The 288,358-nt window shown below is 42.0% G+C and overlaps 1 protein-coding gene across 1 annotated transcript; it reads right to left on the bottom strand.

The window, feature by feature from the left end:
- Positions 1 to 67,035: 67,035 nt before the first annotated feature.
- On the bottom strand, positions 67,036 to 261,444 carry LOC133009766 (cytosolic carboxypeptidase 4). The gene is made up of 27 exons (XM_061077300.1): positions 261,391 to 261,444; positions 260,798 to 260,854; positions 260,305 to 260,368; positions 259,948 to 260,094; positions 250,771 to 250,902; positions 243,646 to 243,739; positions 216,891 to 216,928; positions 212,685 to 212,893; positions 210,760 to 210,925; positions 208,099 to 208,163; positions 183,898 to 184,014; positions 183,299 to 183,488; positions 177,594 to 177,672; positions 176,936 to 177,202; positions 176,364 to 176,447; positions 176,089 to 176,169; positions 175,849 to 175,997; positions 157,724 to 157,811; positions 157,441 to 157,573; positions 136,321 to 136,474; positions 116,901 to 117,081; positions 109,378 to 109,507; positions 104,748 to 104,879; positions 92,321 to 92,383; positions 91,983 to 92,096; positions 83,352 to 83,506; positions 67,036 to 67,348 (listed from the first exon to the last, which is right to left on the bottom strand). The coding sequence occupies exons 1-27, from the start codon at positions 261,442 to 261,444 to the stop codon at positions 67,036 to 67,038; spliced, it is 3,456 nt and encodes a 1,151-aa protein (XP_060933283.1).
- Between the last annotated feature and the right edge of the window lie 26,914 nt (positions 261,445 to 288,358).

Here is a 288,358-nt window from a genome sequence, read left to right as displayed (position 1 = left end):
AATAAACCTGCTTAATTTTAACTTGAGAACGACGCCTCCTGCCTTTGATTTCCACCCGCAACAATTTCAATTTCGATAGGGCCTCCCACCGTTCCGGTGCTCGGGCCCTAATAATAATCCTTACAGATTCAATAGGGCCTCTCACCATTCGGTGCTCGGGCCCTAACAAGGAAAACCTGATCAGTTTCAATGCAGTGCTTCTCTTTCTGTCATTTAGGACAATGTCCCTCAAGAAGTTGATGATGTCCACTCCTCCCATGGACTAACAGAAGAGCAAAGCATCATCTCGATTCTCTCCTTTGCATTGAGACACAACACAACAGGTGTATTAATGGAAGACCTGCTGAAACTGCTCAAATTGCATTCTGCCCGGACTAGTGCAGTTCCAACAAGCAAGTTTTTTCTGGAAACCATAAGCTGGTATTACACATCAGTTTGAACGACACCATTACTGTAGAGTTTGTACTAAGTACATTGGTTCTTCACAATCTCTGGAAGAAACACTCAAATATGTGTCATGTTCCTCATTCATGACAGTGAAAGCCAGTTTACAAGAAGGACATTTCTTTATTCACATACCATTAAAGGATCAGCTGAAAGACATTCTTGAGAACAAGGGTATGCATGATCTTTGTTTTTGTGCTGATGCAGGTAAAAAGCATGTAATAAATGACATATGTGATGGCACCTTATATCAGACTTTGAAAAATAACAGTAAAGAGGATTTTCTGTCCTTTAGATTCAACTGTGATGGTGTACCAGTTTTTCAGTCCTCCAAATTTAGTATTTGGCCAATATTATGCTTTGTTAATGAGATACGACCTGAGAGTAGGGATAAACATATACTTTTATGTGGTTTGTGCGTTGGATCCAAGAAGCCAGACATGTCCTGCTTCTTTAAACCATTTGTTGAGGAGTGTGCCAATCTTTCTCAAGCTGGTTTTGAGTGGCAGCATCCTAGTGATCAGTCATTGAGACACATAAAAGTGCACACATTGTGCTGTGATGCAGTTGCAAGGCCATTACTACATCATTTTAAGCAGTTTAATGGCTAGTATGGCTGTGGAGTCTGCCTTCACCCTGGGATGCAAACAAGGAAAGAAAAAGGAAGCACAAGGGTTTATACATGTCCAGATGAAAGCCAAGTGACAGAAATCATAAAACCACAGTAAAAATAGGACAAATAGCTGAAAGAGAAGGGAAGACCACATGGGGCATAAAGGGCTCATCTGCTCTTGCAGATTTACCATTGTTTGATGTAATCAATGGGATGGTCCCTGACTACATGCACTGTGTGTTGCTTGGTGTGTGCAGATACATGGCGACTTTATGGATGGATTCTAAAAGCAGTTCTGAGCCATGGTATATTGGTGCACAAACAGCCATCATCGACAGACACTCCTGTTGTCTATTAAACCTCCAAGTATTGTTGCTCGAGTTCCAAGATTTCTAATAGAACGCAAATTCTGGAAAGCCCATGAGTGGCAGCACTGGCTTTTGTACTAAAGCTTGCCAGTTCTGAAAGGCATACTTCCACAGAGGTATCACTCTCATTGGGCATTACTGATAGAGGGCATAAGCATTCTGTTGGGGTTTGAATTAAATGCTGAGCTGATAAATCACGCACATGACGCATTAGTGTACTTTGTTGGAGGTGTGCAGTCACTGTATGGGAAAGAGCACATGACATTCAATGTTCATTCACTACTGCATTTAAGCAAAAGTGTTGTACACTAGGGTCCTCTGTGGGCTCACTCAGCCTTCATGTTTGAAGATTTCAACGGGTACCTCCTGAAACAAGTAAAAAGTAGTCAAGCTGTTCCACAACAAATATGCAAACATGTGGCATTATCCCGTGCTTTCCCCTGTTTAGCAAAGCAATTCTTGACAAATGCATCGGCAGAAGTTAAAGATTTCTACAATGAAATGAGACAGGGAAACCAGCATGTCAAGAAGTATAAAAAGTTGACTGAGGTGACTGCCCCTGGTCCACCAAATGTGAGATTAATATCTTTTGGTGACCAAGCTGCTCTCCACACAGTGAGAGAGGTTCCCACAAACTCTGTGGTGAGTTACTACAAGAGAATTGCTGTAAATGGTGGTGTTGTTCATGGTCATACCTACAGCAAAATAAAACAAAGAAAAAACTCTGTTGTGCTTTTGAAGGATGTAAGTATTAATACAGTCTCAAACTTTATTGACATGGGGGATCAATGTGTATATGCCATAGGAAAATATGGCAATTGTACAGTGCAGAAGTTGGCCAGAGGTTCTATAATCAGAACTCAAGTGAGCTACATGTCAACTGTTCACTTTCCCACAGGCTTTCACAAAGCCATAAATACCACTCTGATAGTTAGACCATGTATGTACATACAGTGTCCACAGTCCCACTCGATCGTATGTCGGCTACTGAATATGTATTGCTGTAAATTTTTGAGTGTTAACTGTGAAGGTGGAGTTATTGCTGTTGTGTTTCTGAGCAGAAAAGGAAATATTTAATAATGTGTTTGGTAAAATTGGTAAAATTATTAAAATAATTTTTCAGTGTGTTTGCTGGGGCGATACGCTCGCGGTGAGCGGAAAAAATAGACTCGACGCCGAAACAATCGCTGCACGGCGTCGCTTCCACGTCCGGTGTGAACCCGGCGTCAGAGAGACAGTTGGATCAGAGATTGTTCCCGTGAAGCAACCGGTCACTGACTCACCGGCTGTTTCTTAACAATGGAAACAGTGAAAACACCGAATTTCTCTGGTTACTGAGAATCAGCGCCGCAGAAGCTGCATTTGGTATGTACCGAGCTTCAATTTCTGTGTCCGCCTCCGGTCTGACCTGCTCTCAAGTTTTCCAAAGTCTTGTCAATGATGTTTTGCGTGATATGCTCAACCGAATGGTTTTTTGGGTATTTGGATGACACTCATTTTTTCACAGAACCTCCAGGAACACAGACAAAACGTCAGGTTAGTCCTTCAGAGACTTTTGGAAAACAAACTGTTTGTCAAGACTGAAAAGTGTGTTCTTCATACCCAATCAGTCCCATTCCTGGGATATATCGTGGAGAGGGGGCAGCTTCGGACTGACCCAGCTAAGGTTCAGGCAGTGAGCGAGTGGCCTACATTCCGAGACCAGAAAACAGCTGCAGTGTTTTCTTGGCTTCGCAAACTTCTACCGCCGGTTCATACGGGATTATAGTAAGGTAGCTACACCACTCACCAGACTCACCTCCTCAAAGATCCCTTTCACCTGTTCCCCTAGTGCGGAGAGAGCGTTTGTAGGGCTCAAGACGCTGTTTTCCGCCGCTCCTGTAGTGGTTTACCCAGTCCCTGCAATTCGTGGTGGAGGTGGATGCCTCCACCACAAATTCAGATTTTCAGTAACCGGGATTTCAGTAACCGGGAGTTGCTGGCCGTTGTACTTGCGCTGGGAGAGTGGCACCACTGGCTAGAGGGATCTGAGCACCCGTTCATTGTTTGGGCCGTGGACGGATCACAAGAACCTGTCGTACCTCCAGTCAGCTAAGAGACTTAACCTACGACAGGCTAGGTTGGCCCTGTTCCTGGGAAGGTTTAACTTTTCTTTAACTCCCCACAACACCAAGCCAGACGCTCTCTCCCGGCAGATGGCCCCCGTGGCCTCCTGCCAGTCTCCGGAGACCATCCTTCCTCCCTCGTGCACTGGGCCGCTGCCTTTTGGGAGGTGGGGTCCCGGTTCAAGGAGGCCCAGCTCACTGATCCTGACCCAGGTAACGGTCCTCCTAACCGCCTTTATGTCCCGGCCCCCCTCAGATCCCAAGTGCTCGTCTGGGGACATGGGTCCAAGCTTACCTACCATCCGGGGATCCAGCGAACTCTGGAGTTCATCTGACGGCGTTTTTGGTGGACAGGCATGGCTCAGGATAACCAGTCCTTCGTCGCTGCTTGCTCAATCTGCGCCCATGGAAAAGCCTCTCACTAACCTTCCTCTGGACTACTCCGACCGTCCATGGTCCCACATCGCTGTGGATTTTTGTCACGGGGCTCCCCCTATCAGCAGGTAACACAACCAAACTCACCATTGTGGATCGCTTCTCCAAGGGCGTGCATTTTGTCCCTCTCTCCAAACTCCCCTCTGCGCTTGAGACAGCTGACCTCTTCACCCAGCACCTGCCGGTTGCACGGTCTGCCTCTGGACATAGTGTCTAACTCTAACCCTTCCACTCCAGGTTGAGTCCAAGAAGTTTGCCCCCCCCGATCGATGGTCCGTACGAGGTGGTGAAGGTCATCAATCCGGTGACAGTACGTCTGAAGCCCCCCCCGCTCTAAGGATACATCATACCTTTCACACCTCCCTCATCAAACCTGTCTCCACCTGTCCCTTGAGCCCTCCGGCCGATACCCCGCCGCCTACCCGGCTCATCGACAACCATCCGGAATATACAGTCTCCAGCATCCTGGATGTCCGACGACGAGGCAAGGTGCCAGGAGGAGAGGTCTTGGGTCTCGCAACAGCTCATCTTGGACCCGACCTTCCTTAGGGACTTTTATAGTGCCCATCCTGACCGTCCTGGTAGGACGCCCAGAGGCGTCCGTTGGGGGGGGGGGGGGGGGGGGTACCGTCACAGTTCCTCTGTGCCTCCAGTGCTCCTCCCCCTCTCCTCTCTCCTTTTCCTCCTCAGGTGCAGCTCATCACACTAGATGACTCGGCGGAGGCTCACCTGCGCTCATTACCCACCGGCTACATCTACCCTGGCTGTCATCGCCAGTTCGTCCGTATCACTACCGTGGTAGCTACTCGTTCTCGGCCCCTCAGTCTGTTCATCCTGGTACTATTTATCCCGTAACCCCCCAGTGTTCTTTGTTCTGCCTCTGCTCTGGGGTCCTTCCACTAGACCTGACTCGTCACAATTTGCTCTCACTGCTGCTGCAGTATTGCTACCAGTTGCGTCAGCCCCTCCACCACCCCAGCATCGACCTGTAGGCTCCGACGGGGGCTACAAGTATTTGCTCATCACTCCCATCATTTGTGTTTAATCAAATGGGGCAGAGATTAAGTTGGAGCCTAGACGCCAAACACTCAACATGTTGTAATGCTGCAATAAACGTTTGAATGAGTTGTCTGACTGAACTTAGGATAGTCATATGCCTGAGAGGAGAGTTGTCTTAATTTTAACCTCACACATCTATTGGGGGAACACTTATGACTTAAGAAGTTCCAAAGCTTTGGAGAGGCCATTAAGCCTTGACTAAAGGACACACAGGAACACCTGTTCAGAGGATTGGAGACTGCTAGTGGTGGAAAGGGGATGGAGAATCTTCAGAAATCTGGTGGGGGGGCCAGGCCATTTAAGTTAACGAGTGAAAAAAAAAATTCGAACAAGGGGCTAATACCAGTTCATCCAACATTGAAAGACTGGTTTGTTATTATTGTTGAAATAGTTCAAATGGATAAGTGGACTTATTCTTTGGGAGTATAAAAAGATGTTAACATTTGGATCAAATCTATAACCCCAATGCAAACAGACTTTGTTATGTGCTTATTATCTCTTCCTGAGCAGAACTGTTGAAATATAAGCTCCCTTGGTTATAATTAAAGTATGGATTGATTTTAGTACTAAGATTTTTTAAAGATATGTAGGATGTGGACTAGCTGGGGTGCAGATGTGTATAGATAAGTTTATTGAGAAAGTGATATATTTAAAAGTGTAAATATTAAATGGATGTATACATCTGTCCGCCTCACCTCTTGATCACATTAATGTCTCATCAATACGAGTTACTTAATTAAATGCTATACTGTCCCTGTGCTTTATCCTTGCAGATCCAGGATTGTGGGTGCAGCAACATCAGGGATGGTGAATGATAATAAGAATACAAATGTAACAGGTCAATAGTGGGGTCTAGAGGTGTTTAATAAGGTGGCTCACCTTACTTTTAAAATAATAAGAATAACTTTATTTGTAAAGCACTTATCTAAACAAGGTTACAAAGTGCTTCACACAAACGTCCATGGCAAAAATGAAGAATCGATTATAGTAAAAGGTATTCTGTTCAGTCCCAAGAGCCAAATCATAACATAATAAGGTTGAGACCTTAAGTTTGTAGAGAAAACCCAACAGTTATGGTAGCTGCTAACTTCTGTTACAAGCCTTTATAGTAAGCTGAGCACTTCCCTGCGTCATATTAAACAAATAGGTATGAGAGTGTAGTGCATCTAAATGCTAAAGCTTCTGTATTTATATTGTGCTTTTCTAGTCTTAATGACCACTCAAATCGTTTTTTTACAGTGTCATTTTTGCCATTCCCACTATTCAAACATACAGGCTAACAATGCAGCTATGTGCATCACTGTCTATAAAAATGGCACAGCATCAGGGGCAATTGGGGGTTTAGTATCTCCTGCATGCAACAGAAGAAGACAGGGTCTTAGATCAAGTCTTTTAAGAGGTCTATCTGATTCCGATGCGGCAGAGATTAAGTTAGACCAAACTGAGACCTGAGAGTGCACAGGAAAATAATGCGTGGACAGGAGGAATGTGTCACTCCTTATAATTCCAGCTATGATTTTGATAGACCCCTCTTTAATTGTGATTACATGTTTCCCAGGGAGAATACACTATTGTAGCATTGGCAAGATTATGCTTAATGACTGACAGTACATAATTTTAAACCATATATTTGTTAGTCCTTTGTTTTGAGAGCTGAACCAGGTAAAGGCAGAATCACCTCCTCACAAGTGTCTAATTTTAAATTCTTGTACATATTGTAGGGGTTTATTAGAACTGTGTCCTCTTCTGTATCCTAATCAGTGTCAGGTGATGACGGAAGAATGAACGTTTTTCAGAGGACTGAAAGTTACAGGCCTTCTGGGTTACGATCTCTAGCATTTAGAAACCTCCTCTGGTGTATAACCATATATACATGTATAAAAAAATGGAGAAGTGCTGTATTTGAAAATTCTGGAAATGTTAATTTACACTGTCATTGCCTTTTCAAGGTAAAATAAAAATAAGGTACAATAATACATAAGTTATAATAATAGTGGTTATTGAACTTTTAATTGTTTTTACTTTAAGGCGCAAGGCTCTTAATTGCAGCATCATGAAAAGTAAGTATCCAAATATTTGCCTTGGGGAAAGTACTTATTAAGCAGCTAAAGACTATAAGGCCCAAGCATATGAAATGTTTCAGGGTGGATTGTGAAGTAAGGGGGTAACACAGACATTAATCAACATACTGGACAACTTTTGTCATTACATTACCATGTTTAAAGAGTCTGCAGGGAAGGAGGGTGTGTATGTGTAAAAACAGCAGATAGGGATTTTTAACCCAAACTTGAAACTGGAGGAGATGGAATGAAGTGATATGTGAATTATTTAGTAGTCTGAAAGCCTACGGTAAGGCCTATTGCCAAGGGTATAGTGAGTCATGTAAATGTGATACTGCCTATCGCCAGTGACACATACACTAAGGGCTCTGTAAAATCAGTGCCCTACAGAGCTGTACTCAGCACGGTTAGTCCAGGCCAATGGCTTAGAAAGACAGAAAGTTATCCTAAAGTTGTTTTTTTTCATCATGTGTTAAGATTTGTGTTAACATAGGGGACATTTAAAATGCATTTCTGCTTCAGTAATGCTCAAGTTGAGTTATTTCACCTGGAAAGAATCAAAATAGATCTAAAAGTAGCTCAACCTTGATTGTTATTTATACAGCTGCGCCCAACTACACTGAAAGTATAATTGCGGTGAACTGTGATTGTGGCTGACCTGCTGTCAGAATATGCTATAGTAGCAGTGTGTGCTGTGAATTATGTTACAGAAGCTGCACAACAAAATCAATAATAATAATAATCATCATAACAATATAAATTAATCAAATTGTATTTGTAAAGTACATATTCACAAACCACAATTTGGCACATAAGCCTTAACAGGTGCACGAAAAAAGAAAATTCCTCGTCTACATTCAGACTTTATTATTGTAATTCCAATTATCAGGCTCTACCAATGAATTTCAAGACTCTGTAGCTTGTCAAAATGCTGCAGAGGTCAGAGTTCACATTCATCCTGTATCAGATTCTCTACACTGACTTCCTGTTAAATTTAGTATATATTTAAAAGGAGTCTCCTCCTTACCCACATAACCCCACAGAACCATCATATAAAGAGCTTCTAATACCATTACCCCACTAAAGCACTGCGCTCCAAGAATTCAGGCCTACTTGGCATCGCTTCATTGTTCAAAAGTAGAATTCGAGCCAAAGGTTTAAACTATCAAACTACCCTACTGTAGAATAATCTCCCAGTTTCATTTCAGGAGGCAGACCCTCTCTGTTTAACCCTTACATAATGTTCATATTTAATGCCTTCACAGTATAGTCTGGGTAAATGTTGACCCGTGCCAAGAATATCCTCATTATAAGTCTTTTTTTAACTACAGATCTACTTACAATGTATTAATAGCTTATCTGACCTTAATAAAAGATAATGTGTCAGAGAGCACAATCACATAAAAGCATGTCCTGTTTTACCTAAGACATGAAAACATAGCCATAATGATATGAAAATATTCAATTGAAATTGAGAATGGCAAGAACATTCTGGAACTATTGGGATTTATTATATAACCATGTGTAACCATTATAACTCTTAAAACCAAGTCACTCGAATGACATTTTCATTGTAGCCAAGTTGTAACGAGTTGTAGCCAATCAGCTGTGCGAGTTTCTCCAGGAAAGTATTGTATATGAAGACTTTCAGTCAGGGTTTAGATCCAATCACAGCACAGAGACAGCCTTTGCAAAAGTCAATAATAATGACCTTCTAATAGCTTCAGATCAGGGATTTGTGTCTGTCTTCGTTCTGTTAGATCTTAGTGCAGCATTCAACACAATTGACCATCAAATTATATTTCAGAGACTAGAAGAGTTAATAAGCATTAATGGTTTAAATCATATTTTTCAAATCGATTCCAATTCGTGCAAATTAATGATGAGTCATCTGTGCGCACCAAAGTTAACCACAGTGTTCCACAGGGCTCTGTGATTTCATTCTCATTATATTTGCTTCCACTAGGAAACATTATCAGGACACACTCTGTAAATTTCCACTGCTGTGCGGCTGACACCCAGTTATACTTGTCAATAAAACCAGAACAATGTAATCAATTAACTAAACTCCAAGCATGTCTCAACGACATAAAAACCTGGGTGACCCGCAATTTTCTCTTATTAACCTCAGATAAAACAAAGGTTATAATACTTGGCCCTAAACACTTTAGAGATACATATCTAAGAAATAGCTGCGCCAGGCGACATTGCCTTTGCTTCCAATGGAACAGTCAAGAACTTGGGAGTGATCTTCAATCCTAATTTGTCCTTAAATTCTCACCTAAAACTAATTTCTAGGGCCTCCTCCTTCCACCTGGTTAATATTATGTCCTTTCTCAAAAAGGTGCAGAAAAACTATCCCAGGCTTTTGTTATATCGAGACTGGATTATTGTAATTCCTTATTAGCAGGCGTTTTTGGCAGTAAGTTGTTAAAGACTCTGCAGCTTGTCCAAAATGTGTCGTGACAAGAACCAAGAAAAGAGACCACATTTCTCCTGTATTGGCTTCGCTACACCGGCTTCCAATTAAATCTAGAATAGAATTTAAAATTCTCCTCCTTCACCTTCAAGGCCTTTAATAATATGACAACATTATACCTCAAAGAGTGGATAGTACCTTTTCAACCCACTAGAGCCCTGCGCTCCCAGAATTCAGACTTCCTAAAGTCTCTACAAGTAGAGTAGGAGCCAGGGCTTTCAGCTATCAAGCTCCTCTCCTGTGGAATAATATCCCACTTTCAGTTCGGGAGGCAGACACCATCTGTACGTTTAAGAGCAGACTTAAAACCTTCCTTTTTGATAAAGCTTATAGTTAGAGCTGGTCCAGGCTTGTCTTAGACCTGCTCTTAGTTATGCCGCTTTAGGTCTAGAATGACTGTGGACACATGACACACGGAGCTTCTCTTTCCAGCTTCTCCTTCCTCTTCTCCCTCCTTATCACATTAAAGAAATGAATATCTCATCAATACATATTACTGAATTGACTTCTTCCCCAGGGTTCCTTTGCCTTATCGTCCGCAGATCCAGATCCGCGGCCACATCTTGGAATATGATCTGTGGATCATGTATCAGAGATCTTAATGGTGAATCCAGTATGGCGGATTCTGTATCATGCTGGCTGATCGTGATAATAATGGCGGATCCTGTATCGTGTTGGCATCTGATGGTAGACCCTGATGGCGGCAGGACTGCTCTACCATTACTGACAATAATCCATCAATTCATTGACATTCAGTTATGCTACAAAGTGTTTATTCTAATCAATGCTGCAAATACCCTTATCTTTTTGATGTTCTCCATTACACGTGGCATCTATTGCACTTCTGTCTGTCCATTGGAGAGGGATCCTTTTCATGTGGCTCTCTCTGAGGTTTCTACGTTCTTTTTACCCTTTTTTTTGTTGTATCCTTACTCTTGTTGAGGGTTAAGGGCAGAGGATGTCCCACATTTTTAAAGCCCTGTGAGACAAATTGTGATTTGTGAATATGGGCTATACAAATAAAATTTGATTTATTTGCGCTGCCATCCCACCTGTAACTTGACGTGGAACTGCTGCCTGCTCCTCTCCCTCAGTCATCTTCATCAGATGGGCTGTAATCAGAGTTTTGCTGTATGTTGTCTTCCTGTTCTGATCGTCCTGCAAATCCCTATCTGCTTCTCATCTTGGAAGATCAGATCATGATCTTCCAAGATCATGATCATCCACCTGTAGGCTCCGGTGGAGGGGCTGAAGCAACTGGCAGCAATATTGACAGAGCAGCGGGGCAAGCAAATGGAGTGATGGGACATTTTTTCTGCTTAAATAAACCGCCTAATTAGGTGGGTGTGTATTATAGATGGTTGTGGAGAGTTAGGTATGTCACATGATGTACAGTATGTCATGTCAAGCAGCTCAATTTGGTTGTCTCAACAAAATCACGACTGCTTGCTGTCCTGGCTCAGGACAGCAGAAAGTCTATACATCTCTATACATCTCCCGCCACAAACTAAAAACAAACCTCTTCAGACTGACTGTACCTTGAATAAATTGTATTTTCTTGATTCTTGTTGTTCTGGGTTTGTACCCTCATAGTTGAATGCACTTATAGTAAGTCGCTTTGGATAGAAGCGTCAGCGAAATGAAATGTAATGTAATGTAACTAGCTCGAGGGTGATGCTCCATTTACTTAAATGATAGCTCACTTACCACCCCAACCCCTCTTTTGATCTCAGTTAGCTCAGAATAAGATATAACGATAAGGATTCTAATTAGTTCATTTATAGATAATTTTCGATAGATTGCTTATGCTTAAAGGTGCAGATCTTGTGTCTGTGTCAAGGTCTGTCTCTGTGGGAACCTGGGCAAATATGGCGGCAACACAGACAGTTCTCATGACAGTGTGAAGGTCCCCCTTGATGTCACACACAGACATAGTATGTACAGTTTCAAGATTCGTTAAATCTACCATTTTCCGTGTAGGGTCACTTTAGGAAATGTCATCGAACTTCAGGCTAAAAGAATGACATTTAGGGAATTTTACTGCTGATGTCAAAACACGTCAAAGTTGACCTGAACAGTTTGTAAGAGTTAAAAGTAGGTTTAAAACCTCTCTTTTTGTTAAAGCTTAAATTTAGGGCTGGCTCAGGTCTGCCTTATTCTAGTTCTTAGTTTAGCTGCTATAAGCTTTTATTATCGGGGCACAGATGACACACTGAGCTTCTTTTCCCTGAATGACTTAATGCAACTGTCCTGGCTGTGGCGACATGATCATGCATCATAATAAGAATGAACATGTAGCAGGTTAATAGTGGGCTCTAGATGTGTTTTATATTAATAGGTGACTTACTTTACTTTTATGGTAGCTACTCACTTCTCTTAGCAGCCTTAATTGTAAGCTAAGCATTTTCCTGTGTCATATTAAGGACACAGAGTGGCATCCATCTAAAATCAGTGGTCGCCAATCCGTCGATCGCGATCTACCAGTCGATCTCCCAGTCATCACTGTCTATCCCCCCAACTCTCTGGACTCACTGGCTGTTGTCGCGCCCAGGTCAGCTGTGTGTCAGTTGTCTGTTTTTCACACGCGCTGTGTGTCTGCTTCTGGCGGTGGAGTTGCAGGTTTATCTCCTGCATTTCCTTCAAGAACAAGTAGGTTTATGTACTAAACTAAATGTCAGGACTCTACGGTATGAAGAAGCGCATCTTTCGGTCTGTCGATAACAATCAAAGCCCAGTTGGAACAAATGAGTGGATTCAGAATGTGAAAAACTGGAGTGCTTTTACTTTGAGACGGGTTTGTAAAGTGTTTTAAATACGTTTGTGTCATAGACAGATACACAGTTTTTATGACTTATGACAAATAAAAGCACTCCAGCGTTTCTGTTAATGGAATTCATTCCCTTGTTTAAAAAGGTTTTTTTATTGTGAAATATTTGCAAGAGCGGAAGATGCACGGCTTCATTCTGTGTAGTACTGGTATTTATTTGAGTACAAGGAAATTATTTCATACAAGGCAACAATCTTGTTTGGGCGGTGTGGCCTAAGTGGTAGAGTGGGGGTTCTCCAACACGAAGGTTGCCAGTTCAAATCCCACTCTTCCCCATCTGGATGCCGAAGTGTCCTTGGCAAGAATCTGAACCCCTAAATGGCCCCTTATAAATGCTGAGTGTACTAAAAATGTAAGTCGCTTTGGACAGAAGTGTCAGCTGAATGACATGTAATAATAATATTTTTGGCCATATTCACATCAAAGTCTATATGTAAAAACTTTGTGCTGCAGTAGCAGCTCCTCTGCAGAACATGATGTGGAACTGAGAAGCTACATATTAATATACGAATATATATCAATTTGAATATTGTGCATTGACTAGAAAAAGTTGCACAGCTGCCTCTCTTTGTGTATATTTATTTCTTGTACATTCAGCCTTTAATAATAAATATGACCCTCCTAAGTGGGTTTTTTGGAAGATATCAGGGTGGTAAATCTCGGCTTACTTTTGGAATTCAAAAGTTATCTTGGGCTCGAAAAGGTTGGTGACCACTGATCTAAATGGTCTGCTTTTATATTTCAGTGCAGCACTTTCCCAATAAAAACGGCACAGCCATTAGAGGTAATTTATTCTTATACTTATTCTTAGTTATCTCGTTATAGACGGAATGTTAGAGGACGACCCACTCTCAAGTCTTTTAAGAGGTCTATCTGATTCCGATACGGCAGAGAGTTAGTAAGACGAAACAGACCTGAAGGTGCACAGGAATATAATGTGTGGACAGGAAGAATGTGTTGCCACTTATAATTCCAGCTTTGATATTGATTATTACATTTTCCCTGGGAGAATACACTATTGCAACATTGACAAGATTTTGCTTCATGACTGACAATTAACTGACTAACAAGATATGTGTGGCATCTTCTTCCTGTTTGTTTTGAGAGATGAACTAGGTAAAGGCAGAATCACGTCCACACAAGACACAAGTGTCAGCACAGACTGATTACATGTTTAATTAGGTGTAATCAATGTCAAGGAACTGCTGTGACTTGTGGTGGATCCAGTAATTACAGTAGATGTTCTACTCTCAGCTACCCAGAGGAAGCTCTTTATGAGTCAACAGATTAAGCAATCTTCCCACAGTTCCTGGGGGAGGATACTGTTAATGCTGCAGCAAATTACAGGCCCATTACTAACACTGATTCTAAATCCATTGGCAACTATGTAAGCAATCAGTATGAAATTAGATAGGTCTCTCTTTAATGAAATATATTGGTGCCCTGAGTATCTAAATCAATAAGGCTCTACTATACAGAATGATTAGACGGGATTTTTTTACTGTTACGTTTCAGGAGGTTTTACTCAATACGGTTTGGACAAATTCAAGGTACTTTTAGCTTAGTCCATTTTATGCAACTTTTTGATTCTACTCCACTATATCTCAGATGCAGATATTTAACAACCTGCCTGTCTACTGAAGACCAACTTTCTTAATGAATTTATTCATTTTGTTGAACTAAGTTTAAACTTCCCAACGGTATAAAAAAATAATTAAACTCAATTTTAAACATTTACAGCAGTAACAATCACAAAGATGCAGCAGTTTTCTGATGATACAGTGAGATTAAGCTCATTGAACAGGGATGAAATTGACACCTTTAAAGACTGGTGTCCCAATCAAGTGTTAAGATTTTAAATCTTAGCTTCTCTGTGAGTCTGTGCCTGTGAAGATGTTTATGGAACTGTACTTTAAACAAATGAAAGGAGGGGGGACACAGGAGCAGTTTGGGCCAGATAAATGGCCTTCACACAAATGATTTATAATAACCTTTTTTGCTTAGTGTTAATCTTGAAGTCAGCTAGAAATAAATATTACAAACGCCTTCTGTTCGGCGCAACTATTGACTACCATGTGCTACTGATTTAGCCGAGGCTGTGCATGAGCGCTGTGAAGCGTGTTCGTTTATCCTTTAAGAGAAGAAGAGCCGAACTCGGTTTGCTCAATCAAGAATTTATTTAGGAAACAATGAAGAGGTTACAGCAAAAACAATGGGCTTCCAGTACACTAGTTGTATCAGAGCGCCACGAACATCCGGCATCTGTACATTTTATAACAGTAGATCTTCGTTCCTCCCTCCTCAGAAGTGCGCAGGCGTAATCCATCCTCCTGGCTTTTGGAATACGGAAGTAGACAGGGAGACACTCCCAATGACGTTCCTACTTTGATAGTTGATAGGCAACTCTATCCTGACAGTCTGATGTTGTCTCCTAACCTAGCCTTGAGTAGAATATGTCCTGCTACTGCCATCTTGGCTGCACCAAATGAGCCATAACAAATTCTCTCTAGACTCTCCTATCAAGACAGCTGTGAGACTGACCATCGTTGTGACGCACACACATTTCTAATTTGTAGATTAAACATTAGGAAGGAAAAGTTATTTAATAAATCATTTGTACAAAGGCCTTATATCTAGCTAAAACTACTCATATCTTTATTGTTAAGAGTACAAATATAATTTGAAATGACTCTGTCAGCACAGACTATAGTTAAAAATTTGAAATCCTAACAGCGCCCACAGCTATGATGTTGAACTATTCATTGCTTCTTAATAAATACTTGAAATAGACCAGACCAGCTCTTCCCATATTTTGGATAAACAAAACACGCTGACAGAAGGAGATGATATTCGATCCCAGAGAGGTGAGAATCCAAATGTTTTTGAAACAAGTGAATCAGAAATAGTGTACTTAATGCACAACTGCTAACGGTTTGCAGTGGAACCAGGGGCGTATCAAAAGATTGTGGGCCCTGTGCACAAGCAGTCTCTGTCGTCGCCCTTCCTCTCTCAATTCATTTTGTGGGGGGTGGGGGTGGGGGTAGTGTCTTTGTCCAGGCTGGGAAGAAGAGGTGTGATAGCTGTGGAGGGGGGTTGGGAATGTGGGGTACGGTTAGAACTGGTCCATTGTCTGTCGAATCTGGAGTAAAAGTCATTCAAGTCGTTTGCAAGTTTAAGGTCTTCCACAGAGTGGGTGTCGTGTTTTTTTTATCCCAAATATGAGAAGAGCAGGTCTGGTCTGATTCAACAAGTATTTATTTAGAAGCAATGAAAAGTTACCAGCATAGCTATCAGAATCAGAATCAGAAGGTATTTATTGCCAAGTAGGTTAAAACCTACCTGGAATTTGCTCTGGTTATTGGTGCATACAATGAACATAGAAATATAACAACACAATAAACACCACACATAAGAAAAACAATAATAGTAATAAAAATAAAAACAATATATATTTACCCACTATTTACTTCTTATTTACCCACTTTTTCTAATATTTATACAAGGTAGCATTTTATTTAGACATAAACCTATCTATATAAAAATATATAAAAGATAAAAGATATAAAAGTGAAGTAAAAAGGTTAAATTCAAAATGCAAAAAGCAAAACAGTAAACAGTGTCAAATTGCAATATGCAATGTAATGCGGACAATATGCAATGTAATGCAGAATAATATAATATAATATGTGCTAATTTAACACATCCTTGAGGTGTGGGGGCGGAATAAAAGTCCAAGTCAGGTGGGGGTCCCGGGCCTTGTTGATAAGGCCAACTGAAGTCGGGAAGAAGCTGGTCTTGTGGCGGGCGGTTTTAGTCCTGATGGCCCTCAGCCTCCTGCCGGAGGGAAGAAGCTCAAAGAGTCTGTGACCCGGGTGAGAAGGATCGGCCACAATCTTGCCTGCATGCCTCAGAGTCCTCGACCAAACAGGTCCTGTAGAGATGGCAGATTGCAGCCAATAACCTTCTCAGCAGATCGGATGATACGCTGCAGCCTGCCATTGTCGTTTGCAGTGGCAGCATCGAATCAGATGGAGATGGAGGAGGTGAGGAAGGACTCGATGATGCAGGTGTAGAAGTGCACCATCATTGACTTTGGCAGGTTGAACTTCTTCAGGTGCCGCAGGAAGTACATCCTCTGTTGAGCCTTTTTGGTGAGGGAGTTGATGTTCAGGTCCCACTTGAGGTCCTGGGAGATGATGGTGCCCAGGAAGCGGAAGGACTCCGCAGTGGCGACTGGAGCGTCTCTCAGGGTGATGGGGGTGGGTGGGGCTGCGTTCCTTCTAAAATCAACAACCATCTCCACTGTTTCAGACCACTGAGCTCCAGGTTGTTCTGATCACACCAGGTCACCAGATGGTCAATCTCCCACCTGTAGGCTGACTCATCCCCACCAGAGATGAGCCAAAGAAGGGTGGTGTCGTCCGCAAACTTAAGAAGTTTGACGGACTGGTGACTGGAGGTGCAGTTCTTGGTATACAGGGAGAAGAGTAGAGGGGAAAGAACACAGCTTTGAGGGGAACCGGTGCTTATGGTCCTGGCGTCGGAGACATGCTTCCCCATAGAGGGCGGCTGTGGCTGAGGGGTAGAGTGGTCGTCCTCCAACCTGAAGGTCGGCGGTTCGATCCCCAGTCTGAACCATCTGCATGCCGAAGCGTCCTTGGGCAAGATGCTGAACCCTCAATAGCCCCCCATAGAATAACAAAGTGCTGCGAGTAGATGCACTGTATGAATGTGTGAATGGGTGAATGTGAAACTGTACCATTTACCATATGGAAAAGAAATAGAAGAAACTTATAAAAAAAATATATACCTTTCCATCACCTCCAGTTTATGTTTCATGTATTGTGCATCATATAAGTCATATATGATTTACTCCTGAAAGTGGCCACTTTTGCATTCTTTTAATACAATATAATAAAAAGAATTGCATAAGAATCATGTGAGAACCATGTATGTGGAAAATAAGGAAAGCACACATCCACGTATGTTTTTCATACATGTTTCATATAATTTTTGCAGTTTTTTTTTACTATGCCTGTTATAAAGACATATACTTTACATATATGAACAAATACCATTACAAGTAGGTTTTCTGTATGTAAAGTGAATATTTTTTCCAGGGAAATTATACTGTCTTTATAAGTTTCATATAGATTTATTAAATGGCATCTAATAAAAATCTCTATAAAAACATATAGGAATATGTACCATTACATGTAGGTTTTCTGTATGTAAAGTGAATATTTTTTCCAGGGAAATTATACTGTCTTTATATGTTTCATATAGGTTTATTAAATGGCATCTAATACAAATCTCTATAAAAACATATAGGAATATGTACCATTACATATAGATTTTTTGTATGTTAAGCCTATGAAATTTGCAATATAATTATCAAAATTACATACTTTTTTATGAATTATTCATATAAGTTTCTATCATAAGAAACATGTAACTCACATATGAAAGTGACGAAACTTCATTTGTCCCTTCACTACTGCAATACTACTTTCTACCATTCCAGCTACATAACTGCAGTCTATAAATGCTTTCAATAATTGTAATGCTGCAAAAAATGGCTGTTAGGCAAACTTTTTATTAAATGGACTTTATTTGCAGTCAACTGATATTATAATGAACATCAACATAGGAAAAACTAGGGAGGGATAAAAACCTGCCCATTTAAAACAATTTCCCTCTAACAGGTAAAACCTGGCAACAAATGTGACACTGTAACAGTAACAGTTACTTCCAGGTGGATAATGATTGTGGTGTGGTTTTAAGGGGGTGTTGTAACAATTTTACTTTTGGCACGGAGCTCTGTGATCTTGGCGTTGATTGTGCTGCCAATGCTGGAGGGCTGGGTCCCAGGCCACCTCTCAAGTGTTTCACCTATATATTATGAACCCAAGAATAGGGGGAAATGGAAAAGAATAACAGAACATGACTGTACTGTACTGGAAATACATGGAGAACTTAACTAAAAAGAAATACATCACACTGTATGACCTTTGATAAAGAAATGCCATCATATGCAAGATTATACTTCAGACTGAAATAAACTTATTTTCCTAAATGTGTTCAGTTGTTTATTTGCTGTTGGACAAAAAAAAAAAATGAAAGAATCCAGAGGCACTTGAAACAGCAGAGAAAGTGGTAGCCTACAATAGCATGTCATGAGAGGACCAATATTACACATGTGCATATAAAGAAAGAAAAGGAAGATCAGACAGTATTCTATGAATTAGGTTCTTCCATTTGACAAGGGCATTTTTTCATTAACAATTATACATATAAATGTTGGGTAGATATGTTCTCCATGCCTCTCATAAAACTTAGTGGCACACAACTGCCACTAAAGTCTGACAATGTAGAATGCTTGTATGGTGTATGACTCCATACATATTCCTCGTCTGAAATCAGCAACAAAAAAGCATGGACTATTGTCAAAACACATACCTTTAAAAGGTTGAAAACTTACTGTAGATAGCATCCAGTTTCCTTTTGTCCAGAGGTAGACGAGCATCTCCTCTGCCTCGTTTCCCCCCTCGAAGATTGCTCACCAGCAGTATCTCCACTGGGAAGACTGCTGTGAGCAGATGCCTCACAAATACTGTAGCCGTATTTGCATTGACTGCATAGGCCCACGCCAGTTTCTCTATCATGACTTCAGTCCAAGGATGGATCTCCACCTATTTAAACAAGGAGACATGATGAGTATTTAGGGTTCAAATATAATTTGCTCACCCCTAGAGACTGAAGACATTAAAACAAAAATTAGATCCAATTTATGCACTGTATTTATTTATTCTTTAAAAATCAATTACCTTGGACGATGGAATGACAGACTCTGATGTGGAGCTGGACGGTGAAGATCTGGGGAGGGACAGCAGTGAATCTGCAGATGATGAACCAGGCCTGGACTGCGGAAAACTTTGGGGGGGCAGTCGTGGTGTGGTCAGCTCTGAACTGGATCTCTTAGGAGGTTCAGCCAAATGAATTACATGCTTCATGGTCTTTAGGAGTTCAGGCACATCTATCCACAGCAGATCGCAAACAAAAATGGAACATCATTCTTTAGTACAATGTAAAGTAGGATAAAGTGATTTTTGAAAGTGTTTTGGTTGTCTAATTGTTAAATAACTGATAAGAAATGATACCTTGGACAAGCAACTCCCTCAAATTGGCATTCTCTTCTTTCAGGTCTTGGATCTCCCGCTTTAATTCAATCATTGTCTTTTGTGGCAGACTTTTATTATGATGAATGACTGAGGACGGGGAATCACTGTACATTGCAAGGAATTGCTCTGCAGGGTCTGTCCTTGAGAGATCCTTTGACTTCTGGGTATAGAGAGAGTGAGAGTGAGAGAAAAAAGAAGATCAGACATTTGATTTACATGAACTGAAAAACATGGTCAACTCAAAATAGCAAATAGATGTCACCTTGACTTGCAATGACTGAGTCAGAAGAGTGTCATCTGGATCTGAGTCATCTGGATCATCCTGATATTTTTGAGGGCGGACTTGGACCCTCTTGGTCAGCTCTGCAGGTTCATTTTCCTTCAACAGTGCATTGAGTTTACGGGTTGCCTCATAACGAGTAACTAGAGAACAAAGGAAGAATGCAAACAAACAGATTTAATGGCAAACTGCTTAATACTCGAAAGCACTTTTTGTTTCACCAGGTTATGACACTGTCAGCATAACAATATAGTATGTGTTGTGTAGAGCTGTGTTTCACACAATGGGGTTTGCAAAAAATGTTAATTAATATTTTACTATATTCCCATCCATATGAAACTTTGGTTAATGTTTAATAAACTTTGTGTACTAAAACATGTATAACAAAAATCTTATCAGACATCAGACAGGTGTTTGTGGTCTAATTTGTGTCAGTTTAAGGGTTCTTAAAAGTAGGAACCACAGCTACAGAGTACTACAACTATGGTTAACATCATGAGATTACTGTGCTGTAGTGTTGTTCATGCATTCACTTAGAAACAAGGAAAGTTGCGCAGATAAGCATTTTGTAGAGCAGTCGCTTATACATGATAAAATGGTGTCAAAACTGTAGTAAATAATATGAGTTCCATTAAAATGTGTATCGTTTTAAATTAAGAGTTGGCTTATTAAAATAGGGATCATATTTTGTCTTGACTTTATACCACCAATAATATTGTAAGCACAAAATGTCCCCTGTCTAACTTTAGATGGCTATTTTCAGGTTATGTAGAGAGGACAATCTTCACTTTGAACCATAGCATCATTAACTTACCACAGACAAATATAACAGTGGCCCGGTAGTGGGGCCACCCTCCACGCTGTTTCTTCCCATGGCGCCATTCAATAACGGCTGAGTAGGTGGAGATGGGATTCCCATGTTGGTCCATCTTGGAATCATCGTACCTCCGTATATTATCAGTTCTTACTTCACTGAGCTTCCCACAATCCTCACCTTCACTCCACTGCACCACTGCAAACTTCCTCTCCTTGTGTTCTGTAGTGAAACATAATGTAATTATTGCTTAGCTAAGCAATATATGACCAATACACTATCTAACCATCATTTTTGTCTTTTTCTTTTGAAAAAAAATATAATTATTTACAGGGTATCTGTAGGTTTAGGCAAGTGTAATTTCATATGCACAATTCTGCCTTCTAAACTGAGAATTTCCCCATTTCATTGGTTTAATGTGTTTTAGCATTCAGCTAACTATCACTTAGCAAACGCTACATAAACAGAAAATCCGATGTACGCTAACTCCTTAAAATACGTACTTAGCACTAACGGGAGGTCCATCTGTCTGTAGTGTATCCATCGGGCTGGATGATGGATGATGATATTCGGAGAGAGCATCAATCGTCAAATATCAACTGTCAACTGTCAACCGCACTCTCGCGTGATGTGCCAAGGCCTCGCGTTGATAGCTCCCAGGTGCTTGATGGGCATGACCCGCCCTACGCTGTCTTTGATTGGACGTATCCTCGCGTTGATAGCTGCCAGCATAGGCTGCCAGGCATAGATGCTGCCAGGTCCAGGATGGGCATGACCCGCCCTACGCTGTCTTTGATTGGACGTATCCTGATACTCCCAGGAAATCGACGCTATCAGGGATCAAAACAAACTTTTAACTTCCTGGGTGAAATGGTAAAGCGATCGTCGAACTGGCTTCTGTTACTTTAGAGACATGTCGAAAAGAAAAGTCGTGAGACCTAACACAACAGAAAGAGACTGGCTGCGGAGAAACGTTCCTACACGGACTTTGACGAGATGGAAAAAAAGGTATATGCACGCTCTCTGCAGCTTATAAGTAACGTTAACGTTACAGTTATCGTTACTAGTTACTGTCCATTGTTTCATTAGGAAAATCAACAGAGCTTTGAGTGACAGCTGGGAGCACACCGCGCAACAACATGTAAGTGCAATTTATCTCTTGTCCTCTCTGTTTATCAGCTAACAATAGTCAATGTAAGGTGAACTGTTTCTCACCGCACTATAATCATTCAATCCCGAGTCAAGGTTATGTGTACCAATGTAAGCTGAAGTGTCACTTTTGCACAAAAGTATGAATCTTCATACACTTAGCCTACATGATGTTTGCCACATGAATGGTGAATTCTGTGCATTTGTTGTGAGAAGGAAATCCCAGTATTTGAAAACCTAAAATGCACTTCATAATATTTCTGTTATATTTAAGTTATCCAAAATGTTACTTGAGTAAATGTGAAACGTTGACTATAAGAAAAAAAATGAACTGTTTTTAACTCATGAACAAAGCACTATCTTATTGTGGTTCAAAAACAACCAGTCAACAATATGGAAAGGGAGAAAAACTGCATTGTAATTGTTTCCTGGGGAGCTGTGTGAAATCTGTCTCAAACTAGTTCTTGATATACCATTTTAAGGAAAGTGATGAAGATAATACCCAGAGAGAAGAGCAGCGTGCAGGACCTCTCACAGTACCACAGCAGGTGAGAAATAAATTACAGGATTATACAACCTCCCCTCTCTCTCTCCCATATTTACATATTTATTTATGTAACCTTTTTCTCATGGCTTTTAAAATCTGAATATAGGTGCCCAGGCTATAAGTTGACGTCATCCCTTCATTCTTATGTTGTTCTGTGCACACCAAGTCTCGTCTACACTGATACATCACAGTGTAGAAGAGAGAGATGTAGAGTTCAAAGATGTCTTCAAGTGAGCTCGGCTTCTCTCCAGCCACCCATAGTAGCTCTGTGACGTCAGTCCAATATCCATTCCATGAATTAGGTCACTGTTAGATCCAATCTCTAATTCTTTTATCTATTCAATAAATGATGTTCCTATCAGGAAAGTGAAGATACCACCCAAAGAGATGAGCTGAGAGAAGAACCTATCACAGTGCCACAGGTGAGACAAAACTACAATATTAGACAACTCTACCTCTGTTGCTTACTCTTACAGTCAAATTACAATTATCTATGTTGTTTCTTTGTATCATTCTTAGGAAAGTGATGAAGATGATAGCCAGAGAGAAGAGGAGAGAGCAGAACCTCTCACAATGCCACAGGTGAGGCAAAACTGCAGTGTCATATAATCTGCTCCACCTCTATCCCTCTCTTTCTCTTTAATGAGTTGTTAATTTCTTTCCTTTTCAGGAAAACAATGAAGGTGGCAGCCAAAGACAAGAACAAAGAGCAGAATCTTTCACAATGGTGCAGGTGAGACAAAACTTAAGCATTTACATATGAGGTTGATTACACATTAGATTAATTTGTCATTGGACAAACTGTAACATATTCTGCAGTTTATTAACGTTTACACTTTCTATCCATCCGCTTATATTTCTCTTTCTCATGTGTTGTAGCTTCTGTTTATCTTCCATACTAAGTGCAGTCTGCCAAAACAAGGTTATGAGCAAAACAAGGGAAACCTGATCAGTTTCAATGCAGTGCTTCTCTTTCTATCATTTAGGACAATGTCCCTCAAGAAGTTGATGATGTCCACTCCTCCCATGGACTAACAGAAGAGCAAAGCATCATCTCGATTCTCTCCTTTGCATTGAGACACAACACAACAGGTGTATTAATGGCAGACCTGCTGAAACTGCTCAAATTGCATTCTGCTGGGACTAGTGCAGTTCCAACAAGCAAGTATTTTCTGGAGAAACCATTAGCTGGTATTACACATCAGTATGAACGACACCATTACTGTAGAGTTTGTACTAAGTACATTGGTTCTTCACAATCTCTTGAAGAAACACTCAAATGTGTGTCATGTTCCTCATTCATGACAGTGAAAGCCAGTTTACAGGAAGGACATTTCTTTATTCACATACCATTGAAGGATCAGCTGAAAGACATTCTTGAGAACCAGGGTATGCATGATATATGTTTTTGTGCTGATGCCGGTCCAAAGCATGTAATAAATGACATGTGATGGCACCTTATATCAGACTTTGAGAAATAACAGTAAAGAGGATTTTCTGTCCCTTACATTCAACTCTGATGGTGTACCAGTTTTTCAGTCCTCCAAATTTAGTATTTGGCCAATATTATGCTGTGTTAATGAGATACCACCTGAGAGTAGGGATAAACATATACTTTTATGTGGTTTGTGGTTTGGATCCAAGAAGCCAGACATGTCCTGCTTCTTTAAACCATTTGTTGAGGAGTGTGCCAATCTTTCTCAAGCTGGTTTTGAGTGGCAGCATCCTAGTGACTAGTCATTGAGACACATAAAAGTGCACACATTGTGCTGTGTGTGTGATGCAGTTGCAAGGCCATTACTACAGAATTTTAAGCAGTTTAATGGTGAGTATGGCTGTGGAGTCTGCCTTCACCCTGGGATGCAAACAAGGAAAGGGAAAGGAAGCACAAGGGTTTATGCATGTCCAGATGAAAAGCCAAGTGACAGAAATTATAAAACCACAGTAAAAATAGGACAAATAGCTGAAAGAGAAGGGAAGACCATATTGGGAATAAGGGGTTAATCTGCTCTTGCAGATTTACCATTGTTTGATCTAATCAATGGGATGGTCCCTGACTACATGCACTGTGTGTTGCTTGGTGTGTGTAGATACATGGCGACTTTATGGATGGATTCTAAAAGCAGTTCTCAGCCATGGTATATTGGTGCACAAACAGCCATCATCGACAAACACCTGTTGTCTATTAAACCTCCAAGTATTGTTGCTCGAGTTCCAAGATCTCTAATAGAACGCAAATTCTGGAAAGCCCATGAGTGGCAGCTCTGGCTTTTGTACTACAGCTTGCCAGTTCTGAAAGGCATACTTCCACAGAGGTATCACTCTCATTGGGCATTACTGATAGAGGGCATAAGCATTCTGTTGGGGTCTGAATTAAATGCTGAGCTGATAAATCACGCACATGACGCATTAGTGTACTTTGTTGGAGGTGTGCAGTCACTGTATGGGAAAGAGCACATGACATTCAATGTTCATTCACTACTGCATTTAAGCAAAAGTGTTGTACACTGGGGTCCTCTGTGGGCTCACTCAGCCTTCATGTTTGAAGATTTCAACGGGTACCTCCTGAAACAAGTAAAAAGTAGTCAAGCTGTTCCACAACAAATATGCAAACAAGTGGCATTATCCCGTGCCTTCCCCTGTTTAGCAAAGCAATTCTTGACAAATGCATCGGCAGAAGTTAAAGATTTCTGCAATGAAATGAGACAGGGAAACCAGCATGTCAAGAAGTATAAAAAGTTGACTGAGGTGACTGCCCTTGGTCCACCAAATGTGAGATTAATATCTCTTGGTGACCAAGCTGCTCTCCACACAGTGAGAGAGGTTCCCACAAACTCTGTGGTGAGTTACTACAAGAGAATAGCTGTAAATGGTGGTGTTGTTCATGGTCATACCTACAGCAAAATAAAACAAAGAAACAACTCTGTTGTGCTTTTGAAGGATGGAAGTATTTATACAGTCTCACACTTTATTGACATGGGTGATCAATGTGTATATGCCATAGGAAAATATGGCAATTGTACAGTGCAGACGTTGGCCAGAGGTTCTATAATCAGAACTCAACTGAGCTACATGTCAACTGTTCACTTTCCCACAGGCTTTCACAAAGCCATAAATGCCACTCTGATAGTTAGACCATGTATGTACATACAGTGTCCACAGTCCCACTCGATCGTATGTCGGCTACTGAATATGTATTACTGTAAATGATTGAGTGTTAACTGTGAAGGTGGAGTTATTGCTGTTGTGTTTCTGAGCAAAAAAGGAAATATTTGTCCAAATTACTATTGTAACAAATTAAATTCTAATTCTTATTCTAATGTAATCTGCTGATCTTGTGCAAAATTAAAAATATTTCTACAACAAGAATGGAATGAATATGATTGTATATAATTGCTCCTAAAATGTTAAACAATGTTTTGCATGAAAACCTGCTTTTAGTCAACTCGTGATTTCCCTGTAATTTCATTGTCAAATCATGTTGTTCGTTTGAATGTCTCACATTTGTGGCACCACAAGTACATTTTGTAAATATTTTCTATAATGTTTGCAACAGTTTAGTTTCACTGATGATTGTCCAACTTATATAAGTTTGATATTACATTTTCCTACTAAGGATATTGTATGCAACATTACTGTCATATATTGTTCTTATAAATACCCAAATCATACAAGTTTCATTTTGTTCAAATTTACTAAGGATCTTATATCTGGTTTCACTGTTGTATGCTTTACATACAAGTTTCAGACAGAAGACATACAAATCTTATAAGATTTATCTACATCTTTTCCATATGGGTCCCCAGCCTCACGTGTTGCCTCCTGTTAGACAGGAAGTCTGTGATCCACCTGCAGGTGGAGTCAGGCACACTCAGCAGGGAGAGCTTGTCCTGTAGCAAGTCCGGGATGATTGTGTTGAAGGCAGAGCTGAAGTCCACAAACAGGATCCTGGTGTAGGTTCTGTTAAGTGTTGGTTTATCCTATAATATGAGAGAAGCCGATCCAAGATTTTGGTTCAATCAATTGTTTTATTTAAAGATACAATGAAGAGTTATTCATAGCTATGGACAATTATCACAGCCTATGCTAATTAAGTTAGCAGTAGGAAGTTAATAATGGCCCCGAACAGCAGGGGTCGTGTATAATTATAACAGTAGATTTGATGTGATTGGTTATGAATATTTGGAGGGGAGTCACCGCAAATCACTTTGGATCTCCCTTATTGGTCCAGCCGCAGTCCCACGCCTCTTGTCCCTGAATCCAGGAAGTGACAGGGAGCCACTCTCCGTCATGCTCTCCTACGCTACTCTGCCGGTTGCTAAGGCAACTCTATCTACCCGGACAGTCTGATGTTGTCTCGTAATTTAGCCTTGAGTAGAAAATGTCTTGCTCCAGCCATCTCGGCTGCTGCATATGAGCCATAACAAACTCTCTTGGACTCTCCTATCAGGACAGCTGTGAGACTGACCATCGTTGTGACTCCAACCGCGAGACTTATCAGACAGCTCTTGGAACTCTATGTGAGTTTAATGAATCTGAGGGAATAACGCTTTAATAGAAATGAGAACTAGTGAAACATTAATTCTTAATTTGTAGATTAATCCCTAGGAAGAAAAGGTTATTAGAGATGAGCCGGATACTCGGCTGAAACGAGTATCCGGTACGGATAAAGCACTTTTGCCGATCACGAGTATAATACGAGTAATCGGAGTCATTATCTGTGCGCGGACTGAATGAAAATCCTCACACAGCGTCACAGCGCTCCTCCCGTCACACACGGCTCTGCTCACTCACTCACAGAACAGCTCTCTGTCTCTCAGTCACTCAGGTTCACTGCGCATCGGGACTGTTCCATAGGCTCAGTCAAGGAAGCAGAAATGATTCGTTCATTTCCCGACTGGGTCTTCGGGTAGTCTTTCGAAAAATTTTCACGAGACGAGTGAAATGAGAAACCAGCTCCCTGGCAAACTCCACATGCGTCTGTTTAGCCGATTTCTCCCATGTACGGAACTTCTGGCGATACGCCTCAGGCACTAACTCATACGCCCTTAACACTGCAGCCTTGACATTAAGATAAACTCTACTGTCCGCGACAGTGAGAGCAGAGTAGGCTTCCTGTGCTTTACCTATTAAAACACACTGTAAAAGTAATGTGCTGTCAGTGTCTGACCAGTTTCTACTTTCGCTTACCCGCTCAAAAAGCAAGAAAAAAGTCTCGAGGTCCTGTTCATTAAACTGAGGAACCAAAGCAGATCCTTGGCAACATCAAACCCATGACCAGGGGCAGGATGACCACGCTGGCCTACAACCATAGCTACAGCAGGCAACCTACGCGCCTCCAGCTCAAGTCTTTTACCCTCAACCTCTTGTTTTACTCTCTCAAAAGCCACTCTCTCTCTCTCCATCTGCAACAAAAGCATGTCCTTGTTCTGGTCAAAAGAAAACCTAGCTTCCATAGCAACAGGTAAATCAGCAGCAGCATAAGTTTCTGTGATAATCCCTGCTTCTACCAATGCGTTTTTATGCTAAACCTAATGCCCTCTTTCGACCTCTTATCCCCGACCTGCGCATGATAATGCTCCGCGATTTTCAACAGCTGGTCTCTAGAACAGCTGTTCAACAACTCCTCCGAAGGAGCTCTGAGAAAATCCTCCACACCGGCCATCAGAACAATCTGTCAACACAATCAGAAAACCACAACGCCACTGAGCTCACAGCCTTGCCAGTCAACCGGCGCTACCGAGGCCTGTCCCTCTAACTGCCTACCCAAAATCTAAATAAGCTCCCCCCCCTAGTCTTCAGGCACTTCTGTGGCGGGCTCCTTAAAACACCAAGCCAGATAGTCCGGTAAGGCAACCAGAAACTGGCGACCTCACGCCACAACTACGGAGTGTCCCCGAGCAAATGCTACTAACCACTCCACGCCACATTAACCACCCCCCAAACGAATTCCAAAGGGAAGACGCTCTTCTCCTACCAGGGACAGAACACGGCAACTTACCACTGACGTGACTACAAGACAACAGATCTCAGCGGCACACAACCGATAACCAGATAGCCCTTCAACCAGCACAACTGCCCGTCTACACAATCCACGATACACAATGCTTATTCAAATACCAAAACTACTCACCGCACTCGTCGCTCTCCCAAACAACCACCACTCACAGCCACTGCTGCTACCACTACTAAACACTAACCTCTGACGTCACACTCAAAAGGTTAAACACAATTGGACGAGCCCCCATGTGACGCAGCCTGACTCTGAGCTTTGTCAACAAACGAGGGAGACATACGAGGGATGAACAAAATAACAAGTATTTATTATAATACTAAGTTTAACAGTAGCCAAAGTCAACAACCAAGTGAAAAACAGCCGTCTGCAACCGGGAAGGGATTCCCCCCCGAACTGGAAGAGTAGTCTTGATATACCCAGCCCTGGCACAGGTGTGGCTCATCAGGCCTGATGACTCATCACTCCCACAGGACACCTGAAAGACAACCAGCAATAAAGAGAGAAGGACACCTAGTGGAGTGGAGGGTCGTCACACCACTTACTGGGAATTTCATGTACCTCCAAATTCCAGAGTTTGAAAGGAAACCAAACATAAAATTGATTAATTTACTGCGATGCGTAATTTGAGATTAAAGTAGATTATATAAACTTATAATTAAAAACAAACAAAATAATCTAAACAAAACATACATACCCTCTTTTGATCGTCAACAATTTCACTAAACCTTTTGAGGTGTGGTCGGCCAAATCAGTGGACATTAAAAATAAAGGTTAAACAAGTTGAATTTCCATAAGCAGCAGATATGACTGTTTGAGTATTTGAGTTCAAACCATTTTCCAAAATTCATTCGAATGCTCCATAACACGATAATTCAGAAGCTTTGACGTCAAACTGTCCTGTGATAAAACAGGAATCACATACAAAAAGGACAAATGTGTGAGACATGAGATTCAATCAAACATTTCAGAGTTGACAGCTGAAACAGTTCAAAACGATTTTTAAATAAGTTATTCTGACACAAATTTCTTCATGATAAAATAAAAACAATTATTGGAGCTTAACATCACCTTTCAAATTAAGAGCCTTAGATGTTAAGATAACTGGTGAAACCAAACAAAATTAAAAACCTGTCTTGCCTGAATTAAAAAAGTTAAAGTGTCCGAAATAAATTTAACTATAATTATAGATATGACATTCAATAAACTGTAAACAGAGGGGCTTGTATTATGGCTTCTTTATTTCATTTAAGATGAAACAGGCTATGTGTTAAAGTGTATTTGACCTCTGACCTTTAACTGGTTTTTAATTTATTCTTCTTTAAAATGGTGAAACATAATTATTTTTAGGACTCTCAAGAGTCTTAACAAGAGTTACCTGGGGGTGAATCAAACTCCTATCTTAAAATGCCCTGTACTCAGTGGTCAGGGCTTTGAATGGCCTATTTACATCCGTATGATCTTTTAGTGTTGTGAACTGCATGTATCTTACCCATGTCCTAAGTTCTCTACCAGTGCTGTCGTGTGTGGATGCCACCAGAGTATTTCTATGTTATTCTGAGTCTGTTTCCTACTGATGTGTGTGGGTCCATTGGCAGCTATATGAGAAATATCTGGGCTAGTTTGGATTGGAGATTTTTCTGAGTTTGATCTCTTCTTCGGAGAGGGCCTCACAGTGATGTGGGACGTGTGTGTCCGCTGTCATTTCATTGGCCATGTTGACAGGTTTAGATTCAAAGGTGATGTCAGGCTGTTTGAGCGCCTGAGAGATTTGGATTCGGGCTGGTGAAAAAGAAATTGCCTTAAAGTTCAGAAAATACAGTGATGCCGTGGTCCGAGTTGAGTTTTAGGGGACACATTCCAGGTTCCCTCTTTTTTCTGAACCAGAACTCTGGAGCCGCATTCACCACCGCTCCTGATACTGCTGCTCCTGTGTTGACCATGAGGGGGATGGGCTCTCCATTGATGTAGCAGGTCACTATGGGGTCTAATTGGGGGGAATGACGTGACCTGCTGGGGACACCGGGCAACTTCATCGGTCATAGCCGTTGCCGTGTTCCCCGGTGGCAAATGGCCTCTGGTGTGCCTCTTCCTCTGCCTTGACCTGGGGGGCCTCTGTTGTCGGGGCCTTGTCCTCTGTAGGGGGCTCGTGGTCTTCTTTGTTCCTCATAAGGGCAGTCTCGGGCCCAGTGGTCAAGTTGCCCGCATATGAAGCAGCCGGTATTGGAGGTTCCTCTTGTTTGACCTCGATACTGACCAGGGCCGTACCCTCCTCTTGGTCTGAATGGAGGGGGTTGACCAAATGGAGGCATGGGTTGATTGTCTCTTTCGATCCTCATAGCCTGCGCTACTGCCTCAGCTATTTCTAAATTTAATCCTGACACAGCAGCCATCTGATTAAGGGGCTTGTCTTTCTTGTTGGAGTTCATGTCGTGCGCCATTTCGTTCCATTGGGCCTTCAGTAGCTTTCGCATGATTGCCAGCAAGACTCAGACTCCATGAGGCGCTTTTGAATCAGTCCGCTTCAGCTTTCTTCAACTTCTGTTTGAGCACGAAAACCTCTTTTCCTCTCTCCTCCTCTCATAGCTCCTCCACTGACACACGAGTCTGCAGCTCTTGGAGTTCTCTCCGAACATTCAGTCGTGATTTTTCCACTTCGCTGAGGTTGCGTTGCAGCTCCATGCTCACTCTCCTGTGGCTTTCTGCTGCATTCTGAGCTTGGTTGAGATGGCGCTTGCCATCCATCACCTCCCGTCTCAGTTGGTCTTTACTCTCCTCGGCCGCTGCAAAAGAAGCTCTGCACTGGTCCAATAGTTCAAGCGTATTATCAGCACGAGACTGAAAAACGATACTCATCTCTCGTAGACTCTGGACTTGACGTTCGTCATCACAGGCTGCGTCTTCCAGCTGAGATAAAAGCTGCATCATGGTGGTGGGGGTCTGGACAGGGGCGGCGGCCATCTTTTGGGATAAAACAAACTGTTTTCGACAGGTTATTATTTATTTTTCTTTAGCCTGTTAACAATAATACCTCCAGACCAGCACACTTATCAGTATTTCAAGCAGAAGGTTCAGACTCAGAATATACCAGTTCATCCACCTATTATCCACTCACTGTTTTTCTAGCGCTGTGACTCGTTGATGAATGTGTGTGTATCTTGGTGGGTCTGTCGTATGGGTATGTCAGGGGTGTTTATCTCTAACTGTAAAATAAATAAATTTCTTAGTGGATGAGAGAGAGAGGAAAAATAAAATAAAATAATAATTCCAAATATAACAATAAAAGGTAATAATTCAAAATCAATCATTTTAAATTTAAAAATGATAATATTAAAAAATTGAAAATTGAAAACAATAACAAAAACAGAACAAAACAAAACACAATACAATATTAAAAATATTAAAAAAGATTGAAAAGATAAAAAAGATTAAAAATATTTACGAATATTTGTAAAATATAAACTAATTAATTAACCAATTTATCAAATTCAATGATGTCGACACAGTTGTAACCCGAGCTTTAATGCCCTTTAAGTTTGCCCAGCTGGTGTATTGAGTCAAAAAACAAACATAAATGGCAAAAATGTCAATTCAAATGATCTAAATTCTGTATCTTGCTAATTCCAGGCAGCTCGTAAACAAGTTTAAAGCTTAGGTTGAAATTCTCTTCCGTTCCTAGCAAGCAATTGGATGACTTCAGTTAGTAATAAAAAGCAGCATTACAGCATTTTTATCAAAAAACACATTCAATATTTCCTCCTTTGACACAATTATCTCAATTCATTCAGTTGATATAATCGATAATTGTTTCAACATAAATTTTGTGGAGAAATATACTCTAAGAAAAAAAAGGTGGACCATAGATTGATATTCTAAAGGGGACAGAATTATTTCACCTTTTCCCTGTTCTGTGGAGAGCAAAACTGACCACCACTATCTAGCTTCACTGTGCCCACTTTATTAGAGCCTAGTTCTCCATAATATAAAACAAAGACACTGTGAACTTATTCATTATCAACAAAGCCAAGGTTGAGGATGAAGCTTTGTACGGGTTAAATGGCTTAGATATACTAAAAAATATTGACAGAAAGTGCACTTTAGTGTGAATAGTTTTAAAGAAAAAACAGGAAAAAACACTGCCAATTGCTATCCTAGGGATATTTTAAAAGGCACCTTAATGTGAATTTATGTTTTGTTTAATCACTTATCCATGAAGTTATATTACAGATCAAACTAATAAATTGTGAAATATTATACTGGTGTCTACTGTAATCCCTGCTGTAGCAGGACTAACATAGTAATAAGATATTTAAATGATTGGATGTTATATTGCAATTTTGAGGCCAAAACACTTCTCCTTTTCCTGTTTTGGATAGGAGGTATTGGGAATCAACAAATTTGTATCAAAAAGTTTAATTTTAACAATTCCTTCTGGAATTCTTTACTTCTGAATGAAGCAATATTAAAAACAAACAAACAAATAAACACAAAGCCTTCTTATAATCTTAACACCAGTTGTAAGCTTTAACGCTTCTGGCCTTCACCGATAGCTTCCTGACTCCCCCAAACTCTTATCAGCTAGCAAGCGGCAGGCGAAAATATCTGCCTCTGTCTCAGTCAATCGTTCGACCTTCACTCCTTTTTCTCTCCTCCAAAATTCATTCCACACATACACTCTCAGTCACACATTATCTCCACATGCACTCCCTTTATTTATATAATCAATAGTAGTATTATAAGTTTTATATAAGTAATTTCCTCTTTCAAATCCTTATTCGTAACAGCCTTCCATTATTTGTGTCCAATAGAAACGATGGCGTGTATTTTGGTGATTTCAGGCAGCACCGATTAATAACTGCCCTTCTACCTCTGAATCAGACAAACCCACATTTAATTAAACCTCTACGGTTTCTGGAAATCTTAAATAGTCTCTGATTTCTAAAAGTGAAATACACAACCCAATTGTTTTTACAAAACTAAGCCAGATTCAATCCTCTCAGGTCTTTGTGTCCTGAATGATAAACCAGATAAGCCAGCCAAGTTTTTTTTTAAATTTATATACAGCCTGGGCACAGAAACCCCGGAGAAAGAGGGGGGGGGGGGGGGGGAGGGAAACTCCCTTGTTTCAGCCTCAGTGCTGTGTCACGTATAGCTTCTTTACATAAAGTATTTTATTAGGACAAAACACTCAACTCACATATAATAATATTTTATGATCTAGTCGTCTTTAAATGTTTAGGCTTGACACAGGCAACGGTAAAGTCTGTGTCCCAGCTCCAGTCTCGTCAGTACTGATGCTGGTGCAGACTTATCATATGTGATTACCTGTGTCGCACGGCGAATTTTAAGCTCGATCAAACGTTGCACTCTGGTTATTCAGACCCGGTCCCGTCGAAGCACACGTCTGTTACAGAATAACAACATCTTCACAGCCGTTTTATCTCTAATCTAAGGGTCGATCCAACAGCTGTGTCTGAATTCATTAAGCGTCTGGTCTCGTCATAACAGCGCTCATGTCTTCAGCTCACATTATCTTCACGGATCCCTTTTTAATATTTGCTTCAGGCTTGATTCTACACTGTATCTGGCCCGATAGCACCTGTTCCCGTCAGAACCGGCACTCCGCCTCCAGTTCCCACTGTTATCCTACCACCTGAATCTCTATCTTTAGGTCCGATTAAACAACGGTGTGTTTGGCAGTTAGGTCCCTCACTCTCCTAGTGCAGGCTGACCTCTTCATCCAAAACCACACCCTAAAAAAGTTTAGGTTGCAATACTTGCAAACTGTTGTTTAAATCGTCTATTTACGGTATCGTGCGCCAAGATCTGGGACTTCTATTCCATTCTCATCACTTTTTCATTGTCCCTCTATTTTATTCTTATTTCCTCTGGTTCCTCACATCACTTTTCATTGTTCCACCATTTCATTCTTATTTTCTCTGGTTCCTCACAACACTTTTCATTGTATCTCAAAACACACAGAACTTTATTTATAAATTTTATCTCCTATCTCCTCTCCGCATTCTCATATCTATAACAATGACTATTTAACTAACGTAGAATTTGTTTTAACTGGCTTCTGCGTACCTTTTGTTTGGAGCTCCAATGCTCCTGGTCCAGATCTTCCTCAGGAAAAAAGTCGGTCAAAAAACTCTCATAGGATCACGGCCGGGGTCACTATTTGTTAAGCGTGTTGGTTTATCCTATAATATGAGAGAAGCCGATCCAAGATTTTGGTTCAATCAAGTGTTTTATTTAAAGATACAATGAAGAGTTATTCATACCTATGGACAATTATCACAGCCTATGCTAATTAAGTTAGCAGTAGGAAGTTAATAATGGCCCCGAACAGCAGGGGTCGTGTATAATTATAACAGTAGATTTGATGTGATTGGTTATGAATATTTGGAGGGGAGTCACCGCAAATCACTTTGGATCTCCCTTATTGGTCCAGCCGCAGTCCCACGCCTCTTGTCCCCGAATCCAGGAAGTGACAGGTAGCCGCTCTCCGTCATGCTCTCCTACGCTACTCTGCCGGTTGCTAGGGCAACTCTATCTACCCTGACAGTCTGATGTTGTCTCGTAATTTAGCCTTGAGTAGAAAATGTCTTGCTCCAGCCATCTCGGCTGCTGCATATGAGCCATAACAAACTCTCTTGGACTCTCCTATCAGGACAGCTGTGAGACTGACCATCATTGTGACTCCAACCTCGAGACTTATCAGGGGGGTAACGGTGTAAAACACAAAACTGAAGAAAGGGAAAAGTCTCTATTTTTCCTGATGAGAAGGCGCAGTTTGTCCATCTTGTTGCACAGTGAGCGGACATTGGAGAGGAGTATACTCGGTAGAGGTGAGCGTAATCCTCTCTCCATGAAACGCACAAGGGCCCAAGCGCGTTTTCCTCTCCGTCTTCGCCTCAGTCTCGCTGTATACCCAGTCTTTCCCATCTGCATGCCGAAGTGTCCTTGGGCAAGATGCTGAACCCTGAATTGGCCCTCATAGAACAACAAAAGTGCTGCTAATAGATGCACTCTGAGAATGTGTGTGTGTATTGGTGAAATGTAAAACTGTACTGTAAAGCGCTTTGAGTGGTCATCAAGACTAGAAACGCACTATATAAATACAAAACCATTTACCATTTACCTACTGGCAACAGGAAGTAAGCTTTGTTTTCCAAGTATCATTTGATTTACATCAAATTTTTCCCTTGTGATCTGCAATTAGTAGGCAAGGATCGTCGTCGTGTAACGGACGCAGGAAGTGAAGCGTTTATCCTTGCCCCAGTGTGCAAAACGCATGCAAGCCGAAGCCTTGTGTCGATTGCCGTACGCTCTCTCCACCAACTGCAACAGGTCCCGCGTTGTGTGTGCTCGGGCCCCTTCAGTGCTACAATGTAGCCCTAGTTATATATTATTATACTATCTATTATAAGACCTATTATATATTAGAGGGTATATTCAGGTACATTCTAGGGTATATTAATGGATTTAATTTTCTATTATTATCATTACTATTTTTTTATTTTAGTCTGTTTAAGTTGTTTTTGTCACATATATAAAATGCTCTCATTTATTTATTACAACCACAGAACAAACACCACATTCTTTTGTATCTCCGCTCCACATTCTTCAATTCAGACAACAGCTTATCCAAGTCAATTAAACATGGACATGTACTATGGACTCAAGCAGAGATCGCTCACATACACACACACACACACACGCATAAAAACACACCATATTGCATCTTTGCTCCAGAAACCCTTATTTCATCACTACATTATCCTACACATTGCTTAAATTGCAATGTGTTTTGTCTGTCTTTCCATGATGTACATATATTTGCATATTTTATCTATCTTGTATGTAGCTTTATGTTGTCACCATTTCACAAATAGAAACAATAATAATTATACAAATAATAGTTTAGTTGTACAATGCTCCTGGTAGAACGTAAGCATGTGAGCATTCAATGTAAGTGGTTTTCAAATTGTATTTGGTTAATTTCTGTCTAAATACAGTACATAATATACTTCCTGGTGTGGGGCGCTCGCCAAATAGATCTGAATTTGGGCCCTTATATTTTTGGCAACCACGGGGCTACATGCTGCTCTTTAATTGGTTTGTGCAGATTTCACACGTGACGTCGCTCTCTAGAATCAGCAGCAAGTGATGAGGATGAGCTCACACCAGTGCTTCTCTTGCTCTTGTTATGAGAAACAGGGTTGGCTATTTTGATGCGGTTTTAGTAATGTCTTTTATTGCTTCCCGTTTACTGTTTTAAGCACAGATTTACTGTCAAAAATGGCGTGGGTGCAAGACCCTAAAACATCGCTCTGAAAAATTAAAATGTTTGACAGTCGCTACAGTCACTTAAGGCCGATTTATGCTTCTGCGTCTTTTCTAAAACGGACAGATAAGACCGCCCTATCCGCCGCGGAACGCCCTCTCCGAGCGCCTCGGAGAGCTTTTCGTGCACCTCGGATTTTTCTTACTGCCGGGGTTTATTTCGGAGACCCCACGGACAGCCCTTGGCTGTGATTGGTCCGCGAACGACATGATCTCCGGTCGACGTCATATCCGGATTTCACCTTTCCGGACCTCAAACTTCCTGCTTTACAATAAACCCAAACACAACTACGATTCTACGATTAATGTGACGTGTGTGTTAAGCCAGCGGAGTAGTCCGGCTGACGGTGGCTCATTAGAGCAATGACGGCATGTGTGCACGGTCACAGCGTAGGCTAGCGGGCTAGCAACCATGCTAGCTGCGGTGGTAACAGTGCAAAAACCCGCTGTCACGACTTAAATTCCACTGCTATCATGACACTGTTTCTACAATACCGTCAGGTTAGAAGCAAACAATGGGTAGTAGTTAGTGTCGGGAGTCCCTGCTGACTGTGTGTGGAAGCTGGCGGGGAAGCTAGCTGGGGGGAAGCTAGTTAGCTCCATGTAGCCTCAAGCAGATTCAAGCTGTGGAATCAGCAACACAGTTGGGAAACAAGACCGGGGAACCGCTGCGCTTAGAAACGATAACATCAGCATTTTGACCTGCTGGGTGTCACTTTATTTAGTTCTGTTAATTGCCATGGTTCAGTGTGTGGGAGGCAAGTCGACAGAGGTAAATAGACACACGTGGACTTCTCCCCAGAAATGGGGTAGGCTTCTCTGAGCTTGTCTTCCGTTGCGCCACCTATGGGTTTGGCGGTGAATTGTTTTCAAACGTACAGTTGTCAGACAAGTAAAAATCAAAAAGACTCTGGTTTCCGTGCGTCCCTCTCCGCGTAACGGATACGTAGAAGCATACTGGAGCCTTTAGACACAATGAGGCTACATTTTTTTCAGCAGGCTTAGCATTGGTCAGCAGCTCGATTAAGGCAATCGGATTGGCATTTTTATCTGGCTTCAGTTTGTCTGGGGTTAGGGTTTAACAGCCACCACTGGTCCTCACAAAGAAATTCATAGTACAAACCCAGGGCAGAGTCAGATCCATGTGTAACTACTGTAGCATGCAGAGTAAACGGTTTCTATGGCTGCTTCAGCAGGTATACATAAAAACTACACAGTTTGCTAGTACAGCATCTTTAGAATTATCGTACCAAATCTGGCCACTTGCTGTTCATTGGTCAGACAATTGTCTGATCTCGCCCATTAAATATGAATGAGACCAAACCTGAGGATTGTCCCCTGTTGCTGGTGATAAAGTAACTCCAAGACCACATAATCCAATGATAGACAATCATTTTCCCTGAAACCCTACTTTAGGGTCACAGACATCAATTTGTGTGTGTGTGTGGGCAAAATTTGAATGACAAACTTTCAATCAGAAACCTAACACAACAAGAATCCGTTATCACCCATTATTGATTTGGTATGTATTTCACTGCGTGTGTATGTGTCTGTGTGCTGTGAGTAAGTGCCTTGGAACTATATCATATCAGAATTGATATAAGCAACTTTGCCAGAAACATAGACTGAATCTTAGATTGCTGTAGGTGTATTCCAGAGTTTAATACTCTGGAAACTCAATGTATATATTAAACCACAATGCTTGACAAAATTTCTGCGGATAATATTAGTGCCCAAAATATAGGCTTAAAGTGTGTATCCTCTAGTGATAGAGTTTATATTGCAACCAATTGCATCAATTGATGGTGTCTATAGATAGTAATAGATTGATAGTTTACATGTATGAACGTTTTTAGTGCGCTGGGGCAATGCTTTATTACCAACATAAGGTAATTATTTCATTGGACTGGTTTAGTCTGTTAACAGCAAGACAGTGTTACCAAGAGACACTTTTGCTGCGTTTACCGACTGAAACTGTTGGGTTACTAACTTTATTTGGACCCCAAAGCAGAGACTGAAGTATAAGGTTAGATAAATGAAGAGTTTATTGCTCAACAAAGCAGAGAAGAGCATGCCGTGGAAGCAGAGAGCCGGCTGGCTGGAACAGTCCCGAGGATGAAACGAGTGCTGAGCACATGGAGGGGGAAAAAACTCTGCACAGAAGACAAATGCAGGCGAGCAGTACGGCACACAGGATAACTGGGCAAAGCAGAAGAAAAACATGGGTAAGTCACTTCAACAAAACAAGAACACCGAATAAATCACAAGAAACGCACAGCGCTCTACCGGACTAGATGGAATTGTCTGTCAAGACCAGGCTTTTATGGGGAGGTTGATGAGTGAGTGAGAGCAGGTGTGCCTTGTCTGCTGAAGAGAAGGAGAAGCCAGCCACAGCCCCTGCCACAATAATGGCCTCTAGGGGAAGAACAGAAAGGGGAGGGGGAGAGAGAACACAGAATCCATACAATAAGACCAAAACAAACACAGAATCATCACAGAAACAGCTGATATCTGGACTGTAAAATTTAAGAAGCACCATTGAACAAAAAATAAATGAAAACTGTATAGAGATAGTATGTCAGAGAGATGTTTTGAAATGTAAACTTATTGTTTTAGATATGTGAAAAAAAACACATTTCAGCTTACAACCCCTAATCGCTGCAATTATCATAAAGTCAACATTATATAATGCTAATAATAAAGCCTTATCTGTGTTTCTCCTTTGTTAATGTTTTCAGACACTTATTCAAGACATCAGTCTGAAACACAGGGGCCTGACAAGCAGCCTATCATGTAACAATTCACCTTGTTTATAATGTAAGGGAAAAATGACATACACTATTCTAAAGGAGAACGGCTGGACACTCTGTACAGGCGCCGCCCACTGACCCTATTGCAATAATCAAATAATACTTTATAGGATTCATAACCTTGTCATCTGGCCCCACCACATATGAAAGAATATATATATAATAACGAAATTAACCCAGAACGTTGCATTTAATAGTAGGTTTTTTTTTCCAATGAACCTAATTATACACATGTAGCACATGGACGTGTGCCCGCAAACAAAGACGGGAAAGTGAGCACAACCACTCAACTTCAAACAAATCACATACATCAATACCCCAGGTTCATATAGTCCCTCAGTTCATCAAACGAAATAGTTTTTCCCTCATAGTACCAAATCCCATAAACGTGTCAAAGCAAAGTTTAAGCAGGTGTGGCGTGGTGAGATTGCCGCAAACAATAATATACGAAATAGTCCACGCTATTCTCACCACCTCTAGCCGCCCAGAAAAAGAGTCTGGTCCTCACGGAAATCCCTAAAAGTTTCGCCCAGGCAATAACCCACCTATTTGGACATTATCCTTTGTAAATCCTCAGATCCGCCGTTTGAACGAACTTCGCTGGTCGCTCACCGGCCCGCAAAAACAAAAAAACCCTGTTGAGACGTCACTACCCCCATTTATAACATTCAGATATAAAGAAACAAATATATACACAATAACACATACAATAAACAAATACAGATGGAGATCCAACCCGTATCATTTTAATTTAAGGCTTCTGACAGATAAATATGCACAGACGAAAATATATGTAGGTAACAAAAGCAGATTATCTGTCCTCCCTTACACATTTACTGTACATATAAAGTGCACTTAGGTGACTTTTACAATTAATTCAACAAAAAATTTGTTGGTTATTTTATGTTTGTCTTCAGACAAAACAAATATGGGTCCACTTTATGTAGTGTTATGTTATGGTATGTTATGCTCCTTTTTTACCAGTAGATGGAAGTATTTAGTCACTCTTAATTCTGTTTGATTGGACATATTCCTTTATCCTCTGCAATTATCTGGCTGCTCTGCTAGTATCTGACAGGGTAGATGTGAAATAAAAACGTAAATTCAGTCATTAACTTCTTCTTCACGATCTTCCTGGAACTCACTTCAAAGCAGCACACTAGCCCTTCCCCTATCACCATAAAAGGATGAAGTTACAAATGGATCACTTTTGGATATTAAGATCCTAATACATATTTTAGCCATACCCTCAGATTGTGGCACTGCTTTTGTGCATGAAGGTTGTGTCAAATTAGACTTTTGAATACAGGTTAAACTCACTTACAATAAAATGAACAATGGGACAGTGGGTGGCATTACACCAGGGCTTCAGAGAGCTCAAAGAGGAGGATAGATAGATAAATGGATACTTTATTAATCCTGTGGGAAACTTAGAAATGTTATTAACCAACGCTCTGCTATCCAGACCTGTGCCAGTAAACGCTCATGGCTGGGTGATTCCCCAGAGAGGCTTTGAATGTAAAACATCTTTGACAAATCACCATGGCCAGAGAGATTAGGGGGACTGCAGCAAGAAGTAATTTGCGGTGTGGCTGCTGTAAACAGATTATATGATCGTGGCACTGTCAGTCACCAGTGCAGGGATTTCAACTGCTCTCCTTGGCGACCCCTCAGCCCTCTCCACTGTTTTCCCAAATGCACTCAGGATCTGTGAGGAGGATGCCTGTCAACCTTTTTTTGGCGACAAAAGGCCCAGTAGGCTCCAGGCTCCTGTCTCCTTCCTGTGTAAAGGTCTGTGCTGACCAGCTGGCCCCAATCTTCACACATATCTTCCTCAGATCACTGGACCTGTGTGAAGTCCGAACTGCTTCAAGGGCTCCAGAATCCTCCCGGTCATATACTTTTGTTCCTGATGATGCTTCTCCTTCTACACCAACGACTGCACCTCAAGAGACCTCTACTGAAGTTTGCAGGGGACACAATGGCATGCGGCATCAACTGGGACAGTGATGAGCCTGGCCCTGTGTGCGGTCATAACAACCTATGGCTGAGCATGCTCAACACTGTGGAGATGAAAGTGAATTGCAGGAGGAGCCTTATGACACTACCCCTCCCCCCACCACCATCTTTAACAAAACTCTGTCTGCTTTTGAAACCCTCAGGTTCCACCATCTCCCTGGACCTAAAGTGGACATCAAACTTTACTACCGTCATCAAAAAGGCCTAGCAGAGAATGTGTGTATGGCTGAACCAGGGAGGGTTAATTAGCAAAGCTGAGGTTAGTTGGCCGATTACTCTCCCTGGATTGTAAAGGTGACATGAGAGATGCCACAGAGAGAGGAAAGAGACTGGACAGAGCTGAGCAGCCAAGATGCCAGCAGAAACTGCATGACAGTTTATCTTTTGTTTACATTTATGTTTGCCTGACTCACCAATAAAAGCATGTTGAAACCTGAATGGATGGTCACTGACTGTTGTTGGGAGACCCCAGTGGCAACTTCATTTGCCACAATGTACTTCCTGCAATAACCCATGGAGTTGAACCTGCCTAAGAGCTGCTGATCCAGTTCTACACTGTTTTTGGTAATCTGGTCTGGTACTTCTTTGATGGCCAAACCAAACAAGATAGTGATGGATATCAATCAATCAAATTTTATTTGTAAAGCCCATATTCACAAATCACAATTTGTCTCATAGGGCTTTAACAAGGTTGGATAACATCAATCAATCAATCAAGTTTTATTTGTATAGCCCACATTCACAAATAACAATTCGTCTCATGGGGCTTTAACATTGTGTGACATCCTCTGTCCTTAACCCTCAACAAGAGTAAGGAAAAACTACTAAAAACCCTTTTCACAGGTAAAAATATGTAGAAACCTCAGAGAGAGCCACATGTGAGGGATCCCTCTCTCAGGATGGACAGAAGTGCAATAGATGTCAGGTGTAAGAAAACATCATCAGGATTTTTAGCAGCATCCATGAGGCTAAACATTTTTCAATACTATGTGTCAGGCAGTCCCGCTGCAATCACAGTCTCTGGCCAGCAGCCAGCAAGACCACGATCCAGCATCAGGATGAGATCCACTGTAATCCACAGTCATTGTCCACCGCCGCCAGTTAGAATCCATTATCAGCTGCCGCCTCGGTCGTGGTCCCTCATCATCCGATGCCAACGCGACAAAGAATCCTCCATTACAACGACGATCAGCTGGCACGATACAGAATCCACCGAACTGGATCCACCATTGCGACCTCCGACACGCGATCCACAATCATAATCCATGGTGCGGCCACAGCTGTGGCCCTGCATCCGCGGGCGCTAAGGCACAGAAACTCCGGGAAAAGGGGTCAAGTTAGTAACATGTACTGATCAGATAAGAATTATCTTGATGTGATAAATATGGAGAAAAAGGAAGGAGAAGCAGGAAAGAGAAGCTCCGTGTGTCTGCCCTTAACCCTCACATGGATATGGAGAGAACAGTCTTTATTTTATAGTATTTATCTACCTGTACTGTTTAAAATACAACACTTTGCTTGTATATATACTAATCTATAATCTCACTATAATAAATTTGAATTGTGTTTACATGCAATACATTTTTTAATGTAAAGATATTGAATGAATGTGCTGGTGTATGTTGATGTGTTCTGCTAGATTTGTAACTGTTTGTGTCATAGAGACTCTGATGGTATTATATGTCAATTTATGTTTTTGTACTCGGTGTGACACATAAACAATAACCATTTTTTGTTTTTTTAGAACAATACACAACACAATCCCTCTCCTGTATAAAAAGTGACGCATTTTCATTCAAAGAACACAACATAATCCCTCTCCTGTAATAAAAGTAAAAATGTGTCTATAAAGAGACACAACAAAATCCCCCTCCAAACAGTAACTAATTTGTGCATAAAAATAACAGAACACACGCCCCCTCCCAAAAAAAGTAAACCGAAAAAAACAAACAATTATCATCAATACTTTTAAATAGTGCATAACAAAGCTCCTTACATGGGCTCATAAAAGGGAAAAAGAGAAAAAAAAAAGACCTTTAGTAATACTTATACAAACCTCTGCAAAGCACACACTCAGAGAATATGATTCATCTCAGACAGACTCCATGGAGAGAGGTGGTGTAACAAGGGCCACAGGCTGTGATGGATTATCGTCAGGCAAAACTCTACTGCCCGCTAAATCATTACCCAGGATGAAGGCCACCCCCTCAAAAACAACCCCTTCTAACAACTTTGAGTCAAGCCACAGTTAATGTACAGGTAAAGGGAACTCACACATCTCCATTCCTCTCATTACACCGCGTTCCACATTATTATGCAAATTACACTTTGCCCAGATTTTCCTAAATAGTAATGCACAGCCAGTCAGTATAATTTTCAAGTCATCAACTGTTAGAGTATAATTCAAATTTTATTGAACAAACCCCAATGATAACAGTATTTTTTTTTTAAATAAAAAACTCAAAATGCAGTGTTCCAAATTATTATGCAGAGTTTCTGAGTTTCAGAGATTCAAGATATTTTATAGGTTGTAAAGAACAAAAAATTGTCATTTGTTGAATTTGCAGCATTAAGAGGTCATATTTACTGAAATCAAAAAAAGTTTTAATCAAAAACATCTTAACAGGTCAAGTTACATGTTAACATAGGACCCCTTCTTTGATATCACCTTCAAAATTCTTGCATCCATTGAACTTGTGAGTTCTTTGATAGTTTCTGCTTTAATGTCTTTGCAGGATGCCATAATAGCCTTCCAGAGCACCTGCTTGGATGTGAACTGCCTTCCACCCGCATAGATATTTTGCTTGATGATGCTCCAAAGGTTCTCAATAGGGTTAAGGTCAGGGGAAGATGGGGGCCACACCATGAGTTTCTCTCCTTTTATGCCCATAGCAGCCAATGCCCCAGAGGTATTCTTTGCAGCATGAGATGGTGCATTGTCATGCATGAATATGATTTGGCTTCGGAAGGCACGGTTCTTCTTTTGTATCATGGAAGAAAGTGGTCAGTCAGAAACTCTACGTACTTTGCCGAGGTCATTTTCAAACCGTCAGGGACCCCTGAAGTGGCCAAAACATGACTCCGCCACCTCCTTGTTGACGTCTCATCCTTGTTGGGACATGGTGGCCATTCACCAACCATCCTCTACTCCATCCTTCAGGACCATCAAGGGTTACACGGCACTCATCCGTAAACAAAACAGTTTGGAAGTTAGACTTCATGTAGTCCTGAGCCCAGTACCTTTTTTGCTTGTGAGCTTGGTTTAGGGGTGTCCGAATAACAGGTTTAAGGACACTTGCAAACCTCTTGAGCATCCTACATCTTGAAGTTTGCGAGACTCCAGAGGCACCAGCGGCTTCAAACACCTGTTTGCTGCTATTCGATGGCATTTTAGTGTCTGCTCTCTTAACCCTACGCATTTGTTTGGCAGAAATCGTCCTTATTTTGCCTTTGTCTGAAAGAACCCGCTTGTGCTGTGAATCAGTGACAAATTTCTTCACCGTCCGATGATCACACGCAATTCTTTTGGAAATATCCAATGTTGTGATACCTTGACCAAGGTATTGCACTATTTGCTGCTTTTCAGCAGCAGAGGGATCCTTTTTCTTCCCCATTATGCCTGAAACATGTAGCTTGCTTAATAATGTGGAACATCCTTCTTAAGTAGTTTTCCTTTGATTGGGCTCACCTGGCAAACTAATTATCACAGGTGTCTGAGATTGATTTCAATCATCCAAATAGCCCTGAGACACAATACCATCCATGAGTTTAATTCAAAAACTAAAAAATGAATGTTTATGACCCTTAAATCCAATTTGCATAATAATGTGGAACGCGGTGTATAACAGTTCCCTGGACAGTTCCCAGGTCCCTGTATTAGTCTCCTGACAAGAACCAAGAAAAGAGAGCATATTTCTCCAGTATTAGCATCGCTACACTGGCTTCCGGTTAAATTTAGAATAGAATTTAAAAATCTCCTCCTCACCTTCAAGGCCCTTAATAATATGGCGCCTTTTTACCTTAAAGAGCTGTTAATACCTTATCAACCCACCAGAGCACTCTGCTCCCAGAATTCAGGCTTACTTGTCGTCCCTAAAGTCTCTTAAAGTAGAGTAGGAGCCAGAGCTTTCAGCCATCAAGCCCCACTTCTGTGGAATAATCTCTCACTTTCAGTTCGGGAAGCAGACACCATCTGTTCGTTTAAGAGTAGGCTTAAGTGCCTCCTGATGTTATTAACCACATCCCTGCAGGAAAATGTTATAGCTTTTGCGTCCTTGATTGCACGTAGAAAAATTCTTCTTTTATGGAAATCTTCCCAGCCAACCTCCTTTAAATCCTGGCTACATGATTTATTATTTCTATTGAAACTGGAGAAAATCAAATTCAACCTTAGAGGCCGCCTTGAGAAGTTTTATTCGCACTGGAAATCACTTCTGGATTATGTCGATAAACTCCCTGCCACTGAAACATCCCCCTGATCCTTTTCTCACCGGTGATGCCGGTAACGCGCTACTTAGTAACGCGTTACTCTAATCTGACCCCTTTTTTCAGTAACGAGTAATCTAACGCGTTACTATTTCCAAACCAGTAATCCGATTAAAGTTACTCCTCCAAGTCACTGTGCGTTACTATTTTGTCTACTTTTTGTTACTTTTATTATCCTCTACACGAACATGTGCACTTCTCGCTCTTACTCCGTCACTCGCACACAGAGGTGTCAAAGGTATTCGCATTCATTACTCAAGTAGAAGTATAGATACTAGGGTTTAAAAATACTTTTGTAGAAGTTGAAGTATCAACACAAGCTTTTTACTTAAGTAAAAGTGTAAAAGTACTGGTTTCAAAACTACTTAAAGTATAAAAGTAAAAGTAATGTAAGGGAATTTTTTTTTCCATTAAGGACAAACTCTTAAGGGTCTCAGGGGCCTATAGTGCACTACCCCACCTCCTCCTAAAAAAACAGTTTTCTAAAGGCCATTATGACTATCATGTTATATTAAAATGTTATGTTGAAAAATGTGTGATGCACTAGGCTACCCGTTTCAGCTGCATATATGCCTATTGAAAATCATCACATTTTATTACAATGAAAATACATTAAAGTACCATATGTGTACTACTTAGCATTTACAGGTGTTTCATGGAGCGGAAGACATGATAACTAGTTGCCAATAAGTATTTTAATAATGCAAAAAGTCAAACTTCAGTGGAATGTTATCAATAACCTTTATTGGAAGAGACCTTGAGACCTTTGGACTCAATCCTGTATTTACAACAACACTACCAATAGGCTTTGTTCAGCCGCAAAAGCAGCAGGTTCTCAAAGTTATTTGAGCCTATGCATGCTATTCCTGGCCTGAAGATGAGTCCATCAACACTAAACAGTCTTTCACAGGCTGCTGAGGCAGGGAGTGCAGTATTAAACTTAAGTGAAAGCTGGCACACAGCCGGGAAGGACTTCAGTACATCTACTGTGTCTCCGGGTAACTAGCTGAACCCCACTAGTGATATGGATTGGGGATTGCAATTATTACCCATGAACGAGGAATTCCCAGTAAGCACGGGTCATATTTATTATCATTTATTAATTTTTTGATGCGGGCCAATTAAAAATGGATGGCGGGCCGCAGTTGGCCCGCGGGCCGTAGTTTGGACACCCCTGATCTAGAGGAAGTATAAGTCGTAACAAGGTTTCCGTAGGTGAACCTGCGGAAGGATCATTAACGGTACAGCCTGATTCGACTCTGGTCGAGCATGACACCCAAACTCCCCCACAGGTGCTTAGGGTCTCGCGCTGCGCCCCAGGGCCAGCGTGTCTCCCGAGGCCGGGGTGTGTGTGGGTTGGCACGCGAGTGCTCTCCCCCCCCGCTTCTCTTTTTCTGTCTCCTCCACTTTGTCTGAGCCCTGTCCACGACCGTGCGGTGCCTCCTTCTCCGCTCTTCTAAACCCCACCTCCGTGCGCCTTTGGCGGCCTGCTCCGACGGCCCTGACAGCGAGGCGCATAGGCGCGTCAGCGGATGCTGCGAGGACGGTGGCTTACGCAGCGCGCAGCTCTGGCTTTGCTCTCCTCCTTTTTCGGAACCCTCCGGTGCGGTTGTGTGCCAAAATTAAATCGGAGTAACGAGGCTATTTTAAAAATGTAAGGAGTAGAAGTACAGATATTTGCGTGAAAATGTAAGGAGTAGAAGTAAAAAGTCGTCTGAAAAATAAATACTCAAGTAAAGTATAGCTACCCAAAATTTCTACTTAAGTAAAGTAACGAAGCAACACCTCTGCTCGCACACATCCACAACACTTCACTTCCTCATTGCCCCCCGTTCCCCAACACAAGCAGCCAATGAGGGCCTGACATCCCCAACAACGCCATCCTATTGGTCCAAACAGTCACATGTCCCACCCAGACCCCTTCGCTGACCCTCAGGATATCGGAACACTCCTTCAACACAGTGTTTTACTGAAAATACGTCAAATCCAAACATAAACATAAACCCAGTCCGTTACAATATATTGGATTTTCTTCTTGCGTCTCTGGGAGTGAGGTCATGTAGCCTATGCAACAATTAAGTTGAATCGCCCTCGTTTCCTGCCATAATAAACAAGATCCCTACTACTGTCAATGCCGGGCTGCCTCACAGAACAGCTTTTTGTAAAACCACTCCTTGCTTCTCTATGTCTGTGAACAACAGGTACAATGTTCATAAAACATGTTTAAAAGTTACATTTATAAACAATGTAGATCATACGTAGTAAGTTTTTCCATTACAGTGTTAACAGTTAGATGTCAGGTCAAGAAAGATTGTCATTCTTTTATTTTTTATAAAAACAAGTATTTATGTTAAGCGATGTCAAGAAAGACTGTCTTTATTTTATTTTTATAAAAACATGTATTTTTTCAGGAAATAGTTTTTAAGTTCAACTTAAAATGTCAGGAGATACATCATACGTTGTTGTTGTGTACATTACTGTTAAAAATGCACTTCTAATAAAGTGAGTGTTGGCAAAACCAGTTGTCATTTTTATGTTGAGGCGGCGGGGGTGTTGTCGGCAGCTGCTGAATGTAACTAATAAAGTAACTTGTAATCTAACTTAGTTACTTTTAAAATCAAGTAATCTGTAAAGTAACTAAATTACTTTTAAAATCAAGTAATCTGTAGAGTAACTAAGTTACTTTTTCAAAGTAACTGTTGCAACACTGTTGCTCACACCTTGAATAGTCCGCCGACCCCCACCCCATTTGATATGACTACCTGACCCAGGAATAGTGGGCTGATCAGTTGAGCATGCAGAGACGCAGGCAGCAAACAACCTATATTACACCCCCCTTCTTTATCTATTTTTTTTTTTTTTTTATTATTACCTTATTATTTTATTATTGTTATTGTTTATTATTTATTTATTTATCTATTTCTGTATGTCGTGTTATCTAAAACCGATCTGGTATATTATACTGTTGTTAAAATGTTTGAAGATCTCTGGGATGGGTGGGATTGGCATGGGGTTATACAAAATGGAAATGAAACTGTCTTTGATTGTATTGTCTACTGCAAATGTGAAATCAATAAAAATGTTTATAAAAAAAAAAAAAAAAGAGTAGGCTTAAAACCTTCCTTTTTGATAAAGCTTATAGTTAGAGCTAATTAGTGCGGCAGAACGTAACTTGTCCTATATTCCAAAATAGGAAGCGTTTAGTTTAAAAAGGCATAGAGGTATTGATGTCTGATCTACTGAGTGGGCCACATGGTTTTCATCGTACTATCATACAAACCAGTAGCCAGTCAGATTTACCTTGAGCCTCAGTCTACCCTCAAGTTCGGCCAGTATCATTGTATCATTGATTACAAGGCAAAAACCTCTGATGACGCAAAGGCGCAAAGGGAATTTATGACACATGACACACGGAGCTTTTCTTTCCAGCTTCTCCTTCCTCTTCTCCATCCTTATCACATCAAAGTAATTCATATCTCATCAGTACATGTTACTAACTTGACCCCTTCGCCGGAGTTTCTGTGCCTTATCGCCCGCAGATGCAGGGCCACAGCTGTGGCCGCACCATGGATACGACTTGTGGATCGCGCATCAGAGGTCGCAATGGTGGATCCAGTATGGCGGATTCTATATCGTGCGGGCTGATCGTAGTGGTAATGGCGGATCCTTTGTCGCTTTGGCATCGGATGGTGGTGGTGGACCACGACCGAGGCGGCGGCTGATGATGGATCCTAATAAGCGGCAGTGGGCAATGACTGTGGACTAAAGTGGCATCCGATCTTGATGCTGGATCATGATCTTGCTGGCTGCTGACCATATACTACGATTGCAGCAGGACTGCTTGATATATATGTAACGGTGTAAATATGTTGTTATGTAAAATCCTGTCCAACGTGGAACTGCAGTCATAGTTTTTTTTATGTATTTCTTTTATTTTGCCGTGTTTATCTTATTTTGAAGGCCCACAGTGGGAACTTCTGGGGATTAGTGGGGCGCACCTTTTTTTTTACCTCAGAAGCAGATTGTTCAGCTCTGAGTAAGTTGAGTTGCTCAGTCTGTCAGTGTTTTAGTTGATAATGGTTAATTTAGTGTTTAAAACGTGTTTAGTAATATGCAACTTTTGCAACTTTTCTTTTTTAGATGACTGTGTCCCGTTTGTTGTTTCAGGTATGTTGTTAATAGAAGTAAACCAAAAAACTATACGATCACGTGGTAACTCAGAAGCAGATTGTTCAGCTCTGAATACCAGAAGCGGGCGAATGTGTGTGTGTGCTCCCAGACAGCGCAGATAAACAGTTAAGTATTCCTCACAATAATTCTTAACAATGATTTCCACAACAATGATGGTAGGAAAAAGATATATTGAAACATGCAACATTTATTTCTGTTAATCTGTTTCAACATTTGAAAGTCAGAGGTATCACATCTCTGATATTTTTGTAGATATCTTTCTTGACAGTTTTGTATGAATAAGCACATTTGTAGCATTTTGTTCAAAATCGCACTTGTTAATTTTTTTTTACAAATTATCCCTTCTAAAAATTTTAAGGAAATCATTAACTGTCATATCTTCAAATCATGTCTCGTTTGTACTAACCACTACCATTGTAAACTCTGTGCCATGTTTATACAAATGATCAGTTATGTAAGATAAAAAAAATCAACTCTTTCACATTTTTTAAAGGTGATATATTATGCCCATTTTACTGCAGTTGATATGGTTCACGAGGTATTAATGAAACGTCTGAAACATATTTTGGTCAAAATACCACAAGGATCATTTAAAACAGTACCCTTTTTACCTTGACTAAATCAGATTTATGGGGTGCCTTTAGTAAAGCAGCTCACGCTGAAAATAACAGCAACATTTTGTCACATTTAGCTTCAAAGCATGTTTAAAAAACTGGTGTGAATTTTGAGAGTCACTTTTTTGCACATTTACAACAATATTTGTCAACTTAGAGATATTTTAAATATTTAAATCCAAATGTTAAATGTTACACTTAAATGTTAAATTTGAATCTAAATGTTAAATTTGAATCTAAATGTGAAATCTAAATCTAAATGTTAAATCTAAATGTAAAATCTAAATCTAAATGTTAAATTTAAATCTAAATGTTAAATCTAAATGTTAAATCTTAATCTAAATGTTAAATCTGAATCTAAATCTAAATGTTAAATCTAAATGCTAAATCTAAATGTTTTGGGTGAAACCAAATATTTAACTAATATGCAAATTCAAATGCCGGTAACAGGAAGTAACAAAATAAAAGCTTGAGGAGGTCAGGAGTGTGTTTATAGTGGCAAATAACAAATAAATCTTATCCGGGGAAATGGACTCTTGGACATGGATTATCGTGATATTAACTACATAAAATAACAAACACGTTTGGAGAAACTTTATTTGAAGGGTACTTTGAGTTTTTAGTCTCACTTTTATGAAGGATGCGGGACTTATGACCTGTAGCCACTATAGCCAGCCACAAGGGGGCACACTTTGCCTCCACCCGGTAAACTCTCCTGTTGGCCATGGTCGCTCTGCAAACATGTCGATGAATGAATCGGCGTTAGCGGAGAATATCGGCAGAGCCGTTCTGGCAGCAATCCAAAATTTTTCAACAGCAACAGCAACAGCCACAGGACTACCACAGGCCACCTCGGTAAGTATGTTTTCCAAATCACGTAGCATTGGATTCTTGTCAAGGCTAACTTAACTAAACTAGCTTACGGTAGCCAGTAGAGATGTGCTATTAGCACCAATGCACTTAATGTGTAGCACATATGTTTCTATAAACAGTAAAACTCACACCGGTAAGTGACGCAGTTGGACGAACTCATGAGCTGAAAAAGCAAGGTGTGTAAATGTGAGTTAAAGATAACGTGAAGATGTTCTGAGCAGCAAAGCATAAATGATATAATTTAGCGTTACAGCTAACGGAGGTCAAATGTAAATGTGCCTCTGTCCTCAGTCAGACATCTCAACTTGGCTTACCTGCTGGCCTTTACTCACAAGATAAAACCGTTCTCTGCTCTGCTAGAGAGAGTTATGCTGATGGAGGACAGAGGCAGTCACAATGATAAAGACATTAATTTAATTTGAATAAGGTACCAGAGTGCATACTGTAAAAAAACATAAAATGTAGCCTATCTCTCTTTGTTTCTACATCCGTGGTTTTTGACTGCTGGGCGTAAAAACATTAAAAACACTTGAAAGATAATGTTGCTAATATTTTGCTAATGTCTCTTCAGGCTCCCACCAGCTACAATAACACACCTGGGCCAGCCACACCCTCCACCTCCACTGGGACGTCATTCCGCTCGGTATACTTTCAAACTAATGTAACCAAGCTGGCTGTTTGTTTGTGTTTTCATCTTTTAATCAATAACATGTGATAAGATAACATGTGACAAGATAACAACGTCTTTGGTATTTTGTTTATATTTTAAAACTCCTCAGGACTCCAGCGCTACCCTACCTTTACCAGCAACAGACTTTGCTCCAGTGATCTGTCTGTCAGTAAGTACTCATTAATATTCATGTTCATATTTGTTGAATTTACATCTCATTTACCTCTCAGTAACCTCATCTTTTGATTGTCCATTTTATTTAGTTAAACATTCCTTAAATAAACGTACAGTACAATCTATAATTCTCTTCAGTCAGAAAGATAATGAGTGGATGTGAATGCTCATCTGTTATTTTGCTTATCTGTTATAATGTCTAGAATTCTCTCTTGAATAACCCTTGTTTGTTATAGAAACATGCTAAATGTCATTTTCTTTGCTGTGTTCTAGAATGACTACCAAGGAAGACATCAGATTTCCAAAGAGGAGCTTGAACATGTTCTTTCACTGAAAACCACCTTTACAGAAGCGGCATCTATTCTTTCAATCTCGAGGCCAACTTTCTACAAGTTACTGCAAGACTATAATATCCCAACGTCAAAATTTAAGAGCATCAGTGATCAACAATTGGATCTTGAAGTGTCACAAATAAAAACTGAACACCCAAATGTTGGAGAAGTGATGCTTATCAATCATACAGTACAACATCTTACAGTATAAAGAAGGGTCAGATACAGTCCTCATGGAAGTAAACACTGTAATTAACATCCACAAACAGGAATAGAGTTTTGGAACAGTCAAAACCTCTTGTTCAGGTACAGCTTAACTTTACAGAAACCAGGAAGTGAAAGATTTGTTAACATAATGTTGCATTTTTATTGCAAAGGAGCTCTTAACAGAACATTTGACCACAAGATGAAAAGAATGTGGAGCAAGATGGGAAAACACAAGCTATGGTATACCGTATAGTCTTTCTTTTTCAGCTTTCTTATGTACTGCAATTGAAACCTGTGCTTTATAATATGAACAAACTATGTCCTCTATGAAATACACTTACACATGGACACAATCAACCACTTGACTGCAGTGGAAAGTTTTAGGGTTGTTACCATGAGAGGGGCAGAGGGTACACAGAACACCACAGCAGCCTGGTTTGACAAACATGGAGAGCCCTGCACTAAACAGTGGTGTATTACACTGCAGGGGTTCTTTTACAAATTAACTGATTTCACCAAATTAGTAGATTTACAGTAAAAATTAAAACTAGGACAGCACATTTATGCTCCAGTTGTGCATGCAAAAAAAAGCCTTTACTTGTTATTTTAATGGTAGCTGTTAAATGTCTCAAAACACAACAATACTTTAGTCCAGTTGTAGACACCAAAAATAGTAATAGCACCACATATCCGAAACTAAAGAATGAAATCCTGACATTTGTTTAAATGGTGCTGAATAAAGATCCATTCATTAGTGCTACCAGGAAGCAGTGGTTAAATTCATCATCATCAGCCATTGTTGTTGCGTTCACAAAAAGGTGAAGCTCATTTGCACATGAGTGTGCAGTGGGAAGATGTCTGTCTTCATAATGAATAAATATTAATTTAGGAGTTGGATGAAAACCAATGGCTGGGACTTTGCTGCTCCCTCTAGTAAACGCCAGGATGTGACCAGGGCTCAAAGTCTTCAGGAATGCCTCCTCATCCTTGGTTAGAGTCCTGTCCCCATATGTGTCCCTCAGCTCTTTATCTAAAAGCAAAGGGAAACCAGTGTTGACTTGGAGACTGGAAAATACTCAGGTTTAAGAAAGACTGAATCAATGACTAATTGAGTGACTAATGGTTTACTGTATAGGTATTTTGGTGAAAAAGCAATGTTATTCTTACAAGCAATCAGATAACAATTGTATTCTTGTTACATGGTACATAAACATTAGATAGGCAGAGCTTCGTGAGTTGTAAAGAATAAAATGAATCTGTAAATTTCATGGATTGCCTTATTGTATAATATACTGAATTACAAATACAAACTTACTTTCAACACATTGGAGAAACTCCCTAAATTTTACCACCATCAACTCCTCCCTAGCTCTTCTGTTGCTCCCCAGTACAGAGTAGCTTGGTTTGAGAATACCAACTACAAAATCAGCTGCTAGACCTTTGTCCTCTCCTGGTATGTCCAACAGCACACGCAAGCTGGGTTCTCTCTCAGGAGTGATAAAACCTGGAGGGAAATTCAACACCATAAATGAAAGGCCATAAAAATAAGTAGTTATGGTTAAATATGGCATTTTTTTAGTAATTTTACCACAGCACGGACAAATATGATACAGAACTGTGAGATAAATCTTACTCCATAGTGGGACAAGCCATCAATGAGTTGATCAAGACAGCTCTGCCGTTGCACAACAGTATGGTATAGAACTGCATTATTCACAAACATATCTCTGTTGGCCATGGTGACTACGAGTGGAAGACCCTCAACTTGATATCGCCATGAGTCACAGCAGCTGACTGCTTTCTGCAAATCGTCCTGAAAGATTGCCTGTTGAACCTAAATATTACAGATCAAATCTTAAAATCTTATTTTATCAAATGACTGCATTTAATCAACATTTACAGAAGTACTATGTAGACTGTGCATTTCACTTACTTACACTTACACTTAGTTACTTACCTATGACAAGAAAAGTTTGAATTTTTAGTTATTAATTTGGTAATATGAAACCAAAATTATTTAGATAATGCATTCCACCAAAATAAAAGTAACTGTACTGCTGTGGAATAGTCAAAAAAAAGCAGATGCTTACTACAATAGTCTTCAGATCAGAATATTGCGCATTACCTTTTTGAGGTTCTCCCTTAAATCAGGGTCACCTATATTATCAGGTGTCACATGAACTTGAAGGATGTCCCCAGACACAATGTATTGCACTACACTCGGGGACAGGAATGCAGGTGGTTCACCCCCTTGTATTATTATTGTAGACATCATCCTGCCAATGGTTCGATACAGTCCATTTTGCAAGTGGAGAATGTTCAGTCTTGGTGTGCATCCATTTGGTGTGCCTGAAAGATTAAATAAATTAACAGCACATGTTTTATGTACTCTGGCATTTCCAAACCAATATTTGTGGCCAGGTAACCACAAAATATATTATATATATATATATATATATATATATATACATATATATATATATATATATTTATAATAAACCTTCAAAAGCTCCACTGTCTTGGAAGATAGCCTTCACCAGTAATCGGAAAAACTCTTGTCTGGGACCTCCAAGGTCAGCAGCATCTTCCTCAGCATGATGTTCATCGCTTGCAAATGTGACATAGAGCATGTCACAGCTTTCTGCAAAACTGGTTCTCTTACACACACGTAAGGCTGTGGTCCAAACATTGGCTCGACTGATATAGATCTGTCTTGTTCTCGATGTAATAACTCTCTCACTGTGAGCTTGTAGAAGGCCTGCAATTTCTTCTTTGCTCAGCATTTTAGATGACCTATATTAAAAAAGACAATGACAAAGATAAACAGACCTTTGGCTATCTCTGCATTTACTCCACTATCACCTTCAGTGCATGATGATATAACTGTTCCATGTTGTTTGCGATGTTTACACTGGTGTAAACAAGATATTTACCATAATAAAAAATTACTTGTAACGTTTACTTTAAAATATTGACACCAGGTCCATCACACTCTTCTAGTAGACTACGCTGAATTGCCTCTTCAAGAGCCTCATCTTCCTCCAGATAAACAGGGCTGAGCAAACAAAGATAAACAGGGACAACAGAAAATTCAGCAGAAAGCCCAGAGAGAGCGAGAGTGACTTATATCAGAGGTTCATAATGTAAATAGACCAACATCTACACTGCTGTATTTCTATGAAGCCCAAACGATATATTACACAAATTCTGCCACATTATAAGGAAGCAATTGTCTCGGGTCCCCTGCCTGGCCCTGATTTTCACTCTCTCGATTGCTGCTCTCTGTCTCCTGACATCTGGCCTCACTGTCCCTCAGTGGTGAAGGCACTGTACTCCACACTGCATACAGAAAGAAGGTCAAAGGGAAATATTTTTGTAATGATGTTAATCTCATTTTATGTAAGTGCAATTTAACCCTAATTCCATCTTTTTAAGTGTGTTTCCTTTAAAAGGCAGCCTTTAAGGATTTAGGGTGAAGCAAAACTGAATGAGATGAGCTAGGTTTGAGAGTTGCCTCTCCCTCTCTGTACAAATGACTGAATTGTGCTACTAAGCTCAGTCTACACCTCTTATAATGACTTTTAGGTAGATGAATCAAGATATTCAATCCAAATACAGTTTACAGGTTGCTTACAGTGATCCAATTGAGGCTGACAAAACAAAAACAAAAAACAAACTGGTGCTTAAATTATGTCAGGTTGGCATTTAACGTTAAGATTTGGTCACACTACATGACTTTCAAAGTCTTAAGATCACTGCACTGTTCACACTAAACGACTGTCTTGTACTCAGGGGTGTTGTGAGCAGAGGAGCAGAGGGAAACCATAGCACAGTGCCCGGGAACCAATCCAGATTTGACAAGTGTTTTAACCTACTTCTTCTTTGACGTGGTGGACTTTCTTGCAGTCTGTCATTTTCATTCCCTTGACTGATGAGCTCACCTTCACTTGTGGAAGGTGACACTGTATGAACTAAATTACATGATGTTATGGACAAAAGAGGGGATAATATATATCAGTAATTGGAAACAAAGTACTTAACATTTCTAATTACCCATATCTGAATTTTGGGATGAGCAGAATTAGAACAGATACATTTTTTTTTTATAAATAAATGATAAAGTCATTGCAGTGAGAAAATAAATGTGGCTGAAGTAATCGAAGCAACTTCTTTTCCACCCCACAGAAAACTGCTCGAGACGTTTGGTGTCATTAGTCTTTTGCATCCCTTGACTGTACTCAAATACTCAAATTGAAATGACTGGCCCATACACAATGCAAACGTTCTTCTGAAAATGGCTGTCATTTCTTCTCGAAGTTGTGCTTCAGACCAGTCAGATGTAAAGGAGATCTTCCCAATGAGGCCATCTTGTGCCAAATTTGCTCTTGAGTTTCCCCTGGGAATGCGGATTGTTGATGCTGAAGAAAAAGGCAAACACACAACATCTCGTGTATAGTGTTTGCAGGCTTTGTTTTTTCTCACAAAACGTGAGTGTGTAGCAGGCCTTTGAGGAACTGATGGAAGGGGAACCTGAAATCAATGAAAACGCACAGATACCTGTGGATTACAAGGGAGCAATACGTTTTTAGTCTTTAAAAGATTAAAACACAAACAAACAGCCAGCTAGGTTACATGAGTTTGAAAGTATACCGAGCGGTATGACGCCCCAGTGGAGGTGGAGGGTGTGACTGGCCCAGGTGTGTTATTGTAGCTGGTGGGAGCCTGAAGAGACATTAGCAAAATATTACCAACATTATCTTTCAAGTGTTTTTAATGTTTCACACCCAGCAGTCAAAAACCACGGATGTGAAAAAAGCAGGAAAATGTAGAAACAAAGAGAGATAGGCTACATTTTATGTTTTTTACAGTATGCACTCCGGTACCTTATTCACATTAAATTAATGTCTTTATCATTGTGACTGCCTCTGTCCTCCATCAGCATAACTCTCTCTCTAGCCGAGCAGAGAACGGTTTTATCTTGTGAGTAAAGGCCAGCAGGTAAGCCAAGGTGAGATGTCTGACTGAGGACAGAGGCACATTTACATTTGACCTCCGTTAGCTGTAACGCTAAATTATATCATTTATGCTTTGCTGCTCAGAACATCTTCATGTTATCTTTAACTCACATTTACAAACCTTGCTTTTTCAGCTCATGAGTTCGTCCCACTGCGTCACTTACCGGTGTGAGTTTTACTGTTTATAGAAACATATGTGCTACACAAACAGTGCATTGGTGCTAGTAGCACATATTCTACTGGCTACCGTAAGCTACTTTAGTTAAGTTAGCCTTGACAAGAATCCAATGCTACATGATTTGAAAAACATACTTACCGAGGTGGCCTGTGGTAGCCCTGTGGCGGTTGCTGTCGCTGTGGAAACATTTTGGATTGCTGCCAGAACGGCTCTGCAGATATTCTCGGCTAACGCCAATTCATTCATCGACATGTTTGCAGAGCGACCATGGTCGACAGGAGAGTGTACCGGGTGTAGGCAAAGTGCGCCCCCTTGTGGCTGGCTATAGTGGCTACAGGTCATAAGTTCCGCATCCTTCATAAAAGTGACACTAAAAACTCAAAGTACTCTTCAAATAAAGTTTCTCCAAACGTGTTTGTTATTTTATGTAGTTAATATCACGATAATCCATGTCCAAGGGTCCATTTCCCCAGATAAGATTTATTCGTTATTTGCCACTATAAACACACTCTGACCTCCTCAAGCTTTTATTTTGTTACTTCCTGTTACCGGCATTTGAATTTGCATATTAGTTAAATATTTAGTTTCACCCGAAAACATTTAGATTTAAGATTTAGATTTAACATTTAGATTTAACATTAAGATTTAAATTTAAGATTTAGATTTAACATTTAGATTTAGATTAAACATTTAGATTTCACATTTAGATTTAGATTTAAATTAAACATTTAGATTTAGCATTTAGATTTAACATTGAAGTGTAACATTTAACATTTGGATTTAAATATTTAAAATATCTCTAAGTTGACAAATATTGTTGTAAATGTGCAAAAAAGTGACTCTCAAAAATTCAGACCAGTTTTTTAAACATGGTTTGAAGCTAAATGTGACAAACTGTTGCTGTTATTTTCAGCGTGAGCTGCTTTACAAACTGCACCCCATACAGATTGACCAGCTTTTAAGCTTTCCATTACCTCTGTAGAAATATGGCTACTGGAGACGAAGATACAATCTTGCAACCATATTGTTTTGAACCAGAGTCAGGTGGGCCGAAGCCTGGCTGTGAGATCCCCAGCTCCCCAGCGCAGCCCCAAAGTGGGAGCAGTTAGCTCCAGCTCTGCCCATAGCCCACTGCCCATAGCTCCAGTTAGCAGCCATAGCAGCTCCAGTTAGCTCGCGAGCTAACGCTAGCTCCGGGGAGCCTGAGCTAGCGTTAGACTCCCTACATGGGTATGGTGTGACTATGACGTGTATTCCGGTTGTAATCCCATTGGACGCACTCTAGCATATCGTTTCTGACATAGAGGAACCACAACAAATCGCAAGAGTGGCTTTTTTCCAGAGTTTTTGGGACGTAGACATGCAAGATACCCAAATTAACGTGTAGAAGTACTACAAAAGTGGAATTTTCATAATATGTCCCCTTTAAATGAATCCTATTACATTAGTATTAATCCCCAAATTTGTAGCATTTTTAACAAATCATAATATCTGTTGCACTTTTTGTACAACTTATTTTTCACATTTTTGTGCAATATTTGAGTTTAATGTTGTCATTTCAATGTTATCCCGTTATCTCTTTCTTTGTCTGCAGATGTCTTTTAGTGGGAAAAAAAATAAAAAAAATATGACAAAATGGGCCAAGTTTAACATGTGTATTTACATAAAATACATATGAACATTAAATTCACATTACTTTCAGGAATATCTGATGTGCAAATAAAAAACCTTTTTTAAACAACTTTTTGTGACATTTGCCACTTTTTTCAAAGAATAATGCAATAACTTTGCTTAAATTCAACTTAATTGAAGTACTTTTGGTGACATTTATCACTACATTTCTCCATCAGTCTGTACTTTTTCAAAAATAGAGAAAAAATGTATTAAATTATAATCACCTCCCTAACCCTAACCCTTGTTATAACGATGATAAAGCTCAACCAAAATGAACACATGCATGTGACTGGAATGGGATGTTTCTAAGTGTCTTCTTAATTTGTTGGGTCTCATACTGTCAGCTGCCAGAGTTTTCAGACCTAAAATACACACTGGTCTCTCCTCATGTCCTCCTTCAGTCACTGTGAACCCAAGGGCAAGACAGACTTCATCGTACTTTCGTTTCATTTTGGTTTTTGAACACTGTGTCTTGTCACTGACCAACTGCTTCACGGGAACAAGCTCTGATCTCACTGTGTGTCTCTCTGAGCGAATGAGGTGGGGGCGGAGCCCCGGGGCATGTGTGTGTGCTGTCTGGGGACACACACACACATTCGCCCGCTCTTGGTATTTCATACTGGGCTGATGCGATGATGATTTAACAAATTAACGTGAATGTGAGTTGACTGTTCGCGAAAAATATGCGCGACATGCACTGTACAGGGAGCCGCTGCAGAGCCGCGGGTTGCCGACCTCTGGCTACAGCGAAATAACTATTTGTTTACTGTTCCACCGTTTAAGAGATGCGGACGTCAAAACATTAGTTCTGCCTCACATTTCCCCCTCCCAGTCGTGCACCCCATCTGTTATGCCTCTGCGCCCCACCAGTAATTTAGAGCAGGGGTCTTCAACGTTTTTCAGGCCAAGGACCCCCAAACTGGTGGAGAGATGGAGCAGGGACCTCCTACTATATATATAGTAGGGATGTCACGAGAACCGATACCTACGATACCTGTCGATACTTAGATAACAAAACGATGCCGATGCCCAAGTTTTTGAAGTACCGTAGGCACCGTCAGCTTCGATGCCAGCAGCTGTTAGCAACTTAGCATTAGCATCGGTGCTGCCCCAGTCGACGTTTACATTCTGAAAACCAAGACGGCAACTGCGGCTGCAGCGTTCGCCCCACCTCGACTTGTTTATTAAAAAGGCACAAAGAGTCGTGTATGGAAGTATTTTGCGTTTGACGCCGGGTTTACACCGGACACGGAAGCAACGCCGCTAATCCTTAGCGCGCCGGCACATGGTTGTTTACACCGGAAGCTGAAGCGGCGCTTGGGAGTGGATGGGAGCCAGCTGTTATTTAAGGCTTGGTGCTGCGCTGACGAGTCGCTTCAGCGTCCGGTGTAAACCCGGCGTGAGGCAGATGTATCATTTAATGCATAACGTGTCTCACAACAAAGCGTCACTCACATGCGACCGCAACTACCGTATAACCCTCAGTATATGCGCAGCGCAAGCACATTGAATTACCGTATATGACATTAACAACATCCAAATAATGCACTTTTTTTTTTACCGTGGTATTGAAATTGGCATCGAGAATCGTGTTATTTTACTGGTATTGGCACCGACTACTGAATTTTTGGTATCGTGACACCCCTAATATATAGTATACAATTGTGTTTTATATTAAACTGGGCTTAGTGCCATGTATAAACATAGCTACCCTGTTATTGTGCATTCAATACTAAGCTATTCAAATATTACACAGGTTCATATATTCATGTTTTGTGTGTAACTGTGCAAGGTACAGGGTGGCCATGCCACTGACATTTATAAACATACATCTTGCATACAACACTGAGCTATTAAAGTAATTTACAGATTCATGTTTTTATTTTAAACATGCATGTAGAATAGACAGTGAATCCTCAAGCCATCTGTGGATGGCACAAATACTGATGTCGGACCTTGATGGGTAGCACACAACTTATCTAACCTTGGACGGATGGAGGTTGTCAGGCAGAGGGTCAAATCAGCCTCACAATATGTTGGATGCATGTTAATGTGTATTTAAAGACATTTAAATTGGTGGAAGAAAAATTGGTTCGAAAATATATAAAAAATTATTAAAAAAGACCTCTGATTTAGAGCATGCCCTGCGGGCGACAGTGACAAGGAGGACCTGGAAGAGGACCAGGGAGTGAGAGGGAAATTGACACACTTCTTCTGGCACCATTAAAGAAGCCTTCTCCTTCAGGGGATGAACTTTTCATGTTGAGCCTGGTTCCTTGCCTGCAGTGATTGTCGCCCAAAAGAATTTAGTTCCTGAAACATCAATTCCAAACAATAACTTATGAAAACACCTCCATTGTGCTCAATTTAGAATCAGTGCAATAGGTATGGGTAAAATAATATCAGGAACTTTTATCAGCAGTTATTTAATGTATCACACTGTAATGTTCAAAATACCCATACCAATACAATACTCAAAATGTGTTAACTGTTGCTTAGTGGCAAACAACATGACCGAAATAAAGCCAGGAATTCAAACACTGTGTTGAAGGCTCTTTAGGACTTTTCTATTTGCAATTCAGACTTTGGCCTTTGCAGAACTTTTACATGCACAAAACTTATATGTAACAATAAAGGAAAAAGGCAAACCTAAGAAGCATAATACTGAATTTTTAATATCTACATATTTCTTATTATGATTAAATTCTGGGTTGCAAATATATAAAACGTGTTACAATGGTGTTAAAACGTACTTAAATGCAATATATTATAGACATAAATCAAGTATTGAATGTAAGCATCTTATGTATCAGATTTAGTTTTGCGTAATTCTTTTTTGAAAACTGTATATTTACTGTTGAAATATGAACTTGTGAATAGTCAAAGTTGTGTATCCAAGCCATAACAATAAAATAAACAAAGCTTTCCCTTTTGTTCAAAGTGTTACTCTTCCAACGTCTTACCAGATATAGAATCCCAACAAATGTCTTGTGATTATTTCACATTTTATATGTGTGTCACTTCTTGAAAGTATCCTCTAAATCTAGATAACACATACATAGCTACACTAACCTTCCTAATTGAAAATTATCTCAGCTGGTAGTAACTACTGTCGATAAACAGTCATTTGTTAATAATGCTGGCCAAAAATCTCATTAGGATTGGGATGAGAATGCATTGTTTTATTTTTGACAGCTGTCATCTTTTTTATTCACTTGATCTAGTGTTTGAAAAAAAGCTTTCAAAAATTATATTCTTTAGAATTGAAATACATTCATAAATGCAATCACACAAGAAACTAAAGTGGAGTATTGTCTATTTGTGTCATTCTAGGACATGATTTTCTTCCGTATGGAATACTTGATTTGTTAGGGACAAAGTGTCTACAAAACAAAGGACGTCACAGCAAATTTCATATAAGTGTACCTTTTGATGAAATTGTTTGCAATATTTTATCTGATGGTGTAAAGTTAAAGTTGAAAGCAATCTGGCCAGATACCCACGAAAGAGATTAGCACTGCACTGTTAAAATAGAACAACTGATAACTTTTTCAGTTCACTTTTGATTGACAGCTTATTGAGTGATGGCCAATTTGATGAACTGTGCAGGCACACCACAGTTATTTAGGAGATGTATTGAATTTCTAGGGGCGAACATAGGGCGAGACATGGTGACCACAATAACATGTATACCTTTTTCCCAAAAGTCTTGCTTCTTTCATTGTGTAAATGTGGCCTCAGCTTCAACAACAATTCAGCTGAAAGTTTTTGATCACGAAAATAGGGCAGGCTTATTTTCTGTTTCTGAAAGAGTTTGGTTAAATTCGGGCAAATAAGACATTTTTTCCTAACAAAGTTAGGAACATATTGTGGTGAAGATTATAGATGGGAATTGTTGGTAGACGACAGGAGAAAAAAAGTTATTTTATGCCCAGCTGCACCTCAACAGCCACTACCTAACTCCTTGCTGCCCTAAAATAATGTCAATGTTTGGCACTGAATTAAAACATAGGTAATTGAAACCATTTTGAACGAACTAATGCCGAATGTTTTCTGAAGTCTCCAATACCATCAGTTAAAACAACTGGACACAGAAGCAACAATCAAAGTACAATTTCATACAGACCTGCTGATAACTACTACAACATTTACTGTAAGTAAATAATCCCTATTCTGGGAGTACAGACAGAACAAACGACAACTCATTTGAATTTAATTTGTTGCATTATATAAAGTATACAGAATATTACGCACTGCAATCATGCAAAGGTTTACAATTTTGTTTTAAAGTGGAGTAAAGTTTAATTAAACAGAAAGTCCAAAAGATCAAGTTTCTTTCACGACAGAAGGTAGTTAGCATGTTGCATGCAGCAAGACTGTTTATTGGTTGCATGAGACAATTAACACCATTAAGACTATGACTGACCACCCATTAAATACTGCTGCAGTGACCAGTTGCCAATGAATCCTTTGGTTTTTAGACTCTTGTGTAGTTACCATTGTTGGGTTTCAACACTGAGAGAAATGCTAAACATTTCATATGAGTTCAGGGGCCTGTACAACCAAGCAGAATCAGGTCATGGTGGTAATTACAGCTTTAAACTCTGAGTTTCAGTGGTACGACACCTAATTTCTTACCAGGGTAAATCACCATGGAAATTCCAACCGAGACGAGCAGGTTAAGTTAATAGATCAAAACCTGTCAGTGGCCCAGCTGCTGACCAATCAGATAAATGGAAACCCAGAGTCATCATTCTACAGCAGGGGTTTTTGACCGGGGGTCCGCGACGGCATTGCAGAGGGTCCGCGAAATTCGCTTTGATATTTCAACACATTTCCAGTTACTCTTGAATATCGTGAAAAATATCTAAAATAAGAAAAATATGTCTAAAATTATATAAAGGTGATGAGGGGAACCTTGAAACAGGCTTGGGGCTAGAAACTGCCAGTAGTTTTCCCCTGTGCATGCGTGTTAAAGGTAGATGTAGAAGAGCAGTTGAGCTAGGTAGAAAAACTCTCAGGAAGTCTTGGAGATGTAGTTTGTATGATGGAAATTTTTATTTTCCCAAAAAGAAGGCCCAAAATGGCAGAATTAATAATGAAAATATTAAATAAAACAAAAGAGCAAAAAACAAAGACTTTGTAATAAGAAAAATAAATTGGCATAATAGCCAAAACAATTAATTGCAATAACAGTCAACTTTACCATGTTCGCTGGTTGAGAAACAATTTCTTAGGAGAGCTCTAAGACTTAAGTCTATCCAGTAGCAGATCTCCCGACAGAATGAATAGACACGCTTAAATCAGGCCTAAGCACGCCCCTACAATTGGCAAAAAACAAAATACCACAATTAACAGGGGTGTCCCAGGTACGTGAAACCAAGAAGCTTTAACAGCTAATAAACTAAATTCCACATGGCTGGAAAACCCTAACCCCCAACACTAGCAGTAGGTTGGATTTGCTGCTGGTGATCATGAGGTTAAACTTAAGTAGACCTCAAGTGTTTGTGTGATATTGTATGATGATCATTTGTAACATATTCTGCATTACTTTGTCATCTTCCCTCTTCAGTTGTAGCCCCAGTTTATGTTGATTGTTATTGATCACCGTTATTTTAACGTTCTCTGTACATTTAAGTCAAGAATGTTATATATTGATGTACATATGGCTCTGTGATGCAGTACAACTACAAACTGCATTTTAATTTTGTTTTCAATTCTTAAGCACTGAAAATCAACCGTTTTTGTTGTTTTTTACACAGATTTTTCTAGATTTGTTTTAAGTTTTTAAGTAGATATATCTAGATTTGTTTGAGGTTTTTAAATAAAACCCAACATGGAAAACCAAATGTTAAAACTTCCTTCTATCCACATGGATGAGCGCACACACACACACGTAGGCATGCGCGCGTAGGCACATCAGTGGGCCGCTGATTACTTTCTAGTCAGAATGGTGGTCCCTGGAACATCATTTTTATAGCTGAGGGAAATTGTTTTGCTGTTCCAAACTTTCCATGGCTGTCTGAAATCAGTCACTTTTCACAATATAGTCCACTATATAGTGAGTTTGGTAATTTGTAGTGCTGTCCAAATGTTTAGTGATTTTTGTTTTGACCTATATAGTGCACTCATTGTTTTCCATAATGCATTGTGAAAAAGGAGCAATATATACCATCATGCATTCACTCATGGTGGACAGACGAAAGGAGAGAGGGCAGCAGGAACAGCCCGACCTGTCCTAAAAATGTAAAAACGAGTAGAGCAGAGCATCACAGCCCAAACGTCAGTAAAACACTTTATTTCTACATTTAAACATAGTTATTTAACATGTTATTTTATCTAATGGTATTTCTATGAAGTGGAAAATATATATTTATATTTTGCTGAGTAGTAGCTGCAGTATTCAGACAACTATTATTATTATTATTAATATACGAACTGTTGCTTATTAATATATGAACTGTCGCTGCTATCATTAATAACATCTTTACATCACTAATTATTACTATTAATATTATTAGCTGAAACATGATGGTTACACAACTCCCCTCTTTTGCACCCCTCTCTCCTCTGTTCCCCATTTTTCCCATCTCACCCTAGCCTGTCGAGGCAGATGGTCACCCACAGTGAGTCTGGTTCTGCTAGAGGTTTCTTCCAGTTAATGAGGGAGTTTTTTTCTCTCCACAGTCGCCAAAGTGCTGCTCATGGTGGTAACTGTTGGGTTTCTCTATAATTTTTAAGGTCTTGGCTTTCTATTTAAAGTGCCTTGAGATAATGTATATTATGATGATATATAAAAAATGTATTTCATTCAATAGTGTCTTTTGTTGATTCGCTCAGTATACAGTTCCCTTTATGAAGGTCACTATGCAGTAAAGTAGAGTTTAGTGAATGTGTTGGTGAAGGAAAGCTAAACTATTGGAGAACAATACAATTGAAATCATTCACTTACAGCAGAACTGCTATGTTTCATGGGGGAAAGCTAACAAGTCTTAAAAGACAATTTAATAACACGCTAAGGGTGTCATTTCTGTCTCTTTAAAAATATTGAAAATTATAGAAATATTCCTTTAACTTGTGATTTGTCCATTGACAATGCCCACACCCTGACACTTGTTTCTGTTCTCAATGAGTGTTTTGATTGATGCCTGTCTGATTGAATCAGGGAATAGGCAGCTCTTCATATTTGACTGTTGCAACACGCCAATGCTGCCTTGATGCTGCTTTGCTCCCGTTTGTCCTATGCCATTGCCATCTTCGTCTTCATCCACAATGGCTATGTTGCTGTTGATATCTGAATCCAGATCAGTGCCTTTGAGAGTGGGACAGTTTGTGGAATACTCAATCTCCTCAACACATGGAGGCTCATCGTCTTCAAAAAAGCTGCAAAAGAGAGGATAGAGGAAAGTTAGGTTCAGTATTGTTATAAAAACACTCCTTTTCCTTGAGGTATAACAGACATTGTGAATATGTCTCCTTAAGAAAACGTATGCAAAATTTGTTTTTTAATTAATCTTTACATCAGTTGTTATTAGTTTTCTTCACCACCTAGCAGTGGAATAATGTAAACCCGAGAGATTCATATAACACTGATTACTATTAATGAACTGCATAGCTTCTATATGATAGTCCCAGAACTTGAGGGAAGGGTAAAATTGCGCAAAAACACGTGTTGCAGTACGTTACTGTATACCTCCTTGTCAATGGAGCACCAGACTCGCAAGGTACAGGTTAGCTTGTGATCTTTATTCAGTCTTTGCAGACTATTTCACACACGCACGTGCACACATACACATACGCACGCACACACATGCCTCCGCCATCGCTTTGAACATTTCCACGAACCTTAAGGAATCACTGATTGTACTAGGCATGCTCCCTCTGCAGACCCGCGACCTCCCCAAGCATCTGTTCTACAGTAAGCGCCGGCTGTGCTGGTTGTTCGTTCTGCTGCTCATTTGTGTAGTGGAAAATAACTAAGTGTGGTTTAAACCTATTTTGTACTTGAAGAGTAACTTTTTGAATACCTGTCTTAGACTTTTATGACTTGAAACGTTTATGACCTGAAACCTGTATGACCTTTCTATTACTTATGGACTTTCCAAGAACCTAATGGAAACGTATCAGTTTTCTGTATCTTGATTCCTGTCAGAAACTGTGCCTACAGAACCAGTCTGAACTGCCTCAGACAAACAGCCTTAGTTCTCCATCTTCACTCTGAGATCCCTGTGACTCTCTGTGTTGATCCTTTCTGCAAAAGCCCCTGACAAATGTTTTAGTGTTTGGACTGTGGGAGCTCACTTCTGCCATTTTGCCTGCTGTGTAGCCAATTGTTAGCATTCAAGTAATGCCACGCTAGTTTGCTAAAAACAGACGTGGCCGCACCAGAGAATCAGATAGCTCATCGGGTGACCGAAAAAGACTCCGGCTTCTAGGGAGACCAGTGGGACTGTAACTGCTGTCTGTCACCTGCATTCAGAGTAAGGAGGATTAGGCGGAGACATGGGAACCATATCAACTTGTGGTAAAATGGGCATTATATTCCCCTTTAAGGAAATAATTTCGATTACATTTAAACCTGTATAATCCGTCAATATAAACAACAAGTTCATTAAAAACCCTAGTTCCACTGAGATTGATCAAACAAGTATCAGGAAGAGAATAAAAACAACCCCAGGTTTCTCTTCAGCACCGTAGCCAGGCTGACAGAGAGTCACACCTCCACCGAACCCAGTATACCTAGATCCCTAAATAGCAATATCTTTATGACCTTTTTTAATAGTAAAATTCAAACTATTAGAAATAAAATCAACCATCTCCTGCCCTCAATTGGCACGAATACCCTACCAACAACAAAAATCTCAGAAACGGCTTAGAATCCTACCCATTATTTAGACAGCTTCTCCCTGATCAGTTTACCAAAATAATATCAGGTTCTAAACCAGGGGTTTTCAGCTGGTTTTGTCCCAGGGACCACCATTCTGACTAGAAAGTAATCAGCGGCCTACTGATGTGCCTACGCGCGCGCATGCCTACGTGTGTGTGTGTGCGTTCATGCATGTGGATAGAAGGAAGTTTTAACATTTGGTTTTCCATGTTGGGTTTTATTTAAAAACCTCAAACAAATCTAGATATATCTACTTAAAAACTTAAAACAAATCTAGAAAAATCTGTGTAAAAAACTACAAAAACAGTTGATCTTCAGTGCTTAACAATTGAAAACAAAAATTAAAATGCAGTTTGTAGTTGTACTGCATCTCAGAACCATATGTACATCAATATATACATAATATTCATGACTTAAATGTACAGAGAACGTTAAAGTAACGGTGATCAATAACAATCAACATAAACTGGGGCTACAACTGAAGAAGGAAGATGACAAAGTAATGTAGAATATGTCACAAATGATAATCATGCAATATCACACAAACAATTGAGGTCTACTTAAGTTTAACCTCATGATCACCAGCAGCAAATCCAACCTACTGCTAGTGTTGGGGGTTAGGGTTTTCCAGCCATGTGGAATTTAGTTTATTAGCTGTTAAAGCGTCTTGGTTTCACGTACCTGGGACACCCCCTGTTTATTGTGGTATTTTGTGCTTAAGCCCGATTTAAGCGTGTCTATTCATTCTGTCGGGAGATCTGCTACTGGATAGACTTAAGTCTTAGAGCTCTCCTAAGAAATTGTTTCTCAACCAGCGAACATGGTAAAGTTGACTGTTATTGCAATTGATTGTTTTGGCTATTATGCCAATTTATTTTTCTTATTACAAAGTCTTTGTTTTTCGCTCTTTTGTTTTATTTAATATTTTCATTATTAATTCTGCCATTTTGGGCCTTCTTTTTGGGAAAATAAAAATTTCCATCATACAAACTACATCTCCAAGACTTCCTGAGAGTTTTTCTACCTAGCTCAACTGCTCTTCTACATCTACCTTTAACACGCATGCACAGGGGAAAACTACTGGCAGTTTCTAGCCCCAAGCCGGTTTCAAGGTTCCCCTCATCACCTTTATATAATTTTAGACATATTTTTCTTATTTTAGATATTTTTCACGATAATCAAGAGTAATCTGGAAATGTGTTGAAATATCAAAGCGAATTTCGCGGACCCCCTGCATTGCCGTCGCGGACCACCAGGGGGCCGCTGACCCCCGGTTGAAAACCCCTGTTCTTAACCAACAACCTGTATCTTAGATCCCATTCCTACAAAATTACTGAAATAAATTCTGCCCTAATTGATAGTTCGTTGCTGAACACAATCAATCTGTCATTATCATCAAGATATGTACCACAGTCTTTTAAAATAGCTGTAATCAAACCCCTTCTCAAAAAACCCACCCTAGACCCAGAGGTTTTAGCCAACTACAGACCAATATCTAATCTCCCCTTCCCTATCTAAAATCTTAGAAAAAGTTAGAGCCAATCCGCTGTGTGAGTTTCTCCAGGAAAAGAATATATATGAAGACTTTCATTCTGGGTTTAGAGCCAATCACAGCATGGAGACAGCCTTGGCAACAGTCACTAATGACCCTCTAATAGCTTCAGATCATGGATTTGTGTCTGTCCTAGTTCTAGATCTTAGTGTAGCATTCAATACAATTTACCATCACATTTTACTACAGAGACTAGAACAATTAATTAGCATTCAAGGAACCGTTTTCTGATCGTTTCCAATTCGTGCAAATTAATGATGAGTCATCTGTGCGCACCAAAGTTAACCATGGTGTTCCACAGGGCTCTGTGCTCGGCCCAATTTTATTTGTATTATATATCCTTTCACTAGGAAACATTATCAGGACACACTATATAAATTTCCACTGCTATGCGGATGACACCCAGTTATACTTGTCAGTAAAACCTGAACAAAGTAATCTATTAACTAAACTTCAAGCATGTCTCAAGGAAATAAAAATCTGCATGACCCGCAATTTTCTCTTATTAAACTCAGATAAAACAGAGGTTATATTACTTGGCCCTAAACACCTTAGACATACATTATCTAATGATATAGCTGCGACATTTCCCTTGCTTCCAATGAAACAGTCAGGAACTTGGTAGTGATCTTTGATCCTGATTTGTCCTTTAGTTCACAATTAAAACAAATTTCTAGGACCTCCCTTTTCCACTTGCGATATATCTCAAAAATCAGACATGTCCTTTCGCAAAAATATGCAGAAGAACTAGTCCACGCCTTTGTTACATCCAGACTGGATTATTGTAATTCATTATTATCAGGCTCCAGCAGTAAGTCGTTAAAGACTCTGCAGCTTGTCACGTGTCCTGACCAGGGTTAGGACACGTCAGAACCAAGAAAAGAGACCACATTTCTCCAGTAGTAGCATCGCTACACTGGCCTCCGGTTTAGTCTAGAATAGAATTTAAAATTCTCCTCCTCACCTTCAAGACCCTTAATTATATGGCGCCATTTTACCTTAAAGAGCTGTTAGTACCTTATCAACCCACTAGAGCACTCCGCTCCCAGATTTCAGGCTTACTTGTCATCCCTAAAGTCTCTAAAAGTAGAGTAGGAGCCAGAGCTTTAAGCCTTCAAGCACCTCTCCCGTGGAATAATCTCTCACTTTCAGTTCGGGAAGCAGACACCATCTGTACGTTTAAGAGTAGGCTTAAAACCTTCCTTTTTGATAAAGCTTATAGTTAGAGCTGGTCCAGGCTTGTCTTAGACCTGCTCTTAGTTAGGTTGCTATAGGTCTAGAACAGTGGTTCTCAAAGTGGGTGGCGCGAACACTCTCCAGGGGGGGCACGATCACAAACACACTCCTTCCTTAGTAGTACCTTCCTGCACGTGCAGTAGGCCTATTTGTAGCCTGATCTAAGGATTAATTGGCTTCACAGTCTTTTTAGAAGGCTCGTAGCCCCAAGAGCTAGCCTTCTAGCTAGCTAACTTCTTCCAACTGCAGCTAGCCCTTTTCTCCTTACATCTTCAATCATCCACCGTGTTGCAACAAATAACTTGAATACTATTCTGTGCTGTTTCTGTCTACGTTGTTTACTGTTCGTTTTGTTAGGAACCATTGCCTAGCACAGCCTTATTCATTATTCGTGTGCAAGTCGCTCACAGCCACACATACAAACACACTCACTAGACCACAACGTTGCAATTAAAACTTTATTAACTTCCCACTTCACACACACTGTACTATAGACAAGTTTCTGACTACCTCCCAACTACCCCTAACCAGCTTTGGGGGGGCCAAGCTTGCAAAAGTTTGAGAACCCCTGGTCTAGAAGGTCGGGGGTAACATGACACACGGAGCTTCTCTTTCCTCTTCTCAAATCATTATCACGTCAAAGTAATTCATATTTCATCAATACATGTTACTGACTTGACCCTTTCCCCACATGTCTCAAGGAAATAGAGTCTGTCTCACAGTGTCTTACAAGTACAGGATAACCTCGCTATGACAAAACCCCAAAAAAAAATTAAACTGCAATAGGTTTCCTTTAAATGTAGACAACAGAGCCTTGCCAAAGCTATTTATCAATCAATCAAATTGTTTTTGTATAGCCCATATTCACAAATCACAATTTGTCCCAGAGGGCTTAAACATGGTGTGAAATCCTCTGTCCTTAACCCTCAACAAGACTAAGGAAAAACTACGAAAAACCTACGTAAAAAGAACGTAGAAACCTCAGAGAGAGCCACATGTGAGGGATCCCTCTCCCAGGACTGTGCAATAGATGTCAATTAGTTCACTTTCGTTAAATATATAATTTATTTTCATCTACATTTCCTCTTTGTCAGTGTAACTGTCAGCAAAACCGGCCAGTTTATGCAGACTGTTTTATTCTTTATTTTAGGGTTATTGTTCTTATGTTCAACTACGGTTTGGGTTATTTTCGTTGTCTTTTACACGTAGCGACTCCCCTCGCATAGCTACCTGCAGCAAAGGAGCGGACGGTTTTATTCGACACACCTGATCCCTCGTTTCCGCCCCAGTGCAATAAAATACCTGCCGTCAGCCCGGCACAGATAGGAAACCAAACCGGACGCCAGCTTTGCGGCATTTCTCGGACCGAAAGAACCATCGAAACAACTTTAGCTTAACACCCCTCGCCAAGCGGAACGAGGTAAGGAAGCTGGTTCCATTCACTTTGCTGCGGGTAGTGCGGAAGGGAGTCGCTGTCACGTTAAAGAGTCAGATGTGTCTCACGTGGCGATTTGTTTGTTCATTGTATTTTAACGTTTGTGTTTGGTTTTAATGATTAAAATCTTTGTAACTTGTAACTGTCATTACAGTTTTACGGTGCTACTAGCTGACACATCGACCGTCAGACAAGACCGGATAACGCATCAAAGTGCACGCACTATAGACGCTCTAGAGACATGTATATGGAAGTTGAATGAAGCTTTTCACATGTAATACAAAAATGTTGTGGACTTTCCTGCTGTGTCAAAACTGATCACGAAATAATAATGATGATGATTATAACAACCAATGGTAAATATGTGTCATGTTGCAACATTATTTATTGTTTGTTTGAGGAGCGTAAACACTGTTTAAATTATCTGACTTAAATTTTGTTTGTACGCAACCAAACCCTTTTCTTTGCTTATAATATTTATGTTGCATCTGTTTCGTACTGAAACTATTACTGAATATATTATTCAATTGTAGTGTAAATGTCTGGTTAAAGAAACAGCAGTGACTAAATTAGAGCGACCACTTGTAGTGTTTCTATTCAGGCATACTGCATATTACACCTAAAGATTAAGGCCTGATAGTCAAATTAGCAACGCAAGTAAAATAAAATGTCACTCGAAGCAGCAGCAACAAGTAAATCAGTTCCCATGCATCAAGACAGACCAGGCTCGTGGCAAAGAATAATTCCTGAGAACATCCGAGAGCTGCATGAAAATACTTTTTATAAGGCCTATGAGTCCTGGAAATTGTCAGCAAGAGAAGTTCGGACTGAATTGAAAAACTACTGCTCTCCAGATGATCTCGATAAAATCCAACGAAAAATTAGCACAAACCATGATATGGTGAGCCATCATTATGAGGCCCTTGTATGCAGCCAAACCACCACTCCAGATATCGTTGGTAAAATGGACACCTGCTCTGCTCTTACTGAAGAAATTCTTGCTCTTGTGAGTAAACGCAGAGACATCATCGATGGCAACTATAATGAACGAGTCGAGAAGGAGAGAGTGAGAATAGTGCTGAGTAAGGAAGAGCATGGCTCCATATTTGGACTTACAAATACTGAAACCGCATTTTCAGAAACATCACGGAACTCAGACCAATCAAATGCAATTTCCACAAGCTCTAGCAAACGACAAGATGCAGAAGCAGAACTCGCAGCCAAGCAAGCGGAGGTAAAGGCAACAAAAGACATTCTATCTCAGGAATCCAAGCTCAGAATACTGGAAGATGAATGGAAACTTGAAGAGGCGGCCATGTTGACTGAATTGGAGCGGAAAAGGACAGAGAGACAATCAAAGCTAGAAGAGGAAAGAAGGAACCTGCAGCAGCTTAAGGCAGAGAAGGAAGTCCAGGTAGCAGCTGCTAGAGTAAGAGCTTATAACAGTTTTGAAGATGTCCGCCAAGATGGCATGAACCATGAATCAGTCGCTGCTCAACAGGAGACCAGATATGAAGCTCGGCTAAATTCAAATGGGTCACCATCTCAACCTCGACTAGCACCTTTGCGAGCAACAACATCTGAAGATACCGTCTCTCTGGCCCAAGCAATAGCAAGCGCACTAAGCATAAATCGCTTGCCTGTACCTGAGCCAGAAACGTTTAATGGCGATCCTTTGAAATTCACTGATTGGAAGATGTCTTTTACAACCCTTATCGATCAGAAACCTCTCTCACCAAGCGAGAAGATGTGTTATCTAAAGATCTACCTCGTCGGAGAAGCCCGCAGAGCGGTGGAAGGGTTCTTCTATAGGAACTCTGAGGACGCATATACAGGCGCCTGGAAAGTCCTACATGAAAGATACGGAAACCCATTCCTCGTTCAAAAGGCCTTCAGAGACAAGCTCGCCAGATGGCCCAAAATCAGTGCGACTGATCCTTTAGCACTGAGAGATTTTACAGACTTTCTCCAAGGCTGCGCAGAGGCAATCCCACATGTTAGAGGTTTGACCATCTTGAATGATTGCGAAGAAAACCACAAGCTACTTCAAAAACTACCTGACTGGATTGTACGAAAGTGGGGCCGAATCGTCGACGATAACCTGTATAAATTGGGGGATTACCCCGATTTCAAAAGTTTCACAGCGTTCCTGAACAAAGAGGCCCGGATATCTTGCAACCCTATCACCTCCCCACATTGGATGAACTTTAATCCCACAGTCGAGAAGGAAGCCAGATCCCTCAATGCAACTGCCCAATTAAAGAACGCCACCCGAAATGCACCTGAAACGGCCAATTATAGGGGAAGACCCCCATGTGTGCTCTGCAAAGATGAAACGCATGGCATCGTCAGGTGGCCTTCTTTCGCTGCGAAATCTTTAGAAGACAAAAAGGCATTCATCCACGAAAACCGCCTCTGTTTTGGTTGCCTAAGGAAGGGACACATCAATAAAGACTGTAGAGGGCGACATGCATGTAATACCTGTGGTCGTAGGCATCCCACTTGCCTGCATAAGGAGTAGTTAAAAGGACATAACACTCCTAGATATTTGAACTAAAAGGGCCATTAAATGCTCTAGAAATCCTGTATAGCACAGTCGGTTAAAATGTTTATATCAGGATTTGGTGGGAGTGTAACTGTCAGCAAAACCGGCCAGTTTATGCAGACTGTTTTATTCTTTATTTTAGGGTTATTGTTCTTATGTTCAACTACGGTTTGGGTTATTTTCGTTGTCTTTTACACGTAGCGACTCCCCTCGCATAGCTACCTGCAGCAAAGGAGCGGACGGTTTTATTCGACACACCTGATCCCTCGTTTCCGCCCCAGTGCAATAAAATACCTGCCGTCAGCCCGGCACAGATAGGAAACCAAACCGGACGCCAGCTTTGCGGCATTTGTCGGACCGAAAGAACCATCGAAACAACTTTAGCTTAACACCACTCGCCAAGCGGAACGAGGTAAGGAAGCTGGTTCCATTCACTTTGCTGCGGGTAGTGCGGAAGGGAGTCGCTGTCACGTTAAAGAGTCAGATGTGTCTCACGTGGCGATTTGTTTGTTCATTGTATTTTAACGTTTGTGTTTGGTTTTAATGATTAAAATCTTTGTAACTTGTAACTGTCATTACAGTTTTACGGTGCTACTACGGCAGACCAGATACAAAAATAAAGAGCCGTGTACATCAGTCAAGAGACTCAGAAGTTTGTATGGAGAAGCGGGGGGCCGTTACAGTCAGTTTTAATAAATATGGAGGTATAATTTTATAGGATCAAAAGTGTTAACGCCACTATTTATTCAGTTACAAGTTACTTTCATGCAAGTTGACAACAGTACATATAATAAACGATTCATAGTAATTGTATATCAGGGATTGGTTTAGAAACAAAAGAACCCAGTGCTTAGGATCTCATGAAGATTGAGGCCAAAAAGCGCAACACTCACAACAACCTAGGTGAGGAAAGAACTCTGGAAAATTAAGGCGAGTATCACAACCTTGGTGACCTTTTGCGTGTTACTGAGTCCGCAACCCAAATACCTTGGCAGCTAAAGGCCGGTGGCACCAACATCCCACCTAATGAAGATCCTGGCGCAATTTGTCCTCACTTATCTCCATCCCTTAGTGAGACCATTACTTCCAACACAACATTCTGACCTGGAAATAAAATCCTGGGAGCACTGTGAGAATCACGTTCTTTGATTTTAATGTGTTGGCAGCTGATCATGGATAGTGGTGGTAGATCATGATCGAGTTGTCCGCTGATCTAATGCATATCTGTCCATCCTAGGAGATGGATCCTTCACATGTGGCTCTCACTGAAGCCTCTAGATAGATAGATAGATAGATTGATAGATAGAGTACTTTATTCATCCCCGAAGGGAAATTAAGTTGTCATAGCAGCCGGTATATTTGAATACAATAAAATACAATACAATACAATACAATAAAATTAAAAATATTGAGGTAGAAAGAATAAAAAACAGAAGCACAAGATAAAATACAATAAAATAGGTAGATAAGGTGCAGTGGCAAGATGATGGTAATAGTACTGATGATATGATGTAATGGTATTGTTAGAATACAATAAAATAGATAGATAAGGTGCATTGGCAAGATGATGGTAAAAGTACTGATGATATGATGGTAATGGTATTGTTAGACAGTATATAAGAATAGTACAGTATATATAGTATATAATATAACATAACATATATTTATATATGATAGTAAGTATACCAATATAAAGGCAGTATATGGTAATAATGGCAGCAACAGTATATATAATAATAATAGTAATGGTGATATAATAATAGTAATTATAACATGTACACATGTATAAATATGTGTATATAGACTTATGTAAACAAGAATATACAGAGAGTATGATATGATATATAGTAGAAGTATGAATATGAATATAAGTATTTGACTATACAATAGGTAATATAATATACTAAGAGTCTAAGAATATGTAGACACAGTGTGCAAAAGACAATATTATTGTATAAAATGATATATAATATCAATATGGTGTATATGAACACATATCACATATGATGTGAAGTAAGTGTATATGGAGCGGTTGTACAGGTCCACAGTGCAAGGAGACAGGTTTAGTGCAGTTCTGTGATGGTGGCTCTGACAGAGGTGGATGAGTTGTACAGTCTTATTGCGGTTGGGAGGAACGATTTCCTGTATCGTTCCTTCGAGCAGCGGGGTTGAATGAGTCTGTGGCTGAAGCTGCTCCTTAGCTTGTCCAGGGTTTTGTAGAGGGGGTGAGAGGGATGGTCCATGATTGCCAGCAGTTTTGCCAGCATTCTGTCCTCCACCACCTCCTCCAGGGTGACAAGCTTAGAGCCAACCACAGACTCTGCCTTCCTGATGAGTTTTCTCAGTCTGTTGGCGTCCTTTGCCTTGATGCCCGCACCCCAGGACACCACAGCAAAGAAGATGGTGCTCGCCACAACAGACTGGTAGAACATCTGCAGCATCTTGTTGCAGACCAGTCCAGTTTATTGTCCAGTGTGACACCCAGGTACTTGTATGCCGACACCACCTCCACATCCAACCCCAACATGGGGCTGATATGCAAACTGCAGGGGGTCTTGTGATGGGAACACCAGCGGCCTGAGGTGTGCCAGGACCAGTCTCTCCATGACCTTCATGATGTGAGAGGTCAGTGCCACCGGCCTGTAGTCCTCCAGTGCAGCAGGACGTCCTTTTTTGGGCACTGGGACCAGGCAGGATGTTTTCCAGAGCACTGGCACTCTCTGAAGTTGTAGGCTCAGGTTGAAGAGGTGCTGGAGAACTCCACAGAGCTGGCTGGAGCATCCCTTCAGCACACGAGGGCTGATGCGATCAGGTCCTGCAGATTTCCTCAGTTTGAGCCTCTCCAGCTCTCTCCTCACCTGGCTGGCTGTGAAGTGGAGTCCAGACTGGGGGGTGGGGGATGTCAGTGGTGGGTTTGAGGGTGGAGGGGATGAGGGTGGTGCAGAGAGGTGTGTGTTGTAGGAGGTGGTGGGGGGCTGTGGGTGATGTGAGGATGTCCTGGGGGTGGGAGGTGTGGGAAGGTCTGTGGTGAAGGCCAGCGGGGGGGTGGGGGGAGGTGGTGACGGGGGTGGTGGGGGGCAGGGGGTGATGGGGGGAGGTGGGGGGTTGTTGTTCGGAGAAGCAGAGGAGGCAGTGGAGGGTCCGCTGGGGGTGGGGGGGTTGGAGTTGAACCTATTGAAGAAAGAGTTCAGCTCGTTCGCACGTCCCTCATCCCCCGCTGCTCCCCCACCTCTCCTCTGGAAGCCGGTGATCTCCTTCATCCCACTCCAGACGTCCCTGGTGTTGTTGTCTTCCAGTTTGTGCTCCAGTTTTCTCCTGAAGTTGTCCTTACTCTCCCTGATGCTGCGTTTGAGCTCCCTTTGTACACGTTTGAGCTCTGCACTGTCCCGTGATCTAAAGGCCCTCTTCTTCTGGTTCAGAAGGGCCTTCAGGTCGCTGGTTACCCACGGCTTGTTATTTGGGTAACAGCGAACCTCTTTAGTGGGGATGGTGTTGTCAATGCAGAACCCAATGTACTCAGAGACACAGTCAGTCATGCCATCAATGTCCTCACCATGTGGCTCATACAGAGCAGCCCAGTCTGTGGCCTCCAGGGCTCCACGCAGTGTTTCCATGGCCTCAGGAGACCATTTCCTCACAGTCCTCACTGTGACTGGGTGCTGCTGAACCACAGGCTTGTAAGATGGTGAGAGCAGGACAAGGTTGTGGTCTGACCTGCCCAGTGGTGGCAGGGCAGTGCAGCTGTATGCATCCTTCACATCTGCATACAGCAGGTCCAAAGTCTTATTTTCACGTGTTGCACATTTCACAAACTGGAAGAAGGTAGGGAGTGTGGATGAGAGGGAGGCATGATTGAAGTCACCTGTGAAGTCCGACGGCGACGAGCTCGATGTCCGGGCTGCAGACACGCTGTTTAACCGTGACGTGCCCGGGGTGACACCACCGGTTGTTTACGAGCACGGCGAGACCCCCTCCTTTCTTCTTGCCGCTCGCGGTGGTGTCTCTGTCGGCTCGGACCGTCTGGAAGCCGGGAATGGTGACGTTGGAGTCCGGTATCTGCTCGTGCAGCCACGTTTCCGTGAGGCACACAACACTGGACTCCCTGTACTCCCGCTGCGTCCTGATGAGCGCTTCCAGCTCGTCCACTTTATTTGCCAGCGATCTCACGTTTCCAGTGATGACTGCAGGGATGAAGGGCTTAAGCTTTCTCTTCTCCATCCTCAGTTTAATCCCCGCTCTACAGCCTCGCCATCTCCTCTTTAACTCCTCCGGGATGATGGGTCTCTCTCCGGCCAAGAGGGCTGTGTGCCTCAGGGCCATCAGCTGGTCGCGGGTGTAAACAAAGCCGGCGTGTGTAGCCGGCATGCGCCCAGTGATCCGAAGAGACCGAAGTGCAGTTAAAAGTTGTAAAAAGTGTAAAAATCAGTAGTAAAAGCACCTCGTCCTTGTGCGGTACGACGATGCTTAGAGCAGTGCAACAATAAATATAAAAAACAAACAGCAAACCTAATAAAAACACAATAAACCGACAGTAGAACCAGGAGCTGCTACGACAGGCTGCTGTTAGTACGGCGCCATACAGCAAACTCTATGTTCTTTTTCCTCTTTTTTGGGGGGTAGTTTCTCCTTACTCTTGTCGAGGATTAAGGGCAGCGGATGTCACATCTTGTTAAGCTAAACTAGATACTAGAGATGAGCCGGATACTCGGCTGAAACGAGTATCCGGTACGGATAAAGCACTTTTGCCGAGCACGAGTATTATATGAGTAATACGAGTCAATATCTGTGCTCGGACTGAATGAAAATCCTCACACAGCGTCACAGCGCTCCTCCCCCTCACACACCGCTCTGCTCACTCATTCACAGAACAGCTCTCTGTCTCTCAGTCAAGTCCGCGGGTCTTTTCCGTTAACGTTTAGGGTTTCTTCAGCTTGAAGTTTGTTTTTATTTCAGTTTGTACTTACTTATTAACCAGTAGAGTTCTGTTAAACGTGGGTTCGTTCAGACGTGGTGCTGGTAGAAAGCGACTCGCGTTGCGTCTCTGCCTGTCGGAGATTTTTTTTTTTCTTTCCGCTGCATCGCTCTTGTTCACATGAATGTGATTATACCGTGTTTGTTTTAATTATCCTCATCCGGAGCAGGAGAGACCCGCGTCTCCTGTCAATGTTGTGATCCGCAGAACACAGTCTCCCCGCCCCCCTCTCTCTCTCTGTCTCTCTCTTACTCACTCATACACACACTCACACTCACACACACACACACACACACACACCTGGTGTGGAAATACCTTAAAAAAAATAAAAATAAAAAAATCATAAAAAAATTTCAAAAATAAAAAAGAAAGTTATATTGAGTATGAAAACACTTGTTATTACATTTCACTTCATAATTGCAACAGCATGTGTTGTATTCATTGTTGCAAAACTTGTTCTGTAAAAAGTTCGTTTGCTATTGTGATCAAAATCATTGATCTGAAGCTCAATGCTGATGCTGTCCTGCAATAGTTTTCTAATCAGCAATATATATAACAATTTCTGATCAACCCATATCAATTGCATGCTTAAAATAACATACTGGTTAAAGCCCCGCCCGTTTCAAGACAACCCGGCCTACTTCCGGGTTAAATCACAACCACTTCCGGGTTAGGCCCCGCCCACTCAGAGTACGGATACAGATACAGATAATTCATATGGTTAACAGATACAGATACAGACACAGATAATGCTGTACTCGCTCATCCCTACTAGATACTAAGATTTCTTCCTCGCGAGAACTCGCAAATAGCTGCATTTACTGCAGAAGTAACTAGAAGGACATTTAGGCATCAGAAATACTTTATTGATCCCAAGGGGAAATTGTGTTTGTTACAATTGCTCCATGCACGAGTAGAAGCATATAAAGATTTAAAAATATAAAATATATAAATATGTGCTCTCTGTTCATTGAGTATTTAGTGCAAGCATGGATATGTGTGGATAATGCTCCATTGACAAGTAAACTAAATAGAGAAGTCCAAACAGAGGTCCACACAGTTGTAGCACTGCATGACACACAAGTCCAAATGATAGTTTTTAAGATTGAAAAATAAACTAAAACTAAAACATACCACACCATAATGAATTGTGTCTGTCTTTTTGCTATGCCTCTGAGCAAATATAAGATGATGTTATTTAGAACTTTTTTTATCAAACTCAAAGCTAACCTTTATCCTAAACAATTCGGGCATCTTAGCCTTTTTTTTTGCAAATATAGGATGGTTGAATTAAACTTTTTTCTTTTCTTTTTTAAATCAAACAAATACACAAACCATTACACAATTAAATGTGAATTTAAAAATCTGAATCTGAGCCCATCTGTAGAAGCGGCGTTGACCAGTTCACACTTAAAAAGAACGAGTTTCAAGTTCAGTTTATGCAGATGTAAATTAACTTCTTCAGGTTCATAGTTCATTTTTTGTTGGGATGATTTAGGTGACAAACGTACGGCCATGTGTTTGGTTATGAATCGATGGTGTTGGATCATGTCTGCGTGTCGCTCTGCTCATTTTAACACTGAGTCCTGACTGTGAGCCTCACGTCTCGTGTTGTAGTGAGCACAAAATGTTGACGAGTCATTTTCATGATGTTTAAATGCAGCCTCATAAACTCTGGAGGGAATCAAACAAGCACTTAGTTACTTCTTGTACTAATCAGGTCATGATAACTAGTGATGAGTTTGATTACTTCAAGTGAGAGGAGAGTCGAGGAGGACAAAGAAACTCCAGCTCGTTACAAACCAACTGTACTTTCTGCTCTGATCATGACACAGCGGCACTGATTACTGAGCAGCTGTGACCAGATAAACTCCATATTTCACTGTTCTTCTACAAAGTCACGTGAACAAGCGTGTATCACTCTGAACGAGTGAGTGGGAAAGGGTATGGGTTCATGGACCGGGTCATTCTGCGCATGTGTTAATGCGGTAAAAAATGTTAATTCCACAAATTAATCATCCCATGTTAACGCTTACATTTTGAGAGCCCTAATTTTACCTTGACGAAAAACTCAGTTATATTGAATTATTTCAGCAGAGAAAAAGGATAGGATGTCAGCACAGGCACAGACACACACATACACACAAACACACACCAGTCTCAGAGAATGCTTGTTGTACAAAGTGATGCTAACATCAACACCACCAGTGTGCACCGTGCTACAGATACATGTCTGGTCTCTGGGTCGCTGTTAAAAACAAATTGATATGTAATGGTTTTCTGAATAAAAACTTTCCCTCTCACCTTTATAGCCCAGGGAAATGCAGAGGTAAGCTGTTCCAGTATGTGTTCTATTTGCAGTGAAAAGCCAGAGCTGACAGCTCCACAGTTTGCACAGTTACAACAAAAACTACACACATTATACCACCGTCTGGATATTTAGTATAATTTGAAAAGATAATATAAATTACTGGAAATGTATTACTTGTTATTTACTATGGGTTTAATAAGTTTATATACCATTTTAATTGATATACGATGGTAATTGAGTCCTAACTCAAAATCAGTCTCACAAAAAACAACTGTGGAGAGACGATATTGCTTTCAGTAAGGACATTACCCATTCTAACTTTAACCCTGATCTGAAGTCCTAATCTCATGTTCTCACTTTGAAGGATTTCCTATTTTTTTTTACACCCCCCCAATGTATTTTGTACTAAACTGTACATGTCATAAGCCTTTTAAAGATGGTGTCTTACTTGTGAGTGTTGTGGTCGAGGATGTTATGATCTAGGCCAATGTGGTTGCTGAGTCTCCTGCCGTAAAGAGCCTTCATGTCTTTAGTTACAGAAAGCAGACTGTGGCAGAACTTCACCCCCATCTCCTGGAGCTCCCTGGTTCCGGTTTGCAGGCCCTAAACAAACACACACCAAACACACACAAATAGATTTTTACTTATTTATGTACAGAAGTGAAGCTATACCAACTCAATTCACATATATTTTAAAACTAATACCAGAGTTGTGTGTAATGGAAAAACTGACTATTATTAATTCATTTGGAGCAACTCATGAATGGATTCACAAATTCATATGGTTTGTAAATGAAGCCATTATCACTGAAATCAGTATGGAGTAGGGCGTCCATCAGAGAGAACTGATTACATAATGGTGGAACTCACAATACACATCATGAAAACACTGGAGCGGCTGCTTCTCCACTTGCTAAGACCTCAGGTTGAACATGCTCCCCTACAGCTGATCTGATACAGCTTATCAGGAACACATTGGGGTGGATAATTGTGTCCTCTACATGCTCCACTGGGCCAACTGTAACTTGGATGAGCCACAACCCACCTAAAAGCGAAGGGGTAGATCAAATTTCCTGAATGCTTTATGAACGGAGGAAACAAATCAGCATGGAGACCACTGCAGGTAAAATGCTCACAAATGTGTGTATGAAATCTCGAAAAAAAAATTTTTTAAATAGTTGACGTAAACACGCTGATCAATAGAACAATCTTTTTCCACCATTAATGTGACCTTTAACGTGAACAATTGAAAAAACAAACCGAAATCTTTGAGGGGGAAAATTAAAAATAAAAAACTAAAATAACGTGGTTGCATAAGCGTGCACACCCTCTTATAACTGGGGATGTGGTTGTATTCAAAATTAACCAATCACATTCCAACTCATGTTAAATAGTAGTCAGTACACACCTGCCATCAGGCACCTGCCATCATTAATCAGAGTCACAGAGACTCTGATTAATCCTAAATAAAGTTCAGCTGTTCTAGTAGGATTTTCCTGACATTTTCTTAGTTGCATCTTAGAGTAAAAGCCATGGTCCGCAGAGAGCTTTCAAAGCATCAGAGGGATCTCACAGTTGAAAGGTATCGGTCAGGAGAAGGTTACAAAAGAAGTTCCAAGTCATTAGATATACCATGGAACACAGTGACAACAGCCATGATCAAGTGGAGAAAATATGGCATATCAGTGACATTACCAAGAACTGGACGTCCCTCCAAAATTGATGAAAGACAAGAAGAAAACTGGTCAGGGAGGCTTCCAAGAGGCCTACAGCAACATTAAAGGAACTGCAGGTATTTCTGGCAAGTACTGGCTGTGGACTACATGTGACAACAATCTACCGTATTCTTTGTACGTTTGGGCTATGGGGTAGTGTGGCAAAATGGAAGCCTTTTCTTACAAAGAAAAACATCCAAGTTTTTTGGAATTTTGCAAAAACATACATGATTTCTCCAAAAAGCATGTGGGTAAATGTGTTAGGGTCTGATGAAACCGAGGTTGTTTGTTTGGCCATAATTCCAAAATGTATGTTTGGCGCAAAAACAACACTGCACATCACCTAAAGAACACTATACCCACAGTGAAGCATTGTGGTGGCTGCATCATGCTTTGGGACTGTTTCACTTCAGCTGGAACAGGGGCCTTAGTCAAGGTGGAGGGAATTATGAAAAGTTAAAAAATACCTGTCAGTTTTGGCACAAAACCTTCAGGCTTCCGTTAGAAAGATGAAGATGAAGAGGAATTTCACCTATCAGCATGACAACGACCCAAAGCATACATCCAAATAAACAAAAGCATGGCTTCCCAAGAAGAAGATTTAATTTTTGGAATGGCCCAGCCAGAACCCAGACCTGAATCCAATTGAGGGGTAATCTGAAGAGGGCTGTGCACAGGAGATTCCATCGCAATCTGACAGATTTGGAGCCCTTTTGCAAAGAAGAGTGGGTAAATATTGCCACGTCAAGATATGCAATGCTAATAGACTCCTACCCAAAAACACTGAGTGCTGCACTGTAAAACCTGACAAGTTAGGTCAACTCAAACTGTTTGCTGAAACTGATTGCCTTGAACCATTTAAGTTTATTAACTCAAACAATTTAAGGTTTACAAATTATTTGATTTAAGCAAAAGTAACTCAAATATTTATTGATGAGGCAACTTGAGTAACTAAAGTTAATATTGCCGATCCCTATAAGTTACCTGACCTTAAATCTATTTAGTATTCTATACTCATATGCAGTATTTACACAAACTTATTTACAATGTGTTGACAGAATGTAAGTGAATTAAGTAAGACTAACTTAAATTAACCTTCTTTATACAAATGTTACCACTTAAGTTCAATTTAATTAGTTGTCTTCCATTTAAGAAAATTATTACATTGTAGTTGTGATAACTATCACAACTACAATGTAATCAGGCAATCAGATGAAACTGATTGCCTTAAACATTTTAAACTCTTTTAACTCAAAATAAAAACACCCACATGACTCAGTTTGAGCAATTTATTTTGTTGTTCACATTTTAATGCAACCAGCTACTGAAATTCAAAGAAATATCTCTCAGATTTTTCACATATGCAATCTTAAAGGCTACAGCAGACTAAGCACATTATTATGCCCATAACGATGAACTGTATAACATAAAGCAGGGCAAATTTTAAGTGAACAGTTTAAAGGTATAGTTCACCCAAAGTGTCAGTAACTGACAAAAGAAAACATTTTTAACGTCAACATTTGAATTCCGTGCCAATATTGTTTTACAATGAAACTGTTGAATTAAATGTTGTATACATTAACATTTATATGCTGGAAATAACAATGAAATGAGGCTCATATAAAAATAATATAAATAAAAAATATTTCCATGTGGTAAAAAAGAGAAGTGAGAACACCACAGAAGCAATCCAAGAATATGATCTATTTAAACACAAAAATCAGAGATGCCATAGTTTACTCTATACACGTCATCAGCTACCAGTATTTGGCATGCAAGCAAAAAACGATGCTGACATTCAACATTATAAGCTACTGACAACCTACTCAATCTCATTTCTCAAGGACTGCAACTTAGCTTCGAGCTGCTTTCTCCCATCATCAAGATTTAACAGGACAACCTGGATGAACTCAAAGAAGCCACTCAGCTTCTCAGGGTAGCTCAAATGTAGAGCATAGATCAGTCCACACAAAATTACCAGTGAATCAGTCCAAGATCTGTGAGACATTACAACTTGATCTTCGAGAACGATCGACACATGATGAGTTTCAAAGGGAACTCCTGCAGGCACCTCCGCTTCATCCACCACTGCAACCAGAGCCACTGCTCCCTCCTGGGTTGCCTCCATCTCATCCTGAAAAGGGAATACATGTCCAGTGTAGTTGAGTGTACTTTTACAAACCATATAATATGATTGCTGTGTGGACCATTATCTTTGAGTTGTTCATATAGTGAGGGCAGAGTTCTGGATTGGGTATATTTTTGTTGCTTATATTTTGCTCAAAATAGCTGATTAAAACATTGGTAACAGATACAACATATTATGTTACTTTTAAAAGTTGGTGTATGTAATCATTCCTCCTGAATACTGCACTGCCTGGTTCGGGCATATGTTATGACTGAACAAATACAAAAACATCTTTGGAAATAGATTGAATTAAGTTAAAATTCACTCATTATCTACTCACCACTATGCTGATGGCGGGGTGTGTGAAGTGTTGGGTCCAAAAAAACCCTTTTTTTTTAGGGGTAAACAGCGTTGCAGCCAAATCCAATACAACTGGAGTTACTGAAACAGAAAAAAACAAACAGAAAATGCCTCCATAATGCTCCTGTGGTGTCATCTAAGTGTCCATAAGCCCGTACATTCAAATTCAAGTCGAGACGGCGTCATTTACACCTTGTTTTGTAGCCTAAATGTCAGCTTCCGGAAGTAGTGATGCTAACGCATCCAAGACATGAAGAGCAGCAATGAAATAACTACGTTACCTTGCGTGGAGGACGTATCGTCATTGGGTTCTCCGTCAGTAGTGAAGTCTGTCCAGCAAAAAGCTCTTCGTGACGATCTCTTCCATCACGCCGGTGCCAGGTGCAAACCTCGTGCTGACCGGCTCGAACCGGTCACGCCCTCCGTCCCTGTCGGTACCGTGTGCGATAGCAGGTGAACGGCAGGTTACTGGAAGTGAGCAGACTCACAGGAAGGTGACGGAGAAAGTTGAATGAGTCTGTAAACGCTCAAATGGCTTTTCCAAATATCTGACACAGTTTCCTCCCGGGCCTCGCTGTCTCTGGTTCTGCTGTGAATTGGCCGTGGATCCGCTTCACCTCAGCGGGTCAGCTCACCTGAGGTCATCAGTTTAAACCATTCACTTCTTCCTGTGCCTGTTTCAGAGTAAAAGCACTCTCGCGTTTCTGTTGAATGAGTCAATTAATTTATTTTAACAAGGTTTTATTGTTGCAGGAGCGGAAAATGAACAGACTTATAACTTAGAGTCTTGACGTTTACTTGCGTATAGAGCATAGACTGTATATATAAGAGCCGTGCTTTTATGTCTGGACTATAAAATACGATAATAATTTGGGCTGGAAAATCGTTTAGAAATCACAAACAGAAGTTGACCCCCCCCTCGCCCCATCCTTCAACACTCCAAAATATTAAAAGATGTATAAGACAAGGAAATTAAAACAATATGTTATATATATGTATATACATATATATATATTACTTTCAAATGTACATATGCTACACAATGAATCACGTATAATATTAGTTGGCAATTAATTTTCAATTCAGGAAAAAAGCAGCCCATGGGAATTGCATTTTTTGTAATAGTAAAAAATCAACTTAAAGAAAACGAGTCATTGAAAACAATTGATTTATGTCAGCAGTACTCAAAATGCTCTCAAATTTAAGCACACTCAAAATAACTAAGTTATTAGTTCAATAATTTACTTTTGAGTTATGTTAAATTATTGATAATTAGTGACCTCAACTTTTTTTGAGAATTAAGTTATTGTAACTTACTTCATTTAGTAAGATGTACTGTTAGGTTTTAAAGTGTGTAATAAAATCAAAAGGTGCTTCAACAAAGTATTAGTTTAAGGGTGTGCATATTTATGCAACCAGGTTATTGTAAGTTTTTTATTTTTCAGCCTAAAAGATTTCAGTTTCTTTTTCAATTGAATTGTTCAGGTTATAGGTCACATTTAAGGTGGAAAAAGTTCAGACAGGATTTATCTGTCTCATTTGTTTACATCACCAAAACCTTGCATTTTAACAGGGGTGTAGACTTTTTATATCCACTGTATAATTGTTATAATGTTGGTTGAAAAAGTAATAACCTCCTTTGATATTGTTCGTCACTGTAATAACGTTGGTGAGTTGTGTCCAAATTCCAAGGGGAAGATTTTTCATTGTGGCTCACTTTGGAGGGGATAGTACCCAGCGAGGGGCACTTCATATGTAGGGGTAGGGCCAACTGAGACGAATCCGGACAGGTCCATAACAGACAGGAACACCATGTGGCAGGACAGGCTGATAAAAACGTCTGGCTCGGTCATTTTAAAGAAACTGGACCAACTGGGAACTACACTACACACCAACAGGTGCGAACAAATTTAAAGCTGTCAACTTGTATGCGGATCTCTTGGATCAGATGTTGATGTCAGGTCTGAACAAGGCCATATTTGCTCAGATAATCAAAACAGAATCCAAATTTGCACACTGACCAGCCAGCTGTTTATTTCAGTGAAGGACATCTTCACCTGCGCACACATTCACAGAGATGTGAAGGAAAGAAGGATGACATGCCCCAGATGTTCATTCCACAGGTAAACAGACAAAGAGCGCAAAAGTCCACAATCAAAAAAAACTTTTTTCTTAGTCTGACAAGTTTCACAGCTCCTATGTGCCCCCCAGTCTCTCTCCCCTTCCGCAGGTGTGTGCCATCTTCCCCCTGATGACTTGGCAGAGGCACAGCCAGGGACAGCTCACCACCGCACCTGCAGCAACAGGATATCTACTAGGGATGAGCGAGTACAGCATTATCTGTATCTGTTAACCATATGAATTATCCGTATCCGTACTCGGAGTGGGCGGGGCCTAACCCGGAAGTGGACTGGTTCAACAAAACTTTCTTTTTTAACTTTTAATTTTTTTTATGATTTTTTAATTTTTTTTAAATTTATTTCCACACCAGGTGTGTGTGTGGGTGTGTGTGTGTGTGTGTGTGTGAGTGAGATGCGAGGGACGTTCACTGTCTCCCGGAGAAACGAACACTCTGTGTCCCCAGCACAGAAAGACGCGATCCACATTCGTTCACAAGTCACACAGACTGGCCTTGCTATTTTCACCTTACATTAACACTTAAAGTTTAGTGCAGTGTAATTGTTTGCCGTTATAATTAAATGCCAGTGTGATAATAAATGACAATTTCAAACAATACAAACTGTCATGTTGTACTGTATTTAATAGAGGTTTACTTTACTGTAAAGTAAGTGTAAATGTAAAGTGAAAACAACAAAACCAGTCACCATGACCCGTGAACAAATACAATTCACGTCTTTCCATACTAAAAACACAGAGCGTTCACTTCTCCGGGAGACAGTGAACGTCCCTTGCATCTGCAGCGCTCCCCTGCTGAGCCAATGCAGGTCTCGTGAAAAATTTTCCAAAGACTCGTACCCGAAGACCCATTCGGGAAATTAACGAATCATATCTGCTTCCTTGACTGAGCCTATGGAACAGTCCCGATGCGCAGTGAACCTGAGTGACTGAGAGACAGAGAGCTGTTCTGTGAGTGAGTGAGCAGAGCTGTGTGTGACGGGAGGAACGCTGTGACGCTGTGTGAGGATTTTCATTCAGTCCGAGCACAGATAATGACTCCGATTACTCGTATAATAATCGTACTCGGCAAAAGTGCTTTATCCGTACCGGATACTCGTTTCAGCCGAGTATCCGGCTCATCTCTAATATCTACCCTGGTTAAGCCAGTTCGTGCTTGTCACTACCGTGTTAGTTATTCGTCCTTGGCCCCTCTGCTTTAGATCATCAGAGTTACATTCTGGTATTGTTATACACTGTTCTCACTGTGTTTTCTTCTCGTCTCCTCCAGGATTCACCTGTCGATCCTCCTGCCTTCCCTCCTCGCTCACAACCTCCCGGAGATATACAGCCGTGGCCAAAAGTTTTGAGAATGACACAAGTATTGATTTTCACAAAGTGTGTTGCTTCAGTGTTTTTAGATATTTTTGTCAGATGTTACTATGGTATACTGTAGTATAATTAAAAGCATTTCATAAGTGTCAAACGATTTTATTGACAATTACATTAAGTTTATGCAAAGAGTCAATATTTGCAGTGTTGACCCTTCTTTTTCAAGACCTCTGCAATTCGCCCTGGCATGTTGTCAATAAACTTCTGGGCGACATCCTGACTGATGGCAGCCCATTCTTGCATAATCAATGCTTGGAGTTTGTCAGAATCTGTGGGTTTTTGTTTGTCCACCCGCCTCTTGAGGATTGACCACAAATTCTCAATGGGATTAGGGTCTGGGGAGTTTCCTAGCCATGGACCCAAAATTTTTTTGGGTCCATGGCTTTTTTCCAGAAGCCCCAAACAATTGGTAAGGGGATTCATCAGAGAAAATGACTTGCAGAATATCAGTCTGTCCCTGATGTTTTTCCTGGAGAGAAGTGGCTGCCCTTCTTGACACCAGGCCATCCTCCAAAAGTCTTCGCCTCACTGTGCGTGCAGATGCACTCACACCTGCCTGCTGCCATTCCTTAGCAAGTTCTGCAAATTTAGGAGATGGTCCTGGCGCTTGCTGGACTTTCTTGGGTGCCCTGAAGCCTTCTTCACAACAATTGAACCTCTCTTCTTGAAGTTCTTGATGATCAGATAAATGGTAGATTTATCTGAGACAGCAGACTTTGTGAAAATGTATTTGTGTCATTCTTAAAACTTTTGGCCACAGCTGTAGAGGTATTTTCCCTCAGCTACCACTTCTCAGATCCAGTGTTTGGAAAAATACAGACCCTTCAACTCTCCTTTTTGACTCATGCTCACTGTTCTGTGTCTGTGCTGGGGTTAAAAAAAATCTGTAGCGTAACAACAAGTAGGCACTGTAGTCTTTATTTTATAGTTTTTAAAATTGTTTTTGCTGAGATGCGCTATAACATGTGACTGAATTTCTAGCATATTAACCTTTCGTTTTACTTGATCGGTTGAAAAAATGTATAATACATATTTATTATATTTTATGAATTGATAAAACTATATATTTATATTCCTAAAAAATTATAAATTTCAAGTTAAAATTGTTTTATTTTTAATTCTTAATATTATATAAATGCTAAAACAGCTGCAAGAAAAAATCTGAGCTGTCTCATTTAGGCTTTAGGCCCACTGTGGTTACGGATTTACTGGAGTAAATGTTATGTGTATATATATATATACTATGTATATATATACTTTTATTTGCACTTATTTGGCACAGATACTAGCTCATGAACATTTTTTCGTCTTCCGGTCCACCTTATAAAGTGTCTTTGGACTGATTTCACACAATCTTACATACACATACCTTGTATATTCCCTGGTCACAACCATTGTAAGTACTCTCCATTGTGTAACTTCTTAGCACACCCATCTCCCTCCAGACAACCACCCTGGCTGTGGCAGAGCGAGACTTTTCAACCTGATAAAAATACATAGTTTCAATATCGCATGATTGATTTTGTCAGTTAACTGTAAAGAAAAATGTTGAAAATAAATAAAGCCCCAAAAAATTGATAAGACAACCTATTATAATGATAATTGTGGTGGTGATGAGACATGATGAAAACAGAATGACATAATTTAGATGAATGTGTGATGATAATAAAGCTGTTGATGATTAGTTATTATAATTGCTATTATTACCAAATAGTTGCAGCTGTTGAAAGAAAAGGCAGGTGCAATACGATCCAGGGTCTTTGGAATGGTCTAGATAGATAGATAGATCGGGAAAGAGGGAGAGAGAGACAGATGTGTTCATCAGTGACCTGAATTTGATCAATGATTTGGTTTCATTTCCAGAATGACAGAAAAAGAGACCTCCTGTATCCCGTGGTTGCCAAAACTTTCAGGACCCATATTCACATCTACTTTGACAGCAACACACATCCAGAAGTATAAAGTACTTAAACAGAAATTAACCAAGTACAATTTGAAAACAACAAATATTAAACGATCACAGGGGCTTACGGTCACCAAGGAGCATTGTACAAGTAAAATATTATTATCCAATTAATGTTTAACATACAGGTTTTTTTTCTCAGGATGTTCGAGGGGCCGTGCCCCCGCGCCGTGTATTTACCGACCGCCACTGTTTTTTTTTTTATAAATCTGTTTATTGAAACATATCATATCATGTTACATGACCTTTACAAATACATGCATGTTTTTTTTTGTTTTTTTTACCAAATAAACAAAACATACAAACAAACAAACCAACAAGTAGAAAACATACATAACATTATCCCACCCCCCACCCCAGTTGGTCTTCCCTTTTCAAACAGAATATCTCATCAACACCTTACGTTTATACATTCACATTGATGTAAGAGCACAGCTGGACAAAAAGAAAAAAAAAAAAAAAAAAACGAACACAACAAAACAAAACAGCATAACATAATATGTTGTTCATCCCTACACCGTAGGAGTTGTAGCTACATTGTCGAAATATGAGATAAGAGGTTGCCATGTAGTATAGAATTTCTCAGTTGAACCTCGGAGTGAAAATTAGATTTTTTCTAATTTAAGGAATGACATTAGGTCAGTTTGCCAGGATTGTTCTGCCAGGGGTTTGGGCAGCTTCCAGTGTAGAAGGATACGCCTGCGGGCAATCAGAGAGGCGAATGCGTCAGCTTACTGAATTCTGAGTAATTTGAGGGGACTCCAAAAATAGCATGAGCGGGCATGGAGTGATAGCTACACCTATAACCTCCGACATGATTTTGAAAAAACTCTTCCAGAACCCTGTTATCTTCGAGCATGACCAGAAAGTATGGGCTAAGTCAGCTGGGACAAAGGCACATCTATTGCAAGCTTCACTACTGCCAGGAAAAATCTTAGCTAGTTTTGCTTTGCTGAAGTGCATTCTATGCAGTACTTTGAATTGTATTAAGTTAAGACGGGCACAGGATGAGGAGCTTTTCCCTCGTAATTTTGCTCTCTCCCACCAAGGATCCTGGAGTTGGCTTCCTAGCTCTTTCTCCCACCCCTGTTTTGCTGTGATCTGTGGAGAGGGGTTAGCCTGGAGAATACCTTTATACAGCTTTGATATCATTTTTATCCAAGTTTGTGGTTTGTCAAGAATTTTAGGTAAATCTGCCGGTAAATGTGGAAATGTACTGCAATAATCTTTAATAAAACTGCGAACCTGGAGGTAACGAAAGAAGTTGGTCCGGGGCAAGTCATACTTATGGGACAGACTCTCAAAGTCAATAAATGTACCATTTAAAAACAGGTCTCGGAATGATATGATACCTTTCTCCTTCCAAAGTGTAAATGCGGAGTCAAGTTTAGAAGGTAAAAAAATATGACCTAGGAGGACAAGATTGTTTAGCTTGAGATGTTTGCGAAACTGTGTCCATATTTTCAAAGTTGACACGATTAAAGGATTTAAGGTATAATTTGAAACTGAGAGTGGCAAAGGGGAGCATGTCAGAGCTTCAAGTGAAGAGGTATGGCAGGAGAGGGACTCCATTTTACACCAGTCCAACTCACTCTCGTACCACCAGCTGAGTATCTTTTGTATATTTGCTGCCCAGTAATATAACATAAAGTTAGGTAAACCCGGCCCACCTTCCTGCCCTGCTGTCTGTAGGGTGCTTTTATTGGTCCTGGCCACCCTGCCCGCCCACACAAATGAAAGAATAGCTTGATCAAGTTTTTTAAAGAATGATTTTGTCAGGAAGAGAGGTAAACTTTGGAAAAAAACAAAAATCTCGGCAGGATATTCATCTTTATGCATTGCACTCTGCCTGCTAATGATAGCTGCAACTTGGACCACTTCTGTAGGTCAGTTTTGACTTTATTTACTAATTTGTCAATGTTATTTTTATGCAATCCCTTAAAAGAGTGGGTGATGTTGATCCCTAGGTATTGAAAACTTTCTGGGGAGAAATTAAAAGGAATTTGTCCCTGCGTGAGTGTTTTGGCTTTGAAGTTAATTGGAAAACAGACAGATTTTTGGAGGTTGATTTTGTAACCTGAAAATGCACCAAAATCCTCTAGTGTCTGTATTACATTTTTGGCACATGAAACAGGGTCTGTTATGTAAATTAATAGATCATCTGCATACAGGGAGACACGGTGCTCAACGTTTCCCCGTTTAACACCTTGCAGGTGTGCGGAAGATCTCAACCGGATGGCTAGCGGCTCAATAGCAAGAGCAAAAAGTAACAGCGGCAGCGGGCAGCCTTGACGGGTACCACGGGACAAGGGAAAATATGAGGAGTACTGTCTATTAGTGTTAACACGGGCAAGTGGTAATTTATAAACAATGCGTGTCCATGCAATAAAGTTTTCTCCGAATCCAAATTTTCCTAGTACCTTAAATAAGTACCCCCATTCCACCCTGTCAAAGGCTTTTTCCGCGTCCAATGAGAGCACTATTTCAGGCTTTATTTCATTGGACGGGGAAGAGATAATATTTAATAGCCGTCTGACATTTGAGGATAACTGACGAGCTCCGATGAAGCCAGTTTGGTCCTCAGAGATTATTGAAGGGAGACATGTTCCCAATCTTTTTCGCTAAAATTTTTGATAGTATTTTCACGTCCACATTTAAAAGTGATATTGCTCGATAGGAACTACATTCAGCAGTGTTCTTATCCTTCTTAAGAATAACGGAAATAGTCGCCTCTGTTAAAGTTTTTGGTAAAGAGCCTATAGACAGGGAATGGTTAAACATGTCTAGTAATAACGGGGCTAGTTTAGTGGAGAATTTTTTGTAAAAATCAGATGGCAGCCCTTCAGGCCCTGTTTTTTTGGAATTATTAATTTGCCTAATGCTGCTAAGTATTTCCTCTACAGTTATTGGCTGATTTAGTGATAACCGTGTTGCCGTATCTATAGTGGGTATTTCTAGGCTATCAAAAAAATTATTCATGTTCAAGTCCGTTGGAGGGGGCTCAGAAGTATATAGATTGGAATAAAATAATTTGAAAGCTGCATTGATATCCGGAGGAGATGTTGTAAGACCATTTGAGTGAGTGTTGATTTGGGGGATGTGTCTTGATGCTGCTTGATGTTTGAACTGGAGAGCCTGCAGCCGGCTAGCCTTATCGCCATACTCATACCACCTGCCTTTAGATCTTAGTATATTATAATCAGCCTTTCCCGTCGAAGAGAGATCAAACTGAGTTTGGAGGTTAACTTTTCGTTGGTACAGCTCTGGGGTGGGATTTATTGCATATAGCCTATCACATTCGGATAATTCATCCATTACGTCAGTTTGCTTTTTTTTGCGCAGCTTATTAGAATGAGAGGAATAAGAAATTATTTGTCCTCTGATTGTAGGTTTGAGGCTTTCCCAAAGTAGCGATGAGCTAACCTCTTCTGAGCGGTTAAAACATTTTTCAATAGCTTCTTTCATGGAAGAGCAAAAAGCATCACTGGACAGCAGCGATGAATTGAGTCTAACTAATCAAATTATTGTAAGTTTGTCATCAAAATCATAACCATCCCAATAAAAAATGGAACAAATAAACGTGAACTGGTTCATTTTCATCTTTAAGAACTGAACTTTAAACTAGTTCTTTTTAAAGTGTGAACTTGCACAGTACTGCTAGCTTTACTTTCTCCCATTGTTCAGTTTCACACAGCTACACTCACCACACCTGCACCATCAGTCAACCAGTAAACATACACCTGCTCACATACCACTTCCCTGCCAGATTGTCTCTGTAATTCATATCAAGCTTTCAGACATTCATTCCTCGACCATTGCCTGTTTTTGTGTCCGAGACTGCCCTATTCAGGGCAGTCCTGTTAGTTTTGCGGCCTTGTTTTGTTTTTTGACCTTCTACTTTTGTTTTAGTTTTGTGATTTTTGCCTTTGGCTTCCCAGTAACAGTTGCATCGTTGACTGCCTTCACGTGTATGACTTGATTTGAACTTTGAGTTTTGCCTAATTGCTGTATGTGAATCTGTTCTTGGTCCAACCATCACATCTCCCAAATGAGCTGTTTAAAGCTATTCAGCCAAAAATCCCAAAAGAGTTACAAGCAATCGACATAGCTAGAAATTCAAGTACACCATATACAGTCAATATAAAAAGTAAACATAATTGGTGTAGTGACACATCAAACACATTATAAAGCAAACTGTTGAAATGATCCAATGGTAAACTTAAAGGAGTAAAATGGTTTAACAAAGAATGTCAAGAAATTAAATATAAATACTTAAAAACTGATCTTTAATGTAACATTAAATACTAATTTGATACAAACAAAAAATAAAAAAACATTAATTTAGCAGTTCATTATCACCAACTGACTATGGGAAAAATTTAACAATCTTTATAAAGCCAAATTTTAAGAAAATGCAAAACAGAAAGGAGAGCACCACACAATCCAAAGAAGGTTTTGCAATGTATTAAATATCTTTAATAATTTCCGGTGACACAATGACTGATGTTACTATAGGAAGAAACTTTTTCCCCATTCACTTTTTGAACCAGTCTAATCCTGTCATCTGTGGACTCCTATATGCAATACAGTTCTGCTACTTTTTGCATTCTTTTTTCACTTGCAGGCTATATGAGTACCCTACTTTATGCAAATCTTTATTACCTTTTAGTTTTCTTACCTCTTGGTTGTTGGAAGGGTGTGTAATGGATATTTCCTGGCCTGTCATCACTGAACCAGCATGTGGACAACCTGACCCTATGACCTCCAGGTTGTGTTCTCTTATTCCATAAAACCTCCAGACAGGATTTAAACATACAACAGATTCTTTTCTTCCACAAAACATGCTTTTAATCCTCGTGTTGTTCTTGGGTTGAATTGACCCAGAGTATGTGTGTGTGTGTGTGTGTGTGTGTGTGTCTGTGTGCATGCGTGTGATCATCCGCAAGCCCTGGCTGTTCAGGTAGAGGGTTAGGGTAACCCAAGGATTGTTATTATCCAATTCTCCTGGGGGGGACAATTAGACCCCCAGGGAGGGCGCTGGGGTGCTGCAATGTGGGGTCAGTCAGACCCACACCTGATTCCAATTAGGGCTGAACGATTAATTGCATTTGCGATTTAATCGCGATATGATAAAACGCGATTTCCTAATCGCAATGTGCGCGATTATAACGTGCGAACGAGAGTAGCGCACCGGGCTGCCGTCCTCACCCGCAGCCAGAATGCCGCGGGACAACACAACTCCGCTGATCCAGAAGACAGCGAAGCAGGCCTGCGTCACCTACGTGGGGCAAACATAGAGCGAGCTCATCTCGCTGGTGATCGCGTTGCGGGCGGCGGACCTGAAAATCGCTCCCCGGAAAAGCAAGCCGAGCTCCGGGGCGGCGAGCCGAGCGCCGGGTCGGCGGGGCTCCGGAGCCCCCAGGTCACCTACACCCACATCTGCGGGACGGAGGTGCTCAGCATGGGGGTCTTCCTGCTGAGGCCCGGCGCCTCCGTACCGCTGCACGACCACCGGGACATGAACGGGATGCTCAAGGCTTTACAGCGCCTCATGTCTGCTGTGTTGTGGCTCCACACACACACACACACACTCTGTCTGTTACGTGACTTGTGTTCGAAAGGGTTAAAAATCACAGTCTGAGGAGTGGGACCCTTTCATTAGCTTCAGGAAACTGTTCATACATGCAGTTGTACTGTTTGACTCTGTGGCCTGTGCATTTCTCCGTTTTTTATTTATAACTTTATTTACTTTGATTTTACAAAATATTTTCAAAGTATAGTAGAGGCAAATTCTATGTTTCAGTTGTGTGAAATGTTTCTGACTTGGGAGCAGTAAGGCACCTATAATTTTAAATATTATTTAACACTAAATGTATCTAATATTGTGTTGGTCATATTTAAATCATTCATTACGTTTTGTTGGGGAAAAAAAATTGGATCAAATAAAAAACGACTTTGAGGACGACGTGGAGGACAAGGACTACCCTCACCGGACTCGTGGAAAGAGAGGGCTTCAAGTCAAGAAACGGGGAAATAATATGGGCATTGCGGGCGTACGGCCGAAAGAGGAGCTGCTGCTCCTCCTCCGCCGTTGATGTAGCCTTAAGCGGGGTCTGTCCGGGCCCCACGATGCACGCAAAGTCCCACGCCGGTGACAGGTGTCGAAGTTCCGCCTGTTTATCAAGTAGACGGTAGAGAACATCATCCTGGAGATGACGAACCAGGAGGGTCGTTGAAAATACTTTGACGAATGGAGCAACTGCTTCCGTTCAGAGGTTGGTCTTTATATTATATTATAATTATTATTATTATGTTATATTATTATGTCATGAACATAGCGGCTGCTAGTCCTCGTCCTCATCTCCTCTCCTCTTCTCTTCTTCTTCTTCTCCATAGGCCGGTGTACTTTCAGTCAGTACGTGCCCAGCAAGCCGGCAAAATATGGGATCAAGTCAGAGGTGACCTGCAATGCAAAATCCAGATGCAAGGGTACACCCCCGAAAGCCGAGCAACGGACGGCCAGAACGGAGCTTGGGGTTGCTCCACCTCCTACAAACTCGCACTCGGGCTGCTCACGTTCAGGGGAAGAGAGGTGTTCTCATCCAAGTTTGCATTCACGCCCACCGCCACTCTGGTGTCTCACATCCCAAAGAAAAACAGGAACGTGTTGCTCCTGAGAACGCTGCACACATACGCCGATGTCAGCGACCACCAGGACAGGAAACCGGTCATCGTCCTGGACTACAACCGCAGCAAAGGTGGTGTGGACAACCTAGACAAGGTGATCGCAACATACAGCTGCAGGAGGATGACCACGTTGAGTATGCCATTCATTTCAGTATTAGACTCAATTGGTTTTAGTCAGTGTGTAGAGTAACCCACTCTTTGTTGTAACCACTCGACCTTGCACTATCATACAGTATCAAAATGGAACATCTAATAGTTGTCTGGACCTAGTATTTGTGAACTAAAGTTCGGCCTGCATGTGTAGCCAAAGCCTGCAACAACGTTTTTTTGTCTCCCAGGGTTCTTCAACTTCACACCTAGATGTTAAAACTTCCCCCGGACACAACTTGGTTTGATGACACTCTGCAGAAGTCCCGCTGTGGTCAGATTCAGCCTCTCACGGGCCAAGCCCATAGAGCCATGCGCTCTGGATGAGGATGAAAATCTCTACGTGTGCCTGTGACAGGAGATCCCTCCGTAGAGGCAGAGGCAGAGGCTGAGCGCGCAACAGCTGGTATATCTCTGCTAGCCAGTGTTTTCCTAGCCAGCGGGGAGCTATTAGAACAGTGGTTCTTAACCTTATTGGAGGTACTGAACCCTGCAAGCTTCATCAGTGCCGTACCGAACCCTTTGTGATTGGAAAAATAAAATATGATTTCTTCAAAACATAGGTATATATTTTATTAGTGCACAAAATTAACCATGCATCAGTTGCACACAAAATCACCGTGTTCAAAGAACAAAGCCAACAAAACATGAATTTCACACAATAACATAACTCAATGAATATTTACTGCAAATCAATGTGTCTTTTGCTGTTGCTTTTCAGATACAAGTTCAGAAATGCGCGGCTTCACCTTGGCAAGCGCCACTCTCATATCATTTTCGCAACAACTCTGTTCCTTTTCTTAGTTTTTATGTCTACCATCCTTGAAAAGGATTGCTCGCAAAGATACGTTGTAACAAACGGTGTGAGTATCTCAAGGGCTTTCTTAGCAATAAGAGGGTATGGTACGATTTGGTGACACCAAAACGTTGAGAGCGTTGTTGTTCTGAAGAGTTGCTGTTGAACCTGGCTCTGCTGAAGTTCAATGATTTCGTCGAGGTATTCATCGTTGACATCTGCTGTCGCAACACTAAACGTGAACGGCTGTCTCACCCATGCTGGATATGACTCTGTGGTAGGGAAGTATCCGTCGAGAGACTTTGCAAGCTCATCTAAGTGAATGGCAATTGCTTGCTTCAGCTCCCCAGGTACAGAAATGTCTCCAATTCCAGACACGTCTTCGATCTTACTTACACAGTCGTCCAGCAGGGGAAAGTTTGCGAAGTTATCATTCTCTGTTCGTCGTTTCCATAGAGGTAGCTTTTTTTTAAAAGCCTCCAGGTTTTCTTCCGCTTCGATGATGTTGACTCCACCACCCTGCATCTGTCGATTGAGATGATTGAGAGCATCGAAAATATCGGCCATGTACGCCAAAATGAGAATGAACTCAGAATTTTCGAAGCAATCTGCGTGACAATGTTCGTACTCTCGCAAAAACAGGGCTAATTCCACACGCATGGCAAAAACACGATTCAGCACCTTTCCCCGGGATAACCACCGAATGTTAGAATGGTACAGAAGTACCTCGAATTCCGAGCCCATTTCCTTACACAGCTCTTTGAAGATGCGGTGCTTCATAGCACTATTTCGCACAAAGTTCACACATTCAACAACAATTTTTAATACTTGTGCCAGTTTCTTCACATCGACTGCCTTGGTTGTTGTTGTAAGAGGTTTACAAAATAAAAAGTCTTCCTTTATCACGTCTTCTTTCATATAGCGCACAAATACAACAAGCTGGCTTAGATTGGAAATGTCAGTGGTCTCATCAAGTTGGAGGCTGAATTTTGCTGGGCTTGAAATCAGATCTGCAACTACTTGAGCCAAGATGTCATCGCTCATGTCGTCTATTCTGCTGCTTATAGTGTCATTTGAAAGAGGAATTTGGGATAACTTATCTTCAGCAGCTTTTCCCAGCATGATATTCGCCATCTTCAACGCAGCTGGTTTTACGAGTGTTTCACCAATGGTGTGTGGTTTGCCCTGCTTGGCGATCAGGTACGCAACTTCGTACGAGGCTGTGAGGATCGGTTTGTCGATGGGAACAAAGCCGAGAACAGGCAGAGTAGCCTTTTTCATCGAATCTGGCTCTCTTCACCTTGAATTCAGCGAGCGTTGTGTTCTTGTATTTCCCATCTCTATGCAGCTTTAGGAAGTGTTCCTTTAGTTTTGCCGGTGCTAGACTAGAATTGCTCAACTTGGCATTGCAAATCATGCATTGAGGACGCTGACTCCCATCACGTTCCTTTATACACGTGAATCCATATTGTACATATTCGTCCAACCACTTTCTTTTTTGCTCGACATAGTTAGTATGAAGGGATTGAAAGATTAAAAGAAAATCACAAATGACGTACAATCACAACAGCCACAAGTCAAATACTGAGCGCACCAAGTTCCCTGCAGCACAGATACCAAAGCTTAGCAATGTGGCCTGATCACCTGCAGCCAATGATGGCCAAGCGGAGCCAGACGTCACGAATAATACGAATGGGCTGAATTTATTTTGTGTAACACATTTTTACAAAGCAACTAAATATTTGTAATCTAACACGGCGAAGAAGCTTTTTTGAAACTCACAGCGCGTCCACCCCGTTGTTTTTTCATGTTGGTATCCCCCTGCCCTGAGCATGCAACGCTGTTGCGGCGCACTGACAGCAGCTCGCCCCGGTCGGCAGACACAACACCGTCCAGTGCGGGGGGGGCGAGGTGGCGGTGCCTCCTTTTCCGCTCTTCCACCCCCCTCCGTGCGCCTCACCTATCTGCTCCATCGGAGCAGACCGGCGAGGCGCGTCAGCGGAGGTGGGGGGATGACCAAACCCGGTGGCTGTGCCTCCTTCTCCGCTCTTCCACCCCCCTCCGTGCGCCTCGCGCCCGGAGCAGACCGGTGAGGCGATCAGCGGAGGCGGGGGGATGGCCGAACCCCTGAGAGTGACTCACCGAACCCCTGGGGTTTGATCGAACCCAGGTTAAGAACCACTGTATTAGAATTAAGGCATGACCCCTCTCCCACACTCTGGCAAGAGAAGGCGTGGAGCTGGGCCTTTTCCTTTTGTGGAGAGGCTCGATAAATTTACCCACGAGCTCTCTCCTGGGTGATCATCCATGGCTCTTCCAGATGCCTGGACAGCGCATCTGTGCAGACGCAGGCAGAGGTCCACAACCACACACAGCTCGTCCCACACCGCCGTGGAAGGTGAAGCCACCATGTCAACCACCAACTCAGCCTGGTAGGCGAGTAGCATCGAAGCAGCGTTCAGAGCTTTCACCGATGTGGCCACCGCCTTGTAGCTCTTCTCCCTCAGCGACGACTGGAAACAGTCCGCTTTGGAGGGCAGGGTGGGGCCGGCTGAGGTCATGGTGGACCTCCTTGTCGAGTGGAGGTGGGTTGCCAGTAAAGGTTCGACTGGGACAGGTGGGAGAAGCCTTTTCCCTCCATATCAGCCAGTGTGTCTGCTAAAACACGGCTCAGACGACTTCTCTCTGTTAATGTTTTTTAATTTGGCAACAGCACAGTTCAACATATGCCTTTGAAAGGCAGGGCAGGATATGGGTGGGAATACGTGTGGTTCTATAAAAGGAAAGATATGTGCGTGCAGACTACACACCTCCATATTAACAATATACATCCTTCATCTACCCTTATATACATATTAGCGAGGAGCCCACCGATAACGCTGCACTCGTGCTGACCGTGCAGCCCCAGAAGTGCAAGTTAACTAATAAAGACAGCTGGCTGCTTCCTCTCTGTCTCACGCTACACGCTTGATAACTACTGCGCCACTCTCCGCTGGTGCTACTCTGAGCGCGCACCTGCTGAATGCTGAAATTCTACTAGTGTGTTGAAGTCTTTTGTAGCTTAATGGGGAAGTGCAGGTTCAACAAAACTCCTTATTGACTAGAAGGCTCAGTTATTTCTGATTCTATTTGTTACTATTTTGGACCTGTTTGGAATTCCTACTGCTGTAAGTTCAGAGATACAGTCTTTGCCTCAGTGCAGGGCCAGCTAGCAGTCGCCTGTATTCCTTCTCAACTAGGTATACAGACACACGTACACACACAGTTATGTTGAATGGGAATACATTAACTTTGCAAGTAATTCTTGGACTTATTTCTTCTTTTATAGTAATTTTCCTTCATACTTTTTTGCCAGTATGGCCGTGAAATAGGTCTTTAATTCTATTCAGAGTGGTCTTAAATAGGGTCTTAAAAAGTCTTAAATTTAACTTGTTAAAACCTGTAGGAACCCTGCAGGCACTCGGGGAACGCAGCCAGAAGCTGTTCGGTCGAAGCTTTTGCTCTGGGCAGCCTTTTACCCTCATAGTGGGACATGGTGGTCTTGGTGAGGGCTTCAGGCCACGCCAGCCGGGAGGCTGGTGGGGTGAACGCAGATGCCACGTCCACCTAGTCATCCTCGGAGCCGAGGCTAATAGACTCCAGTTGCTCGCAGGTGTCCAGGGATGTTAGCGATTCTCGGGTGTGTTCCAGCCCTAAGCACGCCGAACATACAGAGGGGGTATCTGCCCCCGATATTTTGTTTCCACAAGTGCACAACCTTGGTGGTACCTTGCTTTTGCCCATGGTGAGGACAGGGGCAGGATACATGGTTGCCATCTCTTCCGATAAATTGGAGCGTTGAGTAGCTAGTATGGTGACTATCTACTAAACCCAGCCAGCTATGTAGTGTTCAGGTAACGATCGTCGACTGAGTCGTTAGCTCGCTCTGTGAACAGTTTTGTTAGCCTTTTAGCTAAACCTGCCGTCTGAGATAATGCTTCTAGGAGCAAGAAGAGGTTTTAGACTGAAGGCGATGATATATAGAGGGAGGAAGTCCCTCCTCTAGTGAGAGTCATGACTGGCGGAGTGTAAAATTGCTTCTGGGGGACAGCGCGGAGAGCGTGTCCCATTGTGAGATACCATAACGAATTTTGAAAGAGAACTGCGGCATTTTGTTGAATGAAAGAACTGAACATTTTAGATTAACGTACTATTGTATCCACTTCAAGGTGCACCTGTGCAAAAATCATTGTCTTTAATCAGCATCTGGATGGGCCTCACAATCCAGGTGGATAGAATGGATTATCTTAGCAAAGGTAAAGTGCTCAGTAATAAAAAATTGTGAATACAAATTTTAGAGAAATAAGCCTTTTGTGTGCAGAGAAGACATCTTTGAGTTTAACTCTTTAACTGATAGTGTGAGTGAAAACGAAAGTGTATCATTTGTTCAGGGTTTAAGTGGTTTCAGAGTTTCACTGCAACTCTTGTAAATGCTCTGTGAGAGAGAGAGATAGATCGATAGAGAGAGAGAGATAGAGACAGAGTGAGAACATGTGACTTACCCTATATCCAGGGTCCTCTTTTAATCCTAAAGTGTCAACTGCAGATCCAGACTGCCAGAGAGTCTCCTTCACACTGCAGCCATACAGGAACACATTCTTCTTTCTGGAGTGACCGTGGTAGTCACAAAAAACCTGGAAGATGTATACAGGAATAAAAACTGAGCATTACAGTGCAGCAGTTAATATCCACACTAATCGGTGGCAAAATAACCTTAGTGTGGATTATAGTCCAGGCAAAGTAACTCATTTTGGAGCCAAAAATCGAATTAATTGTAAAATATTTTTTTCCAGAACAACATACTAAAAGTCCAAAGAAATCCTAGTTGAGGAAAGATGTTTAATTCTCATCAATCCGAGAAACCTCAAACTGGCAAACGACCTGAATGACTTTTACTGCAGATTCAACGAACAGTGGACCAGGTCTAACCCTACCACACTCCCAGCCCCAAACCGCTCCCCTCACCCTGTGCGACTCCCCAGTTAAAACAGGGGAGTCTTTCAGATTCCTGGGGACGATCATTGCACAGGACCTGAGATGGGCGGAGAACATCACCTCCACCATCAAGAAGGCCCAGCAGAGGATGTTCTTCCTGTGGCAACTGAAAAAAATGCAACATGCCGCGGAAATTGATGGTGGAGTTCTATACAGCCATCATTGAGTACATCCTCACCTCATCAATTACCGTCTGGTTTGCTGCCTCCACTGCCAAGGGCAGACTGCAGCGGATAATCCGGTCAGCTGAGAAGGTCATCGGCTGCAACCTGCCGGCTCTCCTAGACCTGTTCCACTCCAGGAACAGTAAGAGAGCAGGCAAGATCATTGCTGATCCTGCACATCCCGGTCACCACCTTTTTCAGAGACTTCCATCCGGAAAAAGGTTCCGGGCTATCAGGACTAAAACCTCACGCCACGTGAACAGTTTTTTCCCCGTCGCAGTGGGGCTCACAAACAAGCCCCCTGCATCACACTGACTCTGCCCCCCCCCCTCGCACATTATTTATCTCCATAACTTATTGCTTCTTACTGTATATATTGTCTTACTGTATATATATGTTTTTATGTACAGTGCACCAACCACACCATGGCAATTTCCAATATAAGCAAATATACGTGGCAATAAAAATAGTTCTGATTCTGATGTGTGCCAATATTTTACTCAATGGAAGCACCCATGAAAAGTAAGCTTTTCTGTGTTACAGGTTTCTTTGAAATGTTGAATATGCAAATGAGCTATACACTAATCAAATATGCCCAAAATACACTCAAATAGGCTAAATTTTTTCCTTTACTCAAACCACAATAAAACTTTACATAGTAAAAGTATACATGAAAAGTAACCTTTTTTCTATTACAAGTTTCTTTTGAAATGAATTTGAATATGCACATGAGCTCCACTCTTATCGAATATGTCCTAATTTGCATAGGCAGAAACACCATTCATATGTATGACAAATACACCGGCCCAATCTTCATCCAATCATCCTACTGCCAATGGGTGATGGCAAAGCTGCTTTTAGACTGGCCTCTAAACTGAAAACCGCCTGGCTTGGTAGTACCTGCCAGGGGCATAACCCCCGCCGGTATAGTCTTCAGGGCTATGGAGGCACACAAGCCTCCCCACCACGAAAGAATAAAGAATGACACTAGCTATCTTGAACAAGCTAAGGTGTTCAGCCAGTCACAGGAAAATGTGGGAAAAGGCATCATCATTGCAGCAGGTGAAAAAGCTCTAGTATCACTGTATGGGGGCAAAAAAGAGGAATCACTGGATATGCTGAGATACAGGCGATTCTGTGATAAAGTAACTCAGAACTCATCTCCAGTGGAACCTTAAATTCTCCCTCCAACGTCAACAGCTGCAAAGTTCCATAGTCTTTTACCAAATGATGGAGTGGAAAGGGGGAAGTGAATGTATGGACCCAAAAGACTGCCTCTGTGACCCTGAAGACACTACCGGCGGGGGTTATACCCCTGGCAGGTACTACCAAGCCAGGCGGTTTTCAGGTAAGAGGGCAGTTTAAAAGCAGCTTTGCCATCACCCATTGGCAGTGGGATGATTGGGAGAAGATTGGGCCGATGTATTTGTCATACATATGAATGGTGTTTCTGCCTATGCAAATTAGGACGTTCAATAAGTGTGGAGCTCATGTGCATATTCAAATTCATTTCAAAAGAAACTTGTAATACAAAAAAGGTTACTTTTCATGTATACTTTTACGATGTACAGTTTTATTGTGGTAGGAGTAAGGAAAAAAAATTAAGCCTTTTTGAGTGTATTTTGGGACTATTCGATTAGTGTATAGCTCATTTGCATATTCAAATTCATTTTCAAAGAAACCTGTTACACAGAAAATTTTACTTTTCATGGGTACTTTCATTGTGTAAAGGATAGCCCCATTGGGGTGTATTGTTGCGTGGCCTTATTGGCACACATCTCGGATTGATGAGAATTAAACATATTTCCTCAACTAGGATTTCTTTGGAATTTAAGTATGTTGTTCTGGCCAGTCATTGAAATGATCTATGCTGGAAAAAAATTATTTTACAATTAGGCGGTCGTAAAACATGACTTTGCCTGGACTATTATTAAGCAATTCAATTCAGTTAAACTTTATTTGTATAGCTCCCAAACATAATATACATTTTATTCATGATATTTACTTTACACAGTAAGGACGAGACCTTAAAGATTGTAGAGAAAGTTCCCACAATGAGAAAGCATTTTGGCGCCTGTGGAGATAAAAGTCTCCCTCAACTGGAAGAAACCTCTTGCACAGAGGTCGACAACCGGTCGATCTCGCAGTCTTCACCGTCGATCCCAGAACTCTCTGGACTCACTGGCTGTGGTCGTGCCGCAGATCAGCTGTGTGTCTGTTGCTTGTTTTTCACACACGCTGTGTGTTAGCTACTGGTGGCAGAGGTCCTGGTTTATCTACTGCATTTCCTTCAAAGCAAGACGGTTTATGTACTAAAATAAATGTCAGTACTCTGCGGTATTAAGATTTGCATCTTCCGGTCTGTTGATAACAATCAAAGCCCCATTAGAACAAATTAATAGATTCAGAAAGTAAAATGCTGGAGTGCTTTTACCTTGAAACGGTTTTAAGGAAGTGTTGAAAATACATTTGTGTCATTGACAGATAATTATTGTAGTTCACAGCAGAATAAACAGAGAAAATGATCTTTCAGTTTTAATGTTTATCTGATGAATTTATGTCACAAACAAATGGTTGCAAAACTTTCTGTATGCCTTTTCAAAATAAAAGCACTACAGCGTTTCTGTGTACGTAATCCATTCCCTTATTTAAAAAGTTTTTTTAATTTTGAAATATTTGCAGGAGCAGAAGATGCATGGCTTAAAACTGTATGGCCGTATTCAAGTGAAAGCCTGTATGTAAAAACATTGTCCTCTGCAGAACATATTGTTGTACTGAGAAGGTACATATTGTGTTTTGAACAGATGCTATAAATATTAATTGATATTAATGTGAATATTGTGCATTGAATTGATAAAGTTGCTATACACTTTTGCTATACTATACACAAAGCCTTTCTTTTTGTATAGTTATGCTCGTACATTCAGCCTTAACCTGAAATTGTGAAAAAAATGTTTGTTTAAAAGAGGTTTACATGTGTTAAGGTGAAAAATAAGTCAGTGTTGTCATAATAAGACACATGTATAGTGTTATTCATTGGCCGTCAGTTACAGGCTCCGGATCCTGCTCTCCAGCCATCGGCTGGGTTCATCTGCATAGCCGTACCAGTTTCCTTTTGGTCAGCCTCTATGTACTAGCTCCTCTGTTAATCCTGATTAGGGTTGCAAAGTGGCGGAAAGTTTCCGGTTAATTTCCGGAAACTTGCCGGAAACTTTCCATGGGAAGTTAAGCTCGGGAATTTTGGGAATTAAAAAAAAAAAAAAAAAAAAAAATAGGCAAATTAAATGCTGAGTAGGGTTGCAAAATTCCGGGAATATTCAGACTTGGAAACTTTCCATGGGAATTAACAGGAATTAACGGGAATACACGGGAATATACAGGAATTAACGGTAATAAACTGGAAATGTTGTAGGTAATTAATACTAACTGTATTTACCTTGTCACATACAGACATAAATATAAACATTTTATTTTGTCATTATTTGAGCCCTGAGGAAACTTTGGGCACTTGACTTAATATGCTTCTGCATCGTTGTGTCATTCTTAACATAGGTCTTTGCACAGTATTTGCTAATGTACACAGCGTTTCCTTCTACATTGGATGGGGTGAAATGTCTCCACACATGAGATAGTGCATGTGGCATTGTTCTGTAGAATAAGATGAGAAAAAAGTTTGTAAAAAAAACACTAATTCATTGATAGAAGATCTTCTAAAGGTTCCAGAAGAAGCCCCAGCACCTCTAAACTTATTAACACATTTACCTTTTTGTAATTAGAAATTTGAAGAATACAAAATTGTGTAACTATATGTTTAGTAAAGATATGCAGAATAACTGAAAAATGACATCAGTGCAAAGTAACATGAGGTTTTCATCAAAAGAAAAAACAAGCAAAGCTCAAGAAAACACAACATCAAAGGATCAGTACATTAAGATAACAAGTGTACAAACGGACAGCCGTTGGTGTTTCTCACCAATGGAGTTCGCCCTATACTGTTGAGGTAGTAGAGGAAGCCTTTTGTGTGGTAAATGGTTGGACTGAGGATGGGGTCTGGTTTACACCACTGACGATTCAGATCTTGACTGTTCAGATCACAGCGATTCCTGAGAAGACATATCAGAGGAGACCACATTGAGTGCACAAATTATTATGTTGTTGGTTCTGTTACATGTTGTATATGACTAAAGGGAGACCATGATAAAGAGTGTAAAAAAGAGTAGAGTACAGTAGAGCAGTTGTTCTCCAACCAGAAAGTCGACAGTTCGATCCCCAGTCTTCCCCATCTGCCTGCTGAAGTGTCCTTGGGCAAGATGCTGAAACCTGAATTGCCCCTCATAGAACAAAAACGTGCTGCTAATAGATGCACTATATGAGTGTGTGTCTGAATGGGTGAAAGGCAAACTTTAATGTAAATCGCTTTGAGTGCTCATCAGGACTAGAAAAGTGCTATATAAAACAAACCATTTTCCATTTTACTATTTACAAAGTGTGACATCTCCTGTCCTTAATTCTTTTGCAAAAATAAGGAAAAAACACCCCCAAAACAATGGTTAAAGAAACGTGGGAAACTAACAGAGAGCCAAGTGTGAGGGATCCCTCTCCCAGGGCGGACAGATGTACAACAGATGTTGGGTGTAGCAGAGCACATATACATAAGAAAAAGACAATGATGAAGCAAGCAGTAATTGTGAGGGTTTTTTAGTGGGTGGTCTTCTAATCAAAAGGTTGGTAGTTTAAAACCAGTCTTCGTCATTCATCATGCTGAACGGCTCTATTGAAACAGAAGGAATTAGGGCCTGAGCACCGAATGGTGAGAGGCCCTATTAAAATTGTAAGGATTTTTGTTATTAGGGCCCGAGCACCGAATGGTGAGAGGCCCTATTGAATCTGTAAGGATTTTTATTATTATTATTATCATTTCCATTTGGGGGGCTTTTTCAGGGTCTAGACATGCTCAGAAAGTTATGAAACTTTGCAGGAAATTCAAGGTCTGCGAATATTTTAGTATTCTGGAGTAATTTGAAATGGGCGTGGCAAAATTGCTCAACAGCGCCCCCTGGAACCAGCCCCTAGGTTTCCACATAACCAATTTTCACCAAAGTCCGCCATTTTCTATTTAGTGGCCATTTTGGCCTTTTTTACTTTGACGTACTTGTCCCAGGGCTTTCATCAGATCATATTCAAATTCAGCTGAGTGTCATCACAACAAGATGGAGATAAAAACTGATTTAGAGATTGATTTTTCGTCACACCCTGTGAACGTAGCGTGGCGTCAAAGTTTGATTATACGCCATCAAAACAGGAGGTTCTGTATCTCGGACATACACGGTCCAATCGGGTCCAAACTAGACATGTGAGACAAGAGTTCCGGCCTAATGACATCTACACAGAAATTATGACTTAAAATCACAGCGCCCCCTGGTGAAAACAGGAAATTATCTTCTGTATTTCTCCTCATCCACTGACCTCAACCATGTCAAACTGTATCAAATGGGTCTCAAGACATTGATAGTGAAGATATAAGATTACTGTGACTTTTCGTCAAACGGCATATTAATGGCTTGGCATCAAAGTTCATCAACTCGCCGTGAAACACGAAATTGCTGTAACTTCTGTGTTCATGGTTCCATCTCACTCAAACTACATGTTTGTATCAACAGCCCCCCCTAAAGATATTCATATGGTTTTAAGGAATGGGCGTAGCAAAATAACTGACTAGCGCCCCCTAAAGGGCAGCCCCGGCACCACGTTTGGCCGACATGTACAAAAAACGATGGGAACATGTGTCTTTTCATAACAAACAAATAAGTCTCTTGGATAGATATGCTAGCCCAAACAGGAAGTCCGCCATTTTAAATTTAGTGGCCATTTTGACCATATTCACCATTTTTACTTTGACATACTTGTCCCAGGGCTTTCATCAGTTCCTCTTTAAATTCAGATGAGTGTCATCACAACAAGATGGAGTTAAAAACTGATTTAGGGATTGATTTTTCGTCACACCGTGTGACCGTGGCGTGGCGTCAAAGTTCATCAACTCGCCGTGAAACACGAAATGCTGTTACTTCAGTGTTCATGGTTCTATCTCACTCAAAGTACATGTGTGTATCAACAGCCTCCCCCCCGAAGAAATTCATATGGTTTTAAGGCCATGTGACCGTGGGGTGGCGTCAAAGTTTGATTAAACGCCATCAAAACACAAGGTTCTGTATCTCGGATATATATTGTCCAATCAAGTCCAAACTAGTGTAGAGTGTGGACATATTTCTATATGTGCAGCCCTCAGATACTGTGGGACATCAATCCTGTGTAACAACCAATAGCACCACAGAGCTTGGCAATAGGAACAGCCAATGAGAGAGCGGAGGGGGCGGGACAAGGAGAGGGCCGAGGACGACAACAGAGAAGATGGATGCGCCCGGAGAGCTCCCGCATGCTCGAGTGGAGTGAATGAGAGAAGCTGGCTTTAAGTTTAGCAACTAGCTCGTCGCGCCGGGGACCACGTCCGTGAACGAGGACAGCTTGCCGTCTCGCCGCTACAGACCCTGGAAGTGCCTGCAGAGTGTCGCCGCTCCAGCTAACGCCGGCCACACACCGGACGCGTTAGCGTCGCGTTGGCGTCGCGTAAGCGTCGCGTAGATCCCTAGCACGCCGGGGCCAGGCTGCACACCGGACAGGCTGAACTCCGCGCGGTCATCCTGCGATTCCTCTCCGTGATCACACATACAGCTGATATTTGTCATTAACTGAAACGGTGTCCCAGCATTTGTCCTTTTTAATGTTGTCTTTAAACAACACGGCCAAGGATCGTACAGCTCACTATACTACTTCTCCACTTCAATTATTAATTTAATGTCATCCATCTTCAAGAACTTCTCCGCTGTTTGCTCCGTTCAATGTCGGGTGTCGAGGGTAAATTACGTATTCTCCACTCAAGCCTATGTGGAGAGTACGTAGACACACACACACACACACACACCCCTCTCTCTTTCTATCTTTATGACTGCTTGTGTGTCTGTATGGAGGGGCAGAGGGGGACATTTAATAATGTGATTGGTAAAATTGGTAAAATTAAAACTCCAGGACAACAGAAGCTGGCAGCTAACTAGCTGCTAGGACCTGCAGCTCACTTGCTCTCCCCCTCTCTCTCTCTCTCTCAAGACACTAACAGACAGTCATCCGTGAGTATTACCCTGCCACATGTGAGTCGACGAGCAGCAAGGTGTCCGTGTTGGGAAGAATTTGATAACTTTGAGGACTGTTGCTCGATCACTTTGAACTGCATGTGTGAACTTTGAGTGGACTTTGATTGTGAAAGATGTGTGTCATTTAACATACTGTGAATCAAGTGCATGTTGGTACAGGGCACTGATATTTTGTGTTCTAGTTAATGTGCCTTTTCAGTAAGAATCACTCACCGGTGAGTAGGACAGGTGTTTTGGTTTAGAAAAGGGTCTCCAGTCGCCACGGGAAATAATTGTTTTTCATTTCAATTTAAATAAACAAGTTAAATGTAACTTTTTATATGGTTCATTCCACCTGTTACACTAGACATGTTAGACTAGAGTCCCGGCCTGATGACATCTACACAGAAATTATGACTTGAAATCACAGCGCCCCCTGGTGGCTACAGGAAGTGACATGTTTTGTACTTTGATCAACTGCTCCTGGCTGCTTAACAATATGCAGCTCAAAAGAGCTCAGTCAAGTCATTGGATCATAGTCAGAATTGTTTCATTTCCTCAAACCTTGCAAACATTGATGTGCGGCGAAGGATCATCCTTCGCCAAAGGACACAATGTTGTCATAACTCCACTGTGCATTGTCCTATCAAATCCAAACTTCTGTCACCTGATCAAAGTCCAAGCCTGAACAGCTCTATGTGTCAATATTTCCTGAGTGTCATAGCGCCACCTACTGATTCGCCATTAAACAGGAAGTACTTAGTTAATCCACTCTGCATAATCCAACCGGCTCCGAACAATTGACCTATGATCACAATCCTGATCTGAACACATCCATATCTAAATATTAGTTCAGGGTCATAGCGCCACCTACTGATCAGTGTGAAAATTAAGTTGTGGTAACATTGTCCAATTGACACAAAATTGCTCACGCTACATCAGAGCGCTTACTTGAACAGATCTATTTCTGTGCGTAATAATAGTGATGGCGCCACCTACTGGCAACAGGAAGTAAGCTTTGTTTTACAACTATCATTCGATTTACATAAAAATTTGCACAGTGTGATGTCCTACTTGACAGCGTGGACAGTAATGAGCAATTAGCAGGCAAGGATCAACGTCACGTGACAGACGCAGGAAGTGAAGCGTTTGTCTTTGCCGCAGTGCGCAACACGCATGCAACGCGAAGACGTGGGCTTGGTCATCGATCGCTCTCTCCCCCGACTGCAACAGGCTTCAACGTGCCGGTGCTCGGGCCCGAAAGTGCTACAACGTAGCCCTTGTTACATTCGAAACTGTCTATGGTGATCACTTTTGTCCCAGGCCAAATTGATCATTATGAGAAATTGATTTCTATAACAGAATTATGTGACTTCTGCATGAAAGTCCCGGACCATGAGAAAGGTAACATTGCTAACTTGCATAAGTGCGCTTGCACACACATACACAGGCTCTGCTACTCACTTCTCTCTCTCTTTCTCTGTCAGACACATACATAGACAGACACCAATTCAGCTGACGCCTCTGACTCCCTACAGTTTAAACGTATATTTGATTGAAATTACACCCCAATAGCAACACTGATCACCACATAATGATTGATACTTCAATGAGTAGAATCTTTTTTCATAGCTGTGCACACATTTATTCCTGACTGGCACTGGTGTAACAGAAAGAAGAACTGATAGGACTTTTGTAATCTTTATTTCTTCATCAAATCAATCAAATCAAATTTTATTTGTATAGCCCATATTCACAAATCACAATTCGTCTCATCGTGCGGGCTGATCGTAGTGGGAATGGCGGATCTTTAACATGGTATGACATCCTCTGTCCTAAACCCTCAGCAAGAGTAAGGAAAAACTACAAAAAAAACCCTGTTAACAGGGTAAAAATATGTAGAAACCTCAGAGAGAGCCACATGTGAGGGATCCCTCTCCCAGGACGGACAGAAGTGCAATTGTAGGAAAACATCATCAAGTTTAAAGTTTTTTAGCAGCATTGATAGGTTAAACATTTTGAAGGATAACTTCACTACGGTATGTCAAGCAGTCCTGCTGCAATCATAGTCTATGGTCAGCAACCAGCAGGATCCACAGTCATTGTCCACTGCCGCTTATTAGGATCCATCATGGGCTGCCGCCTCGGTCCTGGTCCACCGCCATCCGATGCCAACACAACAAAGGATCCGCCATTCCCACTACGATCAGCCCGCACGATATAGAATCCGCCATACTGGATCCAGCATTGCGACCTCTGATGCGCGATCCACAAATCGTAATCCATGGTTTCTTATGGTTAGTGTTCTTTTATCGAATCTTACCAATTATTTAGACAGCTTGTATCTGATCACCCTTGATCAGCTGACCAAAATAATCTCATCTTCTAAATCCACAACTTGTATCTAAGATCCCATTCCTACAAAATTAATTGATGAAATTTTGCCCCTGATAAATAGTACTTTACTGAACATAATCAATTTCTCATTATTATCAGGATATGAACATAAGTCCTTTAAACTAGCTGTAATCAAACCCTTTCTAAAAATTAATGATGAGTCATCTATGTGCACCAAAGTTAACCACGGTGTTCCCCAGGGTTCTGTGCTCGGCCCAATTCTATTCTCGTTATATATGCTTCCATATCAAACATTATCAGGACGGACACTATGCATTTTCACTGCTATGCTATAACATCTTGTTACATCTGTGGATGTGTGCCATCCACAGATGGCTTGAGGATTCACTGTCTATTCTACATGCATGTTTAAAATAAAAACATGAATCTGTGAAATACTTTAATAGCTAAGTGTTGCATGCAAGACGTATGTTTATAAATGGCAGTGGCATGGCCACCCTGTACCTTGCACATGCTTAAATTAAAAACATGAATATATGAACCTGTGTAATATTTGAATAGCTTAGTATTGAATGCACAATAACAGGGTAGCTATGTTTATACACGCCACAAGGCCAAGTTTAATATAAATCACAATTTTATACAATATATATAGTGAGGGGTCCTTGTTCCATCTCTCCACCAGTTTGGGGGTCCTTGGCCTGAAAAACGTTGAAGACCCCTGGTGTAATCAATTAACTAAACTCCACATTGATAAATGTAATAACCTAATAATGAATTATCAGGGTCCAGCGGTAAGTCCTTAAAGACTCTACAGCTTGTCCAAAATGTTGCAGCACATGTCCTGACAAGAACCAAGAAAAGAGACCACATTTCTCCTGTATTAGCTTCACTAAACTGGCTACCGATTAAATCTAGAATAGAATTTAGAATTCTTCTCCTCACCTTCAAGGCCCTTAATAATATGGCACCATTGTACCTCCAAGAGCTGATAGTACCATATCACCCCACTAGAGTACTGCACTCCATGGATTCAGACTTACTTTTCATCACTAAAGTCTCTAAAAGTAGAGTAGGAGCCAGACCTTTCAACTATAAAGCTCCTCTCCTGTGGAATCAGTGTTGCCAACTTGGCGACTTTGTCACTAAGTCTGGCGACTTTCCAAATCCTCATGGCGACTTCTTTTGTCAAAAGCTACTAGCGACAAATCTAGCGACTTTTTCTGGTGTTGTTGGAGACAAGGCTACAAACTGATTATTATAATCAATGCTGCAAATACCCATTCTCCATTACACGTGACATCTATTGCACTTCTGTCCATCCTGGGAGAGGGATCCCTCACATGTGGCTGTCTCTGAGGTTTCTTTGTTCTTTTTACCCTGTTAAAGCTTCTGGGTTAGGGTTAGTTAAATTTTGTTTTTTTACTAGTTTTTCCTTACTCTTGTTGAGGGTTAAGGGCAGAGGATGTCACACCTTGTTAAAGCCCTATGAGACAAATTGTGATTTGTGAATATTAATAATTTGATTGATTGATATTATCAAGCATTCACATCATAGATCTCTTTTATTACCTTTGTTATTATTTATTTGTATCCTGTTGTTTTTCATGGTTTTGCCTTGATTTACCTTCCTTTTATGTGTTTATACTTTGGACTTGTTTCCCTGGTTTATATTTTATTGTATTCCCCTTATCCTTTGAACTTCTCAGGTACTGAATCAAAAATAATTGAAGCAACCCTCCAGCTGATCCAATCTAGTATTTGCCGTCAGTTTTGTGTTCCAGACTTGAGCAAAATAATGCATATATGTGTATCAAACAACACTCATCTCCTTTTTCTCTGTGCAGTGTACACAATAAAAATGTGGACACAACTTAACAAATAAGGCTTAAATCACAATTTGTATGAACGTGAGAGAGATATTTTTTTAGAACAGTTTTCTCATCACACTCACGTGCCATTGATGACTCCGTCCGGATTAAGCATTGGGATGATCTTGAAGACAAAGGCTTCCCTCAGACACTGAGCCACCAGGTCACTGCTGCACAGAAACTCAAGGGTCCCCTTCATAACCCAGCTGGCATTGGACTCACCAGGATGGACACGGCTTGTCAGCACGATACAGGGACGATTACCTGGAGAGAGGAACATACAGCTCTATCATTTACCTGTTGGCATTATTTATGCTGTGTGGACAATTAGAGTTCTATTTTAGTATGTAAAGACTGGCTCATTCTTCAACACACACAGCTCATTTGTACACACTGTCAATCTGCGCAGACCAATGTTGCATAAACGGCTGAGCTAGATGTGAAATTATGTTCCATTTACGTGCGTTCTTAAAACTACAAGCAGATGTGCAATGCATATTGGAAAGTACCTTTAACCATAATATATGTCTTGTCCTCTTGCTTTGCTTGCTATCTTACATCCTGTGTGAATTATGGTTTAGCATTTTACCTTTTGGTCGGCACTCTATCTAACATTCTGTATAGATTCAAGATTCAAGATTTTTATTGTCAAATGCACAGAGATAACATGAAGCAGTCGCTGGCAATAAAAAACTTGGGTTACAGGCTCTCTTTAAGCAATGCTCAGTAATTTCAACCAAAAAAAATAAAATAAAAATAGAAATAGTATAAAATAGAATAAAATAGAATATCAATAAAATAGAAGATCAAAAGTTTAAAATAGAAAATAAAATATATATATCCAAATATATATATCTTTATAGATGAAGAGAAAAATAAAACAACAATAGTTCAATTCGTGCAGTAGTGCAAATATTCAAATATGCTTATTACAGTGCTGGTGCAAATATGCCAGGGTGCTGGTTTGGTGGAGTTATTGCAGTTCAGAGGAGTTTAAAAGTCTTATGGCCTGGGGATGAAATTGTCTCTGAGCCTGGTGGTGCGGGCCCGGATGCTGCGGTACCCTCGGCCAGACGGCAGCTGGCAAAAATGTTTATGGCTGGGGTGAAGGGGGTCTTTAATAATCCGGTTGCTCTTCCTCCTGCACCGCTGGGTGTAGAGGTCCTCCATGGATGACAGCTCCGTGGTGGTGATGAGCTGGGAAACTTCACCACCCTCTTGTCACAGTCTGCTCATCTCCTGTCTGCTGGTATTTTTCCACTCCTCTGTCTCTGCTCCACTCTACCTGTTAGCCACGCCCCCTCATCAGGCCAACTCTCCACACCTGTGACAGCCCTGGCTGCATATAAGCCTGCTCCTGTCTCTGCTTCAGTGCCAGATTGTCTTGCGTAAATGCCTGACCTCCAGCATTTCTCTCTCCGGCCTGCTACCTGTTATCTGCCTGCTACCTGCCTGCTACCTGCTCCGGCCTGCTACCTGTTATCTGCCTGCTACCTGCCTGCTACCTGCTCCGGCCTGCTATCTGCCTGCTATCTGCCTGCTATCTGCCTGCTACCTGCTTGCTACCTGCTTGCTACCTGCTCCGGCCTGCTACACAGCTCACCACTGAACCTGTCTGCATCTAGGTAATCCTCCTGCTGTGGACCTTGCCTCCACTCAGCAACACCAGACTCACTCCTTGCCAGATCTCGCTGAAGATCACTGGGAACAAAGACTTTTCACCCTGCCACTGTTAAGAACTGTTTAAGACTGCAGTGAAAAATAAAGTTCATTACCAATTAAGATCTCGTCTGCCTGTGCTGCATTTGGGTCCTCACCATACCCGTGACAGTACAATCTGGCCAGACATGGACCCAGCGCACACGCCGATGGATCGCCTGGAGAAGGTAGAGGCGATGCTCCAGCACCACGAGGCGCTGCTGCTTTCGAACTCAGCAGATGTTCAACTGGCGGTGACTAAGCAGGAGCAGGCGGTTACCTTGCTAGCCTCGCAGGTCCAACAACTCGCCGCAGCTTTTGCTCAAGTTGTCCCTCTGCCTCCAGAACCAGTCCAGCCTCTACCAGTCCCGGCTGCCTCTGCTTCCGCCTCGGAGCCTCGTGTGGGGGTTCCTGAACGCTACGCCGGGGACGCGGAGGGCTGCCGCCCGTTCCTCACGAACTGTTCCATCCTGTTTGCCCTCCAGCCCCACACCTTCGCTTCGGAAGACGCCAGGGTGGCGTTCACCGTGAATCATCTGACTGGGCGCGCTCGGCTGTGGGGAACAGCCGAGTGGGAGCGTCGCACTCCAGCGTGCTCCACTTTCCAAGCCTTCGCCGCTGAGCTCCGCAAAGTGTTCGGAGAAGCTTCCCGAGGTCCGGACGCTTCTGGAGGGCTTCTAGGTCTGAAGCAAGGGTCTCGTTCAGTGGCCGATTACTCCATCCACTTCCGCACCCAGGCTAGCTCCAGTGAGTGGAACCAGGCTGCCCAGTGCGACGCATTCCTGATGGGGCTCGCTGACTACATTAAAGACGAACTGATTTCGTACGACCTTCCCACCACTGTCGACGGCATCATCGAGCTGGCGTCCCGCATCGACCGTCGCATTCAAGCGAGACAGCGGGAGAAACATCAGGGGCTCGCAGGACGACGCCAGCCCGCCCCTTCACCAGCGGCTTCCGACGTATCGATGCTTTCTGGCTGCCGGTATTCAGGGGAGCCTGAACCCATGCAGGTGGGTCGGGCCAGTCTAACTCCAGAAGAGAGGAGGAGACGCCGCGAGGGGAGCCTCTGCCTGTATTGTGGCCAAGCGGGACACTTTATTTCCAGGTGCCCGCTAAAAGGTCGGGCTCATCAGGAAGGAAGGAGTTCCTGGTGAGTCATACATCTAGCTCCTCCTCCAGCCCACGATCCCTGTGCCAGGTCCGCCTGCTACTGCCTGAGGGATCCCAGACCCTCGCCACCCTCATTGACTCTGGCTCTGATGCCAACATTATGGACTCTAACCTAGCTCTGCAGCTGGGTGTCGGTCCGATTCCCCTGCCAGCTCCAGTTTCCACCAACGCTCTGGATGGCCGACTTCTGGGAACTGTGACCCACCTGACAGTGCCTATACGGATGTTAATTTCCGGGAACCACCATGAAACACTCCAGTTTCACATCCTGCACTCTCCTCGTCATCCTCTCCTTCTGGGGTTCCCATGGCTCCGACGTCACAATCCACACCTTGATTGGACCACAGGGGCGATCCTGGGGTGGAGTTCATCGTGTCACCAGGTCTGCCTCAAGCAAGCCGCCACACCACGACCTTCTGCCACGACCAGTTCTTCTACCGATGTGCTGGGGGTCCCGGCTGAGTATCTGGACTTCAGGGAGGTCTTCAGTAAGGCCAAGGCAACCTCCCTGCCCCCACATCGGCCCTATGACTGCGCCATCAACCTCCAGCCCGGTGCCACGCCCCCCAGAGGACGCCTGTATTCCCTGTCCGTTCCTGAGAGGGGGGCGATGGAGACATATATCAATGACGGTCTAGCGGCAGGCATCATCCGCCCTTCCTCGTCTCCGGCTGGAGCAGGTTTCTTCTTCGTGGAGAAGAAAGACAAGACACTCCGCCCCTGCATTGATTACCGTGGATTGAATGACATTACCATCAAGAACCGGTACCCCCTGCCTCTCATCTCCTCAGCTTTCGAGCTCCTAGAGGGGGCCACCATATTCACCAAGCTTGACCTGCGCAACGCCTACCACCTGGTCCGGATCCGCGAGGGGGACGAGTGGAAGACGGCGTTCAATACCCCCACTGGTCACTACGAGTACCTGGTGATGCCCTTCGGCCTCACCAACGCTCCTGCTGTCTTCCAGGCTCTGGTCAACGACGTGCTCAGGGACATGCTCAACAAGGTCGTCTTCGTGTACCTTGATGACATTCTGATCTTCTCCCGCTCCAGAGAGGAACATGTACATCACGTCCAGAAGGTCCTCCAACGTCTGCTGGAAAACTCCCTGTTCATCAAGGCCGAGAAGTGTGAGTTTCACGTCTCGTCTGTCTCCTTCCTGGGGTACGTCGTAGGGAGAGGGACCGTGGAGATGGACTCAGCCAAGGTTTCTGCCGTCACCACTTGGCCCGCCCCTGATTCCCGCAAGCAGCTGCAACGTTTCCTGGGCTTCGCCAACTTCTACCGGAAGTTCATCAGGGGCTACAGTTCGGTGGCGGCCCCCCTCACAGCTCTTACCTCCTCCAAGGTTCCGTTTCTCTGGTCCACGGCCGCCAATGACTCTTTTCTGGCCCTGAAGACACGATTCACCTCGGCCCCCATCCTCCAAATACCGGACCCTGAACGGCAGTTCGTGGTCGAGGTGGACGCTTCCGACTCGGGAGTGGGGGCTGTCTTGTCCCAGAGAGCAGCCTCCGACCAGAGGTTGCACCCCTGCGCATTCTATTCCCGACGTTTGACCCCGGCAGAGAGGAATTATGACATTGGAAACCGAGAGCTCCTCGCCGTCAAGTTGGCTTTAGAAGAGTGGCGACACTGGCTCGAGGGGACTAAACTGCCGTTTCTGGTATGGACTGACCATAAAAACCTTGAGTACCTCCAGTCCGCCAAAAGACTGAACTCCCGCCAGGCTCGATGGGCACTCTTCCTGACCCGCTTCAACTTTTCCCTCTCCTATCGACCGGGGTCCCGCAACGTCAAGCCCGATGCCCTGTCCCGTCAGTTCTCGGAAAAGGAGGGGGACAGGACCGACCCAGACACTATCCTGCCTTCTTCCCGTCTGGTGGCCACACTCACCTGGGAGATAGAGGAGAAGGTCAGGGTCGCCGCCCAAGACCAGCCCGGACCTAGTGCTTGCCCTCCCAACTGTCTGTTCGTCCCGCCTGACCTCCGGTCCGAGGTTCTACAATGGGCCCACAGCACTCAACTTACCTGTCATCCAGGGATCCAACGGACCAAGGACGTGGTGCGGCGCCGGTTCTGGTGGACGTCAGTGGATGAGGACATTCGGGGGTTCGTCAATGCCTGTCCCACCTGCAACCAGCACAAGCCGGCTCATCATGCCCCTGCCGGTCTTCTACATCCTCTGCCTGTGCCTCATCGTCCCTGGTCGCACATTTCTTTGGACTTTGTCACCGGTCTACCACCATCCAGCGGCAACACTACTATCCTGACGGTGGTAGATAGGTTCAGCAAGATGGCACATTTCGTGCCCCTGCCCAAACTCCCATCTGCCAAAGAGACGGCTAAACTACTCCTCCTCCACGTCGTCCGTCTCCATGGCATCCCAGTGGACGTGGTCTCTGATCGGGGTCCCCAGTTCGCCTCAGTATTCTGGAGGGAGTTCTGCTCGCTCCTGGGAGCCACCGTCAGCCTGTCCTCGGGGTACCACCCCCAGTCCAACGGCCAGACCGAACGCAAGAATCAGGAGATGGAAACGGCACTACGTTGCATGACGTCTCAAGACCCTACTTCTTGGTCCGAACAGCTCCTATGGGTAGAATACGCCCACAACACCTTGACCAGCTCCGCCACCGGTCTCTCCCCCTTTGAGTGCACCTATGGGTTCCAACCACCGCTTTTTCCGGTACTTGAGAAAGAAACATCCTGCCCCTCTGTCCAGGACTTCATCCGCCGTTGTCGCAGGACTTGGACCCGAGCCAGGGCGGCTCTACTCCGGGCCGCTGACCGCTACACCGCGGCCGCCAATCGCCACCGCTCCAAGGCCCCAGACTACCAGCCGGGTCAGAAAGTTTGGCTTTCCACCCGTGATCTTCCCCTCCGGGTGGAATCCAAGAAACTGGCTCCTCGCTTCATCGGCCCGTTCGAGATCCAGGAGATCGTCAACCCAGTGGCAGTGAGGCTCAAACTCCCTAGATCCATGCGGGTTCATCCCACGTTTCATGTCTCCAAGGTTAAACCGGTCCAAGAGAGCGCCCTGGTTCCTGCCACACCACCTCCACCACCTCCTCGCCTCATCGATGGAGGTCCCGCCTACACTGTCCGTCGTATCCTGCAGTCTCGCCGGCGTGGGAGGGGATTCCAGTACTTGGTGGACTGGGAGGGTTACGGCCCTGAAGAAAGGTTCTGGGTTCCTGGGAGGAACATCTTGGACCGCACCATCATCAGGGATTTCCATCGACGCAACCCCACCCAGACGTCCAGAACCAGGCCACCTCCCAGACCACATCCTCCGTCGGAGTCCCCAAACGACAGCGACGACAGTCTCCCCGGGACCAGGGTCTTGGAGATGGACGCTGGGCTCTCGGACGAGTATTAGCCCTCCTCCAGGCCCCCGCCTCCCACCCGGTTTGGTCCATTCGTCTTGGGACGTCGAGAGCCGTCCCTTGAGGGGGGGTTCTGTCACAGTCTGCTCATCTCCTGTCTGCTGGTATTTTTCCACTCCTCTGTCTCTGCTCCACTCTACCTGTTAGCCACGCCCCCTCATCAGGCCAACTCTCCACACCTGTGACAGCCCTGGCTGCATATAAGCCTGCTCCTGTCTCTGCTTCAGTGCCAGATTGTCTTGCGTAAATGCCTGACCTCCAGCATTTCTCTCTCCGGCCTGCTACCTGTTATCTGCCTGCTACCTGCCTGCTACCTGCTCCGGCCTGCTACCTGTTATCTGCCTGCTACCTGCCTGCTACCTGCTCCGGCCTGCTACCTGCTATCTGCCTGCTATCTGCCTGCTACCTGCTTGCTACCTGCTTGCTACCTGCTCCGGCCTGCTACACAGCTCACCACTGAACCTGTCTGCATCTAGGTAATCCTCCTGCTGTGGACCTTGCCTCCACTCAGCAACACCAGACTCACTCCTTGCCAGATCTCGCTGAAGATCACTGGGAACAAAGACTTTTCACCCTGCCACTGTTAAGAACTGTTTAAGACTGCAGTGAAAAATAAAGTTCATTACCAATTAAGATCTCGTCTGCCTGTGCTGCATTTGGGTCCTCACCATACCCGTGACACCTCTCTAAAGCCTTACGGTTGAGGGCGGTGCAACTGCCATACCAGGCGGTGATGCAGCCAGTCAGGATGCTCTCTATGGTGCTACGTTGTATCATCCTGCATTCCATCCTGCATACGTTGTATCATCCTGCATTCCATTCTGCATACGTTGTATGAGCATTGAAAAATGTATTAGACCATATTAGGTTGTGACATCCAGTAACAGACAGGATATAACCACTGTGATATTTTCAGCACACACTCACTTGGTGCATCTCATATGCTTTTCGTATCTTACAAGACTTAGAGAACTCCCAAACAGAACCTCACAGAGGAACTGACTTTATTTTTTAACTTGAAATATCTTTACGAAGTGCTCCAATAAGGACTGAAGCGATGGAACTCGACTTTAGAGTTTGTTAACAATCTGTATCTTTTACATTTCTAAATAAATTTGCTGTTACCCATTCACAAAACTGTTTGAAAGTATCCATAGGATAACTAAGTCTGCTGCAACGAGGTGTGGATTGAACATTGTGAAACACTAGGAAGTAAGATGCATACAAGCCTAGGACTGTGCAAGGACTGGCCCACTATAACAACTCCAGCTACCGTTAGCCTGTAAAACCCTGCGTTCCTTAAGAGTGATGGCTTATCTGTCGGTGTAGAGTCATAACCTAAGGGTAAACGGATTCTGCCTAGACAACCCTGAGAATTGATCACTCTCTTGGTTGTCGCCTTTAAAGCGTCTCAAACCGTGAATCCTCCTCTGAGCAAATGGGCTAAATACTTTGACTTTGTACACTCTGCGATCGATGATAGGGCTACGGACGTTAAGGACCCTGGAAGGCTGAAAAAGGCCGTTACAAAATAGCTAGGCTGGTAACCGTTCCAGGGGTCCCAATCTAGCTACACCAAGCTGTCTCTGTATAGGTGGTACAACATCGACCCACATACAGACTGGCTGCCTAATATATAAAGATGGCTGTCAATTAATTCAGCCTGCACATACCATCTCCAAGAACCCCAAACATAACCCCCAGTATAAATATACGATAAATATTTACAATATTTATATTTAAAATATACATATACAATCAATACATATTTATCAACCAAACCATCCCGAATAAAAACTATTAAATATCATACAAAAACCTACTAGTTTGAATTAACTTCCCCCTGCCCACTTCCTTATTAGTTCAACCCTCCCGGAACTCTTTAAAAGGCATTTGTGCCCCGGGGAGGTCTTTTGCCCGAACACCTTGGGAGAAAGGAGAGGTGACTGTAATGGACACTGAAACTGTTTCTTTGTCATTCCCTCTGCAGAATGCTCTTCGCATGCTGTATGATTGTCTGACCTTCCTTGCAAGGAATAAAGTATACGTAAAAGTCGATATTTGTTCCAATCAGATCCTGTGTGGAACACAAACATCCGCAACATGTTCTTACAGTTTTTTTCTGCATCTTTTTGAGAGGGTACGCAAGTGAAAAAAGGTGGTCCTAGAAATTTGTTTTAAATGAGAATTAAAGGACACATCGGAATCCATGATCATTCCCAAGTTCCGGACTGTTTCATTGGAAGCAAGGGCAAATTTGTCTAGAGCAGCTATATCATTAGATAATGTATCTCTAAGGTGTTTAGGGCCAAGTATTAGAGCTAGGGCTATAAAAACAATTAACATTTTTAATCAGATTAATCACACGGTAGAATCACTGATTTACACAAAGATTTTTCTGATATAAAAGCTAAAAGTTGATTGCAACGATCTTCTCCAGACTCCTGGGATGTTTAGAGATGGGTCTAACGTTGTTAAAATCATTGGAGTTAAGTCGGTGTTTCTTTAACCACATGTTGGTCCTGCGTCAGATAGACCCAGAGTGTGTGTGTGTGTGTGTGTGTGTCCTGCTGGCCCATGCATCACACACCAGGCCCGGGCTCGCTCTCCGGGCCCAGCAGGAGCTCATGTATGCCAGTGTGGGATTTTATCCATTATTTAGACCCAGCAGGAGCTCATGTATCCCCCTGGGGGATTTTAGGATCTCTCCCTCCCCAGTGGGGGCCCCAATCACCACCCACAGTGGCCGAGTCACGGTGCGTAAAGCTCAGATACACATTCATCGAGCTCCAGCTCCTCTCCGGAGATCCAAGGACCATCCAGGCATCTCTTTCCATCCACTCTGGCTGATTCACAGTGCTTACAGCCCGGGCACACATGCCTTGTGTCTACAGTCATTTTGCCCGTGTCACCGAAAACCAGGTTTCTGAAATTGTGCAGAGTGTATTCTGTCAGGGGGGGTTAAACCTGGACATTGTAACGATCAGCATCACTATTTTCTCGATCCACTCCATCACTGTTTTTTTGCTACTAAAACACTTTGGATATTTTTCAATCCAAAGGAGGAGCCCCTGGGACCTCACTCCATTGATTTTATTAATTTTTAACCCCAGCAGGAGCTCCTCTATCCCTGTGTGGGTTCTAACGTTTAATCCCTGCTGTAACACTCAAGCAGTGGGATACACTTCGCTTCTCTGCAGGGTCATTTAGACCCACAGCTGATTCCAATTGTATTCTCGGGGGGTCGATTAGTCGCTTAATTGTTCTGCTCTTAAATGGTGCAATTTGAAAACCACAGGCCAGTGTTAATTTTGGCAGCTATTTTTGATTTAGTCTTAGTCTTAGTCTTTTGACGAAAATGCATATTAGTTTTAGTCTAGTTTTAGTCATTTTTATCCTTCTTAGTTTTAGTCTAGTTTTAGTCGACGAAAACAAATTACATTTTAGTCTAGTTTTAGTCGACGAAAACAAATTACATTTTAGTCTAGTTTTAGTCACATTTAATAGCCACATTAAACTCCTTATCTTCCCTTCTCAGGTCCCTGTGTTGTGTCTACAACTGCGTACTAGTCTAGCTTGCAGTACTTAGGTTGTCCATTAGATGTCCCTCCTATAGGTCTATAGCAGGGGTCGGCAACCTTTACTATCAAAAGAGCCATTTTGCCCCCTCTTCCCCCAAATAAAATTTGTCTGGAGCCGCAAAACATATTTGATAACAAAGCTGATAAAATTTTATATAAAGTTATACTATACTAATCTGTAGATTATTGCATTTATGAAATTATAGAACAACAATAAAGAAAACTGTTGACATTTTATTTATTTTTACCTGTTACAACAAAGGGAAACACCAAATGCTTATGAAGAGGAGAAGAAAATACACAGGCAAGTGTAGGCCTACTTTGAAATAAATTAAACGCAGAACTATGTAGGGTTATTTGAGTCATCCCCATATTTGTGGGAAATGTATGAAATAAGAAGTACCCTATTTTGAAATAAATAAAAACATATAGCTGCAGCCTATATATTTTAGTTGGCGAAATGTGAAAAAAAAAAGTGAAAGCAGATCAGACTGGAGGCGGACAGTAAAACTGCAGCTCTGTAGAAACCAACTGCAGCCTCTGCTCTGATCCAGAAGCTGCGGCGCTGATCTCAGAGCAGCTGAGACCAGAGAAACTCTGTGTTTTCACTGTTTCCATAGTTAAGAACAGCCGGTGAGTCAGTGACCGGCCTGCTTCATTGTGAACGAGCTCTGATCTCACTGTCTCTCTGAGCGAGTGCGCGGGGGTGGAGCCGCGGGACCGGAGCGCACACACACACACACACGCACACACACACAGACACACACACTCGCCGCTCCGGGTACTTCATGACGGCCTGATACGATTATGTTTTTAAAAATTGTTGTGACTTAGTCAACCGCCAACATTTTCGTTTCGTCTCGTCTCGTTAACGAAAATTAAAATAGATTTCGTCATAGTTTTTGTTTTCAAAGATCCCTTTTCGTTTCGTCTTCGTCTCATCTTAGTCATGGGAAAAGGGGCGTTAACGAATATTTTTCGTTATCGTTATCGTCAACGAAATTAACACTGCCACAGGCCAAGTAGTCAAGCTTCAAGTAACCTTTTATATCTAACATTTTTGAAGAAACTGTGTCAATCCAACACCTGTCTTTAGAAGGAAACATCAAAATCTTTGAAAAATTCCAATCTGTCTTCCGTAAGTACTAATTGATCGTCGGAAGAATTAACGATCGCTTAATCATTAATATTTTTATACTAAAATATTAAAGGCTATATTGAAATGCAGTGAAAATAAAAATTGAGATCTTTATTACAAGATGAACAACTCTTGTGGCAGTTAAACGGGATCCGTTCAATGGTTACACTTGCAAATATAAGCTGCTGTACCGCTGAGAGAGCAGCAGGTAGCTGCTGAGAACTAGCTGGATTTGACGGTTCTCGACCTCTCAGTCCGGTTCTTGTCACGTCCTCACTCCCTGAACCCCTCACCTAGACCCGGGTCTGTCCGGGTTCCCTTCCCCGTGAACTGAGGGTCCGTGTGCGGACATGAAGCCGGGCAGCGGAGGCTAGCTCCGGGCTTCTTCCTCCAGCTGCTAACATCCTCTGTGTGCTGCTTTCAGGGCAACTCGGATATTCCGACCTCCTGCCACATGCATTAGTTTCATTGATGAAAAAACAATTTCATCTACGAAATTCTTCATGATCAATTAATCAATCGTAGATTAATTATGCCCATCCCTACTGCTCAGGGTTACCAATGATCTCCTAATGGCTGCCGATGACGGCATGTGCTCAGTCCTGGTACTATTGTACCTCAGTGCAGTATTTGACACAGTGGACCACAGCATTCTTTTAAACAGACTGGAGCACTGCGTGGGGATATCTAGCACCAGAGGCGTTAACGTTGGGAGAGTGGGCACTTTCAGACGGGCCCTACGAAATCTCCCAAGTAACTCGACTCCAGCGTCAGCCTGTAGCCTGCTCGGCTTCACCTGAGCTAACAGGCTAACAGGGCAGGCTATCCCCCGTCAGTGAGGACGACCCGAGTCTGTGGAGAGGTTTCACTCACATTTCGGATGAATAATACGTTTTGAAGTTCTGCTTGTTCTCCTGACAGAGAGGCTAAAGACGTCTGCGCTCCCATTTCTGAGGTTAGTCAAGTTTAGTATTGTATTTATCTGTTTATAGTGATTCGCAGGTACCTGTACCTGGTTTGTTAGCTTAGCTCGGCTAGCCCGCAGGCATGATAGCAGCAGTAATAGCGATGCTAACGGGACCGTATCCTAATGAGTTATTGACCCGGCATGAACCGATATGATCCCACATGATCCAGTCCACACATCATGGCTGGTTAGCTTAGCTCCGCTAGCCCGCAGGCATGATAGCAGCAGTAATAGCGATGCTAACGGGAAAGTTATTGACCAGACATGAACCGACATGATCCGATCCACCCAGCAGATCTAAGCTTCTCTAAGCATTGGTTTATGAGGATGAGTGTGTTTGGAGAATAAGCTCCCCCACGTAAGATATCTAATGGTATGTAAAGTTATTTCACTCGCCAACCCATTTGACTTGACTGCGTTACACAGATTATTATTCTGCAGAAACAGATTTACTGTGATAGACTGAAACGTGAGTATTTAAAGTAGTACTATATTCAGTTTTTTACATCGTTAATCTTACCCACCACCTATTTCCTAAACTGAAATGATTATAATCTGATGAACTTTGAAGTAATAAACTTGTATTTTTACCATGTAAAAGTCTGTTAAGGAGTTAACCTGGCACATGTATGACTTTACATATCTGTGTTTTTGTGTTGAATGTTCCTCTAGGATGTCCAACATGAGACACAACTGGAATCCAACCAGACTGAACCCTGAGTCATCACTTCAACACTGACTCCAGGTACAGACCTGTTTTCATTACTTACAAACAATCAAAGCAAAGTATTGCACATAATACATAATGTATTAAATAATATATGCAATACTAATAATGTGGAAGAACTCCATACAGTACATTCATTGTCTTGGTAGTGCACAGTTTAATCCAAAACCATATTCAAAATCAGTAGTTGAATATCCACAGAAAATAAAGATACAAACTTTATTCATGAGTAACACTTCCTCTACAATAATGCCATACTTTTATGTTTCCTATCATTTTATTAGGTACGGACGAGCCTGAAGGACACAGCTGTGCTGACCGTGTTCTGTCTCTTATGGCAAAGAAGAAAAATAAAACACTCGGTTCTTATCTAAAGTGTATCAAATCAGAAAGCAAAAGATAAACATTGTTCTAATAACTTCCTTTTTAAGTGAACTTTTTTACAAAGTTTTGTTTAATAAATTATGCAAGTTATTTGAGCTATGTGTCTGTCTAATCTTTCTTTTTTGTTATAGTATGTTTATTGAGCTAAGGTAATACAAAATGAGGACCTTAAGTTGTGAAGAACTTCCTTAACCCATCGAGTGTAGGATGGGGGCAATTTGTGCTTCCGGTTCAACAAAATTAAGCGCCTAGCCAACAGAGTGCAAAAGGCCATGGAATGTCGTGCCTCAGCTGTTAAGATTTTGTTGTGTGGGATACCAAAGAGGGCAGAGAGGGGGTGGGGGTCGGCAACAAAATGGTAAGCAATTTGAAGGGTGTCAAATATTTTGGACCAGAAGTCAGTAAGTTTTGGACATGACCAAAACATGTGTATGAGGTCGGCAGGGGACTGGTTGCATCTATTGCAGGTGTCAGTTACATTGGGATAGAATTTAGACAGTCTATGATTGGTGTAGTAAGTCCTGTCTAAGAGTTTACATTGAATCAGCCCGTGTCGGGCACAGACGGAAGAGCTGTGGACCAGCTCAAGGATCCTGCCCCATTGATCTTCTGTAAAATTGAGTCCCAGATCCTGCTCCCACAGATGTTTTGTGTGCTGTGGGAAAACTGAAGCGATGGCGTCCATTGCATTAAAAATACGGGAGATATTCCTTTTCTGATTGGGGTTTATCATGAGAAGGGTGTCTAACAGAGTCTGAGCAGGGGTGTTCGGGAAATCAGTGTAGTTTTTCTGGGCAAAGTGTCTAATTTGAAAAAAACGGAACAGGTGAGATGAGGGGAGATTAAATTTAGACGGTAGGTCACTGAAGGACATGAACGTGCCATTGTCGTAGAGGTCACCGACAGATGCCACACCTCTCGCCGACCACAACTCAAACGCGGAGTCCATAATGGATGGTTTAAAACTGTGATTATGGGATACTGGGGCATGAATAGAGGGACCCTGCAAGCCAAAATGTTTCCTGAATTGTAACCATATCTTAAATGACTGCTTAACTACTGGGTTATCGCTGGCTTCAGTGGCCGACACAGGAAGTGGGGAACACAGCCATGACCGCAGTGAGACCTGGGATGATGACATTTCAATGTGGACCCAGGCAGGCTGGTCGGTGGCAGATCTGCCAGTCCAGTACAAGAGCTTGTGAATATTAGCTGCCAAATAGTAATATAAAAAATTGGGAAGAGCAAGGCCCCCTGTGCTCTTAGGAAGCTGCAATAACCTTTTCTGTATACGCACAGGTTTATCTGCCCAGAGAAATGTTGATATCGCCTTATCCAGTTTAGCAAAAAACTTTTTTGAGATAAGAACAGGAATATGCTGGAAAAGGTAAAGGAATTTTGGTAGAACTGTCATTTTAATGAGGTTGACCCTACCGGCCAGTGATAGAGGCAAGGTGGACCATCTGTGAAAGTCCTCCTCAACTCTGCCAAGCAATGGGACAAAGTTTTTATTGAAGGTGTCCGACAGGGACCCTGCTATAAGTATACCCAAGTATTTAAAGCAGTTATCGACTCTTTTAAAGGGGACTATGTTTTCTGGTAAGTCACCAACTAAGTTATTAATTGCAAATAACTCACTCTTTCCGAAGTTGAGTTTGTAGCCAGAAAGTTGGCCAAATTGCTTTAGGATGTCCAAAACTATCGGGAGAGATGTGGATGGATTTGATACATAGAGAAGTAGGTCATCTGCGTAAAGCGACAGTTTGTGTACTGAACCTTGGCGGGAAACGCCCTCAAATCCATTCTCAGATCTCAGCCAGATGGCCAGGGGCTCAATGGCTATGGCAAATAATAAAGGGGATAGTGGACACCCCTGCCTTGTGCCGCGGTGGAGCTGGAAGGGGGGTGATACTGTATTGTTTGTTTGCACAGAAGCTACAGGTGTGGAGTATAGCAGTTTCACCCATGAAATAAAACCTGAACCCAGACCAAACCTCTCCATCACCTCAAATAGAAAGTCCCACTCCACCCTGTCAAAAGCCTTCTCAGCATCCAGCGACACCACTACCTCTGGGTTGCTGGAGCTGGGCATGTTCAATATGTTAAAAAGTCTTCTGGTGTTATGGAATGAGTGCCTCCCCAGCATGAAGCCAGTTTGATCCGTTGAGATGATCTGTGGCAGCACGCCCTGGAGACGAAGGGCTAAAATCTTAGCAAGAATTTTGTAATCCACATTCAGGAGAGATATAGGTCTAAAACTACTACAGAGTAAGGGATCTTTATCTTTTTTTAAGAGAAGAGTAATTGTGGCACTAGTCAGGGTCGGAGGAAGCTGGCCAAGAGACAGGGCCTCATTATACATATCGCATAAGACTGTGGAGACAGGTTGGGCGAATTTCTTATAAAATTCTACCGTAAATCCATCCGGGCCCGGTGACTTGCCACTCTGCAAAGTGCCAATAGCACTCATGATCTCAGCTGATGTAACTGGGCTGGCTAGATTACCCACCAGCTCCCCGTCCACTCTAGGAAACTCAATGGTGTTTAGTGTACTGGCTGTACTGGTCTGGGGGTGGTCAGAGGCATATAAATCAGAATAGAATTTGGTGAATGTTTCATTTATGGATTTTGGGTCAGTAAGAATAACACCTGGTGTTGACCTAATACTGTGAATAAGCCTGGAGGCAGATGCAGCTCTGGCTTGCTGGGCAAGGAGTTTTCCAGCCCTGTCCCCTGATTCAAAAAAACGCTGTCTAGACTTGAGCAATTGCAATTCTGCTTCATTCGTAGATAAAAGGTTAAACTCCGTTTGGAGTTTTAAACGCTTTTTATAAAGTAGAGGATCTGGATTATTAGAGTAGCTATCATCAATCTCCAGGAGTCTCTGTGACAGCTCCTCCTGTCTGGACTTAGTCATTTTTCTGAGGTGCGCTGTGTAGGAAATTATGTGGCCTCTCAAGTATGCCTTGAAAGCCTCCCACAACGTTCCTTTTGATACTTCTGGTGTGTCGTTTATTTCAAAAAATAGTTGTATATTGGATCTTAGGAAGTTTACAAAGAGGTCATTAGATAATAGATGTGAATTAAATCGCCATGGTTTCAAGATGCGGCTGTAATTGGGAAACTGTATGTCTAGTGATGTGGGAGCATGATCTGAGATTACAATGCTATTCGAGAATAGGAGTGGTGGACATGCGAAAAAAAAGAAAAGGATTTTTTATTGGGGAACTTAGATCTCCATGGGTCTGACAAGCCCAGCTCCTTCGAAGTGGAGGTTAGTAACTTAGCAGAATTATTGATAGAGTATGGTCTAGAGGAGGATCTGTCTAAAACAGCATCTTGTACGAAATTAAAATCCCCCCCAACAATGATGTGGTATGTTTCAATGTTGGGAATAGAATTCAAAAAATTTGATATGAATTGTTTATCATCCCAGTTTGGCACATAGACACTAGCTAAGATGACCTGAGTGTTGCACAGCCTCCCCGTCACAATAACAAATCTGCCAGCTGGGTCAGCTACAACTTTTTCTGATTCAAATGGAATGTTGCTTTGAATCAAAATGGCAGCCCCCCTGGCCCTCACACTAAACCTTGAATGATAAACATGACCAAACCTACCCCTTTTAATACGTAAGACCTCATCACTGCGCAGGTGTGTCTCCTGCAAGAAAACTACCTCACCTCTCAAATCCTGAAGATGAGACATAATCTTATTTATTTTAGTAGCCTGATTTGCCCCCTTGACGTTCCATGATATAAAACGAATGTTATTCATAGTTTTTTTATTTTCCATGCAGGCCTAAGTGATGGATTATCTTGTGTAGCATAGTGAAATATCTGGTTATATCTGAGACGAATAAAAAAGGAGAGATGAAGAGTAAAAAAAGAAGAGAAGAAAAAAAAAAAAAAAAGAAAAAAGAAAAAAAAAAAGGGGAGAGAAAGACATAATAAGAGAGACAAGTGCAAAACCCCGCCCCCCTCCCCAGCCCACACACATTCACAGTTCCCCCCACCTCCCCGCCCCCCACCCACAACCCTTGCACAAAAGTGCCATGTTCCCTTAGCAAAATTCTCCCGGGGTTCCTTTCCTCCAATCTCCCACCCTGCCACACAGTAGTCTGAGTGGTAAAAAAAACTTAAGTCAATTTGTAAACAAAGGCTCAACAGATGTGATAACAGCATAGGCTTATGCAGTACAGTGTAACAGTTACACCCAGAGGGGGTGAAAATAAAACGGTGAGCCCAACTTATTTTCTATGACACTACAAATAGCTTTGGCATCTTTTAACAACAACACACGAACAGCCATATTTGTTCTGTTAACAAAACGCACTTGCATACCTGCTCCATTCGATGACATGTGATTAGGATAGGCTCTTGACAACTCAACTGTCTTTAACTTGCATCAATCTTCTACTGCCTCTGGTGCGTAGCCACAAGTTGCTGTGCCTCCTTCACTGACGTGAGACGCCGTCTGCTCCCGTCCTCAGCCTTGAAGAACAGCCGCGCTGGATACAACAGTGAAGGCTTGAGATTGAGAACGTAGAGCTGGCGCATGACGTCTTTATACTCCGACCGCTGGTCCAGCACTTCAGGGCAGGAATCCTCATAGATGTAGACTGGTTTGCCGTCATATTTAAGTTCGCCTCTTTTCTTACGGGCAGCGCGAACGACAGCATCCTTGGTCTGGAACTTGTGGAAACAGATGATCACGGCTCTAGGCTTTTCCCCCTCCGCTGGTTTGGGTCTGAGTGCACGATGGGCTCTGTCGAGCTCTGGGGGAGATAGAAGCACATCCATCCCAAGCAAATCCACCAGAAAGTCAGAGAAAAAAGTGGTCGGCCATGAACCCTCGACTGCTTCAGGCACACCAATGAGGCGTAAGTTGCACCGCCTGCTTCTCCCCTCTAGGTCGGTTAGCTTAGCTTTCATCTTTGCGTTATTTTCAGCCATGGAGGTTACCTTTTCTTCCAAGAACTGCAACACGTTCAGCCCAGATTCCAAGTCAGTGATTCGATGCTCGTGGTTGGTTACCGTGGATTGTATCCCATCTAACTTTGCGTCGATGGCCGTCAGCTTGGATTCAAATCGTGCACTGAGTGAGTCCGGTTTGGTTAGCAGATCCGCTCTTAGCTCCGCTAGCATGTTTGCTAACGTAGCATTGTCGATAGCATTGTCCGGTGGCGCAGCTTGTTCAGACTTCTTCGACGCCTTGCTTGGTCTGGACGACATGTTGTTTGGCAAAAAACTTGTTTGGCTGCCGTTTAGTGTCAAGTTGTGACTTGGTTGGGGTCATTTAAATCGACTTATGGTCAGAACGGAGACTGTGTGGCAGGAGCCTGGAGAAACACGGCTACTCCATCTTACTCACCAACCGGAAGTCTCCTGTCTAATCTTTCTACTTTCTACGGGGCGGCTGTGGCTGAGGGGTAGAGTGGTCGTCCTCCAACCTGAAGGTCGGCGGTTCGATCCCCCGTCTTAGCCATCTGCATGCCGAAGTGTCCTTGGGCAAGATGCTGAACCCTCAATAGCCCCCCATAGAATAACAAAGTGCTGCAAGTAGATGCACTGTATGAATGTGTGTTTGAATGGGTGAATGTGAAACTGTACTGTAAAGTGCTTTGAGTGGTCATCATCAGACTAGAAAAGCGCTATATAAAAACAAATCCATTTACTTTGTTGCATAATGTTACTTTAATGCTGTATTATAGGCAACTATGCTAAATTTCACACGCTAAAGCATGTGAAATGTATTTGAAATAGGATTTCTGCTCCCTGCTGGCACTCAAAATGCAACCCATAGTATATCTTACTGGTCTATATTGGCCTACTGCTTATAATAATCATCTGGCACAGCGCGGGAGTAGTTCCTGTTATAAGCAGGGTGTTGGTTGGGTTTTGAAGGGGTTCTAACAGAAGGGGGTGCTATCAAGAGTAAAGTTGGGAGGTGTGAAGAAAAATAAACGGGTGTGATGTCCCGATTCAATAAGCATCTCTCGTATTCTTTTTCGGCTGAGGCCTGACAGTATAAAATAACAAAACACTCGGCTACGCTATTAGGGAGTGTGAGTAGACGGCACTCCGCTGCATAAAAAATCCCCTTCAAAATAAAAGCACATGATTGTTTTCTTAACATTTTTTTTGCCCAGGCAAAGGCCTGCAACCCACTGAAAACGTGTCCGCGACCCACTTTTGGGTCATGACCCACCAGTTGAGAATCTCTGCTTTAGAGAACACTGGCATCCTGGATATTGAGCCAAACCCCCTAACCACTGTCATAGCCTTAACCTCCATCCATTTAAACATTATTATTTCCCTACAAAAGGAGTAATGTACACAAATGCCATACTCATAAACACCCCATCAATCCACAGTAAAATAGACAGTCTGACTATTTTTCTTCCAGCTCATCTCTCTCTCTCTATCTCACAAACACACACAACTCACGGAGCTGGTGCATGTCTTTCCAGGCCCTGCTGGCAGGACAGGCAGTGATGGTAACCACTGGACAAAGGTTTCCAGCCAAAGTGCTACAAAGAATCTGCTGTCGGAAAAGCACAATGGCAGGGTCCACGGATTTTTGCAGCACATTCAGATGAGCCTGGAAGAAACAATAAACATATATGAGTACAAGTACAGTAGATTCTGATGCATAAACGTGTACACCCCTGTCCTGTTTTCAGTCACGTGAGGAAGAGAATTGGGTCTCTTCTTTCTTTGCAGTTTGCCTTTCACACATGCACTATGCAGTGGGAGATCTCTGCTCAGACACGTTCACAACAGAAACAAAGTATCTGCAGGATTCAGGTAAGGAATGATTTAGCAGGCAGAGGAAGGATGTAACGTATAATTTCTGCTCTACAAATCAAATGATTTAAAAACACATCAACAACAGTTGACTGTTATCACCACAAACTGTCTTGACGCCTTTTTTGGTGTCTTTTACGTGTGTTTTTTCATCCAGAGATATTTGTTTTCATTTTGTTTCAAAATCGTTTGTGTAGTTGCATGTTAGAATTGTCATCAACCACGTGTCACCACTTGCTCATGATGAATCCAGCGGGGATCTCTTGCTGTGCACTCACATCATGTTTGTGTTCAAGCATACAAGTACTCTGGAGAAACTGAGGAGGATCTGTGGAGTTCAGAGTATGTCTGAAAGCAGCTATAGATTCTATTCAGATGAAATTACATATATCCCAGCCAGAGGGCAGGTAATCAAAGGAATGGTTTTAACCATTTCCTGTCTTCTTGTTTTCAATTGCATTTGGGTCCATATGGAGCCAGAAACCAGGACAATTCAGAAAGCTGTCTCAGCCCACGGTGTGCTCCTGGGACAACGTGAACAATCCCTTTGAACACTGACAGTAAACATAGTATGGCAAATAACTGAACTGAACACATTTCTTCAATCACTCATGTCCCTGTCCTTCAACCGCTGCAATCCAGCCTTAATTATGTGCTTTAACAGCGACCAATCTGTTGTTACTTTAGTCCAGAGACCAGCTGGACAAATGCCACAGCTTCCTATTGCAGTGTATCAGGATCTCTTAGCATTTTTCATAGACTTATCACCCTGGCAATATACCAGATGCTCAAACACATGATTAGACACCTCAGATTCTTCACACTATTCTTCATCTGTTTTGTGTAGTTGCAGATGGGACTTGGAAGATCAAATTAGTAATGAAAGCGACCGTATCAGGTACCTACATGATCCTGGAAATTGGTTTACCTAATTATTATTTTGAGATTTGGCTCTTTTTCTTGTTCACTCAGTCCTGCTAGGATGAAATATGATTGAGTTTCCCTACCCCTGCTCTGCTGAAATCCATCACAGTGTGTGCTGCTGGATGAACCTCAGAAGACAACCAGCTCCTATGCCTCGACACTGTATTATACCTCTTCCTCATCGTTGAAATCCCCAGCACTTATGTTCGGTAGTTTTGGGTCGATAGTTGCTCATCACGTATTTTGTCAAATTTTTTGTACATATATTGCCTGTTTTTTCATTATTTCACATGATGTGGATGTGTGCCTGCCTGTCCTGTGCATACATTTTGACAGCTCGTTCCTGAGTCTGACCGTTCTTGCGAAACATAATTAAGAATAGTTCAGTTTAGACAACCATACTTACATTCCACCTCCAAACCCACTCACACACCCATTTTACACATTCACATGCCTACAACTAGTAAAGTGTGACCTCTGTGATCTGTCTTCTCCCACAATGAGGCTGGTCAATGTTGTTATTGGCAACAAATGTTTATCGACTCTGAATATTTTATATAAAACACAAGAGCGGATGAGATATTTTATTTTCTATTTTAAATTTTGATATTCTATTTTATACTATTTTATCCAATTTTTGGTTTTTGGTTGTAATTACTTGAGCATTGCTAGAAGAGAGCCTGTGACTCAAGCATGTCATTGCCAGCGACTGCTTAACGTTATTGTTGTGCATTTGATAATAATCTCTTGAATCTTGAATCAAAACGAAGGCAGTCGCACGCTCACTAATGGCATTCCTCAATACCTTTTTGTCTAAATAATAATATAAAACAAAACTATAATTTCACATTGTGACCAAGTTATCATATAGTGGAATTTGGGACATGTAATAAAATAAATAATACAAAACACAAGTCTCTTGCTCTTAAAACAATAAAGAAATTACTGTTTGCCTATAAAAAAGATACATTATTTTACAGAGCACACATAACATGCTATTAAAATTTGTTTGTTTCCTTTCTGTCATAACATTTAGAAACATAAAAACACAATAACTAAACAGCAGATAATATCTAAGCTGCATTATATCAAAACAGTTTGTAACGGAGGTTTTATGAACATACCCCCATATTTTATAGAAAACACAGAATGGAAGGGTCATCAAAACAAAGGCAGTCGCATGCTCACTGTAAAGTCAGCATATATAATGTTAGCTAGCTTACACAGGTGATCTTACAGACAATAAAACATATAAAAGTCTGCGTCTCTGCTTTCTCTTGCCATTTGTATATGAGACAGAGAGCTGTTGTTTTGCAGGTATGGCCTGACCCTTTAAGGAAAGTTAGTGTGTGACGTAGTGCACCTGGGTATTGTGGGAAAAGACGCTCAAATTGTTACAAGAAAAGACGGACAACCTAAAAGTGATGCGAGTGTTGCTCCTGCTGTATATCCGAGAAATAAAGTGGCCGCATTCCAAGTAAAGAAACGTCTCCTCCTCCTTATTCACGGAGTGGTCCAGACGGTTACCAGCCAGACAGCGAGCCAAGATAACCAGTGGGCTGAGCTCCCAACTACAGCTCGGAGCCGAGACACTGGCCAGAGAAGAAAACACTTGGAGTACCTTGCTTGTTTGGTCTACATGTGTGTGCGATGAATCATGGGTAACGTAGTGCGAAGTCGGGTTAGTTGGTTTAAGTTAGGCTACATCGCAGACATTTTACGGGCACTGAGCAACAACATGGTTCAAGCATTCGATTTAGACAGCGTCTCTCAGGGGAAAGTATTGAAATGTCCTGAGGATCAATGAACAGCAGTGTTGCCACAGTTACTTTGAAAAAGTAACTTAGTTACTTTACAGATTACTTGATTTTTAAAGTAACTAAGTTAGATTACAAGTTACTGTATTAGTTACATTCAGCAGCTGCCGACAACACCCCCACGGCCTCAACATAAAAATGACAACCGGTTTTGCCAACACTCACTTTATTAGAAGTGCATTTTTAACAGTAATGTACACAACAACAACGTATAATGTATCTCCTGACATTTTAAGTTGAACTTAAAAACTATTTCCTGAAAAAATACATGTTTTTATAAAAATAAAATAAAGACAGTCTTTCTTGACTTCACTTAACATAAATACTTGTTTTTATAAAAAATAAAAGAAAGACAATCTTTCTTGACCTGACATATTTAACTGTTAACACTGTAATGGAAAAACTTACTACTTATGATCTACTTTGTTTATAAATGTAACTTTTCAACATGTTTTATGAACATTTTACCTGTTGTTCACAGACATAGAGAAGCAAGGAGTGGTTTTACAAAAAGCTGTTCTGTGAGGCAGCCCGGCATTGACAGTAGTAGGGATCTTGTTTATTATGGCACGAAACGAGGGCGATTCAACTTAATTGTCGCATAGGCTACATGACCTCACTCCCAGAGACGTAAGAAGAAATCAAATATATTGTAACGGACTGGGTTTATGTTTATGTTTGGATTTGACGTATGTTCAGTAAAACACCGTGTTGAAGGAGCGTTCCGATATCCTGAGGGTCAGTGAAGGGGTCGGGGTGGGACATGTGACTGTTTGGACCAATAGGATGGCGTTGTTGGGGATGTCAGGCCCTCATTGGCAGCTTGTGTTGGGGATCGGGGGAGCAATGAGGAAGTGAAGTTTTGTTGATGTGTGCGAGTGACGGAGTAAGAGCAAGAAGTGCACATGTTCGTGTCGATGATAATAAAAGTAACAAAAAGTAGACAAAATAGTAACGCACAGTGACATGGAGGAGTAACTTTAATCTGATTACTGGTTTGGAAATAGTAACGCGTTAGATTACTCGTTTCTGAAAAAAGGGGTCAGATTAGAGTAACGCGTTACTAAGTAGAGCGTTACCGGTATCACTGGTGAACAGGTAGGGTTGGGGCACGTGACAGTTCTAGACCAATGGCTGTAGGGTTTTGTGGGATGGCAGGCTCTCATTGGCTGATGAGTTGGCGTGTCAAGGGTGAATGAGGAAGCGGAGTGAAGAATACAGTGGTGGATGATAGGAGTTACGAACAAGAAGTGTGTCATGTTCGTTGGACTTTAATAAAGTTATACATAAAGAGAGAAGTTTCCTGTCGTCTATAAGCGAGGACGCTACAATATGAACGTGTTCACCGTTCAAATTCATTATTTGTCATTGAGTTGCGTTAAGTTCATCGTTCTCATAAAAGTGAACGTGTTCAATGAACGCGTTCTTTTGCGTTTTCGTTAATGCACAACACTGCCCGTCAGTGTTCGGTTTAAAGGAGGGGACATGTTCATCTTCCACAGCTGGGGGCTGGCTGGGTGCATCCTGGGAAGCCACACTTTCAGCAGTAAGTCAAAGTGAACTGTACAGCTTGTTTGACAAAATCAGACGACTCCAAAGCTTCACACACAGCATGTAGGGCAGGGGTCTCAAACTCGCGGCCCGCGGGCCAATTGCGGCCCGCGGGACGATATTTTGTGGCCCCCACCTTAATATGAAAGTTTAATGTTAGTGCGGCCCGCACAAACATTGTAGCAGCTCCGCTGTTAGCTGCTGTGTGGGACAATGTTATGATGTTCTGGTTTCCTACTGTGTGCCTGACCAGTGAACGCAGCATGCAAGTGAGTGACATGGGGGGCGGGGTCGTGTGTGTGTGTGTACGTGTGAGAGTGAGTGAGAGAGAGAGCCGGGAGAGAAAAGAGTGGCTTTTGATGTGCGGTGCAGGAGGGTGAAATTCATAGTTTTCTGCCCTCTTTCGCGCAGGTCATGATGTATCCAGTGCTTCATTTATAAATCACAAGGTGCCGGAACGCTAAGTACACATCACAGCGCAGGTACGACGAGCACAGGTCCCGGAACGCACATTAAACGCCGCTTAAAACAGCACACACATGCCACTTACAATGCAGTGGGACTTATTTAGGCTATACTGTAGTGACGGTATCAGTCTTTATGTCAGTGATTAATAAAGTGGCGTCTTGAGCAAAGGCGACTCCTGTGTCGAGCGGAACGGAACACACACACATACACACACACACACACACACAATTTGTTAAATTGAAGGCAAATTCAAGGGACACCACGGCTCCTTTACGCACACGCTGCGCTGTGAGGTTTTGGGAGCTTCTTTACGCAGACAGATTATTCTAAACCGCAGCAGTTTCTAACACGTCATTGAGCTAATATCTACATTTTACAGTCTGGGCTGTTTTACATTATTATTTACACCTGATATGTGTGGATGAATTTTAATGATTTAAATTCCCTCATCCTCTGGTGGTGACATTTACGCACCGAGCCACGGACTGTACATGACGATGTGCTAGTTATTTTGGTTCATCTTAGAAGTCTGCATTTGTTATTATTTTATGAAATTGTGATGCTGTTGTTAAGAAAGCTTTATATATAATTTATTAGATTATCTTGTTATTGCGTGGCCACAAATTAGTAATTCATCCACCGATGTCAACAGGGGTTCCGTAATTTTCTAGTGATTACATTATATTGTTATATTTTATTTTAATCATTTCTTAAAAAACTTTTTTTAATGTTCATATTTTTTTCGATACGAGAGGTACCGGATCTGCTCAAATAAGTCCCAGAACGCAGGCAAGCCAACACGCCGGCACAAAGTAAGCACAAAAATGTATAGAAAAATGTGAGGCTACAGGAGGAATTTGATCATAGATTTCCAGACTTCAAGACGCACAGAGCGACTTTTACAAAAATTTTGCGGATCCCTTCTCCTTTGATGTGCAAGATGCCCCTCCTGTGCTTCAAATGGAGCTCATTGGCCTGCAGTGCAACTCTGACCTCAAAGCCAAGTTCAGGGAGGTGAGTGGAAAGGAAGACAAGCTTGGGCAATTTTTGTGAGAATTGAACCCCAGCTTCCTTGAGCTTTCCCGAATGTTCAAGCGGACCATGTGCCTTTTTTGGAGCACATATTTGTGTGAAAAGCTCTTCTCCACCTTGAACTTCAATAAGTCCAGGTCCAGGCTTACTGATGATCATCTTCAAGCCATACTGAGGGTCTCAACTGCTTCCTCCCTCAAGCCAAATGTGGCTCAGCTATGTGAGAGGAAGCGCTGCCAGGTCTCTGGCAGCAAGAAGTAGGCAAGAGAAGCCATGTTTACAAGAACTGTTCGTGTTCTTCAATATTCTATTCATGTTCAGAAGAACCCATTGAAGTTAAATAACTGTTAGTAATGACATTAGAGAAGTTTGGATTTTTTTAGCAAATTTTTTTTTTTTGTGGAATACCTGATGCGGCCCAGCCTCACCCAGATACTGCCTCCAGCGGCCCCCAGGTAATTTGAGTTTGAGACCCCTGATGTAGGGCGACAGTCAGCTCAGTCTCCGGGGGTGGGCTGCACGAGAACAATCAGCCAGAAATAGATACACACAAGCTCCATCGGCTCATTAGTGCAAATGCTCTCAACTGGAGCACAGTCCTTAGGTTCTAGCGTCTTCCCAAACACACAACGAAAACAGTTTTTAACATGATTGACAAGACATTAGTCTTGTTCCATCCCTATCCAAAAGAACCTCTGCCTGGCAAGTGCAAGTTTGCAAGCATGGCCCTGATGACCAGCTGAGTCATGGAGACCATTGAGGAGTTGTGCCTTCATGGAGTTCAAGACAACAAACTAGAGAGTTGTAATGTTCATTTATTTGTCTCTCTTTACTTAAAAAACATCCCGTTCTTGATGGAGAGCTTTGGCCAACAGCTTAAGCACATCACAAGACTCACCAGCCCGGTCACGCCTAGTTGGCCTCCTGTGACGCTGGGTGTAAAACAGAGCTCTTCCCAGAATGTCATCCTGCTTGCAGGTTGACCAGTTCACTCCTTGGTAGAGAGGCAGTTTAGTCGACATGAGCTAGCTGGGAATATTTGGTTCAGTCAGTGCCTCTGACTCTAGTCACACCTCCAGAGTCATCTGAATTCAGCTGAGACATCCTGTGAAGACAGTGATCCCTGAGAAGATGACATGATGTCATAAGCTTCTTTCTCAGGCTGATCAACAACTAACTGAGTGTTAGTAGTACATCTGAATGCATCTTGGACTGTCCTATCCAACGTCCCACTCACTTGATTCCGCAACAAGGCATAAGGTTCCGTTACAAGGGCTGGATGACTGGACAAAGGACTCTCTACTAGTCTCTACTACTAATAGTTCAGGTCAAAACGGTATGCTGCAAGCTTTAAAACCTGCTGTCGCAGGCAGGCTTCGGCCCACCTGACTCTGGTTCAAAACGATATGGTTGCAAGATTCGTCTCCACTAGCCATATTTCTACAAAGGTAACGGATAGCTAAATCCGGGTGGTCATATCTTGTGGAGGAGGGTTGAGGGTGGGGGGGCTTTTAAAGGAACAGGCACTCAAAACCGGTCACTATGAGGCGGACTGTTTTAGACAGGGTAAAAAGGTTGCTGTTTTAAATGATCCTTGTGGTATTTTGACCCAAATATGTTACAGACATTTCATTAAGACCCCAAGGAACCATAACAACTGCGGTAAAATGGCCATAATATGTCCAATATGTTGTGCTGCATCGGCTCGCGGGCATCTGTCAGGTGGGCGGTTTGACCAATAAGCGTCAAACATTGTTATTTACAGAACTGCGTCGTACAGCTAGGTACTGATGCGACATATCGTTGGAAAGCTATGATTCTTGTGATTCGACCAATTTCAAGATCCGATCACCACAGCCGGTACAATCAACGTCTCAGTAAGGCCAACAAAAAAATGTATACATAACAAATGGATGCCACTCACCTAAGAAGCCTCATCGTAATCCAAAGAACGATAATATTCCAACAAAAACGGTCTTACTACATTGCCAAAGGTCCAGATGATCCAATCCAGTAACATAATCAGTCCAAAACACACTATTAGATCAAAGAATAGCCACAGTCTGCTGTTGTGTAATCTCAGAGCAGCCAGCAGCTACATGTAAACTTTGATGTATTTTCCCTCGTAACTCCTGTTCGCATGTAAACACAGCCGCTCTCTTGATATTAAAAAGGTGGCTGCACTATGAACTTAAGATTGACAGCTCATTTGACCCAATCGGAGCTGGCATGGGTTGTCCACAGTCTACAATAGCCAACATGACACCTCGTTGACGGACAGTGCTCGTTCCTCTTCTGCCGTGCAAAGACTGAGCCAATTGCAACCGTTTGTTCTGATGACTGGCGTATCGTTTAGCCAATGAAATTTCTAACATGCGGATGTGCTGCTTCGCGGGATAGATATAACGAGACAGCTAGTAAGTCACTGCGCAACAGTGACTTACTAGCTTAAGTTAATTTTTGATATCTGTAATATAAAATTGTATGCTCATTATGTTAATGTATTTTAACTTTTGATATTTGTAATTTAACGTATGTTTTAAATGTTTGATATTGTTATTGTAATGTATGTCTTAAATGTGGACCCCACTAAAAGTAGCTCTGTCTTAGGGTAGAGCTAATGGGGATCCTTCTAAAAAAAACAAATAAACGAAACGGTGAACAACTGGTCGTTAATTCAGAGAGTGTTGCTTTTAGAGTTTTGAAGTTGCACAATGGCGAAACGTTTACAGAAACGGAACTTCTCGACCGAAGAAGCCAGAGATCTGTGTCTTCGGCGTGAAAGCGACAAGTCTGGGGACGACGTATCAGAGGAAGACGGCGAAACGTATTTGACTCCGAGGCAGAGGCCATGTTTCAGTAAGGACAAGACATTACTCTTGACAAGTACGTATTTTATTATAATATATAACTTATAAATTACTGTGTGTGTGTGCCGGTATTTGTGGGGTTTTTAGGTTTTACTGTTGATTTGTAGAACTGTAAATAGGTGTGGTTTTGGGTGTGGGGAGATCCGCGATTGTCTTGATTGACTATTGGAATGTGATATGGTGAGGTTTTAGATGTGGGGAGATGTGTGTTTGTCTTTATTTGACCATTGGAATGTGTTGGGTGTGGTGTTAGATGTGGGGGAGATGTGTGTTTGTCTTTGTTTGACTATTGGAATGTGATAAGGTGTGGTTTTAGATATGGGGGAGATGTGTGTTTGTGTAGAATGCATAAACGTTTTATCTAGATTTGTAAATGACAGTTATTTCTTTATTTTCACAAAAAAGGCAATCATCTGATTCAGATAAGGCTTGGGAGGATACTTCGTGTCCAGCCAGCAAGCGGCCACGTAGAGTGGAGCAGCAGGACAGTTCCTCAGGAGAGGAGCCCAATCCCCCAACTCTTCAGAGATGTTCTGCCAGCAGGAGAAGGCAACGAGGCAGAGGACGGGGAGGGAGAGGGAGGGGTGGAACTGGGATGTCCTTCACTGCCCATTCCCCATCTGCACCTTTGACTCTCCTCTGCACTGTCTCCCGAATGGGCCGTGTGGAGTGTTGAGCACATGAAGACGTCCCTCGTGTCTCGCCACTGGACAAAGAGGAGGGATTCCTTTCCGGATTCAACGAATACTGCCACGGAGAGATTTTGAGTCCAGAACGTTGACATCGGTTTCTGGGATTCCAGTTTGTTCTTGCGGATGGTTCCGCATACTCAGACCACGCGCGCGCCATCATTCGCACCATGCCACAGTGCCCTGAATGAAGTTCCTCAAGCACCTGCTTTCTCAGGGGTGGCGGGATGATGACTCGAAAACCCCATAACAAACATCCAGCCTGCACTGTGAGCTCGTTCCTCCTCACCAGGTAAGGCTTTAGGCTGTCTGACAGCTCTCCTTCTCTCCCATGACTGACAATGTCCATGACCTCAGACATCGCTGGGTCAGTGCAGGTAAACTTCTTCATATGGGCTGAGGTAACTTGGGCGTTGCTCACTTCCTTGAACTAGAAGATTTTACCCTCGGAGAGCTTCGTGTGTGAGACAGGTAGGGGAAGCCTTGACAGGCCGTCTGCATTACAGTGCTGCTCAGCTCTTCTGTACTTGAGGTCATACTGGTGAGCAGACAACATTAATGCCCATCGCTGCATGCGGTTGGCTGCGAGCGATGAAATTCCAGTGTGTGGACCAAAGATGGAGGTGAGTGGTCTATGGTCTGTGAGTAGCGTGAATTGTTTTCCGAACAGAAACTAATGGAATTTCTTTACCCCGAAGATTATAGAGAGCCCTTTCTTCACCTGATGGCATTATGTGTAGTGATGAGAAGTTCGGATCTTTTTACCGACCCGGTTCTTTGAATCTCGTTCAGTAAAAGGGGACAACGGGACCTTCCTTGACTGCTTCCTTGACTGTTCCATAGGCTCAGGCAAGGAAGCAGAAATGATTCGTTCACTTCCCTACTGGGTCTTCGGGTACGAGTCTTTGGATCATTTATCACGTGACCTGCATTGGCTCAGTAGAGGAGCGCTGGAGCTGGAGCGAGGGGCGTTCACTGTCTCCCGGAGAAATGAACACTCTGTTTGTATGGTTTGAAATTGTCATTTATTATCATACTGACATTTAATTATCACGGCAAACAATTACACTGCACTAAACTGTAAGTGTTAATGTAAAGTGAAAATAACAAAACCAGTCTGTATGACTTGTGAACGAATATAATTCACGTCTTTCTATACTAAAAACACAGAGTGTTCATTTCTCCGGGAGACAGTGAACGTCCCTCGCTACAGCTCCAGCGCTCCTCTACTGAGCCAATGCAGGTCACGTGAAAAATGATCCAAAGACTCGTACCCGAAGACCCAGTAGGGAAGTGAACGAATCATTTCTGCTTCCTTGACTGAGCCTATGGAACAGTCCCGATGCGCGGCCACAAGAAAATGAACAAATCTCTCATTGAGAGGACTCGTTACTAGGGATGAGCGAGTACAGCATTATCTGTATCTGTATCTGTTAACCATATGAATTATCCGTATCCGTACTCGGAGTGGGCGGGGCCTAACCCGGAAGTGGGTGTGATTTAACCCGGAAGTGGGCTGGTTCAACATAACTTTCTTTTTTAACTTTGAAATTTTTTTATGACTTTTTTTTAAATTTATTTCCACACCAGGTGTGTGTGTGTGTGTGTGTGTGTGTGTGCGCGTGTATGTGTGTGTGTGATGCGAGGGACGTTCACTGTCTCCCGGAGAAATGAACACTCTGTGTTTTTAGTATAGAAATACGTGAATTATATTCGTTCACAAGTCATACAGACTGGTTTTGTTATTTTCACTTTACATTAACACTTAAAGTTTAGTGCAGTGTAATTGTTTGCCGTAATAATTAAATGCCAGTGTGATAATAGATGACAATTTCAAACCATACAAACTGTCATGTTGTACTGTATTTAATAGAGGTTTACTTTACTGTAAAGTAAGTGTAAATGTAAAGTGAAAATAACAAAACCAGTCATTATGACTTGTGAACAAATATAATTCACATCTTTCTATACTAAAAACACAGAGTGTTCATTTCTCCGGGAGACAGTGAACGTCCCTCGCATCTCCAGCGCTCCTCTACTGAGCCAATGCAGGTCTCGTGAAAAATGATCCAAAGACTCGTACCCGAAGACCCAGTCGGGAAATGAACGAATCATTTCTGCTTCCTTGACTGAGCCTATGGAACAGTCCCGATGCGCAGTGAACCTGAGTGACTAAGAGACAGAGAGCTGTTCTGTGAGTGAGTGAGCAGAGCCGTGTGTGACGGGCGGAGCGCTGTGACGCTGTGTGAGGATTTTCATTCAGTCCGAGCACAGATAATGACTCCGATTACTCGTCTAAAACTCGTACTCGGCAAAAGTGCTTTATCCGTACCGGATACTCGTTTCAGCAGAGTATCCGGCTCATCCCTACTCGTTACTCCCGAGTCCTTGTAAGGATTCGTTCATAGTGAACGAATCGTTCACGACCGACACATCACTAATTATGTGTGAGATCACAGCACCAATACCATAAGGCGATGCGTCACACGCTAACTGTAATGGCAAGTCGGGGTTGAAGTGGGTGAGGGCTTCTGAATGGACTAAGGCTCTTTTAGCTTCCTTAAAAGCTTCCTCACATCTGTCTGACCACTTCCACTGTGTGGTTTTGTTCAAAAGTTCATGCAGTGGTTTTAGCATGTTTGATAGGTTCGGCACAAACTTTGCGTAGTACGTCAGTAGTCCTAAGAATGATCGCAGCTGACTCACATTTTGTGGGGATGGAGCTTCCTTGACAGTTTTAACCTTAGATGGTGCCTTGTGCAGCCCAGCACCGTCGATAATGTGGCCCAGGTACTCAACTGAAGATTGGAAAAACTCACATTTGTCCGTCCGGACCCGCAGTCCGTACTCCTCCAGTCTCTGTAGTGCGGCGTCAAGGTTTCTCAGGTGCTCCTGTTCGTCTTTACCAGTGATGAGAAGGTCATCGAGGTAACACTGGACACCGGTGAACCCACTCAATATCTGGTCCATAGCTCTCTGCAACAAGGCCGGGGCTGAGGTGATCCCAAAGGGAAGCCTCCGGTACCTGAACAGTCCTTTGTGAGTCACTATGGTCAACAGTTCTTGTGACTCTTTGTCAACATGCATTTGAGGATAGGCCTGACATAAGTCTATCTTACTGAATTTCTGTCCTCCAGCTAAACCAGCAAACAGATCGTCAATGAGGGGTAATGGATACTGTTCAGCTATCAAGACAGGGTTAACAGTGACTTTGAAGTCGCCACAATGTCTGATGGATCCGTCTTTCTTCATGACTGGAACAACTGGTGTAGCCCATTCACTAACACTTACTGGGTCCAGTACTTCACTCTTGACTAATTTGTCTAGTTCAGCTTCAACTTTTGGCTTTATGGCATATGGGACAGGCCTGGCTTTGAAGCATTTGGGCTTGCTGTTTGGTTTCACTGTCAATTTAACTGTTATGTCCTTCATACTACCAAGTTCTCCCTTGAACACTTCAGCATGTTTCCTCAATATTCCTTGCAGGTTTATGTCCTCAACTTTTGTTTAATTTGATCTTTTCCAGCCACGTGCGTCCTAGCAAAGCTGGCTGACTGCCCTTCACAATGTAGAGTGGTAGCTTTACCTTCTGTTTGTTGAGCTTCACTGTTACAGTCACGATTCCTCTCACTGGTACAGTCTCACCAGTGTACGTTTTCAGCGTGATCTTAGTTGGCTGTGGTGTGAGGTGATATCTCCTTGTATACAACCTCAGACACCAAGGATACAGCTGCTCCTGTGTCCACTTGCATCCATACTGCTTTTCCGTCCAGTAACGGTGTAACCCAGTATCCATGCCCATCATCTGAAAAAGACAAAATATGCACAGACTCTTCCCCTTCAGATGGGGTGTCACTTTTGTCTTCCTCTGTGTGTTCCAGTTTGTGAACTTTCTTTTTGTACTTCCTGAAGTCACTTTTCCTTTGTTCAGTATTTTTGGATGACTGTCCCTTTTTGCTTCTAATGTAACCCTTTTTGCGACAACTTCTGCAGTCTAAGTCTTTGCACCAACACTCCTCTGCTTGGTGACCTGGTTTCCCGCAGCGATAGCATGGCTTGCCACCTACGGTTTTGTATCTGAAATCCGTAGACACCTTATGCACTTGGGTTGATGCACTTAGCTGCTGAGCATCTTTGTTTGCCATTTCCATTGAAGTACTCACTTCTATTGCCTTCTGCAATGTTAAGTTACTCTCAGTCAATAGACGTTTCTGAATTGTCCCACTGCGCATGCCACACACTAACCTATCACGTATAGTGTCATTTAGAGAACGTCCAAATTCACAGTGTTCTGATAACTGTTTCAGGATTGCCACAAACTGTGAGATTGACTCCCCCTCTTGATTTCTCTTGTGGAATCTGAACCTCTCAGCAATGATCAGTGGTTTTGGAGAATACTGTGCTTTTAAAGTAGCCACTATTTCCTCATACATCTGTCACCAGGCTTTTCAGGTGTCACTAGGCTGCGCAGTAGATTGAAAGTTTTTCCTCCCATGACAGTCAAAAACGTTGGCACCATCACCTCTGCTTTGATGCTATTAGCTAACACAAAGTACTCAAAACGTTCTGTGTATGAACTCCACAGATTCATCAAATTGTCCTATATTTCCAATCAGTGCAGCCATTGTCTCACTTTTACTCACTGCCCTTTTTTTTTCCAACACTCGTGAAGAATCCCTTTTCTCCCGCGGCGAACTGTCCCACTCCCGCTGACGTGCTGTTGGAAGCTAGCCAGCTTCACTCGTCACCAGCTACTTCCTCGTTTTCTTCGCGTCTCTCACTGGGGACGGGGTTTCTGCGGCTGAGCAGCGACGCCTCGCTCCTTCTCTCCAGAGCTGCGGCTCTGAACCTCGGACCTTTCACCGAAAATAATCACAGAAACTTGAGAACGATCCCATCCTCGTCGCCAGTTTTGTTGTATAGCACACTGATACAACTAAGAAATGATGAGACATGAGACAGTGATGTAAATAACGTGCCTTCTTTACTGGTTTGTTTCACAGGACAGAGAATACCCAGCATTCAATGCAGGTAAACAGTGGGGCATTACGGAGGCCCTGAGGGAACAAACTAAATGGAATAACAATACACAACAGCATTTGTGAGAGGACAGCTCCGATTACATCAAAAGAGGCATCAACTGCAAGGATGAATGGGGCATTAAAATCATGATGTGCTAGTGTAACACTGTGCACAAGCTCATGTTTTAAAACTCTGAAAGTCTCTCCGCACTCATCAGTCCAATCAGTTGGTAACAGTCTCACTTGGGCTTTTTCAAACTTTGGTTTGTTGCCTCTACCTTCGCTGAACAGTGGCTAGCTTCGGCAGAACATGATAAAATGATGGTAGTAGAGGACCATACTTTGGAAAGATCAGATTTTCTTAGCAGATAGTGTCTCTCCATCAGATGCATCAGGTCGGCTTCCTGCACATCATTTATAGCCTGCACATTACTTGATTCAGTCTTATCACCATCTTAACCTATGATGTTATGCGATGAAAGCGGTACTTTTTAGGTGAGAGCTTCAAGTTGTTAGCATAAAGGCATGAGAAACCATCTGCGGACGCTGGAGTGTGACCTGTTCGGATTGAGCATAAACCAAAAGATCAACCAGGGAGAATTACAGGCTTGTGGAGGTCTCATAACCAAAGTTGGACATCATCATCCATAAGAAAGCGGGAGGGCTAATTGTCAGGCCTTGGGGCATCCTTTAGATTCCTGATGTGAGGTCCATCGTGGAGGAAAACACATTTCCACCAAGTGCAGCGAGTGTCGGTCTGATGAGGAAACGTCTATATGGAAGTCTGAAGGGCTTATCATTCATTAACAGAGTCTGTGAACAAAGTCCTTTGCCTCACCACAGTCCATTTTGTTCCTTGAGAAGATGTACTCTTACTGCTCAATGATCTGCAGCAGTTTATCTTTCCACTCTGTAGACACTTGACGAGTTAAAAGGTCCAAATCTTGCCAAGTCACTCAAGATGCGTGACATTTCTTCCTCTGACCTTGCTTCAGGGTGTGAATTGTACGTGTACTGGATTGGATTTGCTTTGGTTGAAATAAGTCCTGAACAGGAAGACAGGGGGACCCATCTGCAACCTTTGCATTTCTCTTAAGGGTGAGCCGCTTTCCAGTCGGATTTAAGACGTTCACTGGAACCCAGCCATCTCATGACAAGGAAGTCTCAACTCTCCCTACAAGAATATGTGCAGGTCTAGTGTTGGACAGGGTGGGTTCAATGACGATTGCCCTTCCCACTGCTGATACATCAGAAGCATGCAACTTAGCCCCAACTAAATGTTGCATCGGTTGTAGAGGGACACATCGTTTGAGTTTAGCCGTGCCGATCCTGTTCAGTGTTGCTCTGGCACCACATTTATCCAAGTCTGACAAAAGAGACATTAGGTGGGGTAAATGATCCGCCTGGGTGCCATCCACAGGAGATGTATACACTAACTCGATACCTTTGAGGAATAACCACCATCCCTTGCCCCTAGGGCTCACCGCTTCCCTGCAGGTACATATTCACCACACCAGGTGGCGCTGTTATCCCATTTAGTGGGATTTAATATGAACCCTTTTAATTATGTTACAAAAGCATGTTAGTTCCCCTCAGAAAACCTCTGATATGAACATCAGATTTAGGTGAGAACCAATAGGGAAGTCACTCCCCACAACAATGCTACTACATAGATGCAATGCAATCTAAGCAGTATGCAGGATATTTTACTCAATGGACAAGGCCCACAGACAAAGCGCGCACTGACAATCATGCCACTTCAAGCAAAAACATAAACTATCTTCCAAAGGTCATTGAACCAGCTGAAGAGAAAGATAAATATAGCAACATACTTTCATTATTTCTTACATGTCTGCGTTTGTATTGTATTATTAAAGTGTGTGCAGGTCATAGGGACAGGAGGCAGACAGGAAACCCTGAAAAACGATTACATTTACATTACATATCATTTGGCAGACGCTTTTATCCAAAGTGACTTACATTTAGTGAATTCAACATCAATGAAGGGCCATTTAGGGGTTCAGTATCTTGCCCAAGGACACTTCAGCATGCAGATGGGGAAGACTGAGGATTGAACAGCAAACCTTCTGGTTGGAGGACGACCACTCTATCCCTCAGCCACAACCACCCCAGCCGCTAGTATAAGATGACCAGACCTTTAGTGTGGTCTGTCCTGATCTTGAAGCAGCGGTGGTCATAATTATACCATGGTGGGACATCGCTAAAGAAATAAACGTAGTGGAAAACATGAATTGATTATGTTCTGTCTTCGCATCGATGCAAAAAGTCGTCCACATCCGCATCGCAATGCAATGCATCAAAAAATAATTTATCGACGCCTACTGATGGCCACATGAGACAACAGTAACTAACAGCGAGTTACAGATCTTATTTGCTGTTATGAAAAGCGGAACCATGAGATACTGACAACTTCATGCGCACCACAAAAGTGACAGAGCATTCTCTGCGACCATAGAGCTGTACATTGTTGTATGTGAATTAAACATAGACTAGATGAAGTGCTGCAGCAATTTATCTATTTAATGTATTATAATCGATAAAAAAAGTAGCTGGCAGCTAATTTTGTAATCAATTAGTTTTTTCTCTATATAAAGCACTGTACATACATGTGAAAATGCTGTCTGCTTATTTGTGTCTGTTGTGATTATATAAAATTTAATTTGCTTGCACGCTCACAGTATCTGGTGCATTAACGCACACACATACAGGATGTGTAATGAACTTATGTGACCTTTAGTATTGCTCAATAGGGCAGAAGCCTGCAAGACAATTGTCAAACTGCTATCATTGCATAAATGTGTGGTGTCAGTTAATGGAAAAATAGAACATGTACTCTGCAAATAGGTTATGCAGGCCTGGGAGGAAGGCACACCTGCAAACTCACCCACAGTTGACCTACTAGTATAGTAGGGTCAGGATCCTCAATTCCGTGACCATTCTCTGGCAAATATGTTTTGACGACTGATTTGACTTCTTTACACCTTTTATAAAAAAAAATTCCCCCATGTCCCTCGCAAAAATGCGGCATTTTTCGCCAGAGGGCCGAATCAAAAATGGTAGCCTGCACCATCTTGTAAAAGTAACTTTTTTACCAGAGCACCTACAATAATGTATGAATACACTTTTTATGGTAAATTGACCATAAAGATTATGATTCTGACATCATTTTGACATTAAGACATCCTGTTGACCCCAAAATCCAAGATGGCCACCATCCGGGAGAGCAAAAATGTAAAGTTTTATACACAAATCAGCCCCCAGGTCCCCAGGAGATGGGTGGTGTATGGCCTTTATACATTACTTATTATGGAAGGACAAAAACAAAGAATATCAGAAATAAGTTTTATTTAATAACTGTAACTTAAGAAGGGAACGAAAAACACTTGAAACATGCCAATAAGAAATCATTGTACCCCAATAATTTTACCTTTTGGTCATTAAAAAAAGACATGAAATTGTTAATCACAGGATGCTTTCATGTTGTTAAATGCTACACATTATTCTAACAATGTAACTGGTGAATAATAAGGACATTGTTAGTCCAAATCAGAGCATTCAGCTTCACTAGAATCTAAATCACCACTATCCGATGAATCCCATCGCCTACTCTGCACATCATTATTTTTCTTCTCATCAGATGCAACTTTGTGGTCTCCACTCCACTGGCAGGTGTTCAACCGCTTCTTTTCCACACAGGAAAGTACCTGTTGAACTTTCACTCCGGGGTTTACATGTAGGTAGTGTTGTCACATCTCAAAGGTTAACCTGTGCCACCACGTTTAAATCTGAAGATAACAAGCCCATCAATGGGCATACAAAAAGACCCATAAAGATTGGGGCGAGTGCTCTTCTCCCATTTGAGGATTGAAACCTTCCCTCCTTTCAGGCCATACCCAGTTTTCTCTATATAATGTGTTTTAATTCGTGACTCATGGCTTCTCCTTGACACAGTGTTAATTTTGGCAGCTATTTTTGATTTAGTCTTAGTCTTTAGACGAAAATGCATATTAGTCATTTTTATCCTTCTTAGTTTTAGTCGACGAAAACTAATTACATTTTAGACTAGTTTTAGTCACATTTAATAGCCACATTAAACTCCTTATCTTCCCTTCTCAGGTCCAGGGACGCCCTGTGTTGTGTCTACAACTGCATACTAGTCTAGCTTTCAGTACTTAGGTTGTCCATTAGATATCCCTCCTACAGGTCTATAGCAGGGGTCGGCAACCTTTACTATCAAAAGAGCCATTTTGCCCCCTCTTCCCCCAAATAAAATTTGTCTGGAGCCGCAAAACATATTTGATAACAAAGCTAATACATTTTTATATAAAGTTATACTATACTAATCTGTAGATTATTGCATTTATGAAATTATAGAACAACAATAAAGAAAACTGTTGACATTTTATGTATATTTACCTGTTACAACAAAGGGAAACACCAAATGCTTATAAGGAGGAGAAGAAAATACACAGGCAAGTGTAGGCCTACTTTGAAATAAATTAAACGCAAAACTATGTAGGGTTATTAAAAGTCAAAAAGTTCAATTTATCAGCTGGCCCCGATGCTGCAGCCACACAAGCAGTCATATAAATAAAAAGAGAGTGTGTGGGGGGGGGGGGGGGGGGCTATATGCTCCTCAGCACATATGAGACAAAAAAGACACATGTTGGGACGCTGTTGCAATTAATGTTGGAGCAACAAGTAAGTGTATGCTTGAAAAAAAACGATTAACTGCCGTTTTTACTCCTCGCTGGCCTCCTGCAGAGCCATGACAGCGGAGCTCTGGAAGCGCAGCTTGCGGATCAGCAGCTCCGTAGATTTCAGAGCCTCGCTTCCGGCCGGTAACGGTCCCGGGCTGGTAGCGGTCCCGGGCCGGTTAAGGTCCCGGGCCGGTAGCAGTGAGTCTTCTTAACGACGCCAGCGGCCGGGGCTCTCACGAGCAGCCCTGGTCTCCAGCTGCTTCCTGGGGGCTTTGCCTCCGGTGGATTTAGGAGCGGCATTTGCAGCATTTCCATTTATTTATTTAGAGAGTGAATAAACTCGTGAAACAGACAACTGACAACAACTATGCGTCGCTTGACATACGTCACATACTACGTTGCTCTGATGGTTGTAGGTCTATCCAATTAAGCGAAGAGGCATTTTGTTTCCTGGTTCGGTTGAAACACGCCCCATAATCACAGCCCAATGGAGCAGTATCAGACTCATATTCTGACTAGAATAATGAGTATGACAACGTCAGGCTAATATAAGTGTCTAATTATTCCTTCTTAAATCCTGGATCAACAAACACGTATGTCCAATCGACGGAGACAAGGTCAAGCGTAGTTCCCGGCGACGACACTGTTTGGGAATTAATTCGACTTTTCCTTGTTTATGCCCCCAACCTGACAATAGCCAATGGCAAAACGCATTATGTTTTTGTCCTTTTCCCGTGATTGCGATAGCTCAAGAATTCCTCTATGGGATTTCCTCAAATTTGGTACAAATATTCACTTGGACTCAGGTATCAACTGTTTAGATTTTGGTGGTCAAAGGTCAAGCTCACTATGACCTCACAAAACATATTTTTTGCCTTGTGAAGGTGATATATCTGCTATGCCGTCAATCCTTTGACATTTAGCATTAGCAGTTTATGTTGTGATATTAATGTCATAACTTGAGGTTGGATGAGGGAATTTCATCAAATCTCATACAAACATTCACTTGGACTCAAAGATTAAATAATTAAATTTAGTGGTTAAAAGTCAAAAGGTCATGCTTCTGTGAATGTGATATATTGTGACTGCCCTCAGGGAATCTCAATACGTCTGACACAATTCACTCCGACTCACTGATAAAGTGATCATGTTTCAATTGTGAAAGCTAAAGGTTCCAGTGACCATATCATTAAAAAATTTCTCAAACTGATTTAATTATGCTGATAGTGATTACCGCATGTTGGATTCTGATCATTTCACTGATTATGCTTTCTTTGTCTTTGATTATCTTGTTGTCTAAACTATATTCTAATTATGTTAATATGTCAGTAGTGTTGTAGTATGTAGTTTTGTTTAGTATAGCCCTCAACTATTCCTCCAGGCTCATGATCTTCAAGTCCAGTCAAGTACTAGTCAATTAGAGCCTCTTGGATTAAGTGAAACGTTTTCAAGAAATACAAGCAAGTTCAGTTCCATAAGTGCACATTTACCAGTCCTGAAGATACCATGAACTGCATGACTTTTTTAACACGTTCAACGATATTGCTGAGCGAGTTGCGAGATGTTTTAATTATTAAGAATTTTAATTAATTCATGGGGGTAAATGTCTCATACATGAAAGTATTGGATAGATGGATGGGTGGGTGGGTGGATGGATGAGTGATTACCTTCATGGCAGAGTATGTGTAGGGATAATGGTAGGCCAGGTAGCAGACATCCTCGTTGTGTTTGAAGTTGATGGTAAAGGTCAGAGTGTAAAAGTTTGTTTTTCTTCTTCCTTGAGCTGGACAAAAGTGGTTTCTTGAGGAGAAAGTGGAGGAAATAAGAATTGATACTGCAAGTTAAATTATGTACAGTGGTTGTTAAAATGAATGAATGAAGTCAAGTTTAAATTTTTTATGAAATCACATTTTCCATTGTCCCTCTGTAATGATGATGTTAAAAAAATACCTGAAATAACAAATTTCAGTTCCGGTCCTGGTCCAGTGCGGTCTACCTTCCAGAGCTTCCCTTACTGAGTACAGCACTGGCTGCATTCCTACAGTGCCCATTCACACACACACACACGCACAGAAAGAGAGAGAGAGAGAGAGAGTGAGACAGTGGACAGACAGGTGGGATATAGACACACAGGTCTGATGATGTTGCAGCAGTGTGTTCACTTCAGTCTATGCTGTGTCTCAATTAATAGTTGAGTATCATATCATGCATATATATATATATATATATATACATATCCAGCATAAAGAAATGTAATCATTTAATTTAATAATATTTTATTTTATGTTTACACCCTTAATAGACAAATCCTTTGTTACACATACTTTTTAATCAACATGAAAGAAATGTAATCAGTAATGTAATAATTGTTCTTTAAAGGTAGTTAGACATTGCCTGAATCTAATGGAGTCTGAAGAAGTGCCTCTGAAACTTAGTAGGGTTTAAAACAGAAGCCTCCGAAAACTATAAGATTTAAAATTGTGTCAAAGTTGGACCAACAACCACTACACCGTTAGAACCAACCTCTGACGTAACTGTAGGGGGAGACAAATTCCACTTGTGTAAGTAGGACACCATTAGATTCTGGACGAATCAGACGTTTTGAAACAGAAAGGAGGTTGAGAAACCTACCTCCCAATACCTGTTGGGACGGAGATTTTTCAGACCCTCACTTCATAAGGAGAGGTAACCAGAATGCCTTGCGAATCACCGGCAAATCAAATATTTTTCCCATTAATTAGGATTTAAAAATTACGATAATGATTGTAATATCGTAGTTTAATATAATTTCGATGTATTATGGTACACTTTTTCACAACAACATTAAAAGAAAAAAAGATTGCAAGTGCTCTGGCCTTAGCATTCTAGCATTAGCAAGCTAGCAATCTTTTTTGCATGATTTTCATGCTACTGATGATGTGTTGGGTTTTTGCGAGGACTACTGATGTTGTAACCTCTACTTGAAGTGCTGTCCCACTCTGTAGGGAAAGATTTAAACCCTAAAAAACAAGAGGTAGGGCTAAGGGGATTGGGCCTTAGTATCTGGGCCCACTGCACACAGTATGGCCAAATACCACATACCACACCTTGTCTTATAAGCTAGTTTGCAATGCCTGCCCTAGCATTGTCTTATAGATATATACAGTACATTTATATCAGAATCAGAAATACTTTATTGATCCCAGGGGGAAATTGTGTTTGTTACAATAGCTCCATGCAAGAGTAGAAATATAAGCATATAAAGATTAAAAAAATGTATATAAAATACAATGCAATAAAATATGAAATATATACAATATGTGTGTTCTGTACATTCAGTATTGAATGCAAGCATGGATATGTGCAGATATTGCTGGCATTGTAATGAGTCCAGTCTGTTGACTCAGTGTCTGGCACTCAGATAAAGGAGTTGTATAGTTGGATGGCGCTCTGTGGTGCATTTTGGTGGTCTCAGTATTGCACTGAACGTGCTCTTGTGTTTGTCTTGGAGAGGGTGGGAGACATTGTCCAGGATGGCATGTAACTTAGACAGCATCCTCCTGTCTGATACCACCCTCACAGCGTTACTGGCTTTGTTGATCAGTTTGTTGAGACTGTTGGCATCCGCCAACCTCAGGCTGCTTCTCCAGCACACAATAGCAAACAGGAGAGCACTAGCCACCACATAGCCGTCTCATAAAACATCCTCAGCTTAGTCCGGCAGATGTTAACAGACCTCAGTCTCCTCAGGAAATAGAGGCGCCTCTGGCCCTTCTCATAGAAGAAATCAGTGTTCTTAGCCCAGTCCAGCTTACGGTCTATGAACACTACCAGGTATTAATACTCTTCGACAAAATGTCCACGCTGACCCCCTGTTTCTATCCATGGAAACAGGGGTCACCGTTGTCATGACCCTCCTCAAATTCACAACCAGATCCTTTTTCTTTGTCATGATGAGCTACATGTAGTTACCCAACACAGCCCTGTATTCAGCATCCTCACCCTTGCTGATGCATACAATTATTGCAGAGTCATCAGAAAACTTCAGGGGGGTTTGACAGGACTCTGTCTGGTAGCAGAAGTCCGTGGTGTAGAGGGGTGGGGGAGTGGACTACCCCTGTTGGTCCCGTTGTTACTGACCACTCTGTCAGACACACACAGTGCTGCAAGCGCACATACTGTGGTCTGCCAGTCAGGTAGTTCACAGTCCAGGACACGACGGGGGGCGTCCACCTGCATCGCAGTGAGTTTCTCGCCCAGTAGGGTATGGTGATGAAAGCACTTGAGAAGTCACAAAATATGAGCTTGTCCAGGTGGGTCTAGACTTGATTCAGCAGGTAGATGATGTTGTCCTCAAGTCCTAGCAGGGGCTGTTAGGCAAACTGGAGGGGGATCCAAGTGTGGCCTGACCATGGGCCTGAGGTGCTCTGGGATGAGCCTCCAGGGTCTTCCTGATGTGGGACGTCAGGGTATATTACAAGTCTCTCCAATGGGATGGCTGGAAATTATTGTTTGATTAGTACTAAAGACATGGATGATGCTATTCTCAGTTGGTTATAGCCATAACAATAAGATGAACAGGTTTACTTTGTCTGGTTCTAGTGCCACAGTAGCAACAACCCACTCCATCACAGCTTCTCCTTAAGAATTAGGATTCAGCTTTGTCTTGAATGAAAGCTGTTTGGCCACCAAACTGTAGCAGAGAGCATTAACTTTATCCAAGAGTATTTGTCCATGCAACGCATCCAGTTAAACATGTCGCCAACTGAAATTATGCTGAAATTTACCTTTTTCATCATAGTGGGTGTACCCATGAATCAGACACACCGGATAGTGTATCGTTTATCATTTTTACTCTGTAAAATCAACATTCCACATGACGTGTGTGGTTCCTTCCTCCTGACCATGACCTGATGGGCATACCTTGAAAATGTGGTCACCTCTTCACTATTTCAGTCTTTAAAATGTTTGCATTTTTTAGATGCTTACTTATTTGTATTTATCTTGTGGGCTGTGTATTACCCAGTGGCTGGAGTTTAGCCTCGCCTGCTCTATACAATTATTAAACAATCTGAAGTCTATATAACAATATTACAGGAATATTACAGGTGTTTGAATGAAAAACTTTGTAAACTGTTGCTGCCTATATGTTTAATGAGTCAGTTCTTAATTAAAGGCATTATTTAGTGAAGCATATGTCAATTTTCATAGAATTTCATGATGAGCTGTTTACTCTAGAAATATTCATCTTGTAGCTATGACCTTAACACTCGAACCTACCTGATGCTGGAAAAGTTAAGGAGCTATTAATCTTGTAAAATCAGATCTCCAGTGGTTTAAATAGATAGCGACAGCAACCCCAGTGTAACCTGTAGCCTCATTTATACAACAGTGCGTAGGATTCATACTAAAGGTGTAAATGTGCAGAAAAAAAACAAAATCACTTAAGCCCAAAAAAAAGTAAATATATAAAATATGCACGTTCAACCATTAATGGGCAATGCAAAGAACCTCATGAAAATGAATGATGGATCATGAGGGTACAAACCCAGAACAACAAGAATCAAGAAAGTAACATTTTCTTCAAGAAAGCCAAACTACAAAGTGCTATAAGCAAGTGCCATTTAAGTGCTACAAACTTATTATTAAAAAATATATATATTTTATTGACAATAACTCCTCAATTAATTTGTCATTACTGCTCTCTTCATCTCTATCAGACATTTTATCATGTACAAATACTTTAAACATTGACACACTTTTCCATTATGTTAAAAACAGTTGTAAATAGGGCAATTTTGTTTATATGTTCAGCTACAAGTGACACCTATTGCATTTTGGTCCGTCCTGGAAGTGGGATCACTCACTTACGGCTGTCTCTGAGGTTTATACTTTTTTTTTCCTTGGTAATAGTTAAATTTTTTTCTTAACCTTGAGGGTTAAGGACAGAGGATATCGCAACTTGTTAAGCCATATGACAAATTACTAATTGTGTTTTTTAAATATCTGTTAAACAAATTAATTTGATTGATTCATAAATTGTCCCACCCAGTAGTCAATTTGTGGGGAATGAATGTTGATGTGATCCCCTGTAAACCAAAATGAACAAAAATCCATCCCACTTAAAGCCCATTTTATCATAAATTGATATGGTTCCTTGGGGTCTTAATGAAATGTCTGTAACATACTTTGTTCACATCGCAGCCCATGTGAGCCGCACAAAGATTTAACAGGGGGGTGGATAAGAGGCGCCTGGCTTTCCTTGGCGCTGCAAGACGTGGTGCTTTGGCGTGCGGTGTAAACCCGGCGTAAAGCTCCATCTGTAAAGTATTATCTGACTCAGATCTGCAGCGGAACACTGAGGTTTTTAAAAAAATGGAACATCCAAGTTTCTGACTTAGAGGGACCATAACAAAGGGCAGGAGTTGTTTTTTTCCAGAGTTTTTGGTTCGGTAAAAATGCCAGATACCCAAATTTACATGTAGAAGCACTAAAAAAGTGGAATTTTCATAATATATCCCCTTTAATAATCTGCCAAATCTGCCATCCCCTCTCAGCCGCAGCTACTGTACCTCCATGAAAGGGTGCTGTGTGGACATCGAGAATTTGAGTGTGCAGGTGAACATCCTGTAGTTAATGTGGCTGCTAAATTGCGGGATCTGCAGTTTATTTAAACAAATTAAAAACCAAAAGACATAGAAAAGAACAGAAAGACATCTCCCTTTGCCTTTCGCTCTCGCCCACACAAACACACTGACCCTCTGTCACAATCAGATTGATCATGAGCAGGAGGGAAATCTTGTTTGCAGAGAAAACATCTATCAAGATTTTCCCATTTTTTGCATGCTTCAACATGAACTCGGTTATTACTGCTTTACACTGAGAAAAATGATTTAATTACCAATCAACACCCACCAGCAAATTTTGGAAAAACATGTTTTCAGTTGCTGAAAAAGGGGTCCTCATGTCTTAAGTTATGCACCTTCTGCTTGCCAAAATGTGTTATGATGTATAACACTACATTTGTTTGTTGGTGAATTTAATAATGCAGAACATAAGTATCTTTCATTAACATTGTTTAAAGGTGACATATTATGAAAATTCCACTTATGTAGTGCTTCTACACGTTCATTTGGGTATGGGGGGGGGGGGGGGGGCACTCAAAACATCCAGATACAGAAGGTATAATTTGTGCTTTAGACTGATGTCACTGAGTCTGATATTGTGATGTGAGTCAGAGATGTGCTGACTGGCCTCTGCTCAGAGACCATAGTTTCCTCTTCTTTAGGGCCACCTTCTGGCCAATGTTCACATTTCTTGTCCCAGTAAGTATGCATCAACAATTTAGTTTTCTATTGTAGGCCAATAGAAATAATACCTCACAGTGGTCTTGGTTTGCTGTCTTGTTAACATCCTTTTGTGAAACAAAGGATCCTGTTGTCTGCACTGTAGTATAGGAGAGAACATATCAGTTTCTTCCAGATCTCTGTCTCCAGTCCAGTTATCTTTTATTACGCAAGCCAGGCTTCGACCTACCTGACTGGTTCAAAACGATATGGTTGCAATATTGTATCTTCGTCTCCAGTATCCATATTTCTACAGAGGTAATAGATAGCTAAAAATCTGGGCGCTTGTATCTCGTGAAGGAGGGGGGAGGGGGCACTCAAAACAGGTCAATCTGAGGAGGGCTGCTTTAGACAGGGTAAAAGGGTGCTGTTTTAAATGATCCTTGTGGTATTTTCACCAAAATATGTTTCAGACATTTCATTAAGACCCCAATGAACCATATCAACTGCGGTAAAATGGGCATAATATGTCACCTTTAACAGAAGTATTGGTTCAACTGTATGGTAATTATGAAAACAGCAGTTTATATTGCTGCTCAATATTAAACACTGAGATAACTTTTGTATTGTTTTAATATGCTGGGCTGTATTAATACTGTTGTGTTTGTGTAACCTTTTGTTTTAGATCAAAGAGGAGCGAACTTTAGATGTTGAATGTTAAATGTTGGACACTTACACTACCAAACTCCTGGTGCATTTTCGGAAAAGGATGGGATGGCTTCTACAAAAAAACAATCCATGCTGAACTCATTGAGGCAGGTAATGTTTAAAATTCATATAATTGTGATTATCTTATGTCTGGCTTTTGTACATGATGGATATATGGATACACTAAGTGGTTACACTTGGGTTATTTGGTTAGAGTTAAATATTTTTCTAAGCTTCTCTTACCATTATTCCATCTCTAACTGTGAGACCACCCTTGAGAAATATTTAATAAATGTACTAAATAGATTTTTTCTAACCTAAGAATAACTTTTATGTCTGTACTTATACTTTATACGCAAACCATTCATATCGCTTTGTGTGGTGGAAAAAAACAATTAATTTGCATTCTTCAATGAGACTACAATTGTCTTCTACGATACAGTACCCATCAAAAAGTTGTTTGGACAACTTTTGACTGTTATAGTCAATATTTAAAAACAGTATATAGTACATAGACTTCTAAATACTGATTTAAAGGGCCCATATTGTGTAAAATACATTTTCTGGGCTCACTCCGCAGACTTTTTCACTCAGTCCATTATAAGAAATACTGTATGTTATCGAAAAGTCTCGTTTCGTACTTCCTCCCCCGTATGATGTAATTCGGGGTCGCACTCCTCTCTCAGTCCCACCCAGCCGGTACCACTCCAGCAGGCGAAAACAGCTGTTCTGTCTGCAGCTCCAGAGAGTGGCAGAAGACAGTACATGGAAATACACATTGCAGCAGTTTTTTCCACTTTAAACCACTGATATATCATCTTAGGGTTAACAATACCTCAAATGAAATCCCAGAAAGGTGTAAAATATGGCCCCTTTAAAATGTGTTTGACAGGATTTCAAAAAGGAAGCCATCAGAGAGGGACCCCTGACCATGTGCATCATCAAAGGAAAAGAGGTAATTGATGACTGTAGAAGTGTGACAAAGGCTTACCTTCTGCACAGAAGGCTTAAAATTGGATTTCAGTTACTGTATGATTCTTACAAGATTAAAGGTTCAGCGTCTAGAATTTAGTGGTGAAGTTGCATGTTAACAGCTGAATACCCCTCAACTCACCCTTATGGCATAAGCAACAAAAGATATTTTTATCAACTTCAAACATCAACTGAACTCCATAGGCAAAATCACTAATTTGTATTTGTGCTATTGTTTGTCTTTGGTGATTCTGAACTGTCCTAAAACACTGAAGTCCCACATTAAACCAAACAAACAAAGGATCTAGGCTTGCACCTTTTTTCAATGTCAAAAAATTCCGTCCCCCTTCTGTAATAGTTAAATACTTACTTCTGGGCTGTTGCCCGTGCTTCTCCGAACTGGGGGTTTGCTGAAGTCTATCTACTGTTGTTAATACACTGACAACAGAAAAATAACTCATACAACCACACATTTAGTGATCCTAAATCCTATTTTATCTCTCTGTTTAAGAGATTAAATAAATCAGAAAGGCCAAATGTCTTATTTGAGTTTTTAAGATGAAAGTCTGCAGTACTGTTGCTAGCACTGACTTAGATACCAGCAACCTCTTACATCAGTGTTGGAGGGGGAATAAATAGTGCAGTTCTGTAAAAACATCTGCTTTAAGTACAAATTAACAAATTAACTAGGAAAAATGTAATTACATTACTAGTTTCTTCACAAGTTGCTTACTGACCCTGCTGATCAATGTTTACTATGGTGAATCAAGGAATCAAAAAGAAGTGCAACCTCTTTCTCTTTGGAGTTAGGCCTAACATGCCCAAATAAGGCTGGTGTTTTAATGTTTATGATAAAGGGGATCTATTATCTGGCATCAATTCACCACCTCCATTTCTTTGAAATGTTCAGTCACATGCATTCTCCCACCACACCTTTTTATGTGTGTTTTCGTGATGTTCGTCCTATTCCCCTGAACTAGATATCTCAAGAATGCCGTCAAGGAATCCTTTCACATTTGGCACAAACATTTGGTTGGAGTCAAGTATTAGCTCACTTGATTTTGGTAGCCAAAGGTCAAAGTTGAAGGTAACAATGGCCACACAAATTATGTTTATGTTTTTTTCTTGAACGTAAAAGCCTTAAGGTAAGCTTCAGGGAATCACATCAAATATGGTAAAAACATGTTCTCAAAGAGGAACTGATTACATTTTGGTGGACAAAGGTCAGAGTCAAGTGGCCTTACGTTTTTTTGAACTCGATGTTTAGTTTTTCAATCACAGAGTTGGTCAGAATGAAGGAAAACTTAAAAAATTGTGAAATAAGGCTTAATTTGCAACAATGATTTAGATGTTGAGTTTCTTAATTACTGAGTTACTTGAATTTCAGAAAACGCTTGAAACACTGAGATAAAGTTAAATTCTCAACAATTGTTAAAATGTTGAGTTTCTTGATCACTGTTATTCAGTGTGCCAGAAATTGCTTAGAAAACAGAAATAAAGGTACATTTGCATCAATGGATAAGATGTTTAGATTGTCAATGACAGAATGGGGAAATCAGTCAGAATTTAGAACAATGATAAAGATTAGGGATGAGCGAGTACAGCATTATCTGTATCTGTATCTGTTAACCATATGAATTATCCGTATCCGTACTCGGAGTGGGCGTGGCCTAACCCGGAAGTGGGTGTGATTTAACCCGGAAGTGGGCTGGTTCAACATAACTTTCTTTTTTAACTTTGACATTTTTTTAGGATTTTTTTATTTTTATTTTTTTTACATTTATTTCCACACCAGGTGTGTGTGTGTGTTAGTGAGATGCGAGGGACGTTCACTGTCTCCCGGAGAAATTAACACTCTGTGTTTTTAGTATAGAAAGACGTGAATTATTTTCGTTCACAAGTCATACAGACTGGTTTTGTTATTTTCACTTTACATTAACACTTAAAGTTTAGTGCAGTGTAATTGTTCGCCGTGATAATTAAATGCCAGTGTGATAATAGATGACAATTTCAAACCATACAAACTGTCATGTTGTACTGTATTTAATAGAGGTTAACTTTACTGTAAAGTAAGTGTAAATGTAAAGTGAAAATAACAAAACCAGTCATTATGACTTATGAACAAATATAATTCACGTCTTTCTATACTAAAAACAGAGAGTGTTCATTTCTCCGGGAGACAGTGAACGTCCCTCGCATCTCCAGCGCTCCTCTACTGAGCCAATGCAGGTCTCGTGAAAATTTTTCCAAAGACTCGTACCCGAAGACCCAGTCGGGAAATGAACGAATCATTTCTGCTTCCTTGACTGAGCCTATGGAACAGTCCCGATGCGCAGTGAACCTGAGTGACTGAGAGACAGAGAGCTGTTCTGTGAGTGAGTGAGCAGAGCCGTGTGTGATAAAGCCAATTTTTCAACAATAGTTAAGATGTTTAGATTTCCAATGACAGAATTTGTCAGAATGCAGGAAAACATTTTAAACTAGGGCTACGTTGTAGCACAAACGGGCCCGAGCACACGCGCGTTTCAAGTCTGTTGCGGTCGGGGAAGAGACAGCGTTCGATGACCAAGCGCTCGTCTCTGCGTTGCATGCGTTTGCGCACTGCTGCAATGATAAACGCTTCACTTCCTGTAGCCAGCAGGTGGCGCTGTGATTCGAAGTCATGCTGTCTTTGTAGATGTCTTCAGGTCGCGACTCTTGTCTTACATGCCTAGTTTGGTGTTGATTGAACCAAATATGCCTGAGATACAGACGCTCGTGTTTCCATGGCGTGTAATCAAACTTTGACGCCAGGCCAGGGTCACATGGTATATCGAAATGTTATAATTCAAATAACTTTAGATCTCCATCTTCTTGTGAAGACACTCATCTAAATTTTAAGTTGATCTGATGAAAGCTCTACGACAAGTATATCAAAGTAAATATGCAGAATATGGCCAAAATGGCCACCAAATCCAAAATGGCCGGCTTCCTGTTAACTCTAGCATATCTATCCCAGAGACTTATTTGTTTGTCATGAAAAGACACATGTCCCCGTTGATTTTCGTAGCTGTAGGCCAATCGTAGTGCCGGGGCTGCCCTTTAGGGGGCGCTAGTCAGTTATATTGCCACGCCCATTCCTTAAACCGTCTGACAGCTTTCAGGGGGGCTGTTGACACACACATGTAGTTTGAGGGAGATTGAACCTTGAACACCGAAGTTATAGCAATTTCGTGTGTCATGGCGAGTTGATGAACTTTGATGCCACGCCATTAATATGGCGTTTGACGAAAAGTCACAGTAATCTTATATCTTTATTATCAATCCCTTGAGACCCATTTGACATAGTTTCACATGGTTTCTCAAAGTAGATGAGGAGGAATACTTCCAAGTGTGAGACGTACCAAAAATCAAACATTTCCTGCTGCCACCAGGGGGCGCTGTGATTTTAAGTTACGGTTTCTGTGTTGATGTCATCAGGTCGCGACTCTTGTCTTATGTGTCTAGTTTGGACTCGATTGGACGAAATATGTCGGAGATACAGACGCCCGTGTTTTGATGGCGTTTAATCAAACTTTGACGCCAGGTCACGGTCACACGCTCTGACGAAAAGTTGATCTTTTGATAACTTTAGATCTCCATCTTGTTGTGATTAGACTCATCTAAATTTTAAGTTAATCCGAGGAAAGCCCTACGACAAGTACATCAAAGTAGATATGCTGAATATGGCCAAAATGGCCACCAAAACCAAGATGGCGGGCTTCCTGTTGCTTTTTTCATAATGCTCCTTGAGGCTTTTTTCTATGATTAGTCACGATACACCTGTTTCCCGGTTTTGGTGGAAATCGGTCATGTGGAAACCTAGGGGCTGCGGTCCAGGTGGCGTTGTTGAGCCATTTTGCCACGCCCATTTCCAAATACTCCAGAATACGTACATTTTTACCACTCTCTAATTTACTGCAACGTTTGGCAACTTTTTGAGCATGTTAAAGCCCTCAAAAAGCCAATTCATTTGGAATGTAATAATAATAGGAACTAGGGCTACATTGTAGCACTAACGGGCCCGAGCACACGCGCGTTTAAAGTCTGTCGCGGTCGGGGAAGACACAGCGTTCAATGACCAAGCGCTCGTCTCCGCGTTGCATGTGTTTTTTGAACTGTGGCAAGGAGAAACGCTTCACTTCCTGTAGCCAGCAGGTGGCGCTGTGATTTTAAGTGTTGGTGTCTCTGTAGATGTCATCAGGTCGTGACTCTTGTCTTACATGTCTAGTTTGGACTTGATTGAACCAAATATGCCTGAGATACAGAAGTTCGTGTTTCGATGGCGTGCAATCAAACTTTGACGCCAGGCCACGATCACATGGTATGACGAAATGTTAAAACTCAAATAACTTTAGATCTCCATGTTGTTGTGAAGACACTCATATAAATTTCAAGTTGATCTGAGGAAAGCTCTACGACAAGTATATCAAAGTAAATATGCAGAATATGGCCAAAATGGCCACCAAATCCAAAATGGCCGGCTTCCTGTTTACTCTAGCATATCTATCCAAGAGACCTATTTCTTTGTCATGAAAAGACACATGTCCCCGTCGATTTTCGTAGCTGTAGGCCAATCGTAGTGCCGGGGCTACCCTTTAGGGGGCGCTAGTCAGTTATATTGCCACGCCCATTCCTTGAACCCATCTGACAGCTTTCAGGGGGGGGCTGTTGACACACACATGTAGTTTGAGGAAGATTGAACCTTGAACACCGAAGTTATAGCAATTTCGTGTGTCATGGCGAATTGATGAACTTTGATGCCACGCCATTAATATGGCGTTTGACGAAAAGTCACAGAAATCTTATATCTTCATTATCAATGTCTTGAGACCCATTTGACATAGTTTCACATGGTTGTGCAAAGGGGATGAGGAGAAATACTTCCAAGTGTGAGACGTACCAAAAACAAGACATTTCCTGCTGCCATCAGGGGGCGCTGTGATTTTAAGTCACTATTTCTGTGTTGTTGTCTTCGGGTCGTGACTCTTGTCTTATGTGTCTAGTTTGGACTTGATTGGACCAAATATGTCCAAGATACAGACGCCCGTGTTTTGATGGCGTTTCATCAAACTTTGACGCAACGCCACGGTCACACGCTCTGACGAAAAGTTGATTTTTTTGATAACTTTAGATCTCCATATTGTTGTGATGACACTCGTCTAAATTTTAAGTTGATCCGATGAAAGCTCTACGACAAGTACATCAAAGTAAAAACGTGGAATATTGCCAAAATGGCGACTAAATTCAAAATGGCGGACTTCCTGTTACGTTTTTCATAATGCTCCAAGAGGCTTTTTTCTATGATTTGTCACGATACACCTTTCCCTTGATTTTGGTGAAGATCGGCCATGGGGAAACCTAGGGGCTGCGTGGGGCTTATCCGTAGGTGGCGCTGTTGAGCTATTTTGCCACGCCTATTTCCAAATACTCCAGAATACGTAAATTTTCACCACTTCCTAGCTCCCTGCAAAGTTTAGCAACTTTTTGAGCATGTTAAAGCCCTCAAAAAGCCAAATCATTTAAGCGGAGAAAAAGAATAATAATAATCTTATCAGTTTCAATAGGGCCTCCCACCGGAGGTGCTCGGGCCCTAATAATAATCATTTCAATTTCAATAGGGCCTCCCACCGGAGGTGCTCGGGCCCTAATAATAATAATCATTTCAATTTCAATAGGGCCTCCCACCGGAGGTGCTCGGGCCCTAAGTAGGGCTACGTTGTAGCACTAACGGGCCCGAGCACACGCGCGTTTCAAGTCTGTCGCGGTCGGGGAAGAGAGAACGTTGGATGAGCAAGCGCTCGTCTCCGCGTTGAATGCGTTCGTCACTGCTGCAAGGATAAACGCTTCACTTCCTGTAGCCAGCAGGAGGCGCTGTGATTTTAAGTCACGATTTCTGTGTAGATGTCTTCAGGTCGGGAATCTTGTCTTATGTGTCTAGTTTGGATTTGATCAGACCAAATATGTCTGAGATACAGAAACTCGTGTGTTGATGGCGTTTCATCAAACTTTGACGCCATGCCATGGTCAGAGGCTCTGACGAAAAAATAAAATTTTGATCACTTTGAATCTCCATCTTGTTGTGATTAGACTCATATAAATTTTAAGTTGATCTGAGGAAAGCTCTACGACAAGTATATCAAAGTAAATATGCAGAATATGGCCAAAATGGCCACCAAATCCAAAATGGCCGGCTTCCTGTTTACTCTAGCATATCTATCCAAGAGACTTATTTCTTTGTCATGAAAAGACACATGTCCCCGTCGATTTTCGTAGCTGTAGGCCAATCGTAGTGCCGGGGCTACCCTTTAGGGGGCGCTAGTCAGTTATATTGCCACGCCCATTCCTTAAACCCGTCTGACAGCTTTCAGGGGGGGGCTGTTGACACACACATGTAGTTTTAGGGAGATTGAACCTTGAACACCGAAGTTATAGCAATTTCGTGTGTCATGGCGAATTGATGAACTTTGATGCCACGCCATTAATATGGCGTTTGACGAAAAGTCACAGTAATCTTAAATCTTCATTATCAATGTCTTGAGACCCATTTGACATAGTTTCACATGGTTGTGCAAAGGGGATGAGGAGAAATACTTCCAAGTGTGAGACGTACCAAAAACCAGACATTTCCTGCTGCCACCAGGGGGCGCTGTGATTTTAAGTCACGATTTTTGTGTTGTTGTCTTCGGGTTGCGACTCTTGTCTTCTGTGTGTAGTTTGGACTTGATTAGATCAAATATGTCCAAGATACAGACGCCCGTGTTTTGATGGCGTTTAATCAAACTTTGACGCCACGCCACGGTCACAGGCTCTGACGAAAAGTTGATTTTTTTGATAACTTTAGTAGTCCATATTGTTGTGATGAGACTGGTCTAAATTTGAAGTTGATCCGATGAAAGCTCTACGACAAGTATATCAAAGTAAAAACGTGGAATATGGTCAAAATGGCCACTAAATCCAAAATGGCGGACTTCCTGTTGCGTTTTTTATAATACTCCAAGAGGATTTTTTCTATGATTAGTCACGATACACCTGTTTCCCGGTTTTGGTGGAAATCGGTCATGTGGAAACCTAGGGGCTGCGTTCCAGGTGGCGCTGTTGAGCCATTTTGCCACGCCCATATCCAAATACTCCAGAATCCGTAAATTTTCACCCCTTTCTAATTTACTGCAAAGTTTAGCAACTTTTTGAGCACGTTAAAGCCCTCAAAAAGCCGATTCAATAGTCGGAAAAAAAATAAGAATAATAATAATAATCCTTTCAATTTCAATAGGGCCTCCCACCGGAGGTGCTCGGGCCCTAATAATAATAATCATTTCAATTTCAATAGGGCCTCCCACCGGAGGTGCTCGGGCCCTAATAATAATAATAATCATTTCAATTTCAATAGGGCCTCCCACCGGAGGTGCTCGGGCCCTAATAATAATAATAATAATAATTTCAATTTCAATAGGGCCTCCCACCGGAGGTGCTCGGGCCCTAATAATAATCTTTTCAATTTCAATAGGGCCTCCCACCGGAGGTGCTCGGGCCCTAATAATCCCATCAATTTCAATAGGGCCTCCCACCGGAGGTGCTCGGGCCCTAATAAGAATCATTTCAATTTCAATAGGGCCTCCCACCGGAGGTGCTCGGGCCCTAATAATCCTTTCAATTTCAATAGGGCCTCCCACCGGAGGTGTTCGGGCCCTAATAATCCTTTCAATTTCAATAGGGCCTCTCACCATTCGGTGCTCGGGCCCTAATTAAGAAATAAGGCAAAAATTATTTAGATGTTGAGTTTTCTGATCACTGACTTACTCCAATTTTCAGAAAATGATTAAAACGCTGAGATAAAGCTACATTTATAGGAATACCCAAAGGGATTTCGTCACCTCTGTCACAAACATTCACTGACACTCAAGGATGACATATATATAATGTGGTGGCCAAATTTCAAGGTCACTGTGACCCTACAAAGCACATTCTTTGCCTTGTGAATACAATATCTCCAAAAAAGGGAATTCTTTCACATTTGGCACAAACATTCACTTGAGCTTGGATTTCATCTAGGTTATTTCTTGAACATTATATCTTAAGATCAGCTTGAGTTCATGTCATAAAAATCTGGTACAAATTTTGCAGACTAGGGTATTAAAGAAAAATGAGGGCAGGAGATGGTTGATTTTATTTCTAGTAGTTAGAATGTCATCATTAAAGAAGTTTATAAAGATATTGCTATTTAGGTTTCAAGGAATACTGGGTTCGATGGAGGTGTGACTCTCTGTCAGCCTGACTACAGTGCTGAAGAGAAATCTGGGGTTGTTTATATTTTCTTCTATTCATTTGGAGTAATAGGCAGCTCTTGCTTTGTGGATGGTCTTCTTATATGCTTTAACACTATTTTTCCAGGCTTTGAGATTTTTAACATGGTTGCTGGAGTGCCACTTCCTTTCTAGTTTTCTTGACGTTTGTTTTAATTCATGTGTCTTGGAATAATACCGGGGAGCTAATTTAATGGTTTAGGTGGATCTGCCTCTATATCTGGCCTGTACATGCCCACATTCAACCATAAATGGTCAATGCAATGCACCTCATGCATAATAAATACTCCTGCTGACCAATGTGTTTCTACTGTGAAGCAGCATAGAACCCCCTCTGAGCTTTGACGGGGGTGAGTGGGGTTTGGCGTCTTTTTGTTTTGGATTTTACGTGTCTGCCTAATTTGAGGATCTTTATTATTTCCTGTAGCTTTATTTATTATATCTAATTTTCACCCTGGCAATTACTTTATTAATTAGACTTTTGAATAATTGAGTGGATTAAGTTCTTTTGTTTATTTGTCTGCCCACATGAGTCACTGAGGTGCCATCCAGTGTAGCCACTATGGCATCTCAATCTGTTACAAATGCTTTGCAGGATCAGATAGAGGCCATAGATCTGTCTCCATTGCCTGACCAAGAGCAGGGTTAGGTGAGGTCCCTTCTCCCAGTATATATCACAGTCTTTTCTGCGCATGATGGGGATTTGTGTTGCAGCAACCTGATATCCCGCGATATCCCTCTCTTAGATGATGTCCCTGTTAGGCAGCGTTATCGACGCATACCCCTGTCAGAGTATAGTATAGAGCATATTAATGAACTGTTTTAAGCACAGGTGATCAGAGAGAGTCGCAGCCCCTACACTTCCCCCATTGTTCTGGACAAAAAGAAGGATGGCAGCCTGCGGCCCCCCTACATAGGCTGGTGTAGGGGGTAGAGCACGGCGTCATCAGGAACTGGACACTCAAAATCATACTTTTATATAAAGGAGACAAAACCGGTCATATGGTTTAAAATCTATACAAATAAACTTGTAGCAGTCACGACCGGGGACGAAACATGGACGCATGGTGCTCTGGGACCAGCTGGACACTGTTGCGCAGTGACTTGCTTGGTGTCTCCTTACATTTTTCCCGTGAAGCAGCACATCTGCATGTTGGAAATTTCATTGGCTAAACGATACGCCAGTCATCAGAACAATCAGTTGCAATTGGCTCAGTCTTTACACGTCAGAAGAGGGGCAAGCTCTGTCTGTCAAGAGGTGTCTCATTGGCTATTGTAGGCTGTGGAAAGCCCATGCCAGCTCCGCTTGGGTCAAGTTTAGATTGACAGCTCACTTGAACCAATAGGAGCTGCTAGCCACCATTTTGAGATCGAGAGACCCTTTTTGTTTACATGCAAACAGAAAAATTACGAGTGAAAGTATTTCAAAATTTACACGTAGCAGCTGGCTGCGCTGACATTACGCAACAGCTGACTGTTGCTATTCTTTGATGTAATAGTGTGTTTTGGACTGATTATGTTACTGGATTGGATCGTCTGGACCATTGGCAATGTGCCAAGACCCTTTTTGTTGGAATGTTATCGATCTGTGGATTAATATGATGCTTCTTAGGTGAGTGACGTTGACTTTGTCAGTGTTTTGATTTTGTTTCCGGTCTGACTGAGACGTTGATTGTACCGGCTGTGGTGATCGGATCTTGAAATGGTTTACATCAGTCGAATCAGAAGAATCTTAGATTTCTAACGATATGTTGCATTAGTACCTAGCTGTACGATGCAGTTCTATAAATAACAATGTTTGACGCTAATCGGTCAAACAGCCCATCTGGAGGACGCCCGTGGGGTGATGCCGCAGAACAGGTTAAAGAGTACCAGACCCGGCTACAGATGGCCTTTGAAGGAGTACACCCTTGGATGACCATACCAAAACCAGGCAAGTCAATCTTACCCTCATGATCCTGGTGGTGCATTTGTCCGTGTTTGGTTTGGATTATAAGTATCTGCTTAATTTGAGGATCTTTATTATTTCCTTTCCATTTGTATCAAATTTTCATCCCCATTATGACTTGATTAATTAGACTTTATTTGGCTTTGAATACTTGTGGTTATTTACTAGTGTAAATGTATCTGTTTAGATTTATGTTTTCTCCCTGTGTTCTGTTTCCTGTTTTATTTTGTAGTTTCTGCTCCTTGAGTGTATTCCATCTTCACTTCCTGTGTTTGTCTATAAATCATTTTGCTTCCCTTTGTCCTTGTCGGTTCGTCGTCATTTATGCCTTGTCATTCCTCTGCGTCGTCTTCATCTCTCGTCAGTTCCTAATGAGTGTGTTCTGTTTTTTTTTTAAAGTTTAGACTTTTGATACCCGTTCCTAGTTGTTTTTCAGTTTTGGTTGAATTTTCATCAAAGGACACTTTTTATTGAAAAATTCAGATAACAGATAATATCAGTACGATCTGATGTAAAATGTCAAAGTAAAAGCCCTTGGAGATATATTTTTACTCTATTGGTTGTGGAACTAGAGCAGGAGTTTCTTATGGCACTTGACAAAGATGACGTCACTGAAAAGATAGCAAGGTGCAGTGAGTTACTGCGCCGCCTATTTTTTCTACTAGCCTGGTAACTGTTACATCAACCTATAGGGTTAGCCAACACAGGGTTGTGTGAAAAGGGGGACCTGAAAAGGAGTCAAATTCCAGACCTAAATTATTGTCCCAGTCCTATTGTCCCAGTCCCCTGGTGACATAATGTATTCCGCTGTAATGCAACAATTAATTATTTAACAAAATGTTACGCATTGCAACTTCTTACCATAGTTGAATTGGCTGTTGCTCTTCTCACAGTTGATGACATTAAAACGGTAGGGGACATCTGCCACCATATTACTGACTTCAAAGTAAAACCATTGGGTGTGCTGGGAACAGTTGGCATCTGCATTCAATATGAGGTCATATTCATATCTACAAGAGAATATAAGAGAATGTGTTCTCTCAGTCAGGACCGGGATGAAGCAATACTAGTGTGTATTTTTGTGTGTCCATGTGGTCATACCTGCGGATATGAACAGCCTTCCTCAAGTTCCCACACTCGAAGTTAGAGAAAAACCTCAGAGAATCTGACAGACACTGAAGGCTGACAAACAAAGATAAAGAAAAACTGGCCAGATTCATTTCATGGCACATTATGAAATTTGAATTTGAAAAGGATATTAAAATTCCAACATTTCAAAAAACATTTTAACAAGTGTGTTCACTTAAAGATAATTCAAACATAAATTTAACTGAATCTATAAATGCCTATGGTGTTTGTGTGTGTTGTTCACCAACCTGCTGTCTTCTAGGTCATAGACTACCTGGTTGATGATGTCAGCAGTATTCAAGAAACGTTGGACATCTTCAAACACTTTCTCTCTGATAGAGACAAGCACATGCAGGCATACATGTATTAATACAAAGGATAAAGTCTGTTCCTATGATATATCAAAAACCTTGAAGAGCCATTGAAACCAGCTCGACAGGTCAGAATAACATGGATAACTTGGCAGTAAAGATAGATGGATATAATAATAATAACTCATTGCAGTACAGGAAGTTGCAGAAGTTTCAATAAGAAGGAAGAGTTTGGGTAATTTCTGAGGTCGCACTGGTAAAACACATAAACTCATCTTACGCAGAGCATACGCAGAACATACTCTTTCTAACCACATCCACTTTGCTCATACATTGGCACCAACAAACAGGCCATTCTGAATAAGGTTCTTCACATTGAGTTGAGAAGGGTGTAGTGGTACTTCATCTCTTTCATATTTTGACCAAAGTATAACACAGATAGTTTGATAAGACCAAAATAAACTATGCCAAGGGATATAATCTATTTAATTTTAATGAGCATGCAGTACCTCTGTATGTTGGGTTTGCGAGGGACCATGGGTTCATGTCTTGCTGGAGGGACATGACCCCAGAAATCAGGGAAAGGTAGGATGCTGAACCCTGGAATAGACTTGGTTTGAGTGGCTACAGCACGATACAGCTGGGGTTCATGGTGCGGAATACAGGCTCCATGTCTCTTCAATAACTTGTCTATCATGGTACAGTGGGGGAGCTCTTCTCCTCCATCCTGCTCTTCAACTTGTTCATTTTCTTTAAGACCTTGGGCGGCTTCTCCCCTATGAGAAAAAAAACAATAATGAGATCAAAGTGAAGGTCATACTGAGTTACGACTCTATTATTACAATAATATGAGAGACAGACTGAGAGGTGACCCCAGGAATGGCACATCACACAAGGGAATTACTTAAAAGAAAGTCAGTATACAGACAGGTCAAATATTCCTCGGCTTAACTTACATAGAATATTCATTCAGGGTTAATTATGTTTAACATAAAGTTCAAAAGATCTGGCCATTTCGGTCAGGTAATGTCTAGGTAAGGTCAAGGTTGCAGTGCCTAACTGTCAAACACGTTATCAACATATGTGTTCTAAAGTAAACGATAGAGGTATGGAGAATATTATAAACCTTAGTCTAAATACACATACAAAGAAAAGACTTTGATATACCTTAGCTCTCTTTCTGTAGTCCTACAGCCGAGGATGCTGCTGTGACAGAGAAAGTCAGGGGTCTCTAGCTGGTCAGCAGCTAAACAAAAAGAACAAATACCTTATTTTAAATAACACACTTTTTAAGAAAGTGAGGAAATCAATAAGAAATAATGAAAAAATCAATTGTCAGTTGTCAATAAGTGACCATGATTAATAAATGAAACCACACTTGGTTGATAATTATATTTAAACTGAATTTAGCCAAGGATTGGTTGCAGGAATTTAATGCATAGCTGCACAGTACGTACTACTGACAACCAATCATTAATAGTTGGGTGTTGGGTGGAAATCCGTTGGAAAAGACAATAACAGTTAAACATCAGTTTAACGACAGTCTTCGAAGATATTAGCCCAACCCAGGTGAACAAATTCATATATGTGTGTTCATGCTAATTTGCAATATATCTGCAAGATGATGTATTCACAATCTCCATTTCAGATGGCCTCAGCTCCTCCTCCTCTCTGTTATAAATCAGACAATCAATCAATCAAATTTTATTTGTATAGCCCATATTCACAAATCACAATTCGTCTCATAGGGCTTTAACATGGTGTGACATCCTCTGTCCTTAACCCTCAACAAGAGTAAGGAAAAACTACTAAAAACCCTTTTAACAGGTAAAAATACGTAGAAACCTCAGAGAGAGCCACATGTGAGGGAACCCTCTCCCAGGACGGAGAGAAGTGCAATAAATGTCAAGTGTGGGAAAACATCGGGATTAAAGTTTTTAGCAGCATTGATGAGGGTAAACATTTTGAAGGATAACTTCAATACTATATGTCGAGCAGTCCTGCTGCATCATAGTCTCTGGTCAGCAGCCAGAAAGATCATGATCCAGCATCAAGATGGGATCCACTATAGTCCACAGTCATTGTCCACTGCCGCCCGTTAGAATCCATCATAAGCCGCCTCCTTGGTCGTGGTCCACCATCATCCAATGCCAACGCGACAAAGGATCCTCCATTACCACTACGATCAGCCCGAACGATATAGAATCCGCCATACTGGATCCACCATTGCGACCTCTGATGCGCGATCCACAAATCGTTATCCATGGTGCAGCCACAGCTGTTCTGTGCATCTGCGGGCGATAAGGCACAGAAACTCCGGGGACGGGGTCAAATTAGTATCATGTACTGATGAGATAATAATTACTTTGATGTGATTAGGATGGAGAAGAGGAAGGAGAAGCTGGAAAGAGAAGCTCCGTGTGCCATGTGTCATAAATTCCCTTTGCGCCATCAGGGGTTTTTCCCATGTAATCAATGATACAATGATACAGGCCGACACTGAGGCAAAAGGTAAATCTGACTGGCTACTGGTTTGTATGGTAGTACGATGAAAACCATGTGGCCCACTCAGTAGATCAGACATCAATACCTCTATGCCTTTTTAAACTAAACGCTTCCTTTCGAGTTACTTTCTGCCGCACTAATTAGCTCTAACTACAAGCTTTATCAAAAAGGAAGGTTTTAAGCCTACTCTTAAACGAACAGATCAGTCTGCTTCCCGAACTGAAAGTAAGAGATTATTACACAGGAGTGGGGCTTGATGGCTGAAAGCTCTGGCTCCTACTCTACTTTAAGAGACTTTAGGCACGACAAGTAAACCTGAATTCTGGGATCGGAGTGCTCTAAGGGGTTGATAAGGTACTAACAGCTCTTTAAGGTAAAAAGGCGCCATATTATTAAGGGCCTTGAAGGTGAGGAGAATTTTAAATTATATTCTAGATTTAACAGGAAGCCAGTGTAGAGATGCTAATACTGGAGAAATGTGCTCTCTTTTCTTGGTTCTCGTCAGGACACGTGCTGCGGCATTCTGGACAAGCTGTAGAGTCTTTAACGACTTACTGCTGGAGCCTGATAATAGTGAATTACAATAGTCCAGTCTCGATGTAACAAAGGCGTGGACTAGTTTTTCTGCATCTTTTTGCGAAAGGACATGTCTGATTTTTGAGATATTACGCAAGTGGAAAAAGGCGGTCCTAGAAATTTGTTTTAAGTGACAATTAAAGGACAAATCAGGATCGAAGGTCACTCCCAAGTTCCTGACTGTTTCATTGGAAGCAAGGGCAATGTCGTCTAGCGCAGCTATATCATTAGATAATGTCTCTGTAAGGTGCTTAGGGCCAAGTATTATAACCTCTGTTTTATCTGTTTTAGAGAAAATTGCGGGTCATCCAGGATTTTATGTCCTTGAGACATGCTCGAAGTTTAGTTAATTGATTACTTTGTTCAGGTTTTATTGACAAATATAACTGGATGTCATCCGCATAGCAGTGAAAATTTACCGAGTGTGTCCTGATAATGTTTCCTAGTGGAAGCATATATAATGAGAAAAAAAATTGCCCGAGCACAGGGCCCTGTGGGACACCATGGTTAACTTTGGTGCGCACAGATGACTCATCATTAATTTGTACGAATTGGGAGCAATCAGAAAAATAAGATTTAAACCAGTTTAGGGCGGTTCCTTAAATGTTAATTAAAGGGGACATATGAAAATTCCACTTTTGTAGTGCTTCTACACGTTAATTTGGGTATCTGGCATGTCTACCGTCCCAGAAACTCTGGAAAAAAACAACTCCAGCGATTTGTTTCTGTTCCTCTATGTCAGAAACTATACTCTAGATGGCCTCGAATGGGAATACACCAAACTAATACGTAACAGATAAAAATGCCCATGTAGTACGCCACCCACCACCACTGAACCAGCCTTCGACCCACCACTCGACCCACCCACTTTTTCAGTCCACCGGACTCCGGCCGGCAGCCATTAAATTCTTGCAAGCCTTGGAAACACTTGGATAAGCTAACTGCAGCATGAGTCGATTTCCACACCCAAGATGCTCAGTGCTCGGCTGCACAAATCAGCACAAATGTCTCCATGTGACTCCAGCTTCAGAAGACACAAGCTTGAGATGGATTGAGTTCATATATGGTGGCCACCACCGGAGCCCGGCAGCCACCACCTAGCCACCGTAGCCCGGCAGCCACCACCGGAGCCCGGGAGCCGCAAGCCGGCAGCCGCGAACCCGTAGCCGGGAGACACCGCGAGCTGTTGGTGTTTTTTCCAGGTAGGAGCTGCGGAGCTGTGTTGATGCTGTGGACTATGTGACTCTGTTTGACTGCTGTGCCTCTGCTACCTCAGCTGGCTGTGACTTGTTGGTGTCAGTGTGTGTTTACGGGTAGCAGCAGCAGCTAACGCTGGCTTCTGTGTGTGTGTTTTGCCCCGGTAGAAGCAGCATGAATAAATAGAAACAGCTTTTTGTCGGGAGCTAACGTTAGCTTGCTGCTAGCGTTAGCCCCGGCACCTCCGTGCACCTCCGGGGACGTCCCGGTGTCGGCTCCGGGGACGTGGAGGTGTCAGCTCCGGGGATGTCCCGGTGTTAGCTCCGGGGACGTCCCGGTGTCGGCTCCGGGGACGTCCCGGTGTCGGCTCCGGGGACGTGGAGGTGTTAGCTCCGGGGACGTCCCGGTGTCGGCTCTGTGTGCATGTGTGTGTGTGTGTGTGTCTGTGTCTATCTGTGTGTGTGCGTGTGTCTGTGTATATATGCCCTGTATGAATAAATATACACATACAATTATATACTGTGTACATCCTTATCAGAAGGTGTTGTAGTTTTAAAATTGTAGCTTCAATGAAGAAACACAACAAACAAATACAGAAATATATGTGAATGACAGTGACTTAAAATTATTTTAACAACCTTAAATATGCTAAGGAGAGATTTAAGACGTGAAAGTGGATGTGTGTGTGTGTGTGATTGACAGGGGGGGGGACTCAAAACAGGTCAATCTGAAGAGGGCTGTTTTAGACAGGGTAAAAAGGCTGCTGTTTTAAATGATCCTTGTGGTATTTTGACCAAAAAATGTTACAGACATTTCATTAAGACCCCAAGGAACCATATCAACTTGTGGTAAAATGGGCATAATATGTCTCCTTTAACTCTTTTAGTCTCTGTAATAAAATGCGATGGTCAATAGTGTCGAATGCTGCACTGAGATCTAACAGAACGAGGACAGACACAAGTCCCTGATCTGCTTATTAGAAGGTCATTAGTGACTTTTGCCGAGGCTTTCTGTGCTGTGATTGGCTCTAAACCCAGACTGAAAGTCTTCATATATATTATTTTCCTGGAGAAACGCACACAGCTGATAGGCTACAACTTTTTCTAAGATTTTAGACAGGAAGGGGATATTAGATATTGGCCTGTAATTGGCTAAAACCTCTGGGTCTAGGGTGGTTTTTTTGAGTAGGGGGTTGATTACAGCTATTTTAAAAGACTGTGGTACATAACCTGATGATAATGACAGATTGATTGTGTTAAGTAACAACATCTACAAAAACTATCTATTAGGGGCAGAATTTCTTTAATTAATTTAGTAGGAATAGGCTCTAAGACACAGGTTGTTGGTTTAGAACCTGAGATTATTTTGGTAAACTGATCACGGTGATCAGAGGGAAGCTGTCTAAATAATGGGGAGGATTCTCAGCCATTTCTGAGATCTCTGTTGTTGGGTGGGTATTAGTGCCAATTGAGGGCAGGAGATGGTTGATTTTATTTCTAATAGTTAGAATTTTATCATTAAAAAAGGTCATAAAGATATTGCTATTTAGGGATTGTCAGCCTGGCTACAGTTCTGAAGAGAAACCTGGGGTTGTTTTTATTCTCTTCTATTAGTTTTGAATAATAGGCAGCTCTTGCTTTGTGGAGAGCCTTCTTATATTCTTTAACACTACTCTTCCAGTCTAGGGGATTTTCAACACTGTTGCTCTAGCGCCACTTCCTTTCTAGTTTTCTTGATATTTGTTTCAACTCATTTGTCTTGGAATTATACCACGGAGCTAATTTACTATGTTTTACACATTTCTTTTTTAGAGGCGCTATTGAGTCTTATGTTAATCGTAATGACTCTGCAGAGCTATCGACGAGGTGGTCAATCTCAATGGAGCTCGGGTTTTTAAAGAATTTGTTGTTTATGTCGACGGATAATACGGGTTTAAATGTAATCGGAATTATTTCCTTAAATTTAGCTACAGCACTATCAGGTAGACATCTAGATCTATTTAAACAAGACACACAATGGCACTGGTGGTCACTAACATCCACTAACTTCAACTGTTGGTAGTCATTCATTAGTGTGGAATAATATTAATTTATGTTTGATAATATATATTTTCCACGTTAATGCTTTGACGTGTTTTTTAATCAATAGTTGGATGTTGTTTGTTTTAACAACTGCTATGTAACTTTCATGCATTGTAGCTAGTCATTGTCTGTTTTTCACTCACTCTGATCATGGACTCCAGCTTCACTTTCACCCATTGTTCAGTTTTCCGCCACTGCATTCATGACACCTGCACCTCGTCACCAAACAGTCACCCAGTACACACACTGCTTCCCATCCCAAATGTGTGACACGCTCGTGGTTTTCCTAGTGTTGCTTCTAAATGTGTGACTTTTGTCTTAATTGTGGATATTTTGCCTGCTCCCTTTGAGATTTCAGCCTGTATTATTTGAGTGTTTGCCTGTGCATGACCTTCACGGGTTTCAGTAAAGACTTTTACTTCTTCCTTATCCCTTGGCTTCTTGAGCGTTTTCTGCGTCTGAGTCTCTTGGGTCCAGCATTGTTTCAACACTTTCATTCAATTTCATTCTGACCTGTTGTGTTTTCCTTTGTGGAGGTGTCTGTGTCTGACTGAGAGCCTGAAGAGGAAGTGGACAACTCATTGTTGGAATCACCCTTCTTTCTGTCCATCCTGGTGGAGTGAGGGGAGAAAGTGTTGAGCAGCAAAGCTTCCTCATCTGATGATGGTGAACTCTCCTCTGGCGCTGAACTAAGATTAAGTTCCTGGGAGTCACACATTTTCATATTTTACAGTCAATTTAATTAAACATTTTGCAAAAATCACATCATAAAATTTCTCATTCTTAACTAAATAATGACTAACAAATCTCACACCAGTCAGTGATGATGGGCTTGAAACAGTGGTTCAGAGTGTTATGGGTTTCACTTGTTTCCTTGTTACCCACAAACTCCTCTTTCTGCATCCTGGACATCATCCCCACCAAACCGCTCAAGGAAGTAGTTTCTACTGTCAGCCCTGTTATTTTGCAATTATATATTAATTCTCTGGCCTCTGTTAGTTTTCCTGACAGTTTTAAGCATGCAATTATTTTGGAGGAACTGCAGAGTTACCAACTGCAAAATGCATTTCTAAAAGCAGCTAGATATAGACACAAACACACACTTGCATTACCTTAAAGTCATGTGAGAGTTCAGGACACAGGTGGCCATACTGTGGCAGCAGCTCTAAAGGTCTGTCTAGGTCCGGACGAAGACAAAGTCTATTCAGGTCTGTCTCCAAGTCATCATCCTTGATAGAGGAATGTGCACACACACCCCCACACACAGGTACAGATGTGTGTGTGTGAGGAAACAGATGGAGGGAAACATACTTTCAGATTTAAACAATGACTAGTTTGATTTATAAGATGTACATTGTCAGTATAAGCCATTGGTAAATGGTTTTGTATTTATATAGCATTTTTCTGGTCTTGATGACCACTCAAAGCGCTTTACAGTACAGTTTTACATTCACCCATTCACACACACATTCATACAGTGCATCTATTCGCAGCACTTTGTTATTTAATGGGGGGGCATTCAGGGATCAGCATCTTGCCCAAGGACACTTCGGCATGCAGATGGGTCAGGCTGGGGATCGAACCACCGACCTTCAGTTTGGAGGACGACCACTCTACCCCTCAGCCACAGCCGCCAGGCCAAGCATCACAGGCAAAATTCTTATGTGATGCCCCTTCGCTTCCTGCCTGTCAATGTTTTGAAAATGGCCCTTATTACGGCTCTACCCCTCAGCCATCGCCCATGGCAAAGACGTTGGCAAAGAAACTGAATTCACTCAGATGAGAATCTATATATTTCATATTGGACATTATCTGGGGGGATCAGCAGATTCGAATCATCTTCAAAGAATAGATGGCAACACAGATTTAACCATGAACAAAGCCTGCTCAGAGAAGTTTTAGGTTGCCGTGTAAGTTGTCATGGCAGCATACCTCATGTTAAAACGTAACCTACTTTTGTAGTACTGGTTAACCATTAAGATACTCCCGACTTCGTGAAGATGACTTGAGTGAATGACCTTATTTCATACTACAGGCCCCTGGTCTTATGGTGATGGTGATGCTGATGGTTATTTTCCCTCCCTTTAAAGAGTACAGCCAGACCATTTTCCTGGAGGGCTGAATATGCAAGAATGAAATGGTATTTACATGAGAAGCACAGAAGCTTCTCCCTCAATCCAACATGTCGGGTAAAGTCGGCCAATGGTCATTAGTATTTAAGGAACAGTGAAAATGGCATGGTCTACTGAGATTTGCATGTGTACCTGCTTGGATAAGATGCGCTGTAGAAGGCTTAACAATTAATTATTCTACTTTGATTCGTGCAGAGTCTGTTAAGACACTTGCAAACCATGTAAGGACACGATGACCTGTAGAAAATCTCTTAAAAAAGAAGAACCTGAGATGAGCTACATCCTGATTCCTATTAATTGCCATTCATCATATGAATCAACAAACCTACAGATAAAATCATCTATTAACAACATCCCACAGGCATCACCAATTAATTGATGATGAGCAAACAGTAATGAAAAGCACAACATTCAGTTAAGAGTCATAGAGAAATAAACCAAGGTGACATTGACTTGTAAAAACTTGTAAAACGTATATTTTCCCAGGTAGAGCTGTTTTTTTTCTGTTTTTGACATTCAGCTCAGCAGTTATTTTTAAACAGTTTTGTTGATCCCAAGATTTTATAAATCTTCACTTCATATTCAGTCACTATCCAGAGCTTGTGACCATAGATGAATTGACTGATGACAAAAACTTTACATTTCAGATCAGCTCCTTCTTCACCACAGTTATGTACAATGCCCACATTACTGCTGATGCCTGACCAACCCGACAGCATCTTCCCCTTACTTGTGAAGATAGGCATTCACTCTCTAAAGAGAGGCATCCACCGCTTTGCAGTAGAGAGCCATGCAGTCAACCTTGGTGGCATTGACCCTCATCCAGATAGCTTCACAATTGGCTACAACCGCCCCAGGCCTGTTCAACTCAACTGAACCTCATCATCCACAAAAAGCAGAAATTTAAATTCTGTCCATGAAAATCACAAACAGTACTGGTGACAAAGGGAAACCCTGGAAGAGTCCCACACCCACTGTGAACTCAGACACAGTCATATGCCTTCTCCTAATCCTAATATTTTTACCTGTGAAAAGGGTTTTTAGTAGTTTTTCCTTACTCTTGTTGAGGGTTAAGGACAGAGGATGTCACACAATGTTAAAGCCCCATGAGACGAATTGTTATTTGTGAATGTGGGCTATACAAATAAAACTTGATTGATTGATTGATAATCCAGAAAACACATCTAGACTGGGTGGTCATACTACCATGACTCCTGCAGCATGCCACCACTGGTTAAAAGCTGGTCCACAGTTCCACAGCCTGGAAGGTATTCTCATTGCTCGCCCTGTATCTAAGGTTCAGCAATTGGCCAGAGCCTCCTTTGTAGGACCCTGGAGTAAATTTTTCCAGGGAGGCTGAGACGTTTGATCTCTCAAGCACACCGTCCAGTCCCCCCTTTTGGAAATCGGTCAGGTACTGTTACCCAACAACATACAGAGCCTTCAGTATCTCAGGGCAAATTTTCTCCAAATCAGGGAAGCTTCTTAATTACCATGGCAACGTGTGCAGGCCTTTTGGTTGAGGCTTCCCCCAAGTCTTCAGATTCTGCGTCATCCACAGAGGACCTGTAGGGCGGGTTCAAGAGCTCCTTAAATTGCTCCTTCCACAGTCTTTTGATGTCCCCAGTCGGGGTCAGCAGTTCCCCTCCCGGCTATACAAAGTCTGGGCCAACCTGCTTTCCCTTTGTCACCTTACACCAACATTTCCAAAATCAGGCAAGATATATAAACATATTTAGTGGAGAAACCTAGCGTGTACACCAGGGAGAAATGATGAGCATACAGGTTTTGTGTCCTGACATTGGATGTCCTTGCCAGCCAAAGACAAGAACACAAGGCCGCTATATATGAGACTTGGATTATACACAACAAACCAGATTATTGTATTAACTATTATATATATATATATTAGAGATGAGCCGGATACTCGGCTGAAACGAGTATCCGGTACGGATAAAGCACTTTTGCCGAGTACGATTATTATACGAGTAATCGGAGTCATTATCTGTGCTCGGACTGAATGAAAATCCTCACACAGCGTCACAGCGCTCCTCCCGTCACACACGGCTCTGCTCACTCACTCACAGAACAGCTCTCTGTCTCTCAGTCACTCAGGTTCACTGCGCATCGGGACTGTTCCATAGGCTCAGTCAAGGAAGCAGAAATGATTCGTTCACTTCCCGACTGGGTCTTCGGGTACGAGTCTTTGGAAAATTTTTCACGAGACCTGCATTGGCTCAGTAGAGGAGCGCTGGAGATGCGAGGGACGTTCACTGTCTCCCGGAGAAGTGAACGCTCTGTGTTTTTAGTTTGGAAAGACGTGAATTGTATTTGTTCACGGGTCATGGTGACTGGTTTTGTTGTTTTCACTTTACATTTACACTTACTTTACAGTAAAGTAAACCTCTATTAAATACAGTACAACATGACAGTTTGTATGGTTTGAAATTGTCATTTATTATCACACTGGCATTTAATTATCACGGCAAACAATTACACTGCACTAAACTTTAAGTGTTAATGTAAGGTGAAAATAACAAGGCCAGTCTGTGTGACTTGTGAACGAATGTGGATCGCGTCTTTCTGTGCTGGGGACACAGAGTGTTCGTTTCTCCGGGAGACAGTGAACGTCCCTCGCATCTCACTCACACACACACACACACACACACACCCACACACACACACACACACCTGGTGTGGAAATAAATTTGTAAAAAATAAAAAAATCATAAAAAAATTTCAAAGTTAAAAAAGAAAGTTATGTTGAACCAGCCCACTTCCGGGTTAAATCACACCCACTTCCGGGTTAGGCCCACGGATAATTCATATGATTAACAGATACAGATACAGATAATGCTGTACTCGCCCATCCCTAATATATATATATATATTAGTGCTGTCAAACGATTAAAATATTTAATCTCGATTAATCGCATTTATGTCATAGTTAACTCGCGATTAATCGCAAATTTTCATCTATTCTAAATGTCCCTTCATTTATTTTTTTTCCATAATTTTACTTTTGTTTTAATGCTCTTATCAACATGGAAAAGTGGATTGGCTTGCTTTATGCAAATGTTTTATTTTATTGAAAAACAACATTGCCAAACAGGGCGGTACAAAATAAAATTATAAAGTGCACATTTCAGGTAAACAAGGACTCAGCCTATAGTGCAGTTAAACCATGGCTTAATATTTTATTTTTTTCAAGTTTGCTGTGAACATAGCAGTCAGGCCTCTTATTTCAGAAACAATGAACCGTAACAGTTAGGTTACCAATAAAAGGTAAGCGTACTACTTCTTTGCTTTCAGCCAGCTACTCAAACAGACAAGCAACAAAATAACAAACAAACAAAATACACAGGCAAGTGTCGGCCTACTTTGAAATAAATTAAACACAGAACTTTGTAGGGCTATTTGAGTCCTCCCCATATTTGTGGAAAATGTATGAAATAAGAAGTACCCTATTTTGAAATAAATAAAAACATATAGCTGCAGCCTAACTGTGTAACGGACTGGATTTATGTTTATGTTTGGTTTTGACGTATGTTCAGTAAAACACTGTGTTGAAGGAGCGTTCTGATATCCTGAGGGTCAGTGAAGGGGTCGGGGTGGGACATGTGACTGTTTGGACCAATAGGATGGGGTTGTTTGGGGATCGGGGATCAATGAGGAAGTGAAGTGTTGTTGATGTGTGCGAGTGACGGAGTAAGAGCGAGAAGTGCACATGTTCGTGTAGAGGATAATACAAGTTACTAAACCATGAAGAAGTTCCATGTCCTGTGTAAGCGGGGACGCTACAATAGCTTAAAATATATATATTTTAGTTGGCAAAATATTAAAACAAAAGGCGATAGCAGGTCAGACTGGAGGCGAACACAGATACTGAAGCTGCAGCTCTGCGTTAATCTCGGGTTAAAAAAATTGACGGCGTTAAAATGGGTTTAAGTTAACGCCGTTAACGCATTAAACTGACAACCCTAATATATATATATATATATAAAGTTGCACGGCAGGCTAAGTAATATTTTGTGTTGCTGGCTTGTTAGCTATCATAGTTCAGAGCTAGATGATATACTGTATTGTTTTTACATTATTTTTATTCTCAAAAGCACAAGGAATGCAATAATACAATGTACATGTAATTTTTCAACTCCCCCAATACCCCAAAACAGATCACACTGCCTCGATGCAGAAGGTACATTGTCATATAAATAACTCAAGGAGTCTAAGCAAAATAAGTTTACAAATTACAATGTTTTTTTTATTTTTAAATTTAAAAGGGGAAAAAATAAAAAAATACAAAATAATAATAATAAAAAAGAGAAAACTTATACACACAATAATATTGATAATTAAAATGAAAAAAGAAAGTCCAAGGGAAACGGTAACGATTTATGAATCTAAGGAGAGAGTCTTCAATTTGTCAAAGTACTGTACGATCGGACACCAAGTGGATTTGAATGTCTCAGGATGACCCCGCAGCGAGAATTTAATTTTCTCCAATTTTAAGAAGAACACCAAATCCCTCAACCACATAGAACAATTTGGAGGATGATTAGACTTTCAATCCATTAAGATTTTCCTTCGTGCCAAAAGGGTTGAGAAAGCAATTATGTTTTTGTGTTTATTTATTAAAGTTTTGTCTCTGTCGGCCTGAACACCAAAGATGCGATCCAAAAACATGTGAGTAAGACCTGCTGGTGAATTATGAAATCTATTGCAGCTATCCACCACATTAGATTACATTTTTGAAAGTTTGGAGTTAAAGTAGTGCAGGCGCTGCAGAACCTTGAATTGTCGTAAATTTAACCGTGCACACGATGAGCTTTTATTGACCCTTATAAGGCCCGGTTCCAAAATGAATAGGGTATGCTCATTCCAAGTTCTTTTTCCCAATCCGCTTTGATTTTACCAATGTTGGTCTCAGTAATTGAGTTGATGGTTTGATATATTTGGGATATAAATCATTTTACCTTTGGTTTGGTGTTCAGAAATTTCTCGTACAGTGAGTCTGGAGGTGAATTAGGGAAATTGGAGTTGTAAGATCTGGCAAAATGTCGCACTTGGTAATAGAGAAAAAGATGCGACTGAGGGATATTGTATCTTTCAAATATGTCTCCAGAGCTTCCAAACAATCCAGTGATGTATAATTGACCAATGTTGGAAATGCCATTTTTGAGCCATAGAGGGAATGCACAGTCTAGTCTTGGTGGGGGAAAGAGGTGATTATCATGAATAGGAGTAAGAGTGGATAAATCTGTGAAGCCAAAGCTTTAACGGAATTGTGCAAAAACGTTCAATGTTGCAATTACTATAGGGTTTGTCGAGTATTTTCTTGGGGAGAAGGGCAGTGGCGTCACTAGGCTGTTTTATTCGGGGCTAAAGCCCCGGATCTAATTTGATTAGCCCCGAATCTAATTTTTTGGTAAAAAAAAAAAAAAAAAAAAAAAATCGAAAAAAAATCGACTTTCCGACGGTCCTTGAACGCCCCTCATTTACCGCACGAGAACAGAGCAACAAGTGCGTCAGTACACTTCAGCAGCCAGTCTCTCACTGTTTACAACAGGTGAGTAGTGAGCACAAGCCCTAGATTTCACAATGTCTTTATTATATGTCAGTAATTAAAATGTCTGTAAACGTTTTGAAAACCTTACTTATGGTAAATGTATATAATGTTATAATTGAATGCAAATGTATATCATGTACTTTGTCTGCAGCTAGAATGCTCTAGCTAGCTAACGTTAATGACTAGTAGTGTGATGGACCAGAGGCATTAAGCCTGCTACTATATCTATTATTTTCGTCTGTAGTCTAAATGACCGCTTTGTACATGAAAGTTGATGACAATAATATGAAGATATGATATGAAATTAAAAGAATAACAGTTAGAAATATTTATGTTAATACATGATTCTCATGGCAACAGGGAATGAGACCGGCTGCATAAGTGTACTGACTCATTTATGTTTGTTAACAGAGAATTATAAAGACATCTGCTGTAGACTCCCAACCCCCTGGGACCTGCAAACAACAATGTCACAAAGAAGGATTTCAATGTTTTTTGCTCCAAAAGTGGTTGGCAGCCAAGGAGGTAATGGGAATAGAAGGTTTTTTTGTTGTTCTTGTTCTTGTTGAACTCTTTAAGCATATAATGGCACATCCTTCATTTTCAGGTATGATAGCAGATAAGGATGCAGTCAGGGTTCATGCAGGAGACCAAAGGGAGGAGAGTGCAAGTTCAGGTACCTGTAGGCTATGTTAAGAGTGTCTATGTAACAAAGTCGACCTGGTGAATTCCCTCTCAGTATAAAAAGAGGTAAAGACCTCCCACTTGCGCCAAAAAATAGGTTGTTTTGTCCTTGGCATAACTAAAAGCACACACGTTTATTTGGTGGTCAATTGTGGTCGCAAATCAGAGGACCTGGTTTCGAGACCAATGAAGGCAAACTAGCAGGAGGAAGCAATACTGACGAGCAACACAATGACACCACTTACATGTAGTATTTAACATATTTTAGTAACCTAATTATAATGTTTGAAATTAAAATTTCTAAATGCAATAATTTGATAGAATATTGATCTTAAGTTTACAGTAGGCTACAGCTTAACTTTTTTGTATTTATTCTTTTATACATTTTCAGAGATAAGGGCAGAGTCAGCATACATAGATGCAGCTGCCAGTGATGCTGCTGACCAGAGTGAGGACAGTGCAAGTGCAGGTAGGCTATGTGAGGAGTATCTATACCAATATCTCTAGTCCAGAATTGTATAATATTCAGCAGTGTATCCCAGTATACATCCTTGCCAGTGCCCATTAATTGCAAGTTGTGGATAGCAGAGTTTTATTTAATCATGTTTAAAAAAGGGGGGAGAAGGAGGCCATAGCTTTATTTCGCTTTTTTCCCCTTTTTGGAAATACAGGTGGCTCAGGGTCAGGGAGCACAGGGAACCTGTTAGGAAAGAATGATTTAGGGACACGAGAAACAGGCCCAAAGCAACCGAGACGGGACCAGTACCCCTCCACTAGTTTTGGAAAGCAGCAACGGTCTTTCCAGTACAAATGATTTGAATCTTTTGACTGGCTGGAGTATTCTTTGAGCAGAAACTCTTCACACTGTTTCTCATGCAAGCTCTTTGGGAAACACAACCCTAGAGCCAGCAAAGATGCCCTCCTCAGCACTGAGGGCTTTAATAACTGGAAAAGGGCCTTGGATAGCTACCGAGAGCATGAGGCAAGTGCTGTCCACAAGTCATCTATCCTGGCCTGGAAGAATTACAGAGCTACGCTAACAGAAGGCGATGTTGTCGACCAAATGAATGTTGGAAATTCCAGTCAGATTAGTGAAAGGAGAGAATACCTGCGGCGCATTGTGGCCGTCACTAGCCTTTTAGGGAAACAAGGCATTGCTTTCCGTGGTCATGATGAAACCAGCTCCTCCCTGAATCAGGGAAACTTTTTAGAAGTAATGAAGCTCCTTGAAACCTTTGACCCCTTCCTCCAGAACTACCAGGCCCCTTCTCATTCAACATATCTATCTCCTGCCTCGCAGAACAGCATGATCGAATGTTGTGCTGATGAAGTGACTGCAACCATCGTAGAAGAGATCAAGGCATCGAAAATGTATGCAGTGATGGCTGATGAGGCAAGAGATGGCCACGTTGAACAGCTTGCTGTTTGTGTGCGCTATGTTACAGCTGACGGCGGAGTCAAAGAGCGTCTCCTTGAACTTGTCACCCTTAAGGGATTGAATGCACAGTGCATCACTGACGCAATTGAAAATGTATTGGAGTCGAATGGCCTTAATGATCTCCTGTGTGTCGCTCAGGCTTATGATGGAGCTTCCGTTATGAGTGGTTCAGTAAGTGGAGTTCAAGCTCGCTTTCGTGAGAAACACCCAGAAGCAGTGTACGTACACTGCTATGCTCATGAGCTGAACCTGGTTCTCTGCCATACGTGCAGGGCTGTTCCAGAAGCCAGTGACCTGTTTGAGACATTGGAGAGTGTCTACTGTTTCTTCAGTGTATCAATCGTAAACCATCAGAGATTCTCTGATGTCCAGATGCTCCTGGGCTTGAAGAAGAGTGAGCTTGTCCAGCTGTCAAAAACCCGATGGGCATGTCAGGTGAAGTCTGTGAGAGCAATGCTCAACAATCTGCCAGCTGTTTTAAAGTGCCTGGAAGAGAGTGCAACACCTCTGGCAGTCGGATTACTGTCAAAGCTGTCCAGGTTTTCAAATGTCTACCTGCTGGTCATGTTCCGGAGTATGCTGTCAACTACAGAGGGGCTGCACCTGTACCTTCAGAAGGATTCTGTGGACTTGGCCCAAGCAACACTCTTTAAAGATGCAGTCCTTGACACACTGAAATCCATCCGAACCAATGAAATGGCAGACAAGCTTTACAATGAAGCAAAACACATCTATGATGCCAACAACATATGTGAGAGACGTCACAGTGGTCGCAGGCACAAACAGAGGGTGATGGAGGACTTTAAAATGTCATTGAAAAAAGAGGAGATCCTGGTGGCAAAGCAGTTCCTTTCTAGAAGAAAGAGAGAAGGTGCCGTTTCTGACATGGGCAGTGTTTACAAGCTACTTCACCCAGACATGTTCCCAACCTTGAGCTCAGTTGTCCAAGCAGCCTTGACAATACCTGTCAGCAGTTGCACGTGTGAGCGGTCGTTCAGTGTACTGCGCCGTGTCCACACCTGGCTGAGGAGAACCATGGGCCAGGAGAGGCTACATCATTTGGCTATTATGGCAGTGGAGAAGGATGCGCTTTGTGGCTTAGACCATGGTGAAGTCATTGACCGGTTTGCCCAAGTCAAACCGAGGAGATACCCACTTGTGCTCAAAGGACAAAGGTCCAAAGAAAGGAGCAAGAAACAGTGAAACGAGTGAAAATAAAAAGTTCACTACAAACAAGAAATGAACAAAGAAAGACAATACATGTAGAGTAACAGTTAATAATACACAGACAAATGTACAAGTATACACAATATGGAAAGTGTAAAGTAAAGACAGATATACTGTAGAAGAAAAGAAATGAACAAAGACAAACGCATGACTACAGAAAGATAAGATGTTTAAAAGGCTCTTGCCTTTTAAACATCTTATCTTTCTGCATTTCTGCATTGTATACTTTTTCAGACATTGTTTACTATTGTGAAACTAATACAAATATGTGAAGAATACATATATGACTATGTGACTCATTTATTATCGAAATGTTTAATGTTGGTGCTTATGAATGAGGCACTTTTTTGTTAAGACAAAGGGAAGTTTGTGAAAATCTATATTTTTACCATTGGTATTAATAAACTCCATACATTGTTTATTTTGTTATTTGTTATTATTTTCAAAAATTGCATGCGCAGTTACGTTTTGGCCCTGGGCTAAGCCCCGGATCTTTCAGAAACCTAGAAACGCCCCTGGAGAAGGGTAGTCCAGAGCTTACCAATGCTCAAAGAGAGGAGGATGTACACGATTTAGCTTCATTTAGACACCAGCTTACTTGAGAATTCTTGATCCAGTATGTTATTTTCTGTATATTTGCTGTCCAATAGTAATATCTGACCAATAGAAATATCTGAAACTAGGAAGAGAGATTCCACCTTGAGATTGATGTGTTTGTAGCATCACTTTACTTATCCTTGGTTTCTTATTATTCCATAAGAAACCTGTCATATGCTTATCTAAGGTAGTAAAAAAAGAGCTTAGGCAAAAACACAGGCAGACATTGAAATAAATATAAGCGTGGTAAAACACACATCTTAACAGAATTAGCCCTGCCTGTGAGTGAAATATAGTATTTTACATCTATCAAAGTTTGTCTTCATCTTATAGATTAATGGAGAGAAATTCCTGTCATACAAGCTTTCGAATTTTCGAGTGATATATATGCCCAGATATTTGAATTCAGAGTTACATATACGAAACGGTAGTTGTATTTCTGGAGTCCTTATTGCGAAATCGTTTAAAGGAAAGCATTCGGTTTAGGAAAAATTTAGCTAAGGCAGAGACAGATTCTACCGGTTTAGAGCTATAAATTATAAATCATCAGCATATAGCGAGACTATACTCAGTGCTCCATCTGTGAATTCCTTTGATGTTCGGGGATGCTTTAAGAGCAACAGATAGCGGCTTGATAGCTAAGGAAAATAATAAAGGACTTAAAGGGCAGCCTTGTACCTCTGTATAACTTGAAATATTCTGAATTTGATCCATTGGTGACAACAGAGACTCTAGGTGAGGAGTTATACCCATGCCACAAATTTAGGACCAAAACCAAACTTTTCCAAAATCCTGAATAGATATGGCCATTCCAACCTATCAAATGCCTTTTCTGCATCTAGAGAGATAACCATCTCTGGGTTTTCTCCAGGCACAGGGGAGTGAATAACATTCAACAGGCGGCGGATATTGCGAAAGATTGGTGATTCCTTATGAATCCAGTTTGGAATTAACCTAGTGAGTAACTGTTTCCAGATGTACAACTAGGACCTTCGACAAAATTTTATAATCTGCATTCAGGAGGATATTGGTCGATAGGATCCACATTCATTTGCATCTTTTCCAGGTTTTAACAAAAGAGTAATTATTGCTATTGTCAGCTTTTGTGGCAGAGTGCCTCTGGATAGCAAGTCATTAAACATATTAAGCAAGAGTGGCAGTAGTTTATCTGAAAATGTCTTACAAAATTCAATGGGGAAGCCGTCGGGCCCAGGTGCTCTGCTGCTTTGTATAGCTTTAATTGGCAGGTTTTATGATTAATACAAGTTAGAATAATACTCTTTGAAGATGTCATTAATTAGGGCCCGAGCACCGAATGGTGAGAGGCCCTATTGAAATTGTAAGGATTTTTATTAGGGCCCGAGCACCGAATGGTGAGAGGCCCTATTGAAATTGTAATGATTATTAGGGCCCGAGCACCTCCGGTGGGAGGCCCTATTGAAATTGAAATGATTATTATTATTAGGGCCCGAGCACCGAATGGTGAGAGGCCCTATTGAAATTGTAAGGATTATTATTATTAGGGCCCGAGCACCGAATGGTGAGAGGCCCTATTGAAATTGTAAGGATTTTTCTTCTTATTAGGGCCCGAGCACCGAATGGTGAGAGGCCCTATTGAAATTGAAAGGATTTTTCTTATTAGGGCCCGAGCACCGAATGGTGAGAGGCCCTATTGAAATTGTAAGGATTATTCTTATTATTAGGGCCCGAGCACCGAATGGTCAGAGGCCCTATTGAAATTGTAATGATTATTAGGGCCCGAGCACCGAATGGTGAGAGGCCCTATTGAAATTGTAAGGATTATTCTTATTATTTAGGGCCCGAGCACCGAATGGTGAGAGGCCCTATTGAAATTGTAATGATTATTATTATTATTATTATTTTTCCGGCAAAAGGATGGGCTTTTTGAGGGCTTTAACGTGCTCAAAAAGTTATGAAACTTTGCAGTAAATTAGTAAGTGGTGAAAATTTACGTATTCTGGAGTAATTTGAAATGGGCGTGGCAAAATGGCTCAACAGCGCCCCCTGGAACCCAGCCCCTAGGTTTCCACATAACCGTTTTTCACCAAAATCGGGCAAGAGGTGTATCGTGACTAATCATGAAAAAAAGTCACAAGGGGCATTATGAAAAACGCAACACGAAGCCCGCCATTTTGGATTTAGTGGCCATTTTGGCCATTTTGGCGATTTTTACTTTAATGTACCTGTCCCAGGGCTTTCATCAAATCAACTTCAAATTCAGATGAGTGTCATCACAACAAGATGGAGAAAAAAGTTGACTTAAAAAAAATCAACTTTTCGTCACACCGTGTGACCGTGGCGTGGCGTCAAAGTTTGATTAAACGCCATCAAAACACGAGGTTCTGTATCTCAGACATATTTGGACCAATCGATTCCAAACTATACACATAAGACAAGAGTCCCGGACTGATGATATCTACACTGAAATCATGACTTAATATCACAGCGCCCCCTGGTGGCAACAGGAAATGTCTTTTTTTTTGCATGTCTTACACTTGGATGTATTTCTCCTCATCCACTGACCTCAACCATGTCAAACTCTATCAAATGGGTCTCAAGACATTGATAATGAAGATATAAGATTACTGTGACTTTTCGTCAAACACAGTATTAATGGCGTGGCATCAAAGTTCATCAGCTCGCCGTGAAACACGAAATTGCTGTAACTTCCATGTTCATGGTTCCATCTCACTCAAACTACATGTATGTATTAACAGCCCCCCCCTGAAGATATTCATATGGTTTTAGGCAACGGGCGTGGCAAAAAAACTGACTAGCGCCCCCTAAAGGGCAGCCCCGGCGCTACGATTGGCCGACTTGTACAAAAAATGATTAGGGCATGTGTCTTTTCATTACAAACAAATAAGTCTCTTGGATCAATATGTTAGATCAAACAGGAAGTCCGCCATTTTGAATTTAGTGGCCATTTTGACCATATTCACCATTTTTACTTTGATGTACTTGTCCCAGGGCTTTCATCAGATCAACTTCAAATTTAGATGAGTGTCATCACAACAAGATGGAGATGAAAAATGATTTAGGGATTTGTCCTTCGTCACACCATGTGACCGTGGCGTGGCGTCAAAGTTCATCAACTCGCCGTGAAACACAAAATGCAGTTACTTCAGTGTTCATGGTTCTATCTCACTCAAACTACATGTGTGTATCATCAGCCCCCCCCTGAAGATATTCATATGGTTTAAGGCCGTGTGACCGTGGCGTCGAAGTTTGATTAAACGCCATCAAAACACGAGGTTCTGTATCTCGGACATATATTGTCCAATCAAGTCCAAACTAGACACACAAGACTAGAGTCCCGGCCTGATGACATCTACACAGAAATCATGACTTTAAATCACAGCGCCCCCTGGTGGCTACAGGAAGTGAAGCATTTATTGTCCAATTGAGTCCAAACTAGACATGTAAGACTAGAGTCCCAGCCTGATGACATCTACACAGAAATTATGACTTTAAATCACAGCGCCCCCTGGTGGCTACAGGAAGTGAAGTGTTTATCCTTGCCACAGAGAGGAAAACGCATCCAAAGCGGAGACATGCGCTTGGTCATCGATCGCTCTATCCCCCGACCGCAACAGACTTCAACGTGCATGTGCTCGGGCCCGCAAGTGCTACAACGTAGCCCTAGTTAGGGCCCGAGCACCGAATGGTGAGAGGCCCTATTGAAATTGTAAGGATTATTATTATTATTATTATTAGGGCCCGAGCACCGAATGGTGAGAGGCCCTATTGAAATTGTAAGGATTATTCTTATTATTATTATTATTATTATTATTGTGACTAAAGTGAATTGGCTTTTTGAGGGCTTTAACATGCTGAACTTCTTACCAAACTTTGCAGAAAATTAGAGAGTGGTGAAAATTTACGTATTCTGGTGTATTTGGAAATGGGTGTGGCAAAATGGCTCAACAGCGCCCCCTGGAACCCAGCCCCTAGGTTTCCACATAACCGATTTTCACCAAAATCGGGCAAGAGGTGTATCGTGACTAATCATGAAAAAAAGTCACAAAGGGCATTATGAAAAACGCAACAGGAAGCCCACCATTTTGGATTTAGTGGCCATTTTGGCCATTTTGGCCATTTTTGCTTTGACGTACTTGTCCCAGGGCTTTCATCAAATCAACTTTAAATTTAGATGAGTGTCATCACAACAAGATGGAGAAAAAAGTTGACTGAAAAAATCAACTTTTCGCCACACCGTGTGACCTTGGCGTGGCGTCAAAGTTTGATTAAACGCCATCAAAACACGAGCTTCTGTATCTCGCACATACATGATCCAATCAAATCCAAACTACACACATAAGACAAGAGTCCCGGCCTGAAGACATCTACACTGAAATCATTTCTTAAAATCACAGCGCCCCCTGGTGGCTACAGGAAATGTATTTTTTTTTGCATGTCTTACACTTGGATGTATTTCTCCTCATCCACTGACCTCAACCATGTCAAACTCTATCAAATGGGTCTCAAGACATTGATAATGAAGATATAAGATTACTGTGACTTTTCGTCAAACACAGTATTAATGGCGTGGCATCAAAGTTCATCAACTCGCCGTGAAACACGAAATTGCTGTAACTTCCGTGTTCATGGTTCCATCTCCCTCAAACTACATGTGTGTATCAACAGCCCCCCCCTGAAGATATTAATAGGGTTTTAAGAAATGGGCGTGGCCAAAAAAATGACTAGCGCCACCTAAAGGGCAGCCCCGGCACTACGATTGACCGACATGTACAAAAATCCATTTTGGCATGTGTCTTTTCATAACAAACAAATAAGTCTCTTGGATCGATATGTTAGATCAAACAGGAAGTCCGCCATTTTGAATTTAGTGGCCATTTTGACCATATTCACCATTTTTACTTTGATGTACTTGTCCCAGGGCTTTTATCAGTTCATCTTTAAATTCAGATGAGTGTCATCACAACAAGATGGAGATAAAAATTGACTTAGGGATTGTTTTTTCGTCACACCGTGTGACCATGGCGTGGCGTCAAAGTTCATCAACTCGCCGTGAAACACAAAATGCTGTTACTTCAGTGTTCATGGTTCTATCTCACTCAAACTACATGTGTGTATCAACAGCCCCCCCCCTGAAGATTTTCATATGGTTTCAAGTCCGTGTGACCGTGGCGTCGAAGTTTGATTACACGCCATCAAAACACGAGGCTCTGTATCTCGGACATATATTGTCCAATTAAGTCCAAACTAGACATGTAAGACAAGAGTCCCGGCCTGATGACATCTACACAGAAATCATGACTTTAAATCACAGCGCCCCCTGGTGGCTACAGGAAGTGAAGCGTTTATTGTCCAATTGAGTCCAAACTAGACATGTAAGACTAGAGTCCCAGCCTGATGACATCTACACAGAAGTCATGACTTTAAATCACAGCGCCCCCTGGTGGCTACAGGAAGTGAAGCGTTTATTGTCCAATTGAGTCCAAACTAGACATGTAAGACTAGAGTCCCAGCCTGATGACATCTACACAGAAATTATGACTTGAAATCACAGCGCCCCCTGGTGGCTACAGGAAGTGAAGCGTTTATCCTTGCCACAGAGAGGAAAACTCATCCAACGCGGAGACGTGCGCTTGGTCATCGACCGCTCTCTCCCCCGACCGCAACAGGCTTCAACGTGCAGGTGCTCGGGCCCGCAAGTGCTACAACGTAGCCCTAGTTATTATTATTATTGTGACTAAAGTGAATTGGCTTTTTGAGGGCTTTAACATGCTGAACTTCTTACCAAACTTTGCAGAAAATTAGAGAGTGGTGAAAATTTACGTATTCTGGTGTATTTGGAAATGGGCGTGGCAAAATGGCTCAACAGCTCCCCCTGGAACCCAGCCCCTAGGTTTCCACATAACCGATTTTCACCAAAATCGGGCAAGAGGTGTATCGTGACTAATCATGAAAAAAAGTCACAAAGGGCATTATGAAAAACGCAACAGGAAGCCCGCCATTTTGGATTTAGTGGCCATTTTGGCCATTTTGGCGATTTTTACTTTAATGTACTTGTCCCAGGGCTTTCATCAAATCAACTTTAAATTTAGATGAGTGTCATCACAACAAGATGGAGAAAAAAGTTGACTTAAAAAATCAACTTTTCGTCTCACAGTGTGACCTTGGCGTGGCGTCAAAGTTTGATTAAACGCCATCAAAACACGAGCTTCTGTATCTCGCACATACATGATCCAATCAAATCCAAACTACACACATAAGACAAGAGTCCCGGCCTGAAGACATATACACTGAAATAATTTCTTAAAATCACAGCGCCCCCTGGTGGCAACAGGAAATGTCTTTTTTTTTGCATGTCTTACACTTGGATGTATTTCTCCTCATCCACTGACCTCAACCATGTCAAACTGTATCAAATGGGTCTCAAGACATTGATAATGAAGATATAAGATTACTGTGACTTTTCGTCAAACACAGTATTAATGGCGTGGCATCAAAGTTCATCAGCTCGCCGTGAAACACGAAATTGCTGTAACTTCCATGTTCATGGTTCCATCTCACTCAAACTACATGTGTGTGTTAACATCCCCCCCCTGAAGATATTCATATGGTTTTAAGAAATGGGCGTGGCAAAAAAACTGACTAGCGCCCCCTAAAGGTCGGCCCCAGCACTACGATTGGCCGACATGTACAAAAATTGAGTATGGCATGTGTCTTTTCATAACAAACAAACAAGTCTCTTGGATCGATATGTTAGACCAAACAGGAAGCCCGCCATTTTGGATTCAGTGGCCATTTTGACCATATTCCACATTTTTACTTTGATGTACTTGTCCCAGGGCTTTCATCAGTTTAACTTTAAATTCAGATGAGTGTCATCACAACAAGATGGAGATAAAAATGATTTAGGGATTGTATTTTCGTCACACCGTGTGACCGTGGCGTTGCGTCAAAGTTCATCAACTCGCCGTGAAACACGAAATGCTGTTACTTCAGTGTTCATGGTTCTATCTCACTCAAACTACATGTGTGTATCAACAGCCCCCCCCCCCCCCGAAGATATTCATGTTGTTTTTTTAGGCCGTGTGACCGTGGCGTTGAAGTTTGATTTAACGCCATCAAAACACGAGGTTCTGTATCTCGGACATATATTGTCCAATCAAGTCCAAACTAAACATGTAAGACTAGAGTCCCGTCCTGATGACATCTACACAGAAATCATGACTTTAAATCACAGCGCCCCCTGGTGGCTACAGGAAGTGACGCGTTTATTGTCCAATTGAGTCCAAACTAGACATGTAAGACTAGAGTCCCAGCCTGATGACATCTACACAGAAATCATGACTTTAAATCACAGCGCCCCCTGGTGGCTACAGGAAGTGAAGCGTTTATTGTCCAATTGAGTCCAAACTAGACATGTAAGACTAGAGTCCCAGCCTGATGACATCTACACAGAAATCATGACTTTAAATCACAGCGCCCCCTGGTGGCTACAGGAAGTGAAGCTTTTATCCTTGCCACAGAGAGGAAAACGCATCCAACGCGGAGAAGTGCGCTTGGTCATCGACCGCTCTCTCCCCCGACCGCAACAGGCTTCAACGTGCAGGTGCTCGTTTAAAGTTGAAATCTGTGATAGGATGGGAAGGGCAGATAAAGTAGCTCATACATACTGATCTGGAGACAGGGGATATTGGATGCAGCCCCTCTCTCCAGATCAGTCAGGCTCAGCGTTGACATCCCCGTTCAGAAATCGTATGCTCCCATTCCTAAGCAACTGTACAAGGAAGTAAAAGAGTACATCCAGGAGTTGTTAGTGAAAGGATGGATTGTAAAGTCTAAGTCGCCATATGGCGCCCCTATTGTTTGTGTCAGAAAAAAGATGGATCATTGCGCCTTTGTATTGACTACCGACTGCTTAACAAAAAGACTGTGCCAGACAGATATCCCCTTCCCCGTATTCAGGACTTGATTGACTCGCTTGGGGTCTATAGCTGGTTTTCCATCTTAGACCAGGGCAAGGCCTACCACCAAAGCTTTATTGCCGAAGCTTCGAGACATGTCACTGCCTTCAGGACCCCTTGGGGTTTATAAGAAGGGGTCAGAATACCCTTCGAGTTGTCAAATGCACCAGCAGCCTTCCAAAGAAGCATGGAGTAAATTCTTGGGATGCTGAGGGATGAGTGTTGCATCCCTTATCTCTATGACGTCCTCTGCTTCACAAAGTCATTCGAAGAGCATGTTGAGGTGCTGCGCCGTGTACTCCAAGTCTTTTAATGCCACAGGGTAAATTGAGGCAAGAAAGGTCTGAGTTATTTCGCAACGAGGTCAGGTACGTTGGTCGGCTGGTGTCTGCAAATGGGGTGAGAGTGGATCCAAAAGATGTTGAGGCAGTTAAAGCATTGAAGGAGAAAACTCCACGACAGTAGGAGATGTTCGGAGGCTGCTAGGTTTCCTTATCTATTACCCAGCATACGTACTAGTGATGGGAAGTTCGGATCATCGTTCAGTAAAATGAACGAATCTTTTTTCGAGTCATTCATTCATTTCAACAGGGGGGGGGGAAGAAATTCCTGCATGAAATTCCTGCATTAAAATTATGTATCATGACAGTTTGGATGATTCGAAATGGTAATTTATTATCACACTGGCATTTAATTATCACGGCAAACAATTACACTGCACTAAACTGTAAGTGTAAATGTAAAGTGAAAATAAAAAAAACAGTCAGTATGACTTGTGAACGAATATCATTCACGTCTTTCTAAAACAGAGGTCACGTGAAAGGGAATGAGGTAACTGTATCTTCTACTAAACTAATGCAGGTCACGTGAAAAAGGATCCAAAGACTCGTACAAAGACCCAGTTGGGAAATTAACGAATCATTTCTGTTTCCTCTAGCTACCAGTACTGAGCCTTTGCAGGTCACGTGAAAAATGATCCAAAGACTCGTACCCGAAAACCCAGTCGGGAAATGAACAAATAATTTCTGTTTCCTTGACTGAGCCTATGCAACAGTCCCGATGCGCGGCCACGAGAAAATTAACGAATCTCTCTCGGAGTCCTTGTAAGGATTCGAATCGTTCACGAACGACACATCACTAATACGTACAAGACTTCTCAGGCATAGCAAGACCACTATATGAGCTGCTCCAGGTAAAACCCAATTCATCATAACCTAAGCCTATCAGGGGGAAAACATAGGGCCCTCAACTAGAGATGAGCCGGATACTCGGCTAAAACGAGTATCCGGTACGGATAAAGCACTTTTGCCGAGCACAAGTATTATACAAGTAATACTCGTCAATATCTGTGCTCGGACTGAATGAAAATCCTCACACAGCGTCACAGCGCTCCTCCCCTTCACACACCGCTCTGCTCGCACACTCACAGAACAGCTCTCAGTCACGTTAACGTTTAGGGTTTCTTCAGCTTGAAGTTTGTTTTTATTTCAGTTTGTACTTACTTATTAACCAGTAGAGTTCGGTTAAACGTGGGTTAGTTCAGACGTGGTGCTTGTAGAAAGCGACTTGCGTCTCTGCCTGTCGGAGATTTTTTTTTTTTTTTTCGCTGCATCGCTCTTGTTCACATGAATGTGATTATACCGTGTTTGTTTTAATTATCCTCATCCGAAGCAGGAGAGACCCGCGTCTCCTGTCAATCTTGTCCCCGGGAAACACAGTCTCCCCGCCCCCCTCTCTCTCTCTGTCTCTCTCTTACTCACTCATACACACACACACACACACACACACACACACACACACACACACACACACACACACACACACACACACACACACACACACACACACACACACACACACACACACACACACACACACACACACACACACACACCTGGTGTGGAAATAAATTGAAAAAAAATAAAAAAATCATAGAAAAATTTCAAAGTTAAAAAAGAAAGTTATGTTGAACCAGCCCACTTCCGGGTTAAATCACACCCACTTCCGGGTTAGGCCCCGCCCACCCACACATGGTTAACAGATACAGATACAGATAATGCTGTACTCGCTCATCCCTACCCTCAACTGCTTTCACGTACCCCATTAGAAAAATCAACATGCTGTATTTTACAGGTTAGAAGTGGGTGAGAGTCATCTACATTAACTCCTTCAAGCTTTATCACCATGAGTGTTATTGAGACATATTGATGTCGTTTTGATTATTTTGATAGACTGTTTAAAACTTTGAAACTCCGCTGGACAGTGAGGCGGGAGACACACGCCACTAGGTGGGCTGTGACCACATTGGACTGTATAGGTGTTTATATTACCTGCATAGTCTCGCAGGCAGGTAGCTATAATATGTTTATTTTATACAGTGTGTACTTCAGCGCCCACACACACCTACGTTGTAATAAAGTCATGTATTGTTATTGTGCGTTATAAAGACCAATTATAAGCTAATGTTCAATCGGTTTATATTGAAAATGTTTGTATTTCTTCCTGAGTGAAAGCTATGTTGTGATTAAGTGTGAAATTGTGTTGAATTTGAATAAGATGCAGTCTGGATGATGAACTGAATGCTACGAGTCTTCATTGCTGCTGCATTCATGCTGTATGTTACAGACATACTTTGTTGTTGTGGTACCAATCCTGGGACCTGTAACATTACATTACATGTCATTTGGCTGACGCTCAACATTTATGAGGGGCCATTTAGGTGTTCAGTATCTTGCCAAGGAAACTTCGGAACGCAGATGGGGAAGAGTGGGGATTAAACTGGCAACCTTCTTGTTAGAGAAAGACCACTCTACCCCCTAGGCCACACCGCCCCACACACAACACATGTTTAGGATGGCGTTGACTTTAAAAGGGTCTTTTATTCTGTACCCAGCATACAGACAGACTCAGGCTATCAACCCTAATGATTAAACAAGTTATTACATTACATATAATGAAGCTTTTATCCAAAGTGACTTACAATAAGTAGTGCAATAAGAGGGCCAGTTAAACTCTGGTCTTCAGAAACTGAGAGCATCATCTATCAATCAAATATTATTTGTATAGCCCATATTCACAAATCACAATTTGTCTCATAGGGCTTTAACAAGGTGTGACATCCTCTGCCCTTAACCCTCAACAAGAGTAAGGAAAAACTACTAAAAAAAACTTAACAGCGTAAAAAGAACGTTGAAACCTCAGAGAGAGCCACATGTGAGGGATCCCTCTCCCAGGACGGACAGAAGTGAAATCACGTGCATGCAGGACTGTTTCTCAATGACAGACTGGGATGTGTTTAAAGCCAGCCACACTGGAGGATTCTTCCATCAACAGACAGGAGTTTGCTGAATGTGTGACTGGTACGTTAGCACCTGTGTTGACAACATCGTTCCCACCATACAAGTCAGGAAATTTCCAAACCAGAACGCCTTCATGAACAGTCAGGTATATCACATGCTATGCACACGATCTCCTGCATTTCACAGATTATAAGGGTAGGACCACAGAGATCGCTATCTCCACCATCACCTTGCCTGGACAGCTCAACCAATTCTACACTCTTGAGACCTCCAGCAGCAACACACGGGGGAGGCACTCAAGGCAGCAGGCCCAAACAGCATCCCTGGGCGGTGCTGGGCTGGGCATGTGCTACAGAGCTGGCTGATGTTTACGCTTCCATCTTCAACCTGTCTCTCTCAAAGTCCACGGTTCCCACCTTTTTCAAAACAACCACCATTATCCCAGTGCCCAAAAGGACCCCAGTGACATGTGTGAATGACTACAGGCTTCATCATCATGAAGTAACTTGGAAACCATCTCTGCAGCCCTTCACATAGCCCTCTCCCACCTGGAGAACAAAGCCTACATCAGGATTCTGACAGGATACAGCTCCATTTTAATAAAGTCTTCCCCTACAAGCTCACTAGCAAACTGCCAAACCTTGGACTCAACTTTACATTCTGCGACTGGCTGTCAGATTTCCTCACTGGCAGGACAGTTAATGGGTCAAAATTGGAAATACAACATCGAACAGTCTTGTGATGAATACTGGTACCCCACAAGGATGTGTTTTTCTAAACACTGTTCACATACGACTGGCATTATTCTCACAGCATATGGAAGTGAGGTGGCAAGTCCGGTGACATGGTGTGAAGAGAACAATCTCACCCTCAACACAGAGAAGACCAAATAAATGATCGTGGACAGGAGGAAGGAGAGAAAAACTCATCGGCCGCCGATCATCCGTGGGTTTGAGGTGGAGACGGTGAGCAGGTTCAACTTCCTAGACGTCTCTATCAGCGATGACCTCACATGGACATTTGAAATCACCCAGCTGGTCAAGAAAGCACAACAGCAACTGTACTTCCTGAGGAGGCTGAGGAAACTCAGCATGTCACCAAAGATCCTTAGCAACGTATGATGTCATATTTTCAGCGGCATTAAAGAAAAATTGCATCAAATTTAATTTACAATTAACCATACATAACAGCGGTTACGGAAATTAGATTGTCAGGACATCGCTACCCTCTCTGCAGGACATCTACCGCCGCAGAGTCCACAGAAGTGCCTGCTCCATTGTTAAGTGTAAAGTGCAGGATGTCCTGGACTACCTCAACACAGATCCTTCACTGTACCTGTGTGATATTGTCGTGACTTTGTGCGGTGTAATAGATTAATGCATTTTCAGATGCCTTTATGTGTTTTGCATTACCTGTGATAGTATAGTGTACATAGTGTGGGCATTTCTGGCTTCCTTTAGCAGACACAGCTCTCCTGTCTACATAACTAGTTAACCTGTTTTGTATGACTTTTATAAAAGGGGACATATTATTCCTATTCTTATAAATTCCACTTTTGTTGTGCTTCCACATGTTAATTTGGGTATCTGGCATGTCTACCGATCCAAAAACTTTGAAAAAAAAAACCTCCCGCGATTTGTTTTGGTTCCTCTAAGTCAGAAACGTCATGCTTAAGTGACTGCGAATGAGCTTCCGTATCAATCTCTCGTCACAATGAAATGGGAGTCTCTCTTACATGGCTTTTCCCCGCCCCCACATCTCATCCCCCCGACCCCCCTACACTCATTATATATACGATATTTGCCAAAGCACTTCACTTCGTTTTTGCAAACCTCGGATACACCTGGAATAGCTAGCTAGCAGCATGAAGCACCCAAGATGCGCTGTGGTCGGCTGCACAGATCTGTACATAAGGTCCCAGCCTCAGAAGACACAAGAGCGAAATAGATTGAATTCATATTTGAAGGCAATATCCCGGAAAGAATTGGCAAAAGTCTGTTGGTGTGCGCCCTGGTAGGCCCTTTTCCATCATTCGGAGACCCCCGTGTCTCCGCCGTGTCCCCGGCGTGGAGAATGTGACTGGTAAAATGCATCGTAAATTGTGTCTTGTAAAATGCAATCCACAAATAAATGATCAGTGATAGTATGAGTTGTATGGAGGTGTGCTTTGAGGCGCAGATACAGATTTGAAGATGGAAATCACTCTGCATTACTTTTTGGATTGTGTTTAGCGATTTATGTAACATTGACAAATTTGTGATTAGTTGACTTTCTTTACTCCAACTCAGTGAACAAGATAACCATGTTTTCAACAGTAGATTTCAAGAGAGGTCCTGATGATCAAAGGCTCTGAAATTACACACAAATGCATAAACATAAGACATACACACACAGAGACACACTTACATAATCTTTGCTCTCTGCCTGTTGCTTTTCAGCGTCATCATCGTCACTCTCCTCACTGCTGTTATCTGGTCACAACAGAGAAAGTTAAGTGAAAATGTCAGTGTCCAATATGTGTGTGCCTGTTAAAGAGATAGTTCACCGAGAAATGAAAAGTCACTCATTGTGTATTCAAAGTCCACCAGAAGTGGCTCAGCTAGTGGATGTTTTCGACAGTCCCTGAGTGCAACTCGTCGGAGGTTTAGAGTTAAAACACAGTGGAAATTACCTCTTTTCTAGTCAAATTTGAATGTGGGGCTTGTGGACATTTGGATAACACCACACGAGCAGTATCAAGGCATGTAATGGTTTTTCTGTTGTTTTATTACGTTTGAAGCTTTGGTCACTAATTTCTTTAATTGTATTGCATTCTGCTGCAACTCTGTTTACCTCTGTACTTATAAAGTGTTTTGTGGACTCAATCAATGTATCCACCCCTCCATCAGCATAATGTCGAGTAGATAATGAGTACATTTTCATTTCTGGGTGAACTATCCCTTTAAGTCTAGCCTGGAGAAGTACCTTTTCCTCAGAAAAAAACAAGGCTACAATAAATACACATACTCTCATATTAATTTGGAAATATGGAATACACAACCAAACTAAACCAAAGAATTCCTCAAACTGCATTATACCTATTAATTTATTATCAATATTGGTTATTTCTAGTGTGATCGCTTTACCTTCAAATCTTACCAAAACAAAGTATTTTGCTGTAACTATAATTTTATCCAATTTTTACAAATACATTATGAGTGATCTGTTCGAAAAAGTTAATCACAGGGTTTCTCAGGTTTCTGTGCTCGTCCAAATTGTATTTGCCTGGTATACAAGGTCTGGTTTTTTTACCCTTTTAAAAAAAAATGTTGTTGTTTTTCCTTAAGGCCGTATATGCTACTCCGTTTTGACGAAGACAGACACATGGGAACGGCTTCGCCACCGCGGAACGCCCTCTCCGAGCACCTCGGAGAGCTCTTCGTGCACCTCTGATTTTTCTAACTACACGACGGCATTTTGGAGAGCCTAGGGATAGCCCTTGGCTGTGATTTGTCCGCTAACGACATCATTTCCGCACGACGTCATTTCCGGAATCACACATTTCCAGACCTCAAACTTCCTGTTTCATTCCCTATATCACATTACCGCCACTTTAAAACCATAAAATAAAATACATTACAAGCAAGTCCTCTTCCATGTCAAGCAGCTCCAGCTCCATCAACAGCCTTTGTCTGTTAAGGCCGGAGCATGCTTCTGCGTTGTCAGGGGCCCGCAGGCACGCAGCTGTAACGCAGGACTCGTTCTCATTCATGGTTTTCCAACCGTTGCGCGTGTTGCCATGCAATTCCCCGCCGGAACACTAGGCGCAGTAATGTTTTTTGTCGAAGTCGGCTCTTCTTCGTGTGTTGCACGAAGAAGAGCGATTTATTTACATCGCCACGGCGGCTCCTCAGAGCCTTTTTCTGGCGGAAAAATTAGTTAGTTAGTTAGTTAGGGACGGGTTATACTAGTGGACATAGTGTCGGATCTCTTCTGCCAAGTGCTCTTCTATTTGGTCCATATTTGTTCTTCTAAATCTTCCGTGGTTTCCGGGCATGAACCGGAAATGCGACTCCGGAAATGATGTAGTTAGCAGACCAATCACAGCCCTTGCGGGCGGGTGACGCTTGCGGGGCTTTGCCGTCTAGTTAGAAAAATTGGCCGACGCACGTAAGGACGTAGGAAGGGCCGTGAGGGGCCCGGAAGGGCTCCTGCGTCTCCGGGCCCGTGAAAACGCAGAAGCATGCGCCGGCCTTTAGTTGCCATCGTTCACTGTGTGTGAGGAAAGCCAGGAGGAGGTAAATAAACAATCGTGGTCTTCTTCTACATACAAAGACGTCATGAGGTAGGCTTCTCTAAGCTCGTCTTCCATTATCCCAGTTTCAATTCAGGATGCAGACACGATAAGAATAGTCGTAAAACCTTCCTTTTTTATAAAGCTTATAGTTATAGATGCCTCAGGTCTGCCTTGGACCAGCTCTTTGTTATACTGTAATTGTTGTTGACACATGGAGCATCTCTTTGCTTTCCTCCATCTTCATCTTCATTCTCTCCTGAAGGCGCCTTGTTTCATTGCAGATTCAGCTGCAGCTGCAGTCACAATGTGGATCGTGGTGGCAGAGGATTGTAGATTATGATTACTACTAGATTGCAAGATATACAATATCAGTCATTGCTGCTCCCTTGCTGACATTTTCTTTTGTCAAAACTTTAGACATTGATACATCTCTCCATTTACACACTGTCTTTTCTCATGAATGTAGTAAATATTGTTATTTTGTTGATGTGCTATTTTACATGCAACATCTATTGCACTTCTGTCTATCCCTTCCAAATGTCCAGATTAAAGCTCACGTCCTGGTGGTAGGCTGCATTATAGGTAGCAAATCCAGCTGCCTCCATGTTAGTGGATTGGAAATGAACCAAACTAAAAAGTAAAACACACATCAAATAAATGTTTCTAAAAGATTAGACAGAGGAGGTGTCCGGTGCTTGTATCAGAATCAATTGACTTAGAGTATGTGTGTTGTGGACTGTAATGTTAAGCTTTACCAAAAGTTGCATCATTACTTTGATTGTTTACAGTACCTGGTGCAATGTCTACATCAGGGATGGCATGCGCTCTTCCTGGCAGGAGAAAGGTGTATGCAGACTGATCTGATGTCAGTGGTAGAGGAGTTTTGGGGAGACACTTCCTCATCAACTGCACAGAGGGCTCAATCAGAGACTCCAGACCTTTCATCAACAAATTTGTCTACAAAGGTAAAAACAAAAAAGCGACATGTTAATAGACTAATCATTTGCTCTAGCTGGACTGTACTGTTTAGTAAAAAGGGATAACGATGTACCAATTAAGCTGTACTCTGTACACATAAATTAATATTAAAGGAATTTGACTTTATTTTAGAACATAAGACAAGATGGAGAATATGTTTGAAGGTCTACTAAACTAATTATAATGCCAACCACCAGTTGATGTTAAGGACATATCTTCAGATGTTCATCTTGGCGTCATCATGAAGCCTATGTTGATAAAGCCTATCGTTAGGGCTGGATCAGGTGAGTGCTGAACTATCCCTTAGTTAAGCTGCTATAGGTCTAGACCAGGGGTGTCCAAACTTTTTATCCCGAGGGCCACATGCAGAAAAAAAATACGAAGGTCTGGGCCACTCACGCCACCACGCCCCCCTGCCCTTGAGCGGACTGTTGACAGTGCGCATCAATCACGTAGCTCAGGGCGGGGGGCGTGGCGGTGCGTTCTGAGGGACAGCTGGCAGGTCAGGGGTGAGTTAGGCGCCACCTAGTGTCTCAACTGAGAAGTGCAATACAGTGGGCCATAGTCCATTACATTACATTACATTTCATACTTTATCCAAAGCGACTTACAATAAGTGCATTCAGCCCCAAGGGTACAAACCCAGAACAAAAAGAATCAAGAAAGTACAATTTCTTCAAAAATAAAGCAAAACTACAAAGTGCTATCAGTAAGTGCTCCAAAGTGCTCTTTAAGAAATTGTTAGTATTTTTTTTTTTTTTATGCGGGCCAGTTCAAAATGGATGGCGGGCCACAGTTTGGACACCCCTGGTCTAGACTGTTAGGGGAACTCCCATCAAACAGTGATCACTTCTCCCCTTCTCACTGTCTCTCTGCCCCCACATACATTTATTTATCTTAATTCACTAAAATGTTTTTTCCTCCCATAGTCTCCCTCTCTCTTTTTCATTCTCTTTGCAGGTAACTCTGACTCTATTATTATTATTATTATTAATACATATTAATTAATTATTATATGAACTGTGGCTGCTATCATTAATAATTAACAACATCTTAACACTGTTATTGTTTTCATTATAACTTGTCAGAGCTGATACCTGACTGTGCCCAAGTGTTCCTGGTCTCCCTCTCCGCTCTCTTTTATTTACTGTTATTAATGGAGTTAAATCTTGAAGAGTATTTGGTATAACTTAGCCTTGATCAATTCCAAAGCTTCTCAAAAGAGCATTGGAAATCACAGTCTCAACATTTGAGAAAACAGGTGATTAAGTTGTGGTTTGGCTTGTCTGACAAAGGGGTTCTACCTTGTAACCCTGGTATGCCAGACATGATTTCTGAAATGCTCTCACCAAAAGAACTGGGAATTGAAATGTGCAGCTTCAGTAATGAATAGGACATAGAAGAAACTAAAAGGCAACTTTAAGAAGATGGTATATTGTAGGTACTTTACAGTTGGAAAATACACAGTATGCTGCAGAAGTACATTGTTTGACCACTGAGTATTTGTGCATGCAAATGTTTGTTTATATGGTTGGACAAATGGATTCGATCCCAGTCTCCCCCAAACCGCGGGCCGAAGTGTCATTGGGCAAGATACTGAACCCGAAATTGCCCTAGATTGAGGACTGTGCCGGAAGTGTATGAGTGATGTATGATAGGGAAAGTGCTACACATAGGGGGAAAGCTGTATTGTAAAGCAATTTGAGTGGCGCTTAATAAATACAGCTATGGATTTTACCTGTGTGGTGTGATACAGCAGTCTGAGTCCTCCCTGGGATATGAAATCCTGTCTGCCAGGATTGTTGTGGGTGACCTTATGGAGGCAGCGCAGCAGCATGTGCCGGATTTCTATGGCAGTATGTTGAGTATCTTTGCTGTGCCAGTCATCATAAAGTTGCAATAGGCCAGAGATGTAACCCTTTGATATCACAGAACAAACGTTAGCCTCTGTGAGGGAAGAGAGAGAGAGAGAGAGAGAGAGAGAGAGAGAGAGAGAGAGAGAGAGAGAGAGAGAGAGAGAGAGAGAGAGAGAGAGAGCAGTATGTTTAACTATTTGATCCCTCTGCTGTTGACATCAGTATTGGGATGATTGGAGACAATATAGACTGAGCAGATCAATACAAAATATAGAATGACATACATTGTTGACTCCAAATTGTCTGGCTTTTTGGCTACATGGTATCTATCAGTTCATCTGCATCCACTCTGAACACTCCCACTCAAACAGTGTAGTTACATATTTATATGTATTTTTTGCTGATGTGTCTCATTCATCTAGTATCTTAGCTCTATGTAGCACCAGTTTGGAGCCACAAAGCTCAAATGGTAAACAACCACATCATACAAATGCCTGACTCAAAGCATTTTATAGAACAGTTTTTTCACCCATTCATACCCAGAAAACTCTTGAGCATACATCAGCGTAAAATGACAGAGAGAAAAAATATGTTTAAGTTTGGCCCATGTCCCCTCCACTAATATGGAGGTGGCAGACATTATTCCGGATCCAGACCCAGACGCCGTTAAATTTGGACCTATAATCAATAAATTATTTAAAATTGTCAAATTTTTATATTTAATCGCTGCAGTTTTGGCCAGAATAGACCCCACTTCTCTCACTACTAACCTTCCACTTTTCAGTTTTAGAGTAAGTGAAGATGGGATACAAGAGGAAAAATAAGGAAGAGAAAAGCTGGGGTTAAAGCTTTTCAGTTCTCAAGATGTGTTGAAATTATTAGATAATTGATTGACAAAACTAACACTTAAATAATTTTTTTAGTTAAGAATATTTTTAGACTACACATTTAAAAAATGCTTTTTGTTATGTATTGACCTTTTTACTTGACATGAAGAAACACTTTTTTATTTGATTACTTATTTAAAATCTCTAGTTCAATGTGAAAACTGATAGTAAATATTGTTAGAATATATATATGACTTGCTTTGATTTGACGGTAAGTTTTTGGATGCACACAAATGTTGATACATCTGATATTTCAATATATAATGCACTTAATCATAATGCTAGTAAGACATTATGATGTTCCAGATCTTTGCTTGAGGATATGTTCTATACCTGGACCTCTCATATAATCCCCACATAAACTCCAATTGCTGCTGTTGGTGTCATGGGATCATTTGGGGTGTGGGTCATTCTTGCTTGTGCATGCTGGTTCTGATGATACAATCCGAGTACAGCTATCACTGCCTGGGATGTCATCTCCCATGTGACAGTTTAGATAAAAGATTTGAAAAATGTTTTGTAAAATTCGGTAATCATTCAGGGAGCTGTGGAAATATAATTGTAGATTGTATATCATAATAGAATAACAATTAGATAGACAATTCCAGATCTCATTAGTGACATCATCAAATGGTTGGAAAATATGGTGACCATGGTAACAGCAGAGGTGACCACTCAAAGCGCTTTACAGCAGTATGTTGCCCTAGGACACACCTCCTGGTTAGCTCTACCCCTTTATTCACAGCCACTGCTGAGAGTATTTCTCACTTTCGACTATTTTTTAAAAGCCTATGTGGATGGCTCTAGTCACAGGCCCCTTTCACTTCTTAATGCATATATATTGACAGAAAGATTGACATTTTTGTATAAGTGGGTTAAAGGTCATACGACAAAGTTGGTGCAGAGCGATTGTCTGATTGTTTTATAAAAACAATCGAATAATGATCTGATCAGCTTTTAAAAGATCTAGATTGGCTCCAAATAATGTCAGAAGGCTGTAAGAGGTCATAGATGGTGCCAAAATCCCAAAGTAGCAGGGTGGGCCTTTAAACTTGCCCTTACAGTTCAATCAGGTGCTTGGGTATTGTTATGTCTGTAGAGGTATTCAACATAATCTGATCCATAAATAAAATCTTAATATGACGTGAGTAAAACTGCTTAAACCTGCAGCCTAACCCTGTTATTATATGAAAAGCATGAAAGTGATATTCAACTAAGTGAAATGTAACTAGTGCAATCGACAAGATGGTGATTCCTCTCAGTTGAACTTGGTATTTTAAAAGCCCTCCTAATTTATTGAGGCATGGCGTTCAGTTAAATGTCAATGGAATTGTTCCCTTAAATTTTGCCATAGCCACTAACCACTAACCACTAACGCTATTATTATTAATGTCAACATGAATATATTGACATCCTGTACATAATTTCTTTACATGTTTTATGACCCAGGAGCATGGTAAACTACAACAAATAGAATTGTTGTTTTTTTCTAGGATGGGTGTGATAAAATTAGAACAAGGCTTTCAAATGGGATATAGAGGATTTTAAAAGTGGGATTAATTGATAGATTGATAGTAAAAATAATTCTACCTCCTTGACACTGTAATCTGAGATCAATTAATTTCTTAAATCAGCTTTGGATGGCAGTGATGTAATGTTTAAGAGACCACATTTAACTTAACTTGTTTTGCAGAGATTTTGTTCATTTCTATTATGTTTTTAGGGGAACGTTTTCTCTACTTATTTTTGATTTAATTAATTAAAAGACAATGTCTATAGGGTTTTAAGTGAGTGACGGATCTAAAGAGTAATGGTGATTCTGGTGTTAGAAATGTTGGAAATGTGATACCTTAAATTTGACACCATTAAATGGTGTGCCTTGGGGCATTCAATATGTTTGGTTATCAGAAAGAAATTAATATTAAAAAAAATTATATTAAATAATAACTTTAATTGATTAAAGTTACATCGGGGCACCACCATTCAAACGAAGGGAAAAGATAGCCAATATATAGCCAAATATTCCAACAACACAAGTCAAACTTATAAACATCACATGAATTGAACAGTCTTTGCTTAGCCTGTAACCAGTTTTGTGCAAGTTAACACCTCTCATGAACTAGTTCAAAGTTCAGTTCTTACAAGTAAACATGAATAGTTCATAGTTCACCATTTAAATTCTGAACTAGTTCATAGTTCAGTTCATTTCATAGTTTTAAGGTGGAACATGAGATGAAAGACTTAACTTGTTTTTTAAAGAAAACTTTATCCATCACTACCCCTTGCCTTTACTGTTGGAATCTTTATCAGACAGTGTGTAAAAATCCCTCAGATAATAATAAGGTGCATCGTATGTAGTTGCTGAGTCAGCTGTTGTCTTGTGTTGCAGGTATGGCCTGCCCCTTTAAGGAAAGTTTGTAGTGTGTGACGTAGAAGTGCACCTGGGTATTCTGGGAAAAGGCGCTAAAAGTGTGTGTATAATGAGAGTGTTGCTCCTGCTGTATATCCGAGAAATAAAGTGGCCGCATTCCAAGTAAAGAAATGTCTCCTCCTTATTCAGGTAGTGGTCCGGACGGCTGGTTACCGGCCAACAGACAGCCAAAATAATCAGTGAGCTGAGCTCCCAACTAGGGTTGGAGCCGAGAAAATGGCCAGAGAAGAAAACACTTGGAATACGTTGCTTGTTTGGTCTACATTTGTGTGTGATGAATCATAGGTAACGTAGTGCGAAGTCGAGTTAGTTGGTTTAGGTTAGGCTACATCGCGGACTATATCTGTAAGAACTGGAATAGATCAAAATAATCTGAATTTATTTAATTCAAACAAAACCCAACCCAAGATAAACATCTTTTTATTCATTATGGCCTTTAAAACTTAAAACTTAAAATTAACTTATTTAAACCTGCAGAAACTCTTGTTATATTAGTCTTTATACTTAAACAACAGTCTTTCTGCCAATGGGACCCCAAAAAAGCGTACTTGTTATGTAGTGTATCCCAATGAGATGCTTCTGTGATCATCAGTATGTTATCCATTATTCATAAACTCAGAGAAATACATCATAAATAAGAAAAGGGTGTCAGAAATGCAAGCACTGCCACTGAAGAAAGTGCTGTATTGTGATAATGGTGGTAATAATGATATACTTATAGTATAAAGGAAACCATGAGCTGGTAAATGAAGAAAGTCATGAAAACTTACTTGAACACAGCAGGGCGGCAAAGGCATTAATTGCTGCCCTGGAAAAGAAACAGAGGGAGCAATCATTTTCTGATATTATAATACGTAAACATTTTGGGTACACAAGTTAGGCCATGACACAAATAAGGGTTTGTGTTTTTGAGTGTTTTGATATGACGACACGCACCAAAATAATGATGTCATTCAGATGTTAGTATTTGCTGTAGCTCATTGTTTTAAAGTTCTTGACCTTCTATGCAAAGTGCCTTGAGATAATGTTTACTATGATTTGGCGCTATATAAATCAAATTGAATTGAATTGAATCAATGTTGTTATATACTGTTTCGACTTTGTGGTTTCTTTTTATTCTTAAAAATAAAACAAGTAGTAATATGCTTTCAGGGCTTTCTATCGTTTTTTTAAATTTGATTCAATATTTCTGGCAGGTAGGAAGAACAAACATGACATAAGTATAAACAAACAAAAAACAATAATTTAATACATAAATAAGTTAAAAATATAGTTTGTGGCAGAAAAGACCATTTCTGTTTTCCTAAATGTTTTATATTATTATTTATGTATATATTTTTACAAGTATTACATTTTTATATTTCTACATCTATTTCTATATATTTTACTTATATATTTCTACATTTATTTACTTAATTTACATCTATATTTAATCCTGTATCTCTTTGTCCATATGTTCACTACTGTACATAGGTGGCCTTAACAAAGTCTAAAGCCTGTTTGGCCATAGCGTGGTGATCATTGGATCTACTACTTTTGTCTGGAGATGGCTGGTACACAGGTGCTTTGCCCTCTCAGTATTAGCTGCTTGGCTAGTTATTGATGCTTAGTTCTATGAAACGCTGTGCCAGTTAAGTTGACTGATGATGTAAGAGACTTCTTGCAGTTTGTCTTTTAATTAGATTCATTGAATTTTGTTTTCATAGCACAAAATCACAACAAACAAGGCACTTTACATAGTAAAGTCCTAAAAAATTATAGAGAAACTTGACCTGACCAGGATCCAAGTGCAGAAACAAAGACCAGCAGAGGCAGTTCAGCAATTTATTCCAATAATTTAACACACATGCTTAGCTGGGTGGAGAGTCCATCAACACAGAAAAAAGCAAGTAGCTGGAGCCAGGGTCGAAAACCCCAAAACACCAGAAGAGAAGCATCTTGAGACAGTAACAGACCTGAACAGAACCCCTACCAAGCAGACACATTGCTAATAAATACACAGGAATCAGAGATAATTGAACTCAGTTGTGTGATACAGTAGGGTAGCTGCATACAATCTCTGTAAAAACAGACAATGACAGGAAGTAAAGTAAGAGAATGGGTGTGTTTGGAACCTCATACTAACATGACTGCAAAATTAGCATGAAGTGCGTTCCAACTGCATAGAAGGCTGTGCAGATTTTGTGAAAAGGGGAGAAATGCTTCGATGGATACTAAATTTGTAAGAATGTCAGTATGCACAATGAGCTTAGTTGACAGACTTAACTGCCCCATAATGCATTGCGTTCCTCAGTTCCTTCCTGTACAATTGCAGCTTATGCAGTGGATGCTGCCTGCTTAAAACCAGCAATGACTCGCATATAAATGTTGATAAATCATTCTACCATACAGCTTGTTAATACTTGCTTTACAAGATCTATACACAAAATGAATTTATCTCTATTGTTGGAATTTAATATATCGCACAACTTTCCTGCCAGCATCTTAGACTACATGTTAGCAAGTTGACTAATGTCAAGGTAGCTAAATTAGTTGTAAATGTGGATGAGTAATAACGTGACTAATAATGCCATGTATTGTTTTTCATTTCTTTAAGGGACAGGTGAGGACACTCAGCGCATCGCTCAATGAGGCACTGAGAATGAACAGCAATTCACTGGTTGCGTAATGCCACCATCAAAGGTTTGGAAGAAGAGCATTTGTGATGTAATGTTCATGAGCCCTGCTCTTCACTTGATGTTGTTATATTATACTACTACTACATGTTGCATTTGAAAAAATAAAATGAAGAGGAGATGGAAAAGGAAGGAGAAGCGAGGGGCCTTGGGGAGAAAACAGAGAAGGGAGAGAGAAAGAAGAGAAGATAGATGGCATAGTGAAAGGAGAAACAGAGAATGGAGAGAGTAGATGGACAACAGAATGAGGGAGGAACAATAAGAGAGAGAGTGAAGAGAGAGCAATGCTGAGCTAAGCCAGGGAGGACAGATTTAAGAAGATAACGGAGCTGTTCTTAGAGATAGAAAGAAGAAATAAAACACGATTCAGTTTTACTTCTGTCATTATTTTAGTTGCTTGAAAAATAGTCATGGGAAAAGAGCTGTGGAACACTGTTGCTTGGACTGGAAAAATTTTAATTCAAGAAAGAAAAATCCCCAAAACACTGGCGAACTTAACTAATAAACAGCATGTGGACAAAAAACACTTTAACAACAAAGAGACAATTGAAAGAAGCTGCATTCTCCGGGGTGGTGGAAGTGGACAGAGTCCACCGTATTACGAAACCCTGACTGAGGTCAGAGGGAGAACGACCACGGACAATTATTGCAAAAATACACAGCGACCAGGAAAGGGAGCTGATATTGCGATTAAGTCGGGAGAGAGCACCCTTGTATTTTTGATGGTGCTGGGGGGCACATCTTTCCGGAATACACAGCGACAAGCCTTTGGTAAATTCATCAAGACACTTCGCGGGGCTAATGTGAAAACTACTCTTCGCTTCCCTGCCAAAATGCCCATTGAGCATAATGGAAATACTACAACGTTTACTTCAGCGGAGGATTTACCCTCCAGCTGATGCTACAAACCCATATGCTGGTAAATCGAACAGAAGTGAGCTGCAAGATGGACTAATCGGTTGGTATCTGTAATTGTCTGAGATACTGTTTTGTTTACTTGTTATTCATTTATGTTTGATAGGGTGATTAAATCTTAAGTCTTTCATTTTAAAGCTCAGCAAAAGCAGGCTTAAATATTGGTTAACACATTGGTTTTGAACGTGGGTAAAGACGTGGTGAATTCATATTGCCGCCTTGCTGTTTCCCGAAGAAGATGGGTTACGGCCAACCTGTTTGGCCTAACTTGGGTTAGGGTGAGAATGGGGTATATTATATGTGCCAGACTGGGGAAGGTTTTAAATATAATTTAGGTGTGATAAGCCTACTGTTTGTGTTTTAAAAATGGTGCTTCAAGCTCCTCAATTTTCGTAACATTCTCCATTCTCCTATTTGATTTAACATGTATATATTTTTATTCTATTTTGTTATATATTGTTGTTTTTATATTGTTGTTTTATGTTCAGTGCACCAATGACACCAAGGCAATTTCCTGTATGTGCAAATATACTTGGCAAATAAAAGAATTCTGATTCTGATTCTGATATTTGACATGTATGTTTATTATGGCAGGAAGGCTTAGAAATATGCCTACTTCTGACACAGGGATAATAATGTTTGTTACTTGGAATGTAAAGGGTATGGGAAGTCAAGTTAAGAGCAGGAAGGTGTTCTCGCACTTGAAAGTAAATTATTTTCAATTTACTACCTGATCTTGATTCTACTAACTTAATTATAGGCGGTGACTATAATTGGGATTGCCTAGATCCCTATCTCGATTGCCTTTCTACACATCCTCCGCCGTCTATCAATTCAGTCGGCACTTTGAATAATTTGATTATATCCTTCAACTTAGTAGATATATGAAGAATACAGCACCCAACTGATAAAGAATATACATTTTTCTCACATGTGCATAAAACATATACCCTACCTGATTATTTTATTATCGACTCTAAGCTGATCTCAAATGTAGTACAAACAAAATATCAGAGTCCTCTTACCATGTCCTTTAATTGGTCTTTACCCAAAACATAGTATTCTTGGCGATTTAATCCTTTATCAATGCAAGACGGTTATTTTAACAATAATATAAAGGCAGCCATCAATAATTTTTGGTTCACCAAAGATAATGGGGAAATCTCAGATTTATTTTATGGGAATCTTTTAAGGCTGTGGTATTAGGAAAAATTAAAGAAAAATAAATCACAAGCCTGTAGTTATCTCATTGGATGCAGAAAGGGCGTTTGATAAAATTAAACAGAGATATATGCAAGCCACATTGGACTTAACTAAGACTCACTTAAAAATATTTTTAAAAAATGGCGCTTCAAGCTCCTCAATTTTTGTAACATTCTCCTATTCGATTTAACCATAATTGTATTCCATTTCAATCTGATCAGGCCTTATTTACTGGAAGGATAAAGGACTGACTACTAGTGTAGACTTGTACATAAAAAATAATTTTGCATCCTATATGGAGCTGAAAGAAACCTTCTTCTCACTTTTTACGTTACTTACAAGTTAGACATTTTGTAAAAAATTATGTTAAAAAACCTTTGAAAACCCATCAAATCAACACTCTTTTATATGTTTTATTGAAACAAAATCCTACTCTAAACATCTATTTCAAAATTTGTGACACTTTTTACTCATGAGTCTGTTGTTTCATCAGAACATATAAAATCTGCCTGGGAGGCAGATCTAGGTGTAGAGTTGACCGACAAGATCTGGAGGGAGGGGATGGAGGGGATCCATTTGGGCTCAATTAATGCCAGGTTGCAGTTGATTCAATTTAAATTCATGCACAGATTACATTATTCCCACATTTTTTTGTATGTATCTGATGTATGTGACAAAAGTAAATCTTCAAAAGGCACTCTAGGCCAGACCTTTTGGTTTTGCACTGCCACAAACTGTACAGCAGACCCTTATGTTTCGTATGCTAGTTGCAAAGAGAATAATACTTGAAAGCTACCAGTGCTCCTTGTTTCTCCAGATGGTTAATGGAACTGATTTCAGGGATACATCTTGAGAGGCTTTGGAACAACACGCAGGGTTTTCTTTCAAAATTTGAGAGCACTTGGGGCTCAATTTATAGGCACCATAACTTTCCGGAATGACACCCCAAATTTTGAGCAATGCCCATTCTGGCTATTCCTTGCCATATGCTTTATTTTATTTATATTATTGTCTTTTATGCTTTTGTTTGTATTGCATGTTTTGTTTCTTTATTTCTATCTTTCTGTGTGAGAGGGATCCCTCACATGTGGCTCTCTCCAAGGTTTCTACGTTTTTGTTTATTCCCCATTAATGGGGATTATTTTAGTAGTAGTAGTTTTTCCTTACTTTTGTTGAGGGTCAGTGCAGAGGATGTTGCATCTTGTGAAGGTGAGATATGAGCTATACAAATCAAATTTGATTGATTGATTGACCCATCTAATGTGAAGTACAACAACATAACATGTTAACAAAATCATTACACAGAATAATAATTTCACTGAAATGAATTTGAAATTCTGAAACTTCAGTAGACAAAACAACTTGATACACATAACTAGCTAACTATATGGATATATTTGAACTTATGATCAATATCCATATTTAGGCCGGTGGGAGTTTGGCCTTAGTTAAGGGGAATCCACAGGCCCAGGGTAGTTTGCATCTCATTTTATAAAACAGCTTTAGTCATTGTCTAATAACTTGTTATCACATTTTTGATAATATCATCAGATTATATTTTTAGGTTTTCTGTTTCTACATATCTATAAGTCATTTCTCTTGTCATTTTATTACAAGGAAGTGTAGCTTTATGATGAATTTACACTCGTTATGAAAAAGGGGCACCAGCTCTTGCAGCAAATTTATATAATTTAATCAATCAATTTAATGTCACTTATAAAGTCATACATTACTGATTCAATGGATCTTCATTGTCTACCTCAAAGAAACACAAAGAGAATTTTACTAATATCTGATAGGAAGGGAGTATATATAATAATGATAAAACACACATGTAATACCGATGGTATATCTATGTGTGTGTGTGGTTGGAATGAGAAAGGGGGAGTTGCAATGTTGAATGAGGAAGTCAAAGTCAAAATAGCGGTAGGCCACTTGATTTGAACAAAAGGGGGCTCTGATCTATCAGAGATGCAACCACGCTATTTTAAGTCTCAGAAGATCTATAAATATTTATACGTGAAATGTGCAGGTCGGAACGCGCGTGTAGGCAGGTTTAGGAGGAGAGAGAGAGAGCGAGAGAAACATGCAAAGAATGATCAGACGAGATCTCAAAACACGCCAGAGACAATTTTACGGTGACTTTACCACTCCGTACCAAGCAGACGTTGTGTACCGATCTTTTGATAGGTAAAGTCTCTGCAAACTTGGTCGGACGATAAGAGTGCGGCCGGAGACGCTTCGTCACGGCGCTATGGCACTTAAACACAGTAGACACGGTGGTCATACACAAAATAGTATTAACATACACAACAAATGACACGCAAACTATTAAAACTAGTCTCTGCCCAGACATAAAAAGCCTCTTACTTGCTGTTGTTCCTCGGTTCGTGTGCATGGCCTCGAGAGCGGCAGTTCGCTTGTTCAGCTGGTGGCAGCAAGTATTGCGCTGGGCCGAAACGGAGAGAATTTGTCTCTTTCTACTTCTACAAAGTCTTTGTCCGTCTGCAGGAATAAACAGCTGTGGAGCAGTTGTTTGTGGATCGGGAAAAAAGTCTGTGAGCTCGTCCTGCGAGTGAAGTGACTTTCTTGCCGCGGTCACTTCAAAATAAAATCAACTAAAAGAGTCTATCAAAATAAAAGGGTAAGCTTTAAGATAAAACAAAAAATTAAACAAACGTCTGAGTGATCGCTCCCTTTAAGCAACTGAGTACCACGGAGGAACCTGGAGTGGTCCTTGTAGAAACAACAGAGCACAGGAAAAGCACAGTTTTAGGGACGCTCTCCTATTTATTTACCTGAGAGGTGCCGGCCTCCCTTCAGGGGGGGGGGGGGGGGCGTGTCAGAGTTCACACTCAAAGAGCGGCTAGAAAAACCATGGGGGTCCTCCCATGCCTTCTGGGATTATTTGGCTTCACAGTGAAAACTCTAGGCCAGGCTCTAGCAAACCCATAGGCCTCGTTTTACAATCATTTATCTCGACTCGATCCCAACAAAGTAATTTATTATTATTATTTAAAAAGTCATAAACACGATACTAACGGACAAATAGTGTCCAAGGTAACAATGTAGAAAGGAGGAAAGACAGTAGCACTCTTTTCTGCAGCAAACTTAATTATAAGTCTTGTGGAAATCCCATGCTCTAAACTTCTGCTGCTGAACAACCAGAAGGGGGCATTATAACACACAAATGTCTGCTGAACATGAACACCAGAGGGCAGGACACAGTGTCTTCATCCCTCTCACACCAAACATCAATTTACCTTCAGCACATAGACAAATGTAGAGCATACATTTACATACAATTGTGTGAGGTAATGCATAAACAGTTAGATTGCATATCCTCTTCCACCCAAGACCAAATAAACCTTTGCTGTATGAGCAAATAAAGCCATATAGGGTGAATTATATAAATGTAGCTTATGAATAGGGAATCATTGACTGATCAATGTGAAACATTAAAAGTTAATTTGACAATAGTGTTATCAAGTGTTCCTAGTATTGATAAATGCTTGCAGCTAAATGACAAAATAGAATATTATTAGTTGCAGTGTAGTTATATGGTAAATGCATAGTTGCTTGTTAGATGAATACCTCAGGCATATGAAATCTCTATTTAGCTTTCATTAAGTCTTAGTTAATTTGATAGAATCCCTGAACAATTCTAATAGCAGAGAAAACAATATTGTCCAAATTACAGAAACGTATGAACTTTCAGTATATAATGTAATGTGGTGTTATGACATCTGTCTGTGATATATCCATTTGGTGACACCTCAAAGCACTTTTAATGAGTTAGTGAGCTCTGGTCATTCGTTTTTGTTGACCCCTGTCGGCGAGTTCCATCTGAATACTCCTCAGTGTTCAAACAGCATTCATTGTTTTTGTTTCCAAATCCAAAATAGAGCTTCAATATATCAACACACATCTTTCCATACATATGGGAACTTGTGTTCATTACTGTAACAACACGTTCCCGTAGATATATGCTGTACAACATCAGGAGAATACGTCCCCTTCTCACTCAGAAGGCAGTGCAGGTTCTGGTCCAGGCCGTGGTCATCTAACGCCTTGACCCTGGATAGGCAACCTTTATTATCGAAAGAGCCATTTTGCCCCCTCTTCCCCCAAATTAAATCTTTCCGGAGCCGCAAAACATATTTGATAACACAGGTTATAAAGTTATATATATAGTTATACAATATATATAAAAACTACAATTTGTTGCATTAATTAATTAATTTATAGAACGACAATAAAAAAAACTGTTGACATTTAACTGCTAGTTTTACTTGTTACAAAAAAAGAAAACACCAAACTCTTATGAAGAGGAGAACAAAATACATGTGCAGGCCTACTTTGAAATAAATGAAATACAGAACTCTTCTTGTTTTGCTCATCTCCAGCTTTATACTTTTCAGGAAAATGCTATGTGCTTGCTCTGGAAATGTAATTTTTTTGGTTTGCTAATTCCTCACCACATATCAAGCATACAGGTAAGCCATCATTAGGCAGGGAAAGCAAATGAATCTGTCCACGCAGAATTAAACTCTCTATTTTCCTCCAAAACGTTTCTGTTTTGGGATTTGTCCCTGGTTAGTTTACCTAGGCCGGGGGTCGGAAACTCTAGATTAGCGACCTGCAGGGAAGAGCGCCGGGACGTAATAGGATGTGACGCATATTTTAGTTGACACACACACACACACGCTCCTGGTATTTCATGACGGCCTGATACGATGATGATTTAAAAAATGAACGTGAACGTGACGTTCACTCGCGCTCATCATGAATCATGATGAGCCCATCCAGTATTTAATTTTAAAAATATTTTTTTGTTAACATGTTTTATTAACTAATGAATGTAACCTCTACAGTGAAGGAAATAATTTGTATTTGTGTGTGAGAGCAAACACCATATGTGGTAAAGGCTCATTTCTTGCATCCTCCATATTCCAACAGGTTCTTTGATGAAGTACCTACAAGGGACTTCAGCATCGCCATCGACCTTATCTCAACCGGCCCCAAGTGACCAAGGTGACCCAACCTCTCCATCTACCTCTTCGCAAATTGATTTTGTAGAAACACCAAGCTCTCTGGCTACTTCCACTTTTACTGAAGAGGACCCTAGCTGCTCATATGCATCCACAGTGCCATCAGTTGCTACTTCTGAATCTACCCCTGCTGTTGGTGAGCCTGTCAAACCACCACCAATGGATCCTGCCCTCTCTGCTAATGTTAGGACAGAATTAATCATCAGAGGACCATATAAGGTTGAGAGGAATTACATTTTCCTTAATAGAGACGATGGACGGAGTTGCCATCGTCATTACTTCCACTCAACATTGGTCAGTGGTGGGAAAGTAAATAGAAGCTGGCTAATCTACTCCAAGAAAAAGAGCTTTTGATGCAAATTGTTCTCACAGAGAGATTTTAAACTGGTTAATGAAGGACTTAATGATTGGAAGAATGCCACCAAGATTTTAAAAACCCATGAAAATAGCCCTGAGCATCACTAATGTAGGACGATGTGGAAAGATTTGGAGATTCGCCTTGAAACTGGACAAGCAATAGACAACCAGGCAATGGCACTCATTGAAACAGAGAGAAAGAGGTGGCTCGAAGTGCTGAAAAGGATAGTGGCGATAATCCAGTCCCTTGCTGAGAGAAATATGGCCCTGAGAGGATCGACGGACACAATCTACAAACACAACAATTTCAACTTCTTGAAAGAAGTGGAGCTAATGGCCAAATTTGATCCAGTTTTAAAACAGCATTTACAGATGCTTGAGAGTGGAGTAGGGAGCATGGCAACTTACCTTGGAAAATCATAGAAAATGAATTGATAAGTGCCATTACTGGGAAGATCATGGAGGCAATTGTAGGGGAGATCAAACTCAGCAAGTATTTCTCAATAATACTGGATTGCACCCCAGAAATAAGCCATACCAAGCAACTCTCAGTTATTCCTCTGGAATTCCTTGAAGCTGAAGCTTCTACAGGAGAAGGGCTATCGGCTCTCATCTTGAAGAGGCTGGAAGAACTGAACATACCTTTTGATGACTGCAGAGGGCAGTCATATGATAATGATGCAAATATTAAGGGTAAAAGGAAAGGTGTACAGGCCAGATTACTGGCAATCAACCCGAGAGCTTTATTTGTGCCATGTGCAGCTCACACATTAAACCTGGTGGTGGCAGATGCTGCACGAAGCTCAGAAGAGGGGAGTGGTTATTTTGGCTATTTACATAAGATGTTCACATGTTTTCAGCATCCACCCAGAGATGGTCCATCTTAAAAAATCATGTAGCAATGACACTGAAGTCATGGTCAGAGACTAGGTGGGAGAGCCGTGTTTATAGTGTGGAGGCAGTAAGGTACCAGGCCCCACAAGTGAGAGAAGCTCTGCTGGAGGTCAAAGAGAAGGCAACAGATCCTCGAGTAAGAATTGAGGCCCAGGCGTTAGCTGAGGAAATTTGGATCCTTTCGCTTTACCATCTGCTCAGTTGTCTGGTGTGATATTCTCAGTAGCATTGCAAGAGTAAGTAAGCTGATGCAGTCTACCTCTATGCAACTGGATGTCGTATTGGATTTGGTTGTAAAGGCAAAAACTTTTTTACAAAATTACAGACTCACCGGCTTTGCTTCAGCTCAGGTTTCAGCGAGAGAGATGTATGAGGACATGATTGTGGATGCAGTCCTGAGAGAGAAGAGGCTACGGTCCACATGCAGACAATTCACATATGAATGTGCGAATGAGCCCATCAGTGATGCACTGAGGAGGATGGAGGCAAAATTTTTAACGTTGTGGTTGATGTTGCCATAGGGTCTCTGCAGGAGAGGTTCAAGACCTTGGGCGAGGTTGAGGAGGTGTTTGGTGTGCTTGTGAACTTCTCCAATATGACAAAGGCAGAGATGGAGCAGAAATGTGAAGTACTGAGCAGCACTTTAAGTTATGGTGGACAGACAGACATAGACGGAAAACAACTCACCCTGGCAATGAAAAGTTTCCCAAACCTACCATCAACCAACATGACAGCCATAGAGATCCACCAAAACATGTGGGTGGCACTCAGGATACAATTGCAATCAGAAATATTCAACCCCCCAAAGATTTTAAGGATTTATCAATTAAAGTTGACAGAATCTTGCTCAAAGAGCAAGATTCTGCTTCGGATGACTTCTTTATGAGTTGAGTGATACAGAAAATAAACATGGAAAATGCCTGATGTAGTATTTGTGTGTAGCAGTATATTTTGTTAAGATAGCCTTTTCACAATTATTCAACCCCAATATAATATTGTTGTTTTAAAAGCTGCCTGACAGTTTTTTTTGTCCTAAAGTGGAGTTGAAACATAATTAAGCCTTTGGGAACTCTTTACTGATCCTTCATTTGCTGCAGCTGTGATGCATATATAAACCCCACCCATGAAGCTATTCAAGGTGAGTTGCAATCATGGGACGGACAAAGGAGCGTGCATAAAAGCTGAGAGAGGAAATTATTTCATCACACCTGAAAGGCCTTGAGTAGAAGAAGATTTCCCCAAAAAATTATATTCCAAGAGAAACCATTGGGAGAATTATAAGGAAGTTTAAAACTTATGGAGCAGCTGCAAACCTGCCTGGCCATGGAAGAAAGCCCAACATTTCATCAAGGGCCCTCAGCAACTTAGTCAGACCAACTCAGATAAACCCCCGTGTGACTGCAAGACACCTACAGGATGACCTGATGAAGGCTGGTACAAGTGCTTCAGTGGCAACTATAAGACGTGCACTGAATAAACAAGGACTCCATGGCCGGACTCCAAGACGCACTCAACTCTTGACCACAAGGAACATCAAAAGTCGACTAGAATATGCCAGGAGGAATTTGGATAAGACTCCTGAGTTTTGGGTGACAGTTCTATGGACTGATGAAACCAAACTGGAACTGAACGTATGGACCAGCGCAGGGGCGTTTCTAGGATTGAAAGAAAGGGGGGGCTTAGCCCCTAAGGATGCTGAATATTTGCGCGCGCAGCGCGCGCAAATTTTTTTTGGCTCATTTGGGGCTGCGGATATCCATTGTTTCAGACAGTTCATAGATTGGTTCAATCAGAAAGAGTGTGATTTTTCTCTGTATCTTTGCTTGCATTCATTCAGTATAAAATAACAGAAGTTATCTGTCACTTCTGCTAAAGAATCTTCTAATATCCATCTGGTCAATGAATTGGATGATATACCGGTACAATAGCGTTATGAGGGACACTATGACATTTAGTTTTCACTAGCATTAACTGATTATAAACAAAAACATTCTATAGGCACTGATATTATTGTTTTAAAATACTAGAGATAGATATTAATGCAAAGAATAGAGAGCTGTCGATAGTTATTTCTTACATTTCAAATTCACTGGAGACATTTTCTAACAAAATAGCTAGCCAGCTAGCTTAGTGTTAACATAGCTCATTACAATATTCCCTGTCATTTGCCTCAAGTAAACCTAAATTTAAGCAGATAACAATCGTTAACAACTACAGATAGCCACAATCTTTAACCACCTGTACTTACAATTTCACTCCGTGCATCATTTACTATGAGCTAAACTCCTTGGCTGTATTCCTGCTGTCTTGATGAGAGACGTTACTTGGCAGAGTGAGAAAGCCAGCGCAGCAGCAATGCAGACTCCCCAAGGTCCTAGTGCCCTGTCTTTTATTGTTAAGTATGATGAGAGGCTGTTGGATTGTAATTTTAAGTTGGAGAAAACATACAAAGCAGAAACGCACTCACATATGTAGCATGTTAGAGTTATAAATAACTTGTCCATGTGTAAAGCAATAGTTTAATTTAAAAAAAAAAAAAATTTATATTTTTTTTAAATCCCAAAAATTATTTGGGGGGGCTGAAGAACATTTTAGGGGGGCTTCAGCCCCCCTAAAACAGGCCTAACGACGCCCCTGGACCAGCGGTAGGTCTGGTGTGCAAAAGGACAGGCTTCTGACCGGAAGAATACCATCCCCAAAGTCAAGCATTGAGGTTGGTCAAAGATGATGTTGGGCTGTTTTTCTGCGACAGGAACTAGCAATCTTGATTGTATACATGTGTACATGGCATTCATGGATTCACAGAAATACCAGGCCATTTTAAAGAGGAATGTAATGCCTTCTGTTGACAAATTGAACCTTGGTGATCATTAGACTTTCCAGAAAGACAATGATCCAAAGCCCACCTCCAAGTCAGCCAAAGCTTGGTTGAGAAAAAGATCCTGGAACGTCCTGGAGTGGCTTTCTCAGTCACCAGATTTAAGTCTGATTGAAAATCTTTGGTGGGATTCAAAGAAGGCAGTTGCAGCCATCGAACATGACTGAGCTAGAGGCTTTTTCATGTAAAAAATGGGCAAAGATTCGAATCGAGAGGTGTAGATGATGCTTGTCTGTACTTATCTAAAACGTTTTATTTTTTTATTTTATAGTATGTTTATTGAGCAACGTTGATTCAAAATGAGGACATTAAAGAGATACTGAACAATGCTCACATTTTTCCAAATTATACAATTTACAGTGACCCCCCACCCCCACATCCCTCCCCTGTAGAGAACCCAACCCTGCCTGTCTCTAGGTGAAGGAAAAAGAGAAAAAGAGAAAAAGAAACAAAAACAAAAAAAAGAAACAAATCAAAACAAAACAAGAGAAAAGAAAAGAAAAGCCAGTAAATTTAAGAAAAACTAATTATTTGAGAATGTAACTCTTAGTGGTATGTCAGCAGAGCTCAGATATCTGACTCCTCAGGTGTAATATCTAAAGAGTCTATTATGGACAACAAGGGGTTCCAGATTTTGTCAAATTTCCTCAGAGAGCCCTTGAGGGAGAACCTCAATCTCTCCAACCTTAAGTTGTGAAGAACTTACTTAACCCATCGAGTGTAGGATGGGGGCAAGTTGTGCTTCCAGTTCAGCAAAATTAAGCGCCTAGCCAACAGATGGCAAAAGGCCATAGAATGTCGTGTCTCAGCCGTTAAGATTTTGTTGTGTGGGATACTAAAGAGGGGAGAGAGAGGATGGGGGTCGGACACAAAATGGTAAGCAATTTGAAGGGTATCAAATATTTTGGACCAGAAGTCAGTAAGCTTTGGACATGACCAAAACATGTGTATGAGGTCGGCAGGGGACTGGTTGCATCTATTGCAGGTGTCAGTTACATTGGGATAGAATTTAGACAGTCTATGATTGGTGTAGTAAGTCCTGTGTATGAGTTTACATTGAATCAGCCCGTGTCGGGCACAGATGGAAGAGCTGTGGACCAACTCAAGGATCCTGCCCCATTGATCTTCTTTAAAATTGAGTCCCAGATCCTGCTCCCACAGATGTTTTGTGTGCTGTGGGAAAACTGAAGTGATGGCGTCCATTGCATTAAAAATACGGGAGATATTCCTTTTCTGATTGGGGTTTATCATGAGAAGGGTGTCCAACAGAGTCTGAGGGGGGGTGTTCGGAAAATCAGGGTAGTTTTTCTGGGCAAAATGTCTAATTTGAAAAAAACGGAAAAGGTGAGATGAGGGGAGATTAAATTTAGACGATAGGTCACTGAAGGTCATGAACGTGCCACTGTCGTAGAGGTCACAGACAGATGCCACACCTCTCGCCGACCACAACTGAAATGCAGAGTCCATAATGGATGGTTTAAAACTGTGATTATGGGATACTGGGGCATGAATAGAGGGACCTTGCAAGCCAAAATGTTTCCTGAATTGTAACCATATCCTAAATGACTGCTTAACTACTGGATTATCGCTGGCTTCAGTGGCTGACACAGGAAGTGGGGAACACAGCCATGACCGCAGTGAGACCTGGGATGATGACATTTCAATGTGGACCCAGGCAGGCTGGTCGGTGGCAGATTTGCCAGTCCAGTACAAGAGCTTGTGAATATTAGCTGCCCAATAGTAATATAAAAAATTGGGAAGAGCAAGGCCCCCTGTGCTCTTAGGAAGCTGCAATAACCTTTTCTGTATACGCACAGGTTTATCTGCCCAGAGAAATGTTGATATCGCCTTATCCAGTTTAGCAAAAAACTTTTTTGAGGTAAGAACAGGAATATGCTGGAAAAGGTAAAGGAATTTTGGTAGAACTGTCATTTTAATGAGGTTCACCCTACCGGCCAGTGATAGAGGCAAGGTGGACCATCTGTGAAAGTCCTCCTCAACTCTGCCAAGCAATGGGACAAAGTTTTTATTGAAGGTGTCCGTCAGGGACCTTGCTATAAGTATACCCAAATATTTAAAACAGTTATCCACTCTTTTTAAGGGAACTATGTTTTCTGGTAAGTCACCAACTAAGTTATTAATTGCAAATAACTCACTCTTTCCGAAGTTAAGTTTGTAGCCAGAAAGTTGGCCAAATTGCTTTAGGATGTCCAAAACTATCGGGAGAGATGTGGATGGATTTGATACATAGAGAAGTAAGTCATCTGCGTAAAGCGACAGTTTGTGTACTGAACCTTGGCGGGAAACGCCCTCAAATCTATTCTCAGATCTCAGCCAGATGGCCAGGGGCTCAATGGCTATGGCAAATAATAAAGGGGATAGTGGACACCCCTGCCTTGTGGAGCTGGAAGGGGGCTGATACTGTATTGTTTGTTTGCACAGAAGCTACTGGTGTGGAGTATAGCAATTTCACCCATGAAATAAAACCTGAACCCAGACCAAACCTCTCCATCACCTCAAATAGAAAGTCCCACTCCACCCTATCAAAAGCTTTCTCAGCATCCAGCGACACCACTACCTCTGGGGTGCTGGAGCTGGGCATGTTCAGTATGTTAAAAAGTCTTCTGGTGTTGTGGAATGAGTGCCTCCCCAGCATGAAGCCAGTTTGATCCGATGAGATGATCTGTGGAAGCACGCCCTGAAGACGAAGATCTAAAATCTTAGCTAGAATTTTGTAATCCACATTCAGGAGAGATATAGGTCTAAAACTACTACAAAGTAAGGGGTCTTTATCTTTTTTTAAGAGAAGAGCAATCGTGGTGTTAGTCAGGGTCGGAGGAAGCTGGGCAAGAGACAGGGCCTCATTATACATATCGCACAACACTGTGGAGACAGGTTGGGCGAATTTCTTATAAAATTCTACTGTAAATCCATCCGGGCCCGGCGACTTGCCACTCTGCAAAGCACCAATAGCACTCATGATCTCAGCTGATCTAACTGGGCTGGCTAGATTACCCACCAGCTCCCCATCCACTCTAGGAAACTCAACGGTGTTTAGTGTACTGGCTGTACTGGTCTGGGGGTGGTCAGAGGCATATAAGTCAGAATAAAATTTGGTGAATGTTTCATTTATGGATTTTGGGTCAGTAAGAATAACATCTGGTGTTGACCTAATACTTTGAATAAGCCTGGAGGCAGAAGCGGCTCTGGCTTGCTGGGCAAGGACTTTTCCAGCCCTGTCCCCTGATTCAAAAAAACGCTGTCTAGACTTGAGCAATTGCAATTCTGCTTCATTTGTAGATAAAAGGTTAAACTCAGTTTGGAGTTTTAAACGCTTTTTATAAAGTAGCGGGTCTGGGTTATTAGAGTAGCTATTATCAATCTCCAGGAGTCTCTGTGACAGTTCCTCCTGTCTGGACTTAGTCATTTTTCTGAGGTGCGCTGTGTAGGAAATTATGTGGCCTCTCAAGTATGCCTTAAAAGCGTCCCTCAACGTTCCTTTTGATACTTCTGGTGTGTCATTTATTTCAAAAAATAGTTGTATATTGGATCTTAGGAAGTTTACAAAGAGGTCATTAGATAATAGATGTGAATTAAATCGCCATGGTTTAAAGATGCGGCTGTAATTGGGAAACTGTATGTCTAGTGATGTGGGAGCATGGTCTGAGATTACAATGCTGTGGTACTCGCATGAGTGTACATTAGAAATTAGTCTGTTGTCTAAGAGAAAAAAGTCTATTCGAGAATAGGAATGGTGGACATGCGAAAAAAAGGAAAAGGATTTTTTATTGGGGAACTTAGATCTCCATGGGTCTGACAAGCCCAGCTCCTTCGAAGTGGAGGTTAGTAACTTAGCAGAATTATTGATAGAGTATGGTCTAGAGGAGGATCTGTCTAAAACAGCATCTTGTACAAAATTAAAATCCCCCCCAACAATGATGCGGTATGTTTTAATGTTGGGAATAGAATTGAAAAAATAGGATATGAATTGTTCATCATCCCAGTTTGGCGCATAGACACTAGCTAAAATGACCTGAGTGCTGCAAAGCCTCCCCGTCACAATAACAAATCTACCAGCTGGGTCAGCTACAACTTTTTCTGATTCAAATGGAATGTTGCTTTGAATCAAAATGGCAGCCCCCCTGGCCCTCACATTAAACCTTGAATGATAAACATGACTAAACCTACCCCTTTTAATACGCAAGACCTCATCGCTGCGCAAGTGTGTCTCCTGCAAGAAAACTACATCACCTCTCAAATCCTGAAGATGAGACATAATCTTATTTATTTTAGTAGCCTGATATGCCCCCTTGACGTTCCATGATATAAAACGAATGTTATTCATAGTTTTTTGATTTTCCATGCAGGCCTAAGTGATGGATTATCTTGTGTAGCATAGTGAAATATCTGGTTATATCTGAGACGAATTTAAAAAAAAAAGAAAAGGAGAGATGAAGAGAAAAAAATAAGAGAGAGAGAAAAAAAAAAAGAGGAGAGAAAGACATAATAAGAGAGACAAAATGCAAAACCCCATCCCCCTCCCCAGCCCACACACATTCACAATGCCCCCCACTTCCACACCCCCCACCCACAAGTACCCACAACCCTTGCACGAAAGTGCCATATTCCCTTAGCAAAATTCTCCCGGGGTTCCTTTCCTCCAATCTCCCACCCTGCCACACAGTAGTCTGAGTGGTAAAAAACTGAAATCAATTTGTAAACAAAGGCTCAACAGATATGATAACAACATAGGCTTATGCAGTACAATGTAACAGTTCCACCCAGAGGGGGTGAAAATAAAACGGTGAGTCCAACTTATTTTCTATGACACTAAAAATAACTTTGGCATCTTTTAACACGAACAGCCATATTTTTTCTGTTAACAAAACGCAATTGCATACCTGCTCCAATCGATGACATGTGATTAGGATAGGCTCTTGACAACTTAACTGTCTTTAACTTGCATCAATCTTCTACTGCCTCTGGTGCGCAGCCACAAGTTGCTGTGCCTCCTTCACTGACGTGAGACGCCGTCTGCTCCCATCCTCAGCCTTGAAGAACAGCCGCGCTGGATACAACAGTGAAGGCTTGAGATTGAGAACGTAGAGCTGGCGCATGACGTCTTTATATTCCGACCGCTGGTCCAGCACTTCAGGGCAGTAATCCTCATAGATGTAGACTGGTTTGCCGTCATATTTAAGTTCGCCCCTTTTCTTACGGGCAGCGCGAATGACAGCATCCTTGGTCTGAAACTTGTGGAAACAAATTATCACGGCTCTAGGCTTCTCCCCCTCCGCTGGTTTGGGTTTGAGTGCGCGATGGGCTCTATCGAGCTCTGGGGGAGATGGAAGCACATCATTCCCAAGCACATCCACCAGAAAGCCAGAGAAAAAAGCGGTTGGCCATGAACCCTCGACTGCTTCAGGCACACCTATGAGACGTAAGTTGCACCGCCTGCTTCTCCCCTCTAGGTCGGTTAGCTTAGCTTTCATCTTCGCATTATTTTCAGCCATGGAGGTTACTTTTTCTTCCAAGAACTGCAGCTCGTTCAGCCCAGATTCCAAATCAGAGATTCGCTGCTCGTGGTTGGTTACCGTGGATTGTATCCCATCTAACTTTGCGTCAATGGCCGTCAGCTTGGTTTCAAATCGTGCGGCAAGTGAGTCCGGTTTGGTAAGCAGGTCCGCTCTCAGCTCAGCTAGCATGTTTGCTAATGTAGCATTGTCGATAGCATTGTGCGGTGGGGCAGCTTGTTCTAACTTCTTCGACGGCTTGCTTGGTCTGGACGACATGTTGTTGGGCAAAAAACTTGTTTGGCTGCCGTTTGGTGTCAAGTTGTTACTGAGTTGGGATCATTTAAATTGACTTATGGTCAGAACGGAGACTGTGTGGCAGGAGCCTGGAGAAACACGACTACTCCATTCTACTCACCAACCGGAAGTCCTAAAACGTTTTTTAGAAGTTATAAAAGCTAGAGGATGCGCCACAAAGTACTGAAGCCAATGGTTGAATAATACTGAACATGCACATGTGTTGAAAGAGTTACATTTTTCATTTTAACTTCAAAGTTAGGTAAACTTCTGTTGTCAAATAACTAAAATACGCATCAGTAAATATCTTTTGTTGTTTGATGAGGTTTTTTGTCATCCACATCACTATAATGTCTATTGAGGTGAGGGGGTTGAATATTTCTGATTGCAACTGTATCTGTGACGATCCCTGTGGCAGCTGCAGAGAGGAGTTTTTCAAAGCTCAAACTGATCAAGACATACTTGAGGTCTACCATGGCCCAAGAGCGTCTCAGTGGACTATCAGTGATAAGCATAAACCATGATGTGTCACAGAAAGTCTCATTTGATGTGGTCATTGATGACTTTGCCACAAAGAAGTCAAGGCGTGTTCAGTTTTGCACTTTTTACCTATTTGCATTTTGTTGTGTCCTTAACATTTCTCAAAAGTTTCTTGAAAATGTAATTTTAGTCAAAAGTATTGGCTATGGTTATTACTGTTTTTTTGTTATATATCGTTATATATATACATATTTGTTTGTTTAACATTTATTGCACTAAATTTCCAAAGTTTCTAAAGGTTCTTGAGTAGTGTAGCATTTCTTTAAGTACTTATATTTCTGTATAATAACTGTCATTTGTTATTTGTGCTTGGTTTTAACTTATAATTTAATTTATTGTTAGTCACAGAATTAAAGTGTTGTCATTAAAGTGTTACAAGATAAAAAAAGTGTTTAATTATTAGGGATGGGGGGGTAACGGTCTTTAACAAGCTTGGCTGTGTGTGTGTGCAGGTGGAGGGGGATCTCGACATTGCCAGGGCCGGCCCTGAGTATGTTCCATGATCACTGAACTGTTACCACGGCGATCCTTTTCTTTTCTTAATGTTGAATCTTTTCTGTACTGTGTGAGCCAACGAGGGGCTGTGTTTTGGAGAAATTCTCCCTGCTTTTCAGCCGGTGGTGCAGATGTGGATGAGGGTAACTCTGCTTCGTTTGGGGAAGCATTGGCTAGGGATTTTGTTCATGTTCTTGTTAACTGTTAATTATAGTTTTTGCTTGTTGATGCTGCCTGCCAGGCTGAGTGCTAAGTTTGTGCTTATAGCGTAATTATTATTTTGATGGTTGCTATTCAATCTCCTGGTTTTAAGGTTTCATAAATTAGTAATATGCTTGTATGGTCTAATTGTACACAGGTGTTCCAGTTCAACTAATGACTCTCTCCTCTTTATCAGCAGTAGCGCGCTGGGGCGCGAGGGAGATCGGCTGAAAAGCTAGTAGCTGTATGTTTGTGATAAGTTTATGTTGAGATGCATGTGTGAGCGAATAAAGAACGCTATTGAAAAACACCTACCTGCTTCCCCTTGTTTCCCTGACAAGGAACTCACAGTAACACAGAGACATTGTTACAGCTTGTTTCTATATCCTTCATCTCCTGGAACTTTCGTGGGTTAGGTCACCAGGTTAAGCGTGGTAAAGTATTTGCACACTTAAAGGCAATGAAATCCGACATAATTTTCTTACAAGAAACGCAGCACAGGAAACTGAGGGCTAACTGGATCTCACAGGTCTATCATTCTCCTTTCACATCTAAGGCTAGAGGAGTGGCCATCCTTTTGCGTAAGACTATACCTTTCCGTTCTCAGTTATCCATAATTGATCCAAAAGGCAGGTTTTTAATCCTAACTGGATATATAAATCTTCTCCCCGTAACACTGGTTAATGTCCGTGGGCCACATACAGAAGACCCCGCCTTCTTTCGTAAATTGTTCAATTTAATTCCTGATAATGACTTGAGCCATATAATGATCGGAGGTGACTTTAATTGTTATCTAGACCCATATCTGGACAGACTATCCTCAGCTCCTCCCCCCATTATTGTGGCTTTAAAACTCTCAATAATTTGATGTCAAAGAAGGTGGTGGACATTTGGCGAGTGAAACATCCATCTGATCGTGATTATTCTTTTTATTCTAATGTACACAAATCCTATACATGGATTTACTGTTTTGTAGTAGCCTCTAGACTGATCTCCAGTACTGACAATGTCAAACATCACAATATAATAATATCAGACCATAGTCCGGTTGAGTTGAACCTCCAAATGTCCCTCCCCAGACAAGCCTATACCTGGCGTTTCAATCCCCTCAGTGACTCAACATTGTGGGACACACTTAAAGCTTATATTAGAGGCTACATTATTTCTTATGAAGCTACATTGAAAAGGGCTGGGAGAAAAGATTGGAGGAGATTGATAGAGAATTGCTGGTTGCTGAACATGTTATAAAAGCTATTTGCTCCAATTAGATTATAATAATATTCTTAAATTGAAATATGAATACAATTCCATCCTTGGGGAACAGATTGGTCAAACTCTTCTCAAACTTAAACAGACACTTTGAGTTTAGCGACAAACCACAAAAGATATTGGCAAGACAATTAAACGGAGAACAAGCGAAACGAAATAAAATAAAATCCAAATCTGGCCTGATGCTTACTGACTTGAAGGATATCAACAATCGATTTCAGGAGTTTTACTCACATATTTACACGTCCAAATCGACAGCTACACAGGAAGACTTGGATCGTTTCTTCGAACAGCTTCAACTCCCACAATTGGATGCTGCCTTCAGGGAAAATTTTGACTTGGATTTCTCGTCATCTGAGGTACAGGAGGCAATAAAAGCATTTCCTTCTGGAATGGCAGCCGGACCGGATGGGTTTGGGCCAGAGTTTTACGAGGCTTTTCAAAATGCTCTCACACCTATATTAATGAGAATGATTTGTGATACTTTTAAAAACAGTAGGCTCCCAGCCTCCTTGAGTGAAGCAAACATTTGTGACTGATTACAAAAAGATAATGATGAAACGGATGCTTGCAATTACAGGCCCATTGCCCTGCTAAATTGTGATTTGAAAATAATAACAAAAGTATTAGCAAAAAGGCTGGGCAACCATATAGCAAGCATAATCCACGCAGACCAAACAGGTTTTGTTCCAGACAGGTACTCCTTTTGAAATGTCCGCACAATTTTAAATGTTATGTACTAGAGATGAGCCGGATACTCGGCTGAAACGAGTATCCGGTACGGATAAAGCACTTTTGCCGAGCACGAGTATTATACGAGTCAATATCTGTGCTCGGACTGAATGAAAATCCTCACACAGCATCACAGCGCTCCTCCCCTTCACACACCGCTCTGCTCGCTCACTCACAGAACAGCTCTCAGTCACTCAGGTTCGCGGGTCTTTTCCGTTAACGTTTAGGGTTTCTTCAGCTTGAAGTTTGTTTTTATTTCAGTTTGTACTTACTTATTAACCAGTAGAGTTCTGTTAAACGTGGGTTCGTTCAGACGTAGTGCTGGTAGAAAGCGACTCGCGTTCCGTCTCTGCCTGTCGGATTTTTTTTTTTTTTTCTGCTGCATCGCTCTTGTTCACGTGAATGTGATTATACCGTGTTTGTTTTAATTATCCTCATCCGAAGCAGGAGAGACCCGCGGACTATTTGATCCGTAGAACACAGTCTCCCCGCCCCCCTCTCTCTCTCTGTCTCTCTCTTGCTCACTCATACACACACACACAGACCTGGTGTGGAAATAAATTTAAAAAAAATAAAAATAAAAAAATCATAAAAATAACAAGTGAAAACACTTGTTATTACATTTCACTTGATAATTGCAACAGCATGTGTTGTATTCATTGTTGCAAAACTTGTTCTGTAAATAGTTCGTTTGCTATTGTGATCAAAATCATTGATCTGAGGCTCAATGCTGATGCTGTCCTGTAATAGTTTTCTAATCAGCAATAAATATAACAATTTCTGATCAACCCATATCAATTGCATGCTTTAAATAACATACTGGTTAAAGCCCCGGCCGTTTCAAGACAACCCGGCCTACTTCCGGGTTAAATCCAGCCCACTTCCGGGTTAAATCACACCCATTTCCGGGTTAGGCCCCGCCCACTCCGAGTGCGGATACAGATAATTCATATGGTTAACAGATACAGACAGTGTTGGGGAGTAACGGAATACATGTAACGGCGTTACGTATTTAGAATACAAATTATGAGTAACTGTATTCCGTTACAGTTACAAATTAAATAGATGGTATTCAGAATACAGTTACATTGTTGAAATCAGTGGATTACATGACGGTACTTCTCTGTTTCACGAGTTTATTTACTCTCTCGTAAATCCACCGGCGGCAAAGCCCCCAGGAAGCAGCTGCAGACCAGGGCTGCCGTAAGAGCGCCCGGGCCCCCGGCGGCTTGAAGAAGCCTCACCGCTACCCGCTCGGGACCGTTACAGGCCCGGGACCGTGGCTTTGAGAGAGTTCTGTCGCTACCAGAAATCTACGGAGCTGCTGATCCGCAAGCTTCCCTTCCAGCGCCTGGTGAGAGAAGACCGACCTGCGCTTCCAGAGATCCGCTGTCATGGCTCTGCAGGAGGCCAGCGAGGCACGCCTGGTTCACACCGGACGCTGAAGTGCCGGGCAGCGCTAATAATATCACCCGTTGACCCAGTAGTATAAAAGCATATGTTCACTTGTTGCTCCAACATTAACTGCCACAGCATCCCAATTTAATGTCATCCATCTTCAAGAACTTCTCCGCTGTTTGCTCCGTGTCGAGGCTAATGTCGCGTGTCGAGGGTAAATTACGTATTCTCCACTCAAGCCAAGCCCCCCCCCCCTCTCTTTTTATCTTTATGACTGCTTGTGTGTCTGTAGTGGATGGTCAGAGGGGGGCATTTAATAATGTGATTGGTAAAATTGGTCAAATTAAAACTCCAGTACAACAGAAGGGGAATACAAACTATTGGATGCATACTTTATCATTTATATCATATAAAATGTCATCAATATCGTTTAAAATCATTTTTCAGTGTGTTTCCTGGCGCGATACGCTTGCGTCAAGTGCAAACCTCCTCCGGTGGGACCCGCACAGAGGTGGGAGTGGATGGGAGCCGGACATCCAGCTGGCCCGCCGCATCTTGCGGAGAGAGAGTTTAAACTGCTGCTGCTCCACTGACTATAACAACGCCGCAATCATACACTTAAAAAATGCAATACAAACCGGAATTATTCCAAGTATTCAGAATACGTTACTCAGATTAGTAAATGTAATGTTACAGATTACATTTTTGGGCATGTATTCTGTATTCTGTGACGGAATACGTTTTGAAAGTATCCTTCCCAACACTGGATACAGATAATGCTGTACTCGCTCATCCCTATTATGTACGCTGTTCATGACAAAGATGATAACCCTGCTATACTATCTTAACATGCGCACAAGGCGTTTGACATGATAGAATGGTCCTATTTGATTGAGACTCTCAGGAAGTTTGGATTTGGGGATACATTCATAGGATGGGTCAAAATATTATATAATGATCCAAAATCCTTCATCCTTACAAATGGGGACAAATCCAGCCGTTCCCTTTGCAATGTGGTGTTCACCAAGGGGACCCATTGTCCCCCTTGCTATTTAACATAGCGCTGGAGCCCCTGGCGATTGGAATTCGAGGACATCAAGACATTAAAGGTATTAATCAGGGAGGTATTGAGACCCGTGTGACCCTGTATGCTGATGACCTTTTCGTCTGTCTTGGCGACCCAGCATTCTCCATTCTCATCCGTCTTGAATATATAAACTCTTTCGGGAGTATTTCTGGTTACACTAAATATTGGAAAAAGAGCGAATTTATGCCTATGGATAAATTCACCAACGACTTTTTGGAAAAACTGCCTTTCCGTGTAGGGAAAGATTGTTTCACATATCTTGGCCTTAAGCTCAGGAGAGAGATCCAAAACATATTTTTAAATGCAACTTTACAGTATCAATAGAAAAACTCAAAGAAAATTTGAGTCCTGGAGAATATTGCCCTTATCCATGATAGGACGGGTAAACGCAGTCAAAATGGTAAGCTTACCTAGGCTTCTATATCTTTTTCAGAACCTGCACATATATTTAAATGCATCCTTTTTTAAGAAGCTCGATTCTATCATAGTCCCTTTCATATGGGGTTACAAATCACACAGGATATCCAAATCTCACCTACAGAAGCCCACTAAAAAGGGTGGTCTCGGTTTGCCAATTCTGAAACACTACTTCTGGGCAGCTAACTCCAGAGCTCTTATTTACTGGAATTGCAGCGGTGCAGAGGCGGAAAAGGACCCCTTGTGGCTACAGCTTGAGGCCTCTGCTGTTAAAAATTCTTCACTTCCTGCACTTTTGTTTTCCAGCCCTACCCTCATAGACAAGTCAATCCGACAGAACTTTACCCTAAAGAGTTCTTTGCGAATACTAAACCAGATAAAAATGGCTCGCCGGGCACCCTTATCCATACATGCGCCAATTTGCCAAAACCACACATAGTCTAGGTCCTGGGTAAGATTTGTATGGACTTCATTTAGCGGAGAATATCTCAACTGTTACAGATTAATATTTCCCCACTCAACAATGTGGGATGTGTGCCAAAATCTCTATCCTAGACGAAAGTCTTGAAAATGACAACAACAGGTGACACTATTATCACACCACAGGTGAATGGGACTTTTTTTCTCCTTTATAGATATCCTCATCAATTTCTACCAGATTAATCTTCATATTAAGAGAAATACTTTTTGTATTACACTTTGCAAATTAGGCAATATCACATTAAATATGCATACATATAAACTCTTGAAGCTTCAGATTTTCCTACACCGTACACCTGATTTGAAAATTGTAAATAAAGTATTTGTTAAAAAAGAGTTGTTAATGGCTATGACCCTTGATTTCTGAGAAAGGCTTGTCATTCAGCAACAGAAGGGGCTACTAACGTGGGACTAACTGTGAAAGAGAGCTCTTGAAGTGAGTGAAATATAAAATGTCACCCTTCTGACAATCAGGTGTTTTCCATTCCCCTGAAATCTCATTCAATAATATTTATTATTTACACAATAGGGTTGAAAAAAGACACATACTTACTATATCAGATACTACAGCCAAAATATAAATGACAGTGCTTTTAGTTAGTTTGTTAGATATAGGTAAGAAGTTTTGTTTCAGATATATTTAGAGAATATTAGTATTTCCAGTTAAGTTGAGTTTCTGGTACTCCTGGTTCTGTTGGCCAGTTGAACTGGGTAAACTGGAGGAATCTGCTATTTGCGTCAAATGTCTTCAGTTTTGACAGACTAATTGTCAGAGCTCAAAGAGGAGGACAATATCTTCAGGACAAATATGATAATTACCTGTAAATAAACACTGCAGTATGTATATGTATGGTGCAGCCCCTCTGTGATACAGTCTACTAGACACCATACTGCAAACATTTCCATCTGAAAACATCATTTACTCTTATTTAAAATAATACAGTTAAGGACACCTCACCTATCCAACTGAATGTTATTTTTAGATCTACCAACTACCGAATTATACAAAAACAAGTCATTGACGTAAGCCACTGGGTTCTGAGAAAAGGATTTCATAACCTCTGACACTAACTATTTATCTTCAGTTGTCAGATTAAAATGCAGATATACTGGGTATACATACTTGATGGTGTGCAGATTTTTGGTGGTATACTGAGGGATGAGGTGGAAGATGACATCCAGTCCATGGTTTTCTCCTATTAGGTTGGCTGCAGAAACTGTTAGCATAACACAACACATTTAAATACTATTGTTTTACAAAGGAATGATGAGAGTTACTGAGGTTAGTCAACAAATTTGTTTTAATACAGGTATTCTACCATGGAAAAGTAGGGGAGGAGGGAACACTTAGAGTAAGCTAAAACTAGCTCCACACTAAAAGAATACATAACATAAATAATTTTTTTTACATGAATACCACATAATCTGCTTTTTAAGCAGATTAATGCGTGGGATAAATGACGTGATGCCAATTTAGTCCATGTCCTGGGAATGATATACCTCTGCCTTAAAGATAAAAGCACATATATAGACCATAGAAGGTCATAGTTTCTATGATCCTGAGAGTTTAAGTCATGGTGTTCTGGTCTTGTGCACATTGGTTCCCTTAAAAACCTGATAAATACCCAGTTCCGCAATCTGGTCCAATAGTAAAACTGTTAACCTGTAGTTTACCAAGGCTTATTCAATTCAAAACAGTTGAGTCCTTTTTATTGAAGAAAAGGCGGCTTGTCTACTAATCAGAATGTTAATCCTCAGCTCCTCCTCGTCTACATGATGAAGTGTCATACATAGAAGCACTTTAAGTAGTATAAAGTACTTTGAGTGGAGCTAAGAAGCAGAAAGGAGCTATATACATTAAATCAATTTGCCGCATTTCATACGCCAAAGGTTTGGCTTTGAAATGTGCCCTTCTGCAATACCTCTCTATTCCGCCACAATTTCTGTTTTTCATTTTGGCTAGAATCCAATTTTCTTTTGACTTTCACTCTTGCATATTCTGTATGATCTGATATCTGTTTTCTTCTTGTCCACTCTTGCTATTGTCTATTATAATTTTTAAAGTGCAATGTGGAAGTTTTCATTTTATTATTTCAATTAAATTGAAAGGACTTTATTTGAATATTTCATTATATATAAGGTAAATTTGGAGGTGGTAGAGCGAACTGCTCTATTAGTAGGTAGGCAGGCATAAATGCTTGTACAGCCTCTTAAAAAATATTTTAAGTGCATGCTTAAGACGATACACACAGCAGATTTGGATCTGCACTGCTTTTTGCCCACTTGAGCTAATCTATACTGTGTCTAACTGCTAAAATATTTGGTGTTACAATACACCTACAAGTCTAGTGTGGCAATAAAAGCTGCAACATCGTCTTTCCCGCTAAAATTTGGGCGGCTGTGGCTGAGGGGTAGAGTGGTCATCCTCCAACCTGAAGGTTGGCAGTTTGAGCCCCAGTCTGATCCATCTGCATGCCGAAGTGTCCTTGGGCAAGATGCTGAACCCTGAATTGCCCCCCATAGAATAACAAAGTGCTGCGAATAGATGGACTGTATGAATGTGTGTGTGAATGGGTTAATGTAAAACTGTACTGTAAAGCGCTTTGAGTGGTCGTCAAGACTAGAAAAGCGCTATATAAATACAAAACCATTTACCATATTGGTAGTGAGTTGCCAGTTGTTCACTTAATCCTTGTAATCTTATACCTGTATCGTTTGCACCTGCCCCTCCACCAAACTGTACTTCCAGTCATATAAATGGTAATGCCATGTCTAAGAACATGCAAAGCAAACACACACAGAGGGGTGCTGCTTCATGATGTTTTGACAAAGACAAAGTTGCTTTTATAAGTATAGGGGCAGATGGATAATGGCTGGTTCATATGTAAAGTTTGTATCTTTGCTTGACTGCTACTTCATTGACAACTAGTTGATCAACCCTGCACATACCTATGTATTTACTTCACTCCGTGATTGTAGGATATAGTGCCGCGCACTAATACAGTTGTGTGGGTTCACGACAGGAGCGGAGTGATACGGGGTTCAGTGTGTTGCATCGGGGAATGCAAGTTGTTGCTGTTTGTAACGTGAGCTTGGAGCAAGTAATAAATGAGGATTAAAGAAGCCATCTCAGTTTCATCCCTACGGTTTCCAGTGGCCATATCAAATCATTACATGGTGTCAGAAGCGGATCCAATTCGTCATCTTGCCTGAGGAATATACAACGAGTTTTCTGAAGAGGAAGCTACAGCTGACGGGTACCACGACGGAGACTAGCAGTGAGGAAAAAGCTAACAGCTAACTGGAAATGGAGCAGTTTAAGCTACCGTCGCCGTTGGTGTTGACCGGCAACTTGGGAGAAAATTGGAGAAGATGGGAACAGCGCTTCCAAATATATATGACCGCGAGTGGTGCAGAAGAAAAGGACGAGAAGATCCAGGTAGCAATTCTACTGCATGCACTGGGTGAAGAGGCACTGGAAGTGTATAACACGCTTGAGAAAAATCTTGACGACGAGGATAATGAAACAGTGAGTGGAATTCTGGCAGCCTTCAAAGCATACTGTTTGCCGAAGAAAAATACAGTGTTTGAAAGATACCAGTTTTGGGCGCATCCTATGGCAGAGGACATAACAATTGAAAAGCATGTGACTGAACTGAAGAAGAAAAGTAAAGACTGTGAATTTGGGGCCTCTGAGAATGACATGATCAGAGACAAGATTGTGTTCAGCCTGAGCGATCAGCGCTTAAAGGAGAGACTTTTGAGAGAGCCGAATCTCACGTTGGAGAGAGCGATAGACACGTGTCGTGCTGCAGAGACAGCGAAGGCTCAGATACAGGCTATGGGTGCATCCAGAAACGAGACAGCGGTGCACGTGCTACACGAACGTAAAGCATGGGACAGAAAAACACTCAATAAAATAAAACCTTCAGGGACATACATGCAAAGCAAAGGACCGAGCACAATATGCAGAAATTGTGGAAAGTCACACCAACCACGCCAATGTCCTGCATATGGAGTAACATGCAACAAATGCGGCAAGCAGAACCATTATGCAAGAATGTGCAGAACAGGTCAGACACAGACACGTAAAACAGTGCACGAAATAGACGCTGAATTAGACGGACTGTTTATTGGCACAGTGAGACTTGATCAACTACAATCCAGAAGAGACAAGTCCTGGTTTTCATATATAAAAGTTGACAGCATGCCTGTCAAGTTTAAACTGGATACAGGAGCAGAGGCAAATGTTCTGCCACTTAATGTGTTCAACGCCATGACGAGGAAGACCAGACGGGAGAAGAGTGGAAAGTTTACTTTGAAACCTACGAAAACAGTGCTGATAGCGTATGGAGGGACGAGGATGGAGCCTGAGGGGATGCTCACATGTTTGACGTCTAAGGCCCAGGCAGATCTCACATTTTATGTGTCAAGGCACTCCACCGTACCCATCCTAGGCAGGGAGGCTTGTGAAGAGCTCAGCCTGATCAAAAGAGTGGACATCGACACATTAGCAGTGAAACATCCAGCGACGAGGGAAGAACTGATATCCCAACACCCATCAGTCTTCAATGGACTTGGTGATTTTGATGGAGAATATCACATTCACACAGACCCCAACGTTGCACCAGTCATACATGGATGTAGGAAAATACCACTCGCAAGTATAGACAGACTGAAAGTCACACTTGATAGCCTGCTGCAAGCTGATGTGATTGCAAAAGTGACTGAGCCCACATCATGGGTAAACAGCCTGGTAGTCACTGAAAAAAAAGACAAAAGCAAGCTACGGCTCTGTCTGGATCCCAGTGACTTAAATAAAGCGATCCTGAGACAGCATTACTCCATTCCCACAACTGATGATGTGCTGAGCAAACTGGCTGGGAAGAAAATATTTTCTGTGCTTGATGAGAAAGATGGTTACTGGCAGGTGAAGCTTGATGAGGCATCATCGCGGCTGTGCACTTTCAACACCCCGTGGGGGAGATACAGATTCAAACGCATGCCTTTTGGAATCAAATCGGCAAGTGAAGTTTTCCAACAGCGCAACTGTGAAACATTCTGTGACATTGAAGGAGTCCATATCATAGCAGATGATATGATCATCGCAGCATCCACAGAAGTGGAACACGATGAAATACTACAAAAGGTTATAATGCGAGCAAAAGAAATAAACGTAAAATTCAACAAAGACAAGATACAATTCAAAGTGGACAGTGTCAGGTACATGGGGCACGTGGTCACTGCAGAAGGAGTGAAGGCGGATGACACGATGATAAAGGCCATCACAGCGATGCCGTCACCTGAGGACAAAGCAGGGCTACAGCGAATGTTGGGCATGATAAAATATCTTGCTCAATATATTCCAGGTGAGGCCACCCTCACAGCGCCTTTGAGACAGCTGCTGCGCAAAGACATGGTGTGGCTGAGGCAACACGAACATGATGAGGCCATCAAGAGACTCAAAGAGGCCCTTACAAATGCACCTGTGCTCAAGTTTTTTGATCCAAAGAAACAGCTTGTTATACAGGCTGATGCATCTAAGGATGGGCTGGGAGCGTGTTTGCTTCAAGATGGACACCCAATAGCCTATGCATCAAGAGCACTGACTGGATCAGCAGAATTATGCTCTGATAGAAAAAGAGCTCTTGGCCATCGTGTTTGCTGTCAAAAAGTTTCATCAATACGCCTATGGTGTGAGAGTTATTGTCCAGTCAGACCATAAGCCACTCGAGAACATCCTGAGAAAGCCCTTGGGCGCAGCACCATCTAGACTTCAAAGAATGCTACTGCAGATGCAGCGATACGACCTGCATGTTATCTACAAGCCAGGGAAAGAGATGCTGATTGCAGACACGCTGTCCCGAGCAGTCATACAGGAACAAGATACGTCAGAAGACGACATGGCTGATGAGAGAGTGATCTATACCTTGGAGCCCACAGACGCTCTCAGCACAGAGTACCTAGAAAAGCTAAAAGGTGAGACACAGAAAGATGACGCACTGCAACTCCTGCAAAGCACACACAGAAAAGGCTGGCCACGCCACAAGAAACAGGTGGACATGCGAATGGCACAATACTGGCCCATCAGACACACTGTGTCTGTGAGAGACTGCATTATGTTTGCCGGTGACAGAATAATCATTCCGAATGTGCTGAGACAAGAGATGCTGCAAAAGCTACACATGGCGCATCAAGGAGTGCAAAGAACAAAAGCACTGGCCAAAAGACACTTTTACTGGCCTCAAATAGCGAGAGACATAGAACAAATGGTCGAGGCCTGCAGTACATGTCAACAGCTCCAGCCCAGAAACCAGAGAGAGCCGATGATTTCACATGACATCCCTGAGCTCCCGTGGCACAAGCTGGGAGCAGACATCTTCGAAATACAAGGTCAGTCCTACCTCTTGATAGTGGACTATTTCTCAAAATACCCAGAAGTATTGAACATTAGGGACAAGACCACCCACACCGTCATCATGAAAATGAAGTCAGTGTTTTCCAGACTGGGAATTCCAAAAGAGATAGTATGTGACCATGTTCCATTTGCAAGTCAAGAGATGCACAGCTTTGCAACATCATGGGGCATAAGACTCACTCATTCTAGCCCTGGCTATGCACAGTCTAACGGCCTAGCAGAGAGAAATGTGAAAACTGTGAAACTGGTCATCAAAAAGGCACAGCAAACTGGAACAGACCTTCATCTTGCACTTCTCACCCTGCGGAACACACCTGTTACGGGTATGGTCTACTCTCCAGCTCAGATGCTCATGGGCAGGATACTGAGGAGCACTCTACCAAGCTCCAGCGCCATTCTCCAGCCCGCAGTGCCCCAGGATGCACATTCGGCGCTCCAGGACCTACAGAGACGACAGCAACAGTACTACAACAGAGGCACGAAGCAGCTTCCTGAACTGAGCCCTGGCAACACTGTGCACATGGAGACTGCACAGGGCTGGCGTCCAGCTGTAGTTACAGCAGGGCGAGCTGAACCTCGTTCCTACAATATACAGACGTCATCTGGGCAACGCTACAGGCGCAACAGGCGCCATCTGAGGAAAACACCAGCCTGCGCCCAGGTGAATTCAGACTCGGATTCAGACTGCGAGCATGAGGATTTGCCAGAATCTTCTAGTACAGCAGAGGCTGCGGACTGTGATTCCTCACCCACACCGAACCTGACTCATACCAGGAGTGGCCGAGTCATCAGAACCCCCAAGAGGTTCAAAGACTTTCAGATGAATCGACATTAAGGACTGTGGCTAAATGGTGTACGGCGTAAACACAAGCTTACAGTCTGTATATCTGAAAAAAAAAAAAAACAATAACTGGAAACAACAGGAATATATATTGAGTTGAGAAGTGAAATGTTGAGTGTTGAAATGGTAAACTCTGTGTATATGGTTACTAATGAGGTCTACTTGAAAAGTGAAATGCTTGAATATCTGAAATGTTTTCTAGTGATATTCTTAGTTACTTATGTTCTTCTTACAGAGAGAAAAAGAAAAAGAACGATGTCATTCGGTCAGTTTTGTTGATATAAGCTAATTTAGAAGAACAACAAATTTTGTGTTGATAAGCAGTTAAAAGGCTGAAGTTTAATCTACATGTTGAGAAAGGGGGATGTAGGATATAGTGCCGCGCACTAATACAGTTGTGTGGGTTCACGACAGGAGCGGAGTGATACGGGGTTCAGTGTGTTGCATCGGGGAATGCAAGTTGTTGCTGTTTGTAACGTGAGCTTGGAGCAAGTAATAAATGAGGATTAAAGAAGCCATCTCAGTTTCATCCCTACGGTTTCCAGTGGCCATATCAAATCATTACAGTGATGAGCTGCCAATGCATCAGACACTTGGCAGGTTATTTTGAAACATCGCATTATCATATTAACAATGAGGATAATGGGAAATGCACAACACCTGTCATTCAATCTCATAATAGTCTAATAATCTGCACCAAATTGTACAAATGCATCGGTCCCAACATGATTTATAATTCCATTAATTTACTTTAAGATTAAACAATTTTAATTTCCTGTGAATGATAAAGATACACAGATCTGCACTAGATTTGGATGAATTCTTCCCTGGCTAATGCCCCATCCTCCCATCTAGTTTGGTTATTAGCTGTTATTTGGTTGTTAGCATATACTGATGATAAACAAACACAAGTGGAAACATAACCCCCTTAGTGATGGTACCAAATTGTTAACGTTACTGCTAGTGTGTGACTTTTCATGTTTTGATACCTGATGAAGAAAACACTTGGATGACCCAGAGACAGGCAGCAGCCATCTTGACATGTTTGGCATTGTGTTTTAGCAGATTCAGAGTCAGCAGCACAGCTCCAGTCTCCTCTGCCTTCAAACCAATTCGACTATCTGTACAAACGGATACAAATTAATATTTTTATTAAAATGAAGCCATAGTAAGGGCAAAATTTACAAAATGTATCCTAAATGGCCACTGATATCCTTATCTGGAGCTGTGTTCACGTTCGCACACACTGCACACAAGCCTTCGCCCAAGGGCACACAAGAGGTGCCGTACGTATTGCTACCTTTGCTAACATCACTCCTTTTGCGAGCATCGCTACTTCCGATAGTGGACTTTTAAAAATCTTCATCCAATGTCATTTATTTTATATTTTGTATGGTCCCTCTCTGTTAGTAAGTTTATTTCAATATAAAGTCAATACACCTCTACAAGGCTTATTATACCTGTTAACCAATCTTAAACAACTTGAATTTAAAAGTCGGGACCTCCTGTCTTTCTTCCAAGGTGATAGTTACTAACTAATAGTTACTTTATTTTCCTCTTTTTAGCTCAGAATCGGCCAAAGTCTTGATGAGACCCTTTACTATTATTGCAGGCTCTAAACCGTCACTTCCAACTCAGCCGTTACACATCAGTGGCCCCTGCAGTCACCAGCTCTAAATCCAGTCGGATGTTTATTCTTTTCCGTCTACATGTATTCTTTGCAAGCTTATGTACTTATACTATGTGTCTATGTACTGAGGTGATCAGAAACTGCATGTGGCCTGGACAATACCTAAGACAAACAGGTACAGGTGAAGGCTCAGTTCAAAGGCCTCTAATGACTGAGAATTAAATAGGTGTCCCAATTGCACTGCTAACCAGTGATTGAGTACACCATTAAAAAAACAGTGATCTAAAGCCAAAATCCACAATGGAAGTATGACAACATTAGAATTAGGACAAATCAGAAGCTCAGTCTTTGGCCTAGTATTAGACCTTTTTTTTTATCTCCAACACAGACAACTTTGGGATGTGGAGGTTTTCTATGGATTTCTAGATTTCCAGCACTATGGAGGACCATACATGACTTAAGTATAAATACAGAAAAAAATAAAAAAGGAAGAACATAAATTAATACAGAAATAAATAAATAAATACGTTAATAACAACAGAAATGTCTAAATAAATGTCTTAAATATAGTTACACATTTATTTATTCCCTGATTTATATTTTTCACGTTTTCAATCACCTTATGCTAATGAGAAAGGCGGGCCTAACCGCAGTCTCATGCAGGATTGGTTACAGTAGCGTAATTATCCAGCCTTTCAATGCTGACTGGTGTCCAGTAGCTGTTTGCAGTGTTGAGCCAGTTCACACTTAAAATGAACTAGTTCAAGTTCAGAGGGTTAGTTCAGGTTATTTTTTATTGGGATGATTAAGGTGTCAGTAATCCTGACTGTGAGCGTCTCGTGTTCTCCTGAGCACAAGGAGAGAGCATAGAGGAGGAGGAAGCAGAAACTCCTGCTCGGAAAAAAACAAGCCTGCAGCTTCTGCTCTGCACATGAAGCAGCTGATCTCTGAGCAGATGTGACCAGAGAAACTCTGTGTTTTCACTGTTTTACAAAGTCACTGAGCGGCTGCATCGCGGTGACGAGCTCAAGTCTCAGTTTCTGTCTCTGTGCGAGTGTGTGGCACTGAGGGGGGCGGAGCCCCGGTGCCTGTGTGTGCGTGTGTGTGTATAGCTCAGTTGACCAATCCTGCTCGAGACTGAGTTTGGGACCTCCTACCTCATTTACATATGAGACAATTAAATGTGGAATTAAATAAATGTTGAAATACATAAAAGTTGCGATAGATAAATAAATAAATGTGTTAAACTTATTCCCACATTCATTTCAACTTTTCTTTTTTTCAACACATTTATATTTCAACATTTAATTGTCCATATGTAAATTAGGTAGGCGGTCCCAAACTCAGTCTTGAGCAGGATTGGTCAACTGAGCTATACACACACGCACACACAGTCACAGGGGCTCCGCACCCCTCAGTGCCACACACTCGCTGAGAGACAGAAACTGAGACTTGAGCTCGTCACCACGATGCAGCCGCTCAGTGACTTTGTAAAGCAGTGAAAACGTAAGTTATGACCATAACTATGGATCTATGAGACCGACCGATGACCGTCACCACGGTCTTAACACGAATGATGTCCTCATCTCCCTATCCTCGAGACCAAATATCAACAATGTCACGTGAGTGACCTTAAGGGGGCTGGGCTCACCGCCCATAAAGCTCCCCGGTGAGCGCGGCCGCCTCCTCCTTGTCTGAACGCCTCAGCCCGTTCTGAGTGACAAAAGAGGGTGACGGTCATCGGTCGGTCTCATAGATCCATAGTTATGGTCATAACTTACGATCTATTTCGACCTCCCTCAGACCGTCACCACGGTCTTAACACGGATGACTAGTATCATCAGGGTCGCGAAGAACGGAGGACTCTATCGCCTCACATCCTCGCCCAGCAGCTGAGAGCAGCACTGCGGAAGCCAATGGTGTGGGAAGCCACATTGACCCTGTAGAATCTAGAGAATGTGCAGGGGGCACTCCATGTTGCTGCTGCACATATTTCTGAAAGAGGGACCCCCTTTAAAGCAGCCCAGGAAGTGGCCATACTCCTGGTGGAATGAGCTACCAAGGAATCTGGGACTGGTATGTTCTGTCCAGAATAGGCCTCAGCGATAGTATTAACGATCCAATGGGACAAACACTGTTTAGACACAGGGTGGCCGACTTTTTTACCCCCAAAACAGACAAATAACTGAGAGTATGAGCCCCTCAGAGACTTTGTGCGTGCAATATAAGCCTTCAGTGCCCTTACTGGGCACAACATAGGCAGGTCGGCTTCCTCCTGTAGTAGAGCCGGATCAGGTTGAAAAGTGCTGATCTCGATCACCTGATTTACCGTCTGATGGTTTATGACCTTAGGCAAAAACGAGGGGTTTGGCCAGAGAGACACACCTGAGTCACCTGCATGGAGCATATAGCCAGGAGGAAAGCTGTTTTGTAAGATAGAGACTTAAGGCTGGATTGCCCTATGGGTTCAAAGGGAGACTGCATCAGGGACCGTAATACCAAGGGGAGTTGCCATGATGGAGCCCTGCTTGGTCGCAGGCGGTGTGCTCCCTTAATGAACTGAGACACTAGAGGGTGTCTACCAACTGTAACATCTCCCACTGTCTCATGGAAGAAAGAGATTGCGGCAGTGTATACCTTAATGGTGCTAGGTGCCCTGTTAGAGTCCAAAAGTGACTGAAGGAAACGGAGAATCAGCTCAATAGGACAAGCGGCTGGATTTTCCTGTCTGTTGCGACACCATGTAGAAAACACACTCCATTTATGGCCATAGTTAGCCCGAGTGGAGGGAGCCCGGGCATTGTCTATGGTCCTCAGGACAGCCTCATCTAACCTTTGAGAGAGGTACTGAGAAGGGGCCAAGCCCAAAGCTGCAGGATGTCTGATCTGGGGTGCCATATCTGAGCTTCTGCCTGTGAGAGGAGGTCTGCCCTGACTGGCAGGGCCCATGGTTGACCGTGAACCAGGCGAAGGAGCGTTGGGAACCAATGCCTCCCTGGCCACCTGGGGGCTATTAACAGCACCTCGTAGTGGCCCGAGGTAACCCGGTTGAGTACCTAGGGAATCAGAGGGAATGGAGGAAAAGCGTACAACAACCCTTCCGGCCATTCTTGAGATAGTGCATCTAGGCCTAGGGGACCTCCCTGGTTTTCCAGAGAGAACCACATCCTGCAGTGGGTTGTCTCTGCTGATGCAAATAGATCGGCCTGAGCCGTGCCAAACCGACTCCATAGGAGGGATACAACCTCTGGATGAAGTCTCCATTCTCCTGGGAGAGGACCAGTCCTGGACAAGAGGTCTGCTGCTCGATTTACAATCCCTGGGATAAAGATTGCTTTGAGTGAAGCCAGATGCTGAAAAGCCCAAAACAGAAGTTTCTGTTCCACCTGGAGGCAACGCAGGGACCTTGTGCCTCCCTGGTGATTTATATGATACACAGTTGAAGTGCTGTCTGTCCTTATCAAGACATGCCTGCCCTGGATGGAGGAAAGGAGAGCCTTCAGAGCAAGGTGAACCGCTCTCAACTCCAGAACATTGATGTGTTCGCCACCCCAAGGGGGTATCCACGGCCACGCACCATTCTGCCTTCCCAGACTGCTCCCCAACCTGTGAGGGAAGCATCTGTCGTCACCACTGTCCTCCTCGAGGGAATGTTCCCAAGGGGGACTCCTTGGAGCAAGAGCACCCGGTCTGCCCATGGGCGTAAGGCTTGGAGACATGTGCGTGTCACACGAAGTTTCACGTGTCTGTCCAGCTTCGGGTTGAGCTTGAAGGCATTCAGCCACCTCTGAATTGGCCTGGCCCTGAGGATGCCCAGAGGAACAACAGCTGCTGCGGCTGAAATCATCCCCAGCATCCTCTGAAAGCTGATAAATTGTAGCTGCCTGCCGAGACGGAATCGTTTCCGGAAGACTAGAATCTTCCTCACCCTCTGAGATGTGAGGGATGCAGACATTGTAAGGGAATTCAAGCAAAGTCCCAGAAAAATCACCTGCTGCCTTGGCTCGAGGTTGCTTTTCGTCACATTTACCTTGAAACCCAAGGACCGTACATGCGACAACACCCTCTGGGTATCCTCTACAACTTGGCCAAGAGATGGAGCACAAATCAGCCAGTCGTCCAGGTAGGGAAGGATTTTTACTCCTGACAACTGGAGAGGAGACAAGGCCGCCCCAACCACTCTGGTGAACACCCTTGGTGAGAGGGAAAGGCCAAATGGCAGGACCTTGAACTGATAGGCTTGCCCCTGGAATGCAAACCGAAGAAAAGGTCTGTGGTTTGGACAGATGGGCACATGGAAGTACGCGTCTTCCAGGTCTATCGAGGTGAACCACTCTCCTCTTTCGATAGATTCTAAGATCTGACCCGTGGTCAGCATCTTGAAAGGAAGTACCTTTATGAAGGCGTTTAATCGCCTTAGGTCCAAGATGGGACGTATTCCGCCATCTTTTTTCGGCACGAGGAAATACGTGGAGTAGAAGGCAGTGAGCTGTTCGTCTGGATCTACTTTCATAATTGCATCCTTCTGCAGAAGGGTTAAAATTTCCTGTGCCAGGATTTGAGCCTGGACTGGGTCCGTGACAATCGTCATGCGGATCCTGGAGTAAGGGGGGGGCCGCCGCCGAAACTGAATTCTGTACCCCTTTGATACTGTAGCAAGCACCCATGGGTCTGACACAGTTTCTTCCCAGCTGTCCAGGCATAGCCGAGAATGAAGTTCGGCGGGTGTCCCCCCACCCCTAGGCTGTACCGCCCCGAGGTCCTTGACCTCTGGGGGGGCGCCTCCTCTGGGGAGCACCTCTAGTCGAAAAACGGGGATAGAACCCACGTCGACTTTGTGAAGGCTGTTTGGAGTCACCAGAGGCTGTGAATCCTGTAGCCTGTCGCCTGTCATTCACCGTTGGCTCCTTACGGGCCCAGGATGATGATCGGTGGGGAGGCTGGGAGCCCCTAAGTTTATACCTGGTAGACGCAGCCCCTCTGAAAGTGCGCTGTACTGACTCTCTGGTACGCCGAGACTGTTCAGCCTTATCTAACACACCCTGGGAGTCAGGATGAAAAACATGTGCCGGCACGACTGGCATATTGGTCAGTTCTTTCCTGATATTCTCGGGAAGAGTTGTCTGTGCCAACCAGATCTGCCTCCGAGCTACCATGGCAGATGACATAGCTGCACCAATGTCCCTTGTTAACTGGGAATGAGTGACCAGGGCAGAGTCTATCAGGCTCATGGTGTCCTGGTCCTCTGGGTTGGCTGTTCTCCTAAGAGCTGCCAATAAAATGGCGAGTGCATTGCCCGAGCGGGCTGCTCGTGTGGCTGCATTATAAGTCCGAGACACCAGTCGGTCTGACTTATCACACTCTTTCAGGGGACAGCGTGGATTGGTGGTTACCCGCTCTGGACCCAGAGATGTTAAGGCTGCCATCTCCCGCTCAACTGGAGGCATATCCCCAATACCTGTTTCAGGAGCATACTGATTCTTAGTCAGTCTCCGGCAACCTGCATTGAACTGAGGTGCCCCACTTGGGATGTTCCATGCTTTCCTGAGCATGTGCAAATAGTCACCAGCCACAGGTACAGTAACTGATTGCTGGGTCTGAGTGATGCCGGCCCAAATCCCATCCATTGGAGCAGGAGCCTCAGTTGGAACATTGAGCCCCACAATTTTTGCCGCACTTGAAACCCTTGAGATGACGTCCATGGGTGAAGGCTCACTTTCACCCATGTTGCTGAGGTTGGACGCCCCCTCACATTGTGTGGATTTAGGCTGTTTTAGCCCAGCAGCACCCTCAGACTGCCCATCACTTTCAAAAAGGGAATTTTGAGCATAGAGAGAGAGAATGTCAGGGTGAACCACATTCTCCTCCTCGATGCCCTAGCTGTTGTGGCCGGGTACTGGGCCTCAACTCTACCCAACCTGTCTGACAGACCACGTATGGCCGCTAGGATTTGCAGCTGAGTGTCATCATGCTGACCAGCTGGGTTCTGTGAAGGTTTTGGAGCCTGTGTCTCGCTTGAGTCCCGCCTGCGAACAGGGGTGTGCTCATGCCCACGTTTTCGGGGGGCTTTCCTTGAGGTGTGTCCCCTTTCATTTAGTTTGTCTGGTAGAGGCTGCACGGCCCCAGCACGAACAGACTGCTCCACCCATCTGGCTCTTTTAACACGCTCCTCCACAGGCAGTTCCACTGCTGCCACACAGGGGTTCTCAATATCATCCATTAAATGTGCCATGCCCAAACAAGTCGGGCATTCACGGTGGCCATCTCGGGGATCCATGATACCCCGGCAATAATGGCACAAATGTAAGGACATTTATGTGTTACTTTTGTGATTTAAGAATAAATATATAAACAATAGCGCCCAGCAGCTACGGATAGCTGGTAAAGGGGATCTTATAAACAGGCTAATCACAGCTGGCCAATATCACATAAAACGAAGGAAGGGGTGAAATAACTAATTCACCTGAAAATGCCCACTGTATGCCTGCAATGGCAGAAAACAAGGGGGGTGGGGGGGTGGAGAGAGAACAACATCCCAGCCACTGCGAACAGGGCTTTAAGGGAAACAAAATAGCACCTACAAAGGGTGATAACCAATAACCAACTGTATTTTATACAGGGAACACAGGCAAACAATCCCACCTGCTGCGCACAGAGGCGAAAAGGGGACACTACCTGGCCTCAAACACGGTTTATTTATTCATTTTTGAAAGGCAAATAAACGTGAAAAGGTTGGCTTTAACTCACCTCCACTCATTGTGCGCGAACGCACGAGGGGGAGTTGGAGAAACCCCACTCCCTGCGGACAGCGAGTTACGGGGTGCCTTTTTCAAGGGGGGTGGGGGGGTGGAGAGAGAACAACATCCCAGCCACTGCGAACAGGGCTTTAAGGGAAACAAAATAGCACCTACAAAGGGTGATAACCAATAACCAACTGTATTTTATACAGGGAACACAGGCAAACAATCCCACCAGAGGTGAAAAGGGGACACTACCTGGCCTCAAACACGGTTTATTTATTCATTTTTGAAAGGCAAATAAACGTGAAAAGGTTGGCTTTAACTCACCTCCGCTCACTGTGCGCGAACGCACGAGGGGGAGTTGGAGAAACCCCACTCCCTGCGGACAGCGAGTTACCGGGTGAGGAGGGGGGGGCACCCCCGATCCAAATCAGTTTTAAGGGATATATTATTTATTGATTAAGCTTCCCAACTTTTCTACTCACTCCTGTAAGAGAACAAACTCTGTATGGACACAAACAGCACGAGATAAACAATACTTACCCAAAGCTGTGAACATGAGTAGTTAGTGCCAGGTGCAGCTAATTAAGCTGCCTGAAACAAAGAGCAGAGCTTAACACATGCAGTGTAGCCCTCTGCCTCACTTTTAGAGAAGGAGAAAACCACAAACAATCCTCAGGGACACAAGGCGCCTGCACAAAAGTGTCGGATTGATAAAAGTGGAGTCCCAAAATATCTTACTTACCTGTCGGTCTCGGATGAGGCGAGTGAAGAAAAGAGGAGGCGGCCGCGCTCACCGGGGAGCTTTATGGGCGGTGAGCCCAGCCCCCTTAAGGTCACTCACGTGACATTGTTGATATTTGGTCTCGAGGATAGGGAGATGAGGACATCATTCGTGTTAAGACCGTGGTGACGGTCTGAGGGAGGTCGAAATAGATCACAGAGTTTCTCTGGTCACATCTGCTCAGAGATCAGCTGCTTCATGGGCAGAGCAGAAGCTGCAGGCTTGTTTTTTTTCCGAGCAGGAGTTTCTGCTTCCTCCTCCTCTCTGCTCTCTCCTTGTGCTCAGGAGAACACAAGACGTGACGCTCACAGTCAGGATTACTGACAATCATTCCAATAAAAAATAACCTGAACTAACCCTATGAACTTGAACTAGTTCATTTTAAGTGTGAACTGGCTCAACACTGCAAAGCATTGAAAGGCTGGATAATTACACTCGTGTGACCAATCCTGCATGAGACTGCGGTTAGGCCCACCTTTCTCATTAGCATAAGGTGATTGAAAACGTGAAAAATATAAATCAGGGAATAAATAAATGTGCAAATATATTTAAGACATTTCTTTAGACATTTCTGTTGTTATTAACGTATTTATTTATTTATTTCTGTATTAATTTATGTTTTTCCTTTTTTATTTTTTTCTGTATTTATTCATTCATTTATTTTTTTATTTATTTATACTTAAGTCATGTATGGTCCTCCATACAGCACAAATATGCAGCAGATAAATCTGGAGAAATAATGTGATGCAGTCAAGTCAACAAAAAGCAGAAATAAAAGGAATGTTTCCAATATATTGTTGAATTCCTGACATAAAAAAGAGTCTGTTTAAAGGCAAATATACTGTATATAAACAATCTTAAATTAGTGTGGTATTGCTCATTAGGTGCTCAGTGAGTATAGCTACAATAATCTTGTGTTGAACTAGTGTGTAAGAAGTTCGATTAAAGAGTCAAAATGATATAATTGAGTTTCCCATCACCATCATTTTTTTTACTTTTGATCATTTCTCACCTCTGTGTCCAACTTTAGCCAGCAGGTGCAGCAGTGGCAGCAGGACAGTGTAATTGGGACAGAAACTGAGGCCAGTGTTGACCAACACAGACAGCAAGGCCTCGCTGCCACCTTTATTAATTAAATAGTGGATACGACGATCTGAACCTGAACAGAGACATAACGTTGATACAAAACAAATTATGTTATAGAGCTAAATTAATAGTGAGTTTCGGTGAGAGTGGCCCATTTTGTTGTTGTTATAATGTCTCCATGAGTCCATCAGCAGACATTAGCAATCAGCCTTAATTTCATGGTGTCTCCTCCCACATCACATTGAATACAGCTGGTGTTGGTTAAAAGCTGATATTAGCTCACCAGCTGACAGAAGTTCATCCAAGACATTGAGGATGTTTAAGGTGCTCGCCACATCCCCTTCGTTCTGCAGACACAAAAAAAACAAAGAAATATAAATAAATGCAAAACGTTTTCTTTTAAATTGATGGATACATTATTATATAGCCATCTATCTATATATCTTCAGCTCAATGACATGTTTTACAAAAAGATACTGTGAAGGTCTGGCTAGCTATCCAACCAGCTTAACGCTCTCAAAAAACTTCACGGCAGAGATGTCAATTTTTAGCAAACTTTAATGAGTTGGTGAAACTGTAAAAACAATATAGACATGACAGATTACAATCCGGCTCTCAGAGCTACTTCAATAACATCACACGCCGTTGTCAACATAATACTGTGTGGCAAATAACCTTCTGGTTGTAAAGACACAATTTCTAAACAACAATACTTACAGATGATGCGTTAGCCCACAGAAGAATAACACAACTTATGTGTAGAGCTGACGTCACACCTTGACCCCTGGCAATGTTATGTACCTGAACTGCCCAAAGGGGTTGCTGTTGCATAACTAAACATAATACACATTTGAGGGACAGAACAGATACAGAAACAACAAAAGAAAAGAAAATGCAAACCAAAATATAAGCAAAAACCAGATCGTCTCATGCATAAAACATTTTAAAAGCTCTACATCTCCACATTGTTGGTCAACATAAAGAAAACAAAATCAGTTTGAGAATAGATGTTGCATCAACATCACCCAGGTTGTTAATCTTATTTCTCCGGCTGAGATTAATGTCCATTTTCCCTTGACACAGAAGAAAACTGAAAAGTTGCCCCTTTCTTTTTTCTTTTTCAATGTACTTGTGACCTAGAATGAAAGTTTGACATGAAAAACTTGATTAAATAAAGTAAATATCAGAGTTAGAAAACGAAATAGAGGAGACTGTGAAACACTGAAAAACTGTCTTCCTCTGTGGACAGAAGGGACCAGTGTCAGCAACTTCTGGATTTATTACAGAGACAACCGCATTGACGGCACCAGTTCCATGAAGGACCCTCCACTGTAGATCCCCAACTCTCTTAGTTAGAGGTGGTTTGTACAGTGTTCTCCACTCCAGCCTCTGAGCCTTGTTCAGGTCCAGGTGAACCCTTCATGGAGAGTCAGCTCAGGCTTTTAATTTGTTTTGGTTCAGTAGTTTGACAAATAAATAATACAGTGTCTTACCTGCTCAAATGCTCAGGTTGTTGTCAAAGACATTGTATAACGGACATCCGGGCTGAGCGATGTAGAGAGAGGTCACGCTGTGGGACAGCTTCCGCATTTTCTCCAACTTATGTGCACTATTTCGACGTTTACCCCAATTTTCACATTGTTAATTAGTCAAAACGTTAATTCGCCTATTTTCTGAACCGAGTTGGCTGATAAGTGATGCCGAGGAAGAAGCAACAGGTACAAGAAGCCTCCTCTCCAGCTCAGGTAGCAACAATGGCTAACGTGGAGGACTCGATAACCCTCACTAGTCTCGTACAAGAACTTGACAAACACAGGGCAAGCTTGGCGGCAGAACTAAGAAAGGACCTCTCCGCGTCGCTGGAGACCTCCCTCATGCCTATACGGACGTCGCTTGAAACCATCAGTGCTGTACCGCACTCCCACGGCCAAAAGATAACGATCATTGAGCACACGCTAACCGCCCACAGTGACGAGTTAACGGAGCTAACTACAAGAGTCGGCCGTCTGGAGAAAGCTAACGTTGCGCTAGCATCCAAAACAGAGGACCTCGAGAATCGCTGCAGACGGCAAAACCTGAGAATCGTCGGCGTGCCCGAGGGGCTGGAGGGAGGCTCACCGGTGGAATTCATATCACGGCTTCTGCAGACAGTTATCGGAAACGACATCTTCCCTGAACCACCAGAGCTGGACAGGGTGCACTGTACACTCACCCCGAAGCCCGCGGCGGGACAGCGTCCCCGAGCCATCCTGGTCAGATTCCTCCGGTATCAGGACAAGGAACGTGTGCTCCGCTGGGCAAGGTTGCAGAGGGATGACATCAAGTTCAGCGGTAACAAGATCTTGTTTTTCCCCGACATGAGTGCGAATCTGGCCAAGCAACTAGCGACATTCAGGTACATTAAAGCTAAGCTTTACGCTGCTGGAATCGCTTTTTCCTTGCGCTACCCGGCTCGTCTTTGCATCACTGTCAACGGCAGCAAACATCTCTTCGATACTCCAGCTGCGGCAGAAGGGTTCTATGAAACGGTTAAAGGGAGCTCTCCAACCAGTAGGGAAGGTTAACAGATGCCAGCTGAAAGGTTTGAATATACTAACGTTAAACAGGGTGGGTGATAGCTGGCGCTGAGCTCACATAATTAATCTGCCTGACTCATGTTTTGCATTAAGTTAAAGAAGACTTCTGTGTTCAAGTACTCTGAAAATGTTTGAATTTGGGTAAATGTAGAGTGAAGTTTAACTTCACATGATGTTTTATTATAGTTTGCACGTGTCATGTATGGGTTCAATATTGGGAGCAATATTGAACCCATACATGGAACAATGGAATTACACTTCCAGTTTGGAAGTGTAATTGTTTTGTAGACCTGCGGCTCGCTTCGACCGAAGGACAAGCATAGGGTTTGGAAACACCAGCAGACTGTCGTATGCTGCTGAGCGTTTCTATTCTTTGTTTTTCGTTTTGGGTTGGGAAATATGGGGGGGCATGTTGGTCTCACTCTTGGAATACAAATGTCGTGAATACCCACTGTTTGGAGTACAGCTGGCTTCATATACTTCCTTTTATTTGGTTACATTTCTCTCAAGTGTCATTTGGCAGGCCTATATATGAGTGAAGAGACTACATCTAATAAGACAGATAAGCTTCAAGTTAAATTAATTTCATGGAATGTGAGAGGATTAAATGGCCCTGTTAGGAGAGCAAAAGTCTTTCAACATCTTAAACTCCTCAGTGCTGACATCGTCTTCCTCCAAGAAACCCACCTCAAGATAAAGGATCATATAAGGCTCCGACGACCGTGGGTAGGACAGGTATTTCACTCAGTTTTTGACTCAAAGGCCAGAGGGGCAGCTATTTTAATTTCGAAAAAGATTCAGTTCATACCAGAAAGCATAGTACCTGACTCTAATGGACGCTTTATCATGGTCTTGGGCGGACTGTTTCACTTACCTGTTATATTAGTCTGCGTCTACGCTCCTAATTTTGATGACAGTCAGTTCATGGCCACACTTTTATCTTGACTTCCTAATATGGATACGCACTATTTGATTTTAGGAGGAGGCCTAAATTGTGTAATGAACACTCAGCTAGATCGCTCAAGCCCTAGAGTGACCAGTTTATCAAAAATGGCGACAACACTGCAATCTTTCATGGGCGATTATGGAAGCTGTGACCCCTGGAGATCCTTACATAAAGATATTAGAGTCTATTCCTTTTATTCTCACATGCACCATGTCTACTCAAGGATAGATTATTTTTTTATTGATAAAGTACTATTACCATCTGTACATGTTATTGAATACTCAGCGATAGTCATATCAGACCACTCCCCGGTCTTACTAGATTTCAGATTTGACTCCCCTTTGGCAGGAACTCCACAATGGAGACTCAATACATCACTGTTGTCCAGTGATGCTTTTTGCTCTTCCATGAAATAAGCTATTGAAAACTTTCTATGTTTTAACCGCTCAGAAGAGGTTAGTTCAGCGCTACTTTGGGAAAGCCTCAAAGCTACAATCAGATGACAAATAATTTCTTATTCCTCTCTGTGGTAGTGGGGGATGGTCAGCGTCGGCTACAGGAGGGAGGGAGTGGAGATAGGGTTCTGGGATCGGTGCCTGGGAGAGAGTCTAATTGTACTCAGGTGTTCCAGTTCCACTATTGACTCTCTTATCAGCAGTAGCGAGCTGGGGATAGGGACGAGCATCACAGGAGCCAGTCCACGCCCGGACGAGGAACGCTACGCTGCAAAGCGAATTGTGATATGCTTGTGAGAAGTTTGGTTTATGTTTTGTATGGGTGTCTGAAGAAATAAATAAGCTACTGAGACACACTTACCTGTGTCCCCCCTGATTCCTGACAACTAATCCACGGTGACAGAGAGATCCTGTTACAGTGGAGCCCAACCGGATCGTTATGGAACAAGAGCGGGACCAGAACCCGACACAGCCGGCGGTGGCGCTCGGCCAGATGACGCCATGCTGAAGGAGGACCGGCCGTTCGCCTATGCGCAACAGCTGCGCGATGCGGCTACACGGTGGCTGCAGCCCGGGGGCTCCTCAGCGGAGGACACGATGCTGGGGAAGGTGGTCCTGGAACAGTTCTTGTGGGGGCTACCGGACCGGACCTCGGCGTGGGTGCGATATCACCGACCAGCGACGCTGGAAGCGGCCGTCACTCTCGCGGAGGACCACCTCGCCGTGCATCCTGACGGCCAGGGCGGAGGCAGCCGCTCCCCCACACGGACCCGACCGACCCCAGCCCCTCGGCGAAGGGGCCCTCCTCAGCCCCATAACCCGGGGCGGGGCCCACCGGATCCCCGTGTTAACCCTGTTTTGTCCCGTTTCTTTCACCCGCAGGTCCCAACCGCTACAGGCACCGCTCAATGGCTAAATGGCTTGATCCTTTGTTGTTTGCAGTGCGGGAGGTACCCCAGGCCTCCACGGGATTTTCTCCCTTTGAACTTTTGTTTGGCAGAAAACCACGGGGCATACTGGACCTACTTAGAGATACTGGGAGGAAGGTCCTAGCCCCAGTAAGAATGAAATTCAGTACGTCCTGGACTTGAGAGCGAAACTCCACACACTGGGGCGGTTATCACGGGAGAATTTGCTCCAGGCCCAGGCACGTCAACAGCGCCTGTACAACAGAGGAGCCAAGCTTAGACAATTCACACCGGGAGAAAAAGTACTTGTATTACTTCCCTCTTCTAGCTCTAAATTACTCGCCAAGTGGCAAGGGCCCTTTGTGGTCACACGGCGGGTGGGGGATGTCAATTATGAGGTTGTGCGTTCTGACAGGGGTGGAGCCACACAGATATACCACCTCAACCTCCTTAAAGCAGGGAGAGAGGCAGAGCCTGTCTCTCTGGTGTCGCTGGTGAGTGAAAGAGATGAGTTGGGACCCGAGGTACCAAATTCTATCAATCCGGCCTCGCTCCCTTGTGATGACCATCTCTCCCCGGCCCAGAGAGCAGAGATTGCCATGTTGCAGTAGCATTTTGCTGACGTGTTTTTTCCCCTTGCCAGGACGCACAAAGCTCATACAACATCACGTTGAGACTTCCCCTGGGGTGAGTGTGCGTTCACGACCCTATAGGCTTCCTGAACGTAAAAGAAAAATTGTTCAGGAAGAATTGGCAGCTATGCTCAAGATGGGGGTAATAGAAGAGTCTAACAGCGCCTGGTACAGCCCCATCGTTCTTGTCGCCAAGAAGGATGGGTCTGTACGGTTCTGCGTGGACTACCGCAAGGTGAACGATGTCTCACGGTTTGATGCATATCCAATGCCCCGGGTCAACAAGCTCCTGGATCGGCTAGGCACTGCACGTTTTTTATCCACACCGGATCTGACCAAGGGCTACTGGCAAATTCCCCTATCTCTAAGGAGAAAACGGCCTTTGCGACTCCGTACGGGTTATACCAATTTGTCACACTGCCGTTCGGGTTGTTCGGGGCTCCGGCCACTTTTCAACGCCTCATGGACGGGGTGCTGTGTCCGCACGCTGCATATGCCGCCGCCTACCTGGATGATGTCATCATTCACAGTGACACCTGGGCGGAGCACGTGCAGCGGGTGGCCGCAGTGCTGGAGTCTCTGAGGCAGGCGTGACTCACGGCCAACCCGAAGAAGTGTGCAGTTGGACGGAGGGAGGTTCGGTATCTGGGGTACCACTTGGGCGGCGGGCAGGTGCGCCCTCAGGTGGATAAAACGGCAGCTATCGCAGCCTGCACGCAGCCCAAGTCCAAAAAAGAGGTGAGACGGTTCTTGGGTCTGGCGGGGTACTACAGGCGGTTCATCCCCGCGTTCGCTGACCTGACCAGCCCACTGACCGATCTGACCCGGAAAAGTGCCTCAGATCCGGTCCAGTGGTCGGAGCAGTGCCAGCAGGCATTAGAGAGGGTAAAACAGGTCCTCTGCGGGGTCCTCTGCGGGGACCTCTCCTCCATACACCTAACTTTTCTCTGCCCTTTCTCTTGCAGACTGACGCGTCGAACAGGGGGCTGGGGGCGGTTTTGTCTCAGCAGGTAAGGGGTGTGGACCGCCCGGTGCTGTACATCAGCCGTAAACTGTCAGAGAGAGAGGCCAGGTACAGCACAATAGAAAAAGAGTGCCTGGCAATCCGGTGGGCGGTCGACACCCTTCGATATTACCTTCTGGGACGCTCTTTCACCCTCTGTTCGGACCATGCTCCGCTCCAGTGGCTCCACAGCATGAAAGATGCCAACGCGCGGATCACTCATTGGTATTTGGCCTTACAACCCTTCAAATTCAAGGTGATCCATAGGCCGGGTGCACAGATGGTTGTGGACGGCTCCCCGGCCTAAGTCGAGCGGTGGAGGTATGTGGTAGTGGGGGATGGTCAGCGCCAGGTGTTCCAGTTCCACTAATGACTCTCTCCCCTTATCAGCACTAGCGAGCTGGGGCAAAGCGAATTGTGATATGCTTGTGAGAAGTTTGGTTTATGTTTTGTATGGGTGTCTGAAGAAATAAATAAGCTACTGAGACACACTTACCTGTGTCCCCCCTGATTCCTGACAACTAACCCACGGTGACAGAGAGATCCTGTTACACTCTCATTCTAATAAGCTGCGCAAAAAGAAGCAAACTGACGTAATGGATAAATTATCCGAATGTGATAGGCAATATGCAATAAATCCCACCCCATAGCTGTACCAACGAAAAGTTAACCTCCAAACTCAGTTTGATCTCTCTTCGACGGGAAAGGCTGAATATACTATACTAAGATCCAAAGGCAGGTTGTATGAGTATGGTAACAAGGCTAGTCGGCTGCTGGCTCTCCAGCTCAAACATCAAGCAGCATCACGACACATCCCCCAAATCAACACTCACGCCGGGTTCACACCGGACGCGTAAGCGCAGCGTCAAGCCTTAAATAACAGCTGGCTCCCATCCACTCCCATGTTAATCCTTTGTGCCGGCCCCACCGGAGGCTGAAGTGCAGCGCTGCGCCAAAGCTGCCTCGCGTCGTGCAGCGATCGTTTCGGCGTGAGTCTATCTTGACGCGTGCAACCAGGAAACACAGTGAAAAAGGATTTTAAACAATATTGATGACATATTTGATATGATATAAATGATAAAATATGTATTCCCCTTCTGTTGTCCTGGAGTTTTAATTTGACAAATTTTACCAATCACATTATTAAATGTCCCCCTCTGCCCATCCATACAGACACACAAGCAGTCATAAAGATAAAAAGAGACAGGTGTGTGTGTGTGTGTTTCTACGTATTCTCCATATAGGCTTGAGTGGAGAATACGTAATTTACCCTCAACACCCGACATTGAAAGGAGCAAACAGCGGAGAAGTTCTTGAAGATGGATGACATTAAATTAATAATTGAAGTGGAGAAGTAGTACAGTGAGCTGTATGATCCTCGGCAGTCGGAGTTTACGCTTACGCGTCCGGTGTGACCAGCCTAGTGCCGGCGCGCTAGGGATTAGGGCTTACGCGACGCTTTCGAGTCCGGTGTGAACCCGGTGTTAGTCAACTGGTCTTACAACATCTCCTCTGGAGATCAATGCAGCTTTTAAATAATTTTATTCCAATCTATACACTTCTGAGCCCCCTCCAACGGACTTAAACATGAATTATTTTTTTGATAGCCTAGAAATACCCACTATAGATACAGCAACACGGTTATCACTAAATCAGCCAATAACTGTAGAGGAAATACTTAGCAGCATTAGGCAAATGAATAATTCTAAAACACCAGGGCCTGACGGGCTGCCATCTGAATTTTACAAAAAATTCTCCACTCAACTAGCCCCGTTATTACTAGATATGTTTAACCATTCCCTGTCTATAGGATCTTTACCAAAAACTTTAACAGAGGCTACTATTTCCGTTATTCTTAGGAAGGATAAGAACCCTGCTGAATGTAGTTCCTATCGACCAATATCACTTTTAAATGTGGACGTGAAAATACTAGCAAACATTTTGGCGAAAAGATTGGAAACATGTCTCCCTTCAATAATCTCTGAGGACAAAACTGGCTTCATCAGAGCTCGTCAGTTATCCTCAAATGTCAGACGGCTATTAAATATTATCTCTTCCCCGTCCAATGAAATAAAGCCTGAAATAGTGCTCTCATTGGACGCGGAAAAAGCCTTTGACAGGGTGAAATGGGGATACTTATTTAAGGTACTAGGAAATTTTGGATTCGGAGAAAACTTTATTGCATGTACACGCCTTCTTTATAAATTACCCCTTGCCCGTGTTAACACTAATAGACAGTATTCATCATATTTTCCCTTGTCCCGTGGTACCCGTCAAGGCTGCCCGCTGCCGCTGTTACTTTTTGCTCTTGCTATTGAGCCGCTAGCCATCCGGTTGAGATCTTCCGCACATCTGCAAGGTGTTAAAGGGGGAAACATTGAGCACCGTGTCTCCCTGTATGCAGATGATCTATTAATTTACATAACATACCCTGTTTCATGTGCCAAAAATTTAATACAGACACTAGATGATTTTGGTGCATTTTCCGCAGGCGTATCCTTCTACACTGGAAGCTGCCTAAACCCCCGGCAGAACAATCCTGGCAAACTGACCTAATGTCATTCCTTAAATTAGAAAAAATCAAATTTTCACTCCGAGGATCAACTGAGAAATTCTATACTATATGGCAACCTCTTAACAAAACATGCATCTATTTGTAAAGGTCATGTAACATGATGTGATGTGTTTCAATAAACAGATTTATTAAAAAAAAAAAAAAAAAAAAGACATTGTATAACTTTGACGAAAAACCTTCATATCTAAAAACAGAAACAAGTTTAAAACCAGGAAGAGGATCATTGATGTTAACCACGGTGTTCGGCAGGGCTCTGTGCTCGGTCCAATTTTATTCTCATTATATATGCTTCCACTAGCAAACATTATCAGGACACAATGTAATCAATTAACTAAACTCCAAGCATGTCTCAAGGACATAAAAACCTGGATAACCCGCAATTTTCTCTTATTAAACTCAGATAAAACAGAGGTTTTAATACTTGGCCCTAAACACCTTAGAGATACATTATCTAATGATATAGCCGCGCTAGATGACAGTGCCCTTGCTTCCAATGAAACATTCAGGAACTTGGGTTTGATCTTCGATCCTGATTTGTCCTTTGATTCTCATTTAAAACTAACTTCTAGGACCTCCTTCTTCCACTTGCGTAATATCTCAAAAATCATGACATGTCAAAAAAGATCCAGAAAAACTAGTCCACGTCTTTATTACATCTATATTGATCCACTTGAATATTATAATTCCTTATTATCAGGCTCCAGCAGTAAGTCATTAAAGACTCTGCAGCTTGTCAAAAACGCCAGAGCACGTGTCCTGATAAGAACCAAGAAAAGAGACCTAATTTCTCCTGTATTAGTTTTGCGACACTGGTTTCCAGTTAAATCTAGAATAGAATTTAAAATTCTCCTCCTCACCTTCAAGGCCATTAGTAATTTGGCACCATTATACCTAAAAGAGCTGATAGTACCATATCAACCTACTAAAGCACTGCACTCGCAGGATTCAGGCATACTTGTCGTCCCTAAAGTCTCTAAAAGTAGACTAGGAGCAAGAGCTTTCAGCTATCAAGCTCCTCTCCATATGGAATCATCTCCCAGTTTCAGTTTGTGAGGCAGACGCCATCTGTACGTTTAAGAGTAGGCTTAAAACCTTCCATTACGATAAAGCTTATAGTTAGAGCCAGTCTAGTCTTGGACCTGCTCTTAGTTATGCTGCAATAGGTCTAGAATGGCGGGGGACACATGACACGCGGAGCTTCTCTTTCCAGTTTCTCTTTCCTCTTCTCAATCCTTATCACATCAAAGAAATTAATATCTCATCAATACATGTTACTGACTTGACCTCTTCCCCGGAGTCCCTTTGCCTTATCGTCCGTAGATCCAGGTCCGCGGCTGCGGCCACATCGTAGATTATGATCTGTGGATTGTGTATCAGAGATCGTAATGGTGGATCCAGTATGGCGGAGTCTGTAACGTGCTGGCTGATCGTGATAGTAATGGCGGGTTCTTTATCGTGTTGGTATCTGATACTGGTGGTGGACCATGATCGAGGCGGCAGCTGATGGTGGATCCTAATGGCGGCAGTGGACAATGACTGTGAACTATAATGGCATCCGATCTTGATGGTTGATCATGATCTTGCTGGCTGCTGACAATAGACTATGATTGCAGCAGGACTGCTTGATATATAGTATTTCTCCTCGGATACTCGACCGTTACTGACAACAATCTATCAATTCATTGACCTCGAGGTTGTTGTTTCCAGCCTCTCAGCAGAAGTCTGACCACCCTGACTGACCTGATCACCAGAGTTGAGGCCAGACCTGCAGCGTTGTGCAGGTGAGGGCCACACACCTACACCGCATGGCCCAGTGTGAGGATTTTGGCCTCGCACAGTTTTTGAGGCAGAGCTATCTCTGATTTGCACCGGAGCCGAGCCCCATGAACCATCGGCTCTTTGAGGAGCCCGGACAATGAGTCACAGTTCTTTGGTTTCTCCTTATTGAACATTCCCCACACACTGAAAAGTATTTTATAAAAACATGGAAGGTTGTTTAAATCCATTTACATCCATTAAGAATAAAGATTCAGCCAAGCCCAGGCCACCACACAGTAGGGCACGGGCTATGGGCCTCCAGACCAGGTCCAGAGGTCTAGTCATGAGTCTTTGGATGAACTGGAGCCTGAAAGCAACCCCTCAGCTCACCAAGTGGACAAGGCCATGTGCCCCCTTCTATTTTGGCAGGAAGAGGATGCTCTGTGGGACCCAGTGCAGAAGGTCCCAGAAGAAATCCACCATGACTGCCTGCACTCGGGGGCAGCAGATTTGTAGCAAGAAGACTAGGGTTGGGTACCGAGAACCGGTTCCAATATGGAACCGGTTCCAATACAACCGGTACCTACCCAAACCGAAATGCAACGGAGATTTCGGTGCCTCATTTCGGTGCCTGAGCCAATCGAAGACTGAGGTCTCCGCTCGTCCCGCCTCCTCACACTTCCGCTCCTTCCTTCACGGGAAGCGGCGACTCCCGCCGGGCCCCCGCGGGCGCGGCTGCCGGTGGACAGACTCCTGTCCCCGCGCCCCGCGGGGGGGGGACCGCCGGGCGCATTTCCTCCGTGGCGGTGCGCCGTGAGCGGCTCCACGACCGGCTCCGGCTCGGCTTGGAAAGGCTTGGGGCGGGAGGAACGAAGACCAAGCCGAGAAATGTTTCATAAAAGCGACCGCATTTTAGGGGGCCGAAGGCGGGGGGCCGAAGCCCCCCTGCGACAGCCCCAGCCGCGGAGACACGGGGGTCTCCGAGTGATGGAAAAGCGACCCTCAGTCTTCATTTGGCTCAGGCACCGAAGTCAGAGTCAGGAGTCAGAGTGTGTGTGTTTTGTATTTATTTTTATTTATTTAAGTATAGTGTAAACTTTTGTAAACAGTTCGTATGTTATTCATAGTGTTAAGTTAAAAAGGGTTTTGTATTTATTTATATTTATAATCTACTTTAAACAGTTAATATATTTGGCAATAAAAAAAGCCTTTCTTAGTCAAGCATTGTTTTGTGCACTTTTTTGAAAAAAGTATCGGTTCAGGCACCGTTTAGGCACCGGTATCGTTTTAAAAGTATCGGTTAGGAACCGGTATCGGATAAAAACCAAACGATACCCATCCCTAAAGAAGACACAAGGTTGTTAATGATTAACATCCGCCCTTTAAAAGACAGCCTCGGTAAAATCCACTTCCATTTTCCAAGTCTGCCTTCAACTTTTTCTAGAAGGCCATCCCAGTTCTTAGGCCATCACAGCCCCCCCCCCCCACTGCATCACACTGACTCTGCCCCCGCCCCTCGCACATAATTAATCTCCTTAATTTGTTGTTTCTTAATGTACGTATTGTCTTACTGTATATATTGTTGTTTTGTTTTATGTACAGTGCACCAACCACACCATGGCAATTTCCTATACATGCAAATATACGTGGCAATAAAAAGAATTCTGATTCTGAGAGGAAGAGGTTTCATTGCCAAGATGAACCCCCAGATGTTTAAATCCTCCTCTCTTCGAGGTCTCTAGGTAGAGCCAGCCTGTACACAATATGATTGATCTACATGGATAACTTTCGCCATCATTCACCTTGTTCACCTTAGAGACTTTGGGACCGCCCCACCTCTGGTTAGCTCTGGTACTCTGTTTTATAAAGTTCTTGATTAAAACTCACAGAACACTGTTCAAGGTCGGCCCACCACTTCTCTCTCCAGAGCTTTCATAGATCTGGCCATGTCCTTCGTGACATTGAGAGTTTACTGTAGGCAAAGTTGTTTGATTTTTACTTTGCCCACGTCTCACCACTGCTGTAAAGAGCTCTACTAATAAATGCCTAAATGACTATCAATACATTAATTTATACATTTATTTATGTATTAATTTATTTCACAATTAACTTACACATTTATTTATACATCTATTTATATATTTCGAATTTTATCTATTCATTTTTACATTTATTATTTTATTTATACTTTTATAGGTGCACAGCCTGGCCGCAGCCCCATCAAGGCTTGGGCAAACACCAGGGAGCCATACACAGCTCCACTAAGTCCACTTACAGTGTCAATAACAATAATTTCATTTTATATTTCATACATGTTTGGACCGTGAAAAGCTTTTTAAAAAGTTTTTGTCGGCTCTGTCTGCAATTTACTGCTTTTGTCTCATTCACGCTGTTCGCTGGGTCAACTGCGACCAAACTAAACAGAGCGCTCTGCAATCTCCTCCAGCTCTCTTTAATACGTTTTACAAAGTCTGTGGAATATGTATACTGTACACGTGTCCGATCGTGTGTGGGTGTGAGTGTGTGATCAAGGAAGAGAGAGAGAGAGATAGATGGGAAAAGAGGGAGCGAGCAAGCTGCGGATGAATGCGTTGCTCTTAATAAAGATTTAATTCATGACTGACTGACTGACTCACTCACTCTTGGAACCACAACACTGTATCTTGGGAGTGAAGTGGTTTATTGGGATAATATGTTGTTATGAGCTATTTGACATATGAAGGGCCTGAATGTGAAGGGCTCTGGTTGTAAGGACCAGGATCTTGAATTCTATTCTGAATTTTACAGGGAGCCAATGCAGAGAGGCCAAGACAGGAGTAATATGATCTCTCTAGTTCCTGTCACCACTTGTGCTGCAGCATTTTGGAACAACTGGTGGCTTTTCACAGACTAACTGGGACATAGTGATAATAAAGAGTTACGGTAATGCAATCTAAAAAATGCATGGACTAGTTTCTGAGCACCCTTCTGAGACAGGATGTTTCTAATTTTCGTGATTTTGCCAAGGCTGTCCTAACGACCTGTTTTATACATGGGTCAAATGACATGGACGAGGTTAGAAGTATAAAGTTCTGGGTCAGCCAGCCCTGGGGTCTCATTCATAACCGTTGCGTGCTCACAAAGCAGGGAACGTATTTCCACGCAAACTCTGACCCATGCGTACGAACGTTTTGGAAAGTGGAAAGTGGGGATGCAGATGTGAGGTGGTGAACTGAAGCTGATTATTGATCCAAGTCATCATTTACATAAAATCAACGGCTTAGTTTGGCTTGCGCGACATATCTGTTCCACACAAACCTTTTAATTTAAAAATATATAAAACAACTTACAGCAAATTACGTTTAGATTCCATTGAACCACGAAGTTGAGTCATTAATAGGTTTTAATAATATCTTCTAACACTGCGTGTATCATCAAATCACTGCAGTGAACGTGACTGTGCCATCAGGCGCACAGGAGATCCACTGATGTGAGGGAATCGGTCAGATGCTCTAAATAAATAAATACATGTGTGCACGTGAATGCAAGGATGAAGAAGAAGAGAGGGTTCAGCGATTTCTGATCAGCTGATAGATTGTATTGATCTGTGATCTGTGATCTATTTTTAACTTCAGGCCCCCTCTTTCTCTCGTCTTCACTCTCACACATTGTGTTACCCACAGCAGCGGCAGAGTATCAGTGTATTTTCTTTATTAGTGACATCACTGCTGTCCCTTAAAGTCGCTCTTCACCTTTACCTCAATAACAAACACCTCTATGTCTCATCGTTTGATGCCGTGACTCCATTAGGACTCACGGTGTAAATCCATCGGTCAGCAGCATCATTTAATATTTGGGCCGTGCTTTGCATTGACAATTTATGGTTGAAAGTGGGCATGTGGAGGGTGGATTTGGAGGCAGATCCACGTACGAACGTTTCCAGGTGGACTGTGATTTATAAAGCAAACATTGCGTTCAGGTGTGTGTGCACACGGTTTATAAATGAGACCCCAGGGCCGGCATCATAATCCACAATGTGGTCGCAGCCGTGGCCCTGGATCTGCGGACGATAAGTCAAAGGGACTCCAGGGAAGAAGTCAAGTCAGTCTGCGTAAATTCAACAGACTTTATAAATTAGTAAAAGTATGTGTTGGTGGCGGGGAGCACTCCATTCAGTTGAGGACTTCATTAGCTAAACCAAGGGCACAGATTATTAAACTGAGGGCACAGTTTGCTTAAATGAGGGAATGGATTTTTTCTTCGCTTGATACCAGGGGGGCTCCGTACATTGAAATAGTACTGTGCGTTCAAAAATAAAGGTTATGATAGAATTGAAAGCCTGATAAAAACTGCCAAAAGCACATGGAATATTATGCTCAATTAAGAAAAAAAAAGGTTGGGCATAGCTTTTGTACTTTTAGTGCATGCATGTAAGGAAGGTTTATCAATACGTTGGCCTTCATGTAAGATAAATCTTATCAAATATTTTGCATTACAAATTCAAAATAAATTAAATGCACTGACAATATCTCTGAAACGACATGTCAATTATGGCAGTGTGTCGCGGGGCTTGAAATGTGCCATTAGCCGGCGAAAAAAGGCTGGTCATGAAGCGCGATAAATTCCGTGATTCTTTCATTAATTGCTTTAGCTAGTGGACTGTCTCTAGCAAACGTCCTGCATTTCTCAAACGCCTCGCTTTGGCCTTTTCCCCTCACTATACTGGCTGCAAGCGCCTAGTATCCTTGCCATACATCGTCATCGCGATGAAGGACTCTAAGGTGAGTTATGACATTGGTAGTGTAAAAATTTGTTAATGTTTTTCCCCCTCTTGAAACCTTAGCACATTTATCGCAAATTGCAATCCTACAGTCGCTCTCAGAAAGTGTGACCAATGTTGACACCGGCCACACAGTTTTCAGTTCCGACATAAACACATAGCGCTGGTATGGAAATTGTGATGTGATGTATGACGTCATGAGCCAGGCTCGCTGTGATTATCGGACATTTTACCGGCTAGAAATTCCAATTCTGATAAATAAATAATAATATACAATTCCCAGGAGGGTTTCGGACCGATATATCGATCATGCATCCCTAGAATTGAACTGGCTGATAAATATACGCAAAAGGAGCAACAAGGAAAAGAACTGTAGACGTGGCAGTAAATTGTAGCACGGCTGAGATCAAAAGTATATTCCAATCAGGACTGAAAAAGAGATTGGCAGGAAGAATGGGACAGAGGAAATAAGGGCAGATACTTTCATAGTATTCAAAAGAAAGTAGGTGAATTGAGAGCAACCACCTGAGATACAAAGGATTCTATCTACAATATTATCGCCCGAGACACACTTAAAAAGTCATTCCAAAGACACAGTTTAACGTTAAGTCAAAGAGAAATGCTACAGAGGTACTTAGGTGATGCAGGATATTTTATATTCAGGTTTCTAAAAAACACAGGACTCTATAACAGAAATTAGGTAAATATCCATTCTGACTCACACTCCTTTCCAGACAGTGGTAATGCACAGATGAGTTGTTTGCAAAACCGCCATTCAACATCAGAAGAAGAAGACGTATTTAGAGTTGGCTGCCTGAACTAGCTCACAAGCGTTGCTCCATTTATAATACTATTTATAAATATTATCTTAACATTCAATGACTTGAACCCTTTTTTTAACCAACATCCATCCTGGGGAGACATGAGAGTTTTCTTACATTCCATGTGTTTTTGCTGGACTTATTACTTGGTACTTTTCATACCTTTATAGTATGTTTAAAGAACACTGTCATCATTTTTCATTTTGTACTTCAAAAATAATTTGTGTGTGTGTGTGTGTGTGCTTGTGTGTGTGTGTGTTTGTGTGTGTGTGTGTGTGTGAGAGAGAGATCACGAAGGGCATTAGGAGTGCTGTCATCGGGTTGCAGCTGTTTCCCATTGCCAATCAACTCAGCTTAAAAAGCAGACTTCAGCTTAACTATGCCGCCAGAGCTTAGTCTCTGTTACACTCACCCCTCCTGTGCTCACTAATCCGTTTGACTCTGCGATCTCTGGATGAGCACCTGCTCACCTGGTCCTGTAGATTCCCCTCTCTGAGCCCCCACTCGCACCACTAACGGCCTAAACGCCTGCTCTGAACTCACGTATCACACTGACAAATACAGCAAATATAGACAAATACAAAAAAGAGACAGGCCAAAGGAAAAAAAAAAAAAAAAAAAAAAGAGACTCAAACCAATCTGTGTTGATCATTATGGTCCAATAAATAACTTTTTAACCTGTTCTCTGCCTCTGTCTACATTTGGATTAAGTTAAATCTCATGCTTTGTTTTGTTGAAAAACATGCAACTTTAGGCTTAGACCTTATTGCAGCCATTCATTGTATGGACCGACCACAAGAACTTTTACTACCTGCGCTCCTCTTAACGGCTGAACTCTCCCCAGACCCGCTGGGCCTTGTTTCTCGACTGTTTCAACTTCATGCTCACCTATGGTCCCAGAACAAACACTAATCAAATCATCAAGATCGTCAACCCCTCTGTCATAACATTAAAGCGCCTTCTTCTATTAAGCGGCTGTGGCTGTGGGGTAGAGCGGCCGTCCACCAACCTGAAGGTCGGCAGTTCAATCCCCAGTCTTCCCCATCTGCATGCCGAAGTGTCTTTGTGCTGAACCCCAAAGTGCCCCACATAGAACATGAAACTGCTGCTAATAGATGCACTGTCTGAATGTGTGTTTGAATGGGTGAATGTAAAACTGTACTGTAAAGTGCTTTGAGTGGTTATCAAGACTAAAAAAGCGATATAAAAATATATATAAATATAAAAACCATTTACCATTTAAGATCCACCCTACGTTTCATGTTTCCCTGCTGACAACAGTAACAGACAGATAGCCTGCTCTATCCGGGCCAGCTACCATCTTGTTTCCTGCCTGCCTGTGTGCTTTATTAAAAATACCATTTGTTCACTCACAAACCCTTTGTCCGCTTTTGGGCCCAGTTCAAAAAAACGAAACCTCACAGCACAGCATGCTAACCATATACCAAACTCATGCCAACATGTCCACACTTCACTTTCAGTATTTTAATATTCCTCTAACTTCTGCTTTTACTAATGCTAATGCTAGTCAACTATAAGTGAGCATATACTGTACTCTGAAATGTCAGCATGCACCAACAGAGTCCCAAATCTAATCTAATTCTAGTGCCTATGGTCTTATCACTTAATCCTCTTAGTGGCTCATATAACAAATGTCACAGTGTACATTTTGTTAAATCTAGCACAGCAGGTAAGTTTTATAATGCTTACTGATGATTAAATGATTACACTTATTTTTAACCACAAATTACTCGAAATTCACATAAAACAGTTTTTTTTGTAACTAACTTCTAACTATAAAGTTAAAGCTTAAAAATGAAGCCATGTATTTGGTATTCCAACATTGTAGTTAAGATATGATCAGTACAAAAATTCAAGTTAGATCCTACCTTAAGAGCAGAAAGAAGGACCTCGAAGCCAATGGAGGTTCTTGGGGAGGCTGCCATTCTTAGTCGCCTTTGCTCTGTGCCAGTCAATCAGTTGGTCATTAAGACACTCAGACAACAGTAAACTAACTTGCACACAGATAAACAGAAGGACAGAAATATAGGAAGAAAGGTGTACTCCCACAGCTAGAGATCCTCAATCAGGGGTAAACAGATGACATCCAAAGTGTCCTCTCTCTCTCTCTCTCTCTCTCTCTCTCTCTCTCTCTCTCTCTCTCTCTCTCTCTCTCTCTCTCTCTCTCTCTCTCTCTCTCTCTCTCTCTCTCTCTCTCTCTCTCTCTCTCTCTCTCTCTCTCTCTCTCTCTCTCTCTCTCTCTCTCTCTCTCTCTCTCTCTCTCTCTCTCTCTCTCTCTCTCTCTCTCTCTCTCTCTCTCTCTCTCTCTCTCTCTCTCTCACACACACACACACACACGTGAAACCAAAGCATCTGTCTCTAGTTCTCTCTGACACCAACACATATGTCCACATGCAACATTGCTCCTGTGTCTAATAAGTGAGAATGAAGTGACAGACTCCTAAATAAAATTGTCCAGACCATGCAGGGTATGTGTGTGTAAGTCTGTGAGACATAGAAGGAAACATATTCACAGGACGCTCCTCTGTAGGTGTCCTCTTTTTCTAAAAAACATGCTCAATGTTGGGTGATTAATGTTTCACACACCATCTTACTACATGTTGCAGTACAAATATATTACAATTGTATATTCTTTAAGTGTTTCCTATTGGAAAATAAAAACATGGGGCTTTGGTATTTTGGAGAAGATTAGTCCCTTGAACATAAATAAAAGTGGTTAAATATGTGTCCTGTTGTGTTTGAGTGCATGCATATGCCTGTGCATGTGTAATTCTATCCCCCAGGATAAAGTGCTCCAGAAAACATTTGTGCTGTGGTGTTGAGAAGGCAGCCACTATAAAAAGGCCTTGACAAGACCAGCTGGTCAGCTGCAGGACACAGACTATAGTAAGAGACAGACCTCAATGAGTAAGGGTTGATGGCTGATGTAAAATTAACCCTACCATTTTAAGGGTAATCAACAAACAACACAAGAAAAATGGCAAGTATTCAGTTATTAATGTGAAAACCACCACAGGTCCAAAGTGTCTGGAACATTGAAAAAGCCTAGGCACTTGTGTTAATAAACAGTAACATACAAAAGTTACATAAAAAAAATATTAACACCCAAGTATCTGTCTATTATGTACGGTATTAGAAACATCTGTCTGTATTACCTAGGGGTGTAACGGTACATGTATCTAGGTATTTCGATACGCATGTGTACCGAACAAATGCAGCGAGTCCCTGTGTGGAACTTATTTCTGTATGCACAAGTCTCAAATTTCCAGGGACAACTTTAGGAAAGGACCGGATGTGCTGTCGGCTTGTGGTCAAAGCAATAACGAGCGTCATAGGTGCTTTTATAGCAGCGGACATGCCACCGTTCTTTCTTGTTGAGAATGCAGGCTTCAAACACACACTGAAAGTAATCGAGCCCCGTTACAAAGTTTACTCTCATCCACATTTCCGCCAACAAAAAATATATATATTTATATGTCAGAAACTTTATTTGGTTTTTTACTTTTGTAAAATGTAAAAGAAAGACACAGCCATAGTCTGCTCAGTTAACCAGTGTTGAATAAAAATAAATAAAAAATCAGTTTAATGTTTTCTGTTCCTTGTTTCTACTGTACCGAAAACATACCAAACCATGACCTCAAAACTGAGGTACATACAAAAATCGTGATTGTTGTGTACACCCCTATTATTACAGTATAAATCCAATGGTGGTGAGCTTTCCTGGCACACTGAGTACGGTGTGCGCCCTCTATATACGATGTGTGCCATACGTCTCTTTCTCTCTCCTTCCGTTTCCAGCATGTTGTTCTGCGTGGCTTCGTTCAGCGTGCTGAAGCCATTGTTTTGCATGGCAGCCGTCTTTGCAATGATTTGTGTTATTAATTTTTTTTGCATCTTGGGTTGTTATTTAATTTGGATATTTTATATTTTCCTGGATTTAGTGTCTTTTGCTATTTCATCTTCAATATTGATTTTTGTCAGCAGCCGTTATGTCAAGCACTTTGGCTGTCATTTAACTCTTTTTTTCCTTGTCGGACAGGTGCTGTGTGGCTAAGGCGGCAACCCTTTACCTGATGGTGATGAGTTTTCCTCACAATCCGTTTTTTTTTGTGTGCACTGTCATGGTTGGTTACTGTTGAGGAATTTTTGACGATCCTCACATTACTGTATATACCACCATATATTATGTATATTGTATATAACATATCTGTACAGGAGAATAGTGCCTGTCTAATTCCACAGATACTCCCTTATCTCTCTAGGCAGTATCCAAGGTCAGGTTGTAAATAAAGGGCCAACCACCAGTACATAGTAGTGTCTACGTTGAGGGACTTTCAGATTTAACTCAGATGCACCAGACAGAGAGACACCAACTTTAACTCTTTTGCGTATTTCACCAGTGACAAGATGTAAGGACACAATGTGATCTAGGAATGGATACTTTAGGATTAACTGATCAATAGGATGCAAACACAGAGACAGCAATTCAAGCCAGTCATGGATGTGCTGTTAGAATGGGTGATGTAGTAGAGGAAGATATATGGGGATGCTGCGGGCGACATTATCAGACTTGGGGGTGACAATTGCTCATGTTACTCTGTTAGCGTTTGCATATTGTTCCACCTTCTGGTCTCCTTGATGCAACAAGTCTACATTAAAACCTTATGCATAAAACATCAGCAACTGCCTGAGCTCCCCATTTACCAGCTTCTAGAAAATTTCCATAACAGTTAGTTTGTGGTGGACCCTTCTCATTTTTGGTTCCCTGCTGCCATTTTAAGCCCCAGCCCTGTCCTCATTACCCTGCCTAAGTAATTAGTTTGTTAATTAAAGTTATTTTCCTTTTAACCTGAAACTGTATCTTGCCCTGTAGTATTTGATGAACCTGTGGGAACTTGCTATTTCACAATTTAGCTCTAGTAATTTCCTTGGGGTGAAACTCCCCTAGGTGGCATTGTTGCAAAAAAATTCCCTCCCAGTAGCTCTGCTGCCAGTAGTGGAAACGCTGCACATGTAAACAACAGACAACCGCCACAGACAGCTGGAGAAACCCCATGCAAGTGTGTCCAGAGCGTTACAGGGATCGACAGTGAAGGATTGTGATGGGTTGGAGACCTCTACAGTAAGATTATTATTCATGTCAGCAATGACGACATCCAACTACGTCAGTCAGAGGACTTTATGTATTTCAAGACAGTCTAATAACATACAAGAATGCGCTCTGAAATGCCAGATCATCTTATTATTCATCATAAATAGAAGAAGAGCATTCCCAGGTTCCTGTACAGCACTGTAGCAAGGCTGACATAGCTCTACTGATCCATCCTTTAACTCTGAGTAGTAATGATTTCATAAACTTCTTTGCAAATAAAATTGTAACTATCAAGGAAAATAATTCATCGACCCTTCCCCATGAATAACACATACATATTCTAGTACAAAAACCTTAGAACCATCTGTGGCATCCGATTTATATTGAGACCACTTTCAGTAGATCTTTCTGAGCTGACTTCACAATTTACTTGTCTATTAGACCAGGGGTTCCCAAAGTGGGGGTCGCGACCCCCCGGGGGGTCGCGAGACACAGAGGCGGGGTCGCGAAATGCATTCAAAAAAAAAATACAATTATTTATTTTTTTTTATAAAAATATATACATATGAGTTGATATTAGAATAAAACCATGCAATTGTAGCCGAGCGTTAAGTTGTTGTATTGAATAAGGCCTCAGCCTAAAGAAGACACAGGAGACATAGCAGCTGTTTAGTACAGCACATCCTTCCGGTAAAACCCCTCTTCAAAATAAGAGTCACTAAATAAAATAGCTTACACATTTCCCATCAGTTTTTTTCTTTTTTCTCCCCTTTTTTTCCTCCACAAAAAAACATTTCCTTTTTTTATCTTACGACACAGGTTAGCGACAGTTCAATTTACAGCAGCACCAGTCACACGGTAGCTGGCCAAAACTCTTTTGGAAAGCAGCTGAAAATTATTGACAGTCACAATGAAACGTTGGTATGCATGCATAGTGCATGTGCATGGCTGTGCGCAACATTATAAACTACCTCCAGTGTCGTTGGTGGTCCCCAGTCTCTGGCACCGTTATTTTGGGGGTCCCAGGCTGAAAAGTTTGGGAACCCCTGTATTAGACCCCAACAAAACTCTTTAAGGAAGGTTTTCCTCTGATATTTACATATTATATCTGATTAATATGACACTATTAACTGGCTATTGTTGACAATACACCACTGTTCACACACATACACACACTTTAACGTGTAGTCAGATACACATAGCGTAAACACACAAACATAACACATAGTTCTTCTCCTGCTTCTCAACCTCAGAATGGTTCATACTCCTTAAAAAGGGAGTCTGCCTAAGCGGACAGATAACAGGTTTTCAAACCTCTGGCTTCATGAAACACTTCATTATATTAGTTGTGAGACTCCCTCACACACACACACAGCGGACAGATTAGACTAGAGATTTTCATGCCTTTCTCACAGTTTTCTATGACCTCACTTCACTTCACACACACATAAAATAAGCGCACACACGAGGCAATATGCTCATGAACTTTAGTAACCGCGACACAGCTTGCACGTCATCACGCAACGCAAGGAGGAGGACCAAACGACGCCAGGAGGACGACCCGACGAGATCCGACCAATCCCAATCCAAGAAGAACCTCTGTCAAGCCCAGTATCGATATATAAGCTTTGTACGCACTCTGACTAAACGCCATTTTTCCTGTACAGGATCAGTGGACCATGCATGATCATTTGCTAGACACCGCAGTTTCCTGACCTGTGACCTCTGAATAAACCTGCTTAATTTTAACTTGAGAACGACGCCTCCTGCCTTTGATTTCCACCCGCAACACTATATACTGCAGGCTTTATGGTAGCGGCATTTACACCACTATTTAAAAAGCCCACTCTTTGAACCTGATGTTTTAGCTAATTATAGACCCATATCAAACCTTAAGCTGTTGATAACCAGTTTTGTGATTTCTTACAATGGTTTGTTTTCAGACTTCCAATCAGGATTTAGAATCCATCACAGCACGGAAAGAGCACTGTTTATAGAGCTTTTAAAGGCCTCAAATATTGAACTCGTCTCATACTTATCCACTCGATCCTAGTGCTACCATAGATAATAAGATTCTCTTACAGAGACTAGAAGATTTAAAGGATTAAAAGAACGGCACTATAAGTTGGTTTAATCATACTTATCAGGTAGACCCTGTGGCAGTATTGTGCATGAACGAGTTCAAAAAAACGTGTTCATTGAACACGTTCATTTTTATGAGAACGATGAACTGAACGCAACTTAATCACAAATAATGAATTTGAATGGTGTGTGCACGCTCCCACACACATTTATTTTATAAATTTAAATGATAGAATTTAAGGTCTAGCCTAATAATCGTATTCATAGCAAGGCATAGCACTATGATTTGTTGTGCCTTTTGTTTGCAGGGTATGAATAAATAAACAGGCAAAATTAGCAATAATTAAACAAAATTAAAAAAAAGATTTATTTTAGGAATTGATACATATGAAGTACAGTTTAAGGCAAGGGGTACTGATGGATAAGGTAAAAAAAACAACAACAAAAAAAAACAAGTTAAGTCTTTCATTCTCACTTTCCACCTTAAAACTATGAAATGAACTGAACTATGAACTAGTTCAGAATTTAAATGGTGAACAATGAACGTGAACTATTCATGTTTACCTGTATGAACTGAACTTTGAACTAGTTCATGAGGTGTGAACTTGCACAGCACTGGTGGCAGTTGACCATGCTACAGGGCTCTCACCACAGAAGCCAGAGACAAACCATTCAGGTTTTAGCATCTTTATTCAGTGACCAGGTGCAAACATAAACTTAGAACTCAACATAAAGAGGCCAGCAGTTTCTGCTGGCGTGTTAGCATTGTAGCTCAGCATTAGCGTCTCTCCTGTGCCTGTCTCTGAGTATCTCCGAGTGTTCTCTTGAAGCAGCTCAGTCGCTGCCTTTTAAATGTGAGGATCAATCAGATAACAGCTCTCACCTGAGCTGATTGATCCTATGTGGTGCAGGTGAAGGGGCTCTCCCAGCCCCGTAAGACTCCAATTTGTTAATGTTAACAATGACTCCTCTATGCACACGAAAGTTAATGTATGCTGTGACAGAGGGGGTAGAGCGGTCGTCCTCTAACCAGCAGGCGGTTTGAGAGCAACATTTACAACAGTGATTTTTTAAAAACCATTATCGAATCAGGCCATCATGTGAAATACCAGCAGTGTCGGCGCTATGGGGGGGCATTCGCGGGCCACGCCCCCCCGACAGCCTTACTGTGCCCAAAAATAAAATAATTGGGTTGAGTTGACGGCTGTAGTCAGAGCGGAAGTTAGAGCGATAAGCATAAGCAACGAGGGTCAGGGACGCAACACTCAACTGGCTAGGTCACTTGCTGCACTCGATCCAAACAGCGATACACTTCTAGATGCTACAGCTGTTAAGCATATCATGGACCTGTCACAATCGCCTATAATTGAGGCAGAGTATGAAGTTGCAAAACAGTTTTTCAGGACGCAAAAAGAATCACAGCCAATCGAGAAGGGGATTTGGACCACAAAGTACATTCTCTCACAGTACCACACATCTCTCGTGGCAATGCCCAGTGTACTGACTGCTTTCAAGCACGCATTAACTTTCGGTGCCTCCACAGCAATGTGCGAGAACTCATTCTCGACTCTACGAAACGTTTTTTCGGACCACAGACGCACAATGCTGCACAAACGAAAGGCCCAGTTGGTTCAGCTGGCGTTTGAAAAAGACCTTATGGGAAAATGTACAACTGAGTGGAAAGACACTGTCTTGAGGAGGTTCAGTGCCAACACTCGCCGCCTTCAACTCTTCTGATGGTAAGTCATATGTTTAATTTACGTATGCCAGCCTTGGCTTTTTTAACAATATGCTAAATATGCTGTACTCATACTGAAGTTATTCTTTGTATAGTGTATAGGCCTGGGAATTGGCGGTTTCTCCTAATTGTGTAGTGTTTGGGATTCCACGTGACGTACGTAATGCTGAGAGAGAGAGAAAGAGAGAGAGAACCTGAGGGACAGCCAGTAAGGCCACAGAATGCCAAACTAACTGTATGTTTGTTGTTATTTTTGGAATGTTCTTTTGTTGATTTGTGGATTCTCTTTTATTTTTAATCAACTCAGCTTTGGCAATAGTGTTAAAAAACATTCATGCTAATAAAGCTTCTTTGAATTGAATTGAATTGAATTGAGAACTTGTGTGTGCGCACATTTTGTTTTGAGATCGGGGCGGGCGTGTTTGTGTAGGCGCTATTAGAAACATGGCTGCATTGACTGTGATCATATATTTATTGATGCAGTGGTGATAGTTGTACTGTAACATTACCTACTTAATTATTCGTAGGCTTGTCACATGTGGTTTCGGCGATGCTCTGATGCGCACGGTGCACAGTAGGCTACTCAGTGTGTGGTTTCGCCCGTGTGAGAGAGAGAGAGAGAGAGAGAGAGAGAGAGAGAGAGAGAGAGAGAGAGAGAGAGAGAGAGAGAGAGAGAGAGAGAGAGAGAGAGAGAGAGAGAGAGAGAGAGAGAGAGAGAGAGAGAGAGAGAGAGTCTTACGTGCACTCATGTTTTGAGATTGGAGGTTAGTGTGTTTTGTGTGTTGGTTTGCGGAAAATTCGTTTTATGTCACTGTCAATTGAATGGGAATTTATGCCCCTCCGCTGTGAGCCTATGCCCCCCCATTAGATTGGTTCTGACGCCGACTCTGAATACCAGGAGCAGGCGAAAATGTCACAGCACCTACACAGGCCCTGGGGCCCCACTCACTCACTCAGAGTGATACAAGCAGTGAGACGAGAGCAGCGTTCACGTGAAGCAGCTGGTAAATTACTTAGTTGAAGAAAAGTGGAAATACAGAGTTTCTCTCTGGTCCACATCTGCTCAATGATCAGCACTCCTGCTTCATAATCAGAGCCAGTGTTGTGCAAGTGCACATCTCTCATGAACTACTTCAAAGTTCAGTTCATACAAGTAAACATGAATAGTTCCTGTCATAGTTCACCATTTAAATTCTGAACTAGTTCATAGTTCAGTTCATTTTATAGTTTTAAGGTGGAAAGTGAGAATGAAAGATGTAACTTGTTTTTTAAAGAAAACCTTATCCATCACTACCCCTTGCCTTTACTGTCGGAAACTTTATCAGACAGTGTGTAAAAATCCCTCAGATAATAATAAGGTGCATCGGATGAAATCGCTGAGTCTGCGTTTCTGCTTTCTCTTGCCATTTGTATATGAGACCGAGAGCTGTCGTGTTGCAGGTATGGCCTGCCCCTTTAAAGAAAGTTTGTAGTGTGTGACGTAGTGTACCTGGGTATTCTGGGAAAAGACGCTAAAAGTGTGTGTATAACGAGAAGTGACGGACAACCTAGAGGTGATACGAGTGTTGCTCCTGCTTTATATCATTTATAGCATTCCAAGTAAAGAAACGTCTCCTCCTGTTTTCCTCCAGAGTGGTCCGGACGGCTGGTTACCGGCCAACAGCGAGCCAAGATAACCAGTGAGCTGAGCTCCCAACTACAGCTCAGAGCCGAGACACTGGCCAGAGAAGAAAACACTTGGAATACTTTGCTTGTTTGGTCTACATATGTGTGCGATGAATCATGGGTAACGTAGTGCGAAGTCGAGTTAGTTGGTTTAGGTTAGGCTACATCCCGGACATTTTACGGGCACTGAGCAACGACATGTTTCAAGCATTCGATTTAGACAGCATCTCTCCCGAGGAGAAAGTATTGAAATGTCCTGAGGGTCAGTGAACAGGTAGGGGTTGGGCACGTGACAGTTCTAGGCCATTGGCTGTAGGGTTTTGTGGGATGGCAGTCTCTCATTGGCTGATGAGTTGGCGTGTCAAGGGTGAATGAGGAAGCGGAGTGAAGAATACAGTGGTGGATGATAGGAGTGTCGGAGTTACGAACAAGAAGTGTGTCGTGTTCGTTGGACTTTAATAAAGTTACACATAAAGAGAGAAGTTTCCTGTCGTCTATAAGCGAGGATGCTTCAAAATGATTGTGTTCACCGTTCAAATTCATTATTTGTCAATGCTGCATTCAGTTCATCGTTCTCATAAAAGTGAACGTGTTTAATGAACGCGTTCTTTTGCGTTCACTTATCAAACATCACATGAATAGAATTCAACAGTCCTGTGCATAGCTTAGTGTAATTATTAAGCCCAGTTGTGTTACCAGTCCATGAAAAGGAGAAAAGGGTTGATATGCTGTTTGCAGTCTAGTGAAGTGGTCTTGCTGGTTTGTGGCTCCTGTTGTTCTGGTTCTATTTGCAAGACGTTTTGTCGAATCAGCTCTCGTGCTGAAGTTCTTAGGCAGGCTGTCGCGTTGCTGCTTTTTGGAAGGTTTAAGCAGTCGGCTCCAGGTAGGCCTGCTAGGAGGTTGGAAGAGTTGGGTTAGGCAGAGTTTCTCCCTGGCTTGGTGAGCAGAATAGCTACACATCTCTTCCAGGAGAAGTGAGGAGAAAGAGAAAGAAGAGAGAGGGAACTGGGTTTATATTGGCTTCAGCAGTAAGTCCTTAAAGACTCTGCAGCACGTATCTTGACAAGAACCAGGATAAGAGACCACATTTCTTCTGTATTAAATTCACTATACTGTCTTACGGTCTAATCTAGAATATAATTTAAAATTATCCTCCTCACAAGACCCTTAATAATATGCCACCATTATACCTCAAAGAGCTGATAGTACCATATCACCCCACTAGAACACTGCACTCCCATGATTCAGGCTAACTTGTCGTCCCAAAGGTAGAGTAGCAGCCAGAGCTTTCAGCTTTCAAGCTCCT

Source organism: Limanda limanda, chromosome 8, assembly GCF_963576545.1.
Source record: "Limanda limanda chromosome 8, fLimLim1.1, whole genome shotgun sequence".
Taxonomy (NCBI): domain Eukaryota; kingdom Metazoa; phylum Chordata; class Actinopteri; order Pleuronectiformes; family Pleuronectidae; genus Limanda; species Limanda limanda.
Note: the sequence above shows the minus strand (reverse complement) of the source record. Positions and strands in the feature narration are given on the sequence as shown.

What these genes read in the sequence shown, in the direction of transcription:
- LOC133009766 (XM_061077300.1), bottom strand. Translation starts at nt 261,444, where the DNA reads ATGAAGGGTTCACCTGGACCTGAACAAGGCTCAGAGGCTGGAGTGGAG. An exon ending in GGATGAACTTCTGTCAGCTG is followed by an intron (nt 260,095 to 260,304) that starts GTGAGCTAATAT and finishes GTCTCTGTTCAG; the next exon opens with GTTCAGATCGTCGTATCCAC. An exon ending in AACTCTCACATGACTTTAAG is followed by an intron (nt 183,489 to 183,897) that starts GTAATGCAAGTG and finishes TGTGACTCCCAG; the next exon opens with GAACTTAATCTTAGTTCAGC.